General features: G+C 36.4%; 10 protein-coding genes, 1 long non-coding RNA gene and 1 other non-coding gene across 24 annotated transcripts; 7 read left to right on the top strand and 5 right to left on the bottom strand.

Moving 5' to 3' along the window:
• Window positions 1-7,312: 7,312 nt before the first annotated feature.
• Window positions 7,313-12,613, bottom strand: LOC144203658 (uncharacterized). The gene is made up of 3 exons (XR_013327742.1): window positions 12,124-12,613; window positions 10,752-10,853; window positions 7,313-7,427 (listed from the first exon to the last, which is right to left on the bottom strand). It is a non-coding gene; the product is annotated as an uncharacterized LOC144203658 (long non-coding RNA).
• Window positions 12,614-12,947: 334 nt separating this feature from the next.
• trnar-ucg (transfer RNA arginine (anticodon UCG)) lies at window positions 12,948-13,020 on the top strand. The gene has a single exon. It is a non-coding gene; the product is annotated as a tRNA-Arg (tRNA).
• Window positions 13,021-19,175: 6,155 nt separating this feature from the next.
• On the bottom strand, window positions 19,176-58,153 carry r3hdm2 (R3H domain containing 2). Of its 12 annotated transcripts, none has more exons than XM_077725993.1 (29): window positions 58,127-58,153; window positions 57,861-57,992; window positions 57,445-57,521; window positions 39,685-39,826; window positions 38,775-38,937; window positions 38,476-38,698; window positions 37,669-37,710; window positions 37,184-37,270; window positions 36,972-37,095; window positions 35,777-35,855; window positions 35,312-35,371; window positions 34,465-34,605; window positions 34,269-34,377; window positions 33,847-33,942; window positions 33,505-33,554; window positions 32,701-32,754; window positions 29,166-29,401; window positions 28,060-28,193; window positions 27,704-27,802; window positions 26,771-27,061; window positions 24,334-24,469; window positions 23,341-23,498; window positions 23,082-23,221; window positions 22,331-22,431; window positions 21,914-22,083; window positions 21,682-21,826; window positions 20,960-21,054; window positions 20,772-20,856; window positions 19,176-20,292 (listed from the first exon to the last, which is right to left on the bottom strand). In XM_077725993.1, exons 6-29 carry the CDS (start codon window positions 38,632-38,634, stop codon window positions 19,949-19,951), a joined length of 3,135 nt encoding a protein of 1,044 aa, XP_077582119.1. In that variant the 5' UTR covers window positions 38,635-38,698; window positions 38,775-38,937; window positions 39,685-39,826; window positions 57,445-57,521; window positions 57,861-57,992; window positions 58,127-58,153; the 3' UTR covers window positions 19,176-19,948. The 12 variants fall into 12 exon arrangements, with proteins under 12 accessions (XP_077582119.1, XP_077582120.1, XP_077582126.1 ...); XM_077725994.1 differs by lacking the exon at window positions 58,127-58,153 and adding an exon at window positions 58,060-58,116; XM_077726000.1 differs by lacking the exon at window positions 58,127-58,153 and having other exon boundaries at window positions 33,505-33,536; window positions 57,861-58,120.
• An 859-nt stretch (window positions 58,154-59,012) lies between these two features.
• On the top strand, window positions 59,013-62,622 carry LOC144203685 (inhibin beta B chain). The gene is made up of 2 exons (XM_077727248.1): window positions 59,013-59,657; window positions 60,351-62,622. Exons 1-2 carry the CDS (start codon window positions 59,309-59,311, stop codon window positions 61,118-61,120), a joined length of 1,119 nt encoding a protein of 372 aa, XP_077583374.1. The 5' UTR covers window positions 59,013-59,308; the 3' UTR covers window positions 61,121-62,622.
• A 9,552-nt stretch (window positions 62,623-72,174) lies between these two features.
• Window positions 72,175-115,826, top strand: gli1 (GLI family zinc finger 1). Its single transcript, XM_077727134.1, has 13 exons — window positions 72,175-72,487; window positions 104,718-104,830; window positions 107,065-107,303; window positions 107,910-108,002; window positions 108,077-108,281; window positions 108,373-108,523; window positions 108,599-108,706; window positions 109,202-109,342; window positions 109,419-109,568; window positions 109,637-109,801; window positions 109,868-110,110; window positions 110,810-111,125; window positions 111,785-115,826. The coding sequence occupies exons 2-13, from the start codon at window positions 104,760-104,762 to the stop codon at window positions 114,298-114,300; spliced, it is 4,398 nt and encodes a 1,465-aa protein (XP_077583260.1). The 5' UTR covers window positions 72,175-72,487; window positions 104,718-104,759; the 3' UTR covers window positions 114,301-115,826.
• Window positions 115,827-123,485: 7,659 nt separating this feature from the next.
• On the top strand, window positions 123,486-152,152 carry LOC144203233 (zinc finger E-box-binding homeobox 2). Its single transcript, XM_077726606.1, has 8 exons — window positions 123,486-123,658; window positions 143,963-144,244; window positions 146,949-147,173; window positions 147,247-147,437; window positions 147,511-147,622; window positions 148,639-149,975; window positions 150,845-151,028; window positions 151,093-152,152. The coding sequence occupies exons 1-8, from the start codon at window positions 123,601-123,603 to the stop codon at window positions 151,575-151,577; spliced, it is 2,874 nt and encodes a 957-aa protein (XP_077582732.1). The 5' UTR covers window positions 123,486-123,600; the 3' UTR covers window positions 151,578-152,152.
• A 1,536-nt stretch (window positions 152,153-153,688) lies between these two features.
• arhgap9 (Rho GTPase activating protein 9) lies at window positions 153,689-186,198 on the bottom strand. Its single transcript, XM_077725533.1, has 23 exons — window positions 185,966-186,198; window positions 174,833-175,174; window positions 173,585-173,783; window positions 173,470-173,526; window positions 173,161-173,399; window positions 170,240-170,500; window positions 169,171-169,263; window positions 166,217-166,282; window positions 164,782-164,931; window positions 164,588-164,677; window positions 163,994-164,055; window positions 163,589-163,676; window positions 163,374-163,469; window positions 163,045-163,143; window positions 162,843-162,948; window positions 161,482-161,601; window positions 160,985-161,083; window positions 160,516-160,593; window positions 159,983-160,036; window positions 158,771-158,905; window positions 157,994-158,099; window positions 155,852-156,037; window positions 153,689-155,706 (listed from the first exon to the last, which is right to left on the bottom strand). Coding segments are annotated over exons 2-23 (2,616 nt in total). The 5' UTR covers window positions 175,064-175,174; window positions 185,966-186,198; the 3' UTR covers window positions 153,689-155,705.
• A 294-nt stretch (window positions 186,199-186,492) lies between these two features.
• On the top strand, window positions 186,493-202,238 carry mars1 (methionyl-tRNA synthetase 1). Of its 2 annotated transcripts, XM_077725531.1 has the most exons (22): window positions 186,493-186,687; window positions 187,691-187,781; window positions 188,689-188,767; window positions 189,041-189,172; window positions 189,602-189,677; window positions 190,406-190,593; window positions 190,764-190,873; window positions 190,942-191,058; window positions 191,691-191,894; window positions 192,478-192,679; window positions 192,789-192,863; window positions 192,934-193,104; window positions 193,872-193,967; window positions 194,376-194,493; window positions 194,608-194,821; window positions 197,196-197,327; window positions 197,548-197,652; window positions 198,657-198,852; window positions 199,671-199,742; window positions 199,946-199,972; window positions 200,653-200,772; window positions 201,825-202,238. In XM_077725531.1, the coding sequence occupies exons 1-22, from the start codon at window positions 186,585-186,587 to the stop codon at window positions 201,972-201,974; spliced, it is 2,778 nt and encodes a 925-aa protein (XP_077581657.1). In that variant the 5' UTR covers window positions 186,493-186,584; the 3' UTR covers window positions 201,975-202,238. The 2 variants fall into 2 exon arrangements, with proteins under 2 accessions (XP_077581657.1, XP_077581658.1); XM_077725532.1 differs by lacking the exon at window positions 199,946-199,972.
• A 264-nt stretch (window positions 202,239-202,502) lies between these two features.
• Window positions 202,503-207,494, bottom strand: ddit3 (DNA-damage-inducible transcript 3). Its single transcript, XM_077725534.1, has 4 exons — window positions 207,328-207,494; window positions 206,233-206,292; window positions 205,499-205,714; window positions 202,503-204,365 (listed from the first exon to the last, which is right to left on the bottom strand). Exons 3-4 carry the CDS (start codon window positions 205,652-205,654, stop codon window positions 203,640-203,642), a joined length of 882 nt encoding a protein of 293 aa, XP_077581660.1. The 5' UTR covers window positions 205,655-205,714; window positions 206,233-206,292; window positions 207,328-207,494; the 3' UTR covers window positions 202,503-203,639.
• Window positions 207,495-212,845: 5,351 nt separating this feature from the next.
• dctn2 (dynactin 2 (p50)) lies at window positions 212,846-222,191 on the bottom strand. Its single transcript, XM_077726393.1, has 14 exons — window positions 221,981-222,191; window positions 221,647-221,715; window positions 217,989-218,085; window positions 217,811-217,872; window positions 217,579-217,677; window positions 216,636-216,796; window positions 216,419-216,566; window positions 215,892-215,957; window positions 215,762-215,800; window positions 215,541-215,618; window positions 214,721-214,792; window positions 214,537-214,639; window positions 214,250-214,341; window positions 212,846-213,318 (listed from the first exon to the last, which is right to left on the bottom strand). The coding sequence occupies exons 1-14, from the start codon at window positions 222,014-222,016 to the stop codon at window positions 213,232-213,234; spliced, it is 1,209 nt and encodes a 402-aa protein (XP_077582519.1). The 5' UTR covers window positions 222,017-222,191; the 3' UTR covers window positions 212,846-213,231.
• A 127-nt stretch (window positions 222,192-222,318) lies between these two features.
• Window positions 222,319-272,642, top strand: kif5ab (kinesin family member 5A, b). The gene is made up of 29 exons (XM_077726394.1): window positions 222,319-223,508; window positions 240,791-240,878; window positions 241,559-241,632; window positions 241,850-241,954; window positions 242,174-242,222; window positions 243,670-243,725; window positions 244,538-244,625; window positions 244,698-244,822; window positions 247,718-247,822; window positions 248,780-248,928; window positions 250,633-250,781; window positions 254,489-254,673; window positions 255,310-255,378; window positions 255,935-256,141; window positions 256,818-256,964; window positions 258,057-258,245; window positions 259,606-259,723; window positions 260,741-260,802; window positions 261,628-261,737; window positions 262,317-262,418; window positions 263,150-263,210; window positions 263,282-263,353; window positions 264,192-264,296; window positions 264,846-265,065; window positions 267,222-267,435; window positions 267,555-267,604; window positions 270,869-270,896; window positions 271,017-271,117; window positions 272,226-272,642. The coding sequence occupies exons 1-29, from the start codon at window positions 223,380-223,382 to the stop codon at window positions 272,243-272,245; spliced, it is 3,177 nt and encodes a 1,058-aa protein (XP_077582520.1). The 5' UTR covers window positions 222,319-223,379; the 3' UTR covers window positions 272,246-272,642.
• Window positions 272,643-276,689: 4,047 nt separating this feature from the next.
• On the top strand, window positions 276,690-286,463 carry soat2 (sterol O-acyltransferase 2). Its single transcript, XM_077727254.1, has 15 exons — window positions 276,690-276,808; window positions 277,396-277,448; window positions 277,531-277,655; window positions 278,293-278,337; window positions 278,566-278,673; window positions 279,618-279,900; window positions 280,185-280,260; window positions 280,768-280,849; window positions 280,912-280,957; window positions 281,692-281,821; window positions 282,807-282,904; window positions 283,002-283,100; window positions 283,813-283,948; window positions 284,020-284,165; window positions 286,060-286,463. The coding sequence occupies exons 1-15, from the start codon at window positions 276,724-276,726 to the stop codon at window positions 286,120-286,122; spliced, it is 1,575 nt and encodes a 524-aa protein (XP_077583380.1). The 5' UTR covers window positions 276,690-276,723; the 3' UTR covers window positions 286,123-286,463.
• The last annotated feature ends 1,895 nt before the right edge of the window (window positions 286,464-288,358 follow it).

Genomic DNA, 288,358 nt, shown 5'->3' with positions numbered 1-288,358 from the left:
AACAAGGAAAAATAAAATGACTTGAGAATAGCAGTAGGAAGTTTTGTAATATGGTTATATCTCATTTATTTTTGAAGTTATATGCAAGAAAAGTTAAGTGTCCAAAAGTTTATAGCACTTTGTAGCTAGATTTTGTGATTTGGATGCATTATTCACGAGGAAATAAAGTGGGGGGGTTAAGAAAATGTTGATAAATGTCCTATTGCAAAATGGGTGTAAAAATGCCTGGATCTGCAGCAAATGGGTAATGGGCCCTTGCTTGGACAAACAGCACAGCGATAAAAAAAGCTTAGCGAGAATCGATAAAGTCATTTATGCGTAATCGTGCTTATTAACAGGCAAACTTGGGGGATAAAAGATGGGCTAAGTTCTCCTCAATCAAAATGCCAACTTAAATTAAGTCACATTTCGCGATAGAAATTTTGTGTCAAAGCTACAGACAACAAAAAGCAACAGGGTTCAAATCCAGGTCGGTCCACCTGTGTCGAGTTTTCATGTCCTCACAGCGCCTGAAGTGGGTAATTCAGGTTTTACCTGTCCCCCGCCGTGACCGGACGTTTGGTCGCCGGTCAAATGGTGACAGAGAGTTTACTGTTGAAACCAGCTCTCAAAATTATATTCATGAGAGAGAGTTTAAGGTCTAAGAGAGAGAGTTTAATATCTAAGTACTATTTAAAACAGTACTTAGATATTTAGATATTAAACTCTCTCTCAGGAATATAATTTTGAGAGCTGGTTGCAACAGTGCTTAGAAATTAAAAAATACTCAGATATTAAACAGTACTCAGATATTAAACAGTACTCAGATATTAAACAGTACTCAGATATTAAACAGTACTCAGATATTAAACAGTACTCAGGTATTAAACAGTACTTAGGTATTATTAAACAGTACTTAGATATTAAACAGTACTCAGATATTAAACAGTACACACATTAAAGAGTACTCAGATATTAAAGAGTACTCAGATATTAAACAGTACTCAGATATTAAATAGTACTCAGATATTAAAGAGTACTTAGATATTAAACAGTACTTAGGTATTAAACAGTACTTAGATATTAAACAGTACTCAGATATAGAACAGTACACACATTAAAGTTTAATGTGTGTAAGTGTGTGTGTAAGTATGTGTGTAAATAAGATCTTTTTTTGCATTTGATTAGACTGTGACCGGACGTTTGGTCGCCGGACGATTGGTCGCCGATCAAATGGTGACAGAAAGTTTACTGTTGAAAGCAGCTCTCAAAATTATATTCATGAGAGAGTTTAATATTTAAGTACTGTTTAATATCTGAGTACTGTTTAATATCTGAGTACTGTTTAATATCTGAGTACTCTTTAATATCTGAGTACTGTTTAATGATTAAACAGTACTCAGATATTAAACAATATTTAGATATTAAACAGTATTTAGATATGAAACAGTACTCAGATATTAAACAGTACTTAAATATTAAACTCTCTCTCATGAATATAATTTTGAGAGCTGCTTTCAACAGTAAACTTTCTGTCACCATTTGATCGGCGACCAATCGTCCGGCGACCAAACGTCCGGTCACAGTCTAATCAAATGCAAAAAAAGATCTTATTTTCAATCTCAATCACCCCTCAGTAACAACAACTATCCAGTTTGCCCTCATTACACTATACAGGTCTTCTCATCCAGCCAACCAATCAAAGTTTTCCCCTCCCAACACCCCCCCCCCCTCCTCTCTCCAATGCCCTTCCAACCCTCCCATTCACCCTCTCACCTCTTCACTCTAATTGATAGCAGCAGACCTAGTTAAGATGTCACCTGAACACATCCACAAGCCTCAGAACGCAGCGACAGCCCGTCCAGTTTCGCCGCGTAGCTAAGTGGCGTGCAAATTGCTGTTGTAAGGAGATCTGGGAGGGGGGTCAAACCGGACCCCCAGGGAAACGTGGACCCACGGGACCCTCACAAAAACTAGCCAACCTACGTTCCGTGGCTTTGGCGGCACGTCGTTGCCGATTAAAGACGTCGGGGCGATGGTGATGGGAAATTGGCTGTCATGATCAATGGGTGCGAACGGGTTATTAGACAAGACAAGAATCCAAAAGACATTGATTACACGCTGGTAGTCGTGTATGGATCGGCGAGGAACGCAATGATCAAGCGTAAAAGGTTAGCAAAGGCTAGAAAATCTTCTTCCTAAAGGATTTTCATTTCCATGAGGACGACGGCGACCTTTCGGAAGAAACGTTGTCAGTATGGTGAAGGATGGAAATAATTGCAGTGGGTTGTATGGATTGCTTTGATTGGATGAGGGAAGAGAGGATTGTTTTTGAGGGGGGAAACTCTGATTGGACGTGGTCATTAAATGTTTTTTGTTACCGTATTTTCACGACTATAGGGCGCACCGCATTATAAGGCGCACCCTCAATGGATGGCATTTTTTCCATATATAAGGCGCACTGTATTATGAGGCGCCCTGTCTATTTTGGAGAAAATTTAAGACTTAAGTGCGCCTTATAGTGGTGAAAATACGGTAATTGCTATTGACTTCCAAGTATGAAGCACTCACTACTTTACAGTCACCTCTAGAGCCAGCCATTTTGATATTTTGGATTTTTTTGTATAAAATCTTGCAGTGGGGGAGGAGCTAACTGATGGAAGATGTTGTAAACTAAGATGGCATCTGCATATTTAACAGTATTGTTTCAGTTCAGGCGTTTGTGTTTTTTTAATATCCGACAGTGGTGGTTTTTCGTTTTTGGTTTTCTGTTTTTTCCATATATAAGGCGCACTGGATTTTAAGGCGCACTGTCTATTTTGGAGAAAATTTAAGACTTTTAAGTGCGCCTTATAGTCATGAAAATACGGTATTTCAGATATCCCAACTTGTTTTATTAAGGTAATATTTTGTGAACTTGATTCGCCGAGTGGAAACTCAGGTTCGATTCCCTGGTAGGAGAAAAATTAAAAAAATTTATGTCAACTTATTTTTATGTGAGTATATTAAGAGCAGGGGTGATAAAAAAACTTCTAAAATATGGGGAAAAACTTAGAAGTTGACAAATATTATCCCAACTCTTTGTCAATCCCAGTCAATCTTCACAGAGGATAAAGAATACATCCCATACAACCAGTACTATATCAAAGAACACTCATCTACTGAATCACTCAAACCTTGTTACAGTAGCCATTCTAGTCCTTTCCAAAAAAATAAGAAAATCCTTATTCCAGCCTATTGCTTTTAAACTTTAGTTTTTGTAGGTCATCAGAAAACGAAAAAAAAAATACATAATGCAACTGCTTGGTCATGCTTGTCCATTTTCCAATCTTTTGCCTCATTTTCTTTCTCTTCTGAGCGCCACATGGTGTCATTTCAACACGTCTAACTACTAACTTAAGACTCTGGACTCCTTATTTATGACTGACAGATAGCTTTTCATCAATAACATGCTTCAATTGTTCCATTGTGACAAGATCTAGTGCTATAAATCGACTCTATGCTACTTTTTCCAACTTTGGGATTATCACTGGAGATATGTTCTATAATCTCTTTATAAATGTAACAAGGCCATAGAATGGAGATTATTTAGGATGCAAATACTTTAGATTTTTTTTTTTATAAATGGATTAAAAGAACTGGATCAAAATCCCTAATTATTCAATTTTTTTATTGATCTAAAACAATGTTTATTTGACCTTTTTTTACTTGGTAAAGGAAAATCTCTTTAAATTATTATGTTCCATATTATAGTGGATAACAAAAATATTTTTATATATTGTTAGATTTTACTAAATGATTTTTGAACTAAAAACTGAAAAAAATGTTTAAAAATGACAATTAATTTAAAAGGGGGAAAATCAGGAAATATAATATACATCTATAATCTTCATTTTAATTTAATCCTAAAACACAAAGTCGGCACTCATGATTTTTTCTAGATTTTTTTTAATAAATGGATTAAAATAGCTGGATTAAAATCCCTGAATATTCAGTTTATTTGAGCTATTTTTATACATTTTTACATTTTACCAAATAATTTTTGAACTAAAAACACAAAAAATGCTTTAAAAATTACAATTATTGATTTAAAATGGTGAAAATCAGAAAATATAATATACATCTATACTCTTCATCTTAATTTGATCCTAAAACAGATAGTCAGCACTCATGATTTACTTCCCCGGACCCCACAAAATGATGCGGCGGGCCAGATTCGGCCCCCGAGCCACCACTTTGACACCAGTAATCTAAATTCTTTCCATTGCATCCCTCCCGGTGCGCCACCGCGGCGGCACGTCGCCACTCCGCCGCTTGCTGTCAGCGGCATGCTCGCAGCCTGTCCAAATGAACAAGGCCGCCTGGATCTCAGGGTCACCTCTACCGCAACACCCCAAACCACCTTCCCACCCAACATGTGATATACTGCCTCTTACTGAGCCCCCACCCCCAAAAAAACCTGAAATGAAATTCTACACTCGCTTTAGCCATTGACAAGTACACACTTGGATATTTATTCTAACATCCTCAGCAATTCCGGCCCCAGAATCCAATTAAAAGGCTTAAACATCCAAACAATTACACTCTACTTCTCTTTGGCTGTCTACCACTAGACTATAAAAAAAAAAAATCAATCCAAAGGATCAATCCGGCAATTAATCACCTCATTAATTACAGTCAAGTACTGATTACGATCAGGTCAGAGGTCAACCACAGTTAAAAATTCCTTACTGAAGCCATTTGAGCATATTTTGGTTGAAAAAAATTCTATTTTTACTATGTATTTTTTAGTAGCGTTTTACAACAAAAGAAATGTTTTTGTACATATGGTAAATGCATAGACTAATTTCAGAAATAAATGATAATTTTAATAGCTAGTTTTATTGAAAGTGAGGGAAAAAAGGGCAAAAAAGTCAATTTATGATCATTATCAAATGATGATTCCAACTGACAATATTATGTGGTTGAAAGGGCATAATTTAATGTCATTTTTACACATTAAAGAGGAGTATAATGTATTTTATTCTTACAGACGTAATAGTTTTCCTGGTAATTTGATCATGGATAAGCCGATTTAATTCAAATTTGCAAGGTATGATGAGAAAGGTCAAAAGGTCATTGGTATGGTGATGCTTTGAATTTGGTGGCTTAGGCATAACACTCCTTAGAAAACTCCTCTAGCTTTAAAAATAAAGTATTAAAGTTGATTTTTCTTTTTTTTTTTTTAGATGCTGTTAGTTTCCTAATATTTATCTCATTAGTTGCCATTGACAAGGATAGACGTCCAATTCAGTTACAGGAGTTCAGCAGGCCTGGCTCTAAAGCATCGGTGTCAAAGTGGCAGTCCGGGGGCCCAAATATGGCCCGCCGCCTCATTTTGTGTGGCCCGGAAAAGTAAATGATGAGTGCCGACTTTCTGTTTTAGGATCAAATAAAAATGAAAAGTATAGATGTATATTAAATTCCCTGATTTTCCCCCTTTTAAATCAATAATTGACATTTTGTAATCATTTTTTTCTGTTTTTAATTAAAAAATCATTTTGTAAAATCTAAAAATATATTTTAAAGAAAGCTAAAATAAACAGAACATGTGGTCTAGTGGTTGAGTGGTTTAGGCATCGGCCTCACAGTCCTGGGGTCAAGGGTTCTATCCCTGTGTGGAGTTTCTAGGTTCTCCAGTACTTACGTGGCTTTTCTCTGGGTACTCCACTTTCCTTACACAGCTTAAAAAACATGCTAGGCTAACTTTACACTAAATTATCCCTAGATATGAGTGATTGGTTCTCTTATTTTGCGCCCTGCAATTGGCAAGCCACCTATTATATGGCATTTTGGCAATTGGGATAAGCTCCAGCACCCCTGGGACTCTTGAGGATAAACAATACATAAAATGAATGTATAAAAAGAAGCCAACCTTCACTCTGGTCACGGTGAGGGAATTCCAATGCATCAATGAGAGTTGTGAGTCGTCATGGCAGCACTGCCGATCTTGCTCACGATTACTGTAAGGAAACATTGAGGAAATGATGAAGCCAACGCAATCATATATATCCATTTACACGCGTTCTGATGGAATCGGGAGACGTACAAGGGAAACGGGGGACAAAAGACACCATGGACGCACGCGGGGAAACGGGCGCTTATCACAGTGCTTGTCTTTCACACTGCAGCTGAGTTGCTTTTGTGTTTGGATGACTGACAACAACCGCAAACAAATAAGTTGAAAAGTGACATTTTTTATAGTGTGTTGAGTATAGAGAGAGGTGGGATTGATTCATAGTTTGCCAGTTAGTTCATAAATGTTTGGATAACTAGTACTACACTATATATACTAGACTTTTACCTTTTTAAACAATAAAAAAATGACAAAATAATATTGAATTGTACATTAAAAAAAGGTTCTTAAACTTAATATCTCAATATATTTAATATGTAGGGGCCACTATAGATTAAGTATGGGCAAAAAAGTATCACTAAAAAAACAATATTGAATTGTGCATTTACAAAAAAAAGGGTAATAAACACAATATTTCAATATATATAATATGTAGGGGTAACGGTAGAGGTTAAGTTGGGGTGAGTATGAGCTAAAAAGTATTGCACGAAAAAATATTATGATGATTCAAATACCAAAAAAGTCAGATAATGTTGTTTTTTATATTATTGAGAATTAATTTCATTTTGAGTTTTGAATATTTCAAAATATATAATATGTAGAGATTAAGTTTGGGTGAGTATGGGCCAAAAAGTATTACAAAAAAAACATTATGATGATTTAAATACAAAAAAAGACAGATAATGTTGTTTTTTATTTTATTTAGAATTAATTTCATTTGAATTTTTTATAATGCTTGATTTAAATTGACTGCTTTTGTCATTATACAAGTATATTGACATTTAAAGCTATCAAAAATCAAAAAAAATCTAAATCAAAAGCCCTTATTGTCACAATACAACAACTGCATATAATGATATTAGTGGTACTACTCCAAAAAGTGCATATTTTTCCCATTAATAACATAAATAAGTCATTTAAAAAGTCACATCCGAGCAAGATAACAACAACAACAAACAAGCAGTTTCTGTTAGTTTGTCATACTGGACTACTTTTCACATTTTGAAGCACATTGGCATTTCAGCATTGATCATATATACTCAATTGTTTGTCTCCTATGTCTAAAAGATGTCAAAAAACATTGCATAAAAGGTATTAATTACTTTTGCTATGACTACAAATATTTTGCAGCAGTGGAAAGAGACCCAAAAGAGAAAGATAGTAAATAATAAGGTTAAATAAATGCACTTACTGTAGTAAAGAAATATTGTTGATGTAAAATCGAAATGCATCAAATGTTTGCCTTCTGCAACTACTGATTGGGACCAGGTGGAATGCAGGAGGCTCCGCCCACTGCCACATTCCAGGAAACTCCATGAAAGAGGAAAACAACCTAAAGGAGACATTTTGAAACAGAAAATATCTTACATTTTAAAAAAACTAAGAAATATATATGAGACATTATAGAAAAAGAAAACATCTTAGATTAAAATAATAAATAAATATTGCAAAAAATATTTAAATGTGGATAAAAATACACATTTTGATCATGCAGAAAATGTTTGTTTGTTTTTAAACCACATACATCAGCTCTGATTGGCTGACGCACAAACGCATATGATGAGTATAAATGACATCACTAGGAAGTGTTATTATTATGGGATACTTGCATTTCATTGGCTAAAACAGGACCTGTATTGATAAAAATGGCTGTCAAGAGGAATGATTGACATTTGATGGAAATATTGTTGTTTTTATTTATAGTTTATTATAAGTTTGATGCACTATTTAACATCAGTAAACAGAATTTATGAATGTTTGTTGGTAAACAAGTTCTTGGAAAGGCTTAAAAATGCAAGAAAGACATTAAAATGGCTCTCCACATTCTACATTGTCGATTATATTGCGTTTTTTATTGCATATGCCACATTATTATTTTTTTTAAATATGTGCATGACAGATTTCATTCTAATTGGGCTAAATTTACGGCATGTTGTTACTGAATTTCTTCTCGCAGCTTCCTGTGGTGCTCGCTTGGTTAGGAAAAGAATTGATGCGGCGAGACTTTTCGTCCGTCTGGAGCTTTCCAGGGCGAGAAAGCCGCCATTTTTCACGGAATGATCACCTCCTAACGATCAGGGGATTCTAATTAAGGACGTGATTAGGGCTCACGCTTAAGCACCTTATTGGAAATTAAGTACAATCCATTCTACTTGATGGCCAAGCCGGAGCTATACACTTTCACTGATGGCCCAGGTCAACGTGCTGCTATTTCCCCTCCAAAAAAACACATTAATCGACAATAAAAATCAAGCCTGGTGGCTCCAGCACCCCTCGCGACCCTTGTGAGGAGAATATGAATTCACAAAAGTGAAGTGTCTGTCTTTTAATTCCACATATAAGCGAATATTTTGTATGTAGGAAATCTCTGTGTACGTCTGTACGCAATTATTGAGTCATTTTCTGTACCGGGGGTGCTGGAGCCTATCCCAGCTAACTATGAATTCATGAAAGAGAAGTGTCGGTCTTTTAATTCCACATTTAAGCGAATATTTTGTAGGTAGGAAACCTCTGTGTACAGCTGTACACATTCATTCATTATTTTTCTGTCCCGGGGGTGCTGGAGCATATCGCAGCTACCTATGAATTCAAAAAAATGAAGTGTCGGACATTAAATTCCACATTTAAGCGGATGTTTTGTATGTAGAAAATCTCTGTGTACATCTGTATGCAATTATTCATTCATTTTCTGTACCGGGGGTGCTGGAGCCTATCCCAGCTACCTATGAATTCAAAAAAATGAAGTGTCGGACATTTAATTCCTAATTTTAGCAAATGTTTTGTGGGTGGGAAATTGCTGTGTACAGCTGTAACGCGTTCATTCATTAGTTTTCTGTATCGGGGGTGCTGGAGCATATCCCAGCTAACTATGGACAACCTGAATCATTGACCAGCCAATCGCAAGGCACAATGAGACAAACAACCAATCAATTGTAGCTAGGTGGCAATTTACAGGGTTTAACTAGATAGCCTAGCAAACCAGAATACCCAGAAAAAACCCACACAAGCCCGGGTAGAACACACAAACTCTACATAAGAAGGTTTGAACCCTCAATCTCAGGACTGCGAGCCAGGCGTACCAACCACTTTACCAACGGACCGCCAAGAATGAATTAATTTGATAAAATATTTGAAATTAATAACAATTCAGTTAGTGTTGCTTGAAGACTTTTAAGGCCCTTTTTACACTTGGCCTTAAATTGTGTAGCGAAAAATTGGATTGAACAGAAAACTTGACTTTTGTGGCCTTGGTGCGATGCCTAATCCAATTCTGTATGTTTAGATGAAGTCAGGACAATAAAAAATGTTTTTCTACTTTGGAGAAAATGAGATCATGGAGTCAAAACATTGCAGTCAATTTCAAGTCCGGCTCCCACTGTGTTGTCGCTCCTGTTGCTGATTGAATTACGCAAACCCAACAAGAGCGGAACACCAATTGTCCCGTTTTGGCCATTGGAAAAACAATAAAACTACATTAAGGTGGCGTGTTTTCCTTTTTTTGCCTCGCAGTGAAAATGCTCGTAAATGAGCCGCAATTGTGATCTGCGCCTACGCAAACATTTCTGTTAAAAGTCTATCGATTTTTTTTACATGCAGCCAAAGAGTATTGATTCCAGTCAATTCATTTGGAGATCTGAAAATTCGGCCATTAAAGTAGAAACTTAATATGCGGCCTTGTAGAATATCCACTTTTACGATTCCCTAAATGTTATGTATACATGAAGGGATGTCCTGATCTTGTAACCAGACATTTGAACACGCCCACCAATTATGTGGGATGTTGCAAAAACGGCAAAAAGTCAGAAGCATAATAGCAATTATAGTTAATTATGATAACAATTTCTCATTTCAAGTAGGAAGGCCGAAATTGAAAACATTTATTTCTCTGATGGACCGGCACCAGGCGAATCAGGTACCGGTCCACAGACTGCCGTGACCGGACGTTTGGTCGCCCCGGACGTTTGGTCGCCCCAGACGTTTGGTCGCCCGAGACGTTTGGTCGCCCCGGACGTTTGGTCGCCCCGGACGTTTGGTCGCCCCGGACGTTTGGTCGCCCCGGACGTTTGGTCGCCCCGGACGTTTGGTCGCCCCGGACGTTTGGTCGCCCCGGACGTTTGGTCGCCCCGGACGTTTGGTCGCCCCGGACGTTTGGTCGCCCCGGACGTTTGGTCGCCCCGGACGTTTGGTCGCCCCGGACGTTTGGTCGCCCCGGACGTTTGGTCGCCCCGGACGTTTGGTCGCCCCGGACGTTTGGTCGCCCCGGACGTTTGGTCGCCCCGGACGTTTGGTCGCCCCGGACGTTTGGTCGCCCCGGACGTTTGGTCGCCCGGACGTTTGGTCGCCCGGACGCTTAGTTGCACGGTTGAATATAATTTTGAGAGCTGGTTTCAACAGTACTCAGATATTAAACAGTACTTAGATATGGAACAGTACTTAGATATGGAACAGTACTTAGATATGAAACAGTACTTAGATATGAAACAGTACTTAGATATTAAACAGTACTTAGATATTAAACAGTACTTAGATATGGAACAGTACTTAGATATTAAACGGTACTTAGATATTAAACGGTACTTAGATATTAAACAGTACTGAGATATTAAACTCTCTCCCTTAGATGTTAAACAGTACTTAGTTATTAAAAAGTACTTACATTTGCTCCTAGATATGAGCGTAAGCATCGTTTGTCTCCTTGTGTCCTGCGATTAGCTGGATGCCAATGCATGATGTTACCTGGGATAGGCTCCAGCACCCCCTGTGAGGATAAGCGGCACAGATAATAAATTAAGAAATAGTTTCTGTGCTGGTAAGCTTCTACAAGTAAGAATCGTGATTATTTTTTGGGTAGATTTCGATCGCATAGCCTATTAAAAGCCGTGGTAATCACATGACACAGAGGCTAATGTAGCGGCTTCATCTCGATGCGTCGCCAGAGTTACGAGCCAGGCAATCTGGCCGGCAGGTGGTCGGATGGGGGTGGCCTCTTATACCCCTCCACCCGAGATTTTTCGATGCGCGCTCTGCGCCACGTGGAACGGCCATCAACGCGATGGCGCTGCGGGTGGCCTCGCTGTCTATCAAACCGTATCGCTGCCATCAGGAATCCGTCATGTCAATCCCGCCATTTTTTTCTCCAATTCTAATTACTTATGACGATGTACGGGGATAGTAATATTGAACCACTATTGGTTGAAGTACTATGTTTATTCAATATATTTTTTTTGCATTTATCAGTGTCAGTACATATTTTGGTGTTTTCCAGCCTTATTCTATTTCAAACTTAACTGTAGAAGCTAAATACCGTATTTCCATATATAAGGCGCACCACATTATAAGGCGCATCGCATTATAAGCCGCACCCTCAGCGAAATGCACATTTTATTTTTTTTCCATATATAAGGCGCACTGGATTATAAGGCGCCCTGTCTATTTTGGAGAAAATTTAAGACTTTCAAGTGCGCCTTATAGTCGTGAAAATACAGTATTTTTTTGTTTTTATTCTGCGTACAGGCCACTATTGGTTGAAGTACTATTGTTTATACAATTTTTTTGCATTTATCAGTGTCAGTACAGATTTTGTTGTTTTCCAGCCTTATTCTATTTCAAACTTAATTGTATAAGCTAAATGCCGTATTTTCCATAAATAAGGCGCACCACATTATAAGGCGCACCCTCAACGAAATGAACATTTTATTTTTTTCCATATATAAGGCGCACTGTATTATAAGGCGCCCTGTCTATTTTGGAGAAAATTTAAGACTTTTAAGTGCGCCTTATAGTCTTGAAAATACAGTAATTGACCCCTTGAAAAACCATCCACATTGGCTTATTTTGGTAACAAGGACTATTATTGCTAAATCCGTACATCGGCCATAGCTAATTACCGAGATGGGCGTCCAAATGTTCCCAATCTGGAAATCCCTCCGTTCTCAATTGTGGTTGCTGTGTAAAAAGCGGAAATAAGAGCTGTTTGCTAGTTTATTTGGAGCCCCATTACCCTCCATTAGAGACGAGTAGGTACTCACCAGTAGGCCGAAGGTGCAGGTGGCGGCGTCCATCAATCGGCGCCGCGCCGTTCGTTCGCTCAAGCCATTTATTCATCAGCTGGTCGTGGCGACAATCGGCCTATTTCACTCTACTATTTGTCCATCCTGTCCTCCATCTTTGGGATAATCAGTCCATCAGGTGATTCATCTAGCTGCCCATTTACGTGGCAATCATTCAGTCTTATTATCCAGTCATGCTACTTTGAAAAATAAAAATAACAACTAAAAAACAACAACAAAAATGGTTGAGCTGTTAAAAAAACATGGAAATCGGGGAAATAATTGAAAAAGCAAAGCCGAGTAAGCGAGAGTCGGTGGAATCAATTACGAGCCTGCAGATAAATCGGCTAATTGAAATGGATTCGTGCTAAAATGGTCTCAAACCGGTTCTCAAAGGGCTGCAGTGGGTGAAGGTTTTCATTCCAATTCAACAAGGATATCTTTTGCAAGTGTAATTAGTTAATTTGAGTCAGGTGTTACTTAATTTAAAGATACCTGATTGGTTAAAATGTCGGCACTGGATCAGTTGGAACAAAAACCAGGAGGACCCACTGTGGTTCTATGTGGAACCGGTTTGAGACCACTGCGCTAAATGATTTTTTTAGTTTTTTTTTATTTCTTTGCTCAAGGTTTACCAGGTGACTGCGTGGCCTAATGAATAAGGCGTCTGACTTCGGATCAGAAGATTGAAGGTTCAAGTCCCTTCATAGTTGGTATGTTGGTTATTCCAGGCATGTTTTGTTCTTTGGCAATGGCCTGGTTTGTTCCAACAAGGTTTCAAAGTTGATTTAATGTCATCAGGTGACTGCGTGGCCTAATGGATAAGGCGTCTGACTTCGGATCAGAAGATTGAGGGTTCAAGTCCCTTCGCAGTTGGTTATTTAGCCATTCTGGTCTTGTTTAGTTCATTGGCAATGACTTGGTTTGTTCCAAAAAGTCTTGAAAGTTGGTCCACGTTTAACAAGTGACTGTGTGGCCTAATGGATAAGGCGTCTGACTTCAGATCAGAAGATTGAGGGTTCGAATCCCTTCGTAGTTGGCCCAATCAGGTTCTAAGCATTGGCATTGTACTATTCTACATGAATACCCTAACCATTTGGTATTTAAACACACCTGAACCCTAACCCTAAACCTAAACCTAAACCTAACCCAAATCCATCCACAAAACACAGTTGATATCCTGCTCCCATCATTAGGAATCCACTAAGACAAGCCCCGGAGTCGACTATTAGCAAGCAGGAGGCTTTGTCCATTTCATCAGCCTTCCTCGCACAGCCTCCGGCACCCTCTTTTATTCATGTCTTCCCGCTACTTCCTTTTCAAGAACGCCTTCTTTTTCGACTCCCGGCTTTGCTCTTCCCCTCCAAGTCGTTGGACACTTCCACCAAGAGAGCACAAAGCAAGAAACCCACCGCTAAGAAGTTTTTTTCGCCATCTTATCGTATTAAACCAGCCTTGACAACCACACACCATATTTGCATATTTATATATCAGTTAATTTAAGCTGTTATACTACAATCTTATAACACAATTTAAGACCACTACCACCCAAAAAAATGAGTACAAAAGATTTAAATTAAGAATTCTCATTATAAACTCAAATAAACTTAAAAAATAAGAACCACATTTTCAACCTGCTGCGAAATTCTGAAACAAAATTTAATGAAAAATGCCCAAAAATCAAACAAACCCGTTGCTTATTATAACATATCGAAAAGTCAAATTGGCGGTCTGGCCAAAGTCCGACGTCAGTCATTCATTGGTCCCGCTGCGACCATTCTTAGCTCGTCAAAGCCTTCAGATTAAAAATTCGACTTCCTGCCGAGCGTCTAGTCAGTCAACGAGCCGGCATTCATCAAAAACAATCCGTTTTTTGCCATTTTTGGGGTCCTTTTAATGTCGGAATGCGCGGCAAGCGTGACAAATTTGTCTCGGCTTGGTGTCGCGTTGACAGGACGGAGGCGACGCGTCTCGGTCGACCGACTTGCTGTGATTAAAGAGACGACGGCGCAAAGCATCTGCCCGTCACGTCCATCTGTCATCGCCCGGTGCTTGCCGTGAGCTGCTCATCACTCAAAAAACAAACAAAAAAATAAAACAAAACAGCGCAATGGTGTGGAGGAAGTGCGGTTTAATAAATAGAGAGAAAACGACCCATTTGTTCACGTGAGCCACTACAACGCAGCAGTATTTATTTTATAGTTTTTTTTGTGTGTTTTTAGAACCAAAAAAAAAAACTTTGACAGCAAAAGAAGACTAAATTTGACTCTTTGATTTTTTTCGGGAGAAATTTGATTTGACAACAAAAGAACATGTGATATTTTAAAAAAAGAGGAGAATAAGAAGGAAAGAAATATTAGAGGATATAGACTAAATTTTAGTCTTTGATTTTTTTTGGACAAATTTGATTTGACAAAAAAAGAACATGTGATATATAAAAAAAGAGAATAAAAAGGACAAACTAAATTAGATTTTTTTGGACAAATTTGATTTTCTTTTCATTTTTTTTGTCAATTAGACATTGTATATTTTTTCCCAAAATATGACTTTTATGACAAAAAAGTTAAAAGTTGTCATATAGTTTAGAATTAGTGCAAATTTTAAAAGTCTACATTTGGATTTTTGCAAAAATTACCAGAAAAAGTTAAAAATACTTGTAATATTCTTATTTTAACTGGATCAATGTGATTACCAATTTTGAAAAACCTATATATTATGTCAAAATTTTGAAATACCGTATTTTCACGACTATAAGGCGCACTTAAAAGTCTTAAAGTTCCTCCAAAAATAGACAATGCGCCTTATAATGCAGTGCGCCTTATATATGGAAAAAAAGACATTCATTGTGGGTGCGCCTTATAATGCAGTGCGCCTTATAGTCGTGAAAATACGGTCCTTCCCTTTCAAGCAAAATGATCCTCTATAGTGCATCCTCATCTTCCCCTTCCTATTCCCATCCTTGCATTCTAGCTACTCTCTCCAGTATAAAGACACAGTCAGCAAAGCGCCCTTTGGGACAAAAACAGGCAAAAACAGCCCTCATCTTTCACCCTTGCGTTCCACACCGACCCTCCCTCACCTTGTCCCGCAGCCACATTCCTTCCCCCACCCTCATCTCTCCCCTCCCACCGACTATCTCCCTGGAATTATCGATCCGGGGTGGGCCGTGATGGAGTCTCACTGGGTGTAATGTGGGCCCCCAAGGTGTCTTCGGAATGGAGAGCATCGTGACTTATGGACTAAGTATAGTTACGCTTCCACAACACCTGAATAACACACAAATGGACTAACATTTTCTCCAATGCAAAGTGTGCATTGATCATACACACATAATAATAAATCAGACATAGGCTTTGTCGTCATCATCAACAACAAAAGCCTAATTGTCATCATAGCCAGAAACTGTGTATGACGAAATTTGGTAGTGCTTCTCCATAAGGTGCGTTTTCTCGGCAAAGGACCCAAATAAGTGATCATTTTGGACTCGTAATTTGGTATTCGGCCGTTATGGATTAATGTCTCCCATTCTTTGTCTAGAAATGTGTCAAAGTGGCGGTTTGCGGGCCAAATCTGGTCTGCCGAATCATTTTATGCGGCCCCGGAAAGTAAATGATGAGTGAGACTTTCTGTTTTAGGATCAAATTAAAATGAAAAGTATAGATGTATATAAAATTTCCTGATTTTCCCTCTTTTAAATCAATAATTGTCATTTTTTAGTCAATTTTTTTCTGTGTTTTTAGTTCAAAAATCATTTTGTAAAATCTAAAAATATATTTAAAAAAAGCTAAAATCAACATTGTTTTAGATCTATAAAAAACTGAATAGTCAAGGCTTTTAATCCATTTCTAAAAAATAAAAAAAAATCTAAAGCGACCCGCCAACCAATAAACAATGTGAAAATTTGACAAATTTCCTCGGAGCTGTTGTAATAAAATAGCCGGCGCTGTCAAATCCTATGAGTCGGTTTGTGTATTTTTAGAACAGGAAAATCCATAATTCTGACCTCAATAGATGTCAATTCCATCTTGATTTGGAGGACTTTTCGTGTTCATCCACATTTCACACTGCAAGATCCAATGAAATGAGCGTCTGTCACTGTCAACGGAAATGAAGGTGTTAACAACTCATTTCAGATTAGATTAGATTAGATTAAATTAAGGAAATTCAGTTTGTTGCAGTACTAAAAAAAAGTGAAAATACAGAAACAGAAAAATACATTGTATAGATCTAACTAAAATAGACAATAAATATAAAAATAAGTACATAAATGTCTGTTTGTTCGTTTTTGAGTCCATTCCAGACCCCCAAAATAAAAAAAACGTAAACAATATGCTAAAATATCTGTATTACTCATTTGTATTGCATAGCACGCTTTGGAATTACAATTGATTTCACCCCCGCGCGCCAAAGTTATTCATGCAACGTCTACTAGATGCCACCACGTATTATTGATGATAGTTTGCGGGGTTTACAATCGGGGCCGCATAATTGATTAAAAAGACGTTTCTAGTAACGCCGCTTCCAAAACGTACGTGTTTTTTGACGACAAAACCATGACGCGATTTGTCCTGGGGCGCACGACCCAAAAGGCTAAAAAAAAAAGCCAAAAGCGCTCATTGGAAATGCACGAATCCTATTAGGAATGGCCCCGGAGCCGACCTCTGCTTAGCAAATAAATAATAGTAATGATGATGATCCCTCATCTTGTCACTGAGGCGCACCCCCGGGAACCAGAGAGGAGGGATCATCTGGGCCTAATTGGTTCCAACCCTGCAGCATTTTCTTGGCATTGCCTCCCTTGCGCTCACTAAACTTTCGTTATGTTTCACCCTATAGTTTGTCAGTGTGTGTTTTTTTTTAAATGCCTGTTGGGAGAAGTTACTATAGAGTATTTTTGTATTTTATTTGTGTCTTGGTAAGATAGGGTTACAGGGAAGCAGGGAAAAGTTAGCATGTTAATTTAAGCTAAGCTAAGAGTATTGTAAGAGAGGTTTTTGATAAGTTTTTTAGATGTTGTGCATTTGAATTTTTTATAATGTTGTGGTGAATATATTTACTTGGATAAATAGAAAGATTTGTTATGTTTTATGGAAGTTTGATTGTTTGTTTTGCTTGTTTTTGTTTGAAATTATCTTAGCTTATTTTGCATTGCTAAACACGGTTTAGTGAATAGTGAAATAAAGTGAATTTGGAGACTTTTATAGACCAATTTTAACAAAAATTTAAACTGAATTGTGAAATTGGAGACTTTTATAGACCAATTTAAACAAAATTACTAAAAAAATTAAAGCTGATGCTGAACTATTGGAAGTTTAAGGACATTAAGAACTGGGAAACTATGGTGGCCTTTTCTATCCTTTTTAAAAACAACTAAAACAGATTTAAATATCTCTTCCCCTTACAAAATACTTCTTTTTAACTGGTGAGTCATTTTCAGTGAGATTTCAATCATAGCCAAACAAAGCTAATTCTATGTCCGTATTAATAGTATAACGGCCTCATATTTTATGAATAGAGAGTTGAGTTGGACAGCAATAAATGCCGATACAGTTCCGTCCAGGTTGAGTATGAGTAAAAATATGGCGGAAGGGCGATCTCTGTTGGCGAAATGAAGTATTGCAGTAAAAATGTAAACATTTTACAAAACATAGAAATGAATAGACTCCTTTCCTGTCTAATGAGGACTATTTAGCTAATTTACTGCTATTGGCAAACCTTCGAATGTATTTTAATGGCAACCAATGAGTTAAATGGTGTCTCTAGGTGGCGCCGGTTTGAAAATCTATGTCCCATTATTCTCGAAATATGTCAGGTTAAACAAGTTTGAGATATCTTGATGCATGACATAAGGTTGTTTGGTGGAAGTGACCCGTGTCCACCTACTTCACGCTTCTTCCCTCAGATGACAATTGACAAACTCAGTGTCTGTAAAGCATATCTGAAGAAAGAAAATGTATTTAGGCCACTCATTGACAAGTAGAGCAAAAAAGTGTGGTGTAAATGTCCATTGGGTCCTCATCAGAATGCCATTCTTGTCATTCTAGATTCCTCTCGACATCAGAAAATAGCATAGCATCCCTCAGGATGTCGTTAAATGGACAAAAATGTGACTGCTTTCTCCATATACATTAAAATGCTAATTATGTTACATTCTTAGCAATGTTGTGATTGTTTGGAATTACTTTTTGGTCTGCATGTACAGAACATTCAAACCAAATTGGCTTCCATCTGTCGTCCAAGTCGTCCAAAGTTATGCATGATAGTCCATTAAAGGCATATATATTAATAAAAATTGAGTATAGTTGTTTGTCTATTTGTCTTCTGGCATTGAGAAAGAGCTAAGTGTCGATAGCTAGCTAAAATATCCATCAGTCAAGAGGTATTTAGTTAATCAAAAACGATTAATATATTTAATTGTATTTAAACAATTCAGACTTGTTTAGTACGCATTGTTTTGTACAAGAACTAATACAAGAATTTGATTATAATGAACATAATTTTTGGAATCATACTTACCAAACGCTGAGTCTTTGTGTAGAAATGCACCAGATGTTGAGATTTTGTTGATTTTCGCAACTTTTTTGCTGAAACATTTCAGATATTTGGATGAAAAACATTTTTTAAACAAAATAAAAAGATGTTTTGTCTTTCCCTTACCTTTGTGTACTCACTAAAGAGTAACAAAACCACACCAAAAGATTTCTTTCGATTTTTCAACTTTTATATTTTTAAAAACGAACAAAAAAAATAACAGATTAAATAAAATTTACAGTAGACATATGCAATCATTGTGCACTTCAACTACATTTTCGGATACTTTCTGCACAGCTGTCAACAAAAAATGCAAACACAATGTGGGGTTGGAGGGGATTTTCGGGCAAATTGGGAAAGGCCAGTAAAGTGGGTTTTATGTGGGGAAATTGGTGTAAGTGGGATGAAGAGGGGGAGGTAAGAGAAGGTAGTAGGGGTTGGAAAAAAAAAAGGCCATAAACGGGTCACTCGGGGAGGAAGAAAGAAAAAAAAATAATCACTGAATATATAGATTTCTTTATTCCTTACATCACTTATATAAATATATTGAACCCTCTCCCTCCCACGTAAAGAGCGCAATACAGAACCCCACAACAGCAGTAAGGCAAACAAAAAGCAAGAGAAGAGCGAGACAGAGAGAGAGAATGTAGAGCAGCATGAGACAATGGACTCCAAGAGAAAATGTGGAACTTGGCGAGATTGCAGGAGATGACTGGAAGGAAGAAGAAGTAGAAGAAGGGACGCAAAAGGTGGCAGACGGGGAGGTTTAACTTGAGGTCGACTGTCCAGTGTGAGTTTCCCATTTGTGTGCTACGTGACCTGTTGTGTATGCGTGTTGATGAGTATGTCTCCCTCCTGTGCTGAGTATGTTAATGGGTGCAATTCCCTCCTGTTGTGAGTATATTGATGGATGCAATTCCCTCCTGTTGTGAGTATGTGTGCATGAGAGATGGCATTTGTTGACGGCAGCACAATTTTCATGGGTGAAAACGCATGCGGGTGTGTCCCGTGTGCTCTTCGGCTATATAAATACAAAAAAAAAAACAACCAAAAAAAAAAAAACCGAGGAATTAAAAACCAACAACTAAGTCATATTTGAACGCGAACACCAACCACCTGAAAATTCACACCTTCCCTTTTTATACATTTGACACGTTTACATTTTTTTTTCCTTTGTGATTTTACACCGAGAGCGACCCCCCTCCCTGCCCCGACCCACCTCCATCCTCGCCGCCGCCGCTCCACGCCAAGAGTCCATGTGTATGTCGTCCTCTCACTGAGAGCTGGCCCTCTCCAACACACGCAGGTCGTAGTTCTTTTTAGCGGCCCTCAGTTTGAAGAGACCTGCCGCGCTGTTGTTCAGTTTGAAGGAAGCACTCTGGGCGGCCATGGTGCTGGGGAACACGGCCACTACCGTGTACAGGTGAGCCGGATCACCTCCGGCGCCACCCACCATGCCAGCGGCCCCGGCGGGACCGCAACCTCCTCGTCCTCCCTGAGGCTCCTTGAGCCATTGGATTTTGGCGCCGCACATGGATAGCTGGTTAAAGAGCTTCTCGGCGTCTGGACGTGAAATCCCTTCGGGTAGGTCCGTTACTTCCAGTACGCGACTCACCACTAAGACGCCAGCGGATGGAAGAAGGTGAACAAGTGAAGTGAAAAGGTTAGCTAACATGATGGCGGATCGCTAACTAAGCAGTTTGTCGGTTTTATTCCAATGGAATGAAAGGGGCAATTATCGGATGTCTGTTAAAGAATAGCTTGGATCAATATTTGTTTTGTGTGTTTAATGTAATTGTGATTTTTCTTTCCTGATCTTCTCTGAGAAACTGAGAGAGAAAAAACATATTCATTTGGAAATAGGAGCTCATTCACTGCCATTGATGGCAATTGGCATCCAACTTAAATGAAATATCATAACAAATGCGCAAATTCCGGGAATATTTTGAGCAACCATCTTTCATATGACTGTCATTTATACTAGATGTATCTTTCCCCAATTATAAATGTCTATTTTTCCTTATTTGTTAACTTATCCTTTCACTTTTTACTGTACTCTATTTTAACTTACCAAATAAAAATAAATTGAAACTCACCAACATCTGTTGTACCGAGATCAGTGGATGCCGATTTGAGCGTTTGCTTTTTCCCTCGGGCGCCATGTTTCATGACTCCCTGGCCCTGTGTGATGGAAAGAGTTACAAAATGGGCAAATAGAACACTAGGTGGCGTCAAGCACAAAGCCATGAACTCATTGGGGTGTCCAAAGTAAGACTTGGCTGACCTGGTGAGAGTTATATGATGACTGGCCATGCATGAGTTGAGGAGGGCACAAGCTATATTGGAGCGGTTGTCCCAGTAGAGAATAGCGGCCATCACCTGAACATAATAGAAAAACAAATCTAGCAACCACATTTTTCAGAGTATAAAACGCACAGGCCAAGACATGCACACTTGGGAGGAAAATATCATGTAGGTAAGTCATTCTAGAATATAAATAATAGAACATAACAGTTGTTCAGGCTATAAAAGCTTAAACAAGATTACATAAGCTGTTTCCCTGAGTATAAGACGACGGTTGTGCCAAAATATGACACAAAAATGCGACTTGTACACCCTAAAATAAGGCAAGTCTAAATATATAGGTATAAGTGGATGAAGTATGTTTAAAGTGGCACGATGCCAGTCATGTGACCTAATGAGATGAAATGGCCAGAGCTAGACGTCCTATCTATTTTTGACCTCCAAGCCAAAATGGATTCAATGTCTATCACCATCATAGGGGAGCACAAATAAAAGCAGTAATAATTAAGTATCGTATTTTCACGACTATAAGGCGACATTTTTTCCTTATATAAGGCGCACTGGATTACAAAGCGCACTGTCTATTTTGGAGAAAATTTAAGACTTTTAAGTGCGCCTTATAGTCGTGAAAATACGATAATGTTTTTTAATTTTTCCTCCTTGTTGGATGCCAAATTTGGTCTCAAATCACAAATCATTCACCTGGAGCCGTTCCTCCTGGTCGTGGAAACTGGGAAATGAGGGGTAGTGGTCCCAGGCCTGGACAGACGCTGCTAACGTTTCCAGAGGGAGACGGTGTAGGGGACTGAGTTGGCGAGGCCAGCGGACTTGTCAGCTGGGTGCTGGCCTGCATTCGAGCAGCAACAATAACAACAAACCCAGTTGTAAGAATAAAAACGTTACGAGGATTGTCATTTCCCCAACACAAGTGTACCTGTGGAGTGTTGTCAGCTTTGTAGAGCTCTCCCGGCTTGCCAGGCCTCTGCTCAATGCTGTAGTACTTGCACGGGTTCCACTGCACCAGTGGAGGATTCTGGGAAGGTTGAGGTCCATTGGGGACGCTGAGCTGCATTACCATGACTCCGGGACCGGGAGGCGGCACCCCTGATGACACGGATAGATGACCGTTCAGAAAAGATGGATTACAGCCAACTGAGTGCACAGGGCATTGGGGCATTTCACGTTTTCCAGGAAGTCTTTAAATATTATCCCATGTCAAATAGTGGACCCTCACTGTCCCTGTTTGAACTTTCCCCAGGTAAACTTTCACCTAGCTAGTAGCTAACAACACGACAAATTAAGTCACGAAGGAGGGGGGGGGGGGGGGGGGGGAATGTAATTGGGGTCTCACCTGAATATTGCTGCTGTAACTGTTGAGGGTTGCAGGGGGATGGCGACGGGGTGATTTGATACTGTTCAGAGCTGGGGGGCTGCAGGTAGCTTACTGATGGGCTGTGACATATGGAATAAGGGATTTTATATAGACAATGTAAAAGATAAGAGTTTTAATCAAGATAGTTGAAATGATTGATGTATTTGCCATTGGGTTGTCCTTGAAAAATGGCTGAAATTTCACAAGATTTCTCAAGGTCTTGAATTTGCTTAGTTGCTTTTTCAAAATGAAAAAAAATAGCCTCCGTATAAAATACTAATATTTCATAGACTCATTTAAGGCTTTTAAAGCAAAGGATTTGGTGCAAGATTTTATACAAAAAAATCCAAAACATCAACAATGGCTGGCTCTAGAGGTGACTGTGCAGTGAGTGCTTCATACCTGGAAGTCAATAGGTATTACCGTATTTTAACGACTATAAGGCGCACTTAAGTTTTAAATTTTCTCCAAAATAGACAGTGCGCCTTATAATACAGTGCGCCTTATATATGGAAAAAATGTCAGTCATTGAGGGTGCGCCTTATAATGCGGTGCGCCATATAGTCGTGAAAATACGGTAACTGAAATATTTTTAACAGTATTTGATGAAGTTGTTAGCAAGAGACTAATGTCTGCCAGATATCACTGAAACAGATTAACCTAGTATTTTTTTCCATTTGAGTGCACTTTCCTTCCTTTAAAACAGTAGGTTACAAACATAAATTGATACCTTGTGCTGTTCTGCTGTGTGGGTGTGATAACACTGTAGTAAACAGGCAAGGGGCCCTGGACCGATTGGCTGACGGGCACCATCACCTGCTGCTGGTACTGTTGCTGCACCACCTGCTGGCTCTCATTTCCCACTGGCACCTGCGTGACATGTCAGTATTTAATCAAGCATTCCTTGTAAATTTGCCAAATAAGCTTTTTTTGTTGTGAACTAAAGCCATTTCATGCTGTGACTGAATTTTCTTTTTCAACAACTGTACCTGATAGGATGGAATCGGTGGATACTGCACCATAATACTTTGAATTTGCCCTCCAATGCCAGCTCTCTGGGAGTTGAGAAGAGCGGGATTTTGTGGCTGTTGAACACCCATCATGCTCTGGTAGCTGGGCTGTTGGCTTGCCATCATGGTCTGTAGACCTGAAGACAAAGATGAGAATTTTTAAAGGGTAAAAAAATTGGATGATCTACATTTTTTGGAAGAATCACCACCTCAAAAAGAGAAAAAAACTGAGTATAGACTCTTACAAGCCTATTGTAGCACTTTTCTCTAAGCCAAATATCAATTTGCCAATCAAGGTCATAGTGACCCAGATCCACGTGAATCTGGCAGACCTTCACCAAGTACTAAAGTCCGATGTGTTTGTCAATTCTGTTCTATTCAACACACACACAGAAGCAACCTCCACAGAAGAGAAATGAAACAGAATTTGGCTAGCATACTAATAAAGGTAGAGGTTATCCCCATTGATTAAAATATATACCCAATTTTCTCGCATCTGCGTATAAGCCGCACCCCTAAACTGGCTGAATTTGACAATTTCTCTTATATAAGTCGCCCCCCTGTTCACAATTTTTACCTCCATATTCATGGTTTTAATAGGGGGTACAAATGTGTTACTTTGAAGGGAAAATCTTAAGAAAAGTGAAAAATGAAAGAAAATTTGGCTACCATACGAATAAAGGTAGAGGCTATCCCCATTGATTAAAATATATACCATATTTTCTCGCATATTAGCCGCCTCTGCGTATAAGCCACACCCCTAAAATTGTTAAATTTGACAATTTCTCGCGTATAAGCCGCCCTCGATTCACAAATTTCACCTCCATGATTTTAAGAGGGTACAAATGTGTTACTTTGAAGGGAAAATCTTAAGAAAAGTTTCAGTCATCATTTTATTTAACGACAAATGCGGCTTATATGCGAGAAAATACAATACATGTTTAAATACGAGACATCCTGAAATGTACAAACCTGACTGCTGTGTAGGTTGAGGCATGGGCTGTGTGCGTTGGGCAGGGTAAGACACCTGGTGGGACATAGGTTGGGCCACACGATACTGCTGGCCTGAACTGGGATACTGACCAGGAGGATAATATGAAACTTGTATCTGTAGACAAATAGGGTAAAAAAAATGATAAAGATTATTACATGATGTCAATAATATCAAAACCTTCTCTTAAACATCATGGTCAAAACCACCACTGTACCTAATGTGTGCATCATTAAAACCAAGCTAACAAATTTAACTCTCTTTACCCCTTATCCTCCGGTTGAGCGTAGAAAAATATAACAGTCGAATAAAACTTCCGAGAAAAAAAATCAATGGGATTTAGCCAATGTTGCGGTTTGAAGCACTTGTCTTATACAACGAGTCTAAAAGTGGAAGCTACAAATTACAAATAAGACATGCAGCAGGAAGGCAAGAGGGGAAAGTGAATCGATTTGTTCTTCCTGCATGAAAACATCCAGTCTTTTTTCTGGGGGTGTACCTGCCAATACCTCTGCTCTCGTCACACTGGGGACAGCCCACACGTTGAACAACAAAGGGCAACACTGTCAGAAAGCAGAAATCGCTGTTTGTATTTGTGTGTGTGTGTGGTAGTTGCACTGTAATAAAGCTGGAGGAAAATACAGACTGGATTGCTCTTCACCCGGATGCTACACTATTGGCAAAGCCTCACAATGAGCGAGTGTAGCTATTAAGACTGAACAAAAAAATAGAAAAGAGACACCTGCTCTAGAATTAACCTATGTTCTTACCTAATGCTTCCCATTATAGCCATTGCTACATGTTTAAAGGCTCACCTTGAATAGAAATTAATTATACCATGATGGATTCTGGCTGTGGTATAAAATAATAATGATAATAAATGGAGGAGAGAAAAATGTAAATAATGCCAAGGGAGAGAAGGCTTCATCGCCGGAAGCAGATATGACACAATGAAAGATGTGAATGACTGTTCTTTCACCTACTAATTTATTGATTATATATGATTATTGTTTTTTTTATTGTGCTTGTTTGTTTGTCAGTTGTTGTTGTGTGTGCACTTCCCCACTTGAGTGTTCTCTACGTATTTATATTGTTCACGATACTTACACGTTGACTACTTGCTTAAGTTGACTGTACTACACTTATCTTGACTGTACTACACTTATCTTGACTGTACTACACTTATCTTGACTGTACTACACTTATGTTGACTGTACTACACTTATGTTGACTGTACTACACTTATGTTGACTGTACTACACTTATGTTGACTGTACTACACTTATGTTGACTGTACTACACTTATGTTGACTGTACTACACTTATGTTGACTGTACTACACTTATGTTGACTGTACTACACTTATGTTGACTGTACTACACTTATGTTGACTGTACTACACTTATGTTGACTGTACTACACTTATGTTGACTGTACTATACTTATGTTGACTGTACTACACTTATGTTGACTGTACTACACTTAAGTTGACTGTACTACACTTAAGTTGACTGTACTACACTTACCTTGACTGTACTGCACTTATCTTGACTATACTACACTTATCTTGACTATACTACACTTATCTTGACTATACTACACTTATCTTGACTATACTACACTTATCTTGACTATACTACACTTATCTTGACTATACTACACTTATCTTGACTATACTATACTTATGTTGACTATACTATACTTATGTTGACTATACTATACTTATGTTGACTATACTATACTTATGTTGACTATACTATACTTATGTTGACTATACTATACTTATGTTGACTATACTATACTTATGTTGACTATACTATACTTATGTTGACTATACTATACTTATGTTGACTATATACTTATGTTGACTATATACTTATGTTGACTATATACTTATGTTGACTATATACTTATGTTGACTATATACTTATGTTGACTATATACTTATGTTGACTATATACTTATGTTGACTATATACTTATGTTGACTATATACTTATGTTGACTATATATTTATGTTGACTATATATTTATGTTGACTGTACTTATGTTGACTGTACTTATGTTGACTGTACTTATGTTGACTGTACTTATGTTGACTGTACTTATGTTGACTGTACTTATGTTGACTGTACTTATGTTGACTGTACTTATGTTGACTGTACTTATGTTGACTGTACTTATGTTGACTCTACTTATGTTGACTGTACTTATCTATTAGTTATTATTATTAGTGATTATTTGCCTATTTGTTTATGGTTGTTATTGTACACTTTGTGTTGAGGCTTTAAATCTCATACTTGTATAATGACAACAAAATCATTCATTTCAAAACAATTCAATTCAAATGATTATTGATTAGTCATTTATGCCATTATGCTATTCTACAGTACTTTTCCACCCATGACAAATAACTTACCTGCTGGGGCGGAGGAGGCTGCATATAGCCCTGCGGTGGCGGCGCCTGCATGACGGGCTGAGACGGAGGCGGCGGTGGCGGCGGAGGGTGCGGATGTCCCGTGGCGGGCTGGTAGCCAGACGGAGGAGGTAGGGGCTGGCCGGTGGTGGCCATGATGTAACTGGTCTGAGGAGGAGGATGCTGGGAGAGGACAGTGGGAGGACCTTGGTACAGGGAGGGCGGCTCTGGGTTCTCACTGGAGCCTTGGCGGCTCAGTGTCATTTGGCTAAACTGGGGTGCCAGTTCTTCTCCCTGTAGGGGGTGAGGGGGGGGGGGGATACCTGATTAAAACATCTGGGCGGGGAAAGCACTTAATATTATACGGTCATTATTTTTGTAACTTCGAAATTTAATAGGGGTTCGGACCCTATATTGTTGCCAATTTGTGTTGTAGGATAAAAAATATTACCATTAAAAACACAAATCCAAATACCTGATATGTTCCATTTTTTTTTTGGTAATTTAAAAAAAATCATCTTAGAAAAATGTGTATTATATATATATATATATAATATTATTGTATCCTATAAGCCATATGTAATTAGTTATGATGATGATGGTGACATTACTGCACTGTTTTCTTGTTCTTCACGTTTTTTTAAATTATATTCAAGGAGCATTTGTAGTAGTTAAAATGTTTTATGCAGCAAAAAATAACTACATAGGCCTTTTGTAAATTGTATTTCATCATTATTGAATACTATGAACCATATGTAGTATTCAAGGAGCATTTGTAGTAGTTAAAATGTTTTATGCAGCAACATATTACTAACTACATAGGCCTTTTGTTAGTGTGTAGATGAATATAGCAATGGTTATTTTCTGTTTGAATATATAAGCCAAAATATGTGAAAAAAACAAACAAAGTAATGACGCCACACATTGGGCTAGTACCATTGTGTACTGCTGGGGAGGAGAAACTGGCAGGAGAACCTGGGGGCAGGAGGGACTGGAGTAGGAGACAGGCTGAGAGGGCTGCAGAGATGCTACCGGCTATACACATGCATACACACACATACCAAAAAGAGAGGAAGAGTAGTGAGAGGAAAGGTGTCAGAAGAAGGAAAATAAAGATACATGAAGACATTGGAAAATAGCTGGTTTCAATTAGAGTAGAAAAGATGTTAATGTTCAGGACTATAGGGATTTATATTGGGAAAAGACTTGTTAAAGGACGATAAATACTCTTAAAAACGCAACTCATTTGAAGATACTTTAAAGAAAAAAATGTAGTTTTCGCTGATTGTCACCTGAGCGATGATGTGGTTGCCCATTGGGTGTTGTTGCGGGGTCGGCAGGAGGGCGGTCTGCGGTATGGCCTGCGGTTGAGGCTGCTGGGGCGGCTGCGTTGGACAGGGGAGCAGGCTACGGCTGGACTGGGAAGCTACAGGTGGGGGGCATATATTAGGATTGACTAGGGGCAGGCCTAGTGGTGTAAAAAGGTACATCACCCATATAGTTGCATATTTATGATGATTAATGCATATTTTCCAATTGGGGGCAGCTCTGTTGCATTTGCATCTAATTGTGGGCCAACTTTGAGGTATTAGGAATTTATATTTTAAAAGTCACTGTTACATTTTAAAGTCTTTGCTTGTTATGCGATTTTATACAGTTTTTATTATCATTAAAAGTATGAGGTGTGTGGTCTTTGCTAGCTATCCAGTTGCTTGCTAGCTAACAAATAATTTAAAGAATTTGTTTTCAAACAGCTGTTAGTATGAAATAGGACACCAAATGTGCATATTTAGTGAGTGTTTATCCATTGTGTTGTCAATGAGAATTTGGATAAGATGTTGATGTTCAGTTCTGGAATAATATACATTTTGTTTTGGATTTTAAAATATTGTGAATTATTGCTTTTTATACAATAACCTGAAATAATGATTATTTCTGTTGTCATTGATCAAAATAATAATCTATTTTCTTAATGTTCCTCTATGTTTTAGATATATTTAGATTTTTTTTTTTATAAATGAATGAAAAGAACTGGATTAAAAGCCCTGAATATTCAGTTTTATATAAATCTAAATAATGTTGATTTTGGCTATTTTTTTTATATATTTTTAGATTTTCCAAAATTATTTTTGAACCAAAAACACAGAAAAAATTGATTAAAAAATTACAATTATTGACTTAAAAGGGGGAAATCAGGAGATTTAATATACATCTAAACTCTTCATTTTAATTTGATCCTAAAACAGAAATTCGCCACTCATGATTTACTTTCCCGGGCCACACAAAATGATGCGGCAGGCCAGATTTGGCCCCCGGGCCACCACTTTAACACCCATGCTCTATATTATTATTATTTTTTTTAAGTGACAACCAACCCCTGCTTTATTTCAGTCCTTACCGGATCGAGAGCCTTTGCAGTTCCCCTGCGAGCCTTTGTTGCTGCCGAGGCTGTCCCCACGAGTCAAGATGGAGATGCCAGAAAAGCTGCTAGCTTTGGTGACAGGGGGACGAAGCGTGCGATTGGAACTGTCCGAATCGGTGCTGCTCCAGGGCCGAGGCTCCAAACATTTCATGTCGCTGTCCGTGCTGCTTTGACGACTGCTGGATGCCCGACTGGAGCTGTCGCGGTTCCCTCTGAGAGGAAATAAATGAAGGTGGAAAGATGGCATGAACAAAAAAGGTCAATTTGAAGCGTGGAATAAAAGTCGTAACAATGAAATCAAGATTTGTAGTCTAAATTAAAGATAGACATACTGAATAGAGACTTGTAAAAGCACACAAGTCCAGTCAAGTCGTCAACAAATATATCAACAATGTGAACTTATGAGTTTTGGGGGTGAGGATTCTCAACACAGGTGCAAAATACAAGTCAGGCAAGGAGCCACTTGACAAGAATTTGGAATTGAGAAAGACATTTTAACCACAATCTTTTCAGAGCCACACACACACTCACACATATAAACAAACCGGAGAAAACACATGCAGAGAAGAGAGAGAGAAAAAAAATAAGAGGCTCCAGACAAACACCAGATTCTTTGACAGTGATTCAAGACGAGATGACACTTGCAACAAACAAAAGTAGACGAGAGGAAACAACCACATGATGAATTGAACATGATGCAGACAAATATTTGTCAAAGGGAAATGCAGATTCGGATGTCTTTCAAGTGGGTTAAAAAGTATGTTCAGGAAAATAAGACTCAATCATTTTTGTACATTAAAAAAAATCTAATTATATTAAGTTATAGGGCAGTGAAAAAAATAAATAAATAAACTTTTACGTTATTAAAAAGACTAATTAGAAATGGTTTATGCTATATTATAAATTTTTCCAATTGATAACAATATAAAATAATTAATCATTTGAAATTTTAATCACTTGTAAGAGTGAAACCTAATTAATATTATTCCAACATACAGCATAGCATAATTAAACAAGTGTTTTCCATCTATATCTAAATCAATATCAATATCAATATCAATATCTATATCTATATCAATATCAATATCAATATCAATATCAATATCAATATCTGTATCTATATCAATATCTATATCAATATCTATATCAATATCTATATCAATATCTATCCAATATATCCAAAGATGTATGCATACATTTTAAAATATTAAAAACAAAGTCAAAAATAGTCAACATTTAGTCCTGCATTCCAATTAACAACTACACTTCTGATTTGCTTATAACAAATTACACTGTTTTAGAAATTATTCAATAATGCAAATAAAAATCATACGGACGCTATATTGCATCATGGGAAAAATAACTCAGTGTAAACTTGGACACACAAAAAAACAGCACATGCAAACATATAAACGGAGTTAAACTGCAGACAAGAAACAGAACACAAACCCAGTACAAAAGCCCACAGGCACAGTTGACAAAATATAGAAAAAACATCGACACTAACATACAAACATGAATCTACATAAGTTTCACTACCACTGGTTCACCACTACTACTTTTTCCCGGATACTATGTTTCTATATACACACACACTAGCTGATCTGTTGTGGTTTGGTGTTGTGATTCTGTCACCCTGGATAAGGGCAGCTGTCGAGAAAACCAACCATCACACAGTAAAGGGGGGGAAGGAAACACCGCTCTGGGAAAGCCCTTCCATCACAAAAAATGTGGATTGACATGACCAATGGTGAAATAAAAGATCTTGAAAGCTGTGATGGAGTCCTTAGAAGAGTGACATACAGTATATCCGATTGGAGTGTTGTGTAGTGGTCACTTGAAATAAAACTCTGTTTTATTAAATGGACATATTGTTAAAGGCAGGGTGCCATTTTGTCTGACGTTTTTACGGATGTAGGTGAAATGAAGGATGAGCTGATGGAGGACGTGATCATTTTTACTCCAGACGTAAATAGTTGTTTTTTGTTGTCTCATCTAAGCAGAAGCTCAATTTCCGTCAAAGCTAAAGTATTCCCGTTGTTCCCAAATGACAGTTTCTATTCAGCAGAGTGGAGTGAATATACGATTCATATATTTTATCTGGCAAGGATGCATATGAGCCAAATCCAGTACCAAAACATACTAATTAATGCTGTTTTTTTATGGATTAAGAGGAAATAAAACTTCATTGTTTTTCGCTGAGGCATGGAGACAACAAATTGGGCAATATACACCCAATGACAAAACTTTACTGACCAGTGTGGGACATGGAAAGTCATGCGATGAAATAGGGAACACATGTTATCAGACTTTTTGATTAAGGCTCAAACAATGTTGTCAAAGTAGTGATATAAGTTTCAGCAGAGGGTGATATTGCCCAACAAGTTGATAAGTGATTATTTTTAACTCTGGATCCAATTCTAATTCAGAATACAGTACTACCTTGACATACGGGCAATTTAAAATACAAGAAAAAAATCGAGTAGATATTTGCCTTGAGATACGAGACAATTTTTGAGATATGAGCATTTACGACAGCAGATTGGCCAGGCTGCTATGATTTCACCACACTGTCTCCCTTGTGCAAAGATGTCTAGGAGCACTGGGCGGGGAAAAACGGGAAACATTGATTTGAGATAGGAGTAAATCGACATACGAGCTCAGTCCCTGAACTTATTAGGCTCGTATCTCAAGGTACCACTGTAAAAATGTTTTTGGACATAACTTGTTGGTGCTGGCACATACAATACAGTTTTGGGGGAAATAAAATTGAAATATAATGTCCTGTTTAAGTTTCCTACAAATGTCTGACATTAAAATATCTTAAAACAAAGACCGCAACACTAAAAATAAAGGTTTTCTGCCCATGACATCCAACCAAGAGCCTGAGAGTTCCCACATTGGGGACAAAAAGGGAATTACCCTTAAAGATCAATAAATATATATATATATATATATATATATATAAAACACAGGAAGCCTCTAAGCGTCTGAAAAATAGCCAAAAATTAAGGTTGCACTAACATTAGTGATTACAGTTACCATGTATTTGGTTCCTTTGGATGTCAAAAGTGAACACAGCAACTAAACTCAGCAGTTTTGAATCATTATTTCAGCCTAGCCACCTCCTCACATTAGTTCCATAACTGTTTATGGTTGTTGGCAACATGTGACATGCTAACAAAAACTACAAGAGTAGGCCGACCACAAAACAAACATGTCGGCGTGGAGTTAAGGTGAGTACTTTATACAATGGTGTGGGTGAATGGTAAGGTCCAAAAAGGTAAAAAATACATCAGTCAGTCCTCATTGAAACCACAAAGCAGCCATGCATGGGCCATAAGGGAGCCCCAAGGTGCAGAAGGGTGGAATAGCCATCCATCAGCAGACTAGGCCAAGCAGCGATATCAAAAAAAAAATAAAAATAAAAACCACAAGTCACCAGTATCATCACTAATTCACTTTCAAGTATGAGCATGGCAACAGACAAAGTACATCAGCACCCCAATACCTAAAGATCTGCCTCCTCTTTTGAGAGCTAGAGCAGTAGCCATCGGTGGAAAGTCTGTTGGGGTTAATATTAGGAGAAAATGCTGGTATTACAAGACTGTAGTTGACAACAGAAGGGGGGAAGAGGTCGTCATAAGTGAAGTACTTTCCATCCTGAAAAGGACGAGGGATATGCCAAAATGCACACAAGGCAATTTTCATGACTGTGCTGTATTTTCCTTTCATTTATATTTCCAAATAATGCAAATCTTGCAAGTAGTTGGGAGAGAAAAATTAGAAAAACTGCACAATTGCAATTAATGTCTGTTTGCTCACTGTTGTTAAAATTTAGTTGTTAATTATTATTATTTTTGCGTGTTAGAGATGATATGGAAGTCTATAGTTCACCATTCTGTGCATTTTGACATTAGAAAGCTTGTTTTGATGGGGTAACCTATATCTAATTTACATATTTAGGGTCTCAATAGGCATAGACATCTAATTTTTATCGGTATTCATAAGAAACCCTTATTTTTTTTCTTTTAAAAGTATTTTATCTAATTATTTTTAAGGGAGGGGCAATAAATAATCTTGCATCTGTCATATAATGGATACTGAAACTAATACCTCCAAAATGTGCCCTTTAATGATAGAGAAAAGCTTGAATTGTGTCATTAGAACCATGTAATGTCTAATTCCACCTTTTAATACAGTGTTGCAAAATCTATGCTTGATTTAGAGTGAAAGTATTGCTATTGAAACCTAATCTTTTATATGAATGGTAAACATAAAAACAAAAACATTGAGCGGCAACGCATTATCTTACCTGTTGTCGTTGATGTATCCATTCTGAGAAGACTGTAAAAAAAAGGACACCTGCACATTATGAAAGGCTTCATTCATCCCGAGGCATTGTCATTTTTTTACATTAATTTAATTAATTTAAAAAAAAGGGGGAAAAAATTACAAGTGAATAAAACCATGGTTGTTTCAACTGGTTTCCATTCATAAAATTGGGTGCTCCAATCTAGTATTTGTATTTATATTGCAGGTTTTGGCATGTTAATTTTGTAGAATACATTGTTTCTGTGGGATTCTGCTAAATCCTTGTGTAAACATGTAAAGGAGAGTGTTTTTTACTTTAGCAAAACCAAGATTAAACACTTACTTCTCGGGCAAAGATCCGGTCTCGTACCCGCTGATATTCTTCCTCTCGTTCCTCGATGGATTTGCTACGCCGGCCGTCCTGCAGTGGCACCCGAATCTAAAATTGGGGAAGATGGAGCGCAATTGATGAGAGTAAATGATACAAGATTAAAAAAAAATTAAAAAACAGTCCACTAGAATATATATTCAGTAGTTTGAGGTCAATGTTCATTGCGCACTACTCTCATCTTCCCTGCGCAGCAGCAATCATATGGCGCGCAGTAAATAAAATCCAAACTTTTTTTTTACCCCTTTCCCCATGATGGCGCTGTTTAAACGGCAGCTCGTGGCAGTAGCTCTGTCCACTCTTATGTTTTTTGTGTTTTACAGCATGTTTTACATGAAAAATTAGAGGGAACATTGATTGAGATGCACCCATTCTACCTGATTATCATCTTTATCCATGCTGGCATCATCTCTCTTGAGTATGAATTTCTTCTGAAAATCCATGTTGCGCTCATCCTTGATGTGTTCTGAGAACCTTTGCTCAGGGCTATAGGACCAACAAATAAGTTTAGTTATATAGCGCCATTGGGGGTTGGAAAAAAAGTCTCGACTACGGTCTACAATGAATGCTTACATGCGAGTGTTGCCTGTCTTGTTGATGATGACCGCCTTGCCCGTTTGGTCCACGTTGTGATCCATGCCAAAGTAGGCGGCCACGCGGTGCAGCAGCATGCGGTGATAAGACGTCATCTGAGGGAATTTCTTGTATTGGTTGCTATGGGAAAGATAACACAGACTTGAGAGAAACTAGAATGAATTCTGCTATTTTACAAATTCCATCTGTCATCTTATCCCAAGGGGCGAAATTAGAAATTGGATCACCAGAGCGCTGATGGGCAACATTGCTCAATATGTTGAGTAAAACACTTGAAAAGCATATACTGTATTTTCTCACCATATTTGTCACTCCCAAAAAAATGATCAGTGAATCAAGGGTACGGCTTATATGCGCATAAATTAGACTTGACATGGACAAAATGGCATAACGCATGACAATGCAGTCAATATGGTCATTTGTTTCAAAATAGAGAAAAGATAAACAGATAAAATGCAAAACAATATTTATTTTGATCAAAACCATGAATATGGAGTTGAAAATTGTGAATTGGGTGGCTTATACGAGGGAAATTGTCAAATTCGACCATTTTAAGTGTATGTCTTATACGCGAAGGCGGCTTATATGTGAGAAAATACAGTAAATAGTTTATACGAGGGAAATTGTAAAAATCAACCGTTTTAAGGTAATTTTAAGGGTAAGGCTTATACGTGAATGGGGCTTATAAGTGAGAGAATGCGGTAAATAGCTTATACGGGGGAAATTGTAAAATTCAACAACTTTAAGGCCATTTTAAGTGTATGGCTTATATGTAAAGGAGGCTTATATGTGAGAAAATACTGTACACTGGAAAAAAGTAACTTACTTGTCATCATTAATGAAGTCCAGGATATCTTGTTCTAGTTTGAGCAGCATCATTCGATCCCTAGCAATGCAAAATGGACGACCAGAGAAGGAAAAACAAGATTATTGGCTAGACTTGTTTACAGCCTATTTTTTCTTTTTATTATTTAAAACAAAACTATTGCCCTTAGCTAACAAATAGTATAGATTTATACTTTAAAGTCTTGTTTATAAGGGAATCGAACACAATCCCTAAGGAGAAACAAAAACATTCCCCGTCTCCCCCTCAAGTCTGGTATTTTCTTCATTTTATGTAGTCATAAATCAAAGTAAAACAAGTATTCCCATCACAACCAACTGGTGTGCTACAAACGGATTAAATAAACGCTATATATAGTTACGCATCTGAAGAACAGATGGCTCTTTTAACATATGTAGATTAAGTACAATTTTTTTAATATACATGACTAAGGGAAAAAAGCATCACCTGGGATTGTTTTTCAGTGTGTTGACCAGAAACTCGTGAACGTCGATTCCGGTGGAATCTGTGTACTCCTGACTAGAGTCTAGTACACAAGAAATTGAACATCAGGTTAAAAGTAAAGCATCCTATTCTGTGCCCTCTCCCACAAACACAAGCATACACAGTGCCTTTAGGGTATCGTTTTCTACAATTTTCCACTACACTAGACAGTCAGGACAGCCATTTGATCTTTGAGTGTCTAATGATGCCTGAGGGCTATTGCCTAAAGTGTAAGGGAGGAAGATAATGAGAAAGAAAAAGCAAGGTAACCCATTTTTCTTGACAGAAATGATTTGATTCATTTCACTTTTGTGGGTATTAAAAGATGGGCACATTCTCATGGCCGAGATTCCTCTGTGTGCGTTTAATTTGTGATATAACAAAGATATGGGCAAACTATGGCTGGCGGGCCACTTTCCGGGCCGCGAGGCGTTTGAATCCGGCCCGCCAATGTTGTCCAAATGTTTTTTTCCTCCAAGATGGCGCCGTCATGCAGAAGCCAGTGGCAGTAGCTCTGTCCACTTTTATTTGTTTTTGGTGTTTTACAGCGCTTCTACCTTTTTTTAAAAAAAAAATACATTTTAATATTTCTTAAGACATTCCTTTTTACTTGACTTTGTACTTTATACCTTTTAGTACTTGAATGATGAGTATGTTAATACTTTAGTCCTTTTTTCTGTTTATATTTCATATGTACTGTTAACGGATGCACTTTTTTATGTGTATCGTATCTTGTGCTGACCCGGCCCATCTGTCAAATTTTTTAAGTCAATGTGGTGGCCACCGGGTCAAAAAGTTTGCCCACCCCTGATATAACAGCTGAAATTTAGAATTATTAATAACAGTGGAGCTACTTTTAAGAATTGAATAGAATAAAATATTCAGGTCACTTCTTAATTGGTTGATTTTATTCCATCTTCTACTATTATTCCAGGTTTCTGTAATTATAGGGTGACCTGCAGCAATCTGCTGTGTCAGGTCAGTTTTTGGTACAACCAGAAATGTAATATCGAGGAGTCTGGCAATTATAGTACAACAATAGCAGTTTTTTTTCTTTTGCTTGAGAGTTTTGTCAGATTTTCATAAATAGTTAAAGAAGTGTCGCAGTAACCTGGTTTAAAAATGGCAGCAAAAATGACAGTATCTTCCATTGACTTACCACGTGACAACATCTTCCGTGGTGTCTTATCCTTCTTCTCCTTCTCTTCATTTTCGTACTCTTCTTTGGAGGACTTCTCCTCTTCTTTATCTGATGGACAGCTGATATGAAGCTGGATAATATCCTTGTGTTAGAAAAAAACAATAATTTGCATCAATTCCGTACAAGACGTAAAATTACAGATTTAAAATTCAAGACTGGGAAGACAGTACCGATTCTGGAGGGCCATCATTGGGAAAAAGACCAGAAGACTCTTCACAAACTGCAAGACTCCTCACTAGTTTCAGTTTAGCATTAGACTGAAACAAAAAAGACATTTTCCCAGTTTTATAATGCATATTTTCCTAGTAAGCATGTCAACAAGGGTGCAAATTTGGACCTAAATAGGCGTTAAAATGTTGCAAAAGGGGGAAACAAAAGGGCAGAGGAAAGAGGACCGCCTTAAGTGTCACATGGTAAACACGGCGAGGCTAAATAGAGCAGAGCTCATTAGAACACTGCTTTCCTTAGTCAGATTATAGCCACTCGAACGAAATGAGGGTGGTCCAAATGTTAAGACGGTAAAAGCTATAATGTGATCCGTCTTCACTTTGCAACCTTTTGTGTTTTGTTTTGGGGGATACTTAAAGTTCTTAAAAAGTGTCTTAATGTACGCAATGTTGTTGTGTGGGTAAAATTCATGTACTAACGAATTTACCTTGGCTCTTTTTCTGCCATGACTGTGGTTAGGAGCCCGTTTCTGCAAGAAAAACATTTGGTAACTATGTGAGGAAAGTTGAACACGTCTTTAAAGATAGTGCCGTATTTTCACGACTATAAGGCGCACTTAAAAGTCTTAAATTTTCTCCAAAATAGACAGGGCGCCTTATATATGGACCAATACTAAAATTGTTATTGTTCATTAACATCAACACAGTTTTACGAAGGATGGCAGGCAGTGCCGGGCTAGTTACGCTAGCTACTGGCTAGCTAGTATTTGCGAATGTATTGTGGCCGCCTGGACAAACATATAAAACTTTTCTAAAAGCATTTTCGATAACTCATTTGGACAATTGTTCAATTTGGACACAGAAAATAAGAACTTTAATGAATTTGTGGGTGATGAAAACGTGAGTACATTATAAAATGGCTAAATAAAGTACAACCGAACTTAGTTTTGCTTCCATTGCCTTTTTAAAAACGTGTTTTTAGCGTGTGTCCGTATTTTTAAGTTGGTATATGTTTTGCCATGCCTGGCTACGTCTTTAAAAACGGTGCCTCCTGTGTTTGTGTGTCAAATAAAGAAATAGCACTTGTTACTGACACTGCGCCTTTAAATGCGATGCGTCATATAGTCGTGAAAATACGGTAATATAATGTTGGGAAAGAAAGTTTATAGTAATTGTAACAGAGAATTTAAGTATAGCAATTAGAGTTTTGGTTTGCAGTGTCAATTTAGGTCAAGAAAAAAATTAATAAGATGAGTAGTAATGGGTCCGTGTAGATGTGGCTTATTCCAACCAACCTGTACATCTTGTGGTGAGCTGTCTTCAGGTTCTGGACCCTCTCCTGACCCTTCCTTGGGGCCCTGTGGCTGTGGGGAGGTCTTTCCTCGACCACAGGGCTCAATGAGTGGCCCACTCTCTCCCTCCGTCTGGATGTCGGGTGTCAGGCTGACTGACATCTTCTTCTGGGAGAGGGAGAGGGTGGGAGATGGGGAGGGGGTTGGGTGCAGGACCCAGGAGCTTCTAGAAGGAGAAGGAAAAAGTTGGGAAAAACTGGACAGAATTTGGATATGGAAATGTATGGTGATCAACAAGGTACCTTTGGCTGGTATCAGACTGTTTTTCCACGTTTTACGGTGAGTGCAGATGGGAATCACTCGAGAGGAGAATGCAGTGAAGAAGCCACTAAGGTTGTGTACTGGGATGGACTGCAATAGGAGGCCAAATGCAGGCCATAGTAAGACTTAGTCTTCAGGGTTGGGCTAGAGGAGGAAAAAATGGGTTTATTTGTTAAGTTTTGCCAGTTGCTTTTTCTTTAACCAAGGCATTTACTTGAATATTAACTTTTTAATTGAAGCATTTTTCCTCCTGTTTGGTAAATACAGATGTGATTAGGGCATTTTTAGTTGGACTATATTAGAATTAAGCTAATTGGTTTTGGGAGTTAAAAACAAGGCAAAATATATTTGATATGGTCATGCCAAGAACACCTATTTCTTTGTTATGAGTTACAGTTTGTCTCTAAAAAAGTATAACAAACTAATTGAAAACCAAATTTTTAAGACTATTTGCTATTATTATTTCCTAATAAAGGTATCTGCCAAACAATAGCCACACTGCATCTAACCTAGTTTTGATCAACTATGTCAAAAATTGACCTAAAATTTTGAACGGACAAAATGTTTTATCACAATTACCATTACAATTTGCACGCCATTTTAAAAAAAAATATTTTTGCCTATAGTGTCCTTCTTAGGTCATCGTCAAGTACTCCAAAAACTAGGAATGAAGCAATTTTTGCACAACCAAAAAAAGTTATTGAGGGTGATTTTAGGTCAAAATTTGGTCAATTGATCAACCATCAAAAACAGAAGTTGCAAAACAAATCATGAATAGTAAAAATTTGTTTTTCACCGTAACTTCTACAGTTTCAGAGTTTTATTTTTACTTTTTAAATCTGTATAAGTGTATCTGATTCAATGAACAATTCAACAAACTTTTATATTTACATCGATCAGGTGAACTTGATGGAAGAGCAGCTTAACAGCCAGTCAGCAATGAGGAGCACACCAAAGGGCCAGCGACCACCTCAGCGCTCCTCTGGGGCCTCTCGAGTGTCTCCCTTAGCCTCAGTGCAGCAACATGGTCGCCCTGAAGAGTCAAAGCAACAAAAAAGGAAGACACGCATGACGTCAGTTTCTCACAAACACATACTGGGTGACTCATCTCTTGCTTGCTGCTGTTTTATGCAGCAGAGTGGAATCGAGAAAGACGCAACACAGCCTTACATTCCGCCATCTAAGTCATCCTCCCATCAGTTCCTGAATCCATCAGTCACTGAAAAAACTTTTTTTCGCATCCCCCAGTACGTCTTTCCCCGTCTATCCGAAAAAAAACCAGAACGTTGATTTGTGTCGGATACGCCGAAGGTTGTTTCGCCGCGTGAGAGCACAAAAAAAGCAGATTACCTGCTTGTACTGCTGCAGGACCGTCAAAGATAAGCGAACAATCGAAGCAGGGTTTCCCAGAGCTGGTTGGGAGAACCCGAACGACGTTACGTTCGACTGCGTCACAAGCCACGACGGTATTCGTCGTTACGCCCTCAGCTTGGCTTATACAAGACTCCCACTACTTGCCTTATTGAGACAATCTTCTCCTTTGCGGTATGTCCTCTTTTGGTTGTGTTATGAGTCATTGATTTAGAGACTTCAGCCATTAAGATATAATATGTTAGACATATTGAACGGGAAGGAAGTTAGTTGCGGATAACTAAGGGCAATAATAGAAAGAAACTAAAGACTTAGGGCGAAGAATTCAAAGACTTCCATTGATGTCAGTCTTCGGGGCCACAATGTGCAAAAATAGTGTGCTTATGAATAAACTGGCTTCACCTAGTCCCTCCTCCTCCTCCTCTTCCTCCACCCCAATCCTCTTTCATGTTCTCTCCTCGCACTCCGCCTGATTCCCGCAACACACTGGCCGCTACTGGCACATTGGGTTGCCAAGGAGACGGTAACGTCATTCTCAACTGCTGCCATTTGTGTTGAGCGAGTACCAGTGAGGGTGGTGCTGGTGGTGGTGGTGGTGGTAAAGTGGGGGGTGCGGTTAGGGAATGATGGCAAAAATAAACATAGCTTGTAGAAAAAACACCGAGAGAAACATCGATACCGGATGAAAGCAATAAGGGGGAGCGGTCAGGCATGTATTGGTATGAGATTTGGTGGAAAATGGGTTCCTCATGATTGGTAACGTATTGCATACTTGGCAAGAATGACTGTGTATTGAATTACTACAAAATAAAAGCAGCTTATTTTAGATAGTGTATCAGGTAAATCTACTGTCCATCTCATCCTACTGTGCACCAATGCTGAGGTTGACTTTGTTACCATGGCAACCAAGCAAATAACCCTTGTTTTTATGCCATTAACAAGTATGCTTAATAATAAAGTGTGCTTTGGTGATAAGTGAGGGTTTGATTTTTCAATGATCTGTTTTATTTAAAAAAAAAAAACATGATATTGAAGGAAGGAAGGTGATATTTATAGTTTTCAGTGAAATATTTTCATAGTTGTGTAAATTGATTGGATTTGAATATTTTCAAGAATAAATAGCCCAAGTACAGTATTTTCTCGAAAATTAGCCGCATCTGCGTATAAGCCGTACCCTTAAAATTGTCTTAAAATTGTGTAATTTTACAATTTTTCTTGTATAATATTAATAATAATAATGTGTTACTTTGAAGAAAAATCCTCGCACGTGGTATTTCTGAAATACTGTATGAATTAAAAGGGTCAAATTGTGGATTTTACACAAAATACGGTTTATTTATTTTCTTGATTTTCATTCAAAATTAATTTAGTTTACCATTTTGTCAGTTTATCTTTTATCTATTCTGAAATAAATGACCTAATCAGCCACATTGTCTTGCATTATGTCACCATGCAGTTTTCTAGTCTAACTTATGCGCATATAAGCCCTACCCCTGATTCAGTCACTTTTTAAAGCGCCAAATATAGCGCATATGCTGAAAAATACATTAAATCAATCTGACTGCGTGTGAAAGCGTGTTGAAGACTTGACAAAAATCCCCTTCATCCCCTGTCGCAGCGCTGCAGTGAAACCCATGTTGACCCACTTCACAGGCACACAGTATGCACTGATGACTTCAAAATGGGACCCTCCTGATGACAGGCAACCAGCTGAGACGCACAAGCCAATCCGCCCTACCCAGTATGTCGGTTTTCCGCGACCAAATGATGCCTCGGCTGGGATGAAACGTTGGATTTGTGGAAGCATCCTCCGTGTGGCCCCACTTAGAGATAGTACTGCGTAACTGGGGCTACTCTAAGCACATTTGTGTGTTGGGACTTACAGTAGCATAAAGATTTTGTTAGCGGTATGAGCTCACTGTCAGATTTAGCCACACCGGGTCGAGCTGGGTCAGGGACTGAGAAATAGTTTTCTTTGGGAAGAGAAAGCGTCTTGTGTAAATGACTAAAGAATAAGAAAAGTTCTCTTTTAATGACTAATAAATCATGCAAAGGAGCCTTTGTAACCAGTGCATGGCACAAATTAGCTATGATGAATGTACTGATTTCATGGGGCATCTCATTTCAAATTCAACCCTGTAAATAATTTACTCCTAGCGAGTCAGAGTGCAGGAGTAGAAAGCTAGCGGAAGAGTCGTGCTAAACTCAATTTGGCTTGCATTATGCATATTTTGAGTTTCAACAGGAATTATATAAAAAAGTAGTGCACGACATTGCACGTGAAATGTACAAAGTTATATACAGTGCTTGAAAATTTAGGTGTTAGCTTGATGATAAATTGTTTGCTTGGAGTTGCATTAAAATGTTAACTTTTTTATTGTGGAAAATGTACATAAATTTGCACAATTTCTCTAGATAAAAAAACATATACATATACATATGTATATATACATAAATACATATATATGCATATACATACGTATATATAGATATATATATCTACATACGTATATATACACATATACACATACATATGTATACATACGTATATATACACATACATATGTATACATACGGATATATACATATATATATATATATATATATATATATATATATATTTATATACATATGTATATATACATATATATACACATACATATATATATATATATATATATGTATATATACATATACATACATATATATACATATACATACGTATATATACATATATATACGAATATATACATATATATACGTATATATACATATATATACATATGCATACGTATATATACATATGCATATGTATATATACATATATATATACAGATATATATACATAAACATATGTATACATATACATACTTATATATATATATATATATATATATATATATATATATATATATAGAGAGAGAGAGAGAGAGAGAGAGAGAGATAGATATATATATATATATATATATATATACATACACATACTTATATATACATATATAGATATATATACATACATCTATATACATAAATAAATGGTGTTCTGGAGATTCTTAATCTTTTTTTAAAAAGAATTTAAGTGGACAATAGCTAGTTGCCGTCTCCAGACAACAAGTTCAAGAAAAACCTGAATCACCAATGTATGCCTCAGTGAGTCACGTAAACCTAGGACCGACGTTGTTCATTCAGAAATGCCAAAGTAATCCGTTAAATTACATCTTCTGAGCGGAAATGTCTCCCAAGGAATACTTCTTGGAGCTCTCCCTGAGACTAAAGAAAAGGTGAACAGTGTGTAAACAGGTACATGCACAAATGGACAAACCCACACAGACAGCAGCGGGAACGTCATCGGCGGGCAGCTTGACCCAATTCATCTGGTCTGTATTCAGCCGTGCGCCTCGCCCATTTGACGTCAGCATGAAGCCATCTCGCAAAAGGCAAGGTTATTCCTCCACGTACAGCGAAGGTTGCCCTGCGTGTGTGTCATAACAGCCGACTGAGTTTGTGCAAGCGCAGAGCCTCCGCATATCACATATCAGCAGCATTTGGAGTGTGTGTCTGTGTTTGTGTGTGTGTACGCAGCGCTCATCTATGTCAGAGAGGATTCCCCTTTGCATCCGTTGCACAATCTCCCTGGGAGGGGGAACGGGTGGTAAGGGGGGGCGCCTGTAGGCTGGAAGGGACGGCCCATCAGTCTAAGCGTCACATGCGCCACAAGGAAACACGACACACTTCCTCCTATTGAAGGTATCGCCGTACCGTATTTTCACGACTATAAGGCGCACTTAAAAGTCTTACATTTTCTCCAAAAATAGACGGGGCGACTTATAATCCAGTGTGCTTTATATATGGAAAAAAAATTAAGTGTCATTCATTGAGGGTGCGCCTTATAATGCAGTGCGCCTAATAATGCAGTGCGTCTTTTAATGCAGTGCGCCTTATAGTGCAGTGCGCCTTATAGTGCAGTGCGCCTTATAGTGCAGTGCGCCTTATAGTGCAGTGCGCCTTACAGTGCAGTGCGCCTTAAAGTGCAGTGCGCCTTATAGTGCAGTGCGGCTTATAGTGCAGTGCGCCTTATAGTGCAGTGCGCCTTATAGTGCAGTGCGCCTTATAGTGCAGTGTGCCTTACAGTGCAGTGCGCCTTACAGTGCAGTCCACCTCATAGTGCAGTGCACCTTATAATGCAGTGTGCCTTATAATGCAGTGCGCCTTGTAATGCAGTGCACCTTATAGAGCAGTGCGCTTTATAATGCAGTGCACCTTATAATGCAGTGCACCTTATAATGCAGTGCACCTTATAGTGCAGTGCGCCTTATAGTCGTGAAAATACGGTAACTTGTTAAATGACGACAAAGAGTCGACATACATGGTCAACGGCAGCGGAAGAAAGGGTTTCTTTTCAACAATCTACATCCTGGCAAGCAGCCCATACTTGTCCTTCCTCTTTTCGGTGTAACGAGGATACCCCTTCGTCCTTCCTGTCTCGCCCCCACCTCCACCCCAGCCATCAATACAGCTGGCTCCATCCGCCCACAAGCACAGTATTTGCTCGCCTTTGCTCCTTTTCTTCCTCTTTTAATGTGTCTTCTTAAATTGTCAGCCCTGCTGCTGACGCCATCCTCCTCCACTCACTCCTCGGCCCACTCACTCCTGTGGGACGAGCTATGACTCATTCGCTTCCTCCTTCCTTCCCGCCCTGTTCTCGTTACCTACCTACCTATCTGCAGATCCTCGCCGGTCTCCGTTTTGAACCCCGGCACTCACTAGTTAGGATCTATGTTTAGCTCGAGGTAGAGTTGCTTGGAGAGAATTGTAAGAGCATACAGTTTAAACAAAGGACTTACATTATAAAGTTTTTTTTAATGATCAGTGTCAGCCCCTGAAAACTACGATCCTAGTTTATGACTTAAGCTATTTGATTACCAAATTTTCTGCATATAGGCCGTATTTGTCACTCCAAAAATGATAACTGAATCCAGGGTACGGCTTATATGCGCATAAATTAGACTTGACATGCACGAAACTGCAAGGTGACAAAGGCTAAACCCCGAAATGCAAGACAATGCGGCCAAACGGTCATTAGAAAAGATACCCAGATAAAAAGATAAAAAATAAATTTTGACATCTATGGGAAGAAAAAACATATTTTGCAAAAAACGTGAAAAACTTACTGATGCCTGCCATTGCTAACTCAAGGCAAAAATGTGTTATTCATCAGAGTAACATATTTACTCCCAATTAAAACCATGAATATGCAGGTGAAACTTGTGAATCAGGGGGTGTCTTGTAATTGTAAAATTCAAGTATTTTAAGGCAATTTTAAGGGTACGGCTTATACAGCTAGTATACAATAAAATAATTAGACTCCAACCACCACCATGCCAACCTTTAACAAGTTTAGTATGAGTTGTTAACTCATTAACTACGCTAGGCATTTTTATTCACCAGCTAAAACGCAAACCTTCAACTGTAAGTATGAGTGAACAAAAGTCAGAAATAGACGTCAGTGGTATATTCCTTTCGATCATTTGACACATGCCCAGCTTGATGATAAAGACTGTGTTAAAATTACAGCCTTTAACTACCAGTACAAGGGGAGAGAAATGCCAACACGTTGTCCAAATTTAGATGCTAAAACAGCTGGCGATATGAGGAACCTCTTTACAAAATGGCTGACGGAGGATAGGGAAGAATGTCTGTATTGTATTGGATAAAACAAAACAATTGGCGTATAAGGGAAGGAATACATACCATCCCCTGATTTCAACCCTATAGAGAAAAACTGTCGTTAATTGGGTTACATCTATTGATCAAGTACTTTCTGTTAAATTAAACACTTTTAATATTAACTTTGATATATTTTTTGATGAAATCAACCTTTGGAAGCATCCACACAGGCCAGAAAAAGGTCTGTAGATTCCTGATCCAAAAATAAAGAATACACTTGAAATGAATGTTGATATGTGAGACTATAAGCTACATATAGAGCAGGCCAAAGAAAGAGTGTATAGGGGCTAAGAAAGAGTTTCGGTCATATAACACAAGACTAGACTTAGTCCAAGAACATTCTAATTCAATAAAAAAACTGTAAATAAAGCTCAAATCCAACACATTTTGGTCCAATATTCTCATATAATGTTTCATATACTGTGGACAGTACCATCTACCGCATAAGAGTACTGATTATCATATAGAAAAGTGGCTTTGCATCCCTTCTAAAATCTCATATGCATCAAATGCAGTTCTACTTCAGTTTTTAGTTCATTTCGAAGCATCACAACTTCTATTTTAGTCTCTCTGGGCAGCCTGTAGGAGGTGAGAAAGAAGGAGGAGCGACGACTCACGAGTGAGACAGAAAGAGAGAGGGAAAAACTTCTCAATGATGAAACAATCCATGCTGTTAAGTGATTGGACCAGCCCTCCACCAATAGGAGAACCAGATCCATGGCAACAGGCTCTGTCGCCAAGAGAAATACAGCTATATACCTCAACACCCCCATAATTTTCACTCCTTTACTTATACTCTCACGACCCCCTCGCGTACTTACCGGTTCTCTCCTTTCCCGAATTCCAAGGCCAAAAGGGTCTTGAGTTTAACACTCATTCACATTATCATGACAAGACCACTTAATGACTGTACTCTCCAGCTCAGACAAAAACAAACCAGGCATGTGCTGAATAAACAGGCTTTTGAATTTCATCAGGTTTACAGTCATTAGAATGTGATTCATTCACAAAGAGTTGTTAAAACGTTCAACTTCGTCACACGCCGACGTTCGTGTACTGCTTATAACCGAAACTAAAGCTGCATTCACATATAAAATCGCTTAAGAGCAATGTTCCCTCAAATTTTTCGTTGGTCTGGGTAGAAAGACAACCTCCCTGACCAGGCTTAGTACCATCATCATTGCTCGCTATGGGTACACCAGTATCAAACGTGCCATAAATAGGTGCATGTCAATGTTCCCTCGAATTTTTCATGTAAAACATGCTGTAAAACACAAAAAAACATAAGAGTTGGACAGAGCTACTACCACTGGCTGCCGTGTAAACTGTGCCATCGTGGGGAAGGGGGTAAAAAATATATATACCGTATTTTCACGACTATAAGGCGCACTTAAAAGTCTTAAATTTTCTCCAAAATAGACAGTGCGCCTTATAATCCAGTGTGCCTTATATATGGGAAAAAACTGAAAACCAAAAACGAAAAACCACCACTGTCGGATATTAAAAAAACACAAACGCCTGAACTGAAACAATACCGTTTAAAAATGCAGATGCCATCTTAGTTTACAACATCGTCCATCATATAGCTCCTCCCCAACTGCAAGATTTTATACAAAAAAAAAATCCAAGACATCAACAATGGCTGGCTCTAGAGGTGACTGTAAAGTAGTGAGTGCTTCATACCTGGAAGTCAATAGCAATTACCGTATTTTCACCACTATAAGGCGCACCTAAGTCTTAAATTTTCTCCAAAATAGACAGTGCGTCTTATAATACAGTGTGCCTTATAAATGGAAAAAATGTCAATCATTGAGGGTGCGCCTTATAATGCGGTGCGCCTTATAGTCGTGAAAATACGGTATATAAAAATAAATAAATAAAAAGTTTCGATTTTATTTACTACACGCCATATGATTGCTGCTGTGCAGAGAAGACGAGAGTAGTGCGCAGTGACATTAAAGAATCTGGTTACCAAGGTAATTCTCACATTGGTCCATATTTTCTGACTTACAGGCCTATGGTAAATTCAGGTAGGGGGAAATATCGGGCATTTTTGCAGTGTTTTGAATATATACAGAATGCTAATTTTGGTATTAGAATGGCCATATAATCTATTTTCAAAATGAGCATTCACACTTGGAGCTGCTGAGAAGAGCCCACTCCCTAACACAACACAGATCAATACTGGCTCAGTCAATTCCCACCATTGGCACGCACACTGTGGTGTATTCTCAAGTGTGATAGATGAACTCCTCAGGTCAACTGGGAAGAAAACGGATTGCTGTGCCCATCTTTAAACATTAAAAAACCCTTACCTTCACTCGTAGTGAAAATCTATTCTGAATAGTGCCAGAGAAAATGTACCTTTCATATAGGCCATTAATTTGAAATCAAATCAAAATGTATTCTCTTCTGTAAAGCTTATGCATGGGAAATAGGTTCTGAAAAGTCTTTTTTATTTAAGCTATTTGATCACCAAATTTTCTCGCATATAGGCCATATTTGTCACTCAAAAAAGTACTCAATCGAGGGTAAGGCTTATATGCGCATAAATTAGACTTGACATGCACAAAACTGCAAGATGACAAGGATGAAATGCCATAACAACATTTTTTTTACATCTATGAATGAAATTTCCGTTAATTAACCGTCTTAATTAACCAAAATTGTAAAATTCAACGATTTTAAGGCAATTTCAAGGGTACGGCTTATACGCGAATGCGGCTAATATGCAAGAAAACACTAAATAATCATTTGAACCTTTAAAACTGACAGTACAATGGCAGGAACTCAACCGTATTCATCCATAACTGTTGTGAATAAAATACCATGTGCTAGTAACCTTCGGCAAAAATAAATATGGCACAGTTAAGTTCATCTGGCTGAATCATGGGGACCAATAGCTTTCATGGCATGCACAAATGCATTCATTGGACAACAGCTGGCAGCCTGGCTTGCCATGCCAACAGTGATGGAGGCTTGAGAGCTTCCAGCTAGGAGGCTTTAGCCAGGAATCAGGCAATGGTCCAGACACAAAATCAAGCGAGGTTTGTTGCACAAGTGCTAAAGTTACTCTTACAACGCGACAAGGTACGCCCCCAAAATAGCCAGTGGCGAGACAGGAAAAATAGTCAGGACATAACTATCAATTTAGACAGGATTCAGACAAAATCGCCCAAAAAAAGCAGACTTAGTCATTGGAGCTTTGATTCCAGAATGATTACATTTTCTCATCTAATTTTCTGAATTGCTTTATCCTCATTAGGGTTGCAAGGAGTACCCAAAGGAAACCCACACCACATGCAAACTCCACATAGATGGACAGAACTTGGATTTGAACCCAGACCTGTGAGGCCAAAGTGCTAAACACCAACTCCACTGGGCCGCCTAATTAGATTTTTTAAGAAAAAAAACATCTTTGTGCCTTCCCACTTGATTTTTTTCTTTACTTAGCAACTATTTTAAGAACTTATTAGTCATGGATCCAAACAGTGAAGACATTTAGGCCACGTTATGACTCCAATTCAATTTATTTGTCCTTATGAAACACGTTTTTTAATGTACTGAGAATTGTTCATTACATTTTCACATCTGGCCCAATTGTACGTGAATATATATCAGATATGTATCCGTCACTTTTGCAGTCCTAACTCAATCTGTACCCTCAGTTTTGTTTGAATCTTTGACAACTGCCAATCAGGCTTATGCCCAACTAATGATGTCCAAAGAGACCGCAAACTAGGCTTAACTCATCGTTCATTTTCGACAACCTCTACTGATTGAATGGCCCTATTTTAACAGTTACTTCCAGGTGAGACGATGTAAACCTGATTTAAAGGCAATTAGAGCAGCAAGTTACTCCAGTGGTTGCCATTGATTTTAGTAACCCCTTCCCCTCAGTTCCCCCAGCTTCTTGAACATCCTCTCTTTTGTGCTCAGTGTTTTTCCCACGCACTAGCAATTAGAATTCAGGCTGCGGGAGGGCCAACTACCTGGGAAGCAGTTGTGCAAAGTTAGAAGAAAAAAACTACAAAGCCGAATATAATTTGAGTCTTTACGAAAATGTCTTATCATTGTCAATTTTAACAACATAATATAACGTCACTTTATCTCGATCAAACTGATTTCAGTGAGTATCAAAAATGACTGTATTTTCTCGCATATAAGCCGTCTCCGCGTATAAGCCGTACTCTTAAAATTACTGCAGTATTGCATGTCAAGTCTAATTTGAGCGCATATAAGCCGTAGCCTCGATTGAGTCATAAAATACGGCTTATATGCGAGAAATTACAATATACTGCATTTTTAGTGTTTTTACCTTAAAGAAAAATGTAGTGAAAAAATGTAAGTGCATTAAAACGGCTTTAATTGTTGCTATTCCACGAATATCAGTCTGTTTTGATGAAGCAGTTATTGTGTATATTAAATCTACAAGAAATATTGTCAATCATTGTCATGAAACAGCTAGAGTTACAGTCAAGAGTGGTATAAGTGTCTCGCTACATATGGATTTGCAGTGTTAATTACGGTTTAAATGGTGTAGCACTCAATTACAAAAAATTACCGTTGTCATAGAAGTGCCACCATCTGGCAAATATGGCGATCTTGATAAATGAGACGAGTGTAGCAGCTTTTAAAGTCCAATTCAAGAGCTAAAATGACCATTTAAAAAAAACCATTCACATTTTACTGAAACAACTAAAGCCAATCTAGTCTAGAGTATGTAAAAAAAATCTCAAAACTGAGATCATGTAAAAAAATAAGCATCATTTTGCAGGATTGTAACGTAGAGATTTTGGAAGCTAGGTCTTCTCAACCTGAAGCAGTCAATGAGGACGCATTGCTATTTATAGCCAGCGATTTTTTATTCAAGAGGGCTCTTCTGTTGTGCTTCTCTCGCCTCTTGCTCACCTCTCGTTTCACTGCTCCCCGCATATTTGCTCTCACGCAACCAAACGGCGGAAATACTGTTGTGCAGATGTATTTTGAAGAGCAAATTTCAGTTAAACGTCAGTTTCCCTCACACCTAAACTGTCAAACAAGCCATTGCCGTGTATCTCTGAGCTAAAATGATCATTTTGGATAAACGTCAAGGTCTCTTAACACAGGACTTCCCACATGCAGCCTTATGTAAGCGCGACTAGGTTGCCCCCCCCCCCTTCCTCGGAATGACAAGAGTTGCATCTATGCTTACTTGAGCCGTGACCACATTCACTCCACTCCCCACCACCCAAACAGGGACACGAAGGAAGGGAATTCCTCATTACCTCAGCCTTTTAAGTGACCGTAAATTACCAGGAGTCATCAAGACGGCAAATTCCAAATGAGTTAGCAATCCGATTGGTCATTTACTGCTAACTAAAAGTGTATCAGACTGATAAAATAAAGTCCCAAGGCATAATTAAATATGTTCATCCATATTACAGTACTTAAAAATGACCTTAATGTATCAAAATATCAAAAACAGAACTATAATAGGTTCATTTTAACGACAAAAACATTACCGTGTGAAGAAGACATCTCGATGAATCTCCAGCCAAGTTGAATTAGGTCGATGTTGTTGTTTTTGTCTTAAAATCTCTAAATCTATATAATTTTCGCTCTTTTTGCATCAAAACAGATGAAACAGCTGCTCTGGACCAGAATGAACTCTCGTCTGCTGCACAGCAAAGGTAATGAATTCCATTTTTTAGGTAAGGGGGCGAGTTTTTGGCAAGTTTCTACTTCACTGCAACTTGTCTAATGTTGAAAGGCGGTCTTGGTTTTTGGTGAATGGAAGTCACACGTGAAGCAGGACATAATATCCTTGCGAGATCTCTCTTTCCCACTTTCATGCCATCATGTGCATCGTTTGCTATGCTGCTTCTCTTTTGCAAAGCGTTCTCCCTTTCGCTTGGATTCCTTCCTTCTCTCTCTCACTTTCTCTCACTCTCTCTCTCTTTTTCGCTCTCCCTCACACATCTTGTTTGCTCTCTTGCCTCGCTGTGCCACAAAATAATTGCAGTGACAGCCAGGCAAAGGGCTTGCTAGCACCCCAGCTGTTTTAAAAGGCTACACGAATCAGTCACCAAGGTTACTTGGATGTGAAATACATTTTTTTTTTTTTTTTTTACAATCGTGAATTTAGCTAGTCACGACTTTTCAAACTCTAGCTGTACAAGGACTTTCGGAGTTAGCAACAAAGCCAATGTTAAGAATTGGAATTTAGATTCACTTCTTTGTTGGTAGAAATTAAGAGGAATCGTATTTTCTCGCATATAAGCCTCATCTGTGTATAAGTCGCACCCTTAAAATTGCAGTTAAATCATGGAATTATACATTTTCATAGAAAAATAAATGTTAAGTAATTTATTTTGTGTTTTATCTGCTTATCTTTTCTCTATTTTGAAATAAATGACCACATTGTTTTGAATAATGACGTTTTTCGTGTTTGCCAACTTGCAGTTTTGTGGATGTCAAGTCTAATTTGTCTAAGTTAAAAAAAAACATTATTAATGGATTAAAAGAACTGGATTAAAACCCTTGAATATTCCGTTTTTTATAGATCTAAAACTATATTTTAGTTTTTTTATATATCTTTAGATTTTACAAAATGATTTTTGAACTAAAAACACAAAAAAATGGATTAAAAATGACAATTATTGATCCAAAAGGGGGAATAATCAGGAAATTAATATACATCTATACTCTTCATTTTAATTTGATCCTAAAACAGAAAGTTGGCACTCATCATTTACTTTCCCGGGCCACACAAAATGATGCGTTGGGCCAGAATTGGCCCCCGGGCCGCCACTTTGTACTCTAAAGTTTTTTCGTTATGTCTTCATTACAGATACTTCAAAACTATCAATATATGTAAAATACAAATATCAAGAAATTAGGTAGTTGTGAGAAATTACTGATATTGGACAATAGGGGGTATAAAAAAAACCCAGTCCTGGATGATGCTTTGTAAAAACGTAATGCTGCAGCATTATCCCACTTCACAGGATTTGGTATCCACAAGCAAAAGCTGCTGAATTACAGAATTGCGGCGTAAAAGAACCTGAAGGTTGATGTGAACTTCTCTTGCAGAGTATTAAATGCTGACAGTTGATGGCAAAGTGCAACACTACAGCAATGGTTAAAAAAAAATACCAAGGGATATGAAAGAGAAGATATCGGACCAAAAAAATAATAAAAGAAAAAAAAACTCATTAGCTGGGAAAACCTTAATCCCTAAAGACGACATATTTGCATGTTTTCCCCGCAGCATCAGTGACTACGAAAGACGGAAGTCAAAAGTTCAGCATCAACGCAACTATCTGCGGAGAGCTCGGTATAAGGTAGACGTCGAGGGATGTCTGCTTTGTTGCTTGGGTTGGCTAGCGCGGAACCATCTGCGAGATGAGAACGTCGAGCACCATCTTTGATTTATTGAGGAAATATGCAACCAAGATGATTATGAAACAGTGTACACGGTTCCCAAAATAATCAAAAGAGCCAAGAACAATCGAGCACGAAACAGTCTTCCAATGACATGGAAACAATACCCTTCTGTCTTCAAACCAACTGGCCCTGATGGTTTTAAGGATTGATAAATCAATTATTGTGCATTGAATTAAGAGTGGAATTGTCAGTTGTTAACAAATTGTCCTGGAGTCGTCCAGACAATAGGAATCAATAGGAGTGCTCGGACGTTTGGTCGCAGGTCAAATGGTGAGTTCACTGTTAAAACCAGCTCTCAAAATTATATTCATGAGAGAGTTTAATATCTAAGAGAGAGAGAGTTTAATATCTAAGTACTGTTTAAAACCCAAGTACTGTTTAAAATCCAAGTACTGTTTAAAATCCAAGTACTGTTTAAAATCCAAGTACTGTTTAAAATCCAAGTACTGTTTAAAATCCAAGTACTGTTTAAAATCCAAGTACTGTTTAAAATCCAAGTACTGTTTAATATCCAAGTACTGTTTAATATCCAAGTACTGTTTAATATCCAAGTACTGTTTAATATCCAAGTACTGTTTAATATCCAAGTACTGTTTAATATTCAAGTACTGTTTAATATCCAAGTACTGTTTGATATCCAAGTGCTGTTTAATATCTAAGTACTGTTTAATATCCAAGTACTGTTTAATATCTAAGTACTGTTTAATATCCAAGTACTGTTTAATATCAAAGTACTGTTGAAAACAGTTGATATTTAGATATTAAACTCATGAATATAACTTTGAGAGCTGGTTTCAACAGTACTTAGATATTAAACTCTCTCTCTTAGATATCAAACTGTCTCTCATGAATACAATTTTGAGAGCTGGTTTCAACAGTACTTAGATATTAAACTCTCTCATTATATAGGAAACTCTCTCTCACGAACATAATTTTGAGAGCTGGTTTTAACAGTAAACTCTGTCACCATTTGACCGGCGACCAAACGTCCAGTCACAGAGGGATGCCATATGAGCAAGGAAAAAAAACAGAAGTTGGTGCTAATGCGGTCCAATGGTTTGTCTGAGTGAGCCAAGCCACATCTTTGCTATAACCTAGCATGCGTGCTCTTGATGTCTTTCGTGGGATGGCGAAAGAAATAGGTGCAAGGCTTAGTAAGGAGGATGGATAAAGAGGGTAGGTACTAAGCGGGGGATCAGTGGCCAAAGATACTGGAGATAAACAGTTCAGTACTGCTAACGCTATCAGCACACAGGCAATGAAAGTCATGATTGTCCAAGAGAATTAGCTTCAAGAAATAGCATTTCTGTAGCTCTCAGTTAAGAATGTCAACATTTATCAACCACTTGGACAACTGTGGTTTAAGAAATTTATCCAGATTTAGCCAAAGCAATTCCCAGATCATAACTTTTTTTCATAATAAGTATCATGTTATTTTCTCCATAACAAGGGACAAAATAAGCTACTATTTACCTTTTGTTACAGAATCAGAAAAACAAGCATTACAGAAATAAATTGAAACTTATGAGACTAGAATTTCCTGAGATTTTTAAGCAAGTATAAATCTGGGGCAATGTTCTTCTGATGATTTGTTCACGTGCTTACTTGGATAGAAAACGTGCTGAGAAAAATGCAATGCTCTTTAATTGGAAGTTTTTTCTTTAGTTTAATGACTTTTGTACAAATTCAGGTTACGTTGCCACCTTATAAATCCAAGTCCATCGTGAACGTGTCAAAAAACTGTCAATATCAACTCATTATGCTCATTTCAAGAGGTTCTACTGTCATGCAATTGCACCATTACCCTCCTATCTTTGCAAAAAACGCCAACAAAAGCAACCAGGCGAAGATATAAAACCCTCCACCTGATCAATAATTGACTTCAAAGCAAACTATGGCAGACACAAGTGAAAACATTGCTTTTGGGGGGGGGGGTGAGTGTAGGGGTGAAAACAAACGGAGATAAAAGATGAGAAGGAAAGAGTAAAGATGGAGACAGTATGAGGAGAAGAGAAGGATGGGAGAAGCAGTAGCAGCAGCAGCAACACCACCACGCATGGTGCTCTGCTGGCAGAGATCTATAAATAGCTCTTCAAATCTCACTCGAAAAAGCCACTCTTCTTCTTCTTCCATTGCTGCTGCAAAGAAGACATTTAAAGACTAGCAGATATGGATAGCGTGTTGCCGAATAAAGCCCAGAAATGCATTTTTAGGGGGATTACAGTTGCTTTTTTTCTCACTGACATCACCCCTATGAAAAAGATGTTTTTATGTCTGCCATCTCAGCCAGTATAAATATTTTAGGTATTTTTAAAGTAATTCAGCAAAGATAAGCACACAGGACATATTGCGGTGTATAGCGACATAAAAATCATCTGGTGCATTTCTGGGGAAGGTTATAATCCCATATTTTTTGACAGAATAGGTAGAAAAACTGGTGTCTGTTTTCCATCAGAGAATCAGATAAAAAATGATTGTTCTTAAGTGGTTGACCATCAGACAGTATGTGGCAAAGTGCTTTTTACACATTTATTTTTTCACTTTCAATAAAGATATTAAAAGTGCAACAATTGCTGTGTTTATCCTTAACCACCTGTAGGATTACCGTATTTACAGGACTATAAGGCGCACTTAAAAGTCTGAAATTTTCTCCAAAATTGACAGTGCGCCTTATAATGCGGTGCGCCTTATAGTCGTGAAAATACGGTACAATCCATGTTAACTAGTGATGGTAGTCAGGTTTACTGTACAGTAATTGATGTTCTATAAAGCAGTTTTTCCATTGGTAGAATACACGATGGTACTTTCATTTTTAACATAATTTAATGCATGCCAAAAAAATCTCTAAACACCTCAACACTGTTGACCCAAAGAACAGATGCTATAAAGTCTGTAGGTGCTGATTTTTATTTATTTTTATTTTGTTTATCTAATTTCTACCTCTTTTGTGTCTATCAGTATTTTTGTACTGTACATATCTAGCTTAACTGACGTCATGCCCATTACACAATGGCGAGGGTTCTTAAGAAATCTGCAATTTGCATACTTCAATACTTTGGGCAACCATATTTTACATTAAGGTAATTTCCACTAGGTGTTGTCTATTGCTTTAAGAAAAACAGTCTACCAAAATGTCTGACCTGAAACTGGAACAGTCACTTCACCAATTCACTAAAAACGTACAAATTTGAATGATGGATTCCAGAGAAAGAGTGATTATCATAGGTAGAGGAATCTAGTCCAAAAAAAATGCATTGATGTGAAATAAGTGGAACATTAAGAGTATGTCTAAACTACAGTATCTCTTGCAACCAGCTGTAGGCCTTTCTTTGTTGATACTACATAGCTGTTGAGGCTATCTAAAGCTGTTTTGCCATAACATCTAAATATATATAGTTAAGATTCGCATTTTGAAAAAAAACTACAACCCCCAAGCATAATAACAATTAGTTATTACTATTAAAACAACTTTAAAACTTTTCACATTTCAAGTAGGAGGGAAAGATTAAAAACATTAATATATATTCCTCGGATGGACCGCTACCAGATGGTTCTCGGACCACTACCGATCCACGGACCGGTGGTTGGGGACCACTGTTCTAAGTTATTTCTTTTCTTTTAATAACTGTTGATTCATTGATATAAGAAAATCACAAAATTAATATGACACAAACTATTTTCATCCATCGTATATGGACTGTATTCTCAGGACTATAAGGCGCACCGCATTTTAAGGCGCAACCTCAATGAATTACATTTAAAAAATTCCATATATAAAACACACTGGATTATAAGTCGCCCTGTCTATTTTGGAGAAAATGTAAGACTTTTAGGTGCGCCTTATAGTCCAGAAAATACGGTAGTTTAAGTTGGTTTGCTTTCAGTTGGTATCATCTCCTGCACTATTGAATTCTCTATGGTTGCCACACGGGTATAAATAACATGGTGTTGTCACAGGCAAGCAGGCGTTCAGCTCCTCGAAGTAGCACCACCTCATTCGATTCTCATTCAATCCACTCGAACGGCCATTTCTTTCAACATCACCAGACATGGTATTCAAATACAACTTTAAAACATGACTCTTAAATCCACCAACATTTCATACATTTAAATGATTCGGCTTACCTTTCTAGTTGAAGACGAGGGTAAAAAAAAGGTGGATCTCTGTTGAAAAAATCCTCTTTCTCGCTCTCAAGTTGACTCTGAAAACAGATGATCCGTGTGGTTAGAACCAAAGATCGGTGAAGATATTAGCCACACAAGCCCTTAAGCTAACAATAGCTAGCACACACCGTATCAGCTCGCCTCCTTCGCTTCCTCCCCCGGCGCATATAATTAGCCAAACACACTCACACATACATATACAGCGCTAGGCTAATGCTAGCAAGCTAGCTAGCCTTTTCTCTACATCAAGCTAACAAATCTCATCTGAATTAGCAACGGAGGCCATAATACGCATTTTAGGAAGATGGCTTTTTAAGCTGCGGTATGAAAAATAGTTAGCTATATGTCGTTAGCATTACTGTCCTAATGTGACTCACCGGAGGCTAATGTTAGCCTGTGGATAGCGGTGGTGGTGCTGGTTCACCGGACTGTCAAAATAGCAGCGCGTGAGCCAGCCTCGCCGCGTTGATTCACGAGCAAGACATTCGGATCCGCCGACAATAAGATGCCTAATCGACAGCGGGTCAAGATGAATGGAAAATTAAAGAAAAAAAGAAATGAAACTCAATTTCCCACCCGCTGCCTCCGATCTGGCTTGTGAGTGTGTGTACACTGTAGCGGCGTCACTTTTTTTTTCGCTCACCCCTCCTCTCATCGATAGTTCCCGTCCATTGAGTCCTCCTGTTCGGTAGAGGGCGCTAATATTAAAAAAATAACGTCTACTAATCTGGTGACGAATTTACACTTTATTTTGACCTCATTTCAAGTCAAAATGGATGGGAAATCTAAATTAAAATGTAAAACAAGAGTATTAATATCTAAAGTGTCAAGTTTCCATCTACTCTTGCATATAGCAGTAAGAAATTAGTTTAAATTCATTTTTAATAAAGGTTCCCAACAAACCTCTGCTCCAGACAGTTAAAGTCCAAGACAAAATCTTCATCGAGGCCATTCCAGCAGAAAGACTGGTTAAGAGCCCTAACCCTAACCCTCTAACCCTGAAAGCAAACAAAATAATAGAAATTTTATGACAATTTGAAACGGAAACTTTTCCTGCTTAAAAAGAAAACGTTGTAGTTGCGTTTCTTCGCCACAGGTTGGCAGTCATGCGCTTCTTAATCGTGCCGTAAAACCAACCTACATTTGTATTGGTATAAATATTTAAAACTACGTACCGTACTAACTTAACCAAATATGTTTTACGAAGAAAATGCACACTATAGTCTTATGAATGATCTTAACTTGCTTTTTTATTGTTTGCAATGAATATAAAAGCACGTATGAGAACGAGAATATATGAAAACAATGAGTATTTATTCTTAGAGATGTAATAACTGATTCTAAATAAGCGTTAATTGAATAATTTAGGATTCTATCGGCTAAATGTGCAGGAAAGTAGTAAACACAGTATTTTAAATGATATTGAACTGTTGCGATGGAAGTTTAATGATAGATGACGTATACACTTGACGTTGTGGTGGATCGTGTTGGAAGTAGGTGAAAGGTCACCTCTCAGTTCAACTTTGGTCCAGTGAGATGATGGCACGATTTCTGTGCATTTATAAATGACGCACCGTTCTAGCGCTATTTACCTTTCCCGGATCTCGAGTGTTTTGCGTCTGCAGATGCGCCAAGTTCCTCACACGGCGCCCCCGGTGCGCTCATTGGTGCGTCCTCCAACGTGTCACCACTTTTGGTGGATTACAGCAGATATCTTAACCAGCAGGACACCAAGACATCACTTGACTCTCCAGCTGCAGACCAGGACTTCAATTTGAACAGTTTTTTGTGTCTTCTGGGTACAGTTTTATGATCTGATAGTCCAATGGCGTTGATGTTCTCTTGGTGCAAGTTTTTCTTCTGGGCTATTTGGTTCTGGGAGGGTCTTTTTGGGGTATTTGGTAGTCCATCAGGTTGTGCGAACTGTGGACTCCGGTCCTTGGGAAGGGAAGCTGAGGAGAGGATGATGGTGGAGATGGCTAAACAGCAGATTTTGGACAAATTGCAACTGAAGGAGAGACCCAAGATCTCTCAGGTGGTTCCTCGGGTGGCTTTGATGACTGCGTTGAGAAAACTTCATGCAGGGACAGTTAGGCAAGATGGAACTCTGGAATTAGACAACAATGTGCCATCCAAAGACCAGGGATATGAGATAGTCAGCTTCGCTGATATAAGTAAGTTTGCTTCATAGGATTTGATGTACTTTTAATACGTTTTTTTCCAAATATGTGTTACCTATTCAAATTTATGTTAGTTCAAGGGTTGGTTCGTCAACTTGATTTCACGTGGACCATTTTTAAGATAATATTTAGATTTTTTTTATATAAATGGATTAAAAGAACTGGATTAAAAGCCCTGGATATTCAGTTTTTTTATAGATCTAAATCAATGTTTATTTTAGCTTTTTTAAATATATTTTTGGATTTTACAAAATGATTTTTGAACTAAAAACTGAAAAATAGATTAAAAAATGACAATTATTGATCTAAAAATGGGAAAATCAAAAAAATTAATATACATCTATAATCTTCATTTGAATTTGATCCTAAAACAGAAAATCGGCACTTGTGATTTACTTTTTCGGGCCGCACAAAATGATGCGACGGACCAGATTTAGCCCGCGGGCCGCCACTTTGACACCAGTAAAGTATGGACTTATAATTAAATAACAAAACCAAACCAGGCATGGAAAGACATAAACAAGGAACATAGCATAACACAAACAAAGCAGACTATCCTAACAAACACTATCAAACACACGGGTTTAAATAGACAGACAAGGATTGATTACAAAATCTGATCAAGGGGAACGATAGGCAAAACTTGGATATCACATAAATCTAAACTCCTCATTTGTTTCCCTACAGCTGAAAGTACACACCGAAACGAAGCAAACCTCAGCCTTACCTTCCAATTCCTCCAAGAACACGGACGTAGTATCCAAGTACTACGTTCCTCCCTGTGGATCTACGCTCGTTCTTCCAAATCGCCGTCCCCAGTCCCGGCTCAGGTCTTCCTCACCATGGACGACGACGATTCCAACCGTACCCTAATAATAGAAAAAACCTTAAATCTCCAAGAAAGCAACTGGCATACCTTCCCCATTAGCCACACCCTACAAACCTTCATGGACGGCAACCATAAGCAACTTCACTTAGAAATACGTTGTGAATACAACGGGAAAAATCTTTGCTCCCCGGAAGACGCTGCATCCGACACCCCGTTTCGGCCATTCATGGTCGCCCAGGTGCGTCTCCGTGACGACCACACCCGACACCAGGTGAAGAAACGCTCATTAACATGCGGTGATGATGTCACCGTCTGCTGTAAGAAAGACTTTTACATTAAATTCAAGGACATTCAATGGCAAGATTGGATCATTGCGCCAGAGGGTTACCATATGAATTACTGCGTGGGGCAATGTCCGCATCATTTGGCCGGGGCGCCGGGTATCGCTTCGTCTTTCCACGCCACCGTCTTAAGCCAGTTGAAGGTGAATGGGCTCAATACGGCTGTGTCTTCGTGTTGTGTCCCTACGGAGCGCCAACCTCTGTCTATGGTGTATTTCAACTCGCAACATAGTATCATCAAAACTGATGTGCCTGATATGATTGTAGAATCCTGCGGGTGTACTTAAAAGTTTGGACACCCCTGAAGTAGTTTGGTGTTTAATATGTGAAGGGCAAGATGCTTCGTTTTCTGTGGTAAAAGAAGGAGAAGGTTTTTTTTTTTACCAGCGAGGAGATGGTGGATTACAGTACGGGTGTCAAACATAAAGGTCGCGGGCAAGATTTGGGCCGGTGGATTGTTTTGTGAGGGACGTGGAAGTAAATTATATGTGCATTGATGTCGCACTTTATTTTATTTTTTTTTTAACTGAAATCATATTTAAAATATTAGCTTTCGTCCTGGATGAAGGCTCAGTCAAAAATATGATTTTATTTATTTTTGAAAATATAATACATTTTGATTTTAAAAGAATATTTGCATTATTTTGTGAGGGACGTGGATGTAAATTAAACTTTATTTAATTTTTTTAACTAAAGTCATATTTAAAATATTAGTTCTGGTCCTCCATGAAAACTTAGTAAAAATGTGATTTTATTTATTGTTAAAAAATATATTTTTTTAATTTCAAAGAATAATTGTGCAGTTTTCATTTTTTTTTTAATTGAAAAGAAATACGGGAATATTTATTGTTTTTTTGCCACTTTTTTATCAAAAATGTAAACACATTAAAAATATATGGACTGTATTCTTAAAAAAAGAGAGTATTTTGTGTTTCCCTGCTTTTTATTTCATTAAAAAATGATGATTAAGAAGTTCCAAAAAAAGATTTACATCAAAAATCTAATTTGTCTATTTTTCTTTAAAAAACTAATATTTGTACAGTAAAAAAAACTATAACAGAACCCTTTTAGTGTTTAAAATACATTGAATCCATTGACTAAAATGTCAATAGTACACAATGTCTTAAAGCTGAACACAACAATTCAATAATTGGGACCTAATTTGTCCGACTTCATTAAAACATTATTAAGCAAATTTGGATCTCCCCAAATTTGCTTAGTCAGCATTCCTCCATAATGTTGACCCAAACTGCCTTTTTAATTTAGACGGCAAGAACAGTATGTGAACTTGGGGTCATAATTTAGCAAACATTGGGACACTATTGCCTCAGTTTTTGGGTAATGTGAAGGTCTGCACGTTGGGTTTCTGGCTGGGGTGGGTCAAATGGACATGTGCTGCCCCCATACTACAATCGTCAAAGTCCAAAGTTTACTGGTGTGATGTATAATTAGAAGCTTTCCAAAAAAAATAAAGCCTGTTAATCATTCCACCAAAGTGGACTTGACATCATCCATCCTAATGTATATAATGGAAATGATAATATCTATAAAATAGTCTGTATTCATATCCCAGTATGCTTTTTTATCGGAATATTTTGTATACTTTGATATTTTACAGCACTTGGATTGAGATTTTATTGTTCAATGCAGAAATGTATTGTAAATTATACTTAGTAAAGTACTATTATTGCCATTATATGCACTTTAAAACCCAAGGAAATTGTGCACAAAAATATGTATCAAAATAACTGAGTATTTTCTCAGGTTTTATTTAATTTTTTTTGTTTAAAATGAGTGACTTTTGTCCTCAAGGGTGAATTTACTGTAATATCATGACTGTACGTATGTTTTTATTTTTTATGTGTAAATATTGTATTTAATTGAATGATTCATTGTAAAAAAAATTAATTATCTATTTTGGCATAAAATAAATAAATGAATGAATCTGTGGTGAGTTATTAAAATATTGCACTAATATTTAGGAACATTAATCCATCTCAACCACTATTTCTATAAACAAAATATAAATACATTTTTAAAAAAAAGTTATATCTATAAAATGATGTTAAAATTCTATTAAAATAATATTACAAAAGTCCTCAATAAAAGATGGAGAGTAAAAAATATGATGTAATATTTACTATTTTTTGAGTCATTTTATTAAACAAAATTTTTGAAGTTTTCAATGTAAGGACTAATGATTTAAAATGTATTTTTCTTGTATATTATTGCCAAAATACTTAAAACTACATCTAAAAAAAATCTAATTAAAAACAAAATACTAAAAATATATCAAATACTCCAGTTTTTCCAATTATATTACTAAGAATGGAGCAATAATGGAAAAAAAAGCACATCTTGATTCTAATTAAAACAAACTATGTATAAAAAAATACCTAATAATAATCCTCATGTATCCATTTCATGTAAATAAGTCAACAAATAAATCCCACCCCCGATTGCCATTTTCTATCCATGTACATCCATAAAAAAAAAATCAATATTATCTGTCAAGCTAGCTGTCACCTCAAGTCCTCGGTCTCTAAGGCAAAGGTTATGTTTACTCCCCCAAACATTAAAGTGGCTTTATCGTCGTCTGTGTTTGGCATGTCAACAGTTGTCACATTCCCTTGGCATGCGCACATTCTTATTTTAAAAGGGTGAATGATCAGATGAAGATATATTACAACATCCGTGACATCCCTCAGGTCAAAAAGCCGAATTTCCATCTGAACAGAAGTGGTGAGCACATGTGAATCACAACATAAAGGTTCTAAGCTTGAATCCCAAACCACTAATGCCTGTGTTGCTTTTACTCTGGCGTTTTTATACATCTTTAGATTTTACAAAATGATTTTTGAACTAAAAACACAGAAAAACTGGATTAAAAAATGACAATTATTGATTTAAAAGGGGGAAAATCAGGAAATTTAATATACATCTATACTCTTCATTTTAATTTGATCCTAAAAGAAAAATTCAGCACTCATGATTTACTTTCTCGGGCCCGACAAAATGATGTGGCGGGCCAGATTTAGCCCCCGGGCCGCCACTTTGAGACCAGGTGCAAAGCTCAAGTCGGTTCCAGCTGCCTTTTGTCTGGTTTAAATGTTCCAAATATTTATTTCCCACAAAAAAGCCACTTGCCAAAGACCGGTTAGCCAATAGAATTGGTATCAGGCTATCCAAATGGACTCTAAACAACGTCTAAAGGTGGTATTTGTTTAATTCGTGCAAAACAAAAGTTGAACGCTGTATGTACATAATAATGAAAAAGTAGCATTATTTTACCAGACTATTTTGAATTCCTCCAAAATAAAAATATCTGTTTAATATCTGTATTTAAGACATCTGCTATTCAAGTATAAAAGGTATTTTATCAAAAATAGAAAAATCACAATCTCATGAAACTGCTTGATAAGATAAATATCTTTAAAGAAAACATATTTAAGTCATTGCCTGTTTTTTAAAGTCATAATTTTGTATTATTCGATGAAATGAAAAGTTAAGTAATAGAAATAAACAATACTTGACTCGTTAATAGTTGATATTATCGTAAAATAAGTCGCTAAGCTAGCTAGTTGAACACGCTAAATAGCCATAAGTGGTTGTCCTTAATTTCTTGGGGCTACAGCACCCCCGACGACCCTTTTTTTTTATATAAACGGGTCAGAAAATGAACGAAAGATACCCAGTAGTCATTTTGATTGGCATTGGCGCCAGCATTAGAAAGTAGTTAAGCCACGAAATTGGTCAAAACGGAAAAACCTACTGACTCACTGATACACTGACACACTGACCTACTGTTAGCCAATGAAAGGCTAATCTTTCACTCCACACAATCCTACAAAATCTCCTTTCGGGAGAGTTAATAAGGTGTGACCTTGGCCTCGTCCACTTGCAGCGTCATGGCAGCCTAACCTGGGAAGACACCATGCTTAAGCGACCAGTCATCAGTGAACGTCGCTTACATCATGCAAGATCAGTGGATTAGTGCAAGGTTGAACTATCAAAATAAGTGAAAAACTACACACTTTTCCACTTTTGTTTTTTGTATTTTCATGACTATAAGGCGCACTTAAGTCTTAAATTTTCTCCAAAATAGACAGTGCGCCTTATAATACAGTGCGCCTTATAATACATTGTGCCTTATAATACAGCGCGCCTTATAATACAGTGCACCTTATAATACAGTGCATCTTATAATACAGTGCGCCTTATAATACAGTGCGCCTTATAATAAAGTGTGCCTTATAATACAGTGCGCTTTATAATACAGTGCGCCTTATAATACAGTGTGCCTTATAATACAATGCGCCTTATAATACAGTGTGCCTTATAATACAGTGCGCCTTATAATGCAGTGCGCCTTATAATGCAGTGCGCCTTATAATGCAGTGCGCCTTATAATGCAGTGCGCCTTATAATGCAGTGCGCCATATAATACAGTGCGCCTTATAATACAGTGTCCCTTATAATACAGTGCACCTTAAAATACAGTGCGTCTTATAATACAGTGCGCCTTATAATACAGTGCGCCTTATAAAACAGTGCGCCTTATGATACAGTGCACCTTAAAATACAGTGCGCCTTATAATACAGTGCACCTTATAATACAGTGCGCCTTATAATACAGTGCGCCTTATAATACAGTGCGCCTTATAATACAGTGCGCCTTATAATACAGTGCACCTTATAATACAGTGCGCCTTATAATGCGGTGCGCCTTATAGTCGTGAAAATATGGTACAAAAAATGATATGAAATAGATCCGATTTATTTATTTTTCTCATTTCTGATTCAAGTTTCTTATCTTACAAGATACTATTATATTTTTAGCAATTCTAACAAATGAAATGAAGTAGAATAGATTTTTCAAATGTTTTTAACTCCTGACTTATTAAAGTGTTAAGTTTAACATACACACACACACACACACATACACACTATGTCTAATGGACATGATATAATACAAAATGGGACCAATGTATGTTGATGCTCTGATGGAGGAAGCACTTGAAATAACTTAAATCCGCAACATGATCCCATTAGGACAGACCCAATTACCTGTTATAGCTTGACATTACATCACAACTTCACTAGATCCTCAGTGGATTGCCGATTGGACGCTGGATGCCGAGTACTGGACGCTGGACAGCTTCCCAGGACTTCTTGTAATAATAGGTCAGAAGTTCCTTTGCATCCCTGCAATAGAAGACATTTTATTTCAATTGATGCAATTCAATAAAACTTGGTTTGTCATAAAAGTGTCATTATTTCAAAAATCTTTATATAATTTCAACTTGATGTCCGAATTCCAAAATATTCCAAAACTCATGTTAATAGGACTTACAAAATTCGAGATTTGACCAAAAACTTCACTTTTTCCCCAATTAATATTAAATTTCGACCCAAAAAAGAAAAAAATCAATACTATTAGTCTCCCATTAGTTAGATCCACCACCAAATATCAATTTGTACAAAAAATGCTATGTATAGCACTCCTATTTATAAACAAATCATCCCAACAATATAACCAAAAACTCAAGTTACCAACAACACAAAATTATCTCCAGAATATTTATACATCCAAAAAAATCAGGGTTTTTTGTTGTTGCTCTTTTATCACCATCTACTTTGTCAATAGCGCATATCGAGGTCACAAAGGCCACTTGGTCACATTTACTACCAAGTGGAATCCAATTAAATTAATGCCTGCTTACTTACTGTGATCACTCCAAACCCAAATGTCCTGACCTGAGATCAGCCGAGAGAGCTTTGTTGCTCCACTCCTTCTCAGGGATCTCCTACAACTTCTCAAAGTCCATCAAAACCAAAAACTACTGCCTAAATAATATTCATAAAATTCCCATTCACCTAATGTTAAAATCTACTATTTAATATCTAAGTACTGATTATTATCTAAGTACAGTTTAATATCTAAGTACTTTTTAATATCTAAGTACAGTTTAATATCTAAGTACTGTTTAATATCTTAAGTACTGTTTGTTATCTAAGTACTGTTTAATATATGAGTACTGTTTAATATTTAAGTACTGTTTAATATCCAAGTACTGTTTAAATATCTAAGTACTGTTTAATATCTAAGTGCTGTTTAAAATCTAAGTACTGTTTAATATCTTAGTAATGTTTAATATGTAAGTACTGTTTAATATCTAAGTACCGTTTAAAATCTAAGTACTGTTTAATATCTTAGTAATGTTTAATATGTAAGTACTGTTTAATATCCAAGTACTGTTTAATATCCAAGTACTGCTTAATATCCAAGTACTGTTTAATATCCAAGTACTGTTTAATATCCAAGTACTGTTTAATATCCAAGTACTGCTAAATATCCAAGTACTGTTTAATATCCAAGTACTGTTTAATATCCAAGTACTGTTTAATATCCAAGTACTGTTTAATATCCAAGTACTGTTTAATATCAATGCACTGTTTAATATCTAAGTACTATTTAATGTCTAAGTACTGTTTAATACCTTTTTAACAGTCATACTCTAAATATTGACCTCTATTTATGTCCAGTCCATTGAAACTGGAAAAGACTGGCTAGCAAAAGTGTAAAATGCCACAACAATGTCCAGGATGAGGGAATTAATGTCATGCACGCTCTGTACTTTTCCACCACCCTCAGCATCAAGTCTTACGGCACAAGATCCTGCTCGGGACCTAATTCTGTCAAGGAAGAGTAAACACCCTAAGCAGGTTATTGCACACCGGTTGGCCTCACTTTTTAACTCTCGTTGCTGTTTTCATCACTCAGTGACTTTTTTTCTGCTACAAATTGGTTCATCCATTTGAAAAAAATGACATGTCATCTTTCTTTAAAAAATGAATGGAAGATAGAAATAAGGTCATGTTTAAAAATAATAATAATTTAAAAAAAATCTGATTATACATAATCATATTCTATAATATTAAAAATGCACTATAGTAACTGTTTAAATCACAGGTGTCAAAGTGGCGGCCCGCGGGCCAAATCTGGCCCGCCGCATCATTTTGTTTGGCCCGGGAAAGTAAATCATGAGTGTTTGAATTTCGGTTTTAGGATCAAATTATAATGAAGAGTATAAATGTATTTTAATATTTCTTAATATACAGGCAACATGTTTGACTTTACAGTCAGTCGTATAGTTGTGGTTAAGAGATGCTGCCCTCTAGTGGTAGTATGGAAATAACACGTGTTTTAGCTGATATGTATTTTTAGTGCAGTATGTCCCTCATGTCTCCATTTTTTTGTATAATTATTTAAGTCTCTAAAATGTTACTTTTTGTGTGTGATATGTTAAAAAAAATTCATATCGGCAGTAAATCAAAATATGTATTTTTTCGCCTCAAAATGAATAATTATTTCACACCACGTCACTATATAACTCACTGAATTACCCTTTCTAGTTAAAAAAAATAAATAAATAAAAGAGAAAAGAAACATTTTACAAACTTTTAGGTTTGTAGAGTTTTTTGTATGCACTTACTAGACATAACCACTAGGTGGAATACACTGCCAACTACTACATAAAGACCCTATGAAAACCACTTGAATTATTAAGAATGTACTTTGATATAGAAAGGAGACATATCCATTTTCAAAATATTATTATAGTGAGTGCAAAGCATCAAAATTCCAAATAATAATTATTATTATTATAATCGAACCTATTTTTTTTGTTGTTGCATGAGTTAAAATAGCCAGGTTGACTTTTTATAGATACTTGGATATAATAAATAGTTAATTTGACTAAGGATGCCATCAAATTTAAAACGATTGGAATTGAAGTTAAAGCTCAACAACATCAAAATATATGTAAAAAATACTATATTAAAAAATATATACATACGGTACTGGTTAATTTTGAGCCACACTCACATCGGCATATGACACAAAATAATATATTATATTTTTTATGTTTATCAAATACACACTTAAATACGGAGAGCAGTTTTTTTCATCTAATATAACATTAGCATTAAATATGACAATATATAAACACCGATAAAAATGCACAAACTCTGTAGCACTGCAAAAAATAATAGCAAATTAAAATAATAAAAATATAATGTAATACAATCGGCGTCCACTTAAGCAAATTTTGCAAATATATTTTCCATTTAGTATTAAAACGTCTTCTAAATGATGATTTCCAACCTAAAACATGACTTTTCTGGCCTTCTATGATGCATAATTAATAAATTATAATCCATCACAAGACATTTTTTTACACTAAAAAATGTTCATTCTACCAAAAACGTATTTTTACATACTAAAAACTAAATATTAGATGTTCTAATGATATAATATCAATAAAACTATGCATGCATTAACTTGTGTTTGATTCCTACCTGCAGATTTGTGTCTTCTATGGACAAGTGTCCTCAAGCGTTGCACCCCTGGCGGACCAAAAAGAAGGAGTGAGAGTGTGGCCTTATATATAGAGACACTTGTCACTCCATCGGATGAAGAAAACGTGTGCAAGTGACCATCTGGAATGGAAAAGAAAAGAAAGAAAATCCCCTCTAAAAGATTCTCTTGGATTTTGCTGCTGATGGGAAAGGTGAGCAGGTGTCGTGCTACTTAGCCACAGATGCCTTCTGGCCACTCTGAGAATCTGATTGGACGAGATTTAGCCTCTTTACATAGTCAATTTGTCCTGTAATATAAGAAAGGTTAAAAGGAATTGCAGAGTTTGGAGTATATTTGTGTTGTTGGGTGAAATTGAAAGTGTTTTTGTGGGTTTTTGGGGGGTAAAATATCTTCTGTAATGATTTTTTTGTAAATTTGAAGCCCTATGTGATGGAGAATGTATATTTATTAACAGGGATGTGGTTATCTGTATTAATATGTGCTTATTAAATAAGTTAAAGTCAAATTCAGACAATGTAAAGTATTAAATTTTAGAGGAAATTAAGGGATATTTTTAAAGATAGGGAGAAAATTTAAATGTGAAAAAATTTGAAAATGCATACAAAAAATAGGCAATATTTTTTAAAAATGGAGTTGAGAAAAAAGTATTTTAAAATAAATTGTAATAAATGTATTAAAATTAAAATAAAGATATATTGGAAAAATGAATGATAGGGACGAAATTTTTTATGTAAAAAAAATGAAAATGAATAGAAAAAATAGGCAAGTTTTTCAAAAATGGAGTCGAGAGAAAAAATATTTCAAAATAAATTGTAATACATGTTTTAAAATTAAAATAAAGATACACTCAAAAACTGAATGGAGCTATTTCAAGATAGATAAAAAAATGTAATGTAAAAAAATGCATACAAAAAAAATAGGAAAATTTAAAAAATATATATATTAACGAGTAAATATAATGAAAAACGTTTGCGTTCATGCTAATCCGTTAGCCATAGCGAGTTTTTATCAATTTTCCGTTAATCTTTGATCAATCCCTGACTATCATTTCTACTCTTAAACAATTGCCCAGCGTCCAATCAATGACCTCCATGACCTTTTTATATGCTGCAAAAATGTCCGTTAGCTTTTTACGTTATTAGCATTAGCAAATTCGTAAAATTTGGACATTTTGTCCAATAAAAGTTGCATGGAATCCTGATCAAAATAGCAAAACAAATCCACTACACTTGAATTGGATTTGCCGTTAGTTTCTAATCCCGTCCATTGACAAATCGGCACGGGATTGCGAACAACGGCATATGGCCCCGGCATCTGTGGGCCAAGAACTCTGGGATTTGATGGCTAAATGGAGGACGTTAAGTCCCGAGACGCTCATTGACAAAACGGGGACCGCTGGACGCTGGATTCCGTCCGTCCGGCCTTCATTCAGGTCACCAACTGTTCAAGCACTTACTCTCTCTCTCTTATTTTAAAAGCCACTTATCTCGCTACTAAGTAAAGATAGCACTGCTTTTGTTTTTCTTTGTGTGTGTGTGTTTTGTTTATTGCCTGAAAAAAACGTTATATTCTCTTTTTTTTGCTTTTTATTGAGGAATTAAAAGCAAATGCAAGAAAAATTAAGAGATACAGAAAGTGGTTGGTGATTTTGTGGCTTTATATTATGGATTTAGTTGAGTTATTTTTATTTATGAACGTTTTTTGAGTTAGGTTTTCATTTTGTTGTTTTTGTTGTATGTTTTTTTTGCAAAATTTGGCAGAATCGAGCTAAAATAAATGTTAAAAATCTAATAAATAACAATAAAAATATACCTTATTATCTAGAAATCACTTTTATATTCACAGACGACATTATAACTGGGAAAAAATACAAAAAACTATTTATTAGATTGTGTATTAATCCTATTTTATTTTAACCATGACTTGTACTACTATTTTTTGTGATTATGTTTTAAACCAAAACATTTTTGCGTACATTTATTTACATCTATGGTTAAAAGTTCTGTGTGTGGCTCCAGTTTTTTTTAGCTAGGTTTACAATGTCTTCTGTGTCTGTGCTTGTTACTGTTTTGCTACTGCAAACCAGAAATTTCCCGAATACGGGATGAAATAATGTTCTAATCTAATATAATCTAATATAGTAGCAAGAGTAGCTTCAATTTCTGAGTTTCAGCGTGGATTTTCACATTTTTATGATTTATTTTATCATTAAAAGCAGAAAAAATCACAAAGAAGTAAATTTGCGATAAGTGAAGTCGCGATAAACGAGGGATTACTGTAATACGTCCAAGTGTTTGCCGTGTCGGGCTCACAGTTCCGAGTTCGAGGGTTCAATCCCAGATTCTGACTTTCCTGTGTTTAGTTAGCATTGGGATTTTGTGGGTTTTTTCCGGGTACTCCAATTTCCCCCCACACCCCAAAAAACATGCATGATAGGCTGATTGGACACTTTAAATTGACCATAGCTATGATTGGTTGTCCTTTTTCCTGGTGCTTAGCGATTGGCATGTCCCCTGGGATGGGCTCCGGCACCCCCAGCAACCCTTGTGAGGATAATTTGTACAGTTAATGAATAAATAGATGAACAATAAGAAAATAAATAGCAAACAATATATTACATGGTGTTTTTCCTGTTATTTTTATAAGTTTAGCCCCTAAAATAAGAATTGTACAAGTAAAAGTTGCATTATTATACTTTATTTCTTTTGGGATATTTGGATAAAAGTTCCTAAAAGTTGCAAAACTGATGATGTGATTTTGAAACGAGAAAAAAAAGCGGAGAAGATGCATCGTCTTGTCCTTTTTTTTTTTCTTCCAAGAAAAACAAAAAGTGAACTTCCTGTTTCGGGGTGGTCCGCAGACTGTGGAGGAGCCACGAAAAAGGGGGAGGGAGTGAAGGGGTGAGGGGGTGAGGGCTGAGGGAGGGAGATTCGCGATCCGAGAGCGAGAAAGGGGGTGCATTACGCATTTTGAAGGGGGCCGACGAACATGGGACGCCGACGCCGACCTTCTGGCTTCCAATCGGGAATCCCGACCAAAACTTTAGCCTGAATTCAACACTCCCCAAAAAAGAAAAGAAGAAACAAGTCGAAACAAAGCGGATAACTCGCGCTTGCGTCCGTGCGTGCGTGCGTGCGCGTGCATGTGAGTACGTGCGCGTGTGGGAGAAGGAGAAACCACCCGGACTTTCTCGCATCACACAAGGAGGAAAAAAGTGGAACTTGTAGGGGAATCTTTCAGCGGAACTTTGGCAAGTTTGATGCAGGCTGAGGTGAGTTGGGCTGTTTTTTTTTTGTTTAAAGTGATGGAGAGATGAGGTTTTATTGGTTATGTGTGTATATTTGTGTGTATTTGTGTGTATTTGTGTGTATTTGTGTGCATAATTGTGTGTATTTGTGTGTATAATTGAGTGTATTTGTGTGTATTTGTGTGTATAATTGTGTCTATTTGTGTGTATTTGTGTGTATAATTGTGTGTATTTGTGTGTATAATTGTGTGTATTTGTGTGTATAATTGAGTGTATTTGTGTGTATTTGTGTGTATAATTGTGTGTATTTGTGTGTATTTGTGTGTATAATTGTGTGTATTTGTGTGTATAATTGTGTGTATTTGTGTGTATCTGTGTGTATCTGTGTGTATTTGTGTGTGTATTTGTGTGTATAAATGTGTGTATTTATGTGTATTTGTGTTTATGTGTGTGTATTTGTGTGTATTTGTGTGTATTTGTGTGTATAAATGTGTGTATTTATGTGTATTTGTGTTTATGTGTGTGTATTTGTGTGTATTTGTGTGTATTTGTGTGTATTTGTGTGTATTTTTGTGTATTTGTGTGTATTTGTGTGTATTTGCGAGTATTTGCGAGTATTTGTGTGTATTTGGTAGTATTTGTGTGTATTTGTGTGTATTTGTGTGTATAATTGTGTGTATAATTGTGTGTATTTGTGTGTATGTGTGTATTTGGGTGTATTTGCGAGTATTTGTGTGTATTTGTGTGTATTTGTGTGTATTTGTGTATTTGTGTGAGATCAACAGCTGTTCCTTGTAACCTGAAATACTTGAGGTGCCAATATCATTCCCAAATGTGCAAACCCCCCATACCCTCCCCCTTTTTCCAACCCCCCCTTAGTAAGAACAACACTTCTGCTTAAAGATGTGCAGAACTTCATCTGAATTGAAGAGGCTTTTTAATCTAATCTGTGGACAGATTAAGGACCCCCACCCACAAACTAACCCCCCCCCCCCTCTGTCCAAGAGTGTCAACAATACTTCAACTCAATAGAGTACTTATTTATTTACTGCAAAAGTGCTAAACACACATGGGGTGGATGGTGTGTGTACACATGCAATGGAGATAACTCAATTGGTTGGTGGTCAATGACGATGATGAACTGTAGTGTTTTGCAGTTGGTGAGTCGTAAGATTGAGAGATATGGTCTAAAATACAGGTGGAAAATTTGCTATGAAAGTTTTAATGGTAACTTTGAGCTTCTATATGAAACAACCACATTATTTTGTTTCTCTATGGCCGTCTCGCACTATAAATGGCAATATATATATATATATATATATATATATATATATATATATATATATATATATATATATATATATATATATATATATATATATATATATATATATATATATATATATATATATATATATATATATATATATATATATATATATACATGTATACACATATACACATACACATACACACATATATACACATACACATACACACATATATACACATACACATACACACATATATACACATATATACACATACACATACACACATATATACACATATACACATGTACACATACTTATACATAGACACGTATACACATATACACATACTTTTACATAGACACGTATACACATATACACATACTTATACATATACATATACATATACACATATACATATACACATACTTATACATATACATATACATATACACATATACACATACTTATACATATACATATACATATACACACACACACACATACACATACACGTATATACAAAACCACTTTCACCCATGAAATCTACCTATGTAATCTAAGTGAATAAAACAGGCATTATTTGAATGCCTTGACTCCAAAATGACTTATAGTTGACTTTTTATCAAGTTTGGGGGACAGTATGGAGGGTGCACTTGTCCTTTAGCCACATATGAAAAGCTCCGCGAGGGGGTGGTCCCCCATGTACCCCCCCACCATAGCCCACCCCCACACACTTTATCAAGCACGTTAATAAGACCAAAAGGATCCTTAATGGGAACTCGTCTTGCACAAATAGAGCGTCCACAGGAAGAAGTCGTCTTCCTATTAGCAGCGAGGCCTCCACTCGGCTTTTATCGCACGCCAAGATTAGTCGCTTATCGGCATCGTCGCTTCACGTGCACGTGTAAAACGCCGCAAAATATCTCCGAGTGGGGTCACGTGACCCATGCGACAGACGGCAACCATCGGCAACTTGTTTTGTTGTTGTCCAGATTCCATTTTGGGCTAAACGTGTGTCACGTGACGCCTTGCAAAGCTGAACCAAAACCCCCCCTAAAAACAGACTTCTTCCTCCCACCTTCTCGAGAGTAAAGGGGGGAGGGAACCAGAGAGAGAGAGAGAGAGAGAGAGTCAGACCACCCTCACTGGGATCACAGCCCCTCAATCAGGGCCTTTCACACCCCGTGAACCTGAAACAATCAGGCTTTAATAGCAACTGTCCAAAGAAGCATGCAAGGATAGAAGATAAAACCTTGCAGATACGCTGAGGTTTCTCATTAAAACTGCATTTTTATGTTTACTGGGGTCAGCGTTTGTGTGACGTCCATTGCTGTCAATGGTGGATAGTTGGTTACTGTTGGATATGTGAATGAGGTTGGCTTTTATTGGCTGTTGGCTATTGTCTAGGGTAGGGGTGGGGCCACATTGACTTTAGAATTTTGACAGATGGGCGGGGTCAGTACAAGATAGGATACATGTAAAAAAGGGCATCCGTTAATAGTACATATGAAATGTAAAGAGATAAAAAGGAGTAAAGTATTAACATACTTGTCAGTTATTATTAAAGTCAAAAGTATAAAGTACAAAGTATTAAGAAATATTAAAATGTAATTTAAAAAAAAGATGGAGGGGCTTTAAAACACGGAAAACTAATAAGAGTGGACAGAGCTACTGCTATTGGCTTCCGTGTGACGGCGCCATTTTGGGGAAAAAATATTTGGACAATTTCGGCGGGCCGGATTAAAAGGTCGAGTGGGCCGGATGTGGCCCACGGGCCGTAGTTTGCTCATAGGAAATTGGCGTTTACGAAGACAAACTCAGGGTTAAAATTGATATGTTAAAAGATTTTATATTTATAACATTTAAAATACATATATTTTTTTTAAAGGGGAAACATTTAATTGGACAAAAATTTAAAAAAAATATTTAAAAAATAATTTTTAATACATTTATAGTAGCTTGTTTTGAATTGTTCGGATAGTTAACAGTCAATGACAGTCATTAATGAAATATTTAAAATTCTGTCTTAAACTGTATGATGAATTATATGCAACAATAAATGTGTTAGCATGCTAATTTTAAAAATTCCCTCAAAAACAAACTCACATTAACAAATTTTAAGCAAATATATTCGAATACACTCCAATATAATCTCCTACATTTGTACTCCACTCACCCTCAAATTATCCCACCCATAAAAAAAAACTTTAAAAACAAACCACGTCAAACTGTAAAACACATTAAACCCCCCAAAAATCACTAAAAAATCCACATTTTGACCACCTCAATACAAAATGAATACATATAATTTACCAACTGCCTTTTTAACTTTACAATAGCCTTTGTATACCCACTTAACAACAACACAAAAACCAAGTCAACAAAAACAAACCATGAAAACAACCCAGATTTTCTTTAAAAAAAAAATACCAGATTTCGTATCTACTTACTATTATGCAATTGTAAAAGTACAATGTTTCCACTTTGGAAAATTTGCTTATTCGTGTCTTTTCCATTGGCTTATTATGTCCCACTTTACAATGGGTAATTTAGTTTTATTTTTGCGACATGTTAGATGACAGAATGTGCGGCAGGAGGCAAAGCAACATGTTGATTGGATCTTATTACAGTACACGGGATGTTTTTTTTTGTTCATTTTTTTTCAAGTATGCGCCTCCAGCAATGTTTGGATGTGTGTGGGTGTTCTTACTAGTGTGTATGGTAAATATTACACATGGAGTTCCTGCTGTAATAATTTAAAGTGGATTTTTTTGCTGAAAAAAGGGACATTCCGTGTCTAGAATTTGAAATAGGATTTGTAGATGGTGTTCAAACTATGGCCGCGGTCCATTTTTTTTTTTTGGGAGGCTAGAAGGAAATATATTTTTAAAAAATTTCAAATCGTATCTCTAAACCATTGGTGTCAAAGTGGCGGCCCGGGGGCCAAATCTGGCCCGACGGATCATTTTGTGCGGCCCGAGAAAGTAAAGTGCTGACTTTCTGTTTTAGGATTAAATTCAAATGAAGATTATAGATGTATATTATATTTTCAGAATTTTTCTCCTTTTTAAATCAATAATTGTCATTTTTTATTCAGTTTTTTGTGTTTTTAGTTCAAAAATATTTTGTAAAACCTAAAAATATATAAAAATATTTTCTGTTTACTACTTTAATATGGAACATAATGATTAAAATAGATTTTTCTTTAGTAAACAATAAGATTAAATAATCCATAAAATGCATTTAATTAAAAAAAATTAATTAGTTTATTTAGTTTATTTAGTTTATTATCTTTATTAGTTATTTGTGTTATCCAAAATAAAGGATTTCCAAAAATAATGATTTTCTTTCCATCTATTTGAATCACTTTCCTTCTTTCCTATTCCTCGAATCCTCTAATTTCCCCCTCACCGGCGCCACATGTAGTAAATACGATGCCATAACAGGAAGTCCCGACGCGTGTGACTTACGAGAGCGCCGTCACCGATACTCCGACACGTCACCCTGCCACGGGTCAAGCGCCCTCGAATTTACGAGCGCGTGGCGTGGCCCGACGCCCGTCTTGCAGACTCGAGGCTCCACGTGGAATGTCGCGGATGATCCCGAGGAAAACTCGACACCTCGAGAGGATGCATTAATGATTTACGTCGTACTCCAATATAAACTGCCCTGAACGTTGATAGATGTCCAATTTATGAATGGTCACGTTTCAGCGGCGTTGACGGCAGAAGTCGTCCAAACCGGTCAAAACTTGGACCACTGTTGCCATCAATGACAATAAACCTGACGAAAAAAGGCCTAAAATTCACTTTTCTGTCAAATAGGAATACTTTTAATGACAACCGTTTAACAAACGAACAAAAATACCGTACTTTCACGAATATAAGACGCAATGCATGATAAGGCGCACCGTCAATGAATGACATTTAATTTTTTCCCATATATAAAGCACATTGGATTATAAGGCGCCCTGTCTATTTTGGACAAAATTCAAGACTTTTAAGTGCGCCTTATAGTCCTGAAAATACGGTACAATGCAATTCGATGCAATCACAAAGAGCTGGGACAGTTTTTTTCCACATATCGATCATAAAATACAGTATTGTGTTTGTATATGTATCGCAAGTTGTAGTAATGTGGTTAAAATTTATGTTTTTCAACATTTTTATAGTTTCTCTTTTTAGAATGAAGTTTTTGAAACATTTTGTTATAGTTTCTCTTTTTAGCATGAAGTTTTTGAAACATTTTATCGTTTCTCTTTTTAGCATGAAGTTTTTAAAAATAATTATAGTTTCTTTTTTTTAGCATGAATTATATATAACTATAAATGTGTTACCATGTTAATTTTGAATATTCTCTCAAAAATAAACTCACATTAGTAATTTTTAAGCAAAATATTCAAATACACCCAAATATAATTCCCTACATTTGTACTCCATTCCCCCTCAAATTATCCTACCCGTAAAAACAACTTAAAAAAAAACTCTCAAACTAATACACATAAAAATCCCTCAAAAAAATTCCACATTTCAACCACATTTCACCATTTCAATTCATCTATCTAATCTCAATTTCAGGGTGGCCCACCAGGCTTATAAATCCCTAAAAGGGGAAACCCTACTATTGGAATAACCTACAAAAAAAAAACTGTCTCAGTTTTGTATTCTAAACCGCAGAAGTTGTTAAAAACAGCTGTCAGGCTTATCTCAACAAACAGTGTTCCTCAATGTTATCCCATAAAAGTTTGGCGAACAGTTCAAGGATTCTCCCCAAAAAAAAAAATGGCTTCATTTCAAAAAAAAAATGTATAAAAACGAAGTAATAACCCTGCACTAAATCACACAATTTTCTTCACCATTGACATCATTTTATATCATTTACAATTTAAAAGTAGTTGCAAAAAACTGTCTTCCTTTTAATGGAGTTGGTAAGAGATGCTGTGATTGTCTGCGGATGAGACCCAAGTTTCCATTTGTATTAAGTATGGTATGTTTTGGAAAAGGAAGAATCATTTGACAGTGAGAGTGAGATGCATGTTGTTTTTAAATGTGCAGCCGCTCTAGTGGTACGCCCATGAGTTGCTGCCGCTACTTCTTGGGTGGGCTGCAGGGAGGGAGCAAAGAAGGGAGGGAGGGAGGGAGGGAGGCCTGATGTCGGAGCCAAAAAAGCAGGGGAAAAGTTGCCGACTGCTTGGGACGGCAGCTCGGGGAGTCCGGCTGCTTTTTTTCCCCTGCTGGAAGGCATTTCCAACTTGTTTTTTTGCTAAAACGTGTTTTTCCGTTGTTGTTTTTTAATGACACTATTGGTTATTAAGTTTCATGGGTTCGTTTTAAGTGACTTGGAAAAAAAAAATGATGATTTAGGAAGATAAGAGGTGGAATTTGGATCAGATAGGCTTGGTTGTGGCTGTTCTAGGTTTTGTTTGTTTTGAAACCGCATCTTAGACGAGATGACAAGGACAGCAAATAGTGATAACAGTAAAAAGACAGACTTCAATTCATAATATGTGGTTGGAAAAGGTCAAAATGTCAGAATTATAAAGACCTTGCAAAAGAAATCCATCCATCTATAAATGTCGATAAATTAGCCGTGAGCGGACGTTTGGTCACCGGTCTTTTGGTTGCCGGTCAAATGTACTTAGATATTAAACAGTACTTAGATATTAAACAGTACTTGGATATTAAACAGTGCTTCGATATGAAACAGTACTTAAATATTAAACAGTGCTTCGATATGAAACAGTACTTAGATATTAAACAGTACTTCGATATGAAACAGTACTTCGATATGAAACAGTACTTAGATATTAAACAGTACTTCGATATGAAACAGTAATTAGATATGAAACAGTACTTGGATATTAAACAGTACTTGGATATTAAACAGTACTTGGATATTAAACAGTACTTGGATATTAAACAGTACTTAGATATTAAACAGTATTTGTATATTAAACGGTACTGAGATATTAAACAGTACTGAGATATTAAACAGTACTTAGATATTAAACAGTACTTAGATAATAAACAGCACTAAGGCATTAAACAGTACTTGGATATTAAACAGTACTTGGATATTAAACAGCACTTGGATATTAAACAGTACTTGGATATTAAACAGTACTTAAATATTAAACTCTCTCCCATGAATATAATTTTGGGAGCTGGTTTAAACTCTGTCACCATTTGACCGGCGACCAAAAGACCGGCGACCAAACGTCCGAGCACCTAAATTAGCCCACTCTGTGACATTAGCAGCTAATGTTAGCAAGTCCAACTTGCATGCTAACAGAAATACCATCCCACATTTCTGCAGTAACCCCTGAATCAAATTTAAAACTGAATTAACCAAACATCTGAACAACTTACTTTATCAACTACACCATATTTTTCACCCTGCAAAACATTTTTCATCCAAACTCCCTAACTATTCTCTTCAAAAACCGCGCTAATCTGCTAACCTAGCTTCAAAAAAACTTCTTACAACAACCCCGCCAATTAAAAAAATCACTTTCTAACAAACAAGATAACCCAAAAAACAACAACATTTCAAACAAAACTGCCCATACCTCCCCAAAAAACAGCCAAAATACACTTAACATTCAATTCTGATGTTACAAACACCCGATTTCCATAAACGTTACACTGTTAGCGAACTACCTTTTTGTATGCCTGGCTGCTAATTGACCTTGAAGGTATTACGGTTATTGGTAGTCTCGTAAAGCACGTCGTCTTTATTTACAAGAAAAAGAATAAAAAAAGGCCAAGGATGGCGCTGACCCCACTGTAAGAGATCGCGGCAATTCCACAGTGGAGCCAAGAGGGTGGGTGGGGTGGGGTTTTAAGGCTAGGGGGACATCTGGTCCCGTTTGCCGACAACTCCGGACCACTCCCCGATTACATAATTGTGCCTATTAATTACACTGAGGAGGGCCCTCATTTCCTGTAAGCCAACATGCCTGTAAAGAAAGGTTCTTGATTTGATTGCATGGGCCTGAACATTAAAAATGGCCGCCCGTTTTTATTGAAAAATCCGTAAACATAAAAAGAAAATACAGAGACTTTGCATTTTTGTGTGCTGTGCATTTTTAGAAGAAAAAAATGATATTGAATATGTTTTTTAGTAGTACTTGATTGGAAATGTTTAATAGTTTTAATTGTATGCTGGGATGATTATATTTATATATTTTTTTAACTTAATATAATTTGGATTTTTACTAAGTAATATAACATTCATAATTTGGATTTTTATGAAGTAATTTCACATTTATACGCAAGATCAATTCTACTAGACATTTTTTTTATCTGTTTTTGTAAAAAAATAATTTGTTTTTGTAAAAAATCATTGTTTTTGTAAAAAAATAATTTGTTTTTGTACAAAAAAAATAGTTTTTGTAAAAAAAATAATCTGTTTTTGATCAAAATTTTGTTGACTTTTTGTCGCTGAACAATTTGGCAGAAAAAAAAGGATTTAGTTTAAGTTTTTAAACTGTTTTAAAACTATATTTATATCCGATAGTGTTAATGAGTCTTTATTTTAAACTATACTAAACCATGTTTTTAGTTTTGTTATCAATTTGTCGTTCAAGGACTAAAAAAAACGATTGGTTATTATTGTTGCCGGGTAGATTTCCATGTTCCCACTCTAGTTAGACATATTATTAGCATTTATATGTTCATTAACATGAATAGGAACTCAAATTTAGCCAATAATGTTAGCCAAGCTGGTACCAAAAGGTGGTTATCATCATTTTGGGACCCGCCACGTGCATCCTTTTGCTCAAAATACAGCGGCAGAAGCGCGAAATACGGGAAGAGGACGACCTGAAACAACAACAGCTGTGACAGCCGCATTGTCATTGTAACATTTGTTTCACGCCGAGTGCAGAAAAAGGTCACGTCACTGTGTGGGAGAGTATTTAGTAAATCATAGACCATTTTTTGCGGGATACCCGGTATCGGTATCAAACAGATTTGGTCAAAAAATCGGATTTGATTGAGTAGTTGCATCCGTTATAGTGAATCAAAACAATAAGCAAATATGTCTGTGTCTACTATTTAAAATTTAATAATCGTATTATTTGTAAACAGAGTATTTCTTTAACAATGTGATTCACCATTAACTGGTTACATCATGGGTGTCAAAGTGGCGGCCCGGGGGCCAAATCTGGTCCGCCAAATCATTTTTTGTGGCCCGGGAAAGTAAATGATGAGTGCTGACTTTCTGTTTTAGGATCAAATTAAAATGAAGAGTATAGATTTATATTAAATTTCCGATTTTCCCCCTTTTAAATCAATAATTGTCATATTTTAATCAAATTTTCTGTGTTTTTAGTTCAAAAATCATTTTGTAAAATCTAAAAACATATATAAAAAAAGCTAAAATAAACATTTTTTTAGATCTATAAAAAAACTGAATATTCAGGCCCTTTAATCCAATTCTTTTAACCATTTTATGAAAAAAAAATCACCATTTTGCAGACCAATCCGTAAAAAAACTCCAGATAACAGGATTAAATCTCTCTAACACAGAATTTCATTTTCAAACTGACTTTCTTGCAGTATTTTCAGTTTTTGGAAACTCCATGTCTAGCAAATGTCATGTTGTTTTTAACTATTTCACGAGAGAAGAATTTAATATCCGTGCAGGACGTGAATGAAAGAAAATTCCAATTTGGGGGCTTGGCAGAGGCATGCGGCTTTTTCTGAGGGACGTTGGAGGTTTGGTTTGAACCCCCCCCCCCCCCCCCCCCCCCTCAAACCTAACATTCCTCAAACACACTAACTCTCCTCAACGTCTTGGCCACGGCGTGAAACCCACCGCAGCCGTCACACCTGCGTCCATCCAGTCACAACACGTACCCCGTCTTCCTGCAAAAAAAAACGGCCTACGGGGGTGCTTTGTGTGTGGCCGGCAACATGGAGATGACCGCTTAAAAAAAAAAAACAGTAGCTGACGTCCATTTTACCAAAAAGATATCAAAAACGAAAATGATAAAAGTGTATACATATACATATATATATATATACTTTGCTTACCGTAGTTGTCCTATCGACTGATTTATTTTATTTCATCATGATAAGCATTCTAGTTTTGCTCCATATATAAGGCACACTGGATTATAAGTCGCACTGTCTATTTTGTAGAAAATTTAAGACTTTCAAGTGCGCCTTATAGTCGTGAAAATACGGTATGCTAATAAGTATGGCGTTCCAGGTATGAAGAAAGAAAATGCTTTGACTAATTTAGCATTTTATTTTGAAGGGAACTACACAGTCACCTCAAGAGCCAGCCTTTGCTGATATACACAACAACAACAACAACAAAAACAAAAAGTAGGCACTATTCTCACTTGATTAGACGTTTTTTTTTTCCAAATGCTGATGATTCCTCCAGGAGTGTGACCCCCCCCCCCCCCAATTCAGCAAATGACATAGCAGTTGTTCCACTGTGGCACATTTATTGGCGCTTATTAGGCAGCACCTGTAGTCCATTAAAAGAGACGGAATGGAGGTCAGTTGTGTGTGTGTGTGTGTGTGTCTTTGTATTGTGGTGGTGGTAGTGAGAGGAACATTTCTTTTGGTGTGTTTTGGTCGGTGGGAGAACAATTCTGGAATGTTCAAAGTCTGGTGAAAGAGGGTTTTTATTGAAGGTTGACCTCTGGCTTGAAAATGGGGTGAGTTTAGGTCACTATTAGACAGTTGGGTTGAGCGTTAGGACTGTAGGAATGACAGTGGTTGGAAAAATGTGGGTTGTTCTTTTTTAGAAATGGTGGAGAAAATAATGTGAACAGTCGGTTTTTTGAAGTTTTTTGGGGGGTTTGTAAAAGGGCACTTTTTTGTATGAAATGTTGACTATTTTATTATCTATAATAAAATTTTAGGGGCATTTTAGATCTAATATTTAGATTTTTTTTTGTTATAAATGGATTAAAAGAACTGGATTAAAAACCCTGAATATTCAGTTTTTTATAGATCTAAAACAATGTTTATTTTAGATTTTTTTATAATATATTTTTAGATTTTACATTATTTTTGAACTAAAAAACAGAAAAAAATGTTTAAAAATGACAATTATTGATTTAAAAGAGGGGAAAAATCAGGAAATTTTATATACATCTATACTTTTCATTTTAATTTGATCCTAAAACTGAAAATAAATATGTTTTTTTAAGCAATAGTGTAGAAAATAATGGTTTGGGACAACAGTCAGTTTTTGGAATAATTTTAGTTTTGTTATAGGGCACTTTTTAGATGAAATATTGACTATTTTGCCATTTTTAGGTTAGTGGGATGGCTCCAATTATGTTTACTGCTGCTATATAGGTCTCAGCTCTATTAAAAATCATGTAAATTGACATTAATGAAGATGATTGTTATTTTTAGCCTTAAAAGGCAAAGTATTATGAATGCGGAAGTTGCATTTTCGTCCAATTGGAGGTACTTTGTCCCCATGTAGTCGCATGTCTGGGCCAGAAACTTAACTCAAAACAATCCTGATGGGTAAAAAGATGTAAAAGATTGTCTTATGACTCAGCAATTCAGGATTAAATAGTTCTCGATTGCAGTATTTCCCTTTTTTAGTCACCGTTCTTATTATGACAAGTGGAGGAGATTCCTAAAGTGAAGAAGGAGTCGTTCCTTAACACTAAAATGGTGGCCCCTCCTCCCCAGCCAAGGCCTGCCTCCGCTCGCCCTGTGTGTCCTGGCTCACACTCGGGCTTCCTGTGGGACTGAGACGGAGCCCCGGGGCCAACGGGACGCTCCGTTTGCCAGCGTGCTGCAGCTTGTCATTGACGTTTGCCGTTCAAAAAGCATTTGTGCTTCCCTACAACGCCGTCTTAAGAAGGATTTGAGGATGAAAAGTCTGCAGGACGCCGCTAAAAAAAAAAAACGCAAAACCGTCTAAGACACAGGTGTCAAAGTGGCGGTCCGGGGGCCAAATCTGGCCCGCCGCATCATTTTGTGCGGCCCGGGAAAATAAATCATGAGTGCGGATTTTCTGTTTTAGGATCAAATTAAAATGAGTATAGATGTATATTATATTTCCTGATTTTTGCCCCTTTTAAATCAATAATTGTCATTTTTTAATCATTTTTTTCGGTGTTTTTAGTTCAAAAAATATTTTGTAAAATCTAAAAATATATCTAAAAAAAGCTAAAATAAACTTTGTTTTAGATCTAGAAAAAACGGAATATTCAGGGCTTTTAATCCAGTTCTTTTAATCCATTTATTAAGAAAAAAATCTAAATATTATATCTAAAATGGTGTAAGTCTGACACCCTTGCTTTAAAGCAAATGAGGAAAAATCCACGTACATAAACCACACATGCACACTATTGGTTATTTTTTAAAGCCACGTGTAAACCATGGCGGATTAGCCGGCGTCTTTGGTTGGTGTGCGTGTGTGGGACAAGAAAACCCCCGCAGGCAATGACTGGCGGCCAACCGCACACCACAAACGCATCAACAAGTCCACCCCGATGGCCGAGCGGGACGCCCAAGTCAAGCCACTTCCAAGGCGAGCGCTCTGACGACACGCTAATAAGAGACTCTCTTCTGTTTTAGCCAGCCAGCAGACTTCGGCGGGACCCAGTCAGCCGCCATTGTGGTGTCCAAGTGGAGGCCCGGGGGCCAAATATGGCCCGCCGCATCATTTTGTTTGGCCCGAGAAAGTAAATCTAGAATGGCGACTTTTTGTTTTAGGATCAAATTAAAATGAAGAGTATAGATGTATATTACATTTCCTGATTTTCTCCCTTTTAAATCAATAATTGTCATTTTTTAAATCCATTTATCTGTGTTTTTAGTTCAAACATCTTTAACATCAATTTGGCCATTTTAGATATAATATTTATAACTTTTTTAATAAATGGATTAAAAGAACTGGATTAAAATCCTTGAATATTCATTTTTTTATAAATCTAAAAAAATGTTTATTTTTGCTTTTTAAAAATATATTTTTAGATTTTACAAAAGGATTTTTCATCTAAAAACACAGAAAAAAATGATAAAAAAATTAAAATTATTGATTAAAAAGGGGTAAAATCAGGAAATTTAATACATATCTATACTCTTCATTTTAATTTGATCCTAAAACAAAAAGTCGCCATTCTAGATTTACTTTCTTGGACCACACAAAATGATACGGAGGTCCAGATTTGGCCCCCAGACCGCCACTTTGACACCAGTGAAGTCGTCAGTTAGCATAACAGAATCCCCTTAAGCGACAAAAACCCTCAACCAAAACTATCAAGTATCTTCCCCTAAAATCCAACTTACAACAAAACTTATCCTAGTAATTTAGCTCAAGCACCAAAAACCCTGAACCAAAAATATCAAGTATCTTCCACTACAAATCCAACTTACAAAACAAGCTCATCCAAATAATTTTCCTCCAAGTAATCACTACCAACCTTTTTATACTCCCTCTATAACAAAACCAAGTAAAAACCAGAAACTGAAACACCCTGACTGACAACAACCCTTAAAATAACCAAAAAAAAACCCCTTTAAAATGGCCTTTCTCCCAAATCCAAGTCGCGATACGTCTCCGGGTCAACAAGCGTCTTGTTTTAACCTTCGTCAAGTGGCGAGCCGAGTGAAATTAACGACCAGCAGATAATTCAGCCTTCTTTCCACCCGCGTCCTCTCAGCAAACACAGCGAAGAGGAAGCGTTCTCCACTTGGAGTGCGAGCCCCCCAAGGCTCTTCTACGAAATGACCCGGGGCTCTGAAGAGCGCCACATAACAGGCACCCACACTAGCTTTTGTGTGCAACGAGGGTCTTTACATAACCCACATAACCAAGCGTATTGTCTAGCAACCGGCCGGCGGCTGAAGGGCCTCGGAAATGGGGGGTGGGGTGGGGGTTGGGGACCCCCACAAGCTAGTGGTTAGCAAGCAGAATAGCCAGAGATTTACCTGATGGTATCGTATTTTGCCGTTTAATATATCCGGGTTGGTATATTAAATGATTTTTGCTTTGTTCAGCCAACTGTTTGAGCGCCGTTTAATATACCCCTGCGGTTTAATATACGTGGGTACTGTATTTTTATGACTATATGGTGCATCGCATTATAAGGCGCAGCGTCAATGAATGACATTTAAAAAAATATTTTATTGAATTTTTTTTCAGGAACGAATTGCCCTTTATGGCAAGGGTGTCAGACTTGGGTTTTAGATATAATATTTAGATTTTTTTGAAGAAATTGATTAAATGAAGTGGATTAAAGGGCCTGAATATTCAGTTTTTTATAGATCTAAAACAATGTATATTTTAGCTTTTTTTATATATATTTTTAGATCTTACAAAAAGATTTTTGAACTAAAAACACAAAAAAATATCAAAAAAATGACAATGATTGATTTAAAGGGGGAAAATCAGGAAATATAATATACATCTATACTTTATTTTAATTTGATCCTAAAACAGAAAGTCGGCACTCATCATTGACTTTCTTGGACCGCACAAAATGATGTGGCGGGCCAGATTTGGCCCATGGGCCGCCACTTTGACACCAATGTTAAACTGTCAAAGACCATCAAACATCCCTAAAAACAACCCTAAAACCAATTGAAATCATTTATAAGCAAGCTTAGAAATTATTGGTGACTACTTGGTGACCATATTTGGCTAGGATAGCCTGCCTCCAGCACCCCCCGCGAGTCCTGTGAGGAAGTTATTCGGAAAATGAATGAATGAATGAAAAAGTAAAGTTGTGATTTTTAGATGAGAAAATATTATTGGATATTTTCCCCCAAAATTGCTGGTTTTGAATCATAATCGGTTTATTTGGTGGGTTATTTTCAGATTACTGATTAATTTTGAATTTCTATCAAATAGTGTTATTTCAGGAACAAATATTTAGATGTCAACTTTATGTATATCAATGTTAGTGTATCAGAATGATGATGATTATGGGATGTACAAAGAGTTTTTCTCTACCCAGAAAAAATCGGTGTTTTCCAAAAAAGAATGTTGGGAGCCGTGGAGGAAAATGGTGCCTCAACATCCTGGGCAGCTTGGAAGGATTTGTGGCTGTTGGCCAAAAAAACGCCGCTGAAGGCAGGCAGGTTGAAGAAGGCCAGGCTTTGTGGCCTTAAGCTCGCTTGGCACTTTTTCAACAGAAACGGTTTACGTTGGCAATATGGCGCTTTTCCATCATCGCAGATCAGTGGTGAGAAGTCCAAATACTTTAGACAAATTTTCACTCGTCCCTCTACCCGAGTCATTTTTTTCCGCTTACTTTGGAGCCAACTTTGCAGAGCAAATCTGTACTTTGTACTTTTTTTCATTTATGGTAATCCCTCGAATATCGTGGCTTTGCGACATAGTGGATTTTTTTAAATGATATTTTGGGGTAAATTCATAAAAATGTGAAAATCCACACTGAAAAATGCAAGTGGAAGCCACGCCCCTGTCCTCCGCTTGCTACTAGAACGCAGCACTGAAGTAAAAAAAATATATATATCTATATATACATATATTTTAAGTTAAAAAAAATCTATTTTTTATATATATATTTTTTCTAATAGGGGTGACCCTAATTTGTGTTTTTTCATTAATCTCGGCCATCTACATTAATCGCGATAATGGAGGGATTACTGTAAACCACTGGTGTCAAAGTGGCGGCCCGGGGGCCAAATTTGGCCCACCGCATCGTTTTCTGCGGCCGAGAAAGTAAATCATGAGTGCCAACTTTCTGTTTTAGGATCAAATTAAACTAAAGAGTATAGATGTATATTAAACTTCCTAATTTCCCCCTTTTAAATCAATAAATGTCCATTTTTTCTGTATTTTAAGTTCAAAAATAATTTTATAAAATCTAAAAATACATACTAAAAAAAACTCAAATAAACATTGTTTAGATCTATAAAAAACTGAATATCCAGGGCTTTTAATCCAGTTCTTTTAATCCATTTATACAAAAAAAATCTAAATATTACATCTATAATAGTCCGTAAATTGACATTAAATCTTCCCGCGAACCAACCCGAGTCTGACACCCTTTTACCACTGTGTGTGTCTAACTTATTCACCACCCTTGTCCTAAACTGTCCCACAAGTCAACTATAATGGGACAATCGGCAGTCTCTTATCCCGCCCTTGCAATTTGGTTACAGAGGCTCATTACTGGCCACACTTCACCTGCAATCCCAGGCTAACGACTCATTTACCACCCACGCCAGGACAGAGGAAGCCATCCCATTGTCCTCCACCAATATACAAAGACAAGGTGTCGTCCCCCCCGTCCCCCTTTTTCTCGCTATTGTAGCCGAGTATCAAGACTGGCCAGAAGGGGCGGAGGTTTAGTGGATTGCCGTTGTAGGGGTGCTTTGAGAAGATGTGTGAAATAAGAGTACGGGTATTAGGGGTCTCGGCTCAGTTGGGGGTCCATTGTGTCAAAGGCTGAGCCCCCTGCCGGCATCCATGATCTCCTCCATTGACACACAAGCGATTTTGCATTTTTTTTCGCTTTCTTATGTCTTGTTTTTTCCCCGCTTGCACTTTTTTTTACATTCTTCACCACTAGGGGCGCTCAAAGGGTCGTGGAGGGTTTTACTGTCCTTTATACAAATAACCAAGCTAAAAATGGAGAGCAAGATATAGGATATCGCTAAAAAATGACGCTGAAAAAGAGGCTAGCGATGTTTTTTGTGCAATTTGTAGTCCGATTCTCGATAGGGTAGAGTTCTGATAATTGGTGTGAAATAATTTGGTCATGTGATGGTTACAATAAGAAGGATTAGGACGTGAATATTCATTTTTTAACAATACTTTGTCTTTTAGCAGTTACTTAGGTTTAAGACAGTCTATTTTTGTTTGAATGTCGTCAACTTTGTCTGTTTTATGTTTTAATTTAATTCCAAAATAAAATGGGAACAAGAAAATTCAATTTTTGGCTGGCTAGATGCATTTTTGCCCTAAACGTGAAAAAATTCCGCCAAAACTTCCCTAAAATCCAGTAAAAAAATTCTAAAAAAATACTACAACGAAAACAATCAAAATATTAAAGTCATACATTTCAATTTTACGAGATAAAAAACTATTTTATTGCTCATTTTTACCCAACTTGAACCAAAGTTGAGACTTTTCATGGGTAGTTTTGGCGTATTATTAGCAAATTAAAGTACCATTAAATAAAAAAAAAAACGAATGAAATGACAATCTTAAAAAGTTTTTTCATGACTTATTTTTACATCACGTTAACTGCAATTTATCCAGCCTAGACTTCAACTCATTAGCATATTTTACAATACTACACTGCCTTTTACGTTCCAAGTTTTTCTTCTAAAGTATACGAGACAGTGTGAAATCTCTGTAATGAAGTCATGGTGTCTGTCCACTTTGTGTTGAAGTAGCGGTGAATTGTGTGTAGTACATCCACCACCTATTTGCTCAGCGTTCTCCAACGCGTGCTCCGGGCCGTCGGGCCGTCGGGAGTGGCGCGATTGTCAATAGCACCAGTCTATAAAAAGGCGTCGTTGACAAAGTGAGGACAAACAGCCGCCGTTTGTTCAGGATTTCCTAACAAACACTCCAGCAGGAGGACCAGAGAGGGAAGCCCAAAGATGAGGATCAACTAGTTGATGGCTTGCTTTCATTCCGACTTGGACGGCGGGGGAAACAGACTTTTGCTTTTTACATGGTTTTGGGAGAACAAATCATCAGATTTCACACCATAGCTGTGAAATGCATGAAGAATGGTGCATTCATTATTATTATTTTTATATTATTATGTGGACTACTACTTATTCTCAAATTTGACTACTACTTATTCCTTATCTGGACTACTACGTATTCCCAATGTGGACTACTACTTATTCCCAATGTGGACTATTACTTATTCCCAATGTGGACTACTACTTATTCCCAATGTACACTACCATTTATTCCCAATGTGGACTACTACTTATACCCAAGGTGGACTACTACTTATTCCCAATTCGGACTACTACTTATTCCCAATGAGGACTACTACTTGTTCCTAATGTGGACTACTATTTATTCCTAATGTGGACCACTACTTATTTCAAATGTGGACTACTACTTATTCCCAAAGTTGACCACTACTTATTCCCAAAGTGGACTACTACTTATTCCCAAAGTGGACTACTACTTATTCCCAATGAGGACTACTACTTTTTCCCAATGAGGACTACTACTTATTCCTAATGTGAACGACAACTTATTCCTAATGTGAACGACAATTTATTCCTAATGTTGACGACTACTCAGTCCTTATGTTGACTACTACTTATTCCTTATGTTGACTACTTATATATATATTCTGTCTTAAAAAAACAACTCCTCGAGTTTACATGACAAGAGGGCAACTCAAACGCATAATGGCCACGTTTTTTGGGGGCGGGGTTACCATTGCGTGAATTTCTGTCACTGAAATAGTCGGCTCATTTCCTTCTAAATTGTGTTGAAGCTTCTGGTTGTGACCTCGTAAAGGTCCTCGGGTCACAGCGAGCCAAATGTGCCAAGGGCAGGAAACCAGGCGAAGCTTGTAAAAGCTCCAAGCATCACGTTTGCGTCACATTTGAGGTGCTTTTTGTCAGGATGTCTGTCCTTTTCAACTCCGTTCGCGTCTTGCAGGGGTCATCATTTTCCCACTTCTGTTTTACCCTTTTCCCACTTTTGGTTTTCCCTTTTCCAACTTCTGGTTTTCCCTTTTCCAACTTCTGGTTTTCCCTTTTCCCACTTCTGGTTTATCCTTTTCCAACTTCTGGTTTTCCCTTTTTCCATTTCTGGTTTTCCCTTTTCCAACTTCTGGTTTTCCCTTTTCCCACTTCTGGTTTATCCTTTTCCAACTTCTGGTTTTCCCTTTTTCCATTTCTGGTTTTCCCTTATCCAACTTGTTTTTTCCTTTTCCCACTTCTGGTTTTCCCTTTTCCACCCTTCACATTTTCCCTTTTCCAACTTCTGGTTTTCCATTTTCCCACTTTCTGGTTTTCCTTTTTCCCACTTTGTTTTTTCCTTTTCCCACTCATCATTTTCCCTTTTCCCACTTCTGGTTTCCCCTTTTTCCACTTCTGGTTTCCCCTTTTTCCACTTCTGGTTTCCCCTTTTTCCAACTTCTGGTTTTCCCTTTTCCAACTTCTGTTTTTCCCTTTTCCAACTTCTGGTTTTCTCTTTTCCAACTTCAGTTTTTCCCTTTTCCAACTTCAGTTTTTCCCTTTTCCAACTTCTGTTTTTTCCCTTTTGCCACTCATCATTTTCCCTTTTCCCACTTCTGTTTTTCCCTTTTCCACCCTTCTCATTTTCCCTTTTCCACCCTTCTCATTTTCCCTTTTCCACCCTTCTTATTTTCCCTTTTCCACCCTTCTCATTTTCCCTTTTCCTCCTTTCCAAAATTATTTCTTGGGCAGTTTTAAACAGAAAACTCCATTCTCTGACCATTTACAAATGACCAAGACAATTATCCAATTCTCATTCCTGCCCCTCATTCGCTACCATTGACGGCAATAGACGTCCAACACTAACCAATACACTCCAACAAAGAACATCTATCTATATACATTCCCAGTCTCCTGTAGATTCCACAACGCATACTTTTGTCCATACAGTGAAGGGAGCGACGGGTGGAATTGAAGGTGGAAAGTGATTAAAATTCATCCCACGCTGCAAACAAAAGGAAGGAATGAAGGAGAGAGTGACCAAGGGGGGTGCTGTCCTCAAAAGATTCGGGGGGCGATCTCCCCTCCTTAAATGCTCGCCTTTGACTCAGCGCACAATTATCCCGGGAGACAACGGAAAAGACGTAAAAAGGTGGGGTATAGGGGGTTGAAGCAGGGGCGGAAAAAAAAGATGGATGGACAGAGAGCGGACATTCATTATTCCGCCCGGCTTTTAAAGCAAGATTTGCTGAGACCGCTTGAACCGGGAATGGAGGAGGATAGTGGTGGGTTGTGGATAGGGGAGGGGGGGTCAACAATTGACTCAATTACAAGACAAACTCTCTAAGAGTCCTACAACGTGGACCCTGCCGCTTAATGTTTGCCCCCTCTTCAGGTACCCTCTTCCTTTGGCAGGCATAAGAAGTTTTTGGGGCGATTGAAGCTAGCCAAACACTAGTTTTTTCTCTCCTCTTCACGACATGCAAGACTTCTCTTTGTTAGCCTTTATGACTCGTAATGAATACCAAACGTCTGCTGGCTCTTAAAGGGAGACATGCTTCGGCTTTTAACGACCTTCGTGTCCGGGGGTAGACTTGGAATTTATTGGAAAGGCTTGTAAAGAAGATGTTCGGAATCGGGAGAGAGACGTGTTGAAGAATTTGTTTTTTGGGATGTTAGGAAGTTGGAGGATTTATGATAAGGTTTGGTAGGTGGTTCGAAATAGTGACTGAAAGGTTAATTAAGGGTTTTTTTGCTATTGATGGCGAATGATGTCCAATTTATTCGGACTGGGAGGGGTTATGGTGGAGAGTCTGCTAACTTTTTGACTTTCGTAGTGAAAAAATATAAAAATGTTGATGGTAATGAATGAGCGAAATGTGTGTACCGTATTTTCAGGACTATAAGGTGCACTTACAAGTCTGAAATTTTCTACAAAATAAACAGTGCGCCTTATAATCCAGTGTGCTTTATATATGGAATAAAAATTTAAATGTGTCATTCATTGAGGGTGCGCCTTATAATGCAGTGCGCCTTATAGTTGTGAAAATACTGTAAGTGAAATTTCCAAGACTAAAAGTAAACATTTCACTACATCTCCAACCTGAAATAAGTTCAATAATAATTTTGTAACCATTGTTTTTGCTGGGAAAAAAATAATATTTTTTTTAGCCATTGCAAGAAAACTTGAAGTTAGAAAAGGTAAATTGCCTAAAATATTCATACCGTATTTTCACGACTATAAGGCGCACTTAAAAGTATTAAATTTTCTACAAAATAGACAGTGTCTTATAATTCAGTGTGCTTTATATATGAAAAAAAATTAAAATATGTCATTCATTGAGGGTGCGCCTTATAATGCGGTGCGCCTTATAGTTGTGAAAATACATTAAGTGGAATTTCCTAGACTAAAAATAAACATTTCACTACTTTTCCAGGACAAAATAAGTTCATTAATAATTTTGTAACCTTTGTTTATGCTGGGGAAAAAAATTAAGCCCATTTTTTAAGTTACTGCAAGAAAACCTGCAGTTAGAAAAGTTAAATTGCCTAAAAAATGCATAACGTATTTTCACGACTATAAGGCGCACTTAAAAACCTTAAATTTTCTCCAAAATAGACAGAGCGCCTTATAATCAAGTGTCAAAAGAAGGTAAAGGCTTTTAAAAGCGAGGAAATTGCTAAAATAATGACATTTTTATGTTCTGTATTTTCACGACTATAAGGCACACTTAAAAGTCTTAAATTTTCTACAAAATAGACAGGGCGTCTTATAATCCAGTGTGCTTTATATATGGAAAAAAAATAAAATATGTCATTCATTGAGGGTGCGCCTTATATTGCAATGCGCCTTATAGTCGTAAAAATACACTATTTTTATCATTTCCCAGCACTATTTTAGCCAGTCTAGGGTTTAGCCCGGCAGCCCACCAGGCATATAAACCACCATAGCTACTGTAAACCTTTTGGAATCACTTGACCTTAGCGGATGTGTCAAAACGCGCATCGATCAGGTGGGCCCAAAAACTCCGGCGACGAGGACGCCCCACAATGTTTCCGTTGTCACCCCAAAAAAAAAGGTCTGCTCAAGCATGGCGTCTCTCTCTCTCTTTCTCTTGTACTTTCTCTCCGTTTGTCTGCGAGCATCAGCTCCTTTTTCTTCTTCTTTGTCACCCTGTTTCTTCCCCCCTTTTGGATCCCCTCCGATTCCCTCCATCCCGCTTTTGTGCGGCAGAAAGGAGGCCATGAATACCACACACAGACTCGGTGAGTCATCCGCTACAAAACAACATGACGGACGCCAGATTTGCTTCTTTTTTTTTCTTTTTTTTTCTCCAGTGATTCACCATTACTCGTCTTTCTTTCTTTTGCTGGAGCTTTCACTTGCATTTCATGCAAGCTTAGCGCTGTTTTAGCGCTATTGTGTTATGTGAGTGCATCATGCCATTGATAAGTTTTCCTGAAACACTCAAAGACACAGTTTCTACTTGCTGTCTCCTTCAGAGAAGGAAACGCCTTCCTAATTACTATTGATGGAATTTGTTACTAAAGAAAACAAGCTTTTTTTAACACTAAAATTTGAATTTCTCTGCTCATTTCATCTTTTTTTAATTGATATATCACGTTTATAGGTGTCACTTGCATCTCGCAATTGTTTTGTGAGTGCATTATCTGTTGCGAACTTTTTTGCTACTACTACTGCAACTACTGCATACACTGCAACTACTACTATTGAAACTACTACTACTGCATATACTGCAACTACTACTACTGAAACTAAAACTACTGCAAATACTGCAACTACTACTACTACTGAAACTACTGCTACTACTACTGCAAATACTGAAACTACTACTACTGCAAATACTGCAACTACTACTACTGAAACTACTACTACTGCAAACACTGCAACTACTACTGAAACTACTACTACTGCAAACACTGCAACTACTACTGAAACTACTACTACTGCAAACACTGCAACTACTACTGAAACTACTACTACTGCAAATACTGCAACTACTACTACAACTACTACTCCTACCACAACTACTACTACTACTACTACTACGACTACTGCGACTCCTGTGACTACTGCGACTACTGCAACTACTACTGTGACTACTACAACTACTACTACTACTGCAACTACTGGGACCACTGTGACTACTCCAACTACTACTACTGTGACTACTGCAACTACTGCAACTACTACTACTCCTGCAACTACTGCAATTACTGCAACTACTACTACTCCTGCAACTACTGCAACTACTGCAACTACTACTACTCCTGCAACTACTACTACAACTACTACTACTAATACTGCAACTACTACTGGAACCACTATTTAGTCATTAATTATGTCATCGAGCAACAGTTGCAGGTGAAAAAAAAGAGCGTATTGTTTGTAGCATTAGCAATAGCACCCCGTGCTTTCCTAATGAGTCATTTGTTGTCGTTGAGTGATGTCAATGTTTCTGAATTACACTCTTGGTGGGACACACAAACACAGACTGCTGCAATGTGGCCCATACACACACACACACACACGCACACACACGTGCAGTAGTGTACACGTGTTCAGCATGTGTGTGTTATTTGTATCTGTGCCAGTGAGACAATAAGGCAGTAAAATGTGTGGGAAATAATTAGAGGCGATAAATGAGCCAGGCTTTTTGATGGACCCCACATGAAAAAACTTATATTATATAGGGCGGGCACAGTGAATCATGAATATGACCGATTCATTTTTATCCAGCAGATATTCGGAAAGTCAACCCTCAGAGATTGGCAGCATTGTTAATCATTTTTGATGAGGATAAAGAATATATGCATGTGAATATTGTTATATTTGTTGTCTACAACTTATTTCCATCAATTGAGACAATAGGAATATTGTGAAATTAATGCTAGGGGGCTCTGATTGTGTTATCATTATCCTAACTTTTTTTATACCATCTTATTTTGAAAAACTGCGTACTTGTGTTTAAGACCTACCGTATGTATACATGTACGTATGTATTTATGTGTATGTATGTATGTGTATATATGTGTATGTATGTGTATGTATGTGTATATATGTGTATGTATGTGTATGTATGTGTATATATGTATGTGTATGTATGTGTATGTATGTGTATATATGTGTATGTATGTGTATGTATGTGTATATATGTATGTGTATGTATGTGTATATGTGTATGTGTGTATATGTGTGTGTATATATGTGTATATATGTGTGTATATATGCGTATATATGTGTATATATGCATATATATGTGTATATATGCATATATATGTGTATATGTGTGTGTATATATATGTGTATATGTGTGTGTGTATATATATATATATATATATATATATATATATATATATATATATATATATATATATATATATATATATATATATATATATATATATATATATATATATATATATATATATATATATATATATATATATATATATATATATATATATATATATATATACATATATATATAAATATATATATATATATATATATATATATATATATATATATATATATATATATATATATATATATATATATATATATATATGTGTATATATATGTATATATATGTATGTATATATATATATATATATATATATATATATATATATATATATATATTTTTTTTTTTTTTTTTTTTTCAGCAACACACTTATTTATTTATGTATTTATTTTATTTATTAATTTACTTATTACCACAAAATTCCCCGAATACTGGATGAATAAAGTTATCCAATCATAGAGCAGACACTTAACTCAAAATCAGCCAATCTCGCGGCAGCACTATCACAATTACCAAACGCTAAACCTGCTTTAAACCAGAATCCACATCAACGTGAAAGTGATGATGATTCAAACATCCACAAGGTCACCAATGACCACTCCTGAATCATCATCATCATCAGTCTACCTTAACACTCGGAAGAAAACACGTCACAATGACGTCAGGAATTCCTTCCAAGGGAAACCACATCACAAAACTCCACCATTTTGTGTCCATTCATTTCTCCGGCCTCATTTCATAAACACAACTAAACTGACGAAAGCATTACCGCGCAATAAAATCCACATGCCGCCTGGTGACTCCCCCATCTTTTTCGCCACGCGTGTCCGTCATTTTCCACCCACGCAAACGTCGACTCTTGTACTTTTCCCCGCTTTCTGCCGCACACATGCGCCGGGAATCCACCCACGCGTTTTTTTTTTTTGAGACTCATTCCCATCGACTGGTGCCTTTCCGTCTCTCTTCCTCCAGCTGCCGCACAGCAAAGGAACGTGGACGAGGCAGGCCGGCGGCGGCTATAAATATGGTTTGCCCACCCAAGATTGTTAGGATTATTATTTTTCTTATGATCACTGTGGTGCTTGTGTAAAGCCAGTGGATAATGATCTGGTTTGAGGTTCGAACGAGCTGCTGTTGTCAGGGGAAAAAAAACTTTGGTGGTGACAAGGGATGAGCCCTCAACCAGTTTTTGGTTTATTTCTTATTTTTTTAACCACTACTAGTGTCATTTTTGCTGTACTAGTATGTTTTGTGAAGTTGGATAACGTTGAAGTATTTTTTATTGGCAGTTTTCAAACTAGGGAACACATTTTTGGTTGAGTTGAAGTGTTTTTTTTTAACAGAGTTACAGTGGTACCTTGACATACGAGTGCCCTGATATACCAGCAATTTGAGATATGAGTAAAATTTTGGGTGAATATTTATCTTGAGATACGAGTAAAATTTCGGGGAAATATTTATCTTGAACTACGAGTAAAATTTCGGGCAAATGTTTATCTTGAGATACGAGTAAGATTTCGGGCAAATATTTATCTTGAAATACGAGTAAGATTTCGGGCAATTATTTATCTTGAGATATGAGTAAGATTTCGGGCAAATATTTATCTTGAGATACGAGTAAAATTTCAAGGAAATGTTTATCTTGAGATACAAGATTTCGGGAAAATATTTATCTTGAGATACGAGTAAAATTTTGGGCAAATATCTTGAGATACAAGTAAAATTTCGGGGAAATATTTATCTTGAGATACGAGTAAAATTTCGTGCAAATATTTATCTTGAAGTACGAGTAAAATTTTGGGCAAATATTTATCTTCTGTTATGAGTAAGATTTCGGGCAAATATTTATCTTCTGTTATGAGTAAGATTTCGGGCAAATATTTATCTTGAAATACGACTAAAATTTCGAGCAAATATCATCATGCCAACTTTTAGTTTTAATCGTCTTAAAAAAATATACCTTGAAAATATTTGCAATGGACGCCAATGTGTTCAAGTGAGTTTCAAGGATCCCTAGAAGAGTTGTAATCACTTAGTATTCGTAGCGGCTGATTTATGATTGCTCTTTTACCCTTCCTTTGTTGTTTATAGATTAGCATTAGCGCAAGCTGCCGTCTACAGCTGCGAGCCAGCTGTGTGAATGCAGCTGCCTTCTTCTGCTTTCTCCATTTATCATCAACGCCCCCCTTTTTTATACCCTATTTTTTTGTTTTTTTTGTTTTTTGTCACCCCGTTTCCTCCGGCACGTCTCCTTAAAAGTAGTTCAAAGAATAATTTGCGGTTTTTATACCTAGATGCCACGCGGCAAATATAATTACATGAGAAGGGGCTGACTGGACTTAAAAAAAATCACTTAAAAAGTCAGACTAGATTTGAATTGGGGAACAAATACACCAAAAAGTCACGTTTATGGCTTTTAATTTTAGGTTAAATAGATTTTTTTTTAGATTAGATTTAGATTTAGGTTAGTTAAGAACTTTATTTTATTGAGTATTCGGGACATTTCTTGGTTGCAGTTGCAATACAGACACAGACATTGTAGATCTAGTTAAAAAATGTTAAATTGTTGGTTTAGAAGTTTTTTAAAAGCATAAATATTCAGAAAAAATGAAGGAAAACTACTTTGGAGCCAAAGTCGCTTATCCATGTTGGATACGTCTTGAAAGAAATGTGTTTGAGTGTGTGTGTGTGTGTGTGTGTGTGTGTGTGTGTGTGTGTGTGTGTGTGTGTGTGTGTGTTTAAAGGCAGCGGGGTGCAGGAAACCACAGGTATGTGCAGCTAGACGGCTGGGTGGCCTACACAGAAGTATTCAAGTACTGCATAGGGAAAGCTACAATGAAAAACACCCACATTTATTTTTCTCCCTCACTTTCTGTCAAAATGTACCAGTTTTTGGAACATTTCCTTTCAAATGCAAAGTATTAAACAATAAAAAAACAAAAAATAAAACTCATGGAAATAATTTTTAAGTTGAATTTGTAATAAATTAAATCCAGCAATAATATTGCACAAAAAAATGTGTAAAATGTCCAATTTGGTGAGTTGGAAGTTGCATTGTGGGTGTTTTTGGAAGAAAAATAATGCGGAAAAAATGGCATTCATAAATTTGCATGTCTCGAAGTAAAAACGACATTTTTTAAGTAAACTATAAGTAGAACGTCTGATGAGTTTGCTAAAAATCTGTCAAATTTGTAGTTATAAAAAAACAAAATCCATCAAAAACATGCCTCCATAAATTCTAAATTTCAAACCTTCATACATAAAGACCAAGCCACATTAGTACAACAATACAAATACTTCCAAATCCAGCTACTGTTAGCTTGTCGCGTTGAACAAAATCATCCGGTACGACGGCGCCATCTGTCATCAGTCACTCCAAAAGTGTAACAACAAGGGATCAACGCTTCATTTTGACAGTCCGACAGAGGCAAATCAGCACCTGTTGTTTACAATAGGTGAATTTCCAAAGTGTGAATTAGCCTATCTGAGAACTAGCTTAAACCTTAAAAAAAGTCAGCTTAGTAAACATTAGCTTTTGTTGTTTTTGTCATCTTTTCAACACGAGATTTTTGGCAGTGTTGGCTAACCTGAGGGAATGAAGCTAATACAAGGATTTTCTTGTAGTTTGACGAGTACTCGACAATGTTATGTTATTTACTATCAAATTATTTGAGGACGTGTGAAGGAGTTTTCCAGGAATTTGGCTGAGTTTCGAGGAATTGTCTGGAAGCTAAATTCTTGCTTTTAATTTGTTCAAAAAAAGTAGAAGAGTGGTGTCAGGGCTTGCTAGTTTTTAAGACAGGCATGATCGTAATTCTGAAAACTTGTATTTCTAATCTTTTCTTGTTGGTTTTGAGGGTTTTTTTGGGAGAGAATTATTCACTAGTTGCTGTGTTGTCATTTTAGATGCCATTTTTTTGTGCTCTTAACTCAAATTTATGCTCGCAAGTCGATATCTAAGTCAGGATTTTTTCCATCTCCAAATATGTGTCTCAAAAACCTCACAAAATTCGTGAAATATATCATTTTAACACAATTTTGCACTAAATTATCAAAATTCATGAATCAATTTAATATAAAAAGCTCAAATGTTGCACTACATTTGTCTATTTATCCTTATAAGGTTAATATTTGGGCCATAAAGGTGAAATACTCAAAAACAAAAATTGGTAGAATAAACTGCAAAAATATCTTTAAATTTTGGAGGTAGAAATGGGAAAACAGAATATCTAAAAAAATACAAATATAAAAATCAGTATACAAAAATCAGTATACAAAAATCAGTATACAAAAATCAGTATACGTATTCAACAAAATTTTAACTGCAATATCCATGCCAGGCCACTAGTTGGCGACATCACAAATTATGTATGTCTTCTCTAAAACATCACATTTTTTTGTCCACGCTATTGTTTTATTTCCAAAGCGTTATCAGACTCAACACCAAATTTCTTTTTCTTCCAAAATACTACACGTCATCATCCTTAAACGATACAATAAAAAAAACATATTTCATCCGTGCATTTTAGCCCATTTGCTATCTTGTGAACATCACACCAAATCCGTAAAGGGAATTAAAGTCATTTCCACGACACTTAGCGACGCTAGCGAATCTGACGCTAATCTGTCCCACGGCGGGTCAGCGAGTCGAGGCTTATCGTACATTACGGTGATGTCTCCAGCCCGGTGGCCTTTGTGGCGTTCTCACTCTGGGGACCCCCCTTTTTTTTTGGCCCTCCCCTCGGCCGTCCCATCACATTACGGCAACTGCGAAGAATTCAGCCGGCAAAAGGGGTAAAAACACAGGCGGGGGGAGGGGCTAGCCCTTGAGAATCCCTCTCTGGTGGGGTGGGGTTAGCAAAACAAAACCAGAATTTAAAAACAAAGTTTACCACTGAAGGCAAACAAGAAGGCCGCGAAAAGTCAGTGGCGCGGTGGGCGGGGGGGTAACAGCCAGGGCAGGGTCTACCGGCCCCCGCGGTCGGCCCAGGGCAGCCCCCCGCCCTCCAGCCTTAACACAACAGCGTCCTAACGCAAGGCCGGCCACATCAAGAACGGCCGGCTACATTATAGCTGCCATTATCGTCTCGCTAAGTCATAACAGCTTGGAGAACACCCACCTCGACTTAGCGCCGCCGCCAGAAGGGAGGGGGAGCGCCAATGAGAACGTAGGAATGAGGGTGGAGGCGGCCACAGAGAGAGATAGCAGACGGAGATAGAGGGTTAGAAGAGATGGTAGTCGGGGAACGGAATCGGGAAGGTTTAGTCGGAGAACGTTGTAATGGCAATCAGCGTTTTACATTCAAGAAAAAATCAATATCTATATGCATCTATATCTATATGTATATATGTATTTGTATATTCACATATGTGTATATATGTATTTGTATATTCATATATGTGTGTATATATATGCATTTGTATATTCATATGTGTGTATATATGCATTTGTATCTTCATATGTGTATATATGTATTTGTATATTCATATATATGTGTGTAGATGTATGTGTGTGTATATGTGTGTGTATATATGTATAAAATATATATATATGTATATATACATGTGTGTATATGTATATATGTGTGTATATGTATATATATATATATGTGTGTGTATATGTATATATGTGCATGTATATGTATATATGTGTGTGTATATGTATATATTTGTGTGTATATGTATATATTTGTGTGTATATGTATATATTTGTGTGTATATGTATATATATATATCTGTGTGTATATGTATATATGTGCATGTATATGTATATATGTGTGTGTATATGTATATATTTGTGTGTATATGTATATATTTGTGTGTATATGTATATATTTGTGTGTATATGTATGTGTATATGTATATATGTGTGTATATGTATATATGTGCGTGTATATGGATGTGTGTATATATACATATAGATATACACATATATATACATATACACACATATACATATAGATATACACATATATATACATATAAATGTACACATACATATACACGCATATACATGGATATACACATATATATACACACATATACATGGATATACACATATATATACACACATATACATATAGATATACACAAAAATACACACATATAGACATAGATATAGATATACACACATATATACATATAGATATTCACATATATACATATACACACATACATATAGATATACACATATATGAATATACATAAACATACATACACATAGATGTACACATATATATGAATATACATATACATACATACACATAGATGTACAGGTATGCCTACGGTTGGTCTATATAATATTGCATGCCTCGCCTAAGAAGTTCTGTAAAAAGTCCATTGGCTCCATTGATTCACAGGTAATTGTACAAGTCATTTAGGCTCATTTATCATGCCAAACACACACATTGGAATCCACACACTTGATTCGCACCTGCCACCGCACTTACGCACTCAGGCAGTAGTGTGTCGGCCTCCCCAGACTTGTTGGACACTCCAATATTGTGATACCCCCTCGGTGAGACTGACAGGTGTGTGTGTTCTTAAGCGCCCCGCCGTGCCATTTACGAGTTCTGGACAACTGAAGTGGACGGCGAGATCTCTATTTAGCGCTCGCAGCTAATTATCGTGCATGCGGGCCAAAGCCAGCGACCAATACGTGCAATTAGCACCAGCGGGCCGCACATGTCATTTAGTCGCTAGCTAACTTTACACTCCAAATCCCCTAAGGTGACTGGTGGGCTTAAACAGCTCCCCGCTGCCCTTTTAACACTTGCGCAGACACGTAACAGTCGTGGCGACAGCGGACGGACGCTTTCATCTCGGGGGCCAAGGCGATTTTTTTTTCGTCTTTGGGACGGCGGCAACATGATCGGCGGGTCGGCCAGAGACCGGGTCAGAGTTGTTGAGTGGAAGAATTTGAAAGCACAGGATGTGATTTCTCTTTTTGAAACATCAACAAAGATGGCATTTTTACGAACTTACAAAAACGAATTTCATTGAAAAAAACTTTACCCCAGTAGTAGTAGTAGTAGCAGCGGTAGTAGTAGTAGTGGTGGTAGTAGTAGTAGCAGTTGTCGCTGTAGTAGTAGTAGTAATAGTAGTTGTAGCAGTTGTCGCTGTCGTAGTAGTAGTAGCGGTAGTAGTAGTGGTAGTCGTAGTAGTAGTAGCGGTAGTAGTAGTAGTAGTAGCAGTTGTTGCTGTAGTAGTAGTAGCAGTTGTCGCTGTAGTGGTAGTAGTAGTGGTAGTAGTAGTGGTAGTAGTAGTGATAGTAGTAGTGGTAGTAGTAGTGATAGTAGTAGTGGTAGTAGTAGTAGTAGTAGTAATAGCGGTAGTAGTAGTAGTTGTAATGGTAGTAGTAGTGGTAGTGGTAGCGGTAGCAGTAGTAGTAGTAGCGGTAGCAGCAGTAGTAGTAGTAGTAGTAGTAGTAGTAGTAGTAGCAGTAGTAGTAATAGTAGTAGCAGCAGTAGTAGTGGTAGTAGTAGCAGTAGTAGTTTTAGTAGCAGTAATAGTAGTAGTAGTGGTAGTAGGAGTAGTAGTAGTAGGAGTAGCAGTAGTAGTAGTGGTAGCAGCAGTAATAGTAGTAGTAGCAGTAATAGTAGTAGTAGCAGTAGTAGTAGTACTAGAAGTAACAGTAGGTGTAGTAGTACTAGAAGCAGTAGCAGCAGTAGTAGTACTAGAAGCAGTAGTAGTACTAGAAGCAGTAGCAGCAGTAGTAGTAGTACCAGTTGATGCAAATTCTATATGAAAAATATATGCGTCCAGTAAAAGTAGAATTGTGTAGACCAGTAATTTCCACTGTAATTCCTAGTTGTGCTCCTAATGTAATACTATATATCTTAAGCAGTGCCGCTTTTAAAATAAACACCACCTTCTCTTGTTTGCTTTGCTGTGTTATTAAGGTTCTACGCATCCGCAATTGTTTTTGCGCTCCTCCGCTATTTCGGTCCGCTTTGGTTTGTTTTGTTATGGCGGTTGGGCCGGGCCTAACCAAGCGTCCTTCTTGTGTTTGCTGGCCCGGCAGGTCGGTGGCGTAAGCGGAGCAGCCGGCCGTCTCTGAGCTCCCATGCCGGTGGACATGCAGCCGCATCAGGGGCTGTACCACTATGACACCTCACCAGGACAGCCCCCCAGAGGGTAAGTTAACTTAATATGTACTTTTAATGTGACTAACGAAGAAGTAGTACTTATAATGCCTTGTCTATAATTTAATTTACTAAAGGATTATAAGGAAAATGAAAGAAAGGACTTGCCAAATTAGGGTAAATTTTAGAAATTGGACAAGTTTTGAACCATAAACTGTCATTTTAGGAATAATTAAGATATTTTTTAATATCAAATAAGGCTTAAGGAAAAAATAAAATGTGTAGTACTAGTTAAAAAAGTATATACTAGTTACTAAGTTTTAATATTTCATTAAAATCATGTCCTGAAACTTCAAAAACATGTATTTTCTGTCTTCTTCCATAACAAAACAATCAAATTAACTCACCAAACACTTTTTTAAGCAGCCATTAACCCTAAATCTTTTATTCCTACTACCCTAAAACCCCATTCAAAAAATATTACTACATAAAATCCAATGAATCTCCTCCTAATAAAACAACCCATTCTCAAAATTAACCCAAAAAACACACTATTACACAATTAACAAAATTTCCTCAACAAACAACATTTTATACCAATCAGCGTTTTCACTCCAACACCCACAAAACAAATTCCCATACTCAATTTACCCAACCAAACCAAAAATAGCCAAAAAAGACAACATTCTTTTGCAAAAACTGATCAAAAACCCTTAAAAACTGATTATAAACCCCTAAAAACGGATTATAAACCCTTAAAATTCTGGACTCTGACGACTAATAGCAACCTGTTCTGGTTTTCCTACCCCCGCCTTGGACCCTCTTTTCTGCTAGCCTGCCTCCCCTCCTCGGTTAGCCATGCCACCCAGGTTGCGGGGCGGGTTCGGGCTCTCTGACAGCTGCTAATTACAGGCTGGCCGGCCCCCGTTGCGCTCTGCATGACTGCTTGGCGGCCCCACTCAGGTTACGGTATTGAGCCACCGGACCGAGCCGTGGAAGAGATAGAAGGAGATAGGCCAGGACGGGAATCGGAAAAGGGGGCTTGGGAATGGGGGGGAGGCGGGGTTTAAAAAAACTCAACTCGACTCAATGAAGAGAAAAAGTAGAGCTATGGGTTGCAATTCTAAACTGGGGGGGGGGGGGGGGCAGTCGTGGATTAGAAAGCGCAGATTAAGATCCAGTGGTGAATACATCTCAAAGACTGAAAGGGGGAATTAGGAAAAGGTGGATGGGGAGGACAAAAAAATGGACACTTTTTTTGTGTTAATGGAGGTGAAATTCAAGGGAGCCTGGAAAAGTATCTTTGGTAAATGGGAGAGGGAATGACGAAATTGTGGGATGAAATATATGGCTCGCGAGCCCAACACGGCTCAGTAGGGAGTGCTCGGACTTTTGGTTGCCAGGTTAAATGGTGACAGAGAGTTTACTGTTGAAAGCAGCTCTCAAAATTATATTCATAAGAGAGAGTTCAATATTCAAGAGAGAGGGTTTCATATCTAAGTACTGTTTAATGTATTCATGAGAGGGTTTAATATCTAAATATCTACTGTTTTCAACAGTCCTTAGATATTAAACAGTACTTAGATATTAAACACTACTTCGATATTAAACAGCACTCCAATATTAAACAGTACTTAGATATTAAACAGTACTTAGATATTAAGCAGTACTTAGATATTAAACAGTACTTAGATATTAAGCAGTACTTAGATATTAAACAGTACTTAGATATTAAACAGTACTTAGATTTTAAAGAGTACTTAGATTTTTAACAGTACTTAGATTTTAAACAGTACTTAGATTTTAAACAGTACTTAGATATTGACCAGTACTTAGATTTTAAAGAGTACTTAGATTTTAAACAGTACTTAGATTTTAAAAAGTACTTAGATTTTAAACAGTACTTAGATATTAAACAGTACTTCGATATTAAACAGTACTTCGATATTAAACAGTACTTCGATATTAAACAGTACTTCGATATCAAACAGTACTTTGATATTAAACAGTACTTTGATATTAAACAGTACTTCTATATTAAACAGTACTTCTATATTAAACAGTACTTCTATATTAAACAGTACTTCGATATTAAACACTACTTAGATATTAAACACTACTTCGATATTAAACACTACTTAGATATTAAACACTACTTCGATAGTAAACAGTACTTAGATATTAAACTGTACTATTACCACTTACAGTCTTTCTGTTAACATTTTAGTATTTTCCATTCCGAATCATAAGTACTAATCCCGTGTGCTATTTTGTCTGACTTGACAGTTTCTTGCCACCGGAGCAGTCCCCGTACAGCGACGTCCCCCCATTGCGAGCGCCGTTGGTCCACAACGGGCCTCCCCAGGACTGCAGAAACATCTACAATCCAATGACTTCAACCATGGGTCACGGTTCGGGACCGGTGCAGAGCATCAGTCACTGTCACCTGGACCAGTACATGAGGCCCCCTCAGGCGCCGCCGCCGCTCGGCATGATGGGACATAGGAGCATGGCATCCACGGATGGTCAGTCTATTGAACTTTTCATTCATTTTGAATTAATGGGTTGTGCGAAACTGCCAGTTACTAATACCTAAAAGCACATGTGTCAAAGTTGTGGCCCGGGGGCCCAAATGTGGCCCGCCGCATCATTTTGTGTGGCCCGGGAAAGTAAATCATGAGTGCCGACTTTCTGTTTTAGGATCAAATTAAAATATAGTATATATTTATATTAAATTTCCTGATTTTTCCCTTTTTAAATCAATAATTGTGATTTTTTAATCATTTTGTTCTGTTTTTAGTTCAAAAATTATTTTGTAAAATCTAAAAATATAAGTAAACATGGTTTTCAATCTATAAAAAAAACTGAATATTCAGGGATTTTAATCCAGTTCTTTGAATCCATTCATTAAAAAAAAATCTAAATATTATATCTAAAAAAAACTAAATAAATACATTTTAAATACCCAATTTTTAACCCATTCCAATTCAACCCAAATATTACCCACTTCTTAGTACTGTAATACTAATCATTTTTTCCACATATGCCAAACAAAATATGTCTAAATATTGTTATGATTACATTAGGCGCCTACAATCACTTGAGGAACGTCTCCTTTTATTTTTAAACAGGCAACAGCGCCCCCTACTGCAACCAGAACAACATGATGTCATCCCATCCCAACTTCTGCCAGTCCAACTCTGATCAGATTGGCTCCGGTGACGGTAAGCACCCTAAAACGCCGCCCTTTTATGACTTTATTTTTCCTTAACCACGCCTACACGGCATTTTTGACCAGGCTCCCGATTCTCCACGCCGCGTTCGATGCTGAAACTGAGCAAAAAACGAGCTCTGTCCATCTCACCGCTATCCGACCCTAGCGTGGACCTCCAGACGGTCATCCGGACGTCCCCCAACTCCCTCGTGGCCTTCGTAAACGCACGCTGTACGCCCAACGGCAACGGCGGCAGCTCGTACGGACACCTGTCCGTAAGCTCCATGAGGTCAGACACAACATATTTATCCTCACAAGGGTCTTAACATAAACTTCCCTTTTTTAAACAAGTTTTAATGTATTTTCCCATCATTCTACAGTCCATCATTGGGTTATTCCAATAGCCTAAACTGCCAATCCAGGCCTCAGGGCGCCATGTACGTAGGCGGGGGTACACCGCACACCCCTTGCCAGGCATCCCGACTTCCCGCCCACAACCCTCGCCTCCACGTACCGCCTAAACATGGACAAGTAAGTGTTGACTTAGCTTAGTCGATTTGAAAATGTGTAGCATTATTTTAAGTGTGTTTTGGGTGTGTTTTTTAGTTAAAAACCGAACCCGGGCTGGGGGTGGGCATGGATGGCATGCCCTTGAAAAACCTGGAGGAGAGATCTGAGGGGGATTTGGCAAGCCCGTCCTCTACTGGTACTCAGGTACGAGAACAAGGGAAACCAGTTGATGCTAATATAAATAAAGTTGCTGGTCACACAAACAAAAGTTGCTGGTTTTGGAATAATGAACCAACTTCAGAAAACAAAATAAACCTACAAAAAAACCCTTTCCTATTTGTACAAACTTAAAGGCTAACCTACAAAAAAAACAAATAGTCTTCCCTCGATTATCACTACTTCACTTATTGCAAATTCGCTCGTTACTGACACTGCGGCTAAAAATACGATGCACCGAATAGTCGACAAAATACGGTATCTATATAATCGGGTTGACCATACTTGGCAATTTTTCAATTTTTGGGGCCACGTCTTGTCTAAATTCTATAGGATTACTGTAGTGATCTTATTACAACTGTTTAGGGATATTATTTATAGATTATATTTGTTGTAGTCACATCTCTTATCAAGAATTAAGATTTCTAAGAGGAGAATAAGTGTTAAAAAAAATTTGATTGAGTATTTTGCGCATTTGATCAGGATCCCCTTTTGGGTCTCCTGGATGGCAGAGACGACTTGGACAAAGAGGACGGCAAACCCGAACCGGAAGCCATCTACGAAACCAATTGCCACTGGGAGAGTTGCAACAAAGAGTTCGACACACAAGACCAACTCGTTCACGTAAGGATTACAAAACGCATTCAAAACAACCCAGATTGCAAAACCAAAAACCTCCATACTTGTTTTTTTTTTGCAGCATATCAACAACGAGCACATCCACGGCGAAAAGAAGGAATTTGTATGCCATTGGCAGGAATGTTCTCGCGAACAACGTCCCTTTAAGGCCCAGTACATGTTGGTGGTCCACATGCGAAGGCATACGGGGGAAAAACCACACAAGTGCACTGTGAGTTCAAAACGAGAATTTACCCAAAAACATTGATTTTTTTCACCAAATGCATTTTTCTGGTTCAGTTCGAAGGTTGCAACAAGGCGTATTCTCGTTTAGAGAACTTAAAAACGCACTTGCGTTCTCATACTGGAGAGAAACCCTACGTTTGCGAGCATGAAAGCTGCAACAAAGCCTTCTCCAATGCCTCCGATCGGGCTAAGCACCAGAATCGAACCCACTCCAATGAGGTAATCGTCTAAAAATACTTTGTTTGAGAAGTTTCTGTACTTAAACGAACTTCTTCCCCAATCCAGAAACCCTACGTCTGCAAAATTCCCGGTTGCACCAAACGGTACACGGACCCGAGCTCGCTACGTAAACACGTCAAGACGGTACATGGTCCCGAAGCCCACATCACCAAGAAGCACCGCGGAGACACGGGTCCCCGACCACCCGGCTCTGTCATGACCCCTGGAGGTCCAGGCCCGGAATTGCTACTGGAGAAGGAGGAGAAACGAAGGGAGGACTGTAAACTCATGGCTCCTGATAATACTTTAGTGAGTGTTTTTCACTAAACTATTACAAACGTATGTTTCGACCAGGTTGGACTAGCCAATGGCAATTCTAGGTGGGCCAATATGCGTTTTTTGGCCAACAAAACTAAGGTTTCAAGACCTAAACGGTAATAGAGACTTTTTACGTGTCCCACTGGTTCATTTTTGGACTTTTAGTTCGTTAGTTTTAGTTCGTCCAATGAAATATACTACGCTTACACTGCCCACCCAAACAAATGAGAAGGAAATTAATACCCTACATTACATTTTTTTTCCAAATGAGTGGAAAACTACGTACAAAAACGGGAAATACAAAAAAGCTGTGCTGGTAATTGACTGAAAAGTCCACCAGTTAATGATATGCGGTTAAATAGCTGCCATATTTAACACACAAAAAAACTGTTCCATGGGTGCTCAATACTTAAATCGCAGGACAGAAAGATTAGATCCAGTAAAAAATAATAACAATGATTACTACATTGGATTTGAGCTGGGAAACAGCGCCCCCACGAGTCCAAGCATGTTTACTACCTGCCTAAACTATTTTGGGTCCTGCTACATGAGGGTATATCATCAGCATACATAACTGCCTGGAAAAAAGGGTAGATCGTGCAATGTTAGGTCCTTGAAAAGTAGATCTTCGAGCAAAAACTTCATTTAAATAGTATCGCATTGGAAATAAAACAACTCCATATATTTCAGAAATCCCTGCCCAGCCCTGGCGGCCAATCCTCCTGCAGCAGTGAACGTTCCCCTCTGGGCAGCACAAACAACAACGATAGCGGTGTGGAGATGAACCTGAATGCGGCAGGCAGCCTGGAAGACCTCACGGCCTTGGAAGATGGCGGAGCGGGCGGTATTGGCGCGGGAGAGTCAGGAAACGCGGCGGCGGCGACTATGGGAATGTCGGCACAAGCTCTCAAAAGGCTGGAAAACCTCAAGATTGACAAACTGAAGCAAATACGCCGACCGGCACCCCCTGGCCGTTGTCTACCCAACAAGCTACCAGCGCTTCCTTGTACGTTTTCCATACCGCTAATGCTTATGCTAATGCTAAAAACACGCATTAACACAAAATCCACAACACAAACAATAGTTAAAATTGGCTAAAAGGCATAAATATTTGTAATTACCGTATTTTCACGACTATAAGGCGCACTTAAAAGTCTTCAATTTTCTCCAAAATAGACAGGGCGACTTATAATCCAGTGCGCCTTATATATGGAAAAAAACAGAAAACCAAAAATGAAAAACCACCACTGTCGGATATTAAAAAACACAAACGCCTGAACTGAAACAATACTGTTAAATATGCAAATGCCATCTTAGTTTACAAAATCTTCCATCATATAGCTCCTCCCCCACTGCAAGATTTTATACAAAAAAATCCAAAACATCAACAATGATGGCTGGCTCTAGAGGTGACTGTAAAGTAGTGAGTGCTTCATACCTGGAAGTCAATAGCAATTACCGTATTTTCACCACTATAAGGCGCACTTAAAAGTCTTAAACTTTCTCCAAAATAGACAGTGTGCCTTATAATACAGTGCGCCTTATATATGGAAAAAATGTCATTCATTGAGGGTGCGCCTTATAATGCGGTGCGCCTTATAGTCATGAAAATACAGTATGTTGGTGCACCGTTTCTAACCCGCTTTATGTGTGGTTTTTTTCAAGGTGCAAGCGATTCCATGGGAATGTGCGCCCCATCCCCGCTCCTCTCCAACCGGCGTGTCATGGAACTGAGTAACCACGACTTCACAAGCGGAACTCCCATGGCCACCAACCCCAACGACCGTAGAGGAAGCGGAACCAGCAGCCTTAGCTCCGCCTACACCGTCAGCCGGCGTTCCTCCATGGTATCCCCTTACTTATCCAGCCGGCGTTCCAGTGACATCTCCCAGATGGGTGCAACAGGTGGATGCCACCCCTTGGGCCAAGACCAGTCTCCCGGGGACCCCCTTTCCCCCGAAACTAGCCGTAGAGGAGCCCCATGTCCAGGAGGGTCCGCACTCCCTGGCCTTTCGAACCTGACACCCGCCCAGCAGTACAGTCTAAAGGCCAAATACGCCGCGGCAACCGGTGGTCCGCCGCCTACTCCTCTACCCGGTATGGACCAACCAGGCACTCCTGGTAGAAGAGTAGGCATTATGAGTGACTACCAGGGACAACCTTTGCCTCCATTCCTACAGCAAAGTGGTCCACGTCGGCATAGCGCCAACACCGAGTACGGCACGGGGGTGATCTACCCTCATCAGGCTCCGGGGAACACCATTCGAAGAGCTAGCGATCCGGTGAGGTCGGTAGCAGCAGACCAGCTAGCTCTACCGAAACGGTTCAACAGCCTTAATAATGTATCCGCCATGGGGCGGAGAAATGCGCTACAGCACCAGGACCACCGTAGTGCCGGTATCGCACGCCATATGTATTCCCCTCGCCCCCCGAGTATTTCTGAGAACGTCATGATGGAATCGATGGGTATGGAGTCTCAGCTCCCGCCTTTAAATCCCAGAGACCATTCCATGATGATCCCACCTAGCGAGAGGGCTTTCATGGGCTACCCGCCACAACAGACCATGGCGGGAGGTAGTGGACCACTTTCAAACCAACTGTCTCCAAGCCATGAGGCTATGGGATGCCCGGACCAAAATTTTATGAAAGGGTCTTATCAGAACCAAGGTGGGGATGTCACTTCCAGAGTTGGTGGACATCCATTGGGTCATCAAACAAGACCTGAAGGAATATCCAATACACTTCTTCAACAGGCTGAGTACGGTATGAGTAACTGTCAACTCAGCCCATCAGGCCACCATTACCAGACGCTGGGACAAAGTGTCGAGGCTAGAAATGGTCAATGGCGTGATGGCCTCAACCAGGCCCAAAGTACTCTCCAAGACCAACGTGGTTTGCCTTATTCCGAAGCAGTTCTGGTACCTCCACAGACCCAAGTCCACTTTGCCAATCAAACGGGCCTTTACAACAACACAGAAGGAGCTCATAAACTCGCCATCAAACCCGAACAGCAGTTTCACCCTGGCATGGGGGGTGCCGAAGCCTGTCAAAGCGCTAAGCTTCAACAACAGCAGGTCCGGCTCCAACAGTCCCAGGGTTACGCCCCACAGACTACCCCTCGACCTATGATGAGGACCCCGAACAGAGTGACCTGTGACTTCCAAGGCCAGAACCAGAACCAGAACTCCTTCTCCAGTGGCGAGGGCTTGAGTTTGGGATGTGCTGGCCCCACTGAAGGCCCCAGGTCTGAAACACCCATGATGCAAGTCAAGGAAATGATGGTCCGGAACTACGTCCAATCCCAACAAGCCCTCATGTGGGAACAACAACAACAACAAGAACAACAACAGAGTCCAATCAAACCACCCCCAGACAACATGGATCTTTCCAGCCAGACCACAATGATGCAACACAGTCCCCAAACCCAAAACATATACCCAAACCAGTCTTTCGCTCCCTACCCCAATCAAAACCTCATCACCAGCCCCCCAACACACGTCCGAAGCTCCACCTCCGTCGTCCCTAAAGACCAACAGATGATGGCGCTCCAAGGCTCTTGCTACAACCAGGAAATGCTAGTCCCCAGACCCCCTCAAGGACGAAAACCTCTTAGCCGCCAGAACAGCTTATCCCAAGGCTACATGGGAAGTCCACAACAACTAAGCCCAGCCCACTCGGCTTCCAGTCCGAGACGATCCATCCGACTGCCTCCAGTCCAGCATCCACAGCAGGGACAACACGACGTCTTCGCGTCCAATAACAACGTCTACTACTCGGGCCTTGTCCATATGGACCTGGAAAAACACATTGATACCCAAAATGGACATTGTCTACCCCAAGAACACAACATGGGAGCCAGTTTAGAACCAACAGCTCCCTCGAAATCGACCCCCATGGCTCCTTACCCGCAATCCGGTCCCATTCCCAACGCCTTAGAAAACCTAGACCTGGACAACGCCCGTATAGACTTCACTTCTATCATTGACGACGCGGAACCTTCGTCTTTTAGCCCGCCACTTAGCCATCCCGTTCAGGGTGACCCCGGGTCTTCCTCACAGACGTCTTCACGTCTTACCACCCCACAGACCTTAGTCACCTTGTACAATATGGCGGTGGGGGACATGACGTCCATGTTGACCTCACTGGCTGGGGAGAATAAAGTCCTGAATACTTTGTCGTAGGATTCTACACCAAGTCAACAATCAAAGAAACTTTTTGGGGTATTTTTTTTCGACTTGCCCAAAAAAAAAACATGGTGGTTCATTTTGACGGGGAAAAAATACGATATCACGGATTATTCGTCGATGAAAACACGTTTAAAAACAAATCTCGGACTTGAACAACGAACCACTCTATCAAAACATTTTTTTCTTTAAAAAAAACCAAAGGTGCCTACTTGTTCCCATGCTGCCTTTTTTTAAACGAAGGTTACCCTGAATTTTAATGAGTTGCAATCAGCCAATTATATTTTTTAGATATACTTTTTTAACAATCAAAATTCCTTTATCGTCATTAAAACGAAAAGCACAACAAAATAAAAATAAATACTACTATTAGTCGATAGTTACAATTTTTTTTCCCCAAAAAAGGGCATTCCAGTGGCAAAAAAAAATGGTGATTAGAAGGATACAATGTACATAACTTATGCATACACACACTCACTCTATGCTGTAATATGTTATGCTAACGGCAATAAGACGTCTGGCAATTCTTTTGTCTCACCATATCTGTGTTAATATGAAGTTATTTTTAGTGTTCAAAGTAAAATACAAAATCTTAGTAGATGTATGTATCCATCTAAGTAGTCAGCAGTATTTCCACATGGTGTATAATACACATATCTCACAAAAAAACACTCAGGTTGCTTTTTATATATAAAAAAAAATTGCCTTTCCTAAAAAAGAGTTTGCACTCTGCAAGTTTACTTTTTAACAACTGTTTTACTTCAATTGCGATTCTGCACTCGTTTTTTTGTATTCGTGGATAAGCACCTGAGAACATTTTTAATTGGTTTTCATGTCCAAAAAAATATTTTTAACTGAAAGTGAGAAGGGTTTTGTCAACGTTTTTGCTCCGCCTCCTTCCCGCATTCCAAAAATCACAGTTAAACTCATTTAAGTCTCAAAAAAACTCCATATAAGCAGAAATGGTTTGTTTTTCTTATCGTGCTTTGTGATTGGTCGCCGACCAGTCCAGGGTGTAGCGTCCTTTTCTCACCAAAAGTCAATTTTAACTATAATTTTAATGGAATTACGGTTCATTCTGGTACATCTGAGCACATGTTGTTAGCGTTAGCATTAGCGTTAGCATTAGCATTGCCACAATAACAAAATATTATCACCGCTGGACTTTGAAGACGAGCTACCAAAGACAGTTTTAATGCCTTAACTTAAAATAATTAAACAATAATAATAAACATTGACCCATAATGCTTTTTCATTGGAATGGACAATAAACTTTATATTAAATACTTCTTTCCTTCATCATCTGCATGTTTGTTTTGTTTTTTGTTTTATGTTTTTGATCCTTTCTATGGGACTTTTTTGCTGGCAAAAGTAAATGACTTTTAGCAAATGTAAAAGCTATGAGAGTAAGTAGCAATAACTCTATAATAGATTTTAAGTGTTCTATTTTCTGTACAATTTTTCTACATGTTTTCCTTATTTTTTGTTTTTGTTTTTATACAAATGTGCTATATTTTACTGGTCTAAATAAAGATGTTCTGTTGGCTATGAATTTAATATTTTGGGACATTATTTGTACTATTAAAAAAATAAAAATCTGGTGTATAAAGTTAAATTCCTTCCAAAATGTATAGACTTCTATTTAATATTACAATATAAACACCAGTCCTATTGTTCTTTTACCTCTATGACTTTTGACCCGATTACCCCAAAATATAACAACTTTTTAAGTTTCATATAAAAAATAAACCCTTCCTTTTAAAAATAATTAACCATTTACTCTTTCTTGAGTTTGCAAAATTCCTTATGTAACCTCTATGACCTTTGACCTTCCCATTCATTGTTTATGAAAAAAACAATATATCGAGTTTAACAGTAATCCCTCAAATATCGCTGACAATGCAACCATGGCTACACGAAGACGAAGAACTTAGACAAAAACTCCCATAAAGCTGTTTTTTTTAAATTAATATCATTTTTTCACTTTAATTACAGTATTTAAAGTAGTTACATATATATATATTACATTTAGATATTAATACATTAGTCTTTTGACATGCTTATAGCTGTAATATTTAATAAATATACACTTTTTCATAATTGCACTTGTGTTTTTTTGTATAGTCAATTTAAAAACTGTTAATTTTTCAAACAGATATTTCTTATTTAATCACATTCAATGACAGCCAATCAGTGATGTAACTTGAAAAACACTTACACTTATCCTCCACCAGAGGGAGCTATAACACGAATATACTCCATCCCTGTCAATCTAAGCCAATTCTGCCCACTCCCAAACGACCTATTAATTCACATCCTGTGCCACTTTTGTTCCCACTTTATTCAAACTGGAAGTCACATGACCGAAGCCCCTAAATATGGCGGTGACGTAAGTGGTCGAAACGCAATTGGTGTGGTCACAACTGGCTGGAAGAAGGGCGGGTTGGGGGGGTATGTTTTTACAAATCGTGCTTGTACAATATTATATGGTCATTTCTGCTATAAAAAGCTCAGCTGGGCAGTTGGGAGTGGAAACGGGAGTAAAATGTTCGCCTCGTTCGGCGAGGTTCGTTCAAGTGAAGTCATGTTTTCAGTATTTGAGACCACACCATCATATCCTATGATTAGTGAGAGAGCTATTGGAGGACTTTTGTGTTTTCACTCCATTTTGACGTGATGACAAATTACACATGGGCTGTGTGCATTAGAAAAACAACAATATTGTCGTCCCCTCATCTGGGTTTATAGAGGGCAATCATAATTGTATACTAGGGGGGAAGATACAATCATTTTTGGATGGTGAATGATGGATGAGGAGGTAATAATAGTACATTTTGGTTTTATGGTATGTTGTAGGTATAGTGTGTATGTATATTTGTGAGGAAATCTGTAAATTGTGGCTCCAGAGCTGCATGTGGTGTCTGTGGGACTTTGGAAAATATTTTTTTATTTTATTTTGATGGGATTTTGCAAATTTTGGTATACAATAGTGTTTGGTCAAAGTCGTATTTTTTAAATTATTGTTATTTTTTTAAATCAGAAAAGAGGGAAAATATTAGATTTATCCTATGTTTTAACCGTTTGTTTTTCATTTAAAAAGTGAAAAAAGTAATTTAATATAAAAATAAAATATAAAAAATATGGAGTTTTTAAACATTGGTTTATTTATAATTAAAAATAAAAAGGGAAAGAAGAAATATTTTAGATGTAATAATTAGATATTTTTTAAAATATTGGATTAGAAATCTGGATCAAAAGCCCTAAATATTCAGTTTGTTAAGATTTAAAACAGAAAAAAATGCTTTTTGAACAAAAACACAACACAAAAAGAAAGAAAATTTTTTAAAAAATTATTAATTTAAAAAGGGGCCCAATATAAAATATTTCCTATATATCTATTTTCTTCATTTGAATTTCATCATGAAACAAAGTCAGCACTCATGTTTTACTTTCTCGGGCCCTACAAAATGAGGTGGTGGGGCCACATTTGGCCCCCGAGCCGCCACTTTGACACCAACCTTTTAAATTGATTCTTAGTATGATTGAGAGACAATCTGGGTTATAAGACATGGCCTGATGGATTTTTTTGTGTTATCCCATAGGGCATAGTCAACTGGTATAGGCTCCAGCACCCCTGCAACCTTAACTGGTTGTTTACAGTAATTCTTTCAGGTTTGGCTATTTATGCATGTGTGTGAAAGTACACATTTTTTAGGATTCATTAAAATATACTGAGTAAAGCGTCTGGTGAAACCACTGAAACAGATTGATGTCCTTTCACGTTTCAACATGGATATGAAAAATAGTACACAAAATTGAATTATGAACAAGGCCACGGAATTCAAGCCACAAATCAGAATCGGGCTCTCGAACTGACTCGCCGCCATAAAATATGCGACTTCACAGACGAGTCATTTTTTTGTAGTCAGACTGACAAAAGTAAAACAACCCGTTTGGCTTTTTTTGTGCTATTCTTACACCGCCAACTAAGCTTAGAATCCCTTTTTTCTTTACGGTGGCGGAGCGTGCATTATTATTGGCATTGCGGCGTGGCATGCTCGACTCCGTGCAGCCACCGAGGCCTGGCGGGCCTCTCCGAGGTTGACTCATTTGCTCCGTGGCGAACGGGGGGTGCTGGAGGGGGTGGGACGTCATGTTTAAGATGTGCAACAATTGCAAACTTTCAACTGGGATAATACTGCTAAATATGCAGATAGTTAGTTTATAAAATCATCCAATACAAAGCTCCATAGCAAGATTTTGCACCAAAAAATGTCAATACGTCAACAAGGGCTGGCTCTAGAGGTGACTGTGTAGTTCCATTCAACAAATCACAGTACTAAATTAGCCAAAGTACCTTCTTTCTTCATACCTGGAACAATACTGCTAAATATACAGATAGTTAGTTTACAAAATCTTTCAACATAAAGCTCCATAGTAAGATTTTGCACCAAAAAATTCCAACAAATCAACAATGGCTGGCTCTAGAGGTGACTGTGTAGTTCCCTTCAACAAATAATCGTGCTAAATTAGCCAAAGCACCTTCTTCCTTCATACTGCTAAATATGCAGATAGTTAGTTTACAAAATCTTCCAATACAAAGCTCCATAACAAGATTTTATACCAAAAGAATTCAACATATCTACATGGGCTGGCTCTAGAGGTGACTGTGTAGTTCCCTTCAACAAATAATAGTACTAAATTAGCCAAAGCACCTTCTTCCTTTATACTGCTAAGTATGCAGATAGTTAGTTCACAAAATCGTCCAACAAAAAGCTCCAAATCAAGATTTTGCACCAAAAAAATCCAATACATCAACAAGGGCTGGCTCTAGAGGTGACTGTGTAGTTCCCTTCAACAAATAATAGTGCTAAATTAGCCAGAGTACCTTCTTTCTTCATATCTGGAACAATATTGCTAAATATACATATATTTAGTTTACAGAATCTTCCAAAACAAAGCTCCACTGCAAGATTTTGCACCAAAAAATGTCAATACATCAACAAGGGCTGGCTCTAGAGGTGACTGTGTAGTTCCCTTCAACAAATAATAGTACTAAATTAACCAAAGCACCATCTTCCTTCATACCTGGAACTCAATACCAATTACCATATTTTGCTGTTTAATATACCCCCTCCCCATTTAATATATATATAGTATAATAAACGACAGGGGTATATTAAATGGCGCTCAACCAGTAAGGTACAATCCAATCCACACTCTTTGTGCCGAAACAGGGTGCATCACTGAACCACATTATCCTTTGATAGCCACTTTATCCTCATAAGGGTCGCGTAGGGTGCTAAAGCCCATCCCAACTGACGCCAGGCCAAAAGCAGGGGGACACCCAGAAGCCAACCAATCCCAGAAGACGGACAACCAATCAGAATCACACTCATACCTACAAACAATTTAGCATCCAATCAGCCTACCATGAACATGGGAGGAAACTGTAGTACCCAGAAAAAAACCCACAACATGCAATCTACAAGTGGACCAACTTGATATTGAACCCACGACCCCAAAGCTGCGAGGCAGTAGCACTCACCACACAGCCACAGTCTTACAAATATACATACTATATGTTAATTTACATTATCATATTCATGAATATATGCTCTCACATATTAAATCAATCCAAATGAGATAATGACCACTTTTCGGCCTAAATGGAAAGTTGCACAGGCTCAATTTCTGGGGAGTTCCCCAATGGAAATGTCCTCAAAATAAGAAGGGAACTTTTTTTTTTTCAAATGCAAAGAAGTGGGCAACATAATGACTTTTCTCTTTTCTTGTGCCGCCATTCAGAGAAAGGCTTTTCTTTCCCTTTGTCACTTGGCTTTGGCATATAATTAACTCCTGCTTAATATGCTGTTTAAAGGTTCTCCTCCCTGGGTTGGGAAGCTTTGAACCCATACACCGCAAACCGGGACAAAACCCCAGTGGGACTGCTTCCTTCCATGCTCCTCCTAGTGCATGCATGCATTTTTTTTTGCCAGTGTGTGTTTTTTTGTGTTTTTTGTGTGTTAGGGAACGTCAACGTTTTTTACATTGTTCTTTGAGCAAAGCACAACATTGAAACCAGAGTTGAGATTTAACGAAGAACGTCTGGGCTCTGTGAGGAATACACTTTTGGTTTGGGAAAACATGGTGGATCCATTTTTTTTTTGTTGCAGTTTGGTCCAAAACTTAACTTTTTTTTTTAACTGAGAGTAAAATATGTTCAGTCTGTCTATTAAGATTGTAAAAATACAACAATTTGGATTGGTAAGAAGATTTGTCAAGTTTTTAAGGTTTAGAGATTTTTGAGAACAACATTTTTAGAGCCAAATTTGCACCAAAATAAGGGGAGGAGCTTGTTCAATTGAGAGGGTTTCATAGAAGTCCATTTTACTTTAAATTTAGTGTTTGGGGTGACCTTGATTTTGACATTTATAGTGACTTAAAATGTTTAATTCTTTCTGCCACTTTTTTAATGAAAAATTTAGTGAAAAAATGCCAAAAATTATATATTTTTCAACTGTTCAGATTAGATTAGAATTATATTTCATCCCGTATTTGTGGAAATGTCCTTATTTGCAGTAATAAGCACAGACACAGAAGACATTGTAGACCTAGCTAAAAAAACTGGAGCTACACAAGTGCATATATCATATTAAATCAATCCAAAGCATTAAAATATAGTCAAATATTTTACTAAATATCATATGATTATGAAATTCCCAAATCTAGTCCACTACAGCCCAGTCCACCTAAATTTAAAGGGATACAACACACCTACGGGACTCGAACAATCAATCAAACAGGTGGCCGAATCACAAAAAGCCACTCTGCCAATTCAGTAAGTCAATCAATAAGCGTCCTCAGCACTATTTGGGTGAAAATGACACCCAGGGGGGCCACATATGACAGACTCCCAGGACCTCTAAAGCACCTCTGCACCTTTGTGACCCTCATCTGTAGCAAAGTTTATTGCCCCCCTTCCACGGGGTGGTTCCCCTCCTCCCTACCGTTCCTTCGTGCTGTCAACAAAAGGCCCACGGTGACCCTTCTGTCCTTCTTTCTTCCAGTAAAACCCTTCTTTTTTGCCCCCCTACCTATAGAGCCTACCACCGGGATGCTTTCGTCTGTTACGAAACAAACCATTGAAAGGGGTCGTAATGGTTTGTTATGGTGGCATTCATTCAGGTACTGCAATTAAGTGAAATATAATATTGATTTAAATATGACACTATATGGGGTGCACCTGCATTATCTATTGGGGGGGGGGGTGGTTAGAACTTTTGTAATACTTGAAAATACTAGAAAAAATGTCGTTAGTTATGTTATTTAATTAAATAATAATATTTTGTTTAATATTTAGTATTTTGTTGATTTTATATGGATATGTTATTGCATTCACCTTAAAAATAAAATATATATATTTTTAAGTTTGTTTTTTTTAAATTAATTACTTTTTTTAATTATTAAAAAAACACCCCTAAAAATTTTAATTTGAAAAAAGGCCATGAACTTTTGTAATACTTAAAAATACTAGAAAAAATATGTCGTGAGTTATATTATTTAACTAAATAATAATATTTTGTTTAATATTTAGTATTTTGTTGATTTTATATGGATATTTTATTGCATTCACCTTAAAAATAAAATATATATATTTTTAAGTTTGTTTTTTTAAATTAATTACTTTTTAAAAATAATTAAAAAAACACCCCCAAAAATTTTAATTTGAAAAAAGGCCATGGCTTTTTTAAATTTTAATTTTATCCTTGTATATGAATAGTTCATGTACATATTGTTGTAAAATACACCTGGATAATTATTTTAGCATATCTATCCCTAGCATTATAGTATTTTTAGATGTTTTAAATATAGTTTAAAATATTTTATTCTGAAAGAAAAATGTGTTAGACGTATTCTCAATCAGTTCATTTTCATCCTTATTTGCTCGTCCATACTGTTTAATAGAATGAATTAACATTGATTATTTTATATTTAGGTTGTGGCAATCATTGAGGGGGTTCTACTCTATTTTTTTGGAAGGGGGGGGGGGTTGTTTTGGTTTTTTGAGTTGCAAAACAGATTAAGATCCAGGTTGCAACACAATGGCCGTTCGATGCACCACTTCCTACAGCCATTGGGGGCGCCACGGGGGTCCTCTCCAGGGGTACTCGCGCAGGTGCGACTAGGAATGTTATAAAACACGGAGGGTCCACAGAGGGATCGTACACGGGCGACCTGGGGAGAGGGGGGTCTTTTTTGTCATTAACCTGCAATATTGGGGTGAATGCTTGTGTTATGCGAAGCTATGCGCATGCGCGTGCGTGTCTGATGAAGAAGAGAAGAGGAAGAAAAGTTTGGAGAGAAAGACGCGCGCATGCGCAATAGGTGGAGGTTTGCCATGTATTGATTCGATGTTAAATGTATTGAGGACACAAAAAGGGAGAAAATTGATTGTTTTGGGTTTATTAATGACGTTTTTAATTGTTATTTCAACATGTTATATTGTTTTTGGTTTATTAAATACGTTTTTAATTGTTATACCAAAATTGTATATTGTTTTTGGTTTATTAATGACGTTTTTAATCGTTTTATCGAGGTTTTATATACTCAAAGTTATACTATTAAGATAGTAAACTGGAGTTTAAAAGTTTTAACATTCAATAAAGTAGTCATTCATTTTCTGTACTGCTTTTCTGTTCTGTTATCCTCGCCAGGGGGGTGCTGGAGCCTATCCCAGCTAAGAGTAGGCTGACATCCTCAATTAGTTGCACGATTGTAAACAACCCAAAATAGTCACTCTATACTAGCAAGGGTTAATCCATCATATCCCAGATATTCCCCATCTGCATCCTCATTGGCTGAGGACCATTTATAGGGGCGTGGCTTAGTCAAATCAATTTTTAAAAACTACTTCGCACCAATAATTGGCTCCACTTGATAGGTTGAAGCCAATTCCAAGTTTTTAAATGATAAAAAAGTAAGTTGGGGTTCAATTTGAGCCCCACCCAGGGTGGCACCCTTGTCCAATGACGTCAGAGGTGTTCGCCTATGCTGAAACCGCCCCCTCCGCGTGGAGTCCCATCATCACGAGCTGTGGGTGTCCCACTGGGCGTGAATGCGATGGCTCCCTCCCCGCTTTCCCCGCTCTCTCCCTTGTCCTCCCCCCTTATCCCCCGGTTTCTGTCGTGTCCCGAGGCTGCCACGACGGACGGAGAGCACCGCACTCGCGTCGCGGCTTTCCACGGGACCACCCCCCTCCCCGAACCCGAGTCCCCCCTCCGCCGTACTCGGACCATGACGGAGGAAAGTCGGGGCAAGAGGAGGAAACAAGCCAACCCGAGGAGAAGTCGAGGTAAGCGGCGGATGATTTAAGGATGGGATGAAGTGGGGGGGATGGATAATAATGATGGGTGCGCGTGGATGGAGGAGAGCACCCACGCGTGGATATTTTGACAACTAAACTCTTTTATATCGCCATTATAGTTCTTAAAACTGCTTTTGGAATGTGTGCTTTTGTGTGTGTGTGTGCACCTTGCTAAAAGATGCACAACTATGAGTATATCTTTTAAAAAAGCATGAAAATAACATTTTTTCATTAAAAAAAAGTTGCTTTTATGGTATTTATAGCTCATTAGCTCAAGTTATCTGTCCCAAAACTTTTGGAAACCAATGAGTCACTGCTTATACATGTTGAGATTGTTTAAAATATGTGCAATCTTTAAAAAGAAGCATGAATATAACATTAATTTCATTAAAAATGCCACTTTTAGCGTATTCATAACTCGTTAGTTGAAGTTATGTGTCCCAAAACTTTTGGAAACTAATGAGTCGCTGCTTATACATGTTGAGATTGTTTAAAATATGAACAATCTTTAACAATAAGCATGAATATAACATTAATTTCATTAAAAAATGCATTTTTTTAGCGTATTCATAACTCATTAGCTCAATTTATCTGTCCCAAAACTTTTGAAAACTAATGACTCACTGCTTATAAATGTCGAGATTGTTTAAAAATATGCGCAATCTTTAAAAAAACACGAAAATAACATTAATTTCATTAAAAAAGCATTTTTAGCATATTCATAACTCATTAGCTCAAGTTATCTGTCCCAAAACTTTTGAAAACTAATGAGTCTCTGCTAATAAATGTTAAGATTGTTTTGTTATGCTGTTGTGCAAGCTGGTAAAAGAATAATAGGCTTTTATAATGCGATTTTTTGATGAAATTGGGGCTTCTTAGACGAGATTTTTTTGAAGAATAGAGTGGGGTGACATTTGTATAGGAGTCATGAGGCCAGTGTCGGCACATCATACTTTACACGCTTAAATCCATTATGGTGGTCACGCAAAAGTGAAAAAAAAAAAAAAGACAAGCCAATAGCGTTTCAAATTGCATTAAAAAATAATTGCCAAGTATGGAGCGTCTCGTTTTATGTGGTTTGCCTCTAATGTCATTCTATATTTACGCCGCCAACCAGCTGATGGAGATTTAGTTCCAGTCTATGAACATAGCGTAAAAAAGACTTTCTATAACAACTATTGAGATCTCCTTTTTTGTCATTTATACAACTTTTTTGAACAAAATAATCATCGCTAAAGGCCTTGAGAGCAATTAAAGTGATGAAATAGCAATTAAAAGTTATTAAGCGTGCGCTTGTTTGGCATCCGACACGGAACTGCCGGGTGTTTACGTCCACGCCGTGGTTTATTTAGGACTCCCTTCGTTTCATTGTGAATGTCACCTTAGTGTCATAACACACACACACACACACACATATTTAGTGTGGGGTGTCAGACTCGGGTTGGTTCGCGGGCTGCTTTAACGTCAACTTGATTTTATGTGGGCGATTTTAGATATAATATTTAGATTTTTTTATTTATAAATGGATTAAAAGAAGTGGATTAAAAGGCCTGAATGTTCAGTTTTTTGTAGATTTAAAACAATGTTTATTTTAGCTTTTTTTATATATATATATATATATATATATATTTTTAGATTTTACAAGGTCAACTTGATTTCATGTGGGCTGGGGCATTTTAGATATAATATTTAGATTTTTTTATTTTTATAAATGGATTAAAAGAAGTGGATTAAAAGCCCTGAATATTCCGTTTTTTGTAGATCTAAAACTATGTTTATTTTAGCTTCTTCTAAAATATATTTGATTTTACCAAATTATTTTAGATATTTTATTTAGATTTTTTTTTAAATAAATGGATTAAAAGAACTGGATTAAAAGACATGAATATTCCGTTTTTTATAGATTTAAAACAATGTTTATTTTAGCTTCTAAAATATATTTTATTGATTTTACCAAATTATTTTAGATATTTTATTTAGATTTTTTTTTTTAATAAATGGATTAAAAGAACTGGATTAAAAGCCCTGAATATTCAGTTTTTTTATAGATTTAAAACAATGTTTATTTTAGCTTCTAAAATATATTTTTTTGATTTTACCAAATTATTTTAGATATATTATTTAGATTTTTTTTAAATAAATGGATAAAAAGAACTGGATTAAAAGACATGAATATTCAGATTTTTATAGATTTTAAACAATGTTTATTTTTAGCTTTTTTATTTATATTTTTTAGATTTCACCAAATGATTTTTCAACTAAAAACACAGAAAAAAATGGATTAAAAAATGACAATTATTGATTCAAAATTGGAGAAATCAGTAAACTTAATATACATCTATACTCTCCATTTTAATTTGATCCTAAAACAGAAATTCAGCACTCATCATTCACATTCCCGGACCACAAAAAAATTATGCAGCGTACCAGATTTAGCCCCCGGGCCGCCACTTTGACACATATGGCATCGACCTTTAACCCTCACATAACAGTTTGTCGACCAACCTAGCGCAATTTGGCATGTCAACAACATCCCAGACACATTGAAGCTGTCATTAGACTCCACAAAAAAATTCTAAGTTCTAACAGTAAAACGCCATTGATATGAAACAATTTAGCATTTAAGAGGACATCATTGTTTTTTTTCTATCCACTAATACCGTCCCTATATCCAGCCTTTGCTGTCAAATGTAGGCAATGTTCTTGTGACGCCAGCGTGCAAATGCGTGCAAATGCGTGCAGCGTTTGGAATGCGTTTTTGGCTACAAATCCAGCGTTAAGGATCCTTGATAAAACCAAATGAATCTGGCAGCTCGAAAAGACTTTCGGGACGCCAAAACCAAGAAAAAAGCTGATCCTAAAGCGAGCTTTTTTGACTTTTTCCAAGGCGCCCGTAAAACTGTCAGCACCGAAAAAATATCAAGCAAAACTGGGGAAGTTAGCGCCATTTTTTTCCCGTTTTTTTGGCAGAAATTGTGTGGTCTGAAAGGACGACTTTGACAATTTTGCATCCAAACCGTGGCAAATTCTTGACGTGAGTCACTGTTAATATTCATTCGTCACGTGGATTATCTTGCCAGATGTCTATATAATCATCAAAAAAATGACATTGACATGGCTCGGGGGAATTTTTCTTCAAAGTCGGACATCTTTATAAATGATAAATAGCTGAAGATAAATTTCGGTTAACCACCGTGGTAAGGTAACTCAAATTTGTTTTTGAGATGGAACATGACATGAGTTTATCAGAGGATTTGAGTTTTGAAAGATTTTAGGGAGAATTGCAAGCTAATCGTGGGTTTTTGTTGATTGTAATTTATTTGGTGTGCATAAATCTGCGAATTAAGTTGTTGAAATACTGGGTTTTTTCAGTTTTTGATGGATTTTGCTGAAGTTTTTTGTGTTATTTGAGCTAAAAATGAGCATTTTGATTGGTTCAGAGTCAAATGGTTATGCTAGTTTGATGATAAGTTGACAATTTTGAGCTAAATAGTTGTAATTTTAAAAGTAAAACACACAAAAATGACACGTTTGGAAAATTGTATATATAATGTGCACTGTATTACAAGGCGCACTGTATTATAAGGCGCACTGTCAATTTTGGAGAAAATTTAAGACTTTTAAGTGCGCCTTATAGTGGTGAAAATACGGTAAATGCTATTGACTTCCAGGTATGAAGCACTCACTCACTACACAGTCACCTCTAGAGCCAGCCATTGTTGATGTTTTGGATTTTTTGGTATAAAATCTTGCAGTGGGGGAGGAGCTATATGATGGAAGATGTTGTAAACTAAGATGGCATCTGCATATTTAACAGTATTGTCCCAGTTCAGGTGTTTGTGGTTTTTTTAATATCCGACAGTGGTGGTTTTTTGTTTTCAGTTTTTTCCATATATAAGGCGCACTGAATTATAAGGCGCACTGTCTATTTTGAAGAAAATGTAAGACTTTTAAGTGCGCCTTATAGTCGTGAAAATACGCTAATTGAAGTTTTCAAAGCAGTTACACATTATACTCCTTTACGCTTTTCCGTCGAAATAACGTCGCCATGTTGTGGAACCGATTTGTCTTTTAAAAAAAAAAAAAATTTAAAAAGGAGGGATTTCTCTTTCTCCTCCCCTCACTCGAGTCCCTCTTTCTTTCCCCCCTTTTTTCAAGTGCCAATTTATTTAAACTCCTTTCCCCTTTTCTTCTTTCTCCTTCATTGATTTCCAAACCCCAGTCTTTGTGTGCAGCTGGGGCCCAGCTGTGCGTCTTGCGACGGTGGACGGACGAGTGTGCGCGTGGACATGTGTGTGTGTGTGTGTGTGTGTGTGTGTGTTTGTGTGGCTTTTTTTCTGGCACATTGCTGCCACAGTGTGCGCAGAAAACTGTACGCACAAAAGGACCCTGGCCGCAAAAAAAGACGGGTGAGGGGAGGGGGTTTTAGGATGCAAGAGATGGACACGTATGGTATAAGACAAGGGTGTCAGACTCGGGTTGGTTCGCGGGCCGCTTTAATGTCAACTTGATTTCATGTGGGCTATTTTAGATATGATATTTTGATTTTTTTTTTTATAAATGGATTAAAAGAACTGGATTAAAAGCTCTGGATGTTCAGTTTTTTTTATAGATCTAAAATAATGTTTATTTGAGGTATTTTATATATATTTTTAGATTTTATAAAATTATTTTTGAACTAAAAACATGGAAAAAATGGATTAAAAATGACAATTATTGATTTAAAAGGGGGAAATTAGGAAGTTTAATATACATCTATACTCTTTATTTTAATTTGATCCTAAAACTGAAATTTGGCACTCATGATTTACTTTCCCGGGCCACACAAAATTATGTGGTGGGCCAGATTTTTGCCCCCGGGCCGCCACTTTCACAAACTAGATATAATATTTAGATTTTTTTTTATATAAATGGATTAAAATAACTGGATTAAAAGCCCTGAATATTCAGTTTTTTTGTAGATCTAAAACAATGTTTCTTTTAGCTTTTTTTAAATATATTTTTAGATTTTACCAAATTATTTTTGAATGAAAAACACAGAAAAAAATTAATTAAAAATTGTCATTATTGATTGAAAAGGGGGAAAATCTGCAAATTTAATATACATCTATACTTTTCATTTCAATTTGTTACTAAAACAGAAAGTCGGCACTCATCATTTACTTTCTCGGACCTCACAAAATGATGCAGCGGGCCAGATTTGGCCCCCGTGCCGCCACTTTGACACATGTGGTATAGTGGGTCGACGGTTTGGGATGAGACGGCGGCCAGGGGCGATGGCAGCGTGGTTTTTATGGCGGTAGGGGTTTTTTAGGTCGGGCGTCGGACCCGGCGGGTAGGGGCACCGAAGGGGGAACCAGACGAGGATGATGACAGAAGTGGGGAGCTGATGTGGTTGACAGAACCAGAGACGGTAAAAGCATTTAGTTGGGCGTGAGGTGATGGCACGAAAGAATCCATTTCACACCGAGAAGTGGAGTTTCTTCAGGGTTGCAGTACTTATAAATTGCTAACGGTTGTGTTGTATGTGTCAAATGAGTGTATTTGTAAACAAGCTACTGGTAAACTGAATGGGCTGAGTAAATAAGCCCCTGATTTGACCATGTGACTAGGCCAAGTCATTTAGTACTTGTATGTATCAATTGCTCCCTTATTTTTGATTGCAATTCCACTTATTTAGGGATAATAAAATGCACAAATGGAATGGAATACTCACATAGGTTGCACGTAAAAGTCTAAAAATTTTCTCCAAAGTGTATGCATAAAATACGGGAAAAACGTATAAAATAAGGGAAAAACATAAAAATACAGAAAAAACGTAAAAAAATATGGGAAAAACGTAAAAAAGACGGAGAAAAACGTATAACATACGTGAAAAACGTATAAAGTACGGGAAAAACGTAAAAAATACAGAAAAAACGTAGAAAATACAACTTCGGATTAAAAACGTTCGGTTTTAAAAATGTATTTAGTATTTCAAAATATTTTTTTATATATGGAAGAGCTGTCAAGTCTTACATTTTTACCGTAAGACGCTAAATAAGGACACGTAAAAATGCTACACTATTTTTCTACACTCACATTTTGTCAATATGAGTAAAATAATTATTTTCTAACATAACAGCTGACATTAAACCATCCCATTCATCCTAAAACCATAAACTGCCCCATCATTTTTTTCCAAACAAAAAAATAAATCAAACCCACATGTCCCCTGACCATTAGCATTAGCATCTACGACAGCAACACAAGCTAATTATAGGCGTACCTCATTCCCTCTGGACACAATTCCCAATCCAGATTCATCAATCCACTTTTTTGGCATCAAAACAAAGCAACCCCCCCCCCCCCAAAAAAAAAAACTAAACATAAAACACTAATACCTCACACACAACTTTGTCAAATTATTTGTCAAGTTCCAACGCTAACACGCTAGCAAGGCCTTGCATTGCTAGCAAATCCCGCCTAGCCAATTCAGCTTTAAGCATTTGAGCGCTAATCTTTTCGCCTCCTCATTTGTCGTCTCAAGTGTCGCCTCGTTTCGCCTCGACGTAGCGGTTTGATCCCGTCCGGCTAGTCCGGGGAATCCCTTTGATTGAGTCCCTGTGTTATTTTTCACATGTTTATTCAATTACATCTCATCAATCCCATATCTTCCCTTAAATTCCTGCCGCATGGCTGCCACACTAGTACTCCCCCCCCCCCCCCCCCCCCCCCCCCCCCCCGTCCGGTCCAAACCGGAATAATTCGGAAAGATTTACAATGCCAATGCGGGATGAGTACATGTGAAAGTAGTTTTCCTCCATAATTGCCATCTCATGACATTTTTTGGAAGTTAAACTCGTACATTACATCCAAATTTTCCAAAAATGGGAGATAACCGGTCGCAGAAATTGACTAAAAAGAAGTTAGTTAAACGTCTTTTTGTGTTTTGACATCAAAGCTTTGTGGATAACAGCAGCAAAACATCGGTTTTCATTCGCATGATTGGAATTATTCGAAGGTTCTTTGTCATTGCGTTGGCACGCACTTTTGCTCTTAACTTCTATTTCTTCAAGCCCCCCCCCAAATGAGATCCTTGTTTTTGTGCAGACATCCTGGAGATTGCGTGTTTGATATGCTGCACATGTTCTACAAAAGAAAAGGCCGCTAAGTCTCCGCTTAAGGACCACGGTCTGCGCAATTTATCGATATGTACCGTATTTTCAGGACTATAAGGCGCACCGCATTATAAGGCGCACCCTCAATGAATGACATTTTTTCCATATATAAGGCGCATTGTATTATAAGGCGCACTGTCTACTTTGGAGAAAATTTAAGACTTTTAAGTGCGCCTTATAGTGGTGAAAATATGGTAATTGTTATTGACTTCCAGGTATGAAGCACTCACTACTTTACAGTCACCTCTAGAGCCAGCCATTGTTGATGTTTTGGATTTTTTTGTATAAAATCTTGTAGTGGGGGAGGAGCTATATGATGGAAGATTTTGTAAACTAAGATGGCATCTGCATATTTAACAGTATTGTTTCAGTTTAGGCGTTTTTTTTTTTTTTTTAATATCCGACAGTGGTGGTTTTTGGTTTTCTGTTTTTTCCATATATAAGGCGCACTGGATTATAAGGCGCACTGTCTTTTTTGGAGAAAATTTAAGACTTTTAAGTGCGCCTTATAGTCGTAAAAATACGCTACTGTTTTTTTTTATCATGCTTGAAATTCAATTTTTTTAAAATGCCAATAGATAGCCCAGATGTGTCAAGGACTTAAAGTACGTGTTTATTTTGTTTAAAAAAAACGTACTATATATGCTAAGATCAACAGAACAATTTACATGTCACCTGTTTTTGTCTCAAAGTGTTGTTTTTTGCCAAAAAAATGTCATAAATTTAAATCGGGGAAGATATATGAGTATATTTCAGCAACACGCTTATTTATTTATCCATTAACTTAGTTATGACCTATTTTCATCAAATTTTCAGTGCTATTCTCTCATTTTGAGGACATTTCCAAAATCTGGCATATATAATTTTGTTATACTATTACCACAATTCTAATTATGACAAACTAAAAAACAACAACACTATAATTAGCTCAACAATTCAAAAAGTATCTGCCCTTTTTCATGGACCAACTACTACTACAAAAACCTCCCATTTTCTCGTTCCTTGTACCTGTAATCACCTGGTACCACCTCTACTTGACCTACCATCCCACACACACAAAAATACACAAAAATACACACACCTGCAAGGGAGTGAACAACATTCCTAGCCCGGATAAAAATATACACAAAATTTTCTTCCACCTGTAAGCGATGACGAATGGCAATCCGTCTTAGGAGTTTCTTTTTGTTGGCAAAAATAGGAAAATGTCGGACACTTTTCAACTTCTGTGATTCAGCCATTTGTTTTATAGCTCAGGTCATTACTAATACTAATATAAACTTTACAGCAGGGATGTCAAACTCATTTTTTTGGAGTGGGCCAAGTGGTCTTTATGGTTTCCTAAGGAGAGCAGTTATTAGGCTAAGTTATGTGAATAGTACTTGATTCTATTGGATGTCATTGACGGTGTAAGGTGTCCAATCTGGGGGGACTAGGAGGGTCTGGGGGGAATTATTCTATGTTGAATGACTATTATGGTTGAAGGAATCAAGTAAATCATTGAATTATATTAGAATTTTCTCCCGTATTTTGGAAATTTAGTAGGCACAGACACAGAAGACATTGTAGACCTAGTTAAAAAAACTTGAGCCACACACTAAATCCACTAAGTTCTGCAGAATTACTCTTTAAAGCTGATCCTGATCAAGATCGAAATCTGAATCGAATGTACTAGTTTATTTTCATATATTTTTAGGGCAATTTTTCACAAAAAAAATTGTTGTAATACTTTTTCGGGCCTCTTAATGATTTTTTAAAAATTCAATTAAAGTATTTATTAATAATAATGTTCTATTTATTTAATAATATTCATTAGAATTTTATATTTTTTGTTAAAAACTACAGTAAATATTCATTTTTTTATTCACTATTTTACTTTTTTAAATTGTTATTGACAATGTATAGTCATTTTAAGAAACTATAGTAATAGTAAATACTATATTGATTCGTTACTATAGTCATACTAAAACAATTTTTTTAGGCAAAAGTCTTGATTCTAAAGACAAAAAAATCATTTTTTTTGCATTAAATTGAGGGGGAAAAAGTACCTAGTAGTTTTGCAGTATTTTTTAAAATGTATTTCACGGGGGAAAAAAATTGTAGTCTTTCAGAATAACGGAAATTTGATTTCAGCAAAAAAACATACTATCCATAAAAACCCTATCAGTTAAATTGATGTAATCATTTTAGTCAAAAATTTAAGATACTTTCTGTGGTATGAGAAGCATTCTGAGAAATAACTGTGCTAACAAAAAAATCGCTTTTTTGGTGTAAAAAGAGCATCCAAGTATGCATACTGAATTAGTACATCGCTAATATTTCCTAAGCGGGATTCCCTCACCTCATCACATGATCATTATTACTCATACTCCACCATCTCCAACAATATTTTCAAATACCTCCCATCTGAAAAACCTCTTTCTTCAAAACCACATCTAATATTGGCAAGCTTATTTTTTTGCTAACGTATAGCTCGGATTTAGCCCTGGAGGAGGCATTTAATTTCAAAATAAAACACACCGATCCTTGAAAATGAAAGGGCCAAACATCCAATAACATTTCTGAGGTTTGTACCAAATCCATTTTTTCCATTTTGTGGCATACTTCGATACCTCGTCCCTCGGGGGAGGGGCTTAACGCATACTTGTGATTATATAGTCACGAGACCACCGGGCAGCATATCTAACAACAAAAACGTCATCCCCCTACATACCCACACTAGAAGTGCGACTATATCCAGACGTCATACCGAGCACGGACGCCATTCCGTGCCCCAACCGCTTCATTTTTACACTTTTTTTTAGGACTTTTTAATAGCATTTCTGCTTTTCATCTTTCCACTTTTGTCATCCGTTCCAATTTCTGCCATCTGCATCGACTCTTTAAGGCCGTCGTTATATATTTCCATTTTGAAACGCTAGTTTTGATCCTCATTATCGACGTATTGAGGTCGGTTGGGGTTCTCCTAGTTTGTTCGGTCTCTGTCCCGTCACCGGTTGGGGGGCCCCCGTCCCGCCGACATGGTACGCCGCCCCGTTACCCGAGCGCCGACCCCCCTCCCCGTCCCCCCCCTCCCCTCGGAAAACCACTTCAAACGAGCAGCGCCATCAAAGCCCGCAGGCAGGCAGGCAGGCAGCCAGCCAGCCAACAAGGCAGCAAGTCGGCCAGCCTTCTGCTTCGACTTAAAATTACTGTCGTCCCAGTCGCGAGGCCGCTTTCCTCTTCTGATACACATCAAAGATCCTCTTAAAATAGGGGTGTCAGACTCGGGTTGGTTGGCGGGACGCTTTAACGTCAACTTGATTTCATGTGGGCTGGTTTTAGATATAATATTTAGATTTTTTTGCCTTTTAAATGGATTAAATTAACTGGATTAAAAGGGCTGAATATTTAGTTTTTTATTGATCTAAAACAATGTTTATTTTAGATTTTTTTAATATATATTTTTAGATTTTACAAAATTATTTTTGAACTAAAAACACGGGAAAATGGATTAAAAATGTCAATTATTGATTTAAAAGGGGAAAATCAGGAAATTTAATATACATCTATACGAAGGGTGTCAATATTTAGAATTTTTTAAAGAAATGGATTAAATGAACTGGATTAAGAGCCTGGATATTCCGTTTTTTATAGATCTAAAACAATGTTTATTTTAGCTTTTTTTTAATATTTATTATTTTTTTAATATTTTAGATACAATATTTAGATTTTTATTTTTAAAAATGGATTAAAAGAACTGGATTAAAAGCCCTGAATATTCAGTATTTTATAGATCTAAAACAAAGTTTATTTTAGCTTTTTTAAATATATTTTTAGATTATACAAAATGATTTTTGAACTAAAAACACAGAAAAATGATTTAAAAAATGACAATTATTGATTTAAAAGGGTGAAAATCGGGAAATTTAATATACATCTATACTCTTCATCTTAATTTTATCCTAAAACAGAAAGTCGGCACTCATGATTTACTTTCCCGGGCTACAAAAAAATGATGCGGCGGGCCAGATTTGGCCCCCGGGCCACCACTTTGACACACGTCTTAAACTTTCAAAACCCCTGGCAAGCATGCGTCGCCTTGAAGAGTCTACGACTTTAATGAAGTTTTATTTTAGGACAACGGGCTAGCCTGTGCTTGGCATATTCAATTGTACTCAGACAAAAAGAACTAAATGTTTAACTCAATATGTCATTTTTTAAATCAATCCCGCGTGACCATAAAAAAATGGAGTGCTTGTTATACGCTCATTAAAAAAGCTTCCTGAAAATTAAAGAAGAGGACTTGGAGTTTTTTTTTGTTTTAAAAGAGGTTCAGAGTAAAGTTATGGGATGGCGGATTGGAAGTGGATTAAAAAATTTAAAGATTATGGTTGTTATTTTGACAGTAAAACTGGATTCAAGAAGATTTAATTACAAAATAATCCAGTGGAAAAAGGGTATTAAATCTATATCCATATTATAGATACATATGCACTTCTATTAATCATATTTTCATAAGATGAAAGTGTCATAAAATATTACAAATCCAAATTGTCGCAAATTGACTTTTTGATGCAAAAAATATACCTTATTTTAAAAAAATTGTGTTATGCAATACCATAAATACCATTTCCATAAGAGTAAAATGTCATAAAATATTTATGCCAAATCCAAAACGTCACAAATTGACTTTTTAAATGCAAAAAACAAAAAAACAAAACAAACAAAAAAGCGCATTTGACCGCTTTAATCCCATTTTCATAAGAAGAAAATGTCAAAATATTTATACCAAATCCAAATTCTCACAAATTGACTTTTTGATGCAAAAAAGAAATATATTTTCTTTAAAAATCACGTTATCCACTACTATTAATCGCATTTCCAACAGAGAAAAATGTCAAAAAATACTTATGTCAAATCAAATGGTCCAAAAATTGACTTGTTTTAATGCAAAAAACCCCAAAACAAACAAAAAACGCATTTGACCACCTAAAACTAAACAATAAACAAAATCCCTTTTCTCAACTGAAGCAATTCAATCAAAAAAATCCAAACTTCAATACTACAATGTCTTCAGTCACGTCCTGGTTGACCTTTTGCAACAAGGTCACCAAAGGTCACCCAAAAACTTGCCATCCTCAGCTGCAACACCCAACATGAACCAGACGAGGGCACCAATCCTTTACACTCTCCCACCCATCTGCACCCCCCTCCCACCCCACCTCCCCCAATTCCCCCGAACCAAAGTCACATGAGGACAACAATCAATACCCCCCCCCTCATCATCCTTTCAACCGCTTCTCCATTGTTGTCCCCCCCCCGCGTGCACACGTGTTGTAAATAACCCAGTGATGTTCCACTTAATGAGCACTTAATCGTCCCTTTTCAACCAAAAAAAAAAAAAAAATCAAAAACCCATTTTATTTACAAACATTTAAATAAGACAAAAGCCAACGGGACCCCCCCCCCCTATCGAGGCGACCGCTCTTTAAACAAACCAAATCCCACAGTGTGTCATTTCAAAGCATATTTTTTACTATTTTTTTTCATTTTTTTAGTCTGCACCCTCGATTAAAACAACTTTTTTTTCTACGCTTGTCAGAGAGTGTTTGAATATACAAAAGGGACGAAACATGGTGTCCCCCCCACCCCCCAAACCCCCCCAAAACCCCCAGTTGGCCACATCAGAAAGCTGTCCCTGAGCATTTTCATGTGTAAAGCAAAAAAAAATAAAAAATAAAGGAAAACAAATTTTGGACGGCGGGTATTTATAGAGTGCCGTGTGAGAGCTTTTTTTTTTTTTGCAATGACAGGAGCCTAATGAAGTGGAGCCTTGCTTTTTTTGATTCATCATGTGGTTTTTTGTTGCAGTCCCTCTGTGCATTCCTGGCTCGGTCCCTTAGAAAACCAGTGGAAGGCCCAGGGCCAAGTTTTTGCGCATTATAGACGCGCCTTAGGGCTCTTTTTTGGGTTCGAAATGGCGAGCCGACTGCGGTGGGCAGGTTTCTATTCATATGGTGCGTTTGTGGTTGTCTGTTATGTTGATATTGTTTGGATTTTGTGCTATTTTGAACTTTAAAGTCATGCTAACATGTTGGAGGTTATGCTGGATTAGATTAGATTTCAGATGATTGGCATTTTTGGATGGGAAAATGAAGCAGAAATAGCGCAAGTAGCGGTTTTTGTTTATAAGTGTATCAGTTTTTGTTTGTAGTGTGTGTGTGTGTGGCTCCAGTTTTTTTTAACTAGGTCTACAATGTCTTCTGTGGCTGTGCTTGGTACTGCAATTAAGGAAATTTACCGAATATGGGATGAAATATAATTCTAATTTAATCTAATAAATGTTGGTCATTGTTTAGAAATGACTCAAACTGTTTTTTTTGTATTACATACCTGTCTAATTATACATTATCCTGTATTTTATAAGTATTTTGGTCTTTTCAAATAGAATACACTGTTTAACAACTTTTTTACGGATTTTTAAAGTACATTTTTTTGTAGAAGTGATCTGGTTTGACCCATTTAGGCTCTAATCCAGTTGTTTTTGATGACCTGGTAATTGTTTTGATGCCTTAAATTGGCAGATTAATTTGTTTTTTTTAGAATAATCTGTGTCCAAAACGAGCCAAAATGGATTCTTACTTGCAATTAATGCTAGAAATGAACTTAAATGATGCTTCCTTTGGATTGTTATATAATATTATATTAAAAATAACGAAAAATGAACCTAAAACTCAACATTAGCTGCATTAGCATGCATTAGCATGTTAGCATTAACAATGTAATTGACAAGTATATTCGTCAATAGCAGTGAACTCGGACTATGTTTTGATTCTATGTTGACATAATGACTTGAAAAACAAAAAAAAATGGGGGAAAGTTTCAACGACTTGCCTTTTGAATCCAAATTTTACAAATAAGACCGAACAATGAGTCGCCATTGTTGCCCTCATGACTCCAATTCCATTTCATAATTCACCAGGATATGTCAATACGGATGTAGGATATTAAATTTAATTCACTCTATTAGGGAAATTATCGGCAGTAGAAAAATCATCCATCTGTACAATTTCATCTTTTAAAATAGCCCGTCCTTGGCCTTTTCTGTTTAGATTTCGACTTAAAAACAGATGCTAGCAAAAGCTAGTTTTTAATGAATTTGTTGTACGCTTTGGTTTGTCTTATACGAGGATAAAAAACCCCAAAACAATGCAAATTGTGTTTTTGGTTGGCCTTGAAATTGTAGTTGTTTTTGCCCGACGGTGACAGCGGAGATTTTTGTGATAGCGGCGGTGTTTTGGTAGCGGCTAATGAGCGGGACTTCTAAAATAAAGCCTGGTTTTGGCATGCTTTTTAATCTTTTTAGTTTTGCGGGAAAGAGTCGGTCGGAGTCCGTTTTTTTTATGTTTCGCTCTCTTATCTCTTTGTCTAACTTTACTTCTGGCTCAGATGTTGTCTTTTTAGAGCACATGTGTCAAAGTGGCGGCCCGGGGGCCAAATCTGATCATTGTAATCAACCCTTGTCTGTCTATTTAAAACTGTGTGTTTGTCAGTTTTTGTGGGGATTCCTCTGCTTTGTTTGTGTTATGCTATGTTGCCATGTCATGTTTCTAGTTCTTTGTTTCCCTATGTATTTTCATGCCTGGTTTGGTTTTGTAATTTAATTATAAGTCCTTAGTTCACTGGTGTCAAAGTGGCAGCCCGCGGGCCAAATCTGGTCCGCTGCATCATTTTGTGCGGCCCGGGAAAGTCAATGATGAGTGCCGACTTTCTGTTTTAGGATCAAATTAAAATGAAGAGTATAGCTGTATATTAAATGTCCTGATTTTCCCCCTTTTAGGTCAATAATTGTAGTTTTTAAATATTTTTTTCTGTTTTTAGTTAACCCTAAAATCTAAAAATGTATATAAAAAAAAGCTAAAATAAACACTGTTTTAGATCTATAAATAAAACTGAATATTCATGACTTTTAATTTGATCGAAGACTGTTTATTTTTGCTTTTTTAAAAGATATTTCTAGATTTAACAAAATAATTTTTGAGCTAAAAACTGGAAAAATGATTAAAAAATGACAATTACTGATTTAAAAGGGGGGAAAATCAGGAAATTTAATATACATCGATAGTCTTCATTTTAATTTGATCCTAAAACAGAAAGTCCGCACTCATCATTTACTTTCAAGGGGCCACACAAAATGATGCAACGGGCCAGATTTAGCCCCCGGGCCGCCACTTTGACACATGTTTTAATCCATCCAATAAAAAAAATCTAAATATTATATCTAAAATGGTCCGGTCCACGTGAAATCAAGCCCACGAACCAACCCGAGTCTGACACCCCTCATCTTAGAGGACGTTATCCCCCCCAAAAAGATACGTATTAACCCTGCATCCTTCGATACGTGTTTGTTTTCTTTTGGGTGGCCGTCGCTAGCTAGCCAGGAGGCTCTGGTTAGCTTGCCTCGGATCCTCATGTCAATGTGTTTGTGGCTATTATGATATGTCATTAGACAAGAATGTGTGTGCTTCCTCTTCTCTCGCCACAGAAATGCACTTAAGAAAAAAAAAAAACAGAGACAGTGCGCTTAAAAACATCACTTTCCCACAGGTTAGCGTGTCATTTTTAGGCCGTGTTCCTCTTAAATCTGCTGTCAGGGTTCTTAGTATAATCTATAAAACATGGCCGCATTGGATTTAAACACATTCCAACCACCAAAAAGGAGCATTGAGTGCATTGCCATGCTAATGATAGCCTTTAGAAGCGTTAGCATGTTTTTATTTTAGCGCAACAACAAAGTGAGAAAGGTTATTTGTCACTGTTGTGACGCTATTCAAATTTCAAAGCTAGCGTCAATGCTAACATGGTGATCAGGTGGGAGGTGTTAGTTCTAGGTTGTGGTCTGAGTCTGAGTCATTGTAGCAATGTTAAACGGCATGTATGACTCAACAGGCGATTGTGGTGAGTATTTATTCATGTTTTTTTACAGAATATACGTTAAGTGATTCATATTGTTCATTTTTTTACAAGTTTACGTGAATATCAAGACTTTCAGGGGTGCTAAAAGTGCTCCAAAGACCCGTTTAGCTCACTATTTGGCAACGTTTTAGGTTTTTGGGGGGTTTGTGGGTGTCTGTGACTCTCGTTTTGATGAATTATTGTGTCCCCATAAAAAGGAAAGTTGATTTTTTTCAATAAGGCCGTCACAGTTTGTGTTGAATTAAAGATATGTTAATTATAAGCAGGCATTAGATGGATCATAGCGTGTCATCGGGGAAAGCTTTGCACGTTGTTTGTTGAAGTTAGCGCTCAAGGAGATAATTCGTTTTTGGCAAATAAAAAGATTATAAAAAGCAGATTTTGGAAGGGGGATAGAAAAATGTGTTGTAGAGATGGGAAAATGTGCAATAAATTGGTGATTGGAAGAATAAGGGTTTTAATTGTTGTTGCTATATTGAATTGAAAGTGAGAGAATTTTGCAAAGGAATATTTTAAGGATTTTGGATTACATTTAAAATTGTGACAGAAGATTGGATTGTGTTATTTAATGTATGTGATATATAAAAAATAGGGGAAGTTTAATTTAAAGAGTGAACGGTATATCAAATCTTAAAAACTACAGTATTTTTATTCATTTTTTAGGGTATCCAAAAAGGTTTCAGGCTTCTCTCATGTAGTCAACATGGCCACAAATTAAATAAGAAAATAAAATAAAACAAAAATATAAACTATGAGAAAGTAGTAGCAAATTTGAAAGGAATTATTCACTTTGTAGAGATTCAAGTCTAGTTCTAAATAAGATTTCACATTTATCAACCCACAATTTCAAAGAAGTATTTAATGTTTATGATGATAAACAGAGCCCTCAGTTGTTATCTTTTAACAACAAAAAAAAATATCAGTGTCATTATTGCCCACCACATGATTGCAATGCCATTTCATGCAAAATAAACGTCAACCAATGCCTTCCGGCTCATCAACAAAAACCCAAATAATTTTCCTTGACCTCACTTTAAATTGCTTTGCTCCATTTTAAAATCTAAAAAAAAAAAAAAAATGCAGTCCTCCATACATAAAAATACAGATTTTCATTATTTTTTTTAATCTTACTGTCCGCTCTTTCTGCTGTTTTTGAGGGTTGGATTGATTCGCTGAAGGCGCTATGTGAAAATTCACGGCCCGCCACTGAACACAACCAATCACATGCCATCCAGATAAAAATCCATTCCTCCACACACAAAAATACATATTTTCACCCTTAAATATTATCTTACCAGCCCCCCCTCCCCAAAAAAAACACGACAAATCACATTCCACAGAGATTAACCCCCCTCCACAACGCCCGGGGGAGCAAAACTGCATTAAATTTAGTAAAAAACTAGCCTCATTGACATCACATGATGGCGAAATTGCTCAATCGCTTTCTTATTATGAGTCACGGTCTTCCCCTGCGTGTTAAAAACACTCTGGACGACGCGTTGTTTAGTGTTTACCATCTTTTGCACTGCGGGAATTGATCACCATCGAGTGAAGGAACGACTTCTTTGTACCTTCGCACACAAACTGGAACCTCCTGCGCCGTTCAAAGGCCAAAAAACAAAAGAAGCAGTTATTTGAAGGATGCTCGCGCCATCCAAATAAATAAATCAACAAGGCAGATAATGAAAGCCATGCTGGCGCGGTGCGGCTTCAAATGGCCCGGTGTCATTCACTGTCATGGCGGGTGGAAATTAGAGCCAATTTTATACTAATCTGGAACAGATTCGTTCTTTTTTTTTTTCTCGGGGGTTAGCCGTCGGCGTCCGAGGGTGCCGTGTCGTGTTGTGCCTACGAAAAAATGCTTTGTCGTTTATTTTGTGGATGGTTGAGGCAGGTTAGTTTGAATTTATGGTAGTGGGGAAAGTGAGGGTTAACATATGGTGCACGGCAAGGGTACTTTTTGAGAGGTTAAGTGGGGTCAATGAGAAGTAGTTTTTGTGGAAATTATAAATAAACATGGTAGGCTGTATTCATACACAATTGACCCTTAAAACAAGGGTGTCAGAACATTTTAGATGTAATATTTAGATTTTTGTTTTATAAATGGATTAGAAGAACTGGATTAAAAGATCTGAATATTCAGTTTTTTATAGATCTGAAACAATGTTTATTTTAGCATTTTTTAAATATATTTTTTGATTTTACTAAATGATTTTTGAACTAAAAACTCAATAGAAACAAAATAGATTGGACATTTTTTCAAGGCCATTTTTTAAAAGCTTTTCAATGATACCAAATTGCTTTTTAGATATAATATTTAGTTTTTTTTAAAATAAATGGATTAAAAAACTGGATTAAAAGATATGAATATTCAGTTTTTTATAGATCTAAAATAATGTGTTTTTTAGATTTTTTTAAATATATTTTTTGATTTTACTAAATGATTTTTGAACCAAAAACACACAAAAATGGATTAAAAATGACAATTATTGATTTAAAAGTGGGAAAATCTGGAAATGTAATATACATCTATACTCTTCATTTTAATTTGATCCTAAAACAGAAAGTCGGCACTCATGATTTACTTTCCCGGGCCAAAAAAATGATCCGGCGGGCCACATTTGGCCCCCGGGCCACCACTTTGAAACCTGCTTCACAGCAAAACTAGATTTAGACACAATGATCATATCACATGACTTACTTACTGCACAAGTTCATCATCAACCAGCAAAACAACATGAAAACCAAACAATGTAATACTATACTTTGTTTTAATTTGGATCTATATCTGATGTGGCTACTTTGCAGAAAAAAAAACATGATTTGTTCTGTAGAAAGCCCACACATTGATCTCCATTGACAGCAATAGACATCCAATCCATTTAAAGTGGAAATGCAGGCACAAATATAATAAACAGCCTTCTATGAATTCAAATGCAAAGTATTCAATAGCATAACTACATGTGTCTTAGAAATAAATGAAGAACTTAGCTTTAGATGACATCTTCTATGCTGGTCACTTCCAATCAGATCCCAATAAAAAAATGCATGAAATTCCTCCAAAAACAAGCAGTCAAAACAAAACAGGCATCACCAAAAATATCCGATATGTTGAAATATCCAAGTATTAAAGCAAGATTCTTCAGAGTTGTTTGCATTGTTGCACTTCATTGTGCCAGCTGGCTTTGATTGGATCAGGTGTGCAAGCTGGATTCTTTTTTTCAATTGCTCTTGCTTTCGTTTTCTTCCTGGTTTAGGCCGGCCTTTTTTGACTTTCGGCCTATTATAAGCCGGTCACTGCCCATCCCAAAATGAGTGATGTTACAAGTGTCTGCAATCTTTGTAAATAAAAATTATAAAGTCGTTAAAAATAAATGTTATATTGCTCAGATACTTGAATAGACTGTATACTTATATGTTAGGCTATTGGTGGTTATTAGTGTTTTCAACAGAGTTAAGGTGATTAAGTCTAATAATTTTTATATATATATATATATATATATATATATATATATATATATATATATATATATATATATATATATATATATATATATATATAAAAATCTATATATATATATATCTATATATATAAATCTATATATATATATATATATATATATATATATATATATATATATATATATATATATATATATATATATATATATATATATATATATATAAATCTATATATGTATATATATATAGATAAATCTATATATGTATATATATATATATATATATATATATATATATATATATATATATATATATATATATATATATATATATATATATATATATATATATATATATATATATATATATATATTTGAAATAAAAACAGAGAAATTGATTAAAAAAATGACAATTATTGATTTAAAAGGGGGAGAAATCAGGAAATTTAATATAAATCTACACTCTTCATTTTAATTTGATCCTAAAACAGAAAGTCAGCACATGATTAACTTTCCCGGGCCGCACAAAATGATGCGGCGGGCCACATTTGGCCCCCGCGCCGCCACTTAGAAACCCCTCTTTTACAGTATTCCAATTACTAGCTTGGAGAATTTCAAAGTAAATATAATTGGACATTATTTTCCTGGTACTCAGGACTATATATATCATCTACTATATTGACTTATCTTGTCTCTCAAATTCTTCCTCACAGTGGATGCGGTGGTGGGTTCACCGGGGTCCGAGGGAGAAGATGAGGTGGACCTTTGGGGGGCGGAGCCCCGATGCTACCGGGAAAGCCCGGATAAAACTAGCCGCACCCCCAGCGAAGCTACGGAGGAGCCCGGAAGCCCCGCCCTGTCCGACGGTAGAAAATTCTGGGCCCAGGTGGAGCCGGAATCCGAGGCCACAGACGACGGCGGCGGCGGCGGTGGCGGCGATGGCGCCGCTTTTGCCACCGACGGGGAGGGGGAGCAAGGATCACTAAGGATGCACTGTAAGTTGACAATAAATCACATGACTTTATCTGGGCCAGAATCCAGACAAGTGGGCGGAATTGTACGTAAAGACATTCTTCTTTATCCACTAATAATAAGGTGATAAATCATTAAGAAATCATTGAGCTAATTGGAAAAACTTTTGCACACATCTGCATTTTTTTTGGTGATATTTAACAGACGGTAGGAAACAAAAATATTTTGGAATGAGCGTCATATTTTTGGTTGAGTTTTAAAATTGGTCACGTTGTCATGTTGTATATGCCTTGTGATGCAAGTACACGCCCCTTTTTTGTTCTTTAGCCACGCCCACTAGTATTTGGAGTGATAAATAGGGATTTTCAGGGTCAGGATTAGTTTTTAGAGTATTGGAAAGTATTGGATTTTGTTAAAAAATGGGGTCCAATCCTTTAGTAGCGTTTTTTGTTGACCTTTTTGACCTTGGTGAACATTTCTGCTAAGTGGGACAATTTCTCTTTAAAAGCTAATGATAGCAACATAGCATTTTGTAAATAGAGCATTTTTTAAACCATAATGGCTCAACTTAATATTTTTTTTACTGGATACCTAAACAAATCTTTTAAAAAATTAGCATCAGGTACTAAACACTGAGAAAATACGTCCATAGATTATTAATACATGATGGATACTGAATGAATACAATTTAATCTATTCCACATGTGTCAAAGTGGCGGCCCGGGGGCCAAATCTGGCCCGCCGCATCATTTTGTGTGGCCCGGGAAAGTAGATCATGAGTGCCGACTTTCTGTTTTAGGATCAAATTAAAATAAAGAGTATAGATGTATATTATATTTCCTGATTTGCTCCCTTTTAAATCAATAATTGTCATTTTTTAATCCATTTTTTCTCAGTTTTTAGTTCAAAAATCATTTTGTAAAATCTAAAAATATATTTAAAAAAAGCTAAAATAAACTTTGTTTTAGATCTATAAAAAAAACTGAATATTCAGGGCTTTTAATCCAGTTCCTTTAATCCATTTATTTTAAAAAACATCTAAATATTATATCAAAAATGGTCCACATAAAATCAAGTTGACGTTAAACCCGAGTCCGGCACCCTTGATATAATCTAATCTGAAATATGACATATGACATAATTGTTTGAATACAATACTTGATATCTATAGTTTGCATTAGTAATCAGTTCCTGCCAATGTATCTAAAAACCCAACTTCCATAGCTTGTTCTCATTTCGAATAAAAAAAAAAAACCCTCCTATTCAAACCCACAACCTCTTAACTGTAAGGCATGTTCTCCCCACTTTTCCGGCATGTTCTGTTTGCGTGAATATCTCCATTAAAACGTCCTTGGGAATAGCCAAAGGGGCGACGAACGGCGCCTCCTATCTCCAGTCAGTCGTCTTGGCTGGCGGAGCCACTTAAGACGAGGATTTTTCAAATGTTTACAGATGTTGGCAAATTTGGAGATGTTTTTTTATGTGGCGCGGCGACCAAGCCCGTGCGGTCGGGCGTTGTAAAAACTCTGCCGTGTCTTTTTGGCGCGTGAGACTTTCATCTCGCCGGGATTAAAAAGGGAAAGGCCTGACTTGGCTTGGCTTGCCGTCGTATAGCCACAACGTCACCCTCTTTGATGCTTTGAGGAGAGAGGGTGACGCCGCCTTTTGTGTTTTTTTTTTTTTTTTTTTATGCCCAGGGCATAAAATATATGGCATAATAATACATGGCCAATTTCTACGAAAGACAATTTGGGTCAGCAGGCAATTTTAGGTTGATGTAAAGAGTGTATTTTTAACATGCATGAAATGTAGGCCTTGTTCTGTTTAACCCTTGATGGTGCATTGAGGGAAAAAATAGGAAAATGAATGCCCAAAGTCTTAATTTTGGTGATAATTAGTTGTTTTGATTTATTATTTTGTGTTTTCATGAACTTTTTAAGCATTTTTTTTAAACTCTTGCAGGCTTGTATTGCATTGAGTTCAATTCTATGGGGAGAAAAGCCATAAGCAAAATGTGTAACTGTTTATTTCTGTGTTTTATTCTAATTTAGTTAATATGGATTTTAATAACATTGTTTTAATGTGGGCATTTGTTTATAGTTGTAAATTTACCAATACAACTATTAATATTTTTTAACTCTTTGAAAAAAAAATGACCACAAATAATCTTTTGGTCTATAAAGGACTATCTTAAATAATATCTAAGTACTGTTTAATATATAAGTACTGTTTCATATCTAAATACTGTTTAATATCTAAATATTGTTTAATATCTAAGTACTGTTTAATATCTAAGTACTGTTTAATATCTAACTACTGTTTAAACCAGCTTTCAAAATTATATTCATGAGAGAGTTTAATATCTAAATATCTACTATTTTCAACAGTACTTAGTTATTAAACAGTACTTAGATATTAAACAGTACTTAGATATTAAACAGTACTTGGATATTAAAGAGTACTTAGTTATTAAACAGTACTTAGATATTAAACAGTACTTAGATATTAAACAGTACTTCGATATTAAACAGTACTTGAATATTAAACAGTACTTGGATATTAAACAGTACTTGGATATCAAACAGTACTTAGATATTAAACGCTCTCTCTCTCATGAATATAATTTTGAGAGCTGCTTTCAACAGTAAACTCTCTGTCACTAAGCAAAGAGTCATAATGGCTCAAAAACCTTGAAAATAAGCATACTTTTCTACCCACCCCTTCCAGGTAGGAGCTCCGACTCCAACGTGGATTTGGACGACTTGGCTCATTACGATTTCCTCGCCAAGCTAAGAAACGCCTCCACTTCCGGCAGCCTTTTAGACCACTTGGGGCGCAACGGCACAAACGCCGTCCACCGTCTGCAGGGCGGCGGTAGTGGGCCACACGAGGACCTGCCCCCTGCCATGTGGTCCCCGGGAGTTCAGCATTTATCACCTGAAGGGGGAGCAGGTCAGCTCATGGCGAAAAATCCATATATAATAACATTTGATGAGTAAAATTGCATTTTTTGTCTTTACCTTAGATACCAGAAGAAGGTTGCAAGCTTGCCCTTTTTGCCAAAGAACTTACCAACATGGAGCTTCTCTAAGGGACCACATCAAATACTGCCAGGAGAGGGATCGGGCCCATATGGCGTGCCCTTTTTGCGGGTATACTGCCCCCCATAGGGCGCAGTTGGAGCAACATTTGGCACTTCACCAAGTGCAGGACAAGGTTTGTGGACCGCAAAAAAATGCAAATGAGAACGAAAGTCGTTGGTGACGCCGGGTTGTCAACTTTTTTTTAGAGTGCCGTCACTTTGAATCAGGCTGTGGAGACCAGGAAGTTCAAATGTCTGCAGTGTGGAAAGGCCTTCAAGTATAAACATCACCTGAAGGAGCATCTCCGCATTCATAGTGGTGAGGCAGAAAACAAATGTTTTTAATAGGAACGCCACTTTTTTTTTACTAGTTCTACAATGTCTTCTTTGTAAATTTCCTGAATACGGGTTTAAATAAAGTTTTAATCTAAAAATATATATATAAATAAAAATATATGTTTTCATGAGGGGCAATTATTAATGAATAATTTTGAAAAGGAATTTGTATAATGAGTTTCTTTGTCATTAAATTGAACTTTTTGCATCCTTTTACTTTAATTTTTTTTAATTTATTTTTTTAATTTAAAAAAAGTTAAAATTGTTAAAAAAATATATTTTTGTCTTCATTGTTTTTCCTCATTGTTTGTATAACATCAAGCTAAGCTATGATGCTAATGCTAACATCAAGCTAACCTATGATGCTAACACTAACATCAAGCTAAGCTAAGATGCTAACACTAAAATCAAGCTAACCTATTATGCTAACACTAACATCAAAATAAGCTATGATGCTAACACTAACCTCAAGCTAACCTATAAAGCTAAGGCTAAAATCAAGCTAACCTATAATGGTAAGGCTAACATCAAGCTAACCTAAAATGCTAAGGCTAACATCAAGCTAACCTAAAATGCTAACATCAAGCTAACCTATGCTAAGATACGACTAACACTTACACAAAGCTAACATATAATGCTAGGCTAACATCAAGCTAACCTAAAATGCTAACATCAAGCTAACCTATGCTAAGATACGACTAAGACTTACACAAAGCTAACATATAATGCTAGGCTAACATCAAGCTAACCTATAATGCTAAGATACGACTAACACTTACACCAAGCTAACATATAATGCTAAGGCTAACATCAAGCTAACCTATAATGCTAAGGCTAACATCAAGCTAACTTATGATGCTAACACTAACATCAAGCTAACCTACGATAATAATCACTCTGTCAATGATGTCTACTATCAGGAAAAAACAAAAGTATCCTCCATCCCATACTATTCTAATCATCAATTTATCATTTTTTTTTAATGTGTATCACCTTCAGGAGAAAAACCCTACGAGTGTGCCAACTGCAAGAAACGTTTCTCTCACTCGGGTTCCTACAGTTCCCACCTTAGCAGCAAAAAGTGCCTTGGAATTGGAGGAACAAGCTTTAACGGACATAGCCAAAACTCCTACCAGCACTCCTATCTCACATCTCCATCTTCCAGACGAGAGAGAAACCTTAAGGGCTCACCTTTAGCAATGCAAGTCCAAGAAAGTACTAAACTCTCCACAGGAAGAAAACCAGAGGATCCTTCCCAACATTTAGTCCAGGATTACAGCTTCCGGACCTCAGAGCTAGCTTCCCTTTGCAGTTCCTCTGCGGAACTTTCTCTAAGAGCCAGCATTTTGAAAGGAACCACCCTGTTGCCTTACCTAGAATCTGGATCCAAGTTCGAGCAAATGCTCCAGGAGATGCTCCACAGGGAGGTTAAGAAGTACGAGGACATTGACCGAAACGGAGATGGCCCTGATAGCAAAGTGTCTCCCGATCAGAGGGACGAGACGCCAACTCGTCAAACGGGGGTTCTCGGGGTCCCTTGCCGATGGTGCTCACAAGTTTTCCCCAACGTGGTGGTTCTCCTACAACACGAACGTTACCACTGTAAGATGAACCGAGAAAACATGGATGCAACTGAAGGTCTTCATAACAAAGACCACCACTTTCCACCTTTATTCCTACCCAGATCGGAGATGGCTAAACATAACAATGTTACCAACGGTGCCTCTGGAAACGAATCCCCAGTACGCAAGTGGCTTTCTGTACCTCAGCAACTTCTAGTCGGACTACGTTCACCTCACGAAAACTTGGACTCTTCCAACCAGGAGAATGGCAGTCCTAGCCAAACTCCAGAATTGTCATCTCCTCACACTAGAAGAAGACTCCCATCCTTAGGTTCTACTCTCGGTTTAGATCTCAGTGGACCTCCAACGGAACGTTCCACACCTCCGAATCGTTCTCAAAATGAGCCTTTGGACCTTTCTGTACGCAAACAATTCCCAGACCAAAGAAATGGCGTCTCCGCCAAAAGAGAAAAGATGGAAGAGCGGAACAAACGGCCAAATCGGCAAAGTCCCAACCCATTTTCTGACCAATCTTTACATCCTCACCCCATCTACCGAGCACACGGTACTTCCATGTTTCCGGGCTCTTTATATAATGGATTCCCTTTCTTCAGCCAGTCTGCTTTGGGCTTTTCGGGACATGACGGCATTGGACATCTTTCTTTTAACCAGTCACCTATAAGTCCGGGATTTCTATCACCCCTGGCTTATATGGTGGAGGCGGAGTCGGAGGCGACGTTGAAGAAACTTCACCAGGAGAGACAAGCACTCATGGTGAGAATTTTGGGAAGGGGTTGTGGTTTTAAGACTCAAGATTGGTCTCTTTAAAAAATATTTTAGAAGGTCTCAGTTTGGTGACAGAGAGTTTACTGTTGAAACCAGCTCTCAAAATTATATTATTGAGAGAGAGCTTAATATCTGTTGAAAACAGTAGATATTTAGATATACTCTCTCATGAATATTATTTTGAGAGCTGGTTTCAACAGTACTTAGATATTAAACAGTACTTAGATAATAAACAGTACTGAGATAATAAACAGTACTTAGATAATAAACAGTACTTAGATATTAAACAGTACTTAGATATTAAACAGTACTTAGATATTAAACAGTACTTAGATAATAAACAGTACTGAGATAATAAACAGTACTTAGATAATAAACAGTACTTAGATATTAAACAGTACTTAGATATTAAACAGTTCATATATATTAAAAAGTACTTAGATATTAAACAGTACTTAGATATTAAACAGTACTGAGATAATAAACAGTACTTAGATATTAAACGGTACTTAGATATTAAACAGTTCATATATATTAAAAAGTACTTAGATATTAAACAGTACTTAGATATTAAACAGTACTTATATATTAAACAGTATTTAGATGTGAAACAGTACTTGATATTAAACGGTACTTAGATATTAAACAGTTCATATATATTAAAAAGTACTTAGATATTAAACAGTACTTATATATTAAACATTACTTAGATATTAAACAGTATTTAGATATGAAACAGTACTTAGATATTAAACAGTACTTAGATATGAAACAGTACTTAGATATGAAACAGTACTTAGATATTAGGTGACAACTTAAGGGCAGGTTTAAGTGAACCCTCTTTTCTGTACTTACAGGGTGAGGTCTTGAACCGGGGAGCCCTAGACTACCTCTCAATGATGGACGAAACCTTGGAGGGCGAAGGCGTACTTGGACGCAAAAGACTGAAGAAGACAGAAGAAGGTCTTTACGCTTGTGACATCTGTGAAAAAACCTTCCAGAAAAGCAGCTCATTGCTCCGACACAAATACGAACACACAGGTTAGTATTTCCGCAATATTTCTTTCGTAATATCCCAACACAACGGCCATTTTGTACCTTACAGGCAAACGTCCTTACGAATGCAAAGTATGCAACAAGGCATTCAAGCATAAACACCACCTGATCGAGCATAGCCGCCTCCATTCGGGAGAAAAACCCTACCAATGTGACAAGTGTGGCAAACGCTTCTCGCACTCTGGCTCGTATTCGCAACACATGAACCACCGTTACGCTTACTGTAGCAAGGACCAAGACCAAGACCAAGACCAGGACCACAATGACCTACACAGGGAAACCATTACCCTGTCCGCCGAGGACACTCAAACCCCAAAGTCCTTCCTCAGTGACGCCAGTCTGGACGGCGCATCCGAAGCTCCTAAAGAGGACGAAGAAGACCCGGATAAAAGACCCCGGGGAGAACCGGTAAGCCAAGAAACGCCATTAGATGGCGCCGAGGTCTGGGACCACCGCCCTCAGGTTAAGAACGAAGACCTGGAAAAATGTGAACTGAGCCTGGATATAACTGATCTACCCCAGATACAAAGTTGAGTGCTCTAAAAAAAACCAAAGTAAGCTGTATATATCCCGCCCATTAATGGCAACGGGCGTCCAATCCTTTGGAAACTAGAGTGGCTGGCAATCCACCATCATGTTTCAGTGTAAAAGAGATGTCTAAGCCATTTGAAATAAGAGTTAACATGCCAAAGAAAACCACAAGGCTGCATTACTAAGCCAAAACGTGACTCAAATATCCCAGATTTTTTTATCTAATGTCTTTTTTTAAATTCGTTTTTTTTTTATAGCGCTTGTCTGTCAAAAGTCACAGTTGAGCCCATTTCGGCTCAAAAGGACTGGTCGCCAGTCCAACCAATGGCACATAGACAAATGACCAAATACACTCATGACTTTTTTTTTCTCTCAAAAAGCTAACGTATTACAATGACTGAACAGAACAAAAATAGGTTGTCATTGGCCACACCTTTTTGTTTTTGACTGGTTTTCTTCCTCTTTCGCAAAGTGCCTCATTTTTTGTCATGTGACACCACCCAAAAGCATCTTATCTCCATCAGCAGGTTCTGCTATGCAAGTGACGTCTTCCCTGCCCACGCAATGCACACCTAAAAAGTACAATATATACGTAACAGTCAGTATTTTTGTCATATTTTTCATACGAATTTTTAAGAAAATGACAATGTATTGGTTTGCATGTATGTGCATATGTTTAATAAATTGCACATACACTCTATCGCTCCTGTTCTCTGTGGTCTTGGGGTTCATCCTGGATGGGTCGCCTACCAATCGAAGGACAGCAGCATGCCGTGACCGGACGTTTGGTCACCGGTCTTTTGGTCCCATTTGGTCGCCGGGCTATTGGTCGCCTGTTTAATATCTAAGTACTGTTTATAATCTAAGTACTGTTTAAAATCTAAGTACTGTTTAATATCGAAGTACTGCTTAATATCTAGGTACTGTATACTATCTAAGTACTGTTTATTATCTAAGTACTGTTTAATATCTGAGTACTGTTTAATATCTACGTACTGTTTAATATCTAAGTACTGTTTAAGATCTAAGTACTGTTTAATATCTAAGTACTTTTTAATATTTAAGTACTGTTAAAGCCAGCTCTCAAAATTATATTCATGAGAGAGAGTTTAATATCTAAATATCTACTGTTTTCAACAGTACTTAGAATCTAAGTAAATATCTACTGTTTTCAACAGTACTTAGAATCTAAGTAAATATCTACTGTTTTCAGTAGTACTTAGAATAGAATATTAAACTCTCTCTCTCATGAATATAATTTTAAGAGCTGGTTTCAACAGTACTTAGATATTAAACAGTACTTAGATATTAAACAGTACTTAGATATTAAACAGTACTTAGATATTAAACAGTACTTAGATATTAAACAGCAATTAAATATTAACTGGTTTTAACAGTACACTCTCTGTCACTATTTGACAAAAAGACTGGCAACCAAAAGACCGGCGACCAAACGTCCGAGCACCACAGCACACATACACACTACTAACCCAAAACCAAAATAAACATTTAATTGACAAAAATGATTGTCTTTAATTAGGACAAGAAAGAGGTCCATGTGAATTCACAACACTTGAAAAGGGATCAAAGTCAACATAAAGAACTGCTACAACCACATTGTAGCGGACAAACGCTAAAGGCTATTTCACATATGTACATGTGCACACTTAATTGCAGTCATCCAAAAAATAAGGTCCATCCCAACAGTGTATAGGAAGTAGAAGCTCTGGAGGTTGGACCTACACGCACAAATATAACCCTAGACCCACAAAAAAGGGAACATGGCGGCCCACTTGGCACTTGGAGTGAAAGTAGTGAACACTGAAAGGCAAAGTTAAGGATTTGGAAAAGTATTTTGACGACTGCAGTAGTGCCGTACGGAAAATTGTACTCTCAAATTACAATTATTTGGGTGCTGGCTTAAAAAAAAGTACAAGTACTGTATTTTCTCGCATATTAGCCGCATTCGCGTATAAGCCGCACCCTTAAAATTGCCTTAAAATGGTTGAATTTGACATTTTCTCGAGTATAAGCCGCCCCCTGAGTCATAATTTTCACTTACATATTCATGGTTTTAATAGGGAGTAAAAATATGTTACTTTGAAGGGAAAATCTTAGTACGTGGTATTTCTAAGTTACTGTATAAATTGATTTTTGGATTGCACATTCCGAAATGGTCTTGCTTGCATGTAGACAAATTCAAAAAGGAAGTCATGTGACCAGTACAACCAGGAAGTGTGTCTGTAGCGGTCTAGTTTGTCATCACTAGGTAAGATGGCGGCACCCTGAGCGAGTAAAGGTGAGTTTTTTGACGTTTTATGCAAGAAACTGTTTATTTTTTGTCTTGAATTTCATTAATTAGATGTCAAAATACATTTTGTTCATTATTTTATCTGTTTATCTTTTCTCTATTTTGAAATAAATAACACTATATCTTGTGTTATGGCGTTTCATCTTTGTCACCTTGCAGTTTCGGGCATGTCAAGTCGAATTTATGCGCATATAAGCCATACCCTTGATTCAGTCTTCATTTTTTTTAGCACAAATTCGGCCTATATGCGAGAAAATACCGTAATCCAATCTTTTTAGTCTTAATAAAATGTGTGCTATTAATTGTCAACATATCTAATTGTCATTTAGAAATGCCTAAAAAAATATAGCCTTTGAAAAATGACAAATTCGGCTTATATGCGAGTAAATACGGTAATCCAATCCTTTTAGTCTTAATGAAATATGTGCTATTAACTGTCAACATGTCTAATTATCATTTAGAATTGCCTAAAAAAATATAGGCATTGAAAAATGACAAATTCGGCTTATATGCGAGTAAATACTGTAATCCAATCCTTTTAGTCTTAATAAAATATGTGCTATTAACTGTCAAAATATCTAATTGTCATTTAGATTTGCCTAAAAAATATAGGCATTGAAAAATGACAAATTCGGCTTATATGTGAGTAAATACGGTAATCCAATCTTTTTAGTCTTCATAAAATATGTGCTATTAACTGTCAACATGTCTAATTATCATTTAAAAATGCCTAAAAAAATATAGCCTTTGAAAAATGACAAATTCGGCTTATATGCGAGTAAATACGGCAATCCAATCTTTTTAGTCTTAATAAAATATATGCTATTAACTGTCAACATATCTAATTATCATTTAAAAATGCCTAAAAAAAATATAGGCATTGAAAAACAACAAATTCGGCTTATATGCGAGTAAATACGGTAATCCAATCCTTTTAGTCCTAATGAAATATGTGCTATTAACTGTCAACATGTCTAATTATCATTTAGAATTGCCTACAAAAAATTTAGGCATTGAAAAATGACAAATTCGGCTTATATGCGAGTAAATACTGTAATCCAATCCTTTTAGTCTTAATAAAATATGTGCTATTAACTGTCAACATATCTGATAGTCATTTAGAATTACCTAAAAAAATATAGGCATTGAAAAATGACAAATTCGGCTTATATGCGAGTAAATACGGTAATCCAATCTTTTTAGTCTTAATAAAATGTGTGCTATTAATTGTCAACATATCTAATTGTCATTTAGAATTGCCTAAAAAAATATAGGCATTGAAAAATGACAAATTCGGCTTATATGCGAGTAAATACGATAATCCAACCCTTTTAGTCTTAATAAAATATGTGCTATTAACTGTCAACATGTCTAATTATCATTTAGAATTGCGTAAAAAAATATCTAGCCTTTGAAAAATGACAAATTCGGCTTATATGCGAGTAAATACGGCAATCCAATCTTTTTAGTCTTCATGAAATATGTGCTATTAACTGTCAACATGTCTAATTGTCATTTAGAATTGCCTAAAAAAAATATAGCCTTTGAAAAAGTACTGGAACTAACAGACTATTGTGAATGAACAATTGTATTCTCACCCAAATGGTTCCCTGGAAATGAATGGTGGTGGTGGGGGGGGCGCATGTGTTTCACAGTGGGACGGTTTGGTCGCGTTAAGTCGACTTGTTTTCGTGGCATCCAGAGAAGAAGAAGAAGAAGAAGAAGGTGGTCTAGTGCAGGGGGGGCCTGGGGACCATTTATCACTGGCTCGGCTTCAGTCGAGGAGAATTTCAAGGGAGAAGTGACAGCTGCACTCCACATCTGCATTCAAAAGGCAACCCAAAAAGTATGGCAGCTAAAAATGGGGTTTGTTTGACGATATAACTTTTATATGGCGACCACATGTCTCGCTCTGTTATCTCTTTGAACGGTGGAAGGGGTGGGGGGGTCTGGGTTCGAGTTTTACCAAGAGGCGGATCTTCTGGCAAAGATGTTGTCATATTCGTTGAGGATGAGTTCCACCGCCTGGTTTTGGAAGACCATGTTGACCGCCATGTTGCCGTTGTCACACTCGGGACGGAGTAGAGTCGGACCGAAGACGATACCGATGTTTTGTGTTGTCATGCGGTTGCTGTCGGAGTGATCTAAAACGCTGTGGGATGCAAAAAAAAGGGGGTAATATTGAGGGATTTGTTCCTCGCCAATGGAGAGAAAATCTGTTAAATTAATGTTATTTTCATCATTAGTTCTACAGAGGGTTTATTTTGTAAGTTAAAAAAATGTATACTGTATTTTCACAACTATAAGGCGCACTGCATTATAAGGCGCACCCTAATGGAGAGAAAATCCGTCAAATTCATGTTATTTTTATCATTTGTTCTTCATAGGTTTTTTTTAAGTAAAAAAATATATATACTGTATTTTCACGACTATAAGGCGCACCCTCAATGAATGACATTTTTTCCATATATAAGGCGCACTGGATTATAAGGCGCCCTGTCTATTTTGGAAGGTGGTTAACATTGAGGGATTTGTTCCTCGTCAATGGAGAGCAAATTCATTAAATTAATGTTATTTTCATCATTTGTTCTTCATAGGGTTTTTTTTAAGTAAAAAAAGTATACCGTATTTTCCATATATAAGGCGTACCACATTATAAGGCGCACTGCATTATAAGGTGCACCCTCAATGAATGACACATTTTAATTTTTTCCATATATAAGGTGCACTGGATTATAAGGCGCCCTGTCTATTTTGGAGATAATTTAAGACTTTTAAGTGCGCCTTATAGTCGTGAAAATACGTTTTTTTACCTTTACCGGGGCAGCCATTTAACTCCAAATCTATCACTGACATTTATCATAATTTTTTTGTTTACATTATCATGAATTAATTTACGGCCCTTAAATTGAATCAAACCATAACAGACTTTGCATTTATCATCAAAAAATGGCCATAAACCCAAAGTAACGATATCCTTTTTCATAAAAAGCCATAATTCTCAACCTTTACGATCCAGATGTAAAAATAAAACAAAAAAACGTCAACTATGCATCAACTCCGGCTTCACTTTTCCTACTTTTAACTCACGTTTCATATTCTATAGTCCACAATTTTGGTATAATTTCACCCTAAACATGGATAACATGTTACTTCTATTCACAACAGCCTTTTTTTACAACCCAGATGTCCTCACATACGTGTCTAAATCTGTCCTTTTCCACCTATGTCGGGGTTTTTGAGCGGGTGTGCGTGTGTAACGGGGGACTCAGGAATGGGTTGAAGCCACCGCATGAAGCATTCTTCTAAAAATGCCGTTCCCACCGAGCCGCAGGAGCGGCCAGAAGTTGCTCAAAACTTCCACATTAAACGAGGGAGAGGAGGGATGAAGAGACACATGGGGGGGAGGGGGGCGATGGCGGCGGCGGCGGCGATGGCGGCGGCGGACGGACGCCTCCCAGCAGATGAACCGCAAGGCTCCCATGGGACCTTCCCTTTGGAGGGAGATGCCAGGAGAGTTGGAGAAAATGAGGCTGATAAAAGGAAGCCCACCCAACAACCACGCCCCTTCGACACTTAGACATGACATAAAATGAAGAAGAAAAATGATGGTAACGTTAGGCTTTGGTACGGTTATGCATGGTGTGGAAATGAGGGAAAGTGTGCCCTCTTGTGGCCGCATTTCGTCACTTCATTACGCACTAGTTAAGGTAAGTCAGGAATGAATAAAGGGAGAGTGGAAGAGGGAATTGTAGTTTGGGGGAATGAGGTTAAATGTTGGGAGGGTTTTTAGGTCAAATATGAACATGTATAGTAAGGGTTTTTTACTTTAAAAATGGCCGTGTATAGTATTGCTTTTTTGGTTGAAAATGACCATGTATGCTAAGGCTTTTATTTGTTCAAAAGAAATGTCCATGTATAGTAAGCCTTGTATTTGTTCAAAAAAATGATTATGTATAGTAAGGCTTTTTTTTACTTTAAAAAATGACCATGTATATAGTAAGGCTATTATTTCTTTTAAAAAAAATTACCATGTGCAAGCAGTTATAATATATTAAAATATTAAGTGTCAGGTTATTTTTTTTTTCAGTTTGTGTTTGTCTGTTACCGTTTGAGATGTCGGCAGATGAACTGCAACGTGTCGTGGTTGGGCTGCGGCATGCTGTGGACTACGTTTTTCAGACGCTCCGCTTTCTCCGAGTAGTCCGCCATTTCTATAAAAACAACAACAACGACGCTGTCATTAAAGGAATAGTATTCTTTATTTCAATTCTCTTGAACGTTACCGCCTTTTTGCATGATCACTTTTATTGCAATTGTCTCAAACCTTCTATAAGTTGGGATAAACCTTCTATAAGTTGGGATACAGTAATACCTTGAGATACGAGCTTAATGTGTTACACGACGGAGCTTGTATGTCAATTTACTCGCATCTCAAATCAAATTTTACCATAGAAATGAACTATAAATACAAATAAATTCGTTCCCACCACCCAAAAAATGGATATTACAATGGAAAAACATTTTAATTGGTTCTAATTCACCACCTACTCACAAAGTAACAAAATAACTTGACTGATGCGCTCGTAACATAACATAAACTTTAAATTTAACTTAAACAAACTTAGATAACTATACACACAAACTTAAAAATGTTTTAATCTTACCTCACACAAAATGTAAACCTTTTTTGTGCTATAATTGAGGCAAATATGTTAATATATTCCATAAGTAGCCTCTTGCGGACTTTCCTATGCTCGTATCTCAAATTTTTTCTTGTATCTCAAGGTAAGTATATACTGGGAATCTTCCTCATATCTCAAATTTGTCGTATATCAAGGTATATGACTGTATTTTGGTAGAATGTCCCATTTGGGCTACTTACTGACGGTATCCACCACGTCGGCGAAGAAGCCGTAGGGCACCAGCGGCTCCGGAAGCTCGCGGAAGAAGAGTTTGAGAGCTCCCGTGATAACGTGGATGTCCTCCCATTCGCTCTCGTCTAAGTTGAGCTTTTCCTCTGAGAGAAACCGGAGAGGAGAGAGAATTAGAGCGGAAAAAAAGCAAGAAAAATGGGACTAACGAGACCCAAAATGGAGGCTTTCGGGCGCCTGGTGGCTGAGAAAAGAAAGATTCAGAGTGAAAGCAATAGAATGCAAAATATTACCATATATGATGAATACAGCAGTATTAAACAAGCATTTGTAGGAGCAATTTTGTTTAGTCCAATAGGTGGCAGCTTTGGACCACTGCATGCAAGTTGTCATGACGGGAAAAGAAGCTTAACATATGTATGCTTGCTTAACATATGTATGAGAGAAATGGTAGTGGAATCCCACTTTTTTTTTTTTACTGGCAAATTTGAACCAAAAAAAACTTTAAAAGTATCATATTCAGGGAAGAAAAACACTAAGTTGCTTATTTACATAGTTTTTCCATTTATATTTTCATATGTATGATTGCTTAACATAAGTATGACAGAATTAGTCATAGAATCCCACTTTTTTAAAAATTTTTACTGAAAAAATTGGAACAAAAAAATTTAAATAAAAAATAATTAAAAAAAAATATATATAAAAAGTATCATATTCAGGAAAGAAAAACCCAAGTTGGCTAATTCCATTGTTTTTCCATTTCTATTTTCATATGTTTGCTTGCTTAACATATGTATGACAGAAAAGGTCATAAAATCCCACTTTTTTTTACTGAAAAAAATGGACCAAAAAAAAATATATATATAAAAGTATCATATTCAGGAAAGAAAAACACTAAGCTGGCTATTTCCATTGTTTTTCCATTTCTATCTTCATATGTATGCTTGCTTAACATATGTATGACAAAAAAGGTCATAGAATCCCACTTATTTCTATTTTTTACTGAAAAAAATGGACCAAAAAAAATATATATATATCTATAAAAGTATCCTATTCAGGAAAGAAAAACACTAAGCTGGTTATTTCCATTGTTTCCATTTCTATTTGCATACATTTGTTAAGCGCTAAAGGCCGCAGAACCAGAAAAAAAACACCAGAACTCGAGTGGGCGAATACCCAAAACCAGGCGAGGAGAAAAAAAGTCCTGGTCCATAAGTGTCTACCTTGCACTAAATCTGCTGGGAACATGTAACGGCCATCAGTGGTCACCGCCCGCTCTGAAAGAATCACACGGTTAAATATATATATTTAAAAAAAAAATGTTCATCAAAGGGCTGCTTTTGCGGGTTAAATCCTTTCATTGTGCCTATTTTTAGTGATTTTGGGGTCACTTTTCTTGACCAATTTCTCAAATATCCATGTATTTGTTTGTTTGTTCATAGATTGAACAAGTCTAAAACCATAGAACTCAACCTGGACTTATTTTTTCTGTTTATGTTTCATATGTACTGTTAACGGATGCACTTTTTTATATGTATCGTATCTTGTGCTTACCCGGCAACCCATCTGTCCAATTTTTTAAGTCAATATGGCCCCCCCTGGCCCAAAAGTTTGCCCACCCCTGAGCTAGTCTGTCAGAAAGATTGTGGTGGCTCATCATACGATGTCATGAAACAATGAATGTCCAATTTCCTCAACTATCATAACATAACAATCCATCCCAATGCGTCCCAATACATTTGTCTCATATCCTTACCGTGGTTTACCAGGTAGCGTAGTTTCTGAATGACCGCCAGGTTCCCGGAAACCCTGTAGATGCCATCAGTTTCCAGTCCTGCCACAACAAAAAAATTATCAAGACTTCCATTGTACTAAAATGAGTAAAAAATACTCTGCAGAAGGGCTTTTCATTTATATTTTATCTGGCAGCATCACTAAAGTAGAAAGTCCCTATCTGGTTACCTGTGTGTGTATATACAGTAATCCCTCAAATATCACGGCTTTACTACACCGCAGATTTTTTTTTTTTACTGGAGGGATTTTTATGTTTATTTTTTTTGTAAGTTGACAAAAATGTAAAATTACTACTAAGGACTCAGTACTGAAGTAAAAAAAAATAGGGGTGACCCTACTTTGAGTTTTTTCCATTTATCGAGGCCATATCTGGTTTACATTAACTGTGATAATCGAGGGATGACTGTAGTATTTTATTATTATTATTTTACCTCTCTTTTCCACTGTTTCGGCACAAAGTCTGACAAAGCGAGGTACCGTGCTCTTCTCCCGCTCGCACAGCATCTCTAGACGACAGCCGAACACCTGATCTAATGTGTAGCGACACACACAAAAATACACAAACACACATTTCAGAACAGTTGAGCAATTTTTTAAAGTACCTGATTTGTACTCCCTATTAAAACCATGAATATGGAGGCGAAAATCGTGAATCAGTGGCGGCTTATACGCGAGAAATTGTCAAATTCAACCATTTTAAGGCAATTTTAATCTTATATATACACGAGGAGGCTTATATGTGAGTAAATACAGTAATAACTTCTTTCCAAATCAAATTGTCATGCAAGAAAATATATAAAGTTAAGTCCAAAACACAAAATAAGATTTACAGATTAATTTGGCGACCTGTTCTGCTAAAATGTGTCCAAGATTGGTTTCATGAGAGCCTATTTTTGTTGAAATCCAGTTAAAAAGGGGGGTGCCGTACCTTTAATGAGCCCTTTCTCCTGGAGGGCTTGCAGTGGCGGTCTCTTCATGATGAGTTTCTTCAGCCGTGTTTTCACCCTCTTCTTCTCCGTATTCTCCAGATTGGACGCCGAGCGAGGGACTGCGAGGGAAGGCAGGGATGGGCAAGAGGAGAAGGAGGAGGACGAGGTCAGTGCGGGGTGTCCGAGAAGATGCGAGGGGATGGTGGTGAGGATGAAAAGGGGGAGAGCCGGCCGGCGCCTCAAATGCGGCGAGGCCGGTTGGCGCCTCAAGTACGGCGAGGCCGGCGGAGGGATGAGCTGCCACGGCGGCCATGCGAAAAAGTAAGCGGGCTGGATGGAGGAGAAGATGGAGGAGAGGATGGCGGGCTGTAAGAACCCTGCGTGGAGGTTGAAAGAAAGCCATGATGATGAGGAGGAGGCATGACCGGACGTTTGGTCGCCGGTCTTTCGGTCCCTTTTGGTTGCCGGTCAAATGTACTTAGATATTCAACAGTACTTGGATATTAAACAGAACTTAGATATTAAACAATACTAGATATTAAATAGTACTTAGATATTAAACAGTACTTGTACATTAAACAGTACTTGTATGTTAAACAGTACTCAGATATTAAACAGTACTTGTACATTAAACAGTACTGAGATAGTAAACGGTACTTAGATAGTAAACAGTACTCAGGTAGTAAAAAGTACTTAGATAGTAAACAGTACTTAGAAATAAACAGTACTTAGATATTAAACAGTACTCAGATAGTAAACAGTACTTAGATAGTAAACAGTACTTGTACATTAAACAGTACTGAGATAGTAAACGGGACTTAGATAGTAAACAGTACTCAGATAGTAAAAAGTACTTAGATAGTAAAAAGTACTTAGATATTAAACAGTACTTAGATATTAAACAGTTTTTAGATATTAAACAGTACTTAGATATTAAACAGTACTTAGATATAAGACGGTACTTAGATATTAAACAGTACTTAGATAGTAAACAGTACTTAGATATCAAACAGTACTTAGATATTAAACAGTACTTAAATATTAAACAGTACTTAGATATTAAACAGTACTTAGATAATTTGACCGGCGACCAAAAAGGACCAAAAGACCGGCGACCAAACGTCCGAGCACCATGAGGAGGAGTCCCAAAATGAACAAAGTGCAACTAGGTCTTTTAGGAGTATATTATAAATAAACAATCTTCATAGTCAATAAGAAACCTGTGTGGAAAATCTGACTTTGAGAACCACAACATAGTATGAGTACTCCGTTATATGGTAAGATTGTGATAAGTGGAGGGAGGAGATGAAGGCGTGGCCAGAGGATGCTGAAAAAAAGGCAAGCAGAGGGCGCCACTCACGAGACATTCTTCTGTCGTCCTCGTCGCCACTGTGGTCCAGCATTTCCACGCTGCCCGCCCTCCTCAAGGAATAGAGTAAGACATTGTCTAGTGGGTTTTCTCGGTCCTGGCAGAACCAGAAAAATATGACAACATTATTGCTTAAAAATGAAGCCTGAATCCACAGATATTGACATAAACTCAATTTTTTATTGGCACTCACCAGCCTATCAATGACGTTCTGGATCGTGTGGTACCATTCCTTGATCAGCGAATCTGTCTCTGACTGGAGGAGGAATTCGTTTCCAGTCACAGTTCTCAGCTGGAAGACACATATTCAAAAAAAAAGATGTGTGAGTACTGTATTTTCACGACTATAAGGCGCACTTAAAAGTCTTAAATTTTCTCCAAAATAGACAGGGCGACTTATAATCCAGTGTGCTTTATATATGGACAAAAAATTAAAATGTGTCATTCATTGTGGGTGCGCCTTATAATGCGGTGCGCCTTATATATGTGAAAATACGTTTTTTTTTCCAGCTTTGGACTAACCTTGAAGACATTCTTCTTGCTAGACAGCTCATTGGCCCAGTGCACTTTAGCTCCTCTTAGGTCAACACTGCTTTCGGGGCAACTGTTTCCTGGTTTCTGGTGTCATTAATACAACAAAAATTAATTCCCATTAATAATACATACTTTGTATGGATTTCCCCTTTTTAATTTGGATGTTAGCAGAGACCATCAAAAACCTACAAATCTTTTCTTACCCAACTAGATGGCGTCTGTGATTTGGGATCTTTGAAGAAAACCAAGCTGTTTCCAACCAACACCACCCAAGATGGACTCCAGTTTTTTCTATAAAACAATAAAATAGATTTAACCATATAGCAAGAATGCTTTGCTCCTGTTTCAACTTTAACTTTAACATTGACTTTAAAATTTTGACAAATGGGCGGGGTCAGCACAAGATATGATACATATAAAAAAGTGCATCCGTTAAGAGTACATATGAAAAATAAACAGAAAAAGGACTAATGTATTAACATACTTATCAATCATCATTAAAGTAAAAAGTATAAAGTACCAAGTCAAGTAAAAAGGAATGTATTAAGAAATATATATATAATATAATAGCACTATAATGACAATAATACATTCAATTAAATCTGCACCTGAGTTTCCGACCTCCTTCTGCAATTTTGGTTTTGTTCAAAAGTCCAGCTTTCTCCAACTCCTGAAAAGGGAGACATGATTAAAATATATATATATTTTTTTTTTATTTTACAACTTGAGTTTGATTTATTTAATAAGGGGACAGCACATATTAATGAACATATTCATATCTATGTTAATGAACACTAATGATATTTATGTTAATGAACACTAACAATATTTATGTTAATGTATCTGTGTTCATTTAAATTTGTTTATGTTATACAACGATTCACCTGTGCAAAAATATCCTCCATTTTCCAAAACTCCTTGCTTTATTTGAACAAATTTCACATTTGAGCCCAGGGACTAAAATGATTCCTATAAAATGGTTTAGTTTTAAGTTCAACTATCACTTCTTCATATCATGTTAAAAAAAAAAAAAAAATTCAATAAGTTTCAAATGAGAGAGAACAACTTGGGAGTTAAGGCAAACTATTTCAATGGTTTCCAGTCACTATTTGAACTGCAGAACGAAAGACGTCCTTGAAAATTTAGAATAAAAGAACATTTCACATGCAAATTAAAAAAAAAAGGTGACATCTTGCTCTCACCGGAGTGTTGCCATCGCCGTCTGGAGAACTCTCGGGAGATGGAGGTTCAACCACGATGTTGGTCACGTTACATGGGCAGTCACGACAGAGCTGGGGTAGGGAGCGGGGTTTAATGGGGTGGGCAAAAGAGAAAAATAATGTCTTGTTGATGTTCAGGGTTGAAAATGTCAAACGGCGTTAATGGGTCGGACTACCTTGCCATTTTCGGGTAGAATCATGGACTGTGAATGTGAGAGGTTTTGCTTGATGTCATGCAGGGGTGCCGTAGAGCCGCGACATGGCGAACGGGTGCTGTCGAGTGCCGTGGTGCAAATGGTGTCGGAGGAGGCGGCACGCTGCATGCTCTTCGTAAAACGCATGCCAAGTGCAATGAAAGCAAATACAAAGATTATGTTATCTTTTGGCAAAATATTCAAACAATAAAGTGGTTTGTTGGGTATTCGGACGTTTGGTCGCTCGGATGTTTGGTCGCTCGAACGTTTGGTCCCCTGGACGTTTGGTACCCCGGACGTTTGGTCGCCCCGGACGTTTGGTCGCCCCGGACGTTTGGTCGCCCCGGACGTTTGGTCGCCCCGGACGTTTGGTCGCCCGGACGTTTGGTCGCCCGGACGTTTGGTCGCCCGGACGTTTGGTCGTCCGGACGTTTGGTCGCCCGGACGTTTGGTCGCCCCGACGTTTGGTCGCCCGGACGTTTGGTCGCCCGGACGTTTGGTCGCCCGGACGTTTGGTCTCCTGGACGTTTGGTCGCCCGGACATTTGGTCAAATTTTTTTAACCTAAAGATTTTTCTCGCATACAAGCCGCCTCTGCGTATAAACCATATCCTTAAAATGGTTGAATTTTACAATTTCCCCCGTATTAGCCGCCCCCTGATTCACAATTTCCACCTCCATATTCATGGTTTTAATAGGGAGCACAAATATGTTACTTTGAAGGGAAAATCTTGAGGAAAAATCTATATTTCCAACATACTATTTTGAATATAGGGCCTATATACGAGAAATTCTCTCAACCGTACCAAACTGCACCCCCAGAAACTTCAGAGTATCCAAGCGAGGGAGATTAAGCAACTAAAAGCAGAGAAGAAGCCTTTCCAACTGAGACTTTAAAAACAAATGCACTAACAGCCCACTGTGATGCAAGATGTAACACATACAGCAGCTTGGGTAACAACTTTTTTTCTCCCTTAACGCCATCAGTTGCCATTTCCCTACGTTAATATACATAAATGCTGATCTCTTAGAAACTAAAACATCATTTTATTAGCTCTACCAAGGCTAATTATGATGTCACATTGATTTTCATGAGTTAAACAACATCACAACAAAGAAAAATATAAGAAAAGTTGAATGACTGGTGAAAAATTGCAGTATTTTTATGAAAATAAATGAATCGACCAGCATTAAAACAGACACAAAATGATTCATGCTTGTCACAATAGGGAATGAAACAGCTTTTCATGCAGTGGCAATTTCAAATAAGTTATAGAAGCTCCTTTTTAACACACCACTGTGCCGAGACAACCCGTTGCTACAAAGCTTTAACGGTTCTTTTGTGCGCAAGGTGAAAGTCAAGGTGATCACGTTCCCTTTTTTTGTGGAATCGTGGGCGGAAAAGACGAGAATTTTACCTGTTTCATCCGCCAACTGTTGTCTGCTTTCCTTTGGTGGCTTCCAAATAGGAAATCGGGTGAGTGCTTTTCAAAAAAAGACAGTCAGGAAGTTTCATTTTTAGTCTTAGCAACAAAAACTCTACAAAAAAAATGCATAAAAAATATTTTTGGTGGTAAAAATTGCTTTTTTTTAAAAACAGTGCCTCAAAATGCAGTAAAACTATAAAAAATCAAGTAAAATTACAATTAGGCTAAATGAAAAGCTATAAAAAATCAAGTAAAATTACAATTAGGCTAAATGAAACGCTATTTATGTATAAAAAGACTTACTGCAATTGTGTTCATCTCCACCGAGCAAATCTATATTGTCGAAAAGTCTTCTCATATCACATCAGTGTTTTTTTAATTTTAATTTTTTTAACAAAGGACTCAGTGTTCTTCCTTGCTAAGCTGGTCTTACTTCCTCATTGAAGGGGGAAGCAGTTTTTTATCATTACACACAGTCACACGCGCAGGAAGGTACGCAGTCAACTGTTGGGGTGACGCCGCTAACATCGCCACGACAACCGAAGAAAAACGGATTGTATGGTGACCAATCATGACCTGAGTGGAACTTCTATTTAAATTAGCATTAGATGGTCATCTATTGGGAACAATGGTGGAGAAATGCCAATTTTTGGCCTGCTTGCAACTAGTTAGCTATTTAAATAAAAAATGACTGGTGTCAAAGTGGCGGCCCGGGGGCCAAATGTGGCCCGCCGCCTCATTTTGTGTGGCCCGGGAAAGTAAATCAGTGCCGACTTTCTGTTTTAGGATCAAATTAAAATGAAGAGTATAGATGTATATTAAATTTCCTGATTTCCCCCCTTTTTAAATCAATAATTGTCATTTTTTTAATCATTTTTTCTGTGTTTTTAGTTCAAAAATCATTTTGTAAAATCTAAAAATATATATATATATATAAAAAGCTAAATTAAACATTGTTTAAGATCTATAAAAGACTGAATACTCAGGGCTTTTAATCCAGTTCTTTTAATCCATTTATTAAAAAAAATATCGAAATATTGTATCTAAAATGGTCCGGCCCACGTGAAATTGACGTTAAAGCGACCCTGTATATCACATAAAACCCCCAAAAATGTAGGTATTAATAAGTCAAAGTACTATCAACAATCCAATACAAGAAACAATAAGTAGTAAAAAAAAATGCTAATCCAAAGGCTAGCCCAAAATTCCATTTCATACAATATATTAAATCAGTTTGAGTGCTCAGCTTAATGAAGGCTTTAAAAAAGAAAAGCATGTGGTGGTCTGTATATTATGATTATTGGGTCACATGACACCACAGATGTTCGAACATGCCCTCTTCAATTTAAAGTGACATATATGGGTCAACACACCTTGATGGGGGAATCACATCTTTGATGTTATTTTTCTACGCCATGTATTTTGGATGAGCTTATAATAGAATATTGATGCAAACATGATGCAATCTGAAGGCCTTAAATGCTCATTTAGGAGAATAAGGATCAGATTCGGGACGAAATGTCACGTAAAAGTCAACGCTGATGTAGAATTTCTCCTTTTTGGCTCATTTAAGGGGTGCTCAGACATTTGGTCGCCGGTCTTTTGGCCGCTGGTCAAATGGTGACACAGAGTTTACTGTTGAAACCAGCTCTTAAAATTATATTCATCAGAGAGAGTGTAATATCTAAGAGAGAGAGTTTAATATCTAAGAGAGACAGTTTAATATCTAAAAAAGAGAGTTTAATATCTAAAAAATAGGTTGATATCTAATAAAGAGAGTTTAATATCTAAGTACAATTTAATATGCAAGTAATGTTTAATATGCAAGTACTGTTTAATATCTAAGTACTGTTTAATATCTAAGTACTGTTTAATATCTAAGTACTGTTTAATATCTAAGTACTGTTTAATATCCAAGTACTGTCAATATCCAAGTACTGTTTAATATCTAAGTACTTTTTAATATCTAAGTACAGTTTTAAAATCTAAGTACTGTTTAATATCCAAGTACTGTTTAACATCCAAGTACTGTTTAATATCTAACTACTGTTTAATATCTAAGTACTGTTTAATATCTAAGTACTGTTTAATATCTAAGTACTGTTTAATATCTAAGTACTTTTTAATATCTAAGTACTGTTTAATATCTAAGTAGTGTTTAATATCTAAGTACTGTTTAATATCTAAGTACTGTTTAATATCGAAGTACTGATGAATATCTAAGTACTGTTTAATATTTAAGTACTGTTCAATATCCAAGTACTGTTTAATATTTAAGTACTGTTCAATATCTAAGCACTATTTAATATCTAAGTACACTTGACCGGCGACCAAAAAAACGGCGACCAAAAGTCCGGGGACCAAACATCCGGTCACGATTTAAAGTGATGCTAAGTAACCCCCCAAAAAAGACATTGCCTTGTTTCATGCTTTTTAAAAGTGGTCAAAAATAGGAAAGTGCACGGGTTGGGGTCATGAAGAGTTTCAAGTCAGATGAGTGATTTAGATGTAGCAATGTTTTGGTTTTTTTTCTTTTTAAAGCCCTCACAAGGTCTAATGGCTTCAGCCGCTCCGCATCCGATCAAAGAGGTATTACCTCATTATTCCCTGCAGGGGGATTAGCCCGTGGTAAACGCGTCACGGGGGCAGTTAGAGTCAGTCGGCAATGATGGGGCAACTACGCCGATGTAATCCCACTTTTTAATTTAGCCCGGCTCTTAATCTGGAACGCATTGACGCCACTGCGTACACTCGGCGAGGACGACAATGACTTTGGACGGTTTTGTTCAGACTTTATCTGGATTTGGCGTTATTTTTAGCGTGAAGGAAGCTGGGCTATTTGCCATAAAAGTACAGTAATGGATGAAGAAAGTATAAACATAACTGTTTAAATGCCTCAAATGCTTTTGGATATGGTAAATGAATTAAATGAGTTAGTATCTTACCCTGGGCATCGTCCCGTTACTCGTTGCAGTTTGAAGCGGCAATGTCAGATGGCTCGTTTCTCGCGGTACTGCTTTGAGTTCCGTCGGGATGACCTTGTGGAAGAAATTGTTTTGAAAATGTTGAAAACGACACACAATTCCATGAATCTTAAAATATATATGTATATATTCTTTTTTAGTATGGGTGACTCTACATTTTTTTCATTTATTGGGGCCCTGTCTGGTCTAAATTAACCACGATAATCGAGGGATTACTGTAGATCAAGTGTGTCAGACTTTTATGTGGGCTGGACCATTTAAGATATAATATTTATATATATTTTTAATAAATGGATTAAAAGTACTGGATTAAAAGCCCTGAATATTCTGTTTTTTTATAGATCTAAAAGAATGTTGATTTTGGCTTTTTTTAAAATATATTTTTAGATTTTTCAAAATTATTTTTGAACTAAAAACAAAGAAAAAATGGATTAAAAATTACATTTACTGATTTAAAAGGGGGGAAATCAGGAAATGTAATATACATCTATACTCTTAATTTCAATTTGACCCTAAAACAGAAAGTTGGCACTCATCATTTACTTTCTCGGGCCGCACAAAATGATGCGGCGGGCCAGATTTGGCCCCCGGGCCGCCACTTTGACACCTGTGCAGTAGATCATTTTTGGACATTCAAATTAGTACAAATCTGCAATTATTGATTTAAATGGGGGGAAATCAGGACATTTAATATACATCTATACTCTTCATTTTAATTTGATCCTAAAACAAAAAGTCGACACTCATCATTTACTTTCTCGGGCCACAAAAAATGAGTTGGCGGACCAAACTTGGCCCACGGGCCGCCGGTTTGACAACTTTGAAGGTTTTTTTTTAAATTGTACATTGCACATGACATGCTTTTTTTGGCTCTTTATCGCTGATGAGTAGAACAAAGACGCATATAAATGTGATACGAGTGTTAAACCCTGACCCATCTCTAACCTCTCCAAAGGGAAAATTCATTGAATCCTGCTCTTAATCTGGGAAACACTTTGAATTAAAGTCATGCTGAGAATGAACAGCCAACCTGCTTGTTTCCAGCGGAACCTCCGCGGGCTCTCCTGGGAGGCTTCCAAGATCTCTCCTTAGTTATGCTATTGACATAATAGCTTCGTAGAGAAGCCGGGTCCAAATACTGCTCCCACAAATCCATGACCTGAAGGGGCTTTTGGCCGGGGGTCGGGTAGGGGGGCTCCGTTTGAGAAAGACGTCTGTCCACTACCTGTGGTTGACGGTAGAGGGGCGAATCTTGCCAGGATAGCTGGGATAGATAGGACTCTGTTGGGACCTGGATGGAGAGATAGGACTAGCTTTTATATACCGTATTTTCACGACTATAAGGCGCACCGCATTATAAGGCGCACCCTCAATGGGTGACATTTTTTCCATACATAAGGCGCACTGTATTATAAGGCGCACTGTATTATAAGGCGCACTGTATTATAAGGCACACTGTATTATATGGCGCACTGTATTATAAGGCGCACTGTATTAGAAGGTGAACTGTATTATAAGGCGCACTGTATTAGAAGGCGCACTGTATTAGAAGGTGCACTGTATTATAAGGCGCACTGTATTATAAGGGGCACTGTCTATTTTGATGAAAATTTCAGACTTTTAAGTGCGCCTTATAGTGGTGAAAATACGGTAATTGCTATTGACTTCCAGGTATGAAGCACTCACTACTTTACAGTCACCTCTAGAGCCAGCCATTGTTGATGTTTTGGATTTTTTTTCTATGAAATCTTGCAGTGGGGGAGGAGCTATATGATGGAAGATGTTGTAAACTAAGATGGCATCTGCATATTTTACAGTATTGTTTCAGTTCAGGCGTTTGTGTTTTGTTTTAATATCCGACAGTGGTGGTTTTTGGTTTTCTGTTTTTTTCCATATATAAGGCGCACTGGATTATAAGGCGCACTGTCTATTTTGGAGAAAATTTAAGACTTTTAAGTGTGCCTTATAGTCGTGAAAATACGGTATGTATTTATATGTAAATGTCAATTGTTTTTATCCTGACACTTTCACGCCAGTTGTGACGATTAAAGAAGACGGCAGATAAATCCGACAAGCAGTTCGATACGTCAGACTGTGGATTAAGAAAAGGTTAGTGAGAGGACACAAAAAAAATGATTTTTTTTTAGGAAGCAAAGCCAAGAAGGCTAAATCTGGTATTTGTATTAGAATGTGTACATGAAATACATCCGCTTTAAAGCAGGCTTCACAGTCAAGACTTTTGTCTTCGGATTCTACGTTTTTTTTTTAGATTGCAGATTTTTTACATTTTTTATGGACATTATTCCCACATACAGTGGTACTTTGACACACGAGCAATTTGAGATACGAGTTTAAATTTTTTTATATTATGTTACTAGCGCGTTGCCATGCAAAAAGTCGGATTTTAGTACTATTAAACAAATTTTAGTACTATTAAACCACTAGTTAATTGCTACTTTGTGAATTAGAACAAACAAATATATTTTTCCAATCCAATATCTTATTTTTGGTGTTTTTTCCAGATCATTGGAACAAATTTATTTATTTTTAGTTCATTCCTATGGGAAACATTCGTTTGAGTTACAAGAAAATCGAGATACAAGCTCAGTCCCGGAAGGCATTTAGCCCATATCTCGAGGTACTACTATATTCTGGCTTCCTTGTACAGTTTCACATTGCTTAAATAATGTGTCATTTTAAATTTTTTTTTAGTTTTTCAGTACTCCAACACTGCTTATTCCAAAACCTGAGATTTTCCTCACTACCTTTTCCCAACCTTCAGTACTACAAACAACGATCTGAAAACGCACTGAAGCGGCAACGCTATCGCTAAAGCAACCTTTCCAAAGTGTGTATGTGACTTCTCTCCTTCATTCTAAATGTGAAGTGAGAGAAATTTCAAGGGATGAAGTACTGCCTGTCCCACTTCCCGAGATTAAGCACACAATGAGTTCAGTTGGAAGGGAGATGGCAGAGACAGAATAAATGACTTGCATGGACTCTGATGTAATTCCGGGATGCCCTAACGTCATTGCTGACATGATTGATTCTCTAGGGGGGGATTATTGAATGTACTGAGAGTGAAAAAAAAAACAGTCTTCGGCTGTAAAAGCTACTGTAACAGTACGTCAGTATACTGGATAATTAAGAAAAAACTAGTTTTGGAATATTTTTGATACTGTGTACTATACTATTAAAAGGGAAATGTGACTTTTTATGCTAGTTTTCTATTTCCGGAGTAGTGCTAATAATGGAGATGCAGCTAAGAAAATTTTTCGGAAGTGAAAGTTTCATATCGGTATGTTATATCCGTAAAAACAATACATTGATTTGAGCTGAGATATGGATTAGTTAAGCAAAAGTTATTTTATGACAAAAAATATAAATGCCTGAACTGGAACAATACTGTTAAATATGCAGATAGTTAGTTTCATTACATAGCTTCTCCTCCACTGCAAGTTTTTGCACAAAAACTCCAACACATCAACAATGGCTGGCTCTAGAGGTGACTGTGTAGTTCCCTTTAAAAATTGAGCTTTATAGATCTAAAACAATGTTTATTTTAGCTTTTTTTAAAAATATATTTTTAGATTTGACAAATTTGACAGATTTTTGAACTAAAAACACAGAAAAAATGATTAAAAAAGGACAATTATTGATTTAAAAGAGGGAAAACCAGTAAATTTAATATACATCTATACTCTTCATTTTAATTTGATCCTAAAACAGAAAGTCAGCACTCATGATTGACTTTCCCAGGCCAAACAAAATCATGCGGCGGGCCAGATTTGGCCCCTGGGCCGCCACTTTGACCAAAAATATATCATTCTAGTCTTTGACAACCAAAAACATGATGTCCCCACATGGACACCAGGTCATAGGGGGTTAATAAGTACATTTTTAAATAAAAAAATCAAACTCCAACTCAAGTAATCCCCACCACATCCTTACCTGCAAATGATTTTTCTTCCCCGAAGACCCCAACATATCCCACTGACTGCAAGACTTCTTGGGGACCCTATGATTGACACGACTGCTGAAACCTCCGCCCACTTCATCATAAGGGTTCTCCACCACGTTATCCGTCAGGTTGTTCTGGCTCTGGCTTCGAGTAATCATGGGGACCACCCTCGCATTATTACAGGACACCGTTTGGACTGCCGAGACGTCCCTCGGGACCGAAAGGTGGCCTAAACATGGAAAAATACATATCAATACAAGAGAAAAAGACACCATTCGTCTCAATGGCAGAATCCAGACCTCTTAAGGCACTGCTGGAGTTAAGGTTCTCCATGGATCGGTAAATGGGTTTACTCGCTGTGGATTAAATCCAAGTTAAAAAACAGCATTCCCACATTTTGTGTTCTCACTTTACCTTGATGCTGATCGTGGTACCGAACTTCCGTAGGACTCGGAGTTAGCGCCACCCGAGGCAAGATGCGAAGGTTAGAATTAAGCGAAGCTGAGATGATGAGGCGCTGGGGCGAGGGCATGGGCGCCACGGGAACTTCGGTGACATATGTGGCAGGCACGTACAGTGGCTTGGTTTTACTTGCGGCCCCTATCCTCCGCACCTGGCACACCCAAAGCATAAACCCCTATATTGGCAGTGCTATGGAAACATTACAGTTCTAGAGGCAATATATCATTGGTGCGCCCTCACTATGTCATAAATAATTAGAGCATGAAGAATGTTAAGCCTACCGTATGCATGCATGTATATCTATGTGTATGTATATATGTGCTTATATATTGGATTGGATAACTTTATTCATCCCGTATTTGGGGAATTTCGTTGTCATTGTAGCAAGAGGGTGAGAATACTGACACAGCAAAAAGACATTTTAGACATAAATAGATAGGTAATAAGTAAGTTAATACATAAATATATGAATAAATATATAAAAAAAATAAGCGTGTTGCTGCTAGAATATATATATACATATACATACACATACATATAAGCATATATATACATACACATAGATGTTTTTGTATATGTATATGTATATATATATATATATATATATATATATATATATATATATATATATATATATATATATATATATATATATATATGTATATGTGTATATATATATATATGTGTATATGTGTATATATATATATATATATATTTATTTATTTATTTATTTATTTATTTATATATATATATATATATATATATATATATATATATATATATATATATATATATATATATATATATATATATATATATATATATATATATATATATATATATATATATATATATATATATACATATATATATATACACATACATATATATACCTATACAGCAACAAGTTTATTTATTTTGATATTTATTCATGTATTTATTTATCAACTTACTTATTACCTATCTATTTGTGTCTAAAATGTCTTTCTGTGTCTGTATTCTCACCCTCATGCTACTGTGACAACGAAACTACCTCGATTATTGCGGTTAATTCTGTCATAAAGTAACATTTGTGTACCATCTTCCTTTTCCGTCAACATCTACTAGCCATCAAAAAACCAAACTATCCAAATATTAAATCAACAAGTCCTAGTAATGATTCCTTTCCTATCAAAACACTTATTTCTTCTACGGTCTCACCTGCCACCAATCAGAATTGGTCTTCTTAAGAAGCACGAAACGCTCTCCTTCCCGAATGCAGACCTGCCTTCCATCAGCACCACGGTAGTTATAATCATACTGGGCCTCAAGAACCACCGTGCCACTTGGAACGCCACACAACGTCACTCCGCGAGCGTTGGCCGCCGTCGGTGTGGCGGCGGCGGGCTGCTGCTGGTCCCCCGCCGAGCGTCGCCACGTCCCGGACAGCATGGTTCTTCTCGGCTCATTCAACGAAGAGAACGCCGGTGGTGAACGACGACGGCGACGCCGGTTGGCTCATCGCGAGCCAGGGGAGGAGACTGGAACCTGGCGACTTCCATGCTGTGGACGAACCGCAGGGGAAATTGGGAGATTACTAAAAATAACAATTGTGCTCCGACCTGGTGGAGGGAGTTATTCATAGATATGAAGAGTTTTCTGTTTTAAGGCATGCTATCAAACCTTGATGATTGTATCTACGTCTATGAAAATGAACAGAAAACATGGCCTTGTAAAAATTGGGGATGGGACACATTTAGACACCCAAAAAGTTAATTCACTCATCTCATGAATACAGCCATACCTCTACTTACGAAATGAATTGGTTCCAAGACTTTTTCGTAAGTAGAGGTGTACTTTATATGTAAATTCTATAATTTGTTCCACTGTGCTCACAGAACTACAAACTAAACCCATTAAAATTGGTCAAAGTATTCCAATTTTGTATGAAAAATGTGAGGAAACTAACAAAAATGATAAGAAAATGATTTATGGATTAAAATAAATAAAGTATATGAAAATGTGCTTGGGTAGCAGAAATATCTAATTTTGTGGCGTTATAGATGTAATACTCTGTTTTTCAGGACTGAAAGACGTCCACTTTGTAGTACATTTTAGACTTTTACGTGTGCCCTATTTATCTGAGTGTGAAAATATGTGCCAGATTGCATTTTTTAGGTTTTAATCACTTAATAAGGGGAATTCAAACTAAAATAATAGATAGGGAAATTCATTTACTTTTTGGGGGATTTCATAACTTGGATTTTTTTTGTATCTTGAGTCATTTATTTGCATATAAAAAATATTGTAACCTGAAACTTTGGTACCTAGATGAATTTGTAAGTAGAGGTAAGTATGACTGTACTAAAAAACACAATGAATCTGATAAACACAAATAATAATAAATAAACAATATTTGGATCACAAAAGATAGGCGAATAGATTAAATATATCAGTCATTTCAATTGTTACTTTCTTCACTTACGGCATTGTAATATATGATTTATAGGAGTGGCCTAATATGTGCTTTAAAATTCTTCTAAAAGTGATGGGAGTGCTGCAGCAAGTTATTTTTTCCCTATTGTAAGAGACCCTTGAATTATTTACAAATTTCCAGAAACATTTTAAAACGGCCCATCCTGGTACATAAGAGAAAGATAGAGCAAAAACAACAAGCCCATGTTTTTTTGACCATTTTTTTGCAGAATTAGGTAGAAAAGTTGAACTTAATTGTCAATAAAACTCCAATTTGAAAGAATTTCGTCATTATACAACATCTAAAATCCCTATATGTTAAAACTATAGACCCTAAAAATATTGTTATTTCAGAAAACATACAAGTATGTGAGTAGAACACTAAAGTAGACAAAAAAAAGAGCAAAATTGACAGTAGTAATCCATTACGTAATCTTTTCTTACTGCACAAATCGTCCATGATTGTCATTCTGGTTTAAATGCAGTGAACAAGTGGATTTTATGAAATGAAAACATAAGTCTATTGGACAGGCAAAAACCGGGGGATTTTATCGGGCCATGTGCAAACGCTTGTAATGATTGTGTGCCTTTTGGCACCAAAACAACAACAGCTCAAGCAAGTTGTTACCCAATAAGAAGCCGGATAAGACACGGCTTGCAAGCAATTACGTAATTCTCAATGAATCTCCGACTTTGATTGCATAGTTGTTAAATGAAAAATACTTTTACATTTTACCAGTGGCAAAGAAAATGTCTTTTTTAGCATATACGCCGTATTTGTCGCAAAAAAAAAAAAGATGACTGAATCGAGGGTACGGCTTATATGCGCATAAATTAGACTTGACTTGCAAAAAACTGCAAAATGACAAAGACAAAACGATATAACGCAAGACAATGTTGTCTTTACGGTCATTTATTACAAAATAGAGAAAAAATAAACAGATAAAAACCTAAAAAAAAACCAAATATTTTGACGTTTTTGAATGAAATTCAAGAAAATGTATATTGCATAAAACATGAAAAAACTCACTTATCTTACACTGAGGGTGCCGCCATCTTACCAAAGGATGACAAACTAGACCGCTATGAACACAATTCCTGGTTGTACTGGTCACATGACTTCATTTTTGAATGTCAAACTGGTTCTAGGCTTTTGCTGGTAAACTTTAAGTATACGACAGCATTTTAACAACCCAAACACTGCACTTTACATATCTAAGTATGTAAAAGTACATTTTTAACAAGTTCATACAATGACTTTGAACAAATATTCAAAGCATTTGAAAGAATAAACCAGTTTTTGGACTGCGGCCTTCTAGAAGGCGTAGAAGTTTCCTTTTTTTAATTTGTCTACAGGCAGGCTACAACCTTTCAGAATGTGTAATCCAGCAATCGATTTTACCAGTATCTCATAAATACCACGTGCAATAATTTTTCTTAAAAAATCCCTTAAAAATAACACATTTGTACTCCCATTTAAAACCACGAATATGTTTGTAAATCAGATGGAGGCTTATACGAGGGAAAATGTCAAATTCAACGATTTTAGGGCAATTTTAAGGGTACGGCTTATACACGAATGCGGCTAATATGCGAGAAAATGGGGTATTTTTCATTCTTTTGCTTTGAATCGCAATGACTTTTAAGTTAATATCACATTTTCCCTATTAAAAAAATGACTCTGGAACAGATTTAATTTCCTACAAAAGGCAAAACAGCACCGATATTAAAACACTTGTTGCTAAGCAGACTTTGTAGCCAAAACAGGCTCATTAAAGGACAAGAAATTTACAAGAATTCAGTCAACAAAAGCCACACGGCTTGTTAAATAACATGGCATGTGCGCTTATAAAAGCAAGTATCGGTGTTAAATCCGAAAAGGAGTCCTTTCATATGGTAGAATGGGCTCACATGGCATTGTTACATGCTCAAACGCGGCAAGTAGTCCATATGGTATCTAACACAGACATGTGCAATGTGTCTAGAGATGAGGATTTGTGCCAGGGGGGCTTATTTACGGCGTGAAGGCAACCAAACAAATGGAAAATGGGTGGAACGAATCCAAACAGGCGCTCGCCATCCAAGGTGAACACAAAAGGTGATATCAGCTGGCCTGTTAAGCTGTCCTGCACTGATGCAACTAAAGACAGTGGAGTTAAATTGAGGAATACAGGCTTTTATTGTGAAAGTACATGAGTAGAAGGCCAGATGATTGACGTATTGATCAGAAATCACAGCACAGATGTGCGTCTTGCATAAAATTATAGTATTGGCCTGAATATAAGTGTTTTTTTGCATTGAAATGAGATTGAAAAAGTGTCGTCTTATATTCAGGGTCTAGATATTATACCCATTCACATGGATAGATGGCGCTAAATATATTTAAAGTGGAACACTTTGATGGTTATTGCAGTTATCGTAATTTGTTTGTTTTAGCAGAGTAGATTGGTTCATTTATATTTAAAAGAATAAGAGGTATTTATTTACAAAAGTTATTGCACTTTAGTTTACAAAATTAAATTTTCAGATATCAAAATGTGATACAGTTTTTTGGATGATATAAATGAAGAAAAATATGTTATTTCTCTCAAATAGATTAGATAGATTTATTTATGCCGTATTTGGGAAATTTTATTGTCACAGTAGCAAAAGAGTGAGAATACAGAAACAGAAAGACATTTTTAGACATAAATAAATAGGTAACAAATAAATCCATGAATAAATAGATTGTTTAATCATTCTTTTTAGATGTACTGTCATTATTTTCAGTCTAAAATTTGAATTTGGTGTTCAAAAAGTATTTCTTCCAGTGGGTCGTCTTATATTCGGGCCAATAAGGCAAAATTATCGTCCAATGATCTTGAAAAGAATCCATCTTAATAAAAAAGATTTTAAAAAACATGATTGGAAAAAAGAAAAATGAAATTACGTGTGCTAGATGCTATTTCGACAACTCCCACCATTTGTCGATATGCATCATGTGGTTTCTAACACGGCATCATTTGACTAGTAACTTCAAATTTTGTCGTTATGGCAGGAATTAGGGGGTTAAATAAAAAGGCGCATTTGTCACAGTGTCGTCGTCGTTGTGGTGTTTCCATATGTTTGAAGTGCAAAACGGCGCGTCTTGAATAATCAAGGCCTTCAAAGCTAGATGAAACGCGAGTGTGGGCAACGTGCAAGTCAATGAGGAACTTCAAAAGGCATCCAAGTACTTGCTCACTTTTACACACATGCACGCATACTGAATCTACATGTAAAAAGCATAAAGTTGGGAGACTGGATTGATGCAATAACTAACAAACGCAAATAAAGAAAAACTTCAACTGCAACAAAAGGGTGGCAGAAAATGACTGTGTTTGTCAACTTGTACATGGTTTGGTGCCCTCAGTTGTTGACACGGATTTGGGTGACTGTAAATTTTGACACTGTGTACACATGGTAAGTACATAGGAAGTCCGGAAGGGTAAGCAATTTGTGAACTTGGGACTATGTTGTGATGAGCTGTCAGAAGTGGCTCCAGTATATGCTAATGGAGGTTACAGTATGTGGAGCCTTAATTTCAGCTTAGTTCAGCTATAACTGAGGGTGGTAATAACCTTTGAATATTTCAATAATCATGTATATCATGCCTGAATAATTATGACAAGGTTTTGTCATCATTTGAGTTTACTTTATATGTATGTGCGTCTGTATATATATATATATATATATATATATATATATATATATATATATATATATATATATATATATATATATATATATATATATATATATATATATATATATATATATATATATATATATTTACAGCAACACGCATATGTATTTATTTTTTAATTATGTATTTATATATTTTAATTATGTATTTATTTATTTTAATGTATTTACTATTTTTGTATTTATTTTTTTATTATGTATTTATTTATTTTAATGTATGTACTATTTTTGTATTTCTTTTTTTATTATGTATTTATCTATTTTAATGTATGTACTATTTTTGTATTTCTTTTTTTATTATGGGTTATAAGTATTTATTTATTTTTAATGTAGGTATTAGTTTATTTATTTATTTGTAATGTATTTATTTACTATTTATACATTTTCATGTATTTATTTATTATTATTTCTGTATTATATTATTATTATTTATTTATTTATTTATTTATTTGTATTTTATCTACTTACTTATTACCTATTTACTTATATCTAAAATGTCTTTTGCTCTGTCTGTATTCTCACCCTCTTGCTACTGTGACAGTAAAATTTCCCAAATACAGGATGAATAAAGCTATCTAATCTAATCTAAATATAATTCAATAACAGCCATTTGGAAAAAAAATAAAGCCTTTAATCACAGTCATTTCACAATATTTTGACTGACTTTTCAGATTTTTACGATAAACTATGATGTAATTAATAAACTTTTAGTTCCCACACGAGCACAGTCCTGCTAAACAACATACTACATCATTTATCCCTGCCAAATTACCCATCAAACTCCAATTCCAACTCAACTTTCCCCATCCAACCATCCCATTTCCAATTCACCAAACACTCTGTCTCTTCCTATCTCATCCTTCCGGCAATTACCGAATCAATAACTAGATTTCCCACCAAACCACATCAAAAGTCAATATTATTTACGTAATACCCGCCTGCCTTCTCTACGAACACGCCATTGGTTGGTTGACTTGGCGTGTAGATGCCACGGTTTTACAAATCCGTAATGTTTCTCTCTCTCTCTCTCTCTCTCTCTCCCCCGTCCATAAGAGACACTCGCCCCGAGCCAAAACAGCCTTTCATCCTGCCAAAGCCATGCATTATTGATGATCAGAGCAAGAACACGAAGACGCGTTCAAACATACAACGCGCTTTCCTCTACAACGGCCAAAAAACAGGTGGGTCGGATTCTCGAACCAAGGGGGAGCCAATCAGAAGCCGGATGACGCCACGACAAGTTGTCATTGGCTCACGGTTATAGTGTCAACGGGCTTTTTCGTTGGCATGTGTTTGCTCTTTTGTGCCCAACTGAGCAAAACAACACCACACATATGTACGATGATGCCGTCATTTCCAGTCGTTTGGAGTGTCGGACTGATGCAACGTCAGTTTTTACGACGGAACTCACGAGCCGGCGGCGAGGCCGATACAAAAGACGTAGATTCTTCAGAGGTTTTTTCGCTTCCTGAGAACAGGAACTATAACATGGATGGTTGGCGATTTTCCGGTAGATTGTTGAAGCATCTGTTTGCTCAAAAGGGGGATGTGGGAAGTGTGTTTGAGGCTGTGTTGGGGTGTTATTGGGACTTGGGAATGATTCAAGTGAAGATAGTGGTTGGCAAATCGGAGTCGTTATCAATTGGTGGTGGTTTTTGGTGGCCTTTTTGGGTGAAATGTGTTCAATTTAACTGCCTTATCTCGCTTAGATTTTTGAGTTCCAAAACATATTTGGTTCATTGAAGCTTTTATGTCAGTTTGATTTGGCTATCGGTGTATTTTCTTGGGTACAAGCTGTATTTGTTGCTAAAAAATGATGACTGAATCGAGGGTAAGGCTTATATGCGCATAAATTAGACTTGACATGCGAAAAACTGCAAGATGATAAAGATGAATCGGCATAACACAAGAGTATGAAGTAATTTACTTCAAAATAGAGAAAGGATAAACAGATAAAACGCTTAGCAAAATTTATTTTTACGTCTATGAAGGAAATTTATGATTTTTATTCATATATCAGAAAATCAATGTGCGATGATTTTTCTTAAGATTTTCCCTTCAAAGTAACACATTTGTACTCCCTATTAAAACTATGAATATGGAGGTGAAAATTATGAATCAGGGGGCGGCTTATACGAGGGAAATAGTAAAATTCAATGATTTTAAGGCAATTTAACGAAATGCCATAACGATAATGAGGCCGATACAGTCATTTATTTCAAAATAGAGAAAAGCTAAACAGATAAAACGCAAAAAAAAAATTACTTTGGCGTCTATGAATGAAATTCAAGAAAAAAAACAACCTATCTTGCAAAAAACGTGATAAAACTCACTTACTTGCCTGCCATTGTTGAACAAATACATACAATGACTTTGAACAAATATTTAAAGTATTTGAAAGAATAGACCAGTTTTTTGACTGGGGCCTTCTAGAAGGCGGAGAAGTTTTCAATCACAAATATAAACTGGACGATGATTTTCTGCTCTAAATCATAAATAATCAACTACCAATTTATTCTTGTGAGTGTTTGGGAGGTTGGTCTTGTTGTTAAAATACACAATTTACATTTTCCTTACAAAACTACAGCAAATGAAATGTCAAGAATGCTCTTTTCAAGCCACGTAAAAACAGTCAGACCAAAAAGGGGAAGGCCTGGGCAAGCCTCGAGGGGGATGATGCCCTGCATTGATGTTTCTAATGAAGAGCACTGAGCTCCATTGATCCGCCGGGGAGGAGAGTGAGCTGTCAAAAGCAATCAGACAACTCAAAGACCTTTTTTTTTTTTTACATTGCGGCGCTGAGCTGCCAAAGTGAGCACGATACTGTTGGGGAAAGAGAAGGAGGAGCGGCGCAACCTCCCGCAGCAGCACACACGCACAACTTTGATGCTTTTGCCTTTCTAGGTCTACATTTTTACTTGTTCAATAAGGGAACACCACCATCTGACAATGAGGACTTCAAAGTGTATATATACACTAGTAGTACACGATGTTCGAAAATGCAAGGCAGTAAAACCAAACTGATGAAAAACAGTCTGAAACTTGTGTTCTAATGATTTTAGGAATGATAGGATAAGATACGGAATTGCACAAATTGTTCTTAAACTAGTCAACGTCTATGGTTTCCTGGATTTGATACGTTTTTTGATGATTTTATATTGGGTATGCCATATATGAACTTTTGTATGCTTTTTTTTTGGAAAACTGATCTCGTTTGACCCATTTTTGGCTCTAATCCGGATCGTTTCGGTGACTGGTAGCAGACCAAAACGTCATCGTCGACTGCTAATATCGTCATGCTTTAAGCATGATATGCACCTTTTCACTATATAAATATAGCACGTCAGCAAGCAATGTACTCAGACAGTTAAGATGTCAGTGTATGTATGTATGTATATATATATATATATATATATATATATATATATATATATATATATATATATATATATATATATATATATATATATATATATATATATATATATATATATATATATATATATATATATATATATATATATATATATATATACACATACATATATACATATATACATACATACATACATACATATACATATACATATACATATATATATATATATATATATATATATATATATATATATATATATATATATATATATATATATATATATATATATATATATATATATATATATATATATACATACATATATATATATATATATATATATACATACATATAAATACACATACATACATATATATACACATACATACATATATATACACACATACATATATATACACATACATACATATATATACACACACACATATATTTGTCTTTGTTTTTTTCATTTTTTTCGTTTATTGCGGCCATCTCTGATCTACATTAACCGCAATAATTGAGGGATTACTGTAAAAGCCTACTTTTTGGTGACATCCGCCATTGAATAATACCATTAAACCAAATGTCCCTTATCTTAATGCACCCAAAGTCTGATTTCCCTTACCAACTCAACAAACCACTTCAAACCAAAACACGCCTCTTTTCAAAACCCATTTCCCTATCTGCCAACCAAGTCATCCCACATCTACATTTAGCCGATTAAAATGATCCAGTCCTACTACGCCTGTAAAATGTATGGGCTTGAAATAATCATTTGGAGTCTGCAAGCCACGCGTCCTAATGCGCTACTACTTTGCCACACAGCCGATAGCATGCGAGCAAGGACACTCCTTTAGTAGACATCGAGCAATTCCCTCTATTGCACAAATATCCCGGAGCAGTACTATAATCTGACTAGTGACACAGCACCATGCAAAGCATTCAGCCTGTAAAAACCTCTGTGACACAACACCGTGGAGCCCAACGCAGTAATTACAACAGAAACTTGTGGGCTCCCTATTAATACAGTACTCGGTACAATGAGGCACTTTTAATCAGCAGGACTGTGAAGGCAAAATAATCTTTCTGGCCCAGTGTGTCGTCACCGGGGAAGCATTGAATTTCCTGCTTTGCATGGACTTAAGAGGGGTTATGAAACCGACTCAAATTTGCAATGCTCTACTCGACGAGTTTTTTTTAAATTTTCAAGTATGTGTCATGGCCTCTGTGGTTAACACGTTGTAGACAACAATTTCTCATGAAAAGTAGCAGGGCATATACCGGTTAATGGTCTTTTTTTATCTTTTATTTTTTAAATTAAATTCTCTTTTGCTTACAATTTAAAAGAAATTGTAGATCGCTAGATTTTTACAATATTTATAAATACAGTAATATCTCGTACTTGGATAGACAATCGCAGATTCTCCACATGGTGGCTTAGATTTATCAAATAGAGTCGTACATATACTTGGAAAATTTTGTAAGTAGAGGTGTACTTTATATGTAAATTATCTAATTTGTTCCATGGTTCTTACACAACTACCAACTAAACCCTTTAAAATTGGTCAAAGTGTCCCAATTTTGTATGAAAGATTTGATGAAACACACAAAAATTTGAGAAAATTATAAGAAAACTATTTATTAATGTCTAAAAATAAATAAAGCATGTAAAAATGTGCTCTGCACCACTGAAATATCTCCCTTTGTGGCCCCATTTGGCGGAAAGAGCCTGTTTTACTAGGGCTGAAAGCCGTCCACTTTGTAGTACATTTTAGACTTTTACGTGTGCCCTGTGTGTGTGTGCATTAAAATACCGGATAAGGAAATGCATTTAATTTTGGGGGGATTTCGTAACTTGGATCTTTTTTTGTATCTCGAGTCACTCATTTGCATGCAGAAAATTTCGTATCCTGAAAATTTCGTACCTGGAGGCCTTCATAAGTAGAGGTATGACTATATATACATACTTGAGAGATTTTTTTAATGCTCTAGCAGCCCAAAATATTCTTCTTTAAAATGCAGTGAAAAGTAGATTGTGTTTCCACAGGATGTAGTGTTCAGTTTCAAGCATTTGTAAAAAATAAAAACTTTATCAGAGACAACAAATTGAAGCCAATCGTGCATGGCTGTCTGACCTGATTGTGGTTCAATATTGTCAGCAGTGGTTTCAACCCTTGAGGCAGAATATAGACCAGACCAGTATATAGAGGGGAAATCATTTAAAAATTAAAATAACTGGATCAAAAGTCCTAAATATTCAGTTTGTTATAGATCTAAAACAGAAAAAAATGCTTTTTGTACAAAAAACAACACAAATGGAAAGAAAATACAATTTTGGATTCATAAAATTGCAATTATTGATTAAAAATGGGAACAACAGGATATATTCCTTATACATCTATTGAATTTAATCATAAAACAGAAAGTAGGCACTCATAATTTACTTTTTGGGCCGCACAAAATGGGGCAGTAGGCCAGATTTGGCCCCCGTGCTGCCACTTTGACACCAGTGGTATAAAAGAAATGTCTAATATATCTAAAAAGAACACAAGAGTCCAAAGCATGGAAAATAAGTCTTTTTTTAACATGAGATTTGTGCTCTAGTTGCAAAAGAGAATGAAATATTGCATTTTGTGCAATAGTTTGGATCCAAAATTTGCATAGGTATAAAAATAAATGCAATCATATACTAGTTTGCAAAAAAAAAAAGTACTTCACATGAATAATTGACAGAAAATGATGACAACAAAACTACTTCCAGAAATATCATCACTCACCTTGCAACGAGGTAATGCTTTTATTTTGGAGAGATAGATGCTCTTCGGTTAGTTGGTTGCACTCTTCTCGCAGATCAGAAATCCTCTGCGGGTTCCAAAAATCATTAGTCAAAAATTAATTACTTTTTCAGTAGAAACAGTCGCATGTGAGAGCACTTAAGTTCCCCGTTTTAGTGAATGTTTTTGCCTACTGAGAGCTCTTTAAGCGGATAAAAAAATGTTGCTTGCGCTGGATGGCTTTACTGGTTAAAGATTGGCTAAACTCAAGAGATATAATTTCACATTCGTCCAATCAGTTTGCATGGATGGGCGGTGCCGTGACGCGTACTTCACAGACAGCCTGTGAGACAAGCACCGCCCAGTTGTTTTTTAGAAACACATAAACTAAACTAACATGGAATATGTCATGGAAACGCGACGCTTTCTGGGTGATTTAGTTCTTATTAGGACAAGCTACAGTTTAGATGCCGTTCTAAAAACTACAAACTTGCCATTAGTAAATGACGTCAGACCAACTTGCATCAGCGTGTCTGCGTGTATTGCACTTACCGGCAAGTTGTCACATATTAGCCACTTTAGCCCGTTTAAAAGTAGATCTTTTCCCCAATTGGACGATCAAATGAAGCTATTCGTTAGCGAAGGCAACCCGCATTGCCTGAAAGTGTTGGCTGCCTTAGATGCAACCGAAGTGCAATGTGAGGTCCAGTTTGTAAACCACGAAGGTAAGAAGGACGCTTTAAAATGGAATAACTCTTAATGTAACAAGAAATATATCGACCCTAGCTTGAATATTCATTTAGCGTTTTGGTTTGAATCGTTTGAACTGAATTTCTCTAGAAAATGACGATTTGGATATCACAAAAGCATGCTTCCTACCTTCGTTGCATGGGTCTGTCAATCAAATTCAGATGTGACAACCCTGACCACGTGACATCCTTGTACTGTACTAACGAAGTACTATTTCGTTCAAATACTTTGGTGTACTTGAATTTTCAGGTTATTTTACATGACTATGTATTTTCATCAAACATTTTATTTTACAGTTTAAATTAGAGTAAAGTGTCTAGTGAAGACATTCTGACATAAAAATATATATATTTAAATACAGAAACTCAACAGCAATTGATATCTTTGGTACTCATAATTTAAAAAAAAAAACTACCAAAAACACAAAAAAAAACTGTCAGCATAAACAAATACCAGTAGTCCTACAGTTGTGTGTTATTGTTTTACAACAAATATCAAATTTAGAAAGCATTCAATCAGTCAGTGAACATTCAAGTTTGAAATGTGCCTTTAAGGTGAAACTTGTAAAAACATGTTTGAACAACAGGTTACAAACATTTACGATGTGGTAAAACAAGTCAGACAAATATCTGAATTATTATTCATCTACCCACCCCCGGAATGGACTGCTCGTCCCAGATGTTTGCTTTTTCTTCATTATCCAGATCCCGGGAATCATTAAGCCATCACCATCTGGCATGTGTGGCTCTTGTACAGTATATGGAAAAATTAAGCTTGTGCATTATTTTGAAATATTTTCAACAATGTAAATCATTTTTTTTTTACATTTTAATAGAATTCCATCGTGGAGAAGTGTCATTCCGTGGTCAATCTTCCTAGTTTTTTTTGTTATTGTTAAACCCCGGGTCATTTAAAAATAATGATAATGGGACTAATTCTGAGATTTTGTGTTTTTTTTCCAATACTTCTTTTTCTTAGATAAACTTGTGCCTTTCCTGAACTATCCAACTATACCAGTCTTACTCCTCCCTAATGGACAGCATCTTTTCAGCCCCAATGCCATATGCCGGTCAGTAAAATTCAGTTATCCCTTTGATTTTAATGAAGGTGTTCATTGAAATGGCTCTCAAAGCTTCTAAAATACACTTAGTGTAATTACTCGCATATAAGCTTCCCGCGCGTAGAAGCTACACCCTAAAAATTGCCTCAAAATTGTTGAATTTTACAATTTCTCGCCTCAAAATTGGTGGATTTTACAATTCCTCGCCTCAAAATTGTTGAATTTTACAATTTTTGGCTCAAAATTGTTGAATTTTACAATTTTTGGCTCAAAATTGTTGAATTTTACAATTTCTCGCCTCAAAATTGTTGAATTTTACAATTTCTGGCCTCAAAATTGTTGAATTTTACAATTTCTCCCCTCAAAATTATTGAATTTTACACTTTCTCGCCTCAAAATTGTTGAATTTTACAATTTTTGCCTCAAAATTGTTGAATTTTACAATTTCTCGTCACAGAATTGTTGAATTTTACAATTTCTCGCCTCAAAATTGTTGAAATTTACAATTTTCGCCTCAAAATTGTTAAATTTTACAATTTCTCGCCTCAAAATTGGTGAATTTTACAATGTCTTGCCTCAAAATTGTTGAATTTTACTATTTCTCGCGTATAAGCCGACCCCTGATTCACACTTTTGGCTTAAATAGGGAAGGGAGTACAAATGTGTTACTTTGAAGGGAAAATCTTCAGAAAAAAATTTGCACGTGGTCTTTCCGATACTTTATTTTTACAGTTTTATTCCGATACTATATTTCATAATCACAAATGTACAGTTATTGCCATTTAAAAAGGAAATAGACATAAGCAGAACCAGAAACTGTGTCCATAGTCTTTTTATGCACATATAAGCCGTACCCACAATTCAGTCAAATGCGGCTTATATGCGAGTAAATACAATATATCTCTTGTTCTTTTAGTTACATGTTTGAAGTGAGCGGACAAGAATGCGACCAGGCTTGCAATCAATGGCTCGAATGGGAGGCTACAGAACTTCAGGTAAACTGCTACTTTTAAACTCCAGACTTTCTCATTTTTGCTGCCAAACTGTTGCACAAAACCCTTTAAAAAATGCAAATGATTTTCCAGTCCTGCGTCTGCACATTCTCACTCTCAAAATCCGCTTAACGTGCTCCAGCGTGTCTTTGGAGCCGTTAGGGATTTAGATTGTGTGAATAACAATCAGTCAATTGTTTTTTTTTTCTCAGTCGTAAAACAAGGAGTTACATTTCCTATGTAGTGAATGTCTTGTTTATTATTTTTTTCCTCCAGCCTGCCTTGCTTCAAGCCCTTCACATGGCTGTGCTTCAGGGGAAAGAATCGGAGGCCATCAAAGTCCTGGCAGGGCCCCTCAGCTACTTGGACCAAAGCTTGAGCAAGGCTGCCTCGCTTAATTTAACTGGGGTACCAAAAACTATTCCTCTATCAAAATGTATACATGTGTCAAAGTGGTGGCCCGGGGGCCACATCTGGCCCCTTACATCATTTTGTGTGGCCCGGGAAAGTAAATCATGAGTGTCGACTTTCTGTTTTAGGATCAAATTAAAATGAAGAGTATAGATGTATATTAAATTTCCTGATTTTCTCCCTTTTAAATCAATAATTGTCATTTTTTAATCATTTTTTTCAGTTTTTTAGTTCAAAAATTATTTTGTAAAATCTAAAAAATATATTTAAAAAAGCTAAAGTAAATATTGTTTTAGATCTATAAAAAACTGAATATTCAGGGATTTTAATGTATTTAATGTAAAGTATGAGAACAAAGCTACCAGTTTTGATTTCCATTGTACTGTGCACTTCACTTTGGTCATTCTCACTTTTGTTTTTTTCCAGGAAGTTGTTACGGTCGCTGATCTCGTTGTGTGTGCCGCACTGCTACCGATTTTGTCCACGCCAGCTCTCTCTTCAGGTAGGAAAGAGTCAGTGGAGTTGCCTAAGAGTTGTAGTAGTGAGTAAAATAGGGAAATTGGTATTGAAAATAGCTATTGTACATCTATTGTCATCAATGGCAGCCAGAAATTTAGCTACTTGGGGCCAAAAGATAAAAATCGGGCATCAATTACTAGATTTTTTTCAATTTGTTGTCATATGTTAAAGTTTTAATTATTCTAAATATATTTTATTTAGATGTATATTTTTTCTACTCATGGCATTATTATTTTGCAAGTTTATTTTTATTTTTTTTATTGCTACCGTATTTTCACGACTATAAGGCGCACTTAAGTCTTCAATTTTCTACAAAATGGAAAAGGTGCCTTATAATCCAGTGCGCCTTTTATATGGAAAAAATTAAATAAAATGTGTCATTCATTGAGGGTGCGCCTTATGGTGCGGTGCGCCTTATAGTTGTGAAAATACGGTATTTAATTTTTTTTCTCCAAAATTGCTTGTTCAAAAAATTTGAAAATGTTATTAGAACTATACATACTTTTTTATTGCCCATTAAACTAATACTAGATAAATATGGTCCTTTACGAGGCCTCCATTAGCCACATTAGCACAAGACCCTTTTCTTAAATGTCACAAAACATTTAAAAGAAAAAAACATATAACTCATGTATGTGCTTATTTAGCTCATCCTCAGAGAGATTGCAAATTTTGACATCTTGAAATGAAATGAAATTTTGCCCTTCCCAGGGGAAGACCAGACTTTGAAGGCTTGGTTTTCGCGTGTGGCCTCCTCACCGAGCTGCGTGTCGGCATCTCACAAAGTGCTGAAGGGAAAAGGCCTGCAGGCGATAAAAAGCTTCATGCAGAGGCAGCCCGCGCCGCAGAGCGTCCACTTGCCAGGCAGCACGCAGCCTTCCAACGGCAGCCCCGTCGAGGTATGCCACATCGGCGTAGATCAAAAAATGAACTCGAATGAAACACACTCGCAGATCCACGCTGCAGAAAGTCGGTCAACGGATACTATAACTTAAAAATGAATTGTACATTTATTGTTTTAGGTGCTTAATTCTAGTTTAAAGTACCAAACTGTCTTTTCTGTGTTGAGAATGAGGAAGGGGAACGTACAGTGTCTGAGGAAGAAATGGAAGTTGCTGCTCAGATCTGGAATAAAGGTTCAAATGGTCCATCAGCAGCCATAGACAGACGCCATCCAATGTATGTTATGTTTGCTATACAATCATAGCATTTTTTTTCTTGATATAAATCAATTTCTTTGCTTTCAGTCTGCCACAGGAAGGCAAACGAAACATTCTGCTTACCAGCGCCTTGCCATATGTCAACAACGTGCCCCATTTGGGCAACATCATTGGTTGTGTTCTCAGTGCTGATGTCTTCTCCAGGTAAGCAAAAGGGAAAATGCAAAAGATTGAGTTAGCGTGATATAACTTACCTATTTTCTCGCATATACCGTATTTTTACGACTATAAGGCGCACTTAAAAGTCTGAAAGTTTCTCCAAAATAGACAGGGCGTCTTATAATCCAGTGAGCCTTATATATGGAAAAAATGTAAGTGTCATTCGTTGAGGGTCCGCCTTATAATGCAGTGCACCTTATAGTCGTGAAAATACGGTATGTCCTATTTTTTGCTCAAAATAATGTCCACCAAATTGAGGGTGCGGCTTATATGTGCACAAATTAGACTTAACATGCACAAAAGGTGACAAAGACGAAAAAAATCACCCAAGACAATGTGGTGGTTATGGTCATTTATTTCAAAATAGAGAAAAAATAAAATGCTAAACAAAATACATTTTGACGTTTATAAATGAAATTCAAGAAAAAAAACGTATCTTACATGTCAGCACATCCCAATAGTCGATAAGGTCGATGATTAAAATATTAGCCTATATACATGCGTTATATGTACCTCATGCTATTATTGCACCCAGCTACAGTGGTAAAAAGTTGACTGTTATGGACACGCCTCCTGGTTGTACTGCTCACAAGACTTTTACAATTTTCTTCTACAAGATACGGCCGATTACGAGGCTGGAACTCGCTGTTTGTTTGCGGGACAGACGAGTACGGAACGGCCACAGAAAACAAAGCCCGTGAGGAAGGCCTGACCCCCCAACAGATCTGTGACAAGTACCACGCCATTCACGCCAGCATCTACGAGTGGTTCCAAATAGACTTTGACTTCTTTGGAAGGACTACAACTGAAAAGCAGACAGAGTAAGTAAAAAAAAAAAAACTGTTTAATGTAGGACAGCATTGTCATTTTAGATTTAAAATGACTTTTTGGGTAAACTTGGAGTATTTTTGCAGTTTTATTTATGTTAAATAAGCTGTAATGTAACTAGGTAAATACAAAATATTCACTCTTCTTCCATTAATAGCAGATGTTGATCTGTAATATTACCGCAGAAGCTATTTTTTTGCTAAATAAATTAGAATACAGACTTTTTTGTGTTAAGAGCTTTCTCATTTTGATCCAACTCTATTTTTATTCTGTTGACCTTTCCCTGCTCCAATACCATTTTAAAGTTCCTAAAGCAAAGTACCGCATTTTCACCACTATAAGGCGCACTTAAAAGTCTTCAATTTTCTCCAAAATAGACAGGGCGCCTTATAATCCAGTGCGCCTTATATATGGACAAAAAAATTAAAATGTCCTTCATTGACTGTGCACCTTATAGTGTGGTGCGCCTTATAGTCGTGAAAATACGGACCACTTCTAGTCTTCAATGTTTTCATTTTTACAGAGTTCATTTTTTTGTTTTTAAACTGACTTTGTGCTCCAATTTTTGTCACCCAGAATCGCGCAAAACATTTTCTGGCGGATTCACGAGAATGGCTTTCTGATGGAAGACACGGTGGAACAGTTGCGTTGCGAGACATGTCAGCGTTTTCTCGCTGACCGCTTCGTGGAAGGCACCTGCCCTTACTGTAACTACCCGGATGCTCGCGGCGACCAATGCGACAAGTGTGGGCGACTCATCAATGCAGTGGAACTCAAGGTTGGTCTGCTTTAGTGAAATATCTGGAACATGATTATGGCCAACTGCCATATTTGGAAGTCACTTTAAAATCAAGCTGACTAACAACAAAGTCAACATCTAATAATAGGAACCTCACTGTAAAGTGTGTGGACAAACTCCAGTCATCCGCTCATCCAAACATCTTTTCCTGGACCTTCCGAAGGTAAAAGGTTTTCAGTTTTTTTTCGTTCAAGGCCGTGTGAAAGCCTTATTTTGTTTGTACTACTCTCTAGTTAGAGCCTCAGTTGGAGCAGTGGTTGGATAAATCCACTAGCAGTGGAGACTGGACAACCAATGCCAAACAGATCACTCGTTCCTGGCTCAGAGATGGACTCAAACCTCGTTGCATCACTAGAGATCTGCGTTGGGGGACGCCAGTACCTCACCCTGACTTTAAAGAAAAGGTTTGCTCATTTTTCGTTTATTTGTGTATGTGTGTGTGCATGTGTATATATGTGTATATATGTGTATATGTGTGTATATGTGTGTATATGTGTGTATATGTGTGTGTGTATATGTGTGTATATGTGTGTGTGTATATGTGTGTATGTGTATATATATGTGTATATATGTATTTGTGTATTTGTGTGTATATATGTATATACAGGGTGTCTCAAAAAATATACTCACTTTTAGAATGACCACAAAACCTTTAGTGAGTACATTTTTTCAGACACCCTGTATGTGTATATATGTATATGTGTATGTATGTGTATGTATGTGTATGTATGTGTATATATGTGTATATATGTGTATATATGTATATATGTGTATATATGTGTATATATGTGTATATATGTGTATAGATGTATATGTGTATATATGTGAATATATGTATTTATGTGTGCAATATGTATGTGTATATATAAATGTATGTGTATGTATGTGTATATATGTATATTTATATATTTATGTATATGTATATATAAATATGTGTATATGTGTATATATATGTGTATGTGTATATATTTCAGCAACATGCTTATTTATGTATATATTTATTTATTAACTTATTACCTATTTATTAATGTCTAAAATGTCTTTTTCTGATTTATTCTCACCCTCTTGCTACTGTGACAACGACATTTCCCGAATACGGAATGAAAAGTTATCCAATCCAAAAAAAAAAGCACATGAATTTGCAAATATAAAGTTTCAATGTTTCCCCTAGGTTTTCTACGTGTGGTTCGACGCCCCTATCGGTTATATTTCCATCACTGCCAACTACACAGAAAAATGGGAACACTGGTGGAAGAATCCGGATAAGGTAATGCAGAATTTGTCTTGATATCTGTGATAAGCTTCTTAGTCTGTTGCATTGGCAGACACGACTTCAAATCCCACAGATAGAATGAAATAAATATCACGCTTTTAGCGGCGACGATACGAGATCCAACAGATGAAATAGAAAAATCCAACAGTTAGCCCTTGTAGGCAATGTCTTCCTTCACATAGATTCATCTCATCTCTTTCCATCTAAAACCTTCTGGATTGAGCGATTGCTATGTGTGTATATGTGTGTATATGTGTATATATGTGTGTATATGTGTGTATATGTGTGTGTATTTAGGGTGGGGGCTGGGAAGAGCTGATAAGTCCTCTTTGAACGGGATGATCTCACGATGATCTAATATGATGTCATCTTCAAGTTGCAGTGTTGTTTGTCTGCCACCAGGTGGAGCTGTACAACTTTATGGCCAAGGATAACGTCCCATTCCATAGTGTGGTGTTTCCCTGCTCTCTCTTGGGAGCTCAGGACAACTACACACTGGTTAATCACTTAGTCGCCACGGGTACGCATTTAGAATTGCAGTCATTAACATTTTTACTTGTTGAATAATTGAGAATGGCATGATTAATTCATGATGCAACTACAACCGGCATGTAATATTCTGATTTGTGTGCAGAATATCTAAATTATGAAGACACTAAATTCTCCAAAAGCCGCGGCGTCGGTGTCTTTGGTGACATGGCGAAGGATACGGGTATTCCGTCCGACGTGTGGCGCTTCTACTTGCTATACGTGCGTCCTGAGGGGCAGGATTCGACGTTCTCGTGGGCTGACATGGCGCTGAAAAACAACTCTGAGCTGCTCAACAATTTGGGGAACTTCATTAACAGGTTGGTGACTCATTAAAGAGAGTATGTGACTTATGATAAAGATGTTATCTTTTCCTTTAAGACTGAAATAAAATTGACATACCGTATTTTCTCGCATATAAGCCGCACCCTTTGAAAGTACCTCAAAATAGTTGAATTTGACAATTTCCCTCGTATAAGCCGCACCCTTATAAATACCTTAAAATACTTGAATTTGACAATTTCCCTCGTATAAGCCGTACCCTTAAAAATGCCTTAACGCCCCCTGATTCATAATTTTCAGCTTCATACTCATGGTTTTAATTGTCTTGCGTTATGGCATTTCGTAAACTTGCCTTAAAATTGTCGAATTTTACAATTTCTCGCGTATAAGCCCTGATTCATAACTTTAACCTCCATATTTATGGTTTTAATAGGGAGTACAAATGTTAATTTGAAGGAAAAAATCTTAAAAATAATCATCTGTATGAATAAATAGTGCATTTATTTGGGTTAATATCATAAATTTCATTCATAAACGTCAATATATATATTTTTTAGTGTTTTATCTGTTTATCTTTTCTCCATTTTGAATTAAATGACTGCATTGTTTTATGTTATGGCGTTTTGTCTTTGTCACCTTTCAGTTTCATGCATGTCAAGTCTAATTTATGCGCATATAAGCCTTACCCTCGATTCAGTCATAATTTTTGGGGCAACAAATACGGCTTATATGCGAGAAAATATGGTACTTGTCGGCTGTTGCTGACAAATTCCTTTATTGCTTCTTAGTGGAAACGAGTTTCTCTTTCATCCAGTCAACATGAATTTGAAAAGGAGGCTAATTCGTTTAAACATCTGGTCCAATTAGGATCGCTGATTGTTGGAGACGCAACTATTTCAAGAGATTCTCTCTGCGTTTTGTAAATATGTTTGGGATGGTGTAATATCATACCCAATTAGCCCATCTCGTCATAACTTCAAAAAAAATGTGGTTAAATTCCACATCTCATCATATGTTTCCCTTTTGACTTATTTTTTTTCAAAGCACCTTGATCTTCAAAAATTCTCAGGCAGCAAACGTTAAGGCCTTAATTGGGTTTAAAAGATCTTAAACTGCATCCAGCCGGAGGTGCTCGGATGAAAACCAGACTTCAAATCGTGACGTCATTAATATCACCATATCCCACGCTGTCAACATTCCGGGCACGCAAACCACAAAAAAATATATTTTAGGTCAGGGGTGGGCAAACTTTTGGGCCCGGGGGCCACAACATTGACTTTAAAAATTTGCCAGATGGGCCGGGTCAGCACAAGATTTGATACAAATAAAAAAGTGCATCCGTTAACAGTATATATGAAAAATAAACAGAAAAAATAGACTAAAGTATTAACATACTCATCACTCATCATTAAAGTAAAAACTATAGTTTAGGTCAAAGGTGGGCAAACTTTTGGGCCCGGGGGCCACCACATTGACTTAAAAAATTTGACAGATGGGCCGGGTCAACACAAGATACGATACAAATAAAAAAGTGCATCCGTTAACAGTACATATGCAACATAAACAGAAAAAAAGGACTAAAGTATCAACATACTCATCACTCATCATGAGAGTAAAAAGTATAAAGTACTACAAAGTAAAATAAAAAGGAATGTATTAAGAAATATTAAAATGTCATTTAAAAAAAGATCGAAGAGCTGTAAAACACAAAAACAAATAAGAGTGGAGACAGGTACTGCCAATGGCTTCCACGTGATAGCGCCATCTTGGGGAATAAAATAAAAAATAAATAAAAATTTGAAAAAACATAATTTGGACAACGTCGGTGGGCCGGATTAAAAAGCCTATCGGGCCAAATGTGGCCCGAGGGCCGTAGTTTGCCCATGTTTGACTTGGTAACGGCCCCATCTTGGGGAATAAAATAAATAAATAAAAATTAAAAAAACATTTGGACAACGTTAGCGGACCGGATTAAAAAGCCTAACGGGCCAAATGTGGCCCGTGGGCCATAGTTTGACCACCACTCGTTTAGGTTAAAGTGCACTTTACCATTCGCCACGTGACCATGTCGCCAAAAGCATTTTTTTGGACGGAATTCCGTCAAAACGTGTTGCATCAGGACCGAGGATCCCACTGATGAGCGCATACAACTCCACCCGATGATTTGTAGTGAAGAGGCTCAAAGGGAGAGCTCTTATGTTCGTTTACATCAGCAAAGCACACAGCATATATAATTTATCGGCAATTAGCGTGGCGGCTAGCCCGCTTTTTTCATCTGTAGTACTCTCCCCGCTGATTTTTGGCCGGCTTTTCCCGCTCTCTTGACGACCCCTTCTTGCTTTTCTGTGGTTTTTCACCCTACTTCAACCTCTCTGCCCCCCAAAAAAAACCCTCTACTACCCAATTCTCTAGAGCCGGCATGTTTGTTTCCAAGTTCTTTGATGGCCGCGTGCCTGACATGGAGCTGCAGCAGGAAGATAAGAAGCTCTTGGCTTTAGTGGGTTGGGAACTACAGCAGTACATCCAGCTCATGGACAAAGTCAAGTAAGACTGCTTTGAATTATGCATCGTATATTTTTACATGACTTTTTTTTATACCCAAAAAATGTATTTATTGCCATTGGCGGGGATGGAGGTCCAATGCATTTTGAATTGGGAGGGAGAGGAATGTAAATGGTAAAAAATAGATTGGATTTCTGATGTGGTTAATAGCATTGAAAGAGTCAGGCGATGAATTAAAGTGGCGTTTTCATGTTCCCACCAGAATCCGCGACGCTCTCAAACACATCCTCAACATCTCGCGCCATGGTAACCAGTATATCCAAGTAAATGAACCTTGGAAGAAGATCAAGGGAGGAGATGGAGAAAGGTGAGATCTTGATGACCAGTTGGAGCTAAAAGCCATCACATTTTGGATTGGATAACTTTATTGTAACTAGATTTCATTGTCACAGTAGCAAGAGGGGGAGAATACAGACACAGCATGTGACATTTTAGACGTAAATAAATAGGTAATAAGTAAGTTAGTAAATACATACATAAATAAATATATAAGTGAATATATAGTTATGTTGCTGAAATGTGTATTTATGTAAACATTTATGTACATATATACATATAGTATACATATATACATATACACATAGTATACAAATAGTATACATATATACATATACACATAGTATACAAATAGTATACATATACACATATAGTATACATATGGTATACAAATAGTATACATATATACATGTAGTATACAAATAGTATACATATATGCATATAGTATACATATATGCACAAAGTATACACATAGTATACATATATACATATAGTATACATGTATACACAAAGTATACATATAGTATACATATATACACATACTATAGTATACTATATGTTTGTATATATGTATACTAAGTATACATATATACATTTATACATATAGTATACATATACATTTATACATATAGTATACATATATACAATTATACATATAGTATTCAGATATACATTTTGTATACATATAAACATCATATACATTTATACACATAGTATAGTATACTATATGTATATATGTATACTCAATGTACATATATACATATAGATGTACATGTATACATACGGTTGGTCCTAACATTCAGCCATTTGTTTTTCAAAGAGTTCAATTTGTATCTATAGTGAAATTCAGTATCGTACATTAAATAAAAATCAAGGTTCTCGAAGGGGCCAAATTAATTCATCTTGATAGTGTGATTACTTTATCTGGCGATCCCTTCCTTTTTTTGGACACTTTTTGGTTCATTCTCTTTCTCCCTCATTTGAAATTCAATTTTACAGGAGCAGTAATCCGAATCTATCATTTCCCCCCTTCAGGCAACGCGCGGGCGCCGTCACCGGCGTATCCGTCAATGTCGCCTGCTTGCTGTCCGTCATGCTTCTGCCCTACATGCCAGCGGTCAGCCAAACCATCCGGGATCAACTCAACGCGCCTGATTCTTGCGTCAGCACCTTGCTGTGCGACAAGGGCGCCTTCACACGAGTCCTCAACGCCGGCCACGTCATCGGCACTGTGAGTACAAGTACGAGTGTAAATTGGGCTAACTTGAACTGCATGCCCTGCACACTTGTTAAATAACACATTGAATTGAATACTTTTATTGTCATTATACAAGTACAATGAGATTTAAAGAGCTTGAAACTGCATACAAAATAAATAGGGATAAAATTAATTATGTATAATATTAGATACAATAAAAATGTCTGTATGGTCAGATTTTTCACACATTTTTGGATGCAAAATTTAAAATTGATTTCAGGTATTTTTGCTGTCATGTTAGGTTATTTTTTATTACTTATCTATATATATGCATATATATATTTATATAAAATTTGATATTATAAAAATGTACCAATGGTCAGATAGGTGTTTTGACACATTTTTGGATGCAAAATTTAAAACTGATTTCAGATTTTTGCTGTTGTATTAGTTTTTTTTTAATTACTTAATATATATTTATATAAAATTAGATACAATAAAAATTTATCGATGGTCAGATAGGTGTTTTACACATTTTTGGGTGCAAAATTTATAACTGATTTAAGATTTTTTGCTGTCATATTTGGTGTTTTTAAATTACTAATATAAATATATATATAACTATTTATATTAAATTAGATAAAAAATTTTTATCTATGGTCAGATAGGTGTTTCCACACATTTTTTTGGGTGAAAAATTCATAACCGATTTCAGATTTTTTTGCTGTCATATTTGTTTTTTCAATTACTTTTAAACATTGCTATCCTTCATTTTCTTAAAAAGAAAACAACAAATACTGACAAACACACAAATATCAACTAACAGTGAAATTTTCCATTCTCCTTTTTAGGTGAGCCCATTGTTTCAAAAACTGGAGGTGGAGCAGATTGAAGCTTTGAAGAAGAAATTTGGCGGAAAACAGGTATATCTAATAGCAAAGAATCAGATTGACTCACTTGTGCAAATGGAAATAGCAGCTAACACTGACGTCTCCCTATACAAATGGTACAGGCGGACTGAATACTTGCTTGAACCACCAAAAAAAGACAATAGATCCTTTGTATTTTATGAAGGAATGCGATTTTTAAAAGACTTATCTAAACTTTTTTATCAACTGCCTTCTAGCCTGAAGATGAACCAGCAAAAAAGAAGGTACCACTAGTGTTGTGTGCATTGAGTCCACAGTGTTACTGTCATTGAACCATTAGACTAGGGGTGGGCAAACTTTTGAGCCCGGGGGCCACCACATTGACTTAAAAAATTTGACAGATGGTCCGGGTCAGCACAAGATACGATACATATAAAAAAGTGCATCCGTTAACAGTACATATGAAATATAAACTGAAAAAAGGGACTAAAGTATTAACATACTCATCACTCATCATTAAAGTAAAAAGTATAAAGTACTACAAAGTAAAGTAAAAAGGAATGTTTTAAGAAATATTAAAATGTCATTTAGAAAAAAGATAGTGGGGCTGAAAAACATGAAAAACAAATAAGAATGGACAGAGCTACTGCCACTGGCTTCTGCGTAACAGCGCCATCTTGGGGAATAAAATTAAAAAAAAAATGAAAAAAACATTTTTTGAAATGCGTCGGCGGGCCGGATTAAAAAGCATAACGGGCCGAATGTGGCCCGCGGGCCATAGTTTGCTCACCCATCCTGCATTAGTGCATGCTTTCACAAAACTAGTACTATAGCTCATTTCTTTGTTGTCTTTTCGCCGTGAGTCCAGTGTCTGTTTGTGAAAACCCATCGGCACTTTGACAAAGAATTTGTTGAAAACCAAGTCAGAAATAACGTATGGTGTTTGTTTCCTTTGCGATGGCAGGCGCCGACTCAAAATGCCGCCGGCCCACAGTCGGCCGCTGCTGTTGCCCCTGCGATGGAAGAGAATACCGGAGCAGACCCGGAAAAAGCACGGCAGCTGACACAGGCTGTGGCTGAGCAGGTGATGTCTTTATGTAATTGGAACTCGGAAAACTGAAGTTTGTTTTTTATATGGATTTCTACATACCAGGATTTGATACTACAGTTTAGGATTTATATTAGAAATAGGGTGTCCCACAGGGTTATTAACTCTAATGAAAAAAATTATGAAAACTATAATTGGGGTGGGATCTATGCTATAAATATTACATTTTAAATTGTATGGGTGATTAAAAAGCATACTTAATCAAATTGAAATTAAAGACATTAGCCCATTTGTTATTGTATTTAATTTTTACACTAAATTAGGTATTCAAAATCAAATTATTGCTGAATTATCGTAATACACTCTATTTTTTTTATTTTAATTATTAGACAATGAATAAAATCTATGCTATATATATATATATATATATATTTTTTTTTTTTTTTTTTTTTTATTTTATTGTATTTGTTTAATTACAAACCTTACTAAATTTAATTAAAGACTAGACCATTTGTTATTGTTTTTAATTTTTATGCAAAGTTTAAGTTTATAGTAATATCTATAAATATATTTTAAATTGTATATGTGTAATTACAAAGCTTACTAAATTAAATTAAAATTAAAGACTAGCCCATTTTGTTATTGTATTTAATTTTTACATTCTTTTTTGGGGTTAAATAATGTATTCAAAATCAAAAATATGCTGAATTATCCTAATAAACTCATAATTAAATTTTATTATATCCTAATGCTAGGTTAAGATAATAAAGGGACAACAATATTAATTGAAATTAAAGACACTGGCTCGTTTGTTATTATATTTAATTTTTACACTTTTTGGGGGGTAAAATGTATTAAAAATCAAGTTTATACTAAATTATCTTAATAAACTTAATTAAATATTTGCTTTATCATAATGCTAGCTAATGTTAATAAAGGGACAAAGTTACATTGGTACTACCTTATATTAGTATAGTACTTATTTACTGGCTTTGCTCTTACATGCAATACAATACATTGTAATCTTTACTGATGTCTTATTTTTTGACCTAAAACAATTTACAAAAACACTTTGTCTTCACTCCCAGGGCGAAAAAGTGCGAGCTCTAAAAGCACAAAAGGCCGACAAGGCGGTCATCACAGCCCAAGTCTCTCAATTATTGGAACTGAAAAAGCAGTTGGCGTTGGCCGAGGGTAAAAATCCCGAACCCACAACAGTCAAGGGCAAGAAAAAGTGAGATGAGAAGTCAAGTCACTGAAGGAGGAGGCGGTTAACGGCGGTAGGCGAGCGAGGGTGATGGGGAACAAGCGTGGAAGCTTAATAGCGGCAAAAGGGGAACATGATGTTCACGGGGGGGAGAGATGAGGATGTTAGCCAAAGGCAAAGCCGCGACGGGATCTGAGACAACGCCGTCTCGGCACCGAAGGCTAATATATTTTGCTAGCGAGGCCGGCGGGGAAATGAAAACACACAAAAAAAAAAGGGAGCCAAATGAATTCCGTTGGAAAATGGAGGGATTTTTACACAAATCCCTACACCAAGTCAAACTGATTTGATACTCTACGTTAAATACTTTAACATTTCGCATCAGTCTCACAAAAGTGTGCTGTAAAAAATGTTTATTATTATTTTTTAGAGCGTATTCAAATGACTTGGGTATTATTTTTAGCAATTTGAAAGGGTTAAATTCGGTATTATATAATGTGACGCCATGTTACCTCCCTTGTCAATCATGTGACCACGTATTTAATAAATACAAATCATGTATTTTACAAAGAAAAACTCTTTAATTGCAAATTTCGGGGTTACAGTGACAAGATATAAAGGTTAAAAGTACAGGTATTATTGGATTTTTACAAAAAAACATGCATATGTGTGATTAATTTGAGTAAGAAAGTAGAAATTGACAGTATAAAGTGTGTACAGGGAATATGAAGTTTTAGAAAAATAGCTTCTGGATACTATTTGTCACCATTTTTTGTTTTTTTTTTGGATAAAAACGTATAGAAAGTTTAGCAATTTGCTGTATTTAAATATGTATACAGACAAGTACTTATATAGAAAAGGAAGGAAAGATTGCCATAATCTCAAAACATTCCTGAGTTCCAAATTCAGGGAACTAGCCCTTTAACAGAGAGTTAACAGCTGATTACAAAATGGCGACTATCAAAAAAAACCTCAATTAAATTCCTTTCTTCCCAACATCCAAACCACCAAAATCTTCCAAAAAAACATAATAGCATTAACTCATTTTCCCCCTTTAACATTAAAACCAACACTAAAAAATCTTTCTTTTCCATCTTCACTTTCAATTCTTAGTTTTTTCTCCTAAAATCTTCAACTTCCATCTCTTTTCTCTAAAAAAATCTTTGGTTTTTCGCCCATCTTCCACTCTAAAAACAGGGGTCGGGAACCTTTCTGACCACGCGAGAGCCATAAAATAATAATTATATTTCTAATGTTATTTCTTGAGAGCCAATATTGAAAAAAAAAAAAATATAAAAATATTCCATTTTTTTTCTTACATTTCACCACATTTAAACCACAATAAGTCTGAATTATTTTACCAAAATTATTATGCTATTCCCAATCAATCAGTATCAATGCGATTATTCATGCGAGTACTGAAAAAATTTAATTAAAATTATATGAAATATATATTTTTTGTATTAAATATAAATTAGGATTAAATTAATTAACTAAATTAGAAATATTGTCAATACCAGTATCAACATAACGTTCCTATTGGTTAATTCGGGACTCTTTCACCAGTAATTTTCCATATTTTACCTCACCAGGTTAATGGAGAGTCATATACACCCATCAAAAAAGCCACATATGGCTCACGAGCCATAGGTTCCCTACCCCTGCTCTAAAACAAACATTTTCTCACCGCCATTTGTCACTTCCTGGTGTTGACGAGTCTCTCAATGAGGGCCCGCCTGGTCCTCTGCACTTCCTCTCCCAACCTTTCAATTTCCGCTTTCAGACGCTCATTTTGCTCCGTCAACTCTTGCACTTTCTTCTCGTTTTCCTGCTCTCTTTCCTTGCGACTCTTTTTAGCGGACAGGCACGCCGAGGACGATGATGCGCACCGTTGTGACCGAGAGGGGGCGCTGTGGGACGACGTTTCGGGACCCGATGTCCTCCGACGCTTTCCCAACAGCGAGGGGGAGTGTCCCGATGGGGACGAAGGGGACAAACAGCGTTGAGGGGGAGGCGATGGCGAAGCTGAGGACGAAGAGGAGGACGGCGAATCGGGGACGCAGGGTAACTCTTCTTCGCTGGCTGATGGGGAAGCGGGGGGGATGTTGTCAACTTGTTGGTTGTGGTTTTGATGGTGGTTGTGGTTATGATGATGATAATAATAACTGTTGCTTGAATCCACCATTCCGCCCTCACTTAGGAACTCGAAGAACTCAGGGGGCAAGAGGTCGCCGTCGCCGCTACGGCCGCCGGTTTCCATTTTGCGTTCTTCAGTGCCAGTTGAGTTGGAGGAAGTGTGATGTAGGGGTTGGATGTGGACTTGATCTGTTGCTCTCTGGACTCCTTCGCCCCAAGTTTGGCTGCCTTCTGTTAGCCAGGTTAGGGAGCAACTTTCCAGGACATCTAGGAACTCGGGCTCTTTCTGTAAGTAGAAAATTAAGTGTTCAAAAATTGATTTTTCATAGTACAGTAGTATTACTAAAAAAAATAAATCAATTTTATAAAATTTATTTTTTCTCTGATGTAAAATTCAATGAATACTTGAGGGGAAAAATAGTATAATAGATATGGATTGTTTTAAATGTTAAAAGGTATTCTATTTATTTTATATTGCTTAAATTATGTACAAATTTGACTGTATAATCGTATTACTAAAAAAAGAAAAAAAATGTTAAAAGGTATTCCATGTATTTTGTATTCCTTAAATTATGTACAAATTCGACTATACAATAGTATTACTAAAAAAATAATAATGTTAAAAAGGTATTCCATTTATTTTATATTCCTTAAATTATGTACTGTGTAAATTCTATTGACTAATTGTAGTGTAAATGTAAATTTAAAATCGGATTTTGGAAAAAAAATACTTCATAATTGTGTCAAGAATTTGGTTAAGTATAATTATGCCACTTAAAATTTCATTTTTTCCCAAACATACTGCAAAAATGACATGTTATATGATTCAAGCTAAAAAAAATACTTCAAAATTGTCATTAATTGCAATGATAATTTTTTTAAATTCAAGTTACAATATAGCCAACATTTTTAAAATTGTTTCTTAATAGCCGATTCCTATTTCACGTTTTTAAAAAAATGTTTAATTGCAAATCATATTTACCTACAATGTATTGCATATCAACAAACTAACCAAAATTTGACAAAATAATTTCAAATGTACATTTTTAAAGTTTTTGGAAAAAAATACCATTCCGATGAATTAATATTGCGTACTCCATTTGCGTTGTATTATCAGTCATCCAGATTTCGGTATTGCACAATATAAAATAAACTTTTTTTCATGTTTTCTGAAAGTATTTAAAAAAAAAATGAGGCAATAAACCTAAAAAAATTCAAAATATTTTAGTTTAGTTAATAAAAAATAAAATCTATGTAATTCCCTTACATTTTCATGTGCGCGTTGCTCAGTAGAAAGTGTACAATCGACTCGCTGTGTAATCTCACCATAATGAACAAGTAACAATGCGTTGACATCTAATTTTAAAGTGAGCAGTAACAAGGTCTCCCTTTTTTTTTTTTTTTTTTTAAGATACTGACCTCTCCGCACGAGGGGGCGCGTGCCATCTTGGCCCCTCCCGCGTCCGAGCCCAGGATGTCCTGCAGGTCCTCATACCACGCCTCCAACTCTGCGCCACACAGCGGCCCCACGCCCGGGGGGTACGGCGGGGGCAGGTGAAGCCACTCCGCAGTCATCTCTCGCCAGTCAAAACTCGCAACCCACAAAATCACTCGGCCACGCGCTTCACTCGGGACCTGACGACAAGCGCCAACCATTAGGACCAAGTTTTCAAGACCCCCAAAAATTCAGGTGTGTGTGTTCAAATCATAATTTAAAAAAAATATGATGCCACTCCCTTTAAAAAATATTAGTGTCAAAACACAAGATTTTTTTTTGGTTCAAATATGCTAAAAAAAATGTCCAAATTTTGTAATTCCAGGTAAATCATTATTTTTTTTTAAATTACATTGCTATAATTATTAAATTAAACTCCTAAATAGACATAATATTAATTACACTGAATCAATTGATTGGAAATTTGAAGCTACATTTAATGGAAAAGTGTGTGTTCACGTCAACAAATGATTTAAAAACGAGTTAAAAATTTAAAATACATTAAAAGAGACAAGCACAAAACTGTTTATTAAATTAGTCATTAAACCTAAATTTGTTAAAATGTTAAATATGCATTTTTTTAGGAAAAAAAACTAAGTAATCAATCAATTTGAAAAGGAACACCTGCCCAAAAATGATGAATGAGAAATGTATTTACCTTTTAGGACTCCCTTAATCAAGTCTGTAGATCTGTTGAGGATATTGTGCCCCTACAAATCTGGAAGAAAGATGTTTTTATATAAGTTTTACTTGAATTAATACATGTCAAGCAGAAAAAAGCAACGACAGTCGTTGGAAACAAAGACCAATATTTGCTCAATTGCGCCCCTTGCGTCGGAAGACATGCACAACAGGCGCTGTAATCGATAAACAAGAAGAGGATGGCGACTAGACTTTGATTTTCAACCTCTTGCCCCGTGACAGTCGTGCCCTTCGCTGACTTTAAACGTTTATTGTGGCTATATCGAAAAATAAGACGATAAAATTGATCATTTTCAATTTTTATTGCGTTTTTTAGAGCGACAACAAGACGAGTTTTGATAACGTTGCGCTTCCACGCTTCAGAAAAATGACACCACAGGCACATTCCTTCAAAAGCTGTCATGTTATTTAGGAATTAAGAACATTTATAAACTGTTAGTTTCTTTAGATAAGTTAAAATATCAATGGGGTTTTATTTTTATTTTCGTCCGGTCTTATTGAATTGACCGCTAGGAAATAAAGGCAATTACGTCATGGAAAAGAAAAAGAAAATTCCAAGGGGCTAAAACGGGGAGAAACTTGAGAAAAAGCAAGATTTAATTTAAAAAAAACATACAATATAAAAATAATGATACATTTAGTTAAGTTCAAAACAGGAGTTGCGTTTGTAAGTGTTTGTATTTCCGTGTGTTTGATTTAGTTTTTAATTTTAAAGAAGCCGCTTTTTATATTGCTGATTTTTGAAAACAAGTCCCAGTAAAATAGACTTAAGTATTCGTAAATTAAAAAGAATAAAGTTAATTTATAGTGTCTTGAACTTTGATGCACTTGAACGTCGGTGTTGAAAGTTTGCGCGACTCAAGTGACAGCTCTGAAGAAAATACAAATTAAGACATCCGATGACTTTTAAAGTATAAAGTAAATGTTATTATAGGAGGGAAATGTTTAAAAATAACTAAAATAGGCAACCGGCAAAATTATTTTTATGTCGCCCAGATTTGGAGGAGGGGGGAGAAAAAAACACCCAAAAAAGTCAAAGGTTGTCACTTACCCTTTTCCTTTTATTTGTTCGACGTCTCGACTGTCGCTGGATCGTATATAGATAGTTTAGTGAAAATGGTTGATAGCTCATGTTAACCATTGTTCAACTCTTGACGGCCGAATGTGCTGAAACGGAAACTCCCGATGGTGTTTATAAAGACCGAAGCCAACCGAAATATGTCAGGCAAATTGGGGCTACCGTGTGTCGTCACTGATCGGCGTAAAAGCAAACCAATCACCAGGCTTTACTTGATCCGTTTTCCTTGACGACATCCAATGATAGGGCTGGATTTTTAGCTGAGATGGGCGGGGTTTTTCCCAAGACAGGCAATGCTAGGTTGTGAAATGCGTAGTTTGTGCGAGGCGCAGTTGTGATGCAGTCGTAAGACGGCCAGGACGAATTTGGGGCGTATGGGAGTCACATGAAAGGAATGATGCAATGCTTGGCAACCAGTTTCGAGCTGGGGATAACACCGGCGGAATCCGAACATGTTTTATTAAATAGTGTTGCCTCGAACAAAAAAAAATAATATCGCTAAAAATATACATATATGCACGGCGAGGCAATGTCGAAGAATTGTCGTTTGGTTGTTAACGGCGTGACGTTCCACACCCATTTTCTTTCCCTTTTCATATCGCGTCATAAGAAGGAAAAGTCGCGTGGCGTGTATTGAGTGGACAATTTGACTTTTAGGACTTTCTCACATGATGAACTTGTAAACAACATAAACACGTTTCAGAGGATTGGCACGTCACGGACGCGCGCGCGTTCTGCGACTGACTTCCGGGATGAAGTGAAAACAAGCGGGAGCGCGCATGCTGTGATTTTTTTTCTTCACTTTTGCCTCGCGCGTGATTTTTTTCTACTCCTGCTAAACTTTTAACGATTTGGTGATCGTGTGTATTTAGTAGTGTTTTACTTTTTGAATTATTGACTAAAAAGTCACAAATTGAACCCAGGAGAGCAATTTATCAGGCATGCAACTTGAAATCCTCCAAATTTAAACACAAGAGAACATGAATTAATTACTGAATATACTTGAGGAGAGTTATTAATGCCAAATTGAAAGTTTTGTGTCTGTGCAGTACTGCAATGCATTTTAAAATACACACAAAACAACCCAAATGCTTTAAATAAAGATAAATTAAAATAAAAACCTGCAATTATTGATTTAAAAGGGGTAAATCAGGAAATATAAGATACATCTATATTCTTCATTTGAATTTGATCCAAAACACAAAGTTGGCACTCTCGGACCGCAGAAAATGATACGGTGGGCCATGTTTGGCCCCCGAGCCACCACTTTGACACCGGTGCCTTACATGTTGACAATTTTTAAAACGATGATTGAGAACCTCTATGTAAATATGCATTAATGATATATGTGCAATTAATGGAAAATTGGAAATCCAAAATTATTGACAGTTAAAAGAATATATGTGATACACCCAAAAGTGAATCCTAATTCATTTTCCTATCATGAGTTAGTTTAAATTAGATGTATTAATACAAAAATGGCAATTTCAATTTAGACTACATCATTATTTCCGATACCATCACCATTCAATGCCAGCCATCCCAGTCCAAATGGCTTGGCCTAACAATCAATGGAAGTGAATGGGTTAATTGAACCCATAGTGAACAAAGCTTTGTTTACCAAATGACGACACATTAAAGTGGATTGCAATTGTTCAAAGGCCAGAAAAAACAAACATGATGCAACAATTATACAAACGTTTATTTTGTTGTAACTTTTGTTTGTTAAACGCTCGAAAAAACGCTGCTTTCTTCTTTTTATTAAAAGAAAAAGACCAACATACGTCACTGATGCTCAGTTCAGGGACTGTCGGACGTCCACCTTTTAACTCCTCACACTAATTTGCGTGTAATCATTGGCGTGATTATCAAAGCAATTACACAAGTACAGTGATCCCTTTGGTCGCACATGGTTATTAATAGCCACGGATGAATGAATACATAATAGTATCCACGGATAAGAGACGCCTTGCATAATAATAAGAACACGCGTGTCAAAGAGTTCATGTCACTTGTGGCGCATTTTTCGGGCTAACAAAGCTTCACGTAAACAAGACGTTCAATTGGTACCCCGCCCGCGCTAAGCAAAAAAAAAAAAAAAAAAAATCTAAAGCCGTGCGCGTTCACGGGGCACCCGGGCTCGCGCACGGCTCCCTCATAGCAACAGCGGCGAGTAGCGAATCGCAAGCTCAAACACTTGTCTCCAGGACCGGCTTACGGCACCTTGAACGCGTCACGGCTCGGGTGGCTGTTGCTGAGTAGTTCGGCACACTTGGACCGAGCGCCACAACCCCTTTGCAACCTGCTAAAAACCCTCCGCCCCCCCAAGCCCCTCCAAGCCCACCAACCCCCATCACACCCACTCTTCCCCGACTGTGTGTTGACTTTGTCGGGATGGGCTTTTTTTCCCATTAGCAACACCTTGTTTACAACCCGCCTTGCATCATTTTCATTTATCCAACAGACCTACTCGATGTTTACTTCCTCCATTATTCACCCACGTGACTTTAGAGTCAAAAGGACTATTTTATTTACCAATTTAAGCACAAATTATAATTAAAAATGAATAGATTCACGTTTGGGTGAGTGTTTAGCACGCCGGCCTTACAGCTCAGGGGTCGTGGGTTCAAATACAGCTGGGTTAACCTGTGTAGTGTCATGTTCTCCCCCAGGCCTGTGTGGGTTTTTTCAGAGTACTCCAGTTTCCTACCACAGTACAAAAACATGCATGATTGGCTGATTGGACACAGTAATTTGACCCCAAGCTATGATTGGTTGTCCGTCTCAGAGACATGAGCCATATTAATTTTGGTCCGGATCCGCATGTGGCTCGAGGGCTGTGTGTTATTTTCTGTTTTGAGAAAAATGTCAAATTCAACAATTTTAAGGCAATAATAAGGGTGTGTTTTATACATTGGAGCGGCTTATATGCGAGTAAATACAATATTTTTGTTCTACCATTCCAAATATAACATATATGTTCATTTAAGAACACTAAAAAGACAAAACAGATGAACGCTAGCAAGTAAATGATCTCCTCTGAGGTCAAACTTTAAAAAAAACCTTACTTTTCCCATAGTAATATTTTTTCTTTACATAGTATTTAACTATAAATATATGTATAAAAAAAAAAAACAAGTGAAACCCCGGAAGTTGTATTTGGTATTTTAGCAAACAGCCCAAAGATTTCCTGCATTGCAGTTCCATTTCCCGTGTCTTGGTCAAGACTCGCGCCGCACCCTGTTAGCTCGCCCCCTAAACACTCTCACAGGCATGCAAACACACACATTCATACACACACACACAACACTCTCTCTCTCACACAGCAGCTGTCGGAAAGCATCCCGGCCGGCTCGGAGCCGAAATGAAACCATACGGCTGTTAGTGTGGTGATAGAATAAATTGTAAAGTCTACTGTTGGCTCACAAGGAAAACGTTAGTGGTGTTGTTTTCATTTCTCATTTGTGGAGAAAGTAAAACAGTAGCTTGAAATTGTTTGCAAAGTTTTTAAATAAGTAAGTGTTGCACTGAATAATTTGAACTTTGAGGTTCCATAAGGTTCAGTTTTAGAGACGTTGTTCTTCTATTTGCTGTCCTTTAGGGTACATGTGTCAAAGTGGCGGCCTGGGGGCCAAATCTGGCCCGCTGCATCATTTTGTGTGGCCCGGGAAAGTCACTCATGGACTCTTATAGATCTAAAACAATGTTATTTGAGCTTTTTTAAATATATTTTTAGATTTAACAATGATTTTTTAACTAAAAACACAAAAAATGATTAAAAAATACAATTATTGATTTAAAAGGAGAAAAAAATCAGGAAATTTAATATACATTTATACTCTTTATTTTAATTTGATCCTAAAACAGAAAGTCAGCACTCATCATTTACTTTCCCGGGCCGCACAAAATGATGCGGCGGGCCAGATTTGCCCCCCGGGCCGCCACTTTGACACCCATGTTTTAATCCATTTATAAAAAAAAGCAGAATACCAAATTATGAGCCCAACTATTATTATTATGATATCAGCATAACAATATTGTCAAATAAATCTGACTTTTTGTACTTTAAAAGTGATGAAATGCCCCCCAAAAAATCACATTTTCATGTATTTTTACAATGACTCTCCAGTAATAACATTAAAAAAATGATTTGTTTATGTCTCTCTCTGTCAAAAAGGTTCCCGACCCCTGGAGTGGAATACAGCACGATGATTGGTCGCAAGAAAGCCATCAGGTGAGCAACACACTTTTCCCTCTTCACCCATTGGCTCATCACTCGTAGGCAGGCAAAAAAAAACCTCTTACTTAACAGTAACAGCTTTGTGTTGTCATCTAATTAAGTCCAGATGGGCTGGCAAGCACATAGATGACACATTTCATACATGATAAAATTTTGTATGTGTAGCCTGGGTGTGTCTTTTCTTTCTCTATTGCAACTGTGGAAGTCTGACTTCGTTTATTAGACAGTTTAAAAAAAAACAGGGACAATACAAAGTTATGAGCAATGTGAGCCACATGTGTGTGTGTGTGTGTGTGTGTGTGGGGGGGGGGGGGGGGGGGAATAATAACAAAAGTAGAGCATATTGGTTTAATCGCCATTTTTAATTTTGTCCCTTCTATATGACCCCTATGAGGATAACCTGAATGTATAGAATAGTATTTTCCATATTTTTTTGTCAAGTGCTGTGCTGCCATCTACTGCTTAGCTTAGAGCAAGGGTGTCAGACTCGGGTTGGTTCGCGGGCTGCATTAACGTCAACTTGATTTCATGTGGGCCAGACGGACCATTTTAGATGTGATATTTAGATTTTTTTTAATAAATGGATTAAAAGAAGTGGATTAAAAGCCCTGAATATTCAGTTTTTTATAGATCTAAAACAAGGTTTATTTTAGCTTTTTAAAAATATATTTTTAGATTTTACAAAATGATTTTTGAACTAAAAACACAGAAAACAATGATTAAGAAATGATAATTATTGATTTAAAAGGGGGAAAATCAGGAAATTTAATCTACATCAATACTCTTTATTTGAATTTGATCCTAAAACAGAAAGTCGACACTCATGATTTACTTTCACGGGCCGCACAAAATGATGCAGCGGGCCAGATTTGGCCCCCGGGCCGCCACTTTCACACCAGTGGCTTAGAGTATAACAGTTATAGTAAGTTAACTGTTTGATAATTTAAAAAAAAACTAGCTAGACAAAACAAACACTGTTCTGACTCATGACACATTTTAGTATTAAATATCATAACCACTAGATATGTATTTGTTACTTTGTGAGTAGGTGGTGAATTACAACCAATAATGACAAGATGTTTTTCTATTGTAATATCCTGTTTTTTGGTGTTTTTCATATTGTGGGAACAAATTAATTATTATTTACTTCATTTCTAATGGGAAAAACTGAATAAAAATACAAGTAAATTGACATACGAGCTCAGTTCTGGAACACATTAAGCTCATATCTCAATGTATTACTCTACAAGACAAGATTCATCAGTTTTAATGATCGTGACCACAATACAGTTTATTTGTAGGCAATGACAGAGCAGATTAAAAGTGTGTTTTTGGTGCATACCGGTCAGAATATAAATATTACAAGCAAAAGACTGATTGCAAGAAAACAAGGTCATTTAGGGATATTTACACTTTTCCTTTTGAGGCCCAACTTTGTATACATCTATAATTTATCCTTCTAACATTACTGTGAAGAATTGAATAGAATGGAGAGGAAATGTGGTATTTTTGAGCTCCCCCAAATATTAGTGAAGAAGGCAGAAATGGAGGAAAATAGCAGTAGTAAAAGGAAGGAAGTGTCATTTGTCCATGTAATTGTCCAATTTTTTTTGGTGTGCTTTTTTTTTAATCCAGGTTTATTTGGAGACTTTTTTCATTCTCTGGTCGAGAGCAGCAAAGTTTTCTTCAATGGTTCCCAGGTTTTCCTTCATCGTCTGCTGGACCTGAAACAAGAAGAAGGGTGTGTAGATGAGGTGAGGTAGTTAAGATAACAAATATAGTTAAAACTAGAGGCCCATCCATCAGAATTTTCTGGGCATTAAGCAATTTTTAAAAAGTGTGACATGCCAATCTTTGTGTTTTTTTTTTACGCATCATTAATAATCAAACTAAGCTTGTTTTAATGTAAAACAACAAATATTAAAATGAGAAAAATGTTAATGCAGTTTAAATATCAATGTTTCAGATATGTTTTAAGGTCTGACTGACATTTTAAATGGGAATATTTTTTAAATTTAAATTTGTTTTAAAAAACATTTTAAAACATTTTATTTTATTATCAGTATTATTATTATCAGTGCTTTCAGTATTATCATTACTATCATTATTATCATTATTATCTTTATTATCAGTAATATCATTATTATTAGTATTATCATCATTATTATTAGTATTATTATTATCAGTGCTTTCAGTATTATCATTACGATCAGTATTATCATTATCTTTATTATCAGTATTATCATTATTATTAGTATTATCATTATTATTAGTATTATCATTATTATTAGTATTATCATTATTATCATTTATTATTATCATCATCATCATTATCAGTATTATCATTATCTTTATTATCAGTATTATCATTATTATTAGTATTATCATTATTATTAGTATCATTATTATCATGTATTATTATTATCATCATTATCAGTGATATCAGTATTATCAGTGTTATCAGTATTATCAGTATTATCAGTACTTTCAGTACTTTCAGTACTTTCAGTATTATCATTATTATCATTATTATCATTATTATCATTATCGTCATTATCGTCATTAGCATTATTGTCATTATTATCATTATTCTAATTATTATCATTATTATCATCATTATCATCATAATAATAATAATTATTATTATTATTTTACCAGTGTCAGCAAGGTGTTGTTGTCCTTCAGAGAATTATTGATCATCTGCTGAGTGGTGTCCAGGTGAGTGAGCAGTTGGCCAAACTGCATAGCTGTAAGATAAATATTTTATTAATATATCTATATTTTTAATCCATAACTTACTAGCCATCCTTATACCATGATAAATGTCCAACCCATTTAAAAAAATGTATATGCAAATATTCTAATACCCCAAACATGCACCTTCACTCATTTTCCCCCATTGAAATGAATAGGAAAAAGCACGTTAGCCATGTTATGCGTACCTTGCTCGTGCATCTCCTTAACCGTGGTCAACCTCTGGACCACCTGGGGGACAGAGGAGGACATGGCCTCCCACTTCTTCACCGTGTCATACAGCTGTGACAGCTAGAAACAACATATGGGTGCTTAATTAAAATAGCAAATCCCAAAGGAGAACGTGAGTAATATCAAAATTGCCCGACCGACCTTGCTTTGCGTGTCGGCGTCCTCGATTGCCGTTTTGTGTTTGGCGATCTCGTTCATCTTTCCCAGAACGCTCTAAAAGGAATCAAGTCATAGAAGTAAATGTTGTACATGGTATGTCATTATTATAGTGGATTTCTAAGTTCATGATTTTAATTTTATGATATAAGTTTTTAATTAACATTTGATTCTAAAAGACTTAAATTCAAAAGAATACCAATATTTCTGTCACTTTTGACTTTATGACCCCAAAATTTAATCACCTATTTCATTTTAAATATATTTTTTTAAATCTTTCAAACAACTCTGTAGACCACAGGTGTCAAAGTGGTGGCCCGCGGGCCAAATATGGCCCGGGAAAGTAAATCATGAGTGCCGACTTTCTGTTTTAGGATCAAATTAAAATAAAGAGTATAGATGTATATTAAATTTCCTGATTTTCCCCCTTTTATATCAATAATTGTCATTTTTTAATCATTTTTTTCTGTGTTTTTAGTTCAAAAATAATTTTGTAAAATCTAAAAAATATATATAAAAAAGCTAAAATAAACATTGTTTTAGATCTCTAAAAAAAAGAATATTCAGAGCTTTTAATCCAGTTCTTTTAATCCATTTATAAATAAAAAAATCTAAATATTATATTTAAAAATGGTCCGGCCCACATGAAATCACGTTGACGTTAACATTAGACTTCCGGGGTTATAAGCCACATGTAGTAGTGGAATAAGTTGATAAAATATCTTGTGTACACCTAATTATAAACCGTACATAAAAAACAATGTATTTTTGCTACATCATTCTAATGATATATTGTCAATGATACCTGCAGCCTGGCCTCCACTTGATCCAAAGTTGCCGAGTCCAGCGCACTGACCCTAGCCTGGAGAAGCTCCAAAGTATCCTGAAGTAGAAAATATGACCCCAGTTAAGTGTGGCCATTTTTAGTCAACTTTGCTACATCAAGTGATGTCATCTCTAAAGTGTGACCTCCCTCCTCTGTCGACAGAGGAAGGCGACGACAACGTAAAGGGGACGACGACTCACCGTCAGACTGACTCCTTGCATGCCGGCACTCAGAGGACCCTGAAACGCCAAGAAAGTGGGTTAAACTTGTGTTTCCATAGAAAAAAAGGCAGTATAATAACAGTTTTAGACAAAGAATGAGCAGCAAGACCTGCTTGTCTGATGTTGAGCCAACAGCCATTTCCAGGTCCACTAAGCGCTTCTCCAATTCTGCCATCTACAGGGGAAAAAAGGAAGTGCACTTCAATATAGAGTCCAGTTACTTTCGCCTCCAAAATGATAACATCTTTTTTTTAATAAATGGATTAAAATAACTGGATTAAAAGCCCTGAATATTCCGTTTTTTGCAGATCTAAAACAATGTTTATTTTAGTTTTTTTAAATCTATTTTTAGATTTTACAAAATTATTTTTGAACTAAAATCACAGAAAAAAATAAAAAATGACAATTATTGATTTAAAAGTGGAAAAATCAGGAAATTTAATATACATTTATACTCTTAATTTTAATTTGATCCTAAAACAAAGTCAGCACTCATGATTTACTTTCCCGGACCACACAAAATGATGCGGCGGGCCAGATTTGGCCCCGAGCCACCACTTTGACACAAAAATTAGGCATTAGCCAGTAAAGGACGGTATCCATCACCTCATTTAGCCTGTAATAGCACACTAGTACCTTAGCAGAATCATTAAACTTCTCCTGCTCAGGTCTGCTGTGAAGCTCGTAGAGGACCACCCCATCCGGACCCTTCGCCGGCGCCTTGGCGTCCCCAGCCGAGCAGGTGCGACTCCCCTTGGCTGTCTCCAGTTGTGTGAGCAAGCGCCTGAGTAAAAAAACACACTCCAATGGTTACCAGATGGTCGGCGGGTTCACAATGGCGTTCACGGCTCACCTGGTCAGCGCTCCATCCGGATCTGCCAGATTGATATGCGCCTGCGGTCCCAGTAGCGAATCCAGGTGATTAGAAACTAGTTGTTGCTTGAGGTTGGCCGCCTGTTGGGCAAGTACCACCGGGGTCAGGCGCTCCTCGGCGTTGCTTTCTTTGGTGATGGCCTGACAACACATGAATCAATATGTGATATTAAAAATTAAATCGTGTTCTTCTCATGCAACAGATTTTAATATTACCGTTTTTCTCGCATATAAGTCGCATCCACGTATAAGCCGTACCCTTAAAATGGCCTTAAAATCGTTGAATTTTACAATTTCTCGCGTATAAGCCGCCCCCTGATTCATAGTTTTCTCCTCTAAAATATGCTTAGTGTATTTACTCACATATAAGCCGCACCAGCGTATAAGCCACACCCTTAAAATTGCCTTAAAATCGTTGAATTTTAAAATTTCTCTCATATAAGCCGCACCTTGATTCATAATTTTCAATTCCATATTCATGGTTTTAATAGGGAGTACAAATGTGTTACTTTGAAGGGAAAATCTTAATAAAAATCATCGTATGTAGTATTTCTGAGATACTTTATAATTCGATTGCTGGATTGCACATTCGGAAAGGGCGTGGCCTTCACAGACAAATTCAAAAAGGAAGTCATGTGAGCAGTACAATCAGGAAACGTACCAATTTTTCTTTCTCTTTTGAAATAAACGACCATATCGACTACATTATCTTGCGTTATGACGTTTCGTCTTTATCACAATGCAGTTTTGTGCAAGTCAAGTCTAATTTATGCGCATATAAGCCGTACCCTCGATTCAGTCAATTTTTTTTAGCAACAAATGCGAGAAAATACGGTAAATATTTATAATATCCGGTGCTGCATGACTTTAAATGACCAGTCACTTGTCTAACAAGATGTTCATTATGATTCAAAACAGGTTACCTGGATGGTGTCCACCTCCTGACAGAGTTCCTGGATCTCATTCACCAAACGTTGGTATTTCTGTTGGGGCGTCTCCTTAATGCCGCATCCTTCTCCCAGCTGCAACGAAAAAAGGCAAGAACACAATGAACATTTCTATTTTTCATGGAAACGGCAGTCAGGGTCGAGCAATTATTATGGAATTATCCCCAAACGTGAAAGAACAAGACATCCCAGAACACACAGTACTCACAATTTCAAATTCGCCAGATTCGTAACCCACTCTTCGGCTTCTGCTGATTCTGTCTGAGAAGTCTGCGTAAAAGGATAATGATGACGAGATAAAGTGAAGTAGGGAAGTGGAAGCTTTAGTCAAAAGTTAAAGTAGGTAGTGGAGGTTTTTTGGGTAAATTAATCATGGTGAGGATTACCCAGTCCTTTAGTGTTGATATGTTTGTCCTTGAACTTGTCGTAAGCGGCATTAGGGTTGACCACGATTCTCTCCACGCTATCGCTGCACAACTCTTCCTGTTATCGGGAGGACAAATCAAAGTCAGTTGTGTGTCTATACGGAATAGAAAAGTACGCAGAGGGTCCTCAGTTTACCCAGGTCATGATTGATGAAATTTTGGAGGTAGGAAACCTTGAGTAAGATGGTTTCTCTGCTTATTGTTGACTATTTGATATTCAATATTGAAGTCCAAATTATGACACCTTCTGCATGAAATTTCACAAATATAAAATATATAAATAAATAAGCGTGTTGCAGAAATATATACTATATCGATATATATGTGTATGTGTACGTGTATGTGTATATATATGTATATATGTGTGTATATATGTATATGTGTATATATATGTATATGTGTGTATATATGTGTATATATGTATATATGTGTATATATGTATATATGTGTGTATATATATGTATATATGTGTATATATATGTATATGTGTATATATATGTATATATGTGTATATATATGTATGTGTGTATATATATGTATATATGTGTATATACATGTATGTGTGTATATATATGTATATATATGTATATATATATATATATATATATATATATATATGTGTATATATATATATATATATATATATATATATATATATATATATATATATATATATATATATATATATATATATATATATATATATATATATATATGTATATATATATGCATATGTGTATATATATGTATATATATGCATATGTGTATATATATGTATATAAGTGTATATATGTATATATACACATATTTCAGCAACACACTTATTTATTTATATATTTATTCATGTAAGTATTTATTACCTATCTATTTATGTCTAAAATGTGTTTTGCTGTGTCTGTATTCTCACCCTCTTGCTACTGTGACAACAAAATTTCCCGAATACAGGATGATTAAATTATCCAATCCAATCTAATAACCTAAAGTGTAAATTCAGGTGACATTGTCATTATAGGAAAAAAATCCTTCATAGGCAAATAAAGGACCCTCTGTATTTAGGACATTAAAAAAAAACACCATCACCCAACAATATCCCTGTATATAGATTTTCTTAGAAATTAAAATGATTGAAAAAGAAAAAAAATGAATGACAAAATTACAACAATGCAGATTAGTTCTTGGCGAAATTTCTTTGGTGATTTCACTGAGATTAAAAAGGATTGCAGCACTAAAACTCATCATGACGTTATGGAACACCAAGTACGGATGCGTTGAAGAACCAAAAAAATGTTTAAACGGCTTGAAAATTACGATGAATTGGAAGATTTTGGATCAAAACACCACGGAAAGAGACAAGCATGATTTTAACCAGGTTACACAGATGCAGGGAGGGATGGATTTTGGATAGATGGATGGATGGAGGGTAAGTTAGGCTCTTACCAGCTCCTTGGGTTTCCAAAGAGAGTTAGAAAGAGCATAAAAAACGGTTGCGGGGTGGGAGAGAAAGACAACACGTATTAATACGGTTATCACACAAACACATACACACACACACACACACAAACACACACTCAAAACAGGATAAGCTGACTGGGATCAGGGAAAGAAGACAAGAAAGAAAGCAGTAAATGCTTCAGTGAGCACCCCGAAATCATTCAACAATATCTCCTGTTCTAGCTAGCTCTCTTCCTAAAGTCGAGACACAGTGTGAAAGGGGATTTGCTTTGACTTTATATGTTCAGTAATCCCTCGAGTATCGCGGTTAATGTGGAGTAAACATGGCCATGAAAATTGAAAAAAAAACACTAAGTAGGGTCACCCTTATAATGACTAAGTAGAAAGACTGGCTTCTGTTTACGAGTTTTAGCATGGATTTTCATTTTTTTTACTTTATATAAAAAACTTATTAATAGCAGAAAAAAATCGCAATAAGTGAAGTCGTGATAATTGAGGGAATACTGTCCTACTAATTTACCAATTTTCCCCCTTTTAAATCAATAATTGTCATTTTTTAATCATATTTTCTGTGTTTTTAGTTCAAAATTCATTTTGTAAAATCTAAAAATATATAAAAAAAATTAAATAAAATAAACATTGTTTTAAATCTATAAAAAAACAGAATATTCAGGGATTTTAATCCAGTTCTATTAATCCAATTATGAAAAAAAAATCTAAATATTATATCTAAAATAATCCAGCCCACATGAAATCAAGTTGACGTTAAAGCGGACTTTTATTTTGAAGTTGGCCCTCATTTCCTTTCCTCACATTATACTTTTACTATGAATCTATTATAAAATCTATTTAAGATTTGTTTTCCTCACTCCCTACTTTTATCTACTCAAACAATACGAACAAAAGTACAAAAAAACCCAGATAAAAGATACACATGAAATCACATGCAAAAAGATTCCTCCCTAAAATGACACCCAACGCTAATATTGCATATTCACCATTCAGTTCTTAAGATATTCAAAACGTTGCCACTTGCATCATAGCTGAAAAAGAATAAGAACTTCACGAGGCGGATTTTATTTTTTCTGACGCAGTTTCAAATAGCTGGTGGGGAAAACTCTTTGTCACATGCATTAAGCCTGATTTTAAGATAAAGATGGCAAAGAAGTGCTTTAAACAGCCATGTTAGTCAGAGTGAAAAAGCAGCTGTTCCAAAGCATGACAAGTTCAATAAACTAAGAATAGTTTGTAATACAAACACTCCTTTCAACTAAGTTAACTAACCATTAAATATTTCTTCCTGTCGTTCTAAACTTAAAAAAAATTGCACCACGTACATTGAGAAAGCCTCTTAATTCCCTCAAAAGCAATTTTTGGAAGAAAAAAACATGCAAGTAAAAAAGCACAGCATTAAAGCTTATTGGGGTTAAAAAACACAGTCAATCTTACTTGTAAAAGCTAGGCTCCGAGGTGAGGTAGGTTGGGTTGGTTTTGGGGTAGGTAGGGTTAAAAAAAACAAGAGTATTGGGAGGGGAAGGCCGACATAAAAGGGAAAATGCCAATTAGGCTTCAATTTTTTAAATTGGAAATCTGAACAGCTAAAATCTGACTTTTTTTTTTGTTTAATCCCAATACTGTTGCAGTGGAAACATTTTTTAGATTAAAACTAGATGACTTGACATTATTATTAATGATTGTGACATTTATAAGTGTTAGTTTTTTTTTGTAAAGTCACTATGAGAGGAAATGTGATGTTTTTATTGAGCATAGTACAATATATTGATTGATAAGGGATATATTGTGATTTTTTTCTATATCCCAAATCATTTAAAAAAATAAACAGCTGAAATAATTCCTGTATATTTATTTACAGAAATATTGCAATAAAATATTCTCTTAAATTGACAGATTGCCTGCAACAGTGGAAAAAAACATTGTAGAATATCTAACATTTATTTCCTGACCATTGACCAATTGAGAGAATTATCACCAGCCTAGTCCCCGCCCCTTTTTGATAACCTAATTCAACATTGACAAATCACTGATGGTTAGAATTTTTTTTAGGCAAAATTTTAATTTATTTTAAGATTTTGTCCATTTTATACCTAAATAGGTCGAACATAGACAATTAGTTTGTATTATTTTATTTTTTTTAAATTCAACTTACCGATTCAAATTGAGCTTGATCATCTTCCGGCAAATCACCTGTCTCGTACACGTCCGGCTCGTTAAACGCCTGATCACAAAAAAACATTGATTGTAACAAAACCACACAAACAGCAGCATCTTAGCCTGGCCAACGCCCCGGTGAATCCAAACACGATATAACACGATCTATGATCGCTTTTAATGCACCAAAGGCTCAGCATTCGACAGGTAAGATCGTGCATAAATATCATTTATAAATCCACGTCATAAACTTATTACAGATATGTCAATGTCAACAAATGCTAGTCGTTTTAGCCGGAGCTAGGCTAGCTTGCTAAGTAGTAGCCACTTACAATTCCAGGTAGATTTGCGTATTTGGGATCAGCCATTGTTATCGATAATAGAGCCTACACGGAAGGTGCCACAAAATAAGTTATTGATCGATCAATAGTGCAGAAATGTGCACAAAAAAGGCGATCGAGTGACAACTAGACGGTTCGGAGGGTGATGTGGTCAGTGGGTTGAGTTGGCGAAGGGTGCGTTCGGTTTATTCAACGCGTCTGCGCAGGGGCGGTGATAGTGTAAGATTAGCAATGAGTAAATGACAGAGGGAGGCGCTGTTGTGTAAATCAAACGCAATGGCCTGCGATTAATGCGCACGCGTCGTTTGTCGCCAAACCACAAACTTATGAATCGCGTGTTAAAGCGGTTTTGTTTTTCCCCAATAAATAGTCGATCTAAAAATCAAAATGTTCTCTTATATCAAATATTCAAATCAAAACGGTTTCTTCTGCATGGTCAGGAGTGATGGCAAGATTTACCGTGCGATGGCGTCAAAGATCCATTCAAATTAGAAGAAGACAAGGACCTTACCGAAGATGAGTTTTTATTTAATATTTAACTTGAATGTTTCAGTATTGGCGGTTTTATTTGAATCGTGTAATGAAATCATTTTTTATGTATGCTTTATTTACGATGTAATGATTTCACATAATTTAGCACATTTATTCAGATTATATTTGGAAGATTTCAATCACAAAATGCGTACTATACATTATATTTTAAACATGGGTGATCAACATTTGTCATATAAGATGCAACTATATTAACCTCTGATGATGATAAACGTCCAGTCATTATTGCTCTTTTTATCATCTCATATCTCAAATTAGTCTTGTATCTCAAGGTAAGTAAGCTCTGAATTTTCCTCATATCTCAAATTTATCATATGTTGGGGCACTCTTATGTCAAAGTATTACTGTACATACATTTATTTTAGTTTAATAATGATGAACTCTATGATAAATCACATCAGTAGCAGCATCAACCCTTTTTTTTTTTTGGGAGGAGGACAAAGGGTGCCAGAGCTTCGGCTTGTGGTGCTGATGAGAGAATGTCAGATGCCCCGCCCACTCAGAGCGAGCGAGAGCGAGTGAGAGAGAACAAGATGCGAGCATGCTGCTTTAACAGTCGCTGTCGACCGGACCAGTTTGGACTGTTCTCCCCCCCATTGCAACTCTCCGCCATCTGTTCACCACCAAATTAAGCCTGGGGGTTATTTTCTTACCTTCTTCCTCTTATTTCCCCTTCTTTATTTTTCCCTCCATGCGTTTGAACGTCACTAAAACCCTCGTAGTATTCCGTCCAATCTCACAAATGCATCGTCGCTTGGCGTGTGCGTAGTAGGACAGCATCCACGTTGCAGGAAGATTTTAATTTTGCACTTTTTTTTGTCTTTTATTTGATCTGACAATGGCTGACAGTAATGCCGAATGCAATATTAAGGTGCTGTGTCGTTTCCGTCCACTCAGCCGCTCAGAAATCCTACGTGGAGATAAGTTCATCCCAGTGTTCCAAGGTGAAGATGCAGTCCTCTTTGGGGTAAGTTCGTTTTTGTTAAAAATTCCTATTACAAAAGCATTGATTGTTATCATAAGGTCAATTAGCGCAAATGCTCAGTATAGCGTCAAATCAATAGGACAATCTACCAATTCAGATTTAAAAGGATTATCATGCTTTAGGACATATTTCTGACCTTAATAGTCCTTTTTAAAAATGCGCTTTGATTGATTGATCGAAGTGAGGACGCAACGCAATGCCTGATTGTGATTTACCAGCTGCTGTCAGTCCAATGGGAGTCCAGGGAAATGCCTGAGGCTCCTTATTTTCATCTATTTTATTTTAAATACGTTCACGTGTTCAATTAACATGCCATAATGCATCGTTACCTGCATTTTTGAAGACCATGTGACATGTGGATGATTTTTTTTAGGGTGTGTTAACATGTAAATGTGCTCATCATTTGAACGGGAGGTCTAAATCCACACCCATCTGGTACAAGTGATGGTGGTGATAGCCCAAAATTGCCATCGCCACTATGCCGGGTTTAAAATTAGGATTCTACATCCGTCTGGTCCGTTTTTTTATCTCATTAGCGTTGTAGGGGAGCATGAGTCTATTTGAGTTGACTTTGTAATGGCTACTACACCCTTGACTTTTCATACGTTTTGGGACATGGCGTTCTATTTTTTTCGTGGCTCGTGTCCTCATTAGGGTCAAATTTGGTCTCCAGTGACTTCTGACAAGAGGGACAAGGGCTATCAAATAATGGTCAAAAGTCAATTGCAGTACAAGGCCATTCTTTGGGAAGTAAGGGAGTATTATTTTCAGCAAAAGCGGGCAGGACTGAATTATGTAACATGTTGACAAATACACAGAAGGGCCTATTGACGTCTTTAGCCAACCTTAGATTTTTCATACTGACCACCAATTAGTACAAACAGGTGATAAGATCTTCATTTTTGCACTCAAACCTTAAAGAAAATGAAATTGTAACTCACCCTCTGCATGAGTCTGTGGAGGCCCTCCAAAGCTCTTTCAGCAATAGACTGCTGCAACTTCATTGCAGGAATGAGCGCTTCCTCAGATCGTTCCCATCAGCTGTCAGGCTTTACAACAAAAAAATGGCTGTCTTAAGATCTACCGTATGCATGCATGTACATCTATGTGTATGTATATGTGTTAATGTGTATGTATATGTGTTTATGTGTATGTATGTGTTTATATGTGTATGTATATGTGTTTGCATGTGTATGTATGTGTATATATATGTGTATATGTATGTATATATATATATTTTTTGCAATACACTTATTTATCTATATATTTATTCATGTATTTATTTACTAATTTACTTATCACCTATCTATTTATGTCTAAGATGTCTTTCTGTGTCTGTATTCTCACCCTCTTGCTACTGTGACATCAAAATTTCTCAAATACGCGATGAATAAAGTTATCCAATCCAATTGCGGTGAAAAATAAAAGCCCTGTCATACCGTAATTATGAATCCTTTTGAGCTTTTGTTGGCTATTGAGAGGGTTCTTAAAATTGTGCCTGTGGAGTTAATAATGGCTTTATGATGGGGATAAATGACTTCTATTTCCTTTTGTTATGGCCGTCGAATGGCTTGAAAATTCATTTTTTTTAAAGGATGAGTTAAAAAGTTTGTTCACAGAGAAAGTTGCGTTCTACAGTTTTTGCTATAATCTCAAAGAAAATGTCCCAAATGGGATTTAGATTATATTGGTTATGCAGTTAAAAGTTTTTACTCATTAGAATGTTTGCGTTTTGATACCAGTTTTCAGTCCACTTGCTAGTTTTTAAGTGGATGCGCACTGTGCTTTTGACGGCTAACTCGGCGGAGTCTTGTTGTGCTCGGAATGGATGTATCCAAGGACCCTCTCCAGGGGGGGTGTCGGGGGGGCTCACTAGAACATGAAGAAGTGGTGATGCTTGACTGATAAGAGATGCACCATCGCTGTTATTTTCCAGCGTACTCACAGTCGTAGTGACACTGACAAGTGGGATTTTTTTTGTATGTCTTTTAATGTAGTGGAGCTAAATAAGGTAATGGATGCTATGTTTTACATTTGCCCTGAAGCTGGTCTGACAGGATGCTATGGCAGTTGGTGCACTTGTCTATCATAAGTAGAGATAGAAAAATAGGCGGTGATAGGCATGTGGTGTAGTATTTTGGTTTTGAAGTAGGTTTTTCGGGGACTGTTAGTTAAGATGTTAAAAAAATGGAAATATACCAGATAGAGGCAAACTACGGCCCGCGGGCCACATACGGCCCGCTAGGCTTTTTAATCCGGCCCGCCAACGTTGTCCAAATAATGTATTTTTTATTTTTTTCCCAAGATGGCGCCGTCACGCGGAAGCCAGTGGCAGTAGCTCTGTCCACTCTTATTTGTTTTTCGTGTTTTACAGCGCCCCTATCTTTTTTTAAATGACATTTTAATATTTCTTAATACCTTTTGACTTGACTTTGTACTTTATACTTTTTACTTTAATGATGATTGATGAGTATGTTAATACTTTAGTCCTTTTTTCTGTTTTTGTTTCATATGTACTGTTAACAGATGCACTTTTTTATATGTATCATATCTTGTGCTGACCCCGCCCATCTGTCAATTTTTTAAAGTCAAGGCCGAAAACTTTGCCCACCTCTGAAATATACCATTATGTTTATCGTAGTCCTTTAATAACGGCTTCATCCTTAATTGTCATCAATCTTTAATGAAGGTTTGGACAATATTTTACCCTTTAGATATCGAGAAAGCTAATCTAATGGCAATACAAGAATTTATCATTGATGGACCTTAGCAAGAATTACTATTATTATTTCCAGATTCAGTTCAAATGGATTTAACCACTATTAATGTCAATGGCAGCCCTTGACTTATTAATACATGCATTTTTTTTGGTTTTGTGTTGGTTAGGTGATAGATGTATTTTGAAATCTCCATTTTTTTTTCTCCCAACCATAAGTGAGGCAACAAACCGTGGTATGACCCGTTCATGCGGTCCATGTGATGGCCTCAATAGCAATTGCAGCGTGTCACATTTACGTAGACTCGTCAGTTTTGACTTCTAGCATCGACATTATTATTTTTTTTATCCAATAGACTGCCAGGTAACAGCGACGACACGATTGCCTATTGCATACACGCAGACATTTCCATCATGCTAGCAATGAATAGATTCAAATGCCACGTAACCTTTCGGTATTGCTGTAGAATTGAATGTGAAGTGACAGTCAATATACATGGCATTTATTACATGGTCTGCGCCAGGTGGCTGCTGTTTGTTGTGATGAGATTTTTTTTTTTATGTTTAAGGCGTTATATGGATGTATTGTTGCCAAATATAGGAATGATTGTAGTATGAGTTGGAAAACCCAGACAATTGAAAGGTAGAATGACATTTTTGACCAAAAAAATGGTTGGAATGACTAAAAATACTTGTAATGACCCCATTGAAGTGCTCATGAAATATTTCAATTATTTTCTGGTGATTGTTCCAGTATGCAAAATGTCATGCTCCATAGGGTTTTGCTCTGTGTAAAATAACCAGTTCAAAAGACTTAAATTTGCTGTATAATATCTAATGTATAATTTTATTTTTACTAATAAACAACTGGGAAAGAGCAGTTTTATATCAATTTAACAGAAACAGTAACTATATTCTAATCATTACAGAAAATGACTTAAATTTATAAAACTATTTGTAACAAGCGTTCAAAAATATATTTATTTATCTTATTTTTAAATGAAAATAGAAATCTAATGCTTTACCAAAATTCAGCTTTTATTTTTTAAAAATTTTGCGTTATTCCTTGTTCTAAATTGACAACTATTGCAGTAATATGAACCATAAAAAAATCAAGATATTTTGACATTAGAAAATTTGATCTATGAAATACCACGTGTGATGATTTTTCTTAAGATTTTCCTTTCAAAATAACACATTTGTACTCCCTATTAAAACCATGAATATGGAGGTGAAAATCAGGGGGGCTTATACGAGAGAAATTGTCAAATTCAATGATTTTTAAGGCAATTTTAAGAGTGTGGCTTATATGCGAGTAAATATGCACTTGATCTGTTCTGGCCTTAGGTTCCAGCCTTTGTTTTTTCTGCACTCCGCCATGTAGCGACACAGCTGTCAGCAGTATTTCACTGTCTGCAATCATGCGGCATCACATTGGCGAAAAAGGGTTAGGCGCCATAGTGGTGGTGAGAGGGCTGTTAGCTGCCCTGCTTGGAAACGGAATAAATAATAAAGGCCGTCTCCAGATAGCAAGTTTTCCTTTCCATTGGGGAGTTGATTTATCGCCATCACATGCTCACCGCCACGTGAGTGGGGGGCGGGGGGGTCCACACAATGAAAATGGATTGCATATACATCACCTGGAGATTCAGGAGAAAGATTAGCGTTAGCTTCCAGCAGTCGTTGTGGTGTCGTGTTGTTGTTTTTTTTAATAAAAAAATAATTTTACGGAGCTTTACTTGAGTGTGACTCAAGTGGGATCGTTTATTATATTAAAGTTTATAAGATGAAGAAAGTTTGGGCCAGTTTAACCTTCTTGCGCCGCAGTTGAACTCGGATGGAGCTTTTTAAATTTAGGTCAACGCCGCTAGTGTGGTAGATTTTCATTGGCGGATGGTTGGGGGTCATTACTTTCTCAATTTACTAGCTGGGTTTTAATGTGCCTCAGGACTGACCTGCCTCTTAAAAAAAAAGGATTCTACCATAAACTGACTTTCTTAGGTTCTTGCGTTCAGGTTTTAATGGTAACAGCATGTTGTAAGAATAATTCAAATGTCTAGAAATAACACTATAAACTTCAATGCTTTACATTTCTTTTCTCTAAACACATACATTACAAGCTAAAAGAGGGTCAGTTTTATTTTATTAAGCGGCTCGATGCTAGCGCATAACTCCGCCCTTATCGTCACAGTAGCAAAAAAAAAAAGATATAAACCTTGACCATGGAATGAAAAGGTATAAAGTGTGCGTTTATATTGTATTCCTAGTTTATTTTGACCAAGTTTGGGTTGTGGTGGCAAACACGTGGCTCTCGAGCCTAATGTGGCTCCCGAGCAAAATAAATACGGATCTTTGCTTCTTATATTATTTTGTATATAGAAAATTTTACGTTGTTATAGGTTTATCTTATTTTTATTCTCTTTTAAAACACACTTTAATTCATCAGGGCCCAAAACAAACAAATCATAATTTTTATTTAAAGAATAATTTGGCAGATTTTATTTTTTATGCTGCTTCTGACATAATGTGTGGCTCTTTGACTCTCTTATTTTCAAATTTTGGATCTTTGACTCGGTAATTTTCAAATTTTGGCTCTTTGACTCTTATTTTCAAATTTTGGCTCTTTGACTCTTCTTTTAAAATTTCGGCTCTTTGACTCTTCTTTTAAAATTTCGGCTCTTTGACTCTCTTATTTAATTTTTTTTTGGCTCTTTGAATCTTATTTTCAAATTTATGGCTCTCTTATTTAACATTTTTGGCTCTTTGACTCTCTTATTCAACATTTTTGTCTCTTTGACTCTCTTATTCAACATTTTTGGCTCTTCTACTCTTATTTTCTAATTTCTAAAAATCTTTGTGTCCACCTTGTTTGCCAGCCCTGACCCAATAGATCTGGTCTCTTGACATCATCATCCAAGTTGAAGCACTGTGTAAACCTAATTGAGCAATTATAGGTCTATGTAAACACATTTTGGCTTTTGTCCAGCTCTTTTTCAGGTGTTGTTGAGTTGTTTGCCTTCAATTTGCATCCCCTTAACCATGTTAAATTGTCCCTTCCCAATATGCACACAAGAGAGCTCTATTGATCCACTATTTTGTGCCCACTACGTATTTACAATTATATGGATTAGCTCAACTCGGCTGACCTTCCCTAGTGTGCTTTTAAGTCATAAAAGTTTCCATGTGCACTAATGGTGTTAATTGAACCAGTTCTACATAAAGTAACGCAAAACTTTGTGGCCAATACGGTAATTTATTTCAAAATAAAGAAAAGATAAGACTTAACAAAATTTATTGTGACGTATATGAATACAATTCAAGAAAAACTAAGCCATATCTTGCATAAAATGTGACAAAGGGGGGCTTATACGAGAGAAATTGTAAAATTCAACGATTTTAAGGCAAATTTAAGGGTACGGCTTATATGTGGATGCGGCTAATATGCGAGAAATTACAATATGCGATATACATAGGTCACTTATCTCTAATTTAAATGTCAAGCTTATTTGGAACTCCTCAAATAAGCTATTAATAATCATTTGGAACCCCAGTTTCTATCAGCATTGCAGTATAACGCTACTTAGCGGAGTTAGCTTAGCTCCCAAAGATGATTCTGGCTTCAGAAAAAGAACACTAACACATTTTGGCTTTACTACTATAGAGGCTCTTTGGGCAGGCGTTCATTTTAAACCAAATTTGCACATAAAACGGAACTACGATAATTTAAAATGCTTTCTCGGTGTAGCCTGGTGTTAGAAGTACTTACCATAAATATAGTCAGGAAAAATGATTGAACCTTTTTCCCCCCAATTTCTTCTTAAATATAATTTCTGGTATGACTACAATTCTATATTGCAAAAAGGGCAGTTTTTGACTATGTACAATGCCATAACTATTGATGAACTATTGTAAGAAAACTGGAAAATGTCGGAATTTAAGTACTGGCCCTTTAACATGAACAGACAGCACGATCACTTGGTCTTTTTCCCCTTTTAGTCGACTTGAGAGAAAACACTTGTGGCCTACAAATCTAGAAGAAACAAACACGAGGGCCAATCAACGTATACTGAGTCCTGTTCACCTCCAGCCTTCCAATACGGCGGTTAATGCGAAATCAATGGTATGGTATGGATAGGTCATCCATCCCCCCAGCTCCTGCAAACACCAAGGAGAATCACAAATGTCTGAGGGTCTCCCACGAGCCCGCTAAAGTGCTCTAACGCTCTCGCTACCCAGGACACACTAGATCCAATTAGGACTCTGTAATGGAATTGTAGCGCCGGGTCAAGATGTGAGCTCATTTCTTCCGTCAGACGCCGCCGTTGCTTGGCCTGGTGAATAATCCGTTTCCAACTGCTCACTGTCAACTTCACCTCGTGCCCTAACCCTCCGTATATTTTTGTAGTATGGCAAAATTGATAAAAAAAAATCCAAAGATGTTCAGTAATCCCCCGAATATCGCAGCTTCAACTTTCACAGCTTCACGACATTGCAGATTTTTAATAAAGTTAATTGTAAATTTTTATTTTTATTTTAAAGTTCATAAATGTGAAAATCCAAGCTGAAACTTGCAAGCGGACTCAGCACATTAAAAAGAAAAAAAAATATATACTTTTTTTTAAATAGGGTTGATCTACTTAAAAAAATATATATTATTTTTTTTAAATAGGGTTGACCTTACTTAAAGAAATATATATATATTTTTTAAATAGTGGTGATCCTAATTAAAAAGAAATATACATATATTTTTAAATAGGGTTGACCCTACTTAAAAAAAATATTAAATAGGGTTGATCCTACTTAAAAACAAACGTATATACTTTTTTAAATATGGTTAACCCTATTTAAAAAAATAAATAAATTGGGGTGACCCTATTTTAAAACAAATAAAATTAATTTAAGCAGGGGTGACCTTATTTAGCGGTTTATCATTTATTGCGGCTATGTCTGGTCTACATTATCCGCGGTAATCGAGGGATTACTGTATTGACTGTTTTTTATTTTATTTTTTAAACTGAAGCTTTATTGTGCTTGAATGCTATTGTCTATTTCAAGTTGCAATTATTATGGATACGAGGGAGTGCAGTGTCTGGAAAAGGCACCCTGTAAAGAGCGGACATCTGCCTGGGGCGGGTTGCCAATCAATCACAAAGCACATTCATCCATCTTTTCTTCATAGCACTTGTCCTTTTTTTCAGGGCACGGGTCGTTTGGGGATGCAACAATCCATATTTCATCAATGATCCATGTATATCTTATATATCTTATTGGATTGAATGCTTTTGTTTTGCCAGGTAAAATGAGACTTAAAGTTTTGACGATTTCACAGAGGACAAACACAACCAAACACATAAATAATAAATAAATACAAAAATAAATAAATAAGTAGTCATAGTGAAAACGCACCACTCCATGGACGCAATAACAAACAAAGAAACATAGCTAATCAATATAGAGTCATGATAAATAAATAATTACTGAGTAGTAATAGATAAATAAGTGGTCAACATAATAAAATATTATGTAGTAGTAATAAGACTTGATTAGGTCCTCTGTGTAGAACATTTATTGTTAGTACCATAGAAAATGTTAATAGGCAGCGTTATTGAATTTACGACTATTACGTGGTACTATAAGACATTTAGAAACGTACTCTAATGTAAAACAAATGTACAATGTAATTCAGTGCTCTAGCAAAAAAAATGGCCACCAAATATCATGGTTATGATCTAAAACTCATCACCAGATGCAATTAAAAATATGTAGAGTATGTATATATATTTTTTGTAGCATTATTTTGGCTTGGAAGAGGTATTTATAAGCCTGGCGGTCCACCAGGCTTATAAAATCATGTGTAGAAGCATTATTTTGGCTTGGAAAAGGACTTTATAAGCCTAGCAGCCCACCAGGCTTATAAAATCATGTGTAAAAGCATTATTTTGGCTTGGAAGAGGACTTTATAAGCCTGGCAGTCCACCAGGCTTATAAAATCATGTGTAGAACCCTCCATTCTATTGAATCGAATGGTCGCAGCCATAGCTTGGTTGTCTATCACCCTCAATGCCAACTAACGAGTTAGATGTGTTTCTCAAAATTTGCCAATTACCCTTTTTTGTTGGTACAGGAAAAACTTGACCTACTTTATAGACTTTATATCCCGTTCCACACAGCCCCGTATAAAATAGGTCGCCGGCATCTTTTCCTTTTTAATAAAAGGGTTTATATATCAACATTTTTACGTTCCAACAATTGCCACTTTCTTGTGCTTTGCTGTCATTGTCATTCCGCCTAGCGTAGCACATTAGCTTGCGACACATTTGGCCGTTTGTCATCCGTTATGGACTAAAAGGGCAACACGCCATTGGGCTTGAGGGTACTTGAATGCAGCATCCTTTCCAAATTAGCGCAACGTAGCTCTCTGGAGGAAGCAGAATACATAAATTAGCATGTGTGTGCTACATTAGCGTAGCAAAAGAAATGGACTTTACCAAGACCAGATCAATTTATTGAAGTCGGACTTGAGAGTACTGCTTTTAAAGCTTAGTTCCTGACTAGAAAAAATATATAAATCCATTAACCCTGGCTTTGAGGTTACATTTGTCTTGTCCTTTCCTTTGTGCCCCCCTTTTATCGCTTATTTATTTTTAATCTCTGGTCCCAGCTAGCCCTCCAGGCTGTGACCTCATGATGGTGATGTGGTGGAGCATCCAATTTGGCAGAAAGAATGTTTAAGTAGAGGGAGCATGTGTTTGGGCTGTTTGGGTTTGGTTTAAGATGAGTTTATCTTGTGGTTGATTCTGTTTGTGATCGTGGATTGTTTTTGTGCTTTTGTGATCTGTGTGACCTTGTTTGTAGGATCAATGGACATGGATTTTTTTGGGTGATTTTCCGAATTAAAGATGGGTTTCAGATGGGTCCATTTTGGTGAATGAAGCAGGAAAGTTTTCACACCAAGTAGCAAATTTGGCAAAAGCATTCATGATTTTGTATTTATTTTGTTGATAGTTTTCTGAAAATAGGTAAAAGCATTTTCGTACTCTAGAGTATGTATTTTAATCTTTTTTTTAAAGGAAAAACTGCAAAAATGTATTTGGTTTTTGTACTTTTTTTATTTAAATGATTGAAAAACAATATTTTCTGATTTATTGTAACATTTTATTCTTAAATAGTTAGAATTATCTTTTAAAAAAAATGTAAATAGTTTTTTAGAATATAAATATAGGGAAAAGGTTTCTAAATAGGGTAAAACGGTCAATATATTTTTTTTAAAGAAAAAAACAGTGAATTTTTGGGGGATTTTGTTCTTTTTTTTAAATTTAAACTTAAGAAAAACCCAATATTTTCTGATATATCATAACATTTAATTTTTATTTAGTTACTATTATCTTTTTCAAATCGTTATTTACATTTTCTCAAAAAAAACAACAGTCAAAAACTGTAAATATTTGTTTATTTAGATCTTTTTTAAATAGAAGGCATTCTGTGATTTCTATTTACTTGAATTTTTCACTAAAGAACACAAAAATTTTCTTTGAATTTTCTTTAAGCCAGTCACTGCCTCAAATTGACTTTTTCGGACCACACAAAATGATGCAGCGGTCCAAATCAGGGCCCTAGGACCTTGACTTTGACACCTCTCCAAACAAACTACATATTTGGAACCATATACTCCTACTTTTCTGTAAACAATTTCCCTAAAATCCTCCCTTTTTACGTCTCAATGCGCAAAGCAAACTCAGATGAGTTAGAAAATGAGCAACTTTCTCCTACACACGCTCCATAATCATTTGTTTTCTTTTATTCTCCCCCAAAAATGCCCTAAGGAACAAATGAGTGAGTGAGTAGGGACTAGACAGGAAGCCTTTTCTCTCATTTCACCTGTAAGAACCTCCTCCATTTTCCTCTTATGCAAATCCCCCTTTCCGCCTGTTGTTTTTCCTCTCCCTGTAGGCCCTTTTTTACAATCCAAATTAACTGATTCCACAGCTCAGTAACTCCAAAAAAAGGAAAAAAACTCACTCACAATCCTAAATGGAACAATTCAACCCGCATTTACCATTTCTTTAAAATACATCACAAACCATTTCCCTCATAGTCCTTGTCTAAAACCCTTACCATGCTTCTTATTTTACGATATCCCTTTAATGGACTTTATATTATTCATTATTAGCCAGATGTGGTCGTCAGCAGGACTCCTTCTGGTGTGAATATCGTCCTGTGATTTCCGATGATGGCTCACCAATCAAGACGACATCGTTAGGACGTTTTGGCTTGCTCACCGATTCAATTCCTTGTGGAGTAACGTGCACTTTTTTGCATTATAGATTGGACACATTAATCACTCTTGCCGCACTAATTGAATTAACACAGGAGGACAAATGGTCTTGAAAGAAGGAAAGAAGGAAAGAAATTGTTGCTTACAAGGCATATTTGCTAGAATTGATAGATTTAGTCGATATTTGCTGGTTAGACAAATACTCCAGATAGCTTAATGTTTGGATTTGTAGTGAAATTTCCTGAATATTAATCTAATCTTAATCTCTACTTCGTCTGTGCACCCGATTCTGATGATGAATCTTACAATTTTAACTTCACTTTCTTGCATGGAAGTTCATATGAACAATAATTTGCTGGCCTGATGAATAATTCAGCTTCTTACGCTCTAATGGACCCATCTCTAGTCTTTTTGTATTAATAACGGATATAAAAAACACTCAATTTGTGGAAACAAGACAAATTAATTATGAGTATTTTTTTCCATTTTTAAAGCCTTGAAAACAAACTGTCTCATGATTGAAAAAATGTCCTTGACCATACCGCAATCAAAAGTTAGACCACTAAAATACATAAATACTCTCCATCAAAATTGTTGCTTTCTGCAGTATGTGTATACTCCTAAAAGTTTTTTTGAATGAGACAATCATTACAAGGAAAGGATTCTAAGAGAGATCAGCACAAGTGCATTTCTTCCTCTTTATCTCGCACCATGCATTATTAGCACGACCGGCCCCGAAGGCCGTTTTTCACTCAACTGTGCTTCTTCATTGGACCTCTCACAGGAGTGAATTAGGGAAAAAACGGAATACTCGGGTAATACACTTTGGCGGGCAGACGTAACGCTAATGATGTTGCCTGCTATGGCTGCCAGCCTCACAAATTCATGCAAGTTTATGCAAGTGAATACTAAGTATACATTATGTATATGTACAGGTACCAGGTGTAGGTATATGTGTATATATGTGTATATATGTGTATGTATGTGTATGTATGGGTTTGTATGGGTATGTACGGGTATGTATGGGTATGTTTCGGTATGTATGGGTATGTATGTATGTATGTATGTATATACATGTACATCTACATGTACATGTACATACATGCACATATGTACATGTACATGTACATACATGCACATATGTACATGTACATGTACATACATGCACATATGTACATGTACATGTGTATGTATATGCATGTATGTGTACATGCACATATGTACATGTACATGTACATACATGCACATATGTACATGTACATGTGTATGTATATGCATGTATGTGTACATGCATATATATATATATATATATATATATATATATATATATATATATATATATATATATATATATATATATATATATATATATATATATATATATATATATATATATATATATATATATATATATATATATATATATATATATATATATATATATATATATATATATATATATATATATATATATATATATATATATATATATATATATATATATATATATATATATATATATATATATATATATATATATATATATATATATATATATATATATATATATATATATATATATATATATATATATATATATATATATATATATATATATATATATATATATATTTGTGTATATGCATTTATATGTGTATATTTATATTCATATTCAATCCCAGGTTCGGACCTTCCTGTATAGTTTTTGTGGTTTTGCTCCAGGTACTCCGTTTTCCACCCACATCCCAAAAACACGCATGCTAGGCTAGCTGGTTGACTCTAAATTGCCCATCGTTATGATTGCTTGTCGTTTTGTCTCTGTGTGCCATGCGATTGGCTGATGCCCACTGTCGCCTGGGATAGGCTCCAGCAACCCCAGCGAATAAGTGGTATGCAAAATGAATGAAAATATGAGAGCCAGTAGCAGAGCACCAACACACACACACAGAAAGAGTCATTAGTGAAAAGAAAGCGCCAGCCGGTCAAGTTGCGGAGACGAGTCAGTGAGCTTGAACAGCAGTCTCCTTCGGCGTGTGTGGGCGGGCGCCTTCATCTTTTTATCCCCTCCCGCTCAGCCTTTCAAATATTTAGAAGAATGTGGAAGAAGAAATGGCGTCGCATCAAAACATTGCCTCCGAAGTCCATTTTAGTTCGCGTCCATTCGCACTCCCACCTACTTCTTACTGCAGGCCAGTTTAACCTTGTTTATGTTTTTAGTTTGGAGTCATTGGCCTTTTTCTGTTCTTGTTGACCTTTTTGAGGCAGATAGAAAATAACATGGAAGCTGATTCTAAACATTTTTAATTAGCGAAGATAACCCAAGGCATTGTACTCGTTAGCACGTCCACCCCGATGGCTTTTGACCTTCATATGAGGACTTTGCGTGGGTTTTTTCAGGCTCTCTGTTTTCCATCTGTATCCCAACAACTACTTCATATTTCATATCACATGTGTGGGAGATAGAGTTTAATATAAGTACTGTTTAATATCTAATATAAGTACTGTTTAATATCTGATATAAGTACTGTTTAATATCTAAGTACAATTGACCAGCGACCAAACGTTCCGGACGACCAAACGTCCGGGCGACCATACGTCCGGGCGACCAAACGTCCGGGCGACCAAACGTCCGGGCGACCAAACGTCCGGGCGACCAAACGTCCGGGCGACCAAACGTCCGGGCGACCAAACGTCCGGGCGACCAAACGTCCGCTCACGCATATGGTTACATTGTTTTTTTTCTTCTTGTCAATTTTCCTTTTTTATGATTGATATATCATCCTTCACAATTCCTGTCAATCTCCATTTCTCACGTCGCTCATTTTATGCACGAATATGATATCATTTTCAATGTATTATATTAAACAACTCATTTTTTTTGCCTATTTTATCCGTGATTTTCTCCTTTCAGAACTGTTCTGGTCTCATAAATCATTGATGCCATACAACTGTAACAGAATAATAAGCAGTTCTGATATCGCCAATAGGGTAAAATTACGGTTGAACTGTTTTAGTGGATTTGACTGGGCTTTTAATATCTTCAACATTAGGCTGATTTACCTGTAATGCATTCAATTACAGCAGAAACCAATATGGCTGAGAATAGCAAGTGTCCCGCTTCGGCGCCCTCTTATTAAACACATTTCTCCCTCTTGATGATTGCGCTTTTTTGCTGGTGTTCTCCTTTTGGCGCAAGTATGCTCTTTAGTAGTATTGATTATTCCTCTCACATGGGATTTTTAGGACTAAAGAAAATGACTTTTTTGCCAGGATTATGCAGAGAATCAAACAAGCCGGCTGGTTTTTTTCATTTATTTTTTGCAAATGGCAGTTCTCATTAAATCCAGAAGCATACTTAGACATTTAATTTATTTCAACGCATTTCAACCACTTGTTCAAAATGTGTTTAGAAATGATCTCATGTTTTGAGTCTTATTTAAAGTGTGGCGTTATTAATTTTAGACGAAGCCGGGGCTAACTCTTGCTATGCTAAACATTGAATTACTAAATGACTAAAATGTTTTTATTTAATTTCTTCTCTAAAATTTTAGCTGCAATGTATTTTAATTGACTTGCAAAAATTCGTTTTTTTCCCGTATTTTCTAAGTTTTTGGATCATTTCAAATTGTGTACGCCGTATATCAACTTTCGGGAAAAATATGTTCGACAAAAAGTACGTTTTTTTGCAAAATCCGGATCATTTCGGTCACTGGTAGCAGATAAAAACGTTATTGACGATTGTTAATGTTGTCATGCTTTAAGCATTCCCATTTCACATCAAATAAATACATATAGTGATGTATTATAGAAGTTATGTATATATAAAATCTTGAATTTAGTGCTTACACAAGGCGCATTGACTGATAGGGCGCACTGTTCACTTTAGGGAATTTTTTAGAGATTTAACTGCGCCTGATTTTAGTAAATATGTGCCTTGGGGAAATTTTTAGACTTATAACTGTGCCCAATTTTAGTAAATATGTAACATTTTACATTTGCACATTTTTTTTCGGTTAATAAGGTGAATTGCAATCATTATTTAGAGGTTGACAGGCATGAGCCTGATTTTTATACTCATATCTCTATTTGTTTTCCTCTCATTTACATAAACATTTCCATTCCACATCTTGTGATAGACAGCAGCAGATTGCTATCTTGACACACAAATTACTCTTTCTCTGTAAATGCCAAATGTCTATTTTCTCCAAAAGAACACTCAGTTATTTTTATAAAGACTTTATTCAGTGTTCTTGCGTTTTTTTAAGGCATCGTGCAATTGAAACGCAGCAATTTAATCTTATTAAAATGAGCTTTTTTGAGACGGAAGATCTCCCAAGATACTCCAAGTAATGTTGGCGTCAGGAAAAGCCTGTCATAAGCATCAAATCCCTTTATGCAACGCGGCAGCTGTAAAGTGGGAGGTCATTGTATTATTCTGCTACGTCTAACTCATTCAGCCCTGTGGAACAAATTACAAACCCCCACCGCCAATGCTTTTGTGTCAGCAGTTCTTCAGGAAATGAATTTATAATCCAATGAAGTTCTGCTTTTCCTCCAGATAAATATGCTACGTTTCGTTGGATGAATTAAACAGGATGTTTACATCTGAAGAGGGAGAATGTGTAGTATTGTTGAGGGGAAACCCGGAAGGCAGGAAGAGTCGTGGCGAGAGGCTCAGCGGGGAATGCCGGGCAATATTGAAAAGACGGTAAACAGAGCCTTGCCGGTCGAAGGGAGGCGAGAAAATGAGACTGCTGGTGAGATGATGTAAGAAATGGTGTTGAGAGTATACCCTGCTGAATGCTTGCCAAAGTCAATAGAACGTTGGGAAACCTTTTGCTCTTGGTACATAGTTGAAGGAGGATATTTGATCATGTCGTTTTGTCATCAGGGAGATGAGTGTCATTTTTTTTTTTAGTGCTTAGTTTGAACTTATTTGGCTATAACGTGGAGGGGGATCGATGGGAAAGTGGTACAACCATAATGATAAGGTAATGGGGGTTAAATTGTTGTGAACTAATTTTCTTTTTCAAATGAAATACATTTAATATATATATGTATATATATGTATATTTATATATATTATATATATATATATATATATATATATATATATATATATATATATATATATATATATATATATATATATATATATATATATATATATATATATATATATATATATATATATATATATATATACATATATATACATATATATACATATATATACATACACATATACACATACACATATATAAACATATATACACCGACACATATATACACATATATACACGTCTAAACATATATACACATATCTAAACATATACCCATATATACACATATATACACATATCTACACATATATACACATATCTACACATATCTACACATATCTACACATATATACACATATCTACACATATATACACATATCTAAACATATCTACACATATCTACACATATATACACATAAATACACATCTAAACATATATACACATATATACATATACCTAAATATATACACACATATCTAAACATATATACACGTATATACACATATATACACATATATACACCTATCTAAACATATATGCACATATATACACATATACACATATATACACATATATACACATATATACACATATATGCACACCGTTTCTGTACATTTTTCAACTATGAAAAAAATGTATCCATAAAAATATTTGCTATTTTAGGCTCAAAAACAGGATCTGGATTAATATTAGGTCAACAATGTCCCCGCAAAATAAGATGAATATTGTCATCTTGAATTGTGCTTTTGACTGCCAAAGAGATTAATTTGATTTTTTGGAACAGATGAATATATTCCACCTTAAAAACATATGTTCCACTTTGTTATAACTGACTCGTTTTAGTCGCTATCTGCAGTTCATCTCGTTTTTTTTTTGGACCTCATACATTGCTTCTTCTTGCGACGTCATGTCCTCTTCGCTTGACTTGGCACAGCAAAATATTGAATGCTGGTTCTCTGCTTTCTTGCTCTGTCGGGACTCACAATTGGCAACAGTAAAGGGAAACAAGACACACACGCACATTTCAAAGCATGTGTGTTTCATCCACTGTAATGCTTGTCAACAGCAAATGAGGTGGCGCTATTTACAATTTACCAGGGCAGCTTTTAGAGAACCTAAATGGATGGATATTTTAAGAATGATGGATGATAATGGAGCAATATTTGTTTCTCTTGGAAATGGAATGATCACATGTTTACTTTTTTGCAGGGGAGATGTTACGTGTTCGACCAAGTTTTTCCTACCAATGCCACGCAAGAGCAAGTTTACGGTACCTGCGCTAAGCATATTGTTAAAGGTGAGCCCTTAAAATTGAAAGAATTAGAGCGCCATGTGGAAAAAATGCTTTTGTTAGATCAGGAGTCGGAAGCTTTTTGAAAGAGAAATCCATTAAAAATTCTTATTTTCTAATGTTATTGCTAAAAAGCCATTCTCAGAATTTAAAAGTAAAAACACATAAAAGTGCAATAATATTTTTTTTGTCATTTCACCACTTTTTAATCACAAAAAGTCTTCTTTTGAAAACATTGTTATGCTGTTGCTAATCAATCCGTATTAATGAGATGAATCTTGAAAAACTAAATGATCATTAAAGTGGTGCTAGAGCTAGTCTCAACGCCACAGTGTCAAAGTGACACTGCTATTGGTGCATTCAGGACCATATTTTACCTCACAAGTTAGTGGAGAGCCATATGCACCCATGGAAAGAGCCTCATATGGCTCTCTAGTGGTAGGTGTCCTACCCCTGTGTTAGATGGTTAGAAAAATCCCACTTGGTGTGCAATTAGAAGAACCTGCTGACAAATTAAGTTTGCTAGGATATTAGCTCAGTGGTCAGCACGTTCGACTGCCGCAGTAAAGTTGGGAGTTCTAATTAGAGTTTGACCAACATGGGATTTTTAATTGTTTTTTACCGCTCATTCCATTTTTAAATTCCAAAGTTTTCCCACTTTCACATGCCGAATCTCCCTCTCTCAGATGTACTAGGCGGATACAATGGAACCATTTTTGCCTACGGCCAGACCGCCTCTGGAAAGACTCACACTATGGAGGTACAGTAACACTTCATCAATCATTCAAAAGTTACTATATGCTCTGGGCAACATATTTTCACATCCTTTTAGTTAGTTTAAATCCGAGTGCAAAGCCGCTTCCATCACATCTCAACATCCTCAATATTCTGCCCGGGAACTACTTTTAAATCAGTCCCTCTTGTAAGCATCTCAAAAAGACCCCCCCCCCCCATCACGTCTCTCTATACTCTTACAGGGAAATCTTCACGACCCCCAAGGAATGGGTATCATCCCTCGGATGGCGGAAGACATTTTCGAACATATATTCGCCATGGATGAAAATCTGGAGTTCCACATCAAGGTTTGTTGTTCCGTCTTGATGAATGTTCAGGACACGACGTACTCGGCCACGTGATGTCATAATCCAGTCGGTCGAGCGTCAATAAATCAGCACGTTCCCTGAGCGGTAATCCCCCGGTATTTGTTACGCCGGAGGGGGGGATGAAGCTGTACCAGAACTGACGTCAATGTGTTTTTATTACTTGAAAATTGTTGTTTTTTCTGTGCCTCATACGTGCAGGTATCCTACTTTGAGATCTACATGGATAAGATTCGAGACTTGCTGGATGGTGAGTGTTGATTTCATTAAAAATTCATGGAGTCATTGACTAGAAATGACTGTAACTAGCACATGGGCGCACATATTGTTGAATAATGGAAGAAAATGTGTCCAAACAACAGCTGCCTGAATTCAACTCTCAAGGACTCTTAATGAACACTAAGAATTATCCAAAACAAACGGGAAGTGTTCCAAAATCAACAGATGGCGACTAAAAATCATACCAAAATCAACACGACTCACGATCAACCCAAAATCAGCTAAAAGTGACCGTCTATTAATCCAAAATCAGCAAAAAGTGACTCACAATCATTCCAAAATCAACAAAAAGTGACTTCCAATCATTCCAAAATCAACAAAAACTGACTCCCAATCATTCCAAAATTAACGAAAAAGAATCCTCACAATCATTCCAAAATCAACAAAAAAGTGACTCGCAATTATTCCAAATTCAACAAAGTGACTCGCAATTATTCCAAAATCAACAAAGTGACTCGCAATTATTCCAAAATCAACAGTGACTCGCATTCATTCTAAAATCAACTAAAAGTGACTCGCAATCATTCCAAAACCACCCAAAAAGTAATTCGCAATCACTTCAAAATCAACGAAAAATGACTCGCAATCATTCCAAAACCGCCCAAAAGTACGTACTCCAAAATCAACGAAAAATGACATTGCAATCATTCCAAAACCGCCCAAAAGTACGTACTCCAAAATCAGCAGATTATTGACCACCTGCACTCCCACACAATTTCTGCCTTTCCTTCATATTGCTAATAAATCAGTACACATCGCCATATATTATTCATCCTCTGCAAAACCAAAACATTTTTCTGCTATTTCAACACACTGACTGCCACTAACTGCTTTAAAACTCCCACCAGCTCAACCTAGACCGCAATTCAGATCAAAAATCTAAAAAAAAAAAAAAAAACTAGATCCCTGACTAGAACTCCAGGGAACCTCTTCACTTTATTTACAGTCGGACAGGTCACGGTTGGCGACAGAAAGTCACAAATGTGCGGCAGGGGAAGAGTAGAACCAATAAAAAAAACAGGCGTCTAAACAGAAGTAGCATCCCAATGATAGATTTACAATCATCACACAAACACAGGCTGTTATGAGCCGTGCCAATGTGCTCTTGTGCAAAATGTAATTACAAATGAGCAATGAGTACACTGACTCCACTTAACCTTTTGTCATATTCCCCCCCACCCCTTTATAAAAAGACATTCATAAGCAGAGCCACACTGCCATTAACCAAACTACACTCTGACTCAATTTCACTAAATTGCCGAGTAGCACAAATGTGGCCATATTGGACATTTCGCACACTATAATAACACAATAATTCGCGAGTATGGCGCTTAGATGGGTCTACCTTGAATTTTAGCTGCTTTATGTTCATCCTGGTACAATTCAAGACAATGACTGTGCAATTTGATGCCTTGCAGTGACCAAAACCAATCTGTCCGTGCACGAAGACAAACATCGAGTCCCTTACGTGAAGGTGAGTCATCTACTATTTACAAAGACTTCCTGAAGGCAACGTTGTGGAAGTCAGTCATGCTGTCGATAGGGGAGAAGATGGTATTCATCCATTTTTAACTACAACGAGTCTTGTGGACTGAAGCGTATGCCCACGAACTCTGCACGAAAGGGAGAAGACATGCTAGAATGGTCGCCGGTCAGTCATGGGAAACGCACAATGACAGACGACTATTGGCAGTCGGAACCACCTCGTCGCCGAGTGGGAATATCTAAGTACAGTTTAATATCTAAGTACTGTTTAATATCTAGGTACTGTTTAATATCCAAGTACTGTTTAATATCTAGGTACTGTTTAATATCCAAGTACTGTTTAATATCTAAGTACATTTGACTGGCAGCCAAACGTCCGGCGGCCAAACGTCCGGCGGCCAAACGTCCGGCGGCCAAACGTCCGGCGGCCAAACGCCCGGCGACCAAACGTCCGGTCACGCAAGTATGACTTAAAATACAAATCAAGGCCATAAAACCCTCAAAGGAACTGGAACTTTAAGAAAATAACATTTTTAAGTTTAAAAAGTGGGATAGGAGTTGTCATCTTAAGTAAAAAGAACAAAAATGTTTTTTTATTAGTGAGGATGGGGTTGAAATCAAAACCACATCTCATAATAATATAAAATCATAATAATATATATAAAATCATCATAATAATAATATAAAAATGTGAGCGACTTTCACTTCTTAGCCTTCAGAAAGTCTTCTTTCCATGTTTTTCAAATTCTAGCTTTGCATGTCCGATTTCCATGCGTGTTTACGAATACTTTTCACACGTAGGGCTGCACTGAACGCTTTGTCACCAGTCCAGAAGAAGTGATGGACGTGATGGACGAAGGCAAGGTCAACCGCCATGTCGCCATCACCAGTGAGTTGACCTTGTCCAGTTGCATACAATCAAGCTTGAAACAAAAAAAACGTAAATGGTGTCATTCCTCAGATATGAACGAGCACAGTTCACGCAGTCATAGCATCTTCCTGATCAGCATCAAGCAGGAGAACGTGGAGACGGAACAAAAGCTCACTGGGAAGCTCTACTTGGTTGATTTGGCTGGAAGTGAGAAGGTAGGACATTCAGATATACCATTCGGGAGTTTGTTTTCTTACTTATTCATTGGCAAGGACTCAACATAAGAAGGATTTTTGGCCAGAAACTCGGTAAATCCTTATTGTTTATTGGCTGCTCTTTGGAAACACAGTTTCATGCTTTTATTGGCTTAGTACCGGTGTCAAAGTGGCGGCTCGGGGGCCAAATCTGGCCCGCCGCATCATTTTTTGTGGCCCGGGAAAGTCAATCATGAGTGCTGACTTTCTGTTTTAGGATCAAATTAAAAGGAAGAGTATAGATGTATATTAAATTATCTGATTTTACCCTTTTAAATAAATAATTGTTATTTTTTTAATCATTTTGTTTCTGTTTTTAGTTAAAAAATAATTTTGTAAAATCTGAAAATATATATAAAACAGGCTAAAATAAACATTGTTTTTAGTTAAAAATCATTTTGTAAAATCTAAACATATATTTAAAAAATAGCTAAAATAAACATTGTTTTAGATCTATAAAAAACTGAATATACAGGTCCTTTAATCCAGTTCTTTTAATCCATTTATAAAATAAAAAAAATCTAAATATATCTAAAATGGTCCTGGCCCACATGAAATCGAGTTGACACCCTTTCTTTAGCACTTTGTTTTATTTATTTGAAAATGGCTAGATGACTTATTTCTGACCTATCTTCAAGGTTTTTAGAAGATTTTCATTGGTTTATTGGTCACATTGGAGATAAACAGCCCCAACAACAAAAGGTTGACTGTTGAGTTGGTGGTCTTAAGGTCTAACTTACATTTTTTTGTAATTCTTCTACGACAAAAAGTAGATAAAAGGCAGAATAGTTCTATACTTTGTTTTTATGCGACCACACTTCTTTGCTGAGTCATTTAATGTTCCCTATGACCTTCCATGCACCGCCACGTTCCAGTCCATTATCGTGCAGTATTATCAACGGAGATTACCTTTCCAGTCTTCACTACCCCAACCTTTCACACTGTAGTCTTTATATTCTCCAAGACTCGCAAATCAACCAAAAAAGCTTCAAACCAAGAGTCACTCAGTTGATGGCTATTTTTTAGTGAATTCCCCTTTAAAAATAACGGGAAAATTGAACCCTTGTCAGTTTTCTTCCAGAGTCTTTTACTGATATTTTAGAAGCCGTTGCAGGATGAAATGTTTTGACAGATTTTTTTTTTTTACGTTTCGCCCACGGCTTCGGTGTAAAGATTGATAGCATAATAAGTTCAAATCAGGAGGGTCGGTAAAAAGGGGGGGCTTGCATTTCATTTTGGATGTAAGGGATCAAAAAGATAGTTCACTCAATAAAATGCTTTTTTTTTTTTATCCAATTCAAATTGCAAATTTGACCTTAGTCAATAACATATGCTAATAATAACATACCTGTAAATCTTGGCTATTTGCTCTCCTTATTAATGATTGCAATTCCCCTTATTAAGTGATTTAAAAAAATCGTACAAATACAACATATTTCCTTACATAAGGCGCAGTTAAAAGTTTAAAATATTCTCCCAAATTCAACATTTTGTAGATGTTGCTGTATGACGTTGACAACTTGACTGTCTGGGTACATTGCTTGCTGACACGCTATATTTATATAGTGGAAAGGGTGGTACATATCATGCTTAAAGCTTGACAATATTATCACCTGATGATTGCGTTTACATCTGCTACCAGTGACCGAGACAATCCGGATTAGAGCCGAAATGGGTTAAAACCAGATCGGTTTTACTAAAATTATACAAAAAAAATCCTGTACAAAAGTTTTTATAGGTACACAATTTGGAATGATCAAAAATGGTAGAAAATACAGGAAAAACGTACAAGTTGCCAGGTATGTAATAATATGTCATATAATAAATTAAAGCTGGATAAACTGGGGATTAAGGACCTTAAATACAAACCTTACTGGCTGCCTAGTTTTCTGATAAATGTGAAAATAAAACACCGTATATATATATATATATATATATATATATATATATATATATATATATATATATATATATATATATATATATATATATATATATATATATATATATATATATATATATATATATATATATATATATATATATATATATATATATATATATATATATATATATATATATATATATATATATATATATATATATATATATATATATATATATATATATATATATATATATATATATATATATATATATATATATATATATATATATATATATATATATATATATATATATATATATATATATATATATATATATATATATATTTTTTTTTTTTTTACAGTGCTAGAGATTGTTTGTGTGGTATCAAAGTTCATTTTCCATGTTATAAACATGTAAACAACATTAACCTTGAAAAGGATGACACAAAAACAACCATTTCTTTTTAGCTCACACACACGTGTACCCTGGGTGGTCTTCTTTTTTTTCCACGGGGGGCTCACTAATGCTTCTCTGTCTTGCAATATCATGTTCAGTCTTTTAGCCATCCAATCGCTGTCTCTGTTGGAGACAAAATGACTTCTATCAAGGACAAATTGATTTTTTGGATAGCTTAGGAAGTATAGTCACAAGTAAAGAATCCTAAATGAACTCTTAGATCAGAAATAAGCACTTTTATCTTGGCAAATCAACGAGGAAATATTTCTTTTATTTGGATTTATGGTTATCAGGCAAAAAGTTATGTTTAATAAATGGAATCCTGGGATATAATGAGATTTTTGATTGCTAATTAGAGGTAAATCAATGGAAAACATCTTGCAGAAAGGTTAAAAAGCTCAATGGGTCAAAAAATCTAAATTATTCAAAGATGACCTTTTGCGTATTAATGCGGCTTTAATGTGTACGCAGTATTTAACAATGTACTATGTCTTTCTTTTTTTTTTTTAGGTTAGCAAGACGGGTGCCGAGGGAACCGTGCTGGATGAGGCCAAGAACATCAACAGGTCTTTGTCGGCCCTGGGAAATGTCATCTCTGCTTTGGCTGAAGGAACGGTATGGCACGGAGAAAAATGAATGTACAGTAATCCCTCGAATACCGCGGCTTCACTACATTGTGTTTTTTGTTTCTGGGGGACATTTTTTTTGGGCTAATTGAATTTTAAAGTTCCCAAAAATGTGGAAATCCATGCTGAAACTCGCAAGAGGAAGCCACTCCCCCTTTCCTCTGCTTGCTACTACAATTCAGAACTGAAGTAAAATAATAATAATATAAATATATTTTTTAAATTTCATAAAAATGTGAAAATCCACGCTGAAATTCGCAAGCAGAAGCCACTCCCCTGTTCTCCACTTACTACTAGATGTCAGCATTGAATTAAAAAATAATAATATAAATATATATTTTTTGAATTTCATAATATATACATTTTTTTTTGTAATTTGATAAAAATGTGAAAATCCATGCTGAAACTTCTAAGCAGAAGCCACTCTCCTGTCCTCCACTTTCTATTAGATGTCAGCATTGAATTAAAAAAATATTAATATAAATGTTTTTTAAATTTCATAATATATACATATATTTTTTTTAAATTTGATAAATATGTGAAAATCCATGCTGACACTTCCAAGCAGAAGCCACTCCCCTGTCCTCCTCTTGCTACTAGAACTCAGCACTGAAGTAAAAAAATAATAATATAAATATATATTTTTTAAATTTCATAAAAATATGAAAATCCACACTCCAATTCCCAAGCAGAAGCCACTCCCCCTTTTCTCCACTCACTACTAGGACTGAAGGGGAGAAAAATATATAAATATATAGATATATTTATATTTTTAATTAGGGTCAACCTACTTTTTGTTTTTTCATTTATCGCGGCCATGTCTGGTCCGAATTAACCGTGATAATTGAGGGATTACTGTATTTGTTTTTGTAATGCCTTCCAACCCAAAACAAACGACCCCATCCCTCTCTCCAACTGCGTCAAATCCACTCCATTCATTTCTCAGAAATCCCACGTGCCATACCGTGACAGCAAAATGACACGCATCTTACAAGACTCTCTCGGAGGCAACTGCCGCACCACCATGTTTATCTGCTGCTCCCCCTCCAGCTACAACGACGTGGAAACTAGATCCACGCTCATGTTCGGTCAAAGGTAAGAAAAACAAACACACACAAAAACAGCCAATTTTTGCCTTTTGCAATCCTTTTGACACGCGTGTGATTGCCTCCAGAGCTTTTGGTGTCACACATGATCAGAACGTTGGCCAGGTTGTTAAAAAAAGAGGGTCCCGCAGACCCTCCCCCCCCACACACTGCCTGACGCATGAGCAATTTGCGACAAAGCACAGCCTCACGTGCTATCTTTCGCAGTCAAAGTGAATCAGTAGTTATCTCCCCGACGCTTGGCCCTGAGCATCAACAAACTTTGCAGCCTACTTTAGCACTGGTACAGATCAAACCTGGGTCACTAGCGCATTCTTGTATAGTGGTAATTATGGGATGCTTTGCAAAGTGACAATACAGCCCCATTCATTGGATTGGATTGGATAAATTTATTCATCCCGTATTCGGGAAATTTTGTTGTTATAGTAGCAAGAGGGTGAGAATACAGACACAGAAAAATACATTTTAGACTTAAATAGATAGGTCATAAGTAAGTTAATAAATAAATACATGAATAAATATATAAATAAATAAGCATGTTACTGAAAAAAATATATATATACATACACACATATATACTAAAGCACATATATACATACACATAGATGTATAATTTCAATTTACAATAGATGTACATTTCCAATGACAAAAACCTTCATAACACGAATGTTCAAATTATCAAATTGTGGCGACTCAACTTTTAAGACAATCCCAAACAACCTGAAATGCTCCTAAATAACAGAAAATGACCCAAAACTAAAACGAAGTGATCTGTAAATACCCCCAAATTCAAATCCTGAACTGGTATCTCCCCGGAATCATCATCTTTTTGGTTTTACGTCTGTATTTTATATTCCAAATCGTTGCATCATAAATATGAGTCCCGATTCTTCCCTTGTGCCACAGATTTCAACTATGCAGAGGCACACGTTACATTAATTTGTTTTATCGTACAATTTCAATTATTACAGTTCTACATGAGACTTAATCATTTTCTTTTCCAATACTCGACACAATTCATAATTTAATTCTTTTATTTACAATTCAGTCTTACACCCTCTGCATCACCGATCTCAACTATGCAGAGGCACACTCTAAATAAATTAGTTTTACTTCAGCATCAGACCTAATCATTTATTTATCAACACTCTATGACACAATTTATAATATAATTCTTTGTGACAGCTCCACATTAAGTCCATCATTTTGTTGTACATCACAATATTTTGTCAAAATTTAAAAAATCCACTCAACTTTTCAACACTTTAAGAAACAAGCTGAGTAAAAACACTTGATTTATTTTGCATGACACAATTTCCAGGTATTCCAACAACCTAACTAACATATTTGTGTTAGAATAACAAAGTCAACACTCCATAATAATTCCCTTTTACGACTTCCCACTAGTTTCTCTTCTTATAAAGTAGTTGTTTATTAATGAGGGAAATGTTGAGCCGGCTGTTAAACATCCCCACAGTCAACTTTTATTTTTTTTTCTCTTTCTCAGTCCGCCGCCTTCTTCCCAGCACGCATCGTCAAACACGGCCAGCAGAAAGCCAATTTGCATGCTAATTATCGCTACGTAAAACTCATTTTAATTGAAGGGCTGTAGATGGAATATCCTCCATCTTTCTTCTTCTCTCATCTTCAGCTCTCGACCCTTGTTCTTCTTCTTTTTTTTTTGACCAATTAGGGCAAAGACCATCCGGAACACGGTCACGGTCAACCTGGAGCTGACTGCCGAGCAGTGGAAGAGAAAATTCGAGAAGGAAAGGGAGAAGAATAGGTCGCTAAAGGAGACGTTGCATAAACTTGAGGCGGAGTTGAGCTGCTGGAGGAATGGTATGTAATATGATATACTCTCAAAAAGCACCGTATTTCATCTATAAGGCAAACATTTGAAACCACAACATTTACCAATGAAACTTAAGTGTGTTAAAGTGGCGGCCCGGGGGCCAAATCTGGTCCGCCGCATCATTTTGTGCGGCCCGGGAAAGTCAATCATGAGTGCTGACTTTCTGTTTAAGGATCAAATTAAAATGAATAGTATAGATTTATATTAAATTTCCCGATTTCCCCCCTTTTTAAATCAATAATTGTCATTTTTTAATCATTTTTTTCAGTTTTTAGTTCAAAAATCATTTTGTAAAATCTAAAAATATATTTTAAAAAAGCTAAAATAAACATTGTTTTAGATCTATAAAAAAGTGAATATTCAGGGCTTTTAATCCATTTATTAAAAAAAAAATCTAAATATTATATGAGTTAATTAGCAGTGTCCATCTTATACTGCCCCCGGTGGCCAAGGCATGCACACCAAAGTGAGCAGCACAATAAGCAGTGAAGGACAAACAATTCAATTCAATTTAAATAATTCCTGTATGGTTTCATTCAAGCATCATATAATATTTTACCATTTCTCTCAGTTAAAGCGCACTCCATCATATTTTTTTTTAATTTAAATAGGCTGAAATACTTTTGTTGTTGAAAAGTTTGGATTCGACTATCACTCTTATCTCAAGGCAACCTAATAATTTATTAAAATTTAACACACTTCCTTATTTTCTGATGCTCTCTTTTACACCAAGTGCTCCACTCCAAAAAGACGCTATTAAAACTAATTTATTACAGAAGCTCAGCTAAAAAAAACCCACAAGACTAGCCAGTCATCAAGTGTTTTACTGAGTACTCTCCCAATTTTACTGCGTTCTCGACATTTTACAATGGCAAGCGTCATTACATCTACTTAATAATATGTCTGTGTGCTTCACAGAGCCGAAAAGCTTAATCACCGCTATAGAAAAAAAAAGAAGCCATATGTTACACGACCTCGATGTCGCACTAACACACCCACACAACCGTATGTGCTGTTACTTATGAACGCCCTGTTGACTTGAAATCAATAGAAGTGTTGATGCCTTCAGTGGAAGTCAGCTTGAAGTCCTTCAATCAATCTTCCGCTTTCTTCCTTTAACTTGAAATACTGCGGAAATCCAATCGTCAATGGCTGATAATCAGATGAAAATTCATAGTGCTGAAACGCTATCGATACTGTGAATTAATGTAGCTTATTGTTGGAATGTGGCCAATGGAAAGCTGAGGTTATAACAGTAAAATGTTGGAAAACATCCACCCATTGATTTTCTAAAGTGCTTGTCAATGGTGGGTAGAGTCGTAAAAAAATGCATTGAAGAAGTAGACGACATTTTTTGGCTTCAACATTTTTTGAATACTAAGCGTTTACTTTTTGAAATATATAGTGGTACCTCGACATATGAGTGCCCTGACATACGAGCAATGAGTTCAAGTTTGGGCAAATGTTTATCGTGAGATACAAGTAAAAAAAATTGCAAATATTTATCTTGAGATATGAGTACAATTTTTAGCAGATGTTTATCTTGAGATACAAGTAAAAAAAAATGCAAATATTTTTCTTGAGATATGAGTACAATTTTTAGCAAATGCTTATCTTGAGATAAGAGTACAATTTTGAGTAGATATTTATTAGGGATATAAGTCAAATTTTGGGTAGATATTTTTCTTGAGATATGAGTCAAATTTTGGGTAGATATTTATCTTGAGATACGAGTAAAATTTTGAGTAAATATATATCTTGAGATACGAGTCAAATTTTGAGCAAATATTTATCTTGAGATACAATTACATTTTTGAGCAAATATTTATCTTGAGATACGAGTCAAATTTTGAGCAAATGTTTATCTTGGGATACGAGTCAAATTTTGAGCAAATATCTTGATATACGAGTCAAATTTTGAGCAAATGTTTATCTTGAGATACAAGTCAAATTTTGAGCAAGTGTCTATCTGGAGATACAAGTAAAATTTTGAGCAAATATTTACCTTGAGATACGAGTAAATTTTTGAGCAAACATTTACCCCCCCCATTCTTTCCCCTCCCCGAAATCCGTCTAATTTTAGAACTATTTTACCCATTTTAGTACGATTAAACCACTAGCTATTTGTTACTTTGTTAATAGATGGCGAATTAGAACAAAGCTCATATCTCAAGGTACCACTGTACAACAATTGGAATAATCACAGTAGTAGCAAAGTAGCAAATCCATACTAATGTAAGTATGTGTTTTCTCAGCTCGTTATCTCAAAAGAACAAACACACATAAGAAGCCAATATCCTCACCTCATATTTGTGCATATAAAGTAGCCAAAATGTAAATATGATCAACTTGACTGCAAGCTCTATCTTCTTTATCAAGTCTTTAACTAAAACCTATTTGGCAGAGGTAATAAATTCCCCAACCAACAGCATGTGTCAGTACATCTCCCAGAACAAGAACACCTTTAATTTCTATCATGGATCATTTTGACAGTTTGTTTAGCTCCCCCCACTTTTTTGCTGTCATCCGTTTTTTTTTTCATTTGACCTTCTTCCCAGATTATGTCACCACAAAAGTAAGATTCAGCCATCGACCTATCACCTCTTTATTAGTGATGTCTTCTTCTTCTTCGAAGGGACGGTGTCACCTCAGCCGCATTGTCGTCACAATCGATTACTTTTCAGCGTATTTCACGCGGCGACTCCCACATCGATCGGTCAAATTCACATTCATCAAGGGTCGAGTCTCAAAAAACGGGGGCCAATAGCAACAAAGAAGAAGGAAAATATATTAATTATTAAGTATAGAGATCCTTTTCTAAATGTATTTTTCCATTAGTATTTGATGGTGATCAATCCATAGGAGATAATGCAAAATAAAGGTATGTAGTTCTTTGCAGAGGATAAAAAATACATGCCAAGTTTGAAAAACTTTAATTTTTTGACAATTAATTTGTGGTTTGGCCTTGAAAAGGTTAAAAATGTGAGTAAAATTTTGAGCAAATTTTTATCTTGAGATACGAGTAAAGTTTTGAACAAATATTTATTTTGAGATAAGAGTAACATTTTGAGCAAATATTTATCTTGAGATACGAGTAAAGTTTTGAGCAAATGTTTATCTTGAGATACGAGTAAAATGTTGAGCAAATATTCATCTTGAGATATGGGCTCCTTTTTCCCCTTTAATTTAATGGTGATCAATTCATAGGAGATAATACAAAATGAAGGTAAGTTGTTCTTCGCAGAGGATAAAGAATACATGCCAAGTTTGAAAAACTTAATTTTTTTGACAATTAATTAGTAAATTGTTCTTGAAAAGGTTGAAAATGTGATGCATAACCCTAACCCATTTTAAAAATATGATAATATTTTTTAATATTAAGTTAAATGCAAACAATGACAAATATTGTTCTTTTAGCAAAAAACCTGAATTTTACTTTCTTACAAAATGATAAGTGACTTCTGCACTAGTGTATAATAAATAAATAACATAATTTAGAACAATAAAGGCCCCTTAACTCATTTGAAAAAGACCAAAAAGGCAATATTGTATAGTATCGTCATTAAAATATAGAATATACTCACCAAAGGCAGTGAATGTTTTGCTTCTACTTGAAATGTTGTTATTTATTTGCTTTATTTTGTGTGAGGGAACTGTTAAAAAAATCACAATTTACCTACAATCATTGCTCCAGGCGAGACTGGAGGCGAGTCGGAGGACGACAGCGAGACGATGCCCGTGCCCGATGGCGAGGAAGCGCTTGCGGACATCTGTAGCCCGTGTTCCGTCACCTCCTCCATCGTGGTGCACATCTCCGAGGAGGAACGACACAAGTACGAGGAGGAAATCCGCAAGCTCTACCGGCAGATGGATGACAAGGTATCAAAGGCCAGGGTTAGGGAACCTATGGCTTGGGAACCACATGCGGCTCTTTTGATTGGTGAGAGAGTTCCAGTCCAACGCACCAATAGGAAACGGACACTATTCTTCATGCATACTCACATTGATTCTCATTGATTAGCAACAGCATAATATTGTTGTCAAAAGAATGTAAAGACTTTTAAAAATGATGACATTTTCATGTATCGTATTTTCAGGACTATAAGGCGGACTTAAAAGGCTGAAATTTTCTACAAAATAGACCGGGCGCCTTATAATCCAGTGCGCCTTATATATGGAAAAAAAATAAATTCATTGAGGGTGCGCCTTATAATGCGGTGCGCCTTATAATGCGGTGCGCCTTTAAATGTGGTGCACCTTATAGTTGTGAAAATAGGGTAGTATATTTACTTTATAATTCTGAGTATATCTCGCAATGAATAACATTTGAAAATATGAATTTTTTAAGAGTCTCTGTCAAAAAGGTTCATAGGTACATATGATTAGTGTCCATATTTTGCTATTCAGGTTCATCAATTTAATCCAATAATGTATCGGAATAATGAAATGAATTCATCGAGGGGAGTAAAACGGATATTATATTTATGTATGTATTTATGTGTATGTTTCTTGAAGGATGCTGAGATTGACTACCAAAGTCAGATGGTGGAGAAACTAAAGGAGGACATGCTGAAACAAGAGGAGGTAAAACTAAAACAATACTTTTTATAACAAAAGGTGGGGAAACACTGCAACAATTTGCACAAAAAAAGCTCATAACAGTCGACATTACCTTGAATTTTTGCTCATTTGGTCATGCAAACAAGCAGTAAACTATATAAAAAAAGAGCATTTTTGTTTCTCTGGGTTTTTTGTTGTGGCCGGGCTGCAAAAAAACAACCCTAAAAGTCTGTTTGCCGATTGTTATCTTGCTGTGGAATCGTTTGGGTTTGGCAGGTTAGGTGATGAATCTCCTCATTACTGGACTGCGCGGACTATAAATCACTTTCATTCGTTTATTTATTGATTTATTTCAATTGTTTGGCTGGGGCCTGTGACTTTTTATACAGATATTTTAAATTAGATTAGATTAGATAACTTTATTCATCCTGTATTTGGGAAATTTTACTGTCACTGTAGCAAGAGGCCGCCAACTGTAAATTTGATTTTTTTATACAACTTATATAGTCCAAACTATATTACACATGCCCTTAATATTTTGGGTGAGACATTTTTCCTAAATATTTTTTTTCAATGGCAGTTCCTGGCGTCGTCCAGAGGCGACAGCGAGAGGGCACAATCGGAACTGGGCCGGCTACAGTCGGAGAACCAACGCTCCCAGACGGAGGTGAAGGAGGTGCTACAGGCCTTGGAAGAACTGGCGCTCAATTATGACCAGAAGAGCTTGGAAGTGGAGGAGAAGAGCGTTCAAAACAAGCTCCTGGCTGATGAGCTCTCCAAAAAAATGGTGGGTGGATCCTCAGCACTCAGCATTTATTTTCCTGGGCTACACAAAATGATGTGGCGGGCCAGATTTGGCCCCCGGGCTGCCACTTTGACACATGTGATCTAGTACCGTATTTTCACGACTATAAGGCGCACTTAAAAGTCTTACATTTTCTCCAAAATAGACAGTGCGCCTTATAATCCAGTGCGCCTTATATATGGAAAAACCAAAAACCACCACTGTCAGATATTAAAAAAAACACAAACACCTGAACTGAAACAATACTGTTAAATATGCGGATGCCATCTTAGTTTACAAAATCTTCCATCATATAGCTCCTCCCCCACTGCAACATTTTATAATAAAAAAATCCAAAACATCAACAATGGCTGGCTCTAGAGGTGACTGTGAAGTAGTGAGTGCTTCAGACCTGGAAGTCAATAGCAATTACTGTATTTTCACCACTATAAGGCGCACTTAAAAGTCTTAAATTTTCTCCAAAATAGACAGTGCGCCTTATAATACAGTGCGCCTTATATATGGAAAAAATGTCATTCATTGAGGGTGCGCCTTATAATGCGGTGCGCCTTATAGTCGTGAAAATACGGTACATGTAAATAACGATTGTTATCATGGTCATGATATAACATTTTTTTATTGTTTGTTTTTACACTTTTTTGTATCTTTATCTCCACAGACACGTCTAGTGGCGTTGGAGGCGGAGCTTTCCCACATCCAGGAAGTGAGTCGCCACCAGAGGAAGCGAATCGCCGAGGTCCTCAACGTCCTGATGAAGGACCTTAGCGAATTTGGCGCCATTGTGGGAAACCGCGACATCCAACTGGTGAGAACCCCCCACCCCCCCCGACACCTGCTTACGTCAAGGTGGAGAGATAAAAGGCAAACAAATGTCAGGCATGCATTTCATGTTCAGAAAAATCTTTCATAATTATCGGCGCCTTTTGAAATATTCATGCACAAGCAGTACCATCAAAGTGCACACAGTGAATTATTCAGTATACTTTACTACTTCCTTCTCACAACGAGTGAACAACAACATGTGCTCAGATGGAACTCGCCGTTCTATGAATGGAAATTTGGGAAAATGTTTTTTTACTCCAAAAATAACGTTCATCGTTTATTTTGGATTCTTAGTTTCAGAAAAAAATATATATTTTATTACTATTACAGTACTGGATATTCTGGACTATAATTCTACTGGCTTGTGGTTTATAATTATAATTTTCTTATTTTTTCAATGTCTGCTAAAAACTTATTTTCTATTTTTTAACCATAAAACTGGTTATATGTTATAGTAACTAGGTGCTTATTTTCCCTATTTTAATCCTATTTCTAATGATAATATTTTATTTGTTATAGTAACTAGGTGCCTATTTTATTCCCTATTTTAATCCTATTTATAATGATAATATTTTTTATATGTTATAGTAACAGAAATTATAGCACGAATAATAATTTTAAAAAAATCATTAGAAATAGGGGTAAAATAGGGAATAAAATAGTTATTCCCTATTTTACTCCTATTTATTATGAAAATATTTTTTTAATTATTACTCGTGCTATAAGTTTTTTTCTTTTCTAAATAATAAAATAAATTATGACATTTTTTCTAATAAATTAAGGAAAAAGTCAATTAAACCCCATATATTTTTTCCCAATAAATGTGCATCATTTTTCTAAGTGCGACTTATATTCCGAAAAATATGATATTTTTTACTTCGGATAAGCTGATTTTAAAAATGTCCAAAGCGTAATTTTTCTTCCAGGCTCTACTTTATTAAAAAGCTGAGCACAGACCATAGTATATTGTTTTGGTGTCGAAATCAATTTGTCATCCTCCCTCCCCCGTTTACTTCAGACCATCCGTTTAAAATCGTAACCTAAATGGGTCGCTTCACTTTTTTTTTTCTCGCAGTCCACCGAGATGACGGGCGTCATCGAGGAGGAGTTCACGCTGGCCCGCCTTCACATCAACAAGATCAAGTCGGAGGTGAAGTCCATGGTCAAGCGATGCCGTCACCTGGGAAGCCTTCAGGCCGAGTGCCAGCGCAAAATGGACCAAACGGGGAGAGAGCTGTCTTCCTGCCACCTTCTCGTTGCGCAGGTGGGATGCCTTAATTGTTACGTTTACATGAATGCATACTAGTGAAAATAGGGAAAAAAATATATGTATATATATATACATACACATTCCTATATATACATACACATTCCTATATATAATAAGCACATATATACATATACATACACATTCATATATATATAAGCACATATATACATATACATACACATATATACATTCACATATACATATATACATTCACATATACATATACATACACATATATACATATACATACACATACATACATATATACATTCACATATACATATATACATTCACATATACATATACATACACATATATACATATACATACACATATATACATATACATACACATATATACATATACATACACATATAGACATACATACACATATACACATACATACACATATATACACATACATACACATATATACACATACATACACATATATACATATACATACACATATATACACATCCATACACATATATACACATACATATACATATACATACACATTCATATTTATTTAAGCACATATATACACATACACACACATATATACACATACATACACATATATACATATACATACACATATATACATATACATACACATTCATATTTATTTAAGCACATATATACACATATACATACACATATATACATATACATACACATATATACATATACATACACATATATACATATACATACACATATATACATATACATACACATATATACATATACATACACATATATACATATATATATATATACACATATATACATATACATACACATTCATATATATATAAGCACATATATACATACACATGTATATAAGCGCATATATACATATACATACACATACATATATATAAGCACATATATACATACACATAGATGTACATGCATGCATACGGTAGGTCTTGACATGACGCCATGACGCAATACAATACGGTAGTACTCCATATGTAAAGTCATTGCTAGTGACTCAATAAAAAAAACCTTCCCAAGACGTCCAATCATCCTTTTGCTCCAAATTTAAATGAGTTAATCACTACTAGACGTCTCATCCATTTACCAGGTGTCCCAGTTAAAATGGATTTGATAGCTGTCCTTACCAACAATTGACTTTACTAGTCTGTTCATCCCAAGTTGTACATTGAACATACAATAATTGTTAGTTATCTTGACATGTTCATCGAGCTTTCTCGATCGACGGCCATCCTCGGCTACCGCCGCCAACCGCTTTGGTCTTATTGCCTCTGTAAATATTCCGTTTTTACAACGTAGCTGTCGGCACGCGAGGGTTGAATTGTTCTCTGTTTGCGCCCCTCGGCAGCACGAGGCCAAGATACGTTCGCTGACTGAGTACGCTCACGACGTGGAGCTCAAGAGGAAGCAGCTGGAGGAAAACTACGACTCCCTGACGGAGGAACTGGCCCAGATCCAAGCTCGAGGTATGGTGCTCCATTGTGTACTGGTAAGATTAGTTTTTTTTTTACACTAGGTCTACAATGTCTTCTGTGTCTTGTTTCTGTGTTGCTACTGCAACCAAGAAATTTCCCAAATTTTGAGGATAAGGACATTCAAATAAAGTTAGTCGACCTCACATTTCTGGAGTTCTGGGTTCGATTCCAGGTCGGTCCTCTTGTGTGTAGTTTGCATTTTCTCTCTGGGCTTGTGTGGCTTTTCTGTGTCAAAGTGGCGGCCCGGGGGCCAAATCTAGGCCACCGCTTCATTTTGTGCGGCCTGGGAAAGTAAATCATGAGTGCCGACTTTCTGTTATAGAATCAAATTAAAATGAAGAGTATAGATGTATATTAAATTTCCTAATTTTCTCATTTTTAAATCAATAATTGTCATTTTTAATAAATTTTTTCTGTGTTTTTAGTTCAAAAATAATTTTGTAAAATCTAAAAATATATATAAAAAAAGCTAAAATAAACTGTTTTAGATCTATAAAAAACTGAATATTCAGGGATTTTAATCCAGTTCTTTTAATCCATTTATAAAAAAATAATCTAAATACTATATCTAAAATGGTCCGGCCCACTTGAACTGCGAGTATAAGCGATTCAGAAAATGAATGAATGAAAATAGTACTATTGCCGTCTCCTTCTACCCTGTGATTGGCTGTCTGCCAATTCAGCTGGGATGAGCTCCAGCACCCCCCATTGTGAGAATAAGCAGTTCAGATGTTGTTCAGAGCGATAAATTAGTCAATTTTTGAGCTTAGATCGGACGTCTTTCATCATCAATGACAATGAAATATTGTTTGACACCCACCCTTCCATGTTCCAACGGATTAGACATCTGTAACCCACACCTGTAAATCCCAGAATCCCCCCAAGAAACATAAAGACGTGCTGGGAAGAGGCGGACATATTAAAGCCCGAAGCCACGTAAAAAAAAAAAAAAACAACCCGAAAAGCCAATTTTGTGATTTTTCACGTTTGTGTGTTTGTGTTTCGCAGAGACCGTGTCTCGGTTGGCCGGCGGGGAGAATGACTCTGTCCAGGAATGCTGTGACATCCAGGTAACCATGACAACACCAAGAGAAAGTAACCTCACGCGGCGGCCATTTTTCGCATTGCTATCAGCTCAATGCAGACTTCCAGCATAGTGCGCGTTTGTGCCTGTTGTGTGTCGGTTTTAATTTGTCTTTCAAGTTGGGGTGGGTCTTTGTTTAAGACACGGGTGTCAAAGTGGCGGCCCGCGGGCCAAATCTGGCCCGCCGTGTCATTTTGTGCGGCCCGAGAAAGTAAATCATGAGTGACAACTTTCTGTTAGGATTAAATTAAAATGAAGATTATAGATGTATATTCAATTTCATGATATTACCCCTTTTAAATCAATCTTTGTAATTTTTTTAGCCATTTTTTTAGCCATTTTTTTAGCCATTCTTTAGCCATTTTTTAGCCATTTTTTTAGCCATTTTTTTCCTTTTTGTCTTTTTTAGTTCAATTTTTTTTGTAAAATTTCAAAACAAATATATAACTTTTTTTTTCTGTTTTACACTTTAATATTTACATATTTTATTATATTTAATATTACATATTTCCTAAAATATTTTGTTTCGTTTTGTATTGAAAAACTAATTAAGACATTTTCCCTTATGAAGATAAACAAAAAGCTCAAACAAACAATTTGTACCAATAAAAAAACTGAATATTTAGAGTATTGATGCAGTTTTTTGATAATAATTTTAATAATTAAATAGAAAAACATATCTAAATATTATTTCCAAAATGTTCCAGCCCACAAGAAATCCAGTTGACGTTATTGCGGCCCACGGACAAACCCGAGTTTGACACCCTTGTCTTAAGTTGTCATTACTCCTCATCACTCTCTGTACCTTTAGAGGGTGCTGGAGCAGCAGATGGAATTGCAGCGAGCCGCGCACAGCCAGCAGCTGAGCCCCCTGCGAGACAAAATCGACGAGCAGCAGGCGCTCATCAACGACTTGACCCAGTCAGTGCCTCATTTTATCCCCATTCATTGTACAAAAATAGGAGTAAAAAGCATGCTGAATAATGAATACATTATCTTTAACTAGAGTTTGTTAAAGTAATTCGTCTGCATTGTGATATCTTTAAGTTTTTCAAATTTATATTTTTTTAGCATTGATTTTATTCAGTGAGTTACATTTTAAGGATAAATTTGTGTATAATAGATCATTTGTTATATAAAATAAACTGTCAATTTAGTTTAATTTTTTTATATACAATAATTTTGGCTGTTTAATTTGATAGTTAATCTTTGTCAACAATGTTTGTGAAAATAATTTCACATCTTTGTTAAAAATGACATTTGAAAGTCAAAAAAAATGTTTTTCAAAGGGAATTATTTTATATATTTTTTTGTGATATAAAAACTCACTAAATGTACTGTAATATTATTATAGACATTGATTTTTGTTGTTTATTTGATAATGATTTATATAGAATTAATCTATTATGTCATTACTTTGTATTTTTAAATGTGTAATATAATTTACTACCAATATATTTGACTTTCCATAAAAAAAAAAAAAAATTTGCATTCTTTCAGCTGGAACCAAAAACAGGAGTTGGAGTTGGAACAACTACACGACGAATACGAGCTTATGCGCAGTCGCGACCATCATAAAAACCAACAACTGGAGGAACTGATGTGAGTATTGATAGAAAACAGGAAAACCAGTCAATATATCACTTTTCATAGATAACATTAACATACACAGTACCAGCAATTTGTTACTATAACCTCGATATAGTCCACTATTATCATGAATGGCATAAATTGCATTTTGGATGTTAAAAATTTATTTTTTTCTTCATTAATGCTTAATTTTTTTAATATTAGTGTTCATAGTTCCCTCATGCTTACAATAAAATATTATGGCACCACTTTAACAATAACCATACCCTTCACAAGCAGATTAATAATAATATTTATAATGTGGTAAAATAATTTTAACTCTTGTAGTCCATTGATCCAAAATGGCGGCACACACTGATGCAGTAGCTTTTTTTGTTCTCCAGTTTGTTGTGCAATATTTTCAAATTTGTGCAATATTTTTTTAATTTACTTTGCCCAGATGTGACTTTTTATATTTTTATATGACTTATTTATGTTTAATTTACTTGGAAAACGCACTTTTTGGAGTAGTACCACCAATTTCAGTATACATAGCTGTGTATAATGACACGATTCTGACGCAATCAGCCATTTTTGTCTAATATTTCATCACTATTAAGTCTGGGATTTTTTTTACCCCATTTTATGATATGACCTTTGCATCAAATTGCATCACATGCCAGATTTGGGGAAAAAAAATATTGAATAGCCAATAGTATTCCACAGAATCTAATTTGAATTGGCCTTCATTTTGAATCCTCCAGGTTTCTTCATGAGAGACACGAGCAGTCCAAGCAGGACCTGAAGGGTCTCGAAGAGACAGTGGTAAGTCCCCATTGTCTTCGATTCTGCCGAAATTAAGTAAAAACTGTCATTTGATTCTGTTTATGTCGTAGGCACGAGAACTGCACACCCTCCACAATCTGCGGAAGTTTTTTGTGCAAGACCTCACCTCCCGAGTGAGGAAGGTAAGTCACAAAATTTGTACTTTAATTAATTGTTTACTAATAATGGAAAGGACGTCTAATGTTGTCAAAGGCACTCAATGAGTTTAAAGGCGTATTTAAGCAGTTTATGACCGTATTTTCTGACCTATAAGTTGCATTTTTTTCATAGTTTGGATTGGCCTTTGACTAATAATAGTGTAATTCATGTTCGGGTTTTTTTGTGTTCATTTTTTTAGGCTATAGTTGGTTCTGAGGATGTCTTTTTTTGTTCTTTTCCATTTGACTATTGCTACTTTAGCATATATTCGTTCTTGGTTTCTGATCATATAAAAAAATGCTTTCCTAAAAATGTGCCTTATACTCCAGTGTGTCGTATATATATAATTTTTTCCCTCTTCATTGTCTGTATATTCCTTGGCTTGTGCGACTTATAGTCCGAAAAATACGGTACTACTGGTTTCTGATCATATAAAAATGGCCTTCCTAAAAAAACCCTTATACTCCAGTGTGCCTTTTATATACATATATTTTTTTCCACTCTTCAGTGTGTGTATTCCTTAGCTGGTGCGACTTATAGTCCGAAAAATACGGTACTACTCCTTTCTGATCATATAAAAAAATGCCTTCCAAAAAATGCGCCTTATACTCCAGTCTGACTTGTATACATACATTTTTTTCCCCACTTTATTGTCTACATATTCCTTTGGGTGCGACTTATAGTCCGAAAAATACGGTACTACTTATGATAGTTTAAAAAAAAGCCTTAGAAATAAAGCGGAATATTCAACAAATGTATTTGTGGGGAATTACAACTGTAAGTAAAATGCTGAAAATCACTTTTCGTTGTTTTTATCGTCAGAGTGCCGAAATGGAGCGTAACAATGGCGGCGGTTACATCACGCAAAAACAAAAGATCTCCTTCCTGGAAAACAACCTTGACCAGCTGACAAAAGTGCACAAGCAGGTAATCCCAACCCGCCACATAACGAGCAAACATTTCATGGACCTGAAGACGCAATTACAAAGTCATTATCTGCCCACGGCGTTGTAAAAAAAATGGAAACACACCGCCCGAGTTCAAAACGACCCAGAAAACAGAAAAAAAACAACAAGGCAAATAAATTAAAGTAAACGCTGTGTGTAGCCCGCCTTGTTGTTGTTCTCTTTTGGGTGAAAGTACCCTCTTAGGATCATCAATCATGCGGTAGGGGTTGCTAGCGTAAAGCTAGCGTCTCCTTGGGAAAATAAAGAAATACATTCATTAAAGGAAAAAGATAAAAGATGATTACATTGGCGCAAAGAGTGAAACTGAGCAGAAGCGTGAAGAATAGTCCTTTAAATTAATTCATCGTCACGCAGTCAAACATGGCTGGAGATGATTTTTCAATCGCTGCAATTTGGGAACTTAATTCCACTCAGGGGCGGAGTTTCAGAATTTCAGGTATATGGGTGAGGGGAGATTGTTAATGGTTTAAATGCATTACAAGACAGCTTTGTGGCTTTTGTTTGGCAGCTGGTACACGACAACGCCGACCTCCGTTGCGAGCTCCCAAAGCTAGAAAAGCGCCTCCGGTCCACTGCTGAACGAGTCAAAGCGCTGGAGGGCGCCCTGAAGGAAGCCAAAGATGGAGCTATGAAGGACCGCCAACGCTACCAAGATGAGGTGGAGCGCATCAAGGATGTGATGATGAGAGCCAGGAATCCCTTCCGACGGCCTCGTGCTGCTCACATTGGTATGTCCACACTTTGTATTTAAGGCTCAGATGTATTTAAGGTTGTATTTACGTACATTGTTGGTGGGAAGTCGTCTAACTGTGCATCAAAATGCATTTTTCAGACATCAAGTAGCTTTGGATGTTCTATTCCGGAATAAATGTATTTTATAGTAATAGATATAATATATAATAAATATAATATAATACAAAATATATATGTAATTTTAAAAAAAAGTATACATATTTATATATAAAAAAATTCTATAATTAAAAATAAATATATAATAAAAATTGATCTTAAGTAAATTTTTGTTGAATACCGTATTTTCACGACTATAAGGCACACTGCATTATAAGGCGCACTGCATTATAAGGCGCACTGCATTATAAGGCGCACTGCATTATAAGGCGCACTGCATTATAAGGCACACTGCATTATAAGGCGCACTGCATTATAAGGTGCACTGCATTATGGGGCGCACTGCTTTATAAGGCATACTGCATTACAAGGCGCACTGCACTACAAGGCGCAATGCACTATAAGGCACACTGCACTATAAGGCGCACTGCATTATAAGGCGCACCCTCAACGAATAACACATTTACATTTTTTTTCCATATATAAAGCACACTATATTATAAGGCACCCTGTCTATTTTGTAGAAAATGTCAGACTTTTAAGTGCGCCTTATAGTCATTAAAATACAGTACTTACAATTTTGTCAGGTGTTTATTTATGTGCCCCCCACATCCATTAAAAATCTCATAATTGTCATTTTTCCAGCTCGCTTGCTAGCCCAATTTTTCTTGCTTTGATATTAAAAGTGCTTTTGTTTATGGGTGGCCACACAAACCCAGACCATTGAGCCGTATTAAAAATTGAATACATGATGATGGATAACATCTTAAAATAAACAAAGAGACTTTCCAATCCATCCTTCAATGGATTTTGAAAAAAAAAAAGCAATTTTGAGTTTGCCCCCCCCCCCTTCCTTGGCAAATCTTATTGAAATTCATAACAAGAAGTTGGAGTCGACAAATTCATACGAGAAGGAATAACTAAGATTAGACATGCACACACACACACACACACACATTTGACAGTAAGAGCATGCGAGTGGTTTCTCACGCTGCAATTCCGAAGCAATTATCAGATGTGGAGGTGATGAAACACAACGACAGCAGGCGTCGGATGTGAAAAGATCTTAATTGTGTTCTATTATAATCTTTCCTACGGAGCGTTTATACGTCACAAGCATAATCACAATTAATCAATGGTTTTAGAATGCTTGGCACAGCTGTCATTGTTCAAAACAACCACAATAATGCTGGACTTGGATTCTTAGACAAAGATGAATAGCAGCACAATATACACAAACCGTATTCTTTTGTGATCATACTTATTTATTGTTCGCATTTCAATCTTTCAAACGTAATCTAGCATTAAAGGAAATGAAGGGAAAATGTTCAGTTTTAGCTTTGTGGCCTCGATAAGTACAAGAATGAGTTGTCTGTATTTGTATGGTATTTTTCAGATTATAAATCGAACCCGAGTATAAGACGACCCTGCCAAGAATGTATTAATAAAAGGGAAAAATATATGTATGAGTTGCACTGGATTATAAATCAATCTGGAGTAGGGAAACACAATTAATGGGGGAAAACACAAATGGTATTAGAGTATAAATCACTCTAGTCCAAGAATACACATTTAAAAAGGAATAAAATATTAGTTATACTGGAGTAAAAGTAGCTGTTTTAGGGGAATGTTTTTAAATGTATAAGAAAACTAAAATTTTACGTTTAAATTACATTATTTTTTTGGTTCAACAGCAGGATGCATCCATTTTTCAGGTTTTTGGGCAAAAAGCATAGTCCAAATTACATATTTGTTCATTTGAAAAACAATAATGTACTATAAATAGCTAAATATATATATATAGCTATATAATAATCATAGTGACAGTTTTTTGTAAAGCCCAGTGTCAAATCGTAACAATAGATTATGTAAAAAAGAATCACGTAATCACGTAATAATCTGTGATTAATTGATTTTAAAAATTCTTTATTGCATTTGCATAATTAGTGTCTAGTAAAAATTCATTGGCTGCCATTTGCGCCAATGTCATTTAAAACCTGTTTATCTCACTCTACGTTTGTGTCATCTTTGACAGCAAAAGCAGTCCGACCCGGTCACCCCTCGCCCACGCGCACTATCTACACGCGAGGCCTGGACGAGCACCCCGTTCCCATGACTGACGACACGCCCCACGGCGGTCCGCTAGCTCAAGAGGCGGCCTCCCCTGTTCCGGAAAGTGAGTGCCCAACCCCCGAAATGAACCAGAACCGAGGATGTCTGGACCACCACCAAAACAACACTCAAAACACGTGAGTCCTTTGATTTGATGATCTTGCCCAAACGCTCAAATTTAACGCTAGCTCTTAAAGTTTTGATGGCGAGTTACCAAATTCTCATCTTGAACATCTCTCCCCTCGCTTTTCCTCAGGCCTCCGTCGACCCGAGCCGACACCGCCGAGATGCTGGATTCTGAAAACGGTGAGTTTCAATTAGATCGTAAATTGTCGTTATACCAGATGATGGTCCGCAAAGTCGTAAGAATGGACCCCAAAATCGTGCAACCGACCAATGAGGCTTGCTAGATTAGATTAGACTAGATTAGATTACACTAGATTAGATTACACTAGATTAGATTAGACTAGACTGGATTAGATTAGACTAGACTAGATTAGATTAGACTAGACTGGATTAGATTATACTAGACTAGATTACACTAGACTGGATTAGACTAGACTGGATTAGATTAGACTAGATTAGATTACACTAGACTATATTAGATTAGATTAAATTTGATTAGATTAGACTAGATTACACTAGATTAGATTAGATTAGACTAGATTAGACTAGATTAAACTAGATTAGATTAAATTAGACTACATTAGATTACATTAGATTGGATTACATTACATTAGATTACACTAGATTATGTTAGATTAGATTAGACTACATTAGTTTAGACTACATTAGATTAGACTAGATTAGATTAGACTAGATTAGATTAGACTAGATTAGACAAGATTAGGCTAGATTAGATTAGACTAGATTAGACAAGATTAGGCTAGATTCGATTAGACTAGATTAGACTGGATTAGATTAGACTACATCAGACTAGACTAGATTAGATTATTTTGAATTAGATTAGATTAAATTAAATTATCCATCCCGCATTTGGGAAATTTCACTGTCACAGTAGCAAGAAGGTGAGAATACAGACACAGTAAAAGACATTTCTAAAATAAATAAATAGGTAAATAATAAATAAACATGTTGCATGAATCTATAGGAAAAATATGAATAGCAGAACCTGACAAGCACAAGGAGTCTGACTTGTCAGGAAGTTTTTCCTTTCTTCTTTTTCGACCTTCGTCGCGGTGAATACTAATGCGCTCGAGTCGAGATGCTTAAGTGTCACTCACACATGCGTGACGGATTCGTCTACCACGATAGATGTCATACCAGCTACATACGAGCTCGGTAGAGGCCTCTGGAGGAAACTGATAAGGCTGAAGGTTTCTGTCCATGTCAGCAGTTGCCCAGTAACCGTAAATTGTCAAGCAAAATGGAAATTAGGAACACCTCTCGATATCAGGTGTAAAAAATCTGATGATTAATGATCATCCAACTAAGAAAAACAGGTTTTGTCCAATCGTGTGGTTTTTATGAGGGTAAGCGGAATCAAAAATCATTCAAATAAATACAAAATATTTGTAAAAAAATATAAAAAGTAACTACGTTAAGAGTATATTTATTGTATTTTTTTATTTATTCATCAAAAATAAAAATATTTACATTTTTCCCCAATATAGGCTTTCAGTGGATGAAGAAAATACTATTATTTATATTATTACATGGGAAAATTGAAGAGTACAGAGTAAATATTTAGTTTTTCCCCATTCCAAAAAATACAAAATATTTGTAAAAAAATATAAAAAGTAACTACGTTAAGAGTATATTTATTGTATTTTTTTATTTATTCATCAAAAATAAAAATATTTACATTTTTCCCCAATATAGGCTTTCAATGGATGAAGAAAATACTATTATTTATATTATTACATGGGAAAATTGAAGAGTACAGAGTAAATATTTAGTTTTTCCCCACTCCAAAAAAATACAAAATAGTGTAAAAAATCTGCTGATTAATGATCATCAAACTAAGAAAAACAGGTTTTGTCCAATCGTGTGGTTTTTATGAGGGTAAGCAGTATCGAAAATCACGTTTATTCATCTTACACGATTTTATTGAGGCTAAAATCGTTCTGGGGAAACTAGGAATTATAGAAGTGCCACTTTATATTGAAATATCCATAAAACTTGAATATTATTGTTGGTGTAAATGTGACAGTTTTTAAAGTAGCTTCTTGGTCGCGTATATGTATTTGTAGTACTGCTGTGACATGAATTTCAATAAGAGCAGTAAAAACGAAGGAAAGTGCTTTTTTTGGGTTCATTTCACCAAAGGCTTTTATTTTGTAGCTTTCATAGTCGTATATTTCCCTGCAAATCACAAAAAAGCCCGGAAGCTTTCACAATCTGGACACCCAGGAGATTCCCGGACAATAGCCAAAGTCGTTGCTATTGTGCAAAGTGTCATGGAATTTATGGGGATTTCACACATGAATAATAATAAGACCAAGTCTTGTCGTCTTGTTTTTTTGACCTTTGCACACCTGTGCTGCAGAATATATATTTTTTTAGGTAGACTATAGCGTCAAAATACCCAAATAATCTTTAAATTATCTTAATAAAATTCATATTGGCTCAACATGTCAATCATATGCATTGACTTTTAGTTCTAAATGAAAATTGTAGAGTGCAGAGTAAATATTTAGTTTTTCCTTATTCAAATAAATACAAAATATTTGTAAAAAAATATGAAAAATAATTACATTATGAATATATTTATTGTATTGTTTTTTTTAAATTAAAAAATGAAATAGGCACATTTTTTTCCCAATAGAGGTTTTCAGTGGATGAAGATAATACTATTATTTATATTATTACATGGGAAAATTGAAGAGTACAGAGTAAATATTTAGTTTTTCCCCCATTCCAAAAAATACAAAATATTTTAAAAAATAAAATAAAAAGTAACTACATTAAGAATATTTTATTATATTGTCTTGTTTTAAATTAAAAAATAGAAATAGTCACATTTTTCCACAATATAGGTTTTCAGTGGATGAAGAATAGTATTAATATTATTACATGTTTTATTTACAAATAATTATAGTTATCTAAAATAGTCTAAATAAAGAACTTAAAAAAATCTAAACATTATTTATTTGCCACTACAATGTTTTGTATTAAAAAAACTGAGCGTTTAGGCCCTGCAAAAAACCCGGAAAACAGCCACTCACTCACTCCATCACCCATCTAATTGAATTGCCTGAAAAGTCCTCCACACACTCAAACCAAGTGCTTCCGACCCTGAGGCGTTGTTTATTTAATATGTAATAGTGCTCCATTGAGCAGATTGTCATCTCAGCGGGGGTAAAAAAAAAAATGGCATCCCCATTTGCGCAAAAGTGGAAAATGACAAGCGACCTTTCAAATCGAGGAGAAAATTGCTCCAACAGAAATGCCATCATTGCCTTGTTAAAACGAACCGTGTTATTATCTCGTCTACATATTTGTCAACTCATCGGCCGCCATTGACGCAATTGGACTTGACGTTAAATGCATGCGACACTTTTGTTTCACTGTGCACGAGCCTGCGTCCTCACCTTTTTGTGTCCTTAGGAAACACCACGGACATCAACGACAACAGGTAATGCACTGACATTTACCCAGCATGCATTGCTCGTGCTTCACTGTCACTTGTCTGTCTCATCTTATTCGCCTCAGCAGTTAATGATATTAATTTATGCTGTTCTTTTTTTGGGGCTAGCATGCGAGTGAATGACAACGGCGTGTCCACTACCGACGTCTGCGACAATCGGGACCCCGGCAAACTGGCCAGCCGTCGTCATCTAATAGAAAAGATTGCAGGTTAGTAAGTTCTTTTCAAGGTCTTCATGTAAACATTGATGTTGAGAACATGGGAAAATCCAGACAGGGGGGTTGACCTTGGTTCGAACCCACTAACCAGTCAATCACAAATGTGTTTTATATATAAGGTGCATTGGATTATAAAACGCAGTAGTAGTAGTGGTGGTGATGGTAGTAGTTGTTGTAGTAGTAGTTGTTGTTGTAGTAGTAGTTGTTGTTGTTGTAGTAGTAGTTGTTGTTGTAGTAGTAGTTGTTGTTGTTGTTGTTGTAGTAGTAGTAGTTGTTGTTGTTGTAGTAGTAGTTGTTGTTGTTGTTGTAGTAGTAGTTGTTGTTGTTGTTGTAGTAGTTGTTGTTGTTGTAGTAGTAGTTGTAGTAGTTGTTGTTGTAGTAGTAGTTGTAGTAGTTGTTGTTGTAGTAGTAGTTGTTGTAGTAGTACATAGTAGTGGTAGCAGTAGTAGTGCATTGTAGTGGTAGCAGTAGTAGTGCATAGTAGTGGTAGCAGTAGTAGTACATAGTAGTAGTCGTACATAGTAGTAGTAGTACATAGTAGTAGTCGTACATAGTAGTAGTAGTACATAGTAGTAGTCGTACATAGTAGTAGTAGTACATAGTAGTGGTAGCAGTAGTAGTGCATTGTAGTGGTAGCAGTAGTAGTGCATTGTAGTGGTAGCAGTAGTAGTGCATAGTAGTGGTAGCAGTAGTAGTACATGGTAGTAGTAGTACACGGTAGTAGTACACGGTAGTAGTACACGGTAGTAGTACATGGTAGTAGTACATGGTAGTAGTACATGGTAGTAGTACATGGTAGTAGTACATGGTAGTAGTACATGGTAGCAGTACTACATGGTAATAGTACATGGTAGTAATACTACATGGTAGTAGTACATGATAGTAGTACATAGTTGACATTATCGCAATGAGAGGACAAAATGAGTCACTTTTAAACGTCTCCCCATTTTGCCGTCAAAAATCAAGCGAGGTTCCCCTTGGCAAAGCGAGCCTCGGTCGGTGCTTCTCTGCCATCTGTTTTTCTTTCAATTTGCTCTGATCTCCCTTGCTGATTCTTTTTCTTTTTTCCCCTCTCCTTATCTCTCCTTTCCATATGCAGCCGATCGGCCTTCTTTGTAGCTTCGTCCTCACCTGCCTCTTCCTCTTCTTCTTCCTCTTCTTCTTCAAGGACTGTGTGTCACATGACTGGAAAATGAATGGAAATGGCCACTGGCGCTCACCAAAAACTGGCAACAGAAAAAAAAGATTTTTGGGCTAAATAAAGCTAAAATAAAAGAAAAAAATCCAAATTTAATCCACAAAAGTCCACCGATTAATGGACGAGTTAACATGCGTTACTCACGTGTGTCAAAGTGGCGGCCCGGGGGCCAAATCTGGTCCGCCACATCATTTTGTGCGGCCTGGAAAAGTAAATGATGAGTTCCGACTTTCTGTTTTAGGATCAAATTAAAATGAAGAGTATAGATGTATATTAAATTTCTTGATTTTTTCCCCCTTTCAAACCAATAATTGTCATTTTTTAATCCATTTTTTTTCAGTTCAAAAATCATTTTGTAAAATCTAAAAATATATTTAAAAAAAAACTAAAATAAACATTGTTTTAGATCTATAAAAAATGAATAATTCAGGGCCTTTAATCTAGTTATTTTAATCCATTCATGTACAAAAAAATCTAAATATTATATCTAAAATGTTTACCGTTTGAGGTGGGAGGGGCAAATTCCATCCAATCATGTGTTAATATACAAGATGCCCCTCTTCTTTCATAACCCACCGCAACCAAACCTGTACTAAAAAAAAAGAGACATAGTAAAGAAAAATATTTTTAAATATCTACAAAATGATGAAAAAAATATATGGGAATATAATAGTTTCCTTTCCGCTGCTATACTTTCAATGTGAGACAGAAGTGAATTATGCATCTGTTAGCTCTATTTTTAGCCTTGAATGAATGCATGTTTTACAGTGTACTCCCAGCAGAGTGTATGCGTTTTTTTGTGTGAATTTGTGCGTACGTGTGTGTGTATGTACATTGGTGTTTAGGACAAAATCAAATCAGATTTGCATATTAATAGAGAAAATATGAGCAGGCCAAAGGAGGATTTTTAAAATACTGTCAGGTCAATTAAAAATGTCAATCATTTCATCATAATAAAATCATATGAACTGTATACATCAAATCACCATAACATATTTTTTAGTGATTTTCCGATGCCAAAATTTTATCAAAAAAGCTACTTTTAAAATGATTTAGGTATACAAAAAATGAATTGAGTATATTTGTTATGAAAATCTTCTTTAGCACAGAAGTACAAGCAGAACATAAATAAATAATACTAATAAATGAGCTGTTGTTTTACAACTAATTAAAATTTATCACATCCTAACAACTAAACAACTTTAAATGACTAACGTCCTGCGGAAAGAGATTTAAAACCGAGCAGATTGTAATTATTATTTAACTGCATTTTTTTATTAATCCATTTCTAATTGTACAAATCAGAGGCATTTTATTATTATTTTTTGGGGGGCTTAATTGTGCCCACTGCAAAAAATGACCTGATACAACAGTCTGTTAACATTTGAAGCTCAAATTGATTTGTTTTTATTGATTGGTCACCCGTCACATGTTTTGAAAGCATTTCTTTTCTTTTTCTTTTCTTCACTTTTTCACCAGTAATGCATGAAGCACTTTATTAATGTTATTCGAATGTGTTTGTGAATTGTGGAGCTCCTTTTCCACCGAGACTTTGCACTGTGTTTCCAATCTTCGTCGTTAGCGTCGTACACCATTTGCATTGAATTTTATGGATTTACTTAGTTCTTTGTTTTTTTTAATTTAGTGTTTAATTGCCATTGTATATGTATATGTATATGTATATGTATATGTATATGTATATGTATATGTATATGTATATGTATATGTATATGTATATGTATATGTATATATAATAGGAAGCATTGGTGAAAACATAATTCATAATACATAAAAATATAACTAACTAAAATTTGGATTATATACATAAAAAAAATCAAAAACTATTTTTTGTTATATTTTTCTTAATTTATTTACACTTTTAGCTCTATTTTTCAATGTCATTTATTTTAATCCAAAATTTTACATACTTGATCCTGTCACTACATTGGAATTTAATATCTTTTCCAATTTTACTCATCACACATCTGTCCCACAATGCTAAGGTTGCGAGTTCAAATTCCTCCAACACCCCAAAAAACATTGACCAACTTTAAAAAAAAACTCACTCTTTATCTGTCTTTACGTGCCTCTGAAATTGTCTTAAATTTCAATTCTAAACTCTCAGCAGACCTAAATAAACTTAAGTCAACTTTCCTCAATCAATTCCAACATGTTGACATAACAACCCAAAGACTCCGCCCACTTTACAGGAACCAAAACACCCAAAAAAATGGCACCCTGACATGCACTTTGACTGCAAACTCTACCGTGTGCAACATTTTCAATCTTACTTCTCTGAAAACACAGTGTCAAAGTTAAAACATGCAAAAAAATACATAGACAAATGACATAAGAACGTGCAAAAAAATGGTGTCCAAGTGTATATTTTGTCTGCGGGTGTATTTCTTTCTCCTGTGGGATGTGGTGCATGCTGACAAACACACTTGTGGTCCCATTCGATATCCTTTCAATAAAAAAAAGGATCGAGTGTTGAGTGTATTCTCTTTTTTTTTTAGCTAGCAGCCGCACAACCGCAACAACAACAAAAATCAATAAGTAGAGCAAGCTAATAGACACTGTAATTGGCCGCTGATATACTTGCACTCAGCCATCGGCATTGTTTATTACATGAAGAGGAAATAGCAACACTGTAAGGGGCGGGGTTTATTAACTCATTCATGTTTTGCTATTTTTAAAGACTTTTGTGGCTATTTTGACAATGATGTTTATTTGTATTTACTCGGGTATTCTAGTTTAGGTTTTTTATTTATTTTTGCGGCGTATTTAAAATAAAAAAGTGATCTTTTTCCAATCTTTTTAATATAATTTATTTTTCTACACCGTATTCACAAAAAAAATGTGCAAAAAATGTCCAGATCTATCTTTTTCCCTGTTTTTTTTATTTTTATTTTTGGGGCATATTTAAAATCAAAAAAGGCATTTTTTCCAATCTTTTCAACATAATTAATTTCGCCATTTTGCCTTGCTGTATTTACACAAAAAGTATTAAAAATGCCCAGATCTATCTTTTTCCCTATTCTAGTTAATTTTTATACATTTTTGGGGCCTATTTAAAATTAAAAACAACAATTTTTCCAATCTTTTCAACATAATTAATTCAATTTTTCCTTGCTATATTCACACCAAAAAATATTTAAAATGTCCAGATCTATCTTTTTCCCTATTCTAGTTATTTATTACTTATTTATTTATTTTTGGGGCATATTTAAAATAAAAAAAAGTGATTTCCCCCCCAATCTTTCCATCATAATTAATTCATTTTTCCCTTGCTATATTCACACAAAAAAAATATATATTAAAAATATCCAGACCTATCTTTTTCCCCTTAGACATTTACGCCTTGCAAAAATACATCTTCCAATTGTATTAATTCAACACTAAATTAGTACAAAAAAGCACTTTAACAGAAATGTACTACGGCAAAACCCAAAACGAGAGATGTCTTGTATGTGTTTAAAAATGAAAAGTGAAACAAAACCCTCATACTTTAAGCACTGTGACAGCTTGTAACCTCATAATGGCAATCCCAGGTGTGTGTGGTGTACGCACGTCGGTTTATGCGTGTGTTCATATGTGTGTGTGTCCGGTTGTTGCTATCCAGCAACCAAGAGGGCAAAGTGCAAACTGTACTTTGTTAATCCACTTTTAATCCACTCTATCTGCACACACTCTAGCAAATCTCTCCACAGAAAACCTCAGGTGAAATGGTCTGAAGCCCCCCCCACCCTGAAGACCCCCCCCGAAAGATTACAACACTGTGAGTACTATTTGAGAAATATGATGATGATTTATTGACGTTGAGGCCAAAAACTAATGCTGTCATCACTTGGAAAGAGGCTAGCATTGATTTTGTGTATCTCACACTAAAATGTCAGAGTGCTAATTTGAAAGTTTTGATCCGTAGAAAATGAAGTGTGGACTTTTTTTGTTTATTTTTATGGACAGATGTTCGATTTTTAATCGTAAAGCTGACGCTATTATGATTTTCTCTTACTTTTAATATTACTGAGCGCCCAAAAAAATTAACGAAATTATGCTATTAGCCGCCGCTAATGGCGTTCGGCGTCCAATCCATCGAAAATGATTGGACGCCATTGATAATTTAATGAATAGTCATTTTATCCGATGTAGCTTTTCTGCATTTATGCGCGTTTACGATTATTATTCATCAAAGTGACTGCCGATAAGCGTTTTTTTATCTAGACAAAAGCAAACAGAGGTTACTTCAGTTCAACAACCCTCGACCTATTTTGCATGAGGACACCGATTGGTCTCTATGTTGTGTCATGGTCCAAACATGACTCATGATCTAAGCATATATAAAACGGTCGTGCTTTCTGTACAAAATACAGCGGTGAAAAGGTCGGAGTTGGTCGTCATGGCGACCACGAAGACAACCGGAGCTAATGGCGTTAAGCACAGGAACGTTTTGGGACATAAAACGGACGACCTATCAAATTCTGGTAAGATGGATAGTCCGTAATTTTGTCAGATGAGAAATATTAATGCTAATTTTTTAATGGAAGCTATGTTGTAAAATATTACCGTATTTTCTTGCATATTAGCTGTTTCCACGTATAAGCCTCACCCTTAAAATTGCCTTAAAATGGTTAAATTTGACAATTTCTCACGTATAAGCCGCCTCCTGATCCTCAATTTTCACCTCCATATTTTAGTTTTTAATAGTGAGTACAAATGTGTTACTTTGAAGGAAAAATCTGAAGAAAAATTAGCGCAAGTGGTATTTCTGAGATACTTTATGACATAGACAAATTTAAAAAATTAAGTCATGTGACCAGTACAACCAGGAAGTATCCATCAATATGATAAAGAAGTCACTAATTCATCCAGTAATGGTTGTTTTCTTTGCTGCAAAACTGAAAATAACCAACAAATAGTACATTTTAATTTGCTAATATCAACTGGTTAAAAGAGTATAGCAACGCTGTAAGTCTTATGCACATATAAGCCGTACCCTCGATCATTTTTTTAGTGAAAAATACGGCTTATATGCGAGAAAATATGGTAACTTTAGTTTGTTCTTCTACAGTTGGTAGCGAATCGAATTCAGACGATGTGGCGCGATGGCAGAAACATGTACAGGTGAGCGAAATGAGAGTATAAAAGTTCTATGGCGAGGAATACGTGAGCTGTTTGGGAAAATAGGAACTTATGTGTCCTTCAGAGAGTGAAGGGGAAGATTCTGAAGCAGGTTCAGGAGCAGCTCAGTGAGATTCTCGACACGACGCTGGGCGAGACGACACGCCCGCCGATCAATGGGAAGGCAGTTAACGTTACTTCAACCTTCAGGTAAATTGCTATCTTTTTTATAACATAGACTTCCATTGAGAAATTTTATAGGAAAACTGGAGTTGGTCGGATATATTTGTAGTTTTGTTTTGGTGCAAAAATTATATGGTAGTATAAATAGGGGTGATCATACTTTGCGGTTTTTCAATTATTACGGGAATGTTTGGTCTACATTACCAGTGATATTTGAGGGATTACTGTCATTTTATAGTAGTAGTAGTAGAATTATACTAATCTGATGTATGGTACTCAAGTATAATGATCAACATGCTATACTGTCAAAAATAAGACTTCCAATTTGTCATTCTAGCTTAAAATTTACTCAAATTCTTGTGTTCATACCAGAAAAAAATGTTATTAATCTTATTTATAAGCCATTTTCAACCAATTAAATGACTTGAATTACCTCCCATGATTAAGTTTGTAGGTTGTACTTAAGTTTAATTGCTAATTCATTTGCGTTAACCAGGGTTTTAGTACGTTTGGAATTTTACAATCAAATCGTCATCCATTTTGCCATATTGCTCGGTTTTATTAGGTTCGATCCCCCTTTTTGGAGCAATTTATTATTTTTTTTATCTACTTTTGAGTCTACTTTTCAAGTTTTTTAGTGTGTTTTTCCACTAAATTCTCACAGAAAGGACGATGGAAAAGTTTTTATGGACCGAGCATCACTGCTTGAGTAAGTATATTTATTTATTTTTATTTTTTGGTCGCCGGGGGGTGCTGGAGCCTATCCCGACCACTCATTAACATTCATAAATAAACAAACCAATACTGAGCTTCATTCATGACTGTCATACAGTTTTGAAAAATATATATTTTTGTTTAATTTAAGAATTTCTTCATCGTACCAAAACACTTATTATTACTTTTTTCAATCAAAATTAATGTGATGTTTTTTCTTCAGTGAGCTGTTTGAGATCAACCACATCCGAACCATCTACCACATGTTTGTCGCCGTGCTCATTATTTTCTGCTTCAGCACCCTCGCCGTAGACTACATCGACCAAGGCAGGTACGTCACAAATCCTTTTTTTTTTTCTTTTAAAAATATTTATTTTGCTTGCCGAAAGCCATCCATTTAACCGCAGTTTACCATTTCGTGTTTGTTTGCAGATGAAATGTTTTGCACACTCACGGCCTAAATTCAACCCGAAATTATTGATTGTGATGTTTGGAAATTGCTGTGACTTTGTGGGATTTAAAATGTAACATGTTGCTGCTACAAGTAGATATGTTAAAAGTTTTTTTAGCTATTTTCAGAGTGGTGTCAAAGTGGCGGCCCGGGGGCCAAATCTGGTCCGCTGGATCATTTTGTGTGGCCCGGAAAAGTAAATTATGAGTGCCGACTTTCTGTTTTAGGATCAAATTAAAATGAAGAGTATAGATGTATATTAAATTTCCTGTTTTTTTCCCCCTTTTAAATCAATAATTGTAATTTTAAAACCATTTTTTCCTGTCTTTTTAGTTCAAAAATCACTTTGGAAAATATAAAAATATATATACAAAAAAGCTAAAATAAACATTGTTTTAGATCTATAAAAACTGAATATTCAGGGCTTCTAATCCCATTATATTTTTTTAAAAAAAAATCTAAATATTTTTTATATACATGTATATAAAAAGTACTGCTCTACTTACAAAATTTTCAACTTACAAAAAAAGTCCTGCAACCAATTAATTTCGTAAGTGCAGGTACCACTACTTCATTTAACAGGTACTACTACTTCATTTAGCATAATTGGTCATTAATTTTCCATCTATTAGGCGTATGACAGTTAGTTTTTAATCTTGAGTTGGTGTAGTTTTGTTTTGTTTATCTTATGTAGCTTAGTTCAAATCAACCGAGTTTAGTGACATTGACTTAGTTTTAATTTTTAATTCTCATATTTATCTTCATAGCTTGCTTTTTGGTTTTTACGACTAACCAACCCATTGTTTTCTTTTAACAAACCCCAGGTTAGTCTTAGACTTCGACCTGCTCTTCTACGCCTTTGGCAAGCTTGGAGACGTCACCTGGGTGTGGACGTTGATGTTCGCCTACACCCTTTTGGTCCCCTACTACACTCTACACTTTTGGGCTTCATTTTACTACCGTTGCCCCTCCAAGATGGCGCTATCGGCACTTACAATTCTAGTCCTAACCTTCCTCCAGACTTCCGTACTTGGACTTTTGCCCGTCTACGCGGTTTTGCACCACCAGCTACCGCCAGCTTCTCGATTCATAGTCATACTCGAGCAGGTTAGTGCGTTTAAATTGGCATCAATCCACGAATAGATAAGTAATGTAGTAGTTTGTTTTATGACAGTATTTTATAACCAAACTGGCAAGTCATCTTGACATAGGGGAAATTATTCAAAAATGACTTGATAAGCTTGGCATCATAGATCGTAATCTACTTATTTATGTTTTTTGGGAGGACTCAGTGGAATATTTTAGCAAAGCTTCACTTGTAGCCGATCATTTGAGTCAGAAAATGACTCGATAGTAAATTTAGGATGTTTTTTTACTGTTTTTTTTTGCAGATTCGGTTTCTTATGAAGAGCTACTCATTTATGAGGGAATCTGCCCCTGTTGTTATGAAGAATCCACAAAAACAAGGTAGTACTGGAAAAAACAACAGCAAAGTAGTTGTGTGTTTTATTTTTTATTTTTTTTTGTGTACAGTATGAGTTATACTGTAGTTTTTGATCAATTACAGCATTAAAAGGCCACTAGGCGGCAGTGGTGCTCTTCAAATGCGCTGTACATTTACATGTATAGTTGTCAAATGTGCAAAAAATGTAGTAATTTTCCTTTATTTAAAAAAAATATATAATATATATACATATTTAAGTCAGACTTGAGTTTAAATCACACTTTGGCAGGTGAATTGTTTATTCTATCACAATCCAACAACAAATATAATAGTAAAATGGACAAAAACAGGCTAAATAGGCGTCTGATAACATGTTTTTCAGATAATTTTATAGCTTAAAAATGAAATATAATAGGCTGTGAATTAAAAATTAACAATAATACTATGCATGTTACTCTTAAATATTTAAAAACTTGACTTATAGTCCGGCAAATACGCTAGCTAACTGTGATACTCGTCTCATTTTTCAGGAGAAGTCCACATCCCGACATTTTCCAGTTACCTTTACTTCCTTTTCTGTCCTACTCTGATCTACAGGGAATGCTATCCCAGGTATGACCACCAGAGTCCTTTTCCGAATTCTATTCCATCCACCATCTTGTATTTTCTTCCAGGAACACGCACATCAGATGGAAATACGTCGGTGTCACCGCCGCTATGGTAAGTCATCTTTATAGTACAGTAATCCCTCGAGTATCGCGGTTAATTTAGACCAGACATAACCAACGATAATGGAAAAATTACAAAATAGGCTCAACCATATTGTAATTTTGTTTTCTACCGTTATGAGCAATATTTCCTCTAATTGTCAAACCAGTAAACTCATTGCAAAATGACATAGAACTAACAATAAGCCCACTTTTTTTCCTTTGTATTAGTCACTAATACTAATAATTAGTGCAAAGAATGAGTAAATTATCAAAATGTTTATTTACAGAATTTTACTTTTACATTATGAACAATATATTATGAACAAGAGAATAACATAAGAACATAAATAAATGTCAATTCATGTTGTCTGCACGTACTAAAACACTGCTCCCCCTAGCGGATAATACAAGAACTACAAATTTTAAAGAAAATTCATTTTTTTTTATACAATGCAGCTTTCTTCCCCGGGCCGTACCAAACCACCAGACGGGCCGGATCGGGCCCGCGGGCCGTATGCTTGACACCCCTGTCTTAGAGAGAACATTGATTCCTAGTAGGAAAAATGGCTACGTTACAATTTTCAGCATGGATTTTCACATTTTTCTGAACTTTAAAAACATTTTTTTAAAGATTTAATAGCAGGAAAAAAATCGCAAAGTCGCGATAAGTGAAGACGTGTTAATCGAGGGATTACTGTACATTTTCTACATCAATTTTTAAATGGAATTGCATTTCTGTTTCAGATTTTAGGCTGCTTGTTTTATGGCTACTTTATTCTGGTCCGCCTCTGTGTGCCTGTCTTTACTTCGGAAAGCCACCAGGCGTTGGGAAAGCGAGCCATGGTCCTGGCGGTCTTTCATTCCATCCTGCCAGGTATTGGCCCGGCCTTTTGCTCAAAAACGTCCACGTTCCGCCGGAAACAAAACAGTGTGATTGCTGTTTTGCTTTATCTGAGGTATTTGTGTCAGTCAATGTTTAACCGATCCATGATGGAAGTAGATCAGGTCAACAACACAGTGAAAGGTGCCCCAAGGCTGTGTTTTGATGGGGTTATCTTGAGTTCATCTAAATAAGCGCTTACTTTGATGATTATTTGATTATGTAGGAGTGATTGCATGTTGGAGGAAATTTTAAAAAATGTATATTTATACTCATGCAAACTTATATTTTAAAATGCAGTTTTTATATCGGGTAAATTAGTGATTTTTTTTGGCTTCGGAGCATTTTTCTTGCCAAAAATATATGCTAAATGCTCAAAATTCTAAATGTATTTTAAATTAAATTTTATAATCACTGTTTATTCTCTCGTATAAACCAGCCCGTTAAGCCGCACCCTTAAAATTGCCTTAAAATTGTTGAATTTGACAATTTCTCACGTATAAGCCGCATATTTATGCACTTTTTTGGGAGTTAGGTTACTTTGAAGGGAAAATCTTGTGAAAAACCTGTTATTTTCTAAGATAATATATGAACCAAAAACACAATATTAGGGTCAATATCATAAGTTAGTTAGTAATTCAACCAGTAATGATTGTTTTCTTACTGCAAAACTGAAAATAACCAACAAATAGTACATTTTAATTTGCTGACATCAACTGGTTAAAAAGTAAAGTAAGGCTTTAAGTCTTGTGCACATATAAGCCGTACCCTTGATTCATTCATAATTATTTTTAGTTACAAATAGGGCTTATATGCGAGAAAATACTGTCGATTTTAGAATGGTTGTTTCCGATTGGCTGGCGCCTGTAGTTAGCTGGGATAGGCTCTGGTTAGGAAAATGAACGATTATAGGCAATTTTATTTTTATTTTTTTCGACTATAACTGTTATGTTTACATTTTTTTGCTGATTTTTTTCAGGCATCATGCTGCTACTGTTGTGCTTCTTTGCATTCCTCCACTGTTGGCTCAACCTTTTCGCAGAGCTTCTGCGCTTTGCTGATAGAATGTTCTACAAGGTGAGCTAGCTAGAGATGGGGCTACTTGTCCATTTTGAGTTTGTTTGGGAAGAGTGTTATTGATTTTGAAAACTGTTGTTGTGTTTTGCTGTTGCAGGATTGGTGGAATTCGACGTCTTTCGCCAACTACTACCGCACGTGGAATGTTGTGGTGCACGATTGGCTCTACTACTACGGATATCGGGACTTTCTCAAGGTCAGAAACACGCACAACACACTGCTCAACACTCACTAAATGTAAAACTAGAGTTGGATTATTTTGAAAATAACTATGTAGTGTTTTGGGGGAAAACATTATTTCTTTAAGTAGTACTACGTTTATGTTTTTAGACCAGGTTGTCATTTTTTCAAGGGTAAAATTGGAGTTTTTGTGCGATTCTTAGCAATAATCGAATGTACATGTAGATTTTTGACCTAACATAGAATTTGTATGAAATTATTAAATTATCATACTTTTATACTTAAAAAAATATAATAGTTTTGGTATATATTTGACGTAAAAAAAGACTTAATATAGTGAAATGTGTTACATTACAAGTAAAGTTATTTTTTTTCTCCCAAAAAGAACATTTTTCCGTCAAATTAACAATCTTAAGTTGAATTTTATTAGACATGAAATTCTACCAAAAAGACTCAAATTAACAGCCAATCACAGGGCACAAGGAAACAAACAACAATTCTATAGTCTAATTTGAAAATACATTTGTTTTGTGCAAAAAAAAAGTACATTTTATGACATGTAACATTTATTTTTTGCTAGCAAAAGTGCTCCAAACCTATAAAAAATTAGCTGCCTGTTTTAAGATATGGAATTTGTGCATTTTTAAATATCACTTTGCACCTTTTGTTTTCTTCTACGACATAAAATTAATCAAATACTAATCATTTTATTTGCTTTCTTCCCACAGTTGTCCAGAGGTAAATTCCGCACAGCCGCCATGTTGTCCGTCTTCATGGTGTCGGCGGCGGTGCACGAGTACGCATTGGCCATGGGTTTCGGCTTCTTTTACCCCGTCATGTTTTTCCTGTTTGCCATTTTCGGAGGTGAGTCCGCCATTTTATTCGTTTTTGGGTGAGCGTACCTCCTCCTCATGTTGGTCTTCTCCACCTTTTAGTCATTTTCAACTTCACCATGAACGACAAGCGCCAGAGCCCTGTTTACAACGTCATCATGTGGGCGTGTCTGTTCGTGGGCCAGGGGGTGCAGGTGTGCCTCTACTGTCAGGAGTGGTATGCGCAAATACGATGTCCTTCCACGGGGGTGAGTTATTCCAGTTTTTTTGTTGTTGACAACTGTTAGAAAAGATCAGGATTTTAGTACACTTAAGTTCACTCACTCACTCACTCACTCACTCACTCACTCACTCACTCACTCACTCACTCACCTCACTCACCTCACTCACCTCACTCACCTCACTCACCTCACTCACCTCACTCACCTCACTCACTCACCTCACTCACCTCACTCACTCACTCACTCACTCACTCACTCACTCACTCACTCACTCACTCACTCACTCACTCACTCACTCACTCACTCACTCACTCACTCACTCACCCACTCACTCACCCATTCACTCACCCATTCACTCACCCATTCACTCACCCATTCACTCACCCATTCACTCACCCATTCACTCACTCATTCACTCACTCATTCACTCATTCACTCACTCATTCACTCACTCATTCACTCACTCATTCACTCACTCATTCACTCACTCATTCACTCATTCATTCATTCGTTCATTCAAGGACTTAGTAGTGATTTTTTTAGGAGAATAGTTTAAAGATTAAATTAGGTATTTGGCGTACAATCTTAAACAGAAAGTTAAAAGTATTTCTGGAAAAAAATGCAGCATTAAAATAGACTTATTTTATTTAACTAAAATACAACTTTTCAAGAGGCGGTCTGGTGGGTAAAGTGGTTAGCATCTCGGCTCGCAACTCGGGGTCTTGGGTTCAAATCTGGGTTGGCCTAAATGTGTGGAGATTGCATGTTTTCCTGCGTGGGATTTCTCCGGGTACTCCGGTTTTCTCCCACGTTACAAAAAAAAAAAAAAGTATAGTAAGGCTTTTTTCTTCAAAAAAAACGACATACTATAGTAAGGTTTAACATTTTTCCAGACAAAAAGTTAATGTTACAAAATTTAATTTCTATTAATGAAACCACTTATTGAATTGATCACCTCACACAGTTCAGTTACCTAAAACATAAGATTATTGATCACCTTTTTAGTCCAAAAAACAATGTTGCAATACCATATAGCAGGGGTGGCCAACCAGTCAGCGACCAAGAGCCACATTTTTTACTGTGTTACCGCAAAGAGCCACATTTTTTACTGTGTTACCGCAAAGAGCCACATCACACATACCTTTGCTCAGCCAGATTTATTGTAAATGTCACACACCAGCATAGTAATGACATAAATTGATTGAAATTGCGCAACATTCGCTCCTTGTGAGCTGTCATTTATTATGAATGGCTTTTAACTAGCACGCCCACCACGTGGGTGTACACCTCGCTCTCCTATTGGCTGCTCCCGGCTGAGCACTCTCGCCTTGGTCTGCCTCGGAGGGGGTGTCGCTTTCTCAGCCGACGCTCGATCTTTGGGATACTTTTTGTGTGCGCGACGCCGTTCATTGTCGCTTCTGGTTCACGGGAGCTCTCCCACTCTGTTAAAAACGTTTACTCAAATGACCTTGCTCCAACTGGGAAACTTTGAGGTATTTTCATCCCAAGCACATGCGCATTGGACGAAAATACCGTATTGAACTCAAGCGAAGCGCACACGCAAATAAAAATAAAACACAAATACAAACTTTGATATGGACGTAAGAGCCGCATGAAACCGGGCAAAGAGCCGCATGCGGCTCGCGAGCCGCGGGTTGGCCACCCCTGCCATATAGCATAAGAGCCTACAATGACACGGATTTAACCCCAAAAAACCTCCGGCGTTGGACGAAGCAGAGGATTTACTCGACAGATGGCGTCCTTAAACTCCCAGCTTTGCTGGCGCCGTTTAAACAACGTGCCGTCCCCACAATGAGATTAGAGCGGAACGTGCTAATAAGAATACAAATCTGGATTATGTCTATGTGTGTATGTGTGTGGCAAGACTTACTTAGAAAGAGTTTTGTTTTGTGTGTTGCAGAATAGCTTTTGGGAGCTTGTGACGCCACGTTCTTGGTCATCCTGCAGTCATCCAACAAAATGAACCTGGATAATGAAAAGGACATTTATTTTCTCAACCAAGATGGAGGTGGACATGACTCCAAAAATTTGAGTCCATACTTGGAAGTATTGTTAGATACTGTATATACATAATGTTGCAACATTTTTGAGAATTTTTGTTGGAATTACCTTAAATTTGTACAGATTGTGTAGCAAGTGTCCAAATTTTTGACTGTAACGTTTGACATTTTTTAAACTTTTTCAGGTTAAGAAAAGGCATTTTGCCTGTCTTAAAATTATTGAACTACGAAAAGGGGTTATAAAATTTAGAACACCGTGTTTGCAGGGCTAAACTCAATAAAAAATGTGCAAAAACAGGTAAAATATTGGGATTTTCTTTTCCTGCACTTGGATTTAAACCCACAACCACAGAGGTGGGAGACTGATGACTTATCCACTGAGCTACCACCCTGTGAGAGAAAGCAGTAGTACTTGTAGTTTTACCTTTCTCACTTACATGAATAATAGTGGGAAAATCTTAGCATGTGCTTGGATTTGAACCCACGACCACAGAGGTGGGAGACTGATGACTTATCCACTGAGCCACCACCCTGTGTGAGAAAGCAGTAGTACTTGTAGTTTTACCTTACTCACTTACCTGAATAATAGTGGGAAAATTTTAGCATGTGCTTGGATTTGAACCCACAACCACAGAGGTGGGGGACTGATGACTTATCCACTGAGCCACCACCCTGTGTGAGAAAGCAGTAGTACTTGTAGTTTTACCTTTCTCACTTACCTGAATAATAGTGGGAAAATTTTAGCATGTGCTTGGATTTGATCCCACAACCACAGATGTGGGAGACTGATGACTTATCCACTGGGCCACCCACCACCCTGTGTGAGAAAGCAGTAGTACTTGTAGTTTTATCTCATTCATTTACATGAATAATATTGGGAAAATCTTTGCATGCACTGGGATTCGAACCCACGACCACAGAGGTGGGAGACTGATGACTTATCCACTGGTCCACCACAATCCAAGATTAAGCAGTAGTATTTGTTGTTTTGTGTCTTTTCACTCCTAGTTTATACTTAGTTCTTTTTTCTTCCAAACAACGACATAGTATAGTAAGGCTTTTTTCTTCCAAAAAACGACATAGTATAGTAAGGCTTTTTTTCTTCCAAAAAACGACATAGTATAGTAAGGCTCTTTTCTTTAAAAAACGACATAGTATAGTAAGGCTTTTTTCTTTAAAAAACGACATACTATAGTAAGGCTTTTTTCTTCCAAAAACGACATACTATAGTAAGGCTTTTTTCTTCCAAAAAAACGACATAGTATAGTAAGGCTTTTTTCTTCCAAAAAACGACATAGTATAGTAAGGCTTTTGTCTTCCAAAAAACGACATAGTATAGTGAGGCTTTTTTCTTCCAAAAAACGACATAGTATAGTAAGGCTTTTTTCTTCCAAAAAACGACATAGTATAGTAAGGCTTTTTTTCTTCCAAAAAACGACATAGTATAGTAAGGCTTTTTTCTTTAAAAAACGACATAGTATAGTAAGGCTTTTTTCTTTAAAAAACGACATACTATAGTAAGGCTTTTTTCTTCCAAAAACGACATACTATAGTAAGGCTTTTTTCTTCCAAAAAAACGACATAGTATAGTAAGGCTTTTTTCTTCCAAAAAACGACATAGTATAGTAAGGCTTTTGTCTTCCAAAAAACGACATAGTATAGTGAGGCTTTTTTCTTCCAAAAAACGACATAGTATAGTAAGGCTTTTTTCTTCCAAAAAACGACATAGTATAGTAAGGCTTTTTTTCTTCCAAAAAACGACATAGTATAGTAAGGCTTTTTTCTTCCAAAAAACGACATAGTATAGTAAGGCTTTTTTCTTTAAAAAACGACATAGTATAGTAAGGCTTTTTTCTTTAAAAAACGACATACTATAGTAAGGCTTTTTTCTTCCAAAAAACGACATACTATAGTAAGGCTTTTTTCTTCCAAAAAACGACATACTATAGTAAGGCTTTTTCTTCCAAAAAACGACATACTATAGTAAGGCTTTTTTATTCCAAAAAACGACATACTATAGTAAGGCTTTTTTCTTCCAAAAAACGACATACTATAGTAAGGCTTTTTTCTTCCAAAAAACGACATACTATAGTAAGGCTTTTTTCTTCCAAAAACGACATACTATAGTAAGGCTTTTTTCTTCCAAAAAACGACATACTATAGTAAGGCTTTTTTCTTCCAAAAAACGACATACTATAG

Source organism: Stigmatopora nigra, chromosome 10 (assembly GCF_051989575.1).
Source record: "Stigmatopora nigra isolate UIUO_SnigA chromosome 10, RoL_Snig_1.1, whole genome shotgun sequence".
NCBI classification, from domain to species: domain Eukaryota; kingdom Metazoa; phylum Chordata; class Actinopteri; order Syngnathiformes; family Syngnathidae; genus Stigmatopora; species Stigmatopora nigra.
The sequence above is the reverse complement of the archived record's forward strand: the minus strand, read 5'-3'. Positions and strand labels throughout refer to the sequence as shown.

What these genes read in the sequence shown, in the direction of transcription:
- r3hdm2 (XM_077725993.1), bottom strand. Translation starts at nt 38,634, where the DNA reads ATGTCAGTCAGCCTGACACCCGACATCCAGACGGAGGGAGAGAGTGGG. An exon ending in ACCGGATCTTTGCCCGAGAA is followed by an intron (nt 33,555 to 33,846) that starts GTAAGTGTTTAA and finishes CATAATGTGCAG; the next exon opens with GTGTCCTTTTTTTTACAGTC. An exon ending in AAGCTGACAACACTCCACAG is followed by an intron (nt 21,827 to 21,913) that starts GTACACTTGTGT and finishes GCTCGAATGCAG; the next exon opens with GCCAGCACCCAGCTGACAAG.
- LOC144203685 (XM_077727248.1), top strand. Translation starts at nt 59,309, where the DNA reads ATGGCGTTGATGTTCTCTTGGTGCAAGTTTTTCTTCTGGGCTATTTGG. An exon ending in AGTCAGCTTCGCTGATATAA is followed by an intron (nt 59,658 to 60,350) that starts GTAAGTTTGCTT and finishes GTTTCCCTACAG; the next exon opens with CTGAAAGTACACACCGAAAC.
- gli1 (XM_077727134.1), top strand. Translation starts at nt 104,760, where the DNA reads ATGCCGGTGGACATGCAGCCGCATCAGGGGCTGTACCACTATGACACC. An exon ending in TGGCTCCTGATAATACTTTA is followed by an intron (nt 110,111 to 110,809) that starts GTGAGTGTTTTT and finishes CATATATTTCAG; the next exon opens with AAATCCCTGCCCAGCCCTGG. An exon ending in CAAGCTACCAGCGCTTCCTT is followed by an intron (nt 111,126 to 111,784) that starts GTACGTTTTCCA and finishes GTTTTTTTCAAG; the next exon opens with GTGCAAGCGATTCCATGGGA.
- LOC144203233 (XM_077726606.1), top strand. Translation starts at nt 123,601, where the DNA reads ATGACGGAGGAAAGTCGGGGCAAGAGGAGGAAACAAGCCAACCCGAGG. An exon ending in AGGATCACTAAGGATGCACT is followed by an intron (nt 144,245 to 146,948) that starts GTAAGTTGACAA and finishes CACCCCTTCCAG; the next exon opens with GTAGGAGCTCCGACTCCAAC. An exon ending in AGGAGAGACAAGCACTCATG is followed by an intron (nt 149,976 to 150,844) that starts GTGAGAATTTTG and finishes CTGTACTTACAG; the next exon opens with GGTGAGGTCTTGAACCGGGG.
- arhgap9 (XM_077725533.1), bottom strand. Translation starts at nt 175,063, where the DNA reads ATGCTGTCCGGGACGTGGCGACGCTCGGCGGGGGACCAGCAGCAGCCC. An exon ending in GTACCACGATCAGCATCAAG is followed by an intron (nt 173,527 to 173,584) that starts GTAAAGTGAGAA and finishes TTTAATCCACAG; the next exon opens with CGAGTAAACCCATTTACCGA. An exon ending in CTCCAGCAGTGCCTTAAGAG is followed by an intron (nt 173,400 to 173,469) that starts GTCTGGATTCTG and finishes TTCCATGTTTAG; the next exon opens with GCCACCTTTCGGTCCCGAGG.
- mars1 (XM_077725531.1), top strand. Translation starts at nt 186,585, where the DNA reads ATGAAGCTATTCGTTAGCGAAGGCAACCCGCATTGCCTGAAAGTGTTG. An exon ending in GGGAGGCTACAGAACTTCAG is followed by an intron (nt 188,768 to 189,040) that starts GTAAACTGCTAC and finishes TTTTTCCTCCAG; the next exon opens with CCTGCCTTGCTTCAAGCCCT. An exon ending in TTTTCCTGGACCTTCCGAAG is followed by an intron (nt 192,864 to 192,933) that starts GTAAAAGGTTTT and finishes ACTACTCTCTAG; the next exon opens with TTAGAGCCTCAGTTGGAGCA.
- ddit3 (XM_077725534.1), bottom strand. Translation starts at nt 205,654, where the DNA reads ATGACTGCGGAGTGGCTTCACCTGCCCCCGCCGTACCCCCCGGGCGTG. An exon ending in GCGCCCCCTCGTGCGGAGAG is followed by an intron (nt 204,366 to 205,498) that starts GTCAGTATCTTA and finishes TTCTACTTACAG; the next exon opens with AAAGAGCCCGAGTTCCTAGA.
- dctn2 (XM_077726393.1), bottom strand. Translation starts at nt 222,016, where the DNA reads ATGGCTGATCCCAAATACGCAAATCTACCTGGAATT. An exon ending in CCGGATGGAGCGCTGACCAG is followed by an intron (nt 216,567 to 216,635) that starts GTGAGCCGTGAA and finishes TTTTTTACTCAG; the next exon opens with GCGCTTGCTCACACAACTGG. An exon ending in AGTTTAATGATTCTGCTAAG is followed by an intron (nt 215,958 to 216,418) that starts GTACTAGTGTGC and finishes TTTCCCCTGTAG; the next exon opens with ATGGCAGAATTGGAGAAGCG.
- kif5ab (XM_077726394.1), top strand. Translation starts at nt 223,380, where the DNA reads ATGGCTGACAGTAATGCCGAATGCAATATTAAGGTGCTGTGTCGTTTC. An exon ending in TCACCTCCCGAGTGAGGAAG is followed by an intron (nt 263,354 to 264,191) that starts GTAAGTCACAAA and finishes TTTTATCGTCAG; the next exon opens with AGTGCCGAAATGGAGCGTAA. An exon ending in TCTAATAGAAAAGATTGCAG is followed by an intron (nt 271,118 to 272,225) that starts GTTAGTAAGTTC and finishes TTCCATATGCAG; the next exon opens with CCGATCGGCCTTCTTTGTAG.
- soat2 (XM_077727254.1), top strand. Translation starts at nt 276,724, where the DNA reads ATGGCGACCACGAAGACAACCGGAGCTAATGGCGTTAAGCACAGGAAC. An exon ending in GGACGACCTATCAAATTCTG is followed by an intron (nt 276,809 to 277,395) that starts GTAAGATGGATA and finishes GTTCTTCTACAG; the next exon opens with TTGGTAGCGAATCGAATTCA. An exon ending in GACCGAGCATCACTGCTTGA is followed by an intron (nt 278,338 to 278,565) that starts GTAAGTATATTT and finishes TTTTTTCTTCAG; the next exon opens with TGAGCTGTTTGAGATCAACC.